At 40.5% G+C, this 255000-nt stretch overlaps 7 protein-coding genes across 9 annotated transcripts in view; 3 read left to right on the top strand and 4 right to left on the bottom strand.

The window, feature by feature from the left end:
• The window catches only part of gnb1b (guanine nucleotide binding protein (G protein), beta polypeptide 1b), a 15549-nt gene extending 11361 nt beyond the window's left edge, over positions 1-4188 (bottom strand). The window contains exon 1 of one of the 2 annotated variants that reach the window (XM_083938983.1): positions 4083-4188. The gene's annotated coding sequence lies outside the window, so the exon portion shown is untranslated. Of the gene's footprint in view, positions 1-3778; positions 4033-4082 lie in introns of those variants that run through there. The other variant, XM_083938982.1, reaches the window with a different exon arrangement.
• Positions 4181-11197, top strand: LOC310965799 (calglandulin-like; the record flags this gene model as incomplete). The annotated part of the gene is made up of 5 exons (XM_083939552.1): positions 4181-4237; positions 8347-8521; positions 10313-10457; positions 10667-10767; positions 11154-11197. 5 exons carry the CDS (start codon positions 4181-4183, stop codon positions 11195-11197), a joined length of 522 nt encoding a protein of 173 aa, XP_083795678.1.
• A 1052-nt stretch (positions 11198-12249) lies between these two features.
• cUnh3orf18 (chromosome Un C3orf18 homolog) lies at positions 12250-19493 on the top strand. Of its 2 annotated transcripts, XM_083938766.1 has the most exons (5): positions 12250-12375; positions 13231-13662; positions 13852-13877; positions 15719-15848; positions 19266-19493. In XM_083938766.1, the coding sequence occupies exons 2-5, from the start codon at positions 13402-13404 to the stop codon at positions 19344-19346; spliced, it is 498 nt and encodes a 165-aa protein (XP_083794892.1). In that variant the 5' UTR covers positions 12250-12375; positions 13231-13401; the 3' UTR covers positions 19347-19493. The 2 variants fall into 2 exon arrangements, with proteins under 2 accessions (XP_083794892.1, XP_083794891.1); XM_083938765.1 differs by lacking the exon at positions 19266-19493 and having other exon boundaries at positions 15719-15950.
• A 5626-nt stretch (positions 19494-25119) lies between these two features.
• On the bottom strand, positions 25120-29045 carry LOC310965040 (uncharacterized protein; the record flags this gene model as incomplete). Its single annotated transcript, XM_083938424.1, has 5 exons — positions 25120-25241; positions 26889-26924; positions 27040-27090; positions 28687-28770; positions 28941-29045. 5 exons carry the CDS (start codon positions 29043-29045, stop codon positions 25158-25160), a joined length of 360 nt encoding a protein of 119 aa, XP_083794550.1. The 3' UTR covers positions 25120-25157.
• A 6053-nt stretch (positions 29046-35098) lies between these two features.
• Positions 35099-65800, bottom strand: mst1 (macrophage stimulating 1; the record flags this gene model as incomplete). Its single annotated transcript, XM_083939658.1, has 18 exons — positions 35099-35260; positions 37097-37232; positions 37537-37647; positions 37779-37925; positions 47073-47150; positions 47252-47366; positions 47595-47627; positions 47759-47895; positions 48371-48473; positions 49355-49485; positions 51304-51478; positions 53768-53886; positions 53983-54103; positions 55282-55418; positions 56137-56251; positions 56339-56454; positions 64138-64282; positions 65752-65800. The coding sequence occupies 18 exons, from the start codon at positions 65798-65800 to the stop codon at positions 35099-35101; spliced, it is 2130 nt and encodes a 709-aa protein (XP_083795784.1).
• A 456-nt stretch (positions 65801-66256) lies between these two features.
• Positions 66257-78190, top strand: abhd14b (abhydrolase domain containing 14B). The gene is made up of 4 exons (XM_083939669.1): positions 66257-66351; positions 67422-67636; positions 74982-75223; positions 76429-78190. Exons 2-4 carry the CDS (start codon positions 67423-67425, stop codon positions 76606-76608), a joined length of 636 nt encoding a protein of 211 aa, XP_083795795.1. The 5' UTR covers positions 66257-66351; position 67422; the 3' UTR covers positions 76609-78190.
• A 3023-nt stretch (positions 78191-81213) lies between these two features.
• cacna2d2a (calcium channel, voltage-dependent, alpha 2/delta subunit 2a) lies at positions 81214-241942 on the bottom strand (the record flags this gene model as incomplete). Its single annotated transcript, XM_083939740.1, has 38 exons — positions 81214-82551; positions 83175-83257; positions 83468-83577; positions 83859-83982; positions 85112-85167; positions 85595-85647; positions 86207-86359; positions 86446-86517; positions 86633-86680; positions 86769-86860; positions 88146-88244; positions 88358-88461; positions 88626-88688; positions 88794-88884; positions 89219-89316; positions 90745-90829; positions 94014-94090; positions 95939-96000; positions 96179-96250; positions 96443-96514; positions 96602-96676; positions 96768-96842; positions 97473-97541; positions 98430-98519; positions 100789-100838; positions 104530-104608; positions 105299-105409; positions 107870-108031; positions 109481-109580; positions 109904-109954; positions 121283-121340; positions 121569-121700; positions 135077-135215; positions 139873-139917; positions 157769-157828; positions 195340-195456; positions 236914-236995; positions 241827-241942. 38 exons carry the CDS (start codon positions 241940-241942, stop codon positions 82420-82422), a joined length of 3357 nt encoding a protein of 1118 aa, XP_083795866.1. The 3' UTR covers positions 81214-82419.
• Between the last annotated feature and the right edge of the window lie 13058 nt (positions 241943-255000).

Raw genomic sequence — 255000 nt, 5'->3', positions numbered from 1 at the left:
AACAGATTCTTTGCGGTAATGGATCAGACACAATGTAATTTATGACTACAACCAGAAAACTGGCTTACAAATAAAATTGAGTATGAAAATACAATTTTGACCACTATCAATAAGGATTTCTACATCGACATTGAATAAATTTCAAAATGACTTCCAAAAGGCAACTTTCTGGAGATATTTTACATTATTATTTGGGAGATCAAAACCCAGATACCACATTCAGTACATAGGTACTCTCATCACTTGTAAAAAAAAACCAAATCTAAGCAAGGTGTCTTCTATGAAGTATCACGCATCTTGAAAAACAAACAGTATAACATATGTTTGCATAATGCATCTCGTAGCTTAAAACTATCCTAACGATCCTGTATGAACTCTGACTAAAGAAAACTAGAATCCAATTTAGATTTATCATAGATTATGAACAGAAATTCACCATTCAGTTGGACCAACCCTGCCTTCCCAGTTACCTTACCTGGTGTATTTCAGTCAGTAGGCACTATGTCACTGGAGGTTTCAGGACAAGACTGAAAATCTTCTCTACCTGACTGTGCTATCCTTTAGGTCATCTGATTGGTTGTCCGTTATTAACACAGGTTATCCTCTTACACATTAATCTATAACTGTGTCATGGAATGTAATTATTACGCAAGATCATCAAGGGACAGCAGAATGCCTCTCACCTTGAAAACCTCTGAAGATATTGATATTTAAAAACAACATTCTCAACATTTCTCATATTGATATTTGTTTTCTGCAGGGAAATTAAAGTTGAATCAGTGTGCCAGTTTGTATTTTAATAAAGTGTAGTAACGCCCACAGTAATGTATGCTAAATAGCTTGTTTACTGTCTCTAAATACAGTATAATGGAGATATTTACACGTATTTACCTAAGAAGTAAGCATTTTAAAAATGATTTATTAGCAAAAGAATGCTTCATAAATTGAACTGAAGTGATTACTTAGCTTTAAAATGCTGTTCTGTTAATCAAATTCTGCCACTACTGGTGAACTCCTTGAATAGCTATTCAGTTGATTTAACTTTAGTGACAAATTAAATTCAGTTTGTTCTCAATCAAATACAAGATACAATTAATTTTAATTATTGACAGTATTTACACCAAGCCCTAAAACTGCTACAGTAAATAGCAAAGGTGGGATAGCCTGGAGTTATATTTTTGTTGTGTTTTAAATATTGGAAATTCAGGAATATTATTTTCCATTGACCTCTGTGGATGCTTACAGTTAAGGAGTTCCTCTCCCTCATCACTTCTCCTTTCCAAGCGCCTGATCAGGGTCAGCTGACTGCATGATAAACAATGAGCAGTGTCAAACACCCTGGAGTTGTAGCTCTCTAGCTGTTCCCAGGTCCCTTAAGGGCAGTCTGTGCCTGCTACTTTCAAAAGGTGTCTCCACAAACATAAAATTAAAGAGTATCTTTCTGCGATGGTTTACATCTTTTCTCAAAGATCACGGCAACTTATCTTTACTGTTAAATAAAGATAAACAATATTTCACAGGTCTAAAGCTGGATCATAGAAAAAGCCATAACCAGCAATATCACTGAGCAACTACATAATCCTAAAAGCTAAAATCCTCCGTCAATGAGTCTCTAATCCTATCTATGTCCACTAACATAAACAGCTGGCAAAGCCAGCCTAGGCATTAGAAATATGTTTTCCCAATCATAAAAGGATGAGTTTAATCTTAATTATTTTACACACAACATGCTTAAAGCAAGTGCCTGGACTGTTAGTAAAATCACAAGCCTAATAAGTGCCTATCTTCCAGTTTCCAGTGTGACCAGCTACTGTACAATTAGTAACACTATTACTTTGATGAACTAGGTTAAAGTTGTATTTTCAAGGAAGCTGTGTATATATTAAATTCATGTGTGAACCACATACACAGTAGACTTAAAAGTAATGGAAAGAGAATGTATTAAGATACTGCATGGCATACAGAGTACAAAGCAACAGAACCATGCATATTTCTAAATGATGTCTGTGCACAGGTTTACCTAACACTGTATGTGTTGTACTGATAGTTGACTTAGCCACTGTGTGCAGTACTGTGATTTGCCTACAACAGAAGACTAGTTTGCATTGTATTTTAATGGATAGCTATTTGAGTCAGTTCGTTACCCTAATGTGTTTAGAGGGTTGGGCTACTGAAGCTCTTCACATATTTCAGGAGAAAATAGTTGCAATGCAGCACTATAAAGTGGCAAAACACTGAGAATTAGCCTATTCGCTTCTGACCCTATCTAATCGAATTTCTACATTTACTGGAAGCTGAACACTGTAATGATAATATGACTTGCAGTGATGGAAATCTGAGAAGATGCAGCTAAACGCCATCTTGCAGACTTGCTGCCCGCTAGTTAGCTTGCTAGCAGGCTTGGAGGTGTAGGCCTGCAGGCAGGGCACAGCTATGGTTCAAGAAAGCTATTTAAAGTAACGGTAACAAGCTCGCTTGTTATTTAACAATAGCCCGGTAGAAAAGCAAAAGTCGACATAGCATAAGGTAAATTTCCTGGCAGACAAATCAAATAGCTCGTAGCGTCTAATGCAAAAAAAGCGTAACCACAGCCACTTAAGAGTAGACTCAGCTGCTCTTCCGCAATTACATGGAGCGCTGTGTAGTTAGCTTTTAAAGCCAACATAGTGGGTAAACCTGGGCACTCGCAGAAATCCACTTACTTACATACTAACAATCTCGTTAAACCCGTCAGTGCATAGTTGATTTGATTATCAGTGCATTTATTTGGACCTGAGCCTGTATAGAAACTGCAAGGTCGGGGCGACGATGGCCTGTTTGACTTCAGTTAAGCAACACATGCAATAACACATGCGGGTGTTTTTAAAATATATATATATATATATATATATATATATATATATATATATAAAGTAAATGACCAATGTATCATCCATAGCTGCATAGCTGTCAACTAGTGGTACATAACTAACTTTACGAACCGAGGTGAAAGGCGTTGCACCGGCCGTGTCGTTGCATGAAGGCAGCAACATGCTAACTTATGTCTTCGGCAGTAAGAAGAAAAAAGGGTGTTAACGCGGCTACAATAACTCGCGTTAATAACATGTAAGCAGATGTGTAGTTTGTCATTTTTTAAACGTGAAATACTGATGCTGGCTGCTCTGCTATTGACAATATTTGTTGTTAATTTGTTTACGGGACGTTTTTTTTTTGTTGTTGTTCCAGCCCAACCCTGTGTGTCATCATCAACTCACAGCAACATCTTTACATTTCCCTGTAACGTCACCAACTATGTGAATGCTTAAACATTATCACTACAGTTGTCTTCAACACTGTTTCGGGCCACCAACTATCCCTGCACTTTTAAGTACTGTATTTTAGGCCAAGAAGCAGCTCCGCAGGGCCATCATCACTGACACCCAGCCTCGGCGGCCAACATTAACGTCACTTTACTTTAACCAACATTAAACAGTTAATTTCCCTAACTCAACCGACTTGATGCATGAGGCAGCTATGTGGAGAAACGTGTTGTAGCAATCTGCTTATACTGAGCGTCAGGGTCCACTGATGCAGACACTTAAGTAACTTGTATTTGCTCATGATAATACTCAACGTAAGCTAGCCGCAGCTAACTAACTAAATGGCTATGAAAGCTAGGATCGCTACCCCACCCCCGGACAGTTCATATTCCGCCACAATTCATTGGCTAAATGGTGTTAACTGTCACTCTGAAATATGTGGGAATCAGCATGATTTGTCGCTGCATTTCTTTTCTTACCTGATTCAATTTGTTTTGGGCGTTTTTGGCATTGACTGAAAAGCAAGAAGACGGCGTAATACACCTCCGATCCGCGCATCAACGAGCACCACACACAACGCTAGCTTTACTAACTTAGCTAAGTACAGCTAGAGCTAGTTTTCCGAGGAGCAGCCCTTCCTTCCCTGCACACAGGCTAACGGCTATAGGGAGCTTCAGTCAACCAACCGGAGAGGGAGAGGAGGAGGGGGATCACACCCACTAGTACTGAAGACAATCCCCAGTCAAGACAAAAAAAAAGGCTAATCTTGAAAAGTCACTATACCTCATTCAACGAGACAGCCTACTATCTCTCCCTTTTCTCCGAGCTTTAACATCTGCCGTTTCCGTAGTAACGCTCTTGTCCGGCCATCGAACGACGAGATGGGCGCGGTAACCCTGCAGTCAGCGCCGGGAAACCCCACGTTGCAGCAGCCGGTGGTCAGGGAGAGAGAACCTGCGTTTGGTGTTTTTATTTTCTACAGCTGGGGAGACTGTCAATCGCTTTGAACCATGCTGTAGCACTTCTCTTTTGGTATATATACCAAATGTATATATAAGATACAGAACACTCGAATCCAGAGCAACACATTAAAAAAACAGCTTCTTCCCACAGGCAGTGAAACGCACAAAGACCCCTGCACCTCCATCCATCCCATCCCTCTCTAAGAAGAACTGAACTGAATGTACAATAACCCCCTCATTCTACACTTACTTTTGCACATTTTGTTGTGTATATGTGCAGTGGTGTAGTGGAGGGTATACGCAGGTATGGTTTACAGTATACCCACCTATCAGCCAAAAATACATTGGAATATATAGGAGTAAAGTATCCCCCCCTAAAATAATTGTCAATAGTTGTGCTTGACATATTATTTTTACATGACACAATAATAAAAAACTGTAAGTTTACCCACCCCCTTCATGGTTACATACTCATCAACCTAGCAGTACCCCCATCTCATTAACTACCACTACACCACTGTATATGTGTATATATTTATTTTATATTTTGCTATTTTATATTTTATATTGCCAATCCTTGAATGCTGCTAAACTGTGTTTCGTTGTCCTAAAAACAATGACAATATAGATCTATCTATCTGTATGAGCATATCATAAGAGGGGACTGAAAGCCAAAGAACATGGTGTTTTTTTTCTTCGCCCCCTACAACTGAGTGAAAGGCTGAGTCAGTTAGTCAGTATAGGGCCCCAACTTGGCTCCTAAAGTAGGAAGTGGTATTATTGATTTCTGCAGGGCAGAGCTAATAATAGCACTGCCAATAATGTTGCCTTAGTTAATCAGGGAATAGCGTGTTCTCTGTGAATGTGTGTGGTGTGGTGTTTCTTAGGTAGCCTTCATAGGTAGATCGATTCATACAAATGACAGATGATTTAGCACCTAACTAGTAGTAATTAGTTAAGCTTTATTTGTGCTGGCAAGTCTCATTGAAATCTCCACAACTTTTACCAGAGGGACCTGAGAACAACTTATAGCTACTAGAGATGTTCCGATACCATATTTTCCCACTCCATACCGATTCAGATACTCGTGCTGTGGGTATCGGCCGATACCGAGTACAGATACTGATACCAGTGTGTTTTAAAAGAAGAAAAAGATCTCACTACGGCTGCATGACTGTGATATGATAATCACAGGGGGGGGGGGGGTAGTCCTATTATTAAAAATACCAGTGACTCTTAAAGTCCCTCAGACGAATGAGTGTCTCTAACTTCAATTTGTATTGCATTTAATTCCACTAACAAGGTGCATAGTACAGAAATCTTTTTTTAAATATTGTTTTTAAGTACACATGTGCAACATGAGTGTTAAAACTCACATACAATATAGCCTTATTGCATTAAATTGAGTTGAGACGTGTAACTGAGACATTAATCATCACAAGCGAATTCATTTGGTTGCAAAGATGCAGAATCGTTCTTTCGGTCATGACCCAGCTTTCATGACCATAGGTAAGGGTAGGAACGAAGATTGACCCGTAGATCGAGAGCTTTGCCTTCCGACTCAGCTCTCTTTCCGTCACTCGTGAACATGATCCCGAGGTACTTGAACTCCTTCACTTGGGGTAAGGACTCATTCCCTACCTGGAGTAAGCAATCCACCGGTTTCCTGCTAAGAGCCATGGCCTCAGATTTAGAGGTGCTGATCCTCATCCCAGCCGTTTCACACTCGGCTGCGAACCGATCCAGTGAGTGCTGAAGGTCACTAACCGACGATGCCATCAGGAGCACATCATCTGCAAAAAGCAGAGACGAGATCCTCAGCTCACCGAAATGCAACCCCTCCCCACCACGACTACGCCTCAATATCCTGTCCATGAAAATCACATACAGGATTGGTGACCAAGCGCATCCCTGGCGAAGGCCAACCCCCACCAGGAACGAATCCAACTTACTGTTGAGGATCCGGACACAGCTCTCGCTTTGGGTGTACAGAGATTGGATGGCCCACAGAAGTGACTCCCTCACCCCATACTGCCGCAGCACCTCCCACAGTATCTCCCGAGGGACCCGGTCATATGCCTTCTCCAGATCCACAAAGCACATGTAGACTGGATGGGCATACTCCCAGGCCCCCTCCAGGATCCTTGCGAGAGTGAAGAGCTGGTCCGTTGTTCCACGTCCAGGACGGAATCCGCATTGTTTCTCTTCAATCTGAGGTTCGACTCTTGGACGAACCCTCCTTTCCAGCACCTTGGAGTAGACTTTACCAGGGAGGCTGAGTAGTGTGATACCCCTGTTATTGGCACACACCCTCTGGACCCCCTAGCGGCCGAAATGGGTTTTCTCAGGAGGGTGGCTGGAGTCTCCCTTAGGGATAGGGTGAGAAGTTCAGCCATCCGTGAGGAACTCGGAGTAGAGCCGCTGCTCCTTTGCGTGGAAAGGAGCCAGTTGAGGTGGTTCTGGCATCTAGTAAGGATGCCCCCTAGGCACCTCCCTGGGGAGGTGTTCCAGACACGTCCAGCTGGGAGGAAGCCTCGGGGAAGACCCAGGACCAGGTGGAGAGATTATATCTCCACACTGGCCTGGGAACGCCTCGGGATCCCCCAGTTAGAGCTGGTTAATGTGGCCCGGGAAAGGGAAGTTTGGGGTCCCCTGCTAAAGCTGCTGCCCCCGCAACCCAACCCTGGATAAGCGGTTGAAGATGAGATGAGATGCAGAATCAGGAACAAACACCTGATAATAAACAATATTGCTTTGTTGACACGTTCTCAGTGGACCTGAATGCAAATAACCATGTAAACTTTTTCACTGAGTTCTGTGGGTCAGAAAGAGCCCAAGCATCTTAATTAATTAATTTATTCATTCATTTTTCTATAAGAGTGATTTAAACTTTATGTCTGAAAAGAACCATCTTCCGTGGCTGGTTCTGTCACGTGCCTTTCTTCGCATACATTGGTGGAGAGTTGGTTTCTGTGATTAATGTATGGAAGATCTGAAGATTTATATAAGCATGGATAGGGGTAGGACTAGAAAAGCTTCTTCTTCCTCCTTTTCAAACATTTATTTACAAATGAATGTTGTTTATTTGTTTTAGATTATTATTGGCTATCTCATTTCTATTTTTGTTTTTTCTTTTAAAATATATTTTATTGATTTTTCAATTTTTCAATTTTAAAATAAAGTCTACGCTATTCCATTTGTGGATTGTGGCCCAACAGTGAAAATCACAAGTTTAATTGTAGATTTTTTTATTAACTTGCTGACTATCAGATAATGTAAACATTAAGTTCCAATACTTTGATAAAGTGTGTTACAGTCTTCATTTTGGTGTACTTGGTGCTATATCATACAGCATGTATTTGGCATAAAGAGATTCACAGACCTTTCCCTTGACTAACAAATGTGAAAATGTGCCGTTGCAATGTTGGAAATAACTTCTTGTATAAGTGCCTCCTTATTTGGTTGTCTGCTTTCACCAGAGTCACTGGGGCCGTACAAACACCTGCTAATAGCTAACAGCAAGCTAATTGCAGTTCCCATAAGAGAACCATGTGATGTTGAGGTCAGAAAATAATCTGATAGTTTTGCGCATTTTGTTGTCTTGTCTGACTCTTGTTTTGCCTTGGTTACTTTGTGAACAGCACTATATGTGAACTAACTACAAGTTTACCAAACCAGTTGTCTTCCAGTATTTTATTCCAGTACAACTATTTTGTTTGCCATTTGTTAGCTGAGATCAGAAACCAAATATTCCTCATGGGTGTTCAGTAAGTCCATCCTTTAAGTGCCATAAAAGGCCAGGAAGCACGCTCCTCTGAACTCTGGGGAAATAGCATTAGAACTGTATAATGCGGAGACCAAGACATCCTCACATTCTGTAAGTGTTGTCACAGTTGTTCATTCACAGTGCTTGTCCGCAGCCGTTTTTGGATTACCAGAAGAAATGGTGAGAAACTTATGACAAATGAACTTCACAGACAAAAAGTTTATTCTAAATGAAATGAACATTGTTAAATTAAACAAAGTAATTCCTCTTAATGGATCTTAACTAAGACTCCCTAAACAACTCCCTTATTTTCTTCCAGGTCAGCAAGTTAACACAAGAGCAGATCACAGAGTACAAAGGAGTTTTCGAGATGTTCGATGAAGAGGGGAACGGAGATGTGAAGACACAGGAGCTGGAGAGGCTGATGAGTTTAATGGGGATCAATCCTACAAAGAGAGAGCTCATCCAGATGGCCAAAGATGTGGACAAAAATGGTGAATATAATCCTGCAGTGAAGCCCAGACTATGGAAATGTATCATTCTCTAAAATACCTTTAACTTGGCCTTTTGAGCTTTTAGTTTACAATAGTAACTTCTCCTTTATCAGTGAACTAAACTGTACTCCAGTACAACTGCCCTGCCATAATCTGTGTCTTTTTAAAGCATATGTTAATTATTTTGCTAACATTGTGTCAGAAAGCTGCTGATTAAACGCTCTTTTTGAGACCATAGTGTTGGTGGTGTATTTAACTATGTTTTATTGCAAGATGGTTCTATTTCGATAGATGAGTAACGCCTTTAAATGCAGCCCTTGTTGTTTAAATGCCTTTAAGCAACGCCTTGCATTCTGAGCTGCACCTGGAGGTGACGATGGGAGTAGGAGCTTTATTTGTCTAAAGTTCGGTCAGGACCGACTAAGTGATTAAAGTGGTAAATTAGGCTCTGTAATAATAGCTTGACCATTAACATATAGCTAGTTAGATAAAATGGATATTGTTCTGATAAATTGATTATATATTTGGAATGACTGTTTACAGCCAATCGAATCTGGATTTTAATTGAAAATCTAAATAGATTTAGGATTTATGAAGCAAACTTGAGCAACTTTTTTAGAGTAGCATCTTCCAAAATGCATGATATGAAACACACCACATTATCCAACAATGCAGTATTCTGTTTTACTGCAGGTTACCACATTCATCACTAGGTGTCAGTGTTTCACTGTGTGATTGATATGTAATGGACTTAAATTGATAAAAAGGCTGTTGGTACATCACACACACACACACACACACACACACACACACACACACACACACACACACACACACACACACACACACACACACACACACACACACACACACACACACACACACACACACACACACACACAATCCTCAAGATATGATCAGGATTGGATTGGAGTTATTATCCTGCAATAGTTAGAAAAGGTTTGTTTAATTAATGTTATTGATATTCTAATTCCAATTAAAATTCACACCTTCTCCCCTATAATCTGCAGCCTAATCCAAATAATCACCTCCTCTAATAATTACAAACAGTTTCACGGCATCACTGGAAAATTCAATCACACAGAAAAGTCATATCTCAAATATTTTAAGTTGACTTTTCTGAAGTATGACTTTTATGGTAAAATAAGTTCCCTGTACATTTATCTGAATTTTTTTTCTGATTTTTTATTAAAATATAAATTTATATTATAATTTGCCATTTGCTTTGCATTCCCCTACTCACTCTCTCTCCTCTCTTTCTATAATGGATGGACAGATGTGCTGGCAGTTTCATTACTTTTATTTTGGCATTTTGATGTTAGAGATATATTGCAGAAATGTTTGCTTTACAATAAATTAGGATTAATGCTGACTCAATTCTAGCTGTAAAAACATGGCTGGATTTTTAAAACTCAGCTTTATACAAGCAAATGTTTTGGTTCTCATAAAAATGAAAACAAGATGTTATTTAATGCTAAAATATCACCCAACAATTTAGTTTAGTAAGAGGAACCTTTATTTTATTTTTTTAAGATGTTGAGATGCAGATCATTGTGGTTGGATAATAGTAGTAAAGGCTGTGATATTGAATTTATTATTTTAAATTTAACTGCACATAAAGTCCCACACTCTCCTAATGCATTGTATTTCTCTTTTATGTACACAATGCAAATGTATCTTTATGTAAAAGCAAACTATCAATGAAAAGTTAATGTGCTGCACACAGATAATGACATTTTGTTTAAACTCACTGTTTTTGTTGCTCTTGAGGTAAAGGGATATTTAACTGTGACAGCTTCCTTGGTCTGATGGCACTGTACCTTGAAAGAACCAAGAACCAGGATGCGGAGCTCAGAGCTGCTTTCAAAGTATTTGACAAAGATGCCAAAGGATATATCGACTGGAACACACTCAAGTAAGAATAACATAAGTGATTGGAAGATTTTTCTCTTATATACTGGATTACACTGCACTGTCGTAGTGAAATCATTATTTATTTAATCCTAAATTAAATTATCTGAATAACACAATCTCATGCCCATCAGTTTGTGTTTAATCAATGTTAACATTATTTTGTTATCATGCCATTTCAGTGTTTCCTTCATGTTTAATATTAATTTACAGATATGTACTGATGAATGCAGGGGAGCCACTCAATGAGATTGAGGCAGAGCAGATGATGAAGGAGGCAGATAAAGATGGAGATGGAACCATTAATTATGAAGGTTTGAATTTAAAATACAGGCCATAACCACTCTAAAATAATTCATTTGTTTGAAATAGGTGTCATTTTATTATTGCAATTTCTTTGTATCAGGTTCAGTCGGAATGGTTCAGGTCAAAAAGTAAAACTACATTCAAATCTATACATTTATGTAAAAAGTTACATTGTTGTTTGCTAATGTTTCAGACTGAATCCAGAACTCTTTAACCTGTTGATCACTGTTGTGTATTAGGGAATTAAATTACATAAATGTATGATCCTTACTATTGCTTGCATTGGTTTACATTTATTTCTTTATGCTTATTCAAAAATGTCAAAATACCCATTATATATATATATATATATATTTAAAAATGTGTCCTTAGATTGAAATCTCAACTCTTTCAGAATTTGTGGCCATGATGACCGGGGACTCCTTCAAAATGAGCTGAAGATCTGCAGCTGTTGTGTACTTGTGTGTTACAATGACACACAATTACAAAACAAGACAAAAAACGATGGGTTGCAGCCATATACCGATTTCACGGTATAGTGGGGTATAAAAATTGAAGATCATCATACCATATACATTTGCTTATCTGTGGAAAGGAATTTTTAGTTTAGTTTATTTTCAGAAGAGAGACTTTCTACACATTATTTCTATACAAAATTATTCAGGTTTTAATTATAATGAAGCGTTTGTTTAACCAAAAAAAAGTTTTACAATTGAATGGAGTCATTTTAATTGATAATAATAATAATAATAATAATAATAATAATAATAATAATAATAATAATAATAATAATGTAGTACCGTGAAACCGTGATATATTCTGAGGCTGTTATCATACCGTGAAAATGTCACACGGTCCTTTTTTCAACATAATTGTAGGCTACAAATGGAAATGTGTGCATTCACATACCTGTATGATTTCTTTAAATAACTGTACAAATCCTTTACATTAAAATAAAGTAAACCTATGAGAATAATTTGTCAGTGATTTTTTCTCTCGTTTTTTTTCCTCCATTATAAAGTAAATTCAGATAATCGACAGTTACAAAAAAATACATCATAGGGTTAATTTCCTCAGAGCTGCCACCCGGATGCAGTCATTCACATGGGTCTGTTGGTTAAATCTATGGTTAAATCCCATTCTCATCCCTGCAGAGCCAAATAGACAGCCGAGGGAGCCAACCGCATCTATCATCTTGAAGCCATTAGACCAATTGCAAGGGTGGCAGGGGGAGGGAGCTCGCCTCGCTGATCTGTGTTTGCAGCATCCCTGGAGCAGCCTCTGCTCTGTTGAGAGAAATACAAGAAAGGGCAAGACAAGGGGGGAGGAGATCCGAGGAAGTGACCGGAGAACGGGAAAGGGGATCTCTTGGAGGCTGCGGGGAGAGGGTTACTCGGGTGTGTGTGGAGTCAATCTTCACAGAAAATGTCTGTTTTGCCAATGTAAACAGTCTGTAGTGTACCTGCATTGCTAAAGGGGGAATCAGAAGAGGAGGAGGAGGAGGGGCAGCTGCTGGAGGAAATGCTGCCTCTTCCAATGAAAAATCCCCCCCTCTCTAGCTAACCCCAGCCTGCCGCAGATCACCTCTGAAGTCATGTATGTTGTTGTATGTTAAGGTACGTATGCATCTCTAATCTGAGAGGACACATGGAGTAAGAGGACCTGGTCACGTTGGTAGGATTAGTGGCTCAGCTGTTGGGACAGGACAGCTGAGATACAGTAATAATAACATGTTGTGTATCAGTTAACACAGCAATAAGACCATATCATGATTCAGACAAAGAATATCTGTGTTGTTGCAGTGCAGGGATATGTAACCAGACAACAGCAATTACTGAATCCAGCATTTGATTTTTCATTGGGTGTTTGCTTCAGCACATGTTCCTCATTAAGGGCACAGGCACAGGATGCACTAAGGAGAGGGGGGAATGGATCATGTGTCTATTTTCTGCTTCAAAGGGAAACGCTTAAAACTCATGATATACGCCAGCCTTCAGGAGACATTGCTCGTCTCTCTCTCTCTCTCATGGGATGTGTACAGTGTGTGGGTGGGATGTACATGTACCGAGTAGTGGATATTTTTGGAGGCTGTGTGTGTATAAGAGAGGATGGGGGGATGGGGGTATTTTTGCAACACATTTCCTCATAGTGCACGTTACAGTTTGTGTGGTTTGTATTCCCCTGTGTTTTATCAAGTTTTGTTATGCCACTTTCCTCCTGTGTCTTTGCTACCCACATCCTGCCCAAAAACACCCACCACAACCCTGTTGGCAGGCTGTGCCAAAACTGAAATTTGTTTGTTTCATGCAAAGATTTAAACAAATAATCAGTGCACAGAAGCAAATTGGAATTCATATTTTATTTGCATTTTTGGCTCGAGTTAAATTCATACCACCTACAATGCATTTCCTCCTCTGACATTTACGGTTAAAAATGAGGAAAATAACTCTTTTTTAACCTTTTTGTCTAAGTTTTATTCTTCAGATCATATGGCCAAAGCATCACCAATGCCTCAGCAGACCTCAGACCAAGAGGGAGGACGCCTGTGTCGACCATGAGAAGCTTTAGAGGATGAGCGACACAACAGCATCAGCACAGAGATTGAACGTACATCCTGCAGTGTGAAACCGTTACACCTGACCATGGCTGTAACCGTAGCTAAGACAACTACAAGTTTTCTCTCCACAACTGCCACGACCAACGCAATCCCCTTCCTCTCGACGAGCAGGAGTGCCAGAGAGAATGTCACCTCCAGAGCGACGTTAATGACTGTTACCATAACTACAAACGAGACCAGCTTCAATGCCACCACATTTCCGGAGGCGGTGATTGAGGGCTCGGGAATGGGTATGGTACTCGTACCCTTTGGCATCATCACTGTCATTGGCTTGGCAGTGGCACTTGTAAGGAATAATATTAATACTGTCTCAAAGTTAAGGATTTGATTCAATAGAAATTAATTTTCTCTGACTGAACTGGAATGTCTTGACCTATTGGATGCTGTACCTAATATCATGTTCAAATTTTTGTATATTTGTCTTGACACGCGGCTTGTTTTTCCTTCTCGTTACATCCGTCTTCCTCCATCCTAGATGCTGTATATTCGGAAACGGAAGAGGTAAGTTTACCAGACTTTATTTGCTGATCTTTTGCTGCATGCTAGTAATTTGATTATTTGCAAATGTGCCACTAAAACGTCATATCAACTAAGGTGTCCGAATCTAGTTTAACTGGGGTACCCGCAGTGGTTTTTGTCATATCTCACACATGCTTTATCATTATCATTCAAATTTTTCATTTCCTGTGTCTATAAATCGGTTCAGACTTCAACTCAAATCTAATCAATCTTTATTTATATTACACTTTTCATACTTTTTACAGTAGCACAAAGTGCTTTAAAGAAAATAAAAGCGGAACAAAAAAACGAAACAAAACAATATACAACAAAGAAAGAAACACCATGAAAAGCTAAACCTCCCACCCCCACAAATACACACACACACACACACACACACACACACACACACACACACACACACACACACACACACACTAGCTGTCGCTGAGGAGACATGGCTGGGCACAGAGATCTGAGGTGAGGAAGAATCTTCCTTTGGGGGCCGCGCACACCAAGAGGATTCATGATCCATGACTGCAGGGGGCGCCGCCACAAGAACCCCCCCAACCCAGGCAGACAGGAGGCTCCACACCACTGTGTAGAGCTCTCAAGCCACCCGGGCCAGGGTCGTCCACGGGACAGCACCAGAAACAATTCCCGGTGTGGAGCAAACACTGGAAAACCGAGGGGCTAAAACAGTAAAATAAGATACAAAGGTATAGAAGCTAAAGACTGAGAGAGTAAAAACAGTCAAAACAGTAAAAAAAAGATAAAATGAATAGAAACTGAAAATAATGAGCATATAAGGAACAGGTCAGTTAAAAGCCTGATTAAAAAAGTGGGTCTTGAGCCTCTTCTTAAAACATCAGCATTCTCTGCGGCCCTGAGGTTCTCCGGCAGGCTGTTCCACAATCGGGGGCCATAATAACTGAATGCCGCCTCCTCGTGTGTTTTGGTTCTTACTTGTGGTATGGTTAAAAGGCCAGCACCGGAGGACCTCAGGGTCCGCAAGGGTCGATAGAGTAAAAGTGCTGCAGATAAATAAGAAGGCTTGAGACCATTAAGACATTTAAAAACTAGAACCTTAAAATCAACCCTGAAGCGCACAGGGAGCCAATGCAGCGATTTTAAAACTGGTGTAATGTGCTCCTGCCCTCTGGTCCTCGTTCTGTAGAAATTGTAAGTTGTAGATGTTCTCTTTGGGAAGACCAGAGAGCAGGGCATTACAATAATCTAAAGCATGCATCAGCCCACTGCGCTGGCCTGAGAGAGAAACAGGAAACGGGACTCTGGCTATATTCTTAAGATGGTAAAAACTTACCTTTGTTATGTTTTTGATGTGTGGAATACAGTTTTAAAGGATGACACAGAATAGATAAATAAAATGTTTGCCATTGGTCCTAATTTAAAGTTTCACACACTATCAGGGGGGTTGGGGCACTCAGCCACACAGACACACACTTCCTTCATTTTGAAGGAGACACAGATGCAGCGGACAGATTTCCTCATGTGCTTCGTCTATTTTCATTTCATCACAATAATAAGAATGTTTTTTCCTGAGATGACATTAATTACACATCTAAGGATTATTTGAGGATAAATTAGTTAAGGTTTTGCTATGATGGTTGTTTCTTAAAACAGAAAAAAAGGTTAAAAAGCTATACTACTTTAGTTTATGTTGTGTCCATGTATGTATACGACAGTATACATACACACTTCAGCAGGGGCCAGCAAATTCTTGCCCAAATTAATTCTACGAGGTTAATCCGGCATTGCAATGAGCAATAATTTCTTCTCACTTAAATGCTGACTGGTCTTCATCTAAAACTCTTGTCATACAGGTTGGAGAAGCTGAGGCACCAGCTTATGCCCATGTACAACTTTGACCCGGCTGAAGAACAAGATGACCTGCTGGAACAGGAACTACTGGACCATGGCCGGGAAGGCAGCCTCGCGGGCCCCAATGCGAAGGTAAGTTTCTCACAGGAACCACTGTATCACTTTAGCATTGGCCTTATCTCAAGAAGAAAGTCCTCTGATTCAGACCACAAGTAGTGAATGGTTTAGTGACCACAAAAGCCACAATAATCACATTCCAATGATATAGACAATGTTTCCAATCATCAATAACAAAACACATACTTTCATCAAAATGCCCCAGCGTGGTGCATCGCAGCAATTATTCTGTAAGAAAGAAAGAAAGAAAGAAAGCATGACTTTATTAGTCATTCTTTTGATGTTTTAAACACACAGGCCTCATATATGCACACATGCACAAACAGGTCCTATACACATGCATTAATGGAGAGATGTCAGAGCAAGTCTCTATTTCTTGCCATATGACAGTCCATCTGGGCCCGCAGAGTGTTTCACAAAGTGTTTTAGCTCTAATAGCAGCTACTAAATCTGTGAAAAGTAGTCAAGAGGACTCCAAAGTCACTAAGAGCAAATCACAATTTCTTTTTTAATATTTATTAATTTGCCAAGTAAAAACAAACAACAAGTAAAACATAAATAACAAATATAAAGAAAAACAAATATAAAGAAAAAAAGGAACAGATTGCACCGGTGAGATTAAGAAAACCCATAGGGGCTTGTTAAGGAAATCTCACCTCAAGGGTTGTTAAATGTAAGAAAATAAAATGAATCAACTAACCCACAAAGGTATACAGACAATAAAAGAGCAATCAAAGTGGGCATCATTGAATAGACATAAGCAAATAATAGACAGATTGGCCTATATTAATTCATATTCAGTCATTTAGGTTTCAACTGCCTGGTTCGTCAGACAGGTCCTGAGCCTGCATTTGAAATTCTTCAGAGAAGTGGACTGAGCTGCAATTTCAATAAAGCCGATCCATATCTGAAGCAACTTGTATCTAACTGAAAATGTACAGATCTCAGGGCGTAATAATAATAATAATAATAATAATTATTATAATAATAATAATAATAATAATAATAATAATACAAACAAACAATCCTAGAATAACTGCAATCCGTCTCGTAATCGCGCCGATGTTTTAGAAACATTTAATAATAGTGGGAAAGACACCTTCATTTCCTGGCATATATATTGTCTTTTGCAGTTATCCCAAATTCTCGACTTCCTTTAACAATGTTTTTTTCTTTCAATGTTCCTTTAATGCACAATTTGAGCAACAAGTAAAAACTGGTCTTGCGTCCACTTTGGTGTGCGTTTGCACCTCTCACTGTCATCATTGTTATTGTAGTCTGATTATTACGAGGCTTCTTACATAGATACCTGCTGTTAATGAGCTGCCAGAAATGTAAAAGGCTGACAATTAGCTACACATATACTTGACTACATTGCTCTTTGTTTCCTGGAAATCATTTGATTTTAAATTCTTCTACATTTACAGTATTTCTATCAAGAATGCACTCACAGAGACCCAAAACAGCCAATCACTTTGATGAAACATGACATCATCAATAGCAACAAGGTCGACCCAACCTTTTCTCTTATCTTAAGACTTCTGCCAATTCCTTAGTTAAAGTTGGTCTCAGCAGCTTTGTGAAGACTCTTATTATTTAGGAACTTTTGGTGCTATTATAAGTCCTCATAGTGGTGAGATAAAATGTTTTCGGAATAGGGGCCCAGTGCTTTATTTTTATGCTACTGGTCATCAGTTTATTTTGTTCCATGTATAGCTGTAATGTGTCTATTTTGTTTATTTTTCTTATAATGTATCTCTGTTTTCTTGTATTTCTGTCAAGTTTTGACAGTGGCATAATGAAAAAAGGCAAACATGGTAAAGTATCACTGGTGTATCTTTTGAACTGTTTCTCTAAATCTTTTTCCTCCAACCATCCTCATTCATTTTTTGTTCTTTTAAATAAAAAACAGTAGGTTAGATTTTGTGTAATGTTTGTCATTTCAGATGAACTAATCTATATAAAGGTATATGCTAACATAGGAAACACACCAACAAACTCAGTCTTTACCTTTGAACAGACATCCATATTATCTTTCATCTTTTCCTTTGTGCTCCTTCAACTTAATACTTTAATCATCAATATTTCAGGGGCCACATGAGGACAGCAAGTATGCAAAGAAAGTACATCACCTTTTGTATTATTTTCAAATAATCAAATCCATCCATTTATGTGTTCAATACAGACACCATCACACTTTGAAGACTGTTGACAAGTACTGATAATGAGAAATACATTATTTTATTTTTTTCATTAGATTAACTGAACCATTCCTATGAAAACTGAGCAAACTCCATTCATTGATGAAAAGCATTTGAAAGCCTGCAAAATAGTTAGAAAGTGAACCTTAGTTAGGATTATTTGGTCAAACTTTTGTTTCTGATGAGCCTAGGGCTGGGCGTTAACGCCATAATCTAATATCCACATTATTTCACATCTCGCTAACGATATAGATCACAATATAGCATGTGTTCTAGTAATCCAATAAATAGATTATTATATTGTAAATAATAAAACCTGTTTTGCATACTCCTGTGTGAATGAAATACTTCTCATTTTATTAACAACTTTAGTGCAGAATGAAAAAAACAAAGATCAAATGATGGCCACTGGTTTGTCAAAATTGCATTGCCCCATATACAGAAGCTAGAAGTCCTCGATGCAGCAGCTGCAGGCTTGATTCCCACCTGCGGCCCTTTGCTGCATGTTGCCAACTATCTCTCTCTCTCTCTCTCTCTCTCTCTCCTGTCACTCTTCAAGCTGTCCTATCAAATAAAGGCATGGAAAGGCCAAAAAAAAACGATATAGAAAAATCAAAAGTTTTTTATATCATTTTGGTGATGTATACTGTATCTTCCTTCTTTTATCACCTAAGACCTCAATATATCACAATATCTGCTCACATGTAAAATCATGGGTTATGTAATCCAGTTGATGTTACTCACATTGAACTGTGAGGTAATTTCATCGATATCCCCTCAGGTATTACAGATAATTTTCCGAGAAGTTTGAGTTAATATGCTTGTTATTGTCAATGCAATTGTGTAAAACGAAATCTCAAGATGATCTTTTCACTGAAAGACGATAAATTATCAAATTGAATAATCGCCCAGCCCTATGATTGCACAACAATATCTGTTAATCAGCACTACAACTAATAATAAACAATTAAAAAAAAAAAAGAAGGTTATACCAGTGAATTAATTCATTTCCCTGAAAAGTTTGCATACTGTTTTATACATGTGGCCCCTGATCCCAACAAATCAGTAACGCTCAAAGTTGTTTTAGCTGTTGTGATGAACAAAACAGAAAGTTGCACAGGGACGACTAGTCTTCACTATTTATTACAATCCAAGGCTGGAGTCACCATGTGACCTGAATGTCACTAACAGTTGCATGCTCCGTCTGTCCTGCTGCTCATCTCCTCTGCAGACTCTCACAACCTCCCAGGGGACCACGCAGAGGCCCAGTCGTCTGGTCTTCACTGACGTAGCCAAAGCGCTCAACGCTTAACTACTGGATTCATGGAGATACAGACTGTCTCTCATGAAGGAGAAAAAAAGGGACAACTGGACTGTTTTTGGGGAACAGCTGGAGCTTTGGTGAACACTTTCGTCACTACATCCACAGTACGCGGAATAGACGAAAAATTAAAACATAGGATGCATGTATGATAAGGGAGCATCACATATGATCTTGCACTGTTATCATTTGGCGCACAATGCAGTGTGATGCACTTTTCTTGAATCACGTCGTGTCATTGCTGTTAAGATGTTTGGTAGCTTGTCAGTGAAGTTCCTCTGAGCTTCAATATCTACTTCCATGTTTGGTAAGAGAGAAGTGTATATTTGTGTTATACTGATTAATTGTGGTCTTTTTCGTCTCTGACAAGCTTGAACTCTGGATGTGTCGCCATCCATAAGTGAACCGTCTCCATTTAGTTTTTTCTTTATTGAGCAATGAAGGATCGTTTCCGCCTGTATACATTAAAACTCTTTAAACCGGTTTGAAAAAAAGGCTTTTGTTGTGCAAATTCATGAAAGAAGAGAGTCCATAGGTGTGATATTTTATTGATAAGCGATAAAGAAGCAGAACAACACAAATCACATGGTGAAGAATCATAACAAAATATATATCACAGGTTTGTGAGTTGTATTAATGAAGTGGCTGCGGAGACATCAATAACATAACTACAGAATGGTGTTAAAAGTAAGGCAAAAAGATGATTTCTCAAGTTACACTTCAACTTTTCAATAGTTGAAAAATGGAGTACTGTATGTAACTATATCACTATCAGTAAGATCGCAGAGCAACGTTGTTCTCGTATAAAAGTAAATATCCAGACACAGCTTGTGTTAAATAAAACACTGACCCAGCTGTGGTTGAATTAAGAGGTACCCTTCAGGCTGACTTGCATTCATTATGGTGACATGAATGTAGTGACATGAGATGAGTTGACTACAACAGCATTAGTTTGACAGTTATTTCAAGATTTCATGATCCATGTCGCCTGCAGGTCTAAAGGAAAAGGTCAGATAAAAAATGACCAAACATTACCTCAGACACGTCCCAGGCTTGTTTGTTTTCAGAGGTAGTCCAGAGGGCAAAAAAAGGTAACGTCAATGCAGCTGAACAAGAAAACATACCTGCTGTAAATGAATTAAGCTCCCCTGGCAGCAACAATGCTGAAATATATGAAAGTATTGGGATGCAACACATCACCGGTGATAAATTAAGCATGTTTTAGGTGGAAGAAACTCTTGATAAACAGTATACAGTAATAATGGAAGTAATGTAATAAAACATTAGTGAGTGGTATGTAGCCCATATTGGATAAATGACTAACATGCATGATGACACAGGGACTGTCCTCAAGGCTGTTGAAAGAAGAGGCTCTGACCTCATGTAGCTATGGGTTTGAAACATGCTAGACTAGATTTTACTGTGAATGTATTGTACCTCAATAATATGACACAATGTGACACTGGGACTTCTCTATCTTAGTCTCCTTGCTGAGTCTGATGAAGTTAAAGTAGCATATTTGTAATAGGCTGTTTGTCAGTTTAAGTGCAGAATCGTGACCAAAAAAACCCCAGTAAAAACAGACTGGAGGCTGGAAACCTGTTTAATATTTAAATTTTTAAAACAAAATAATCTATAATCTAATGCAAAATGCCTCCAAAATACAGTATAAATACTGAGTTGTTTTGCTAGGTCATTACAAAAAAAAATGTACTAGTTTCTGTAATGAGACAACCTTAAAGTGTGGAGGTGTTTTTTTTACACATGACCTCTAGCAGTTTTGTTCCTCTTCCACTGCATTAGAGTGCCAACAGTCTCAGAGACACATATCTTAAATGTACTCATCTTAAAACTGGTCAAATAAAACTGAAACTATCTGCATGATTTCACTACTTGCCATAAACAAAGGTAAATGAGAAAATAGTTTGTCTTTCTGTCAGCAGGATTACAGCGAAACTACTGGCCCGATTTTCATGAAACTTGATGGAAGGATGAAGCACAGGCTAAAGACGAAATCAGCAAATTAAGGAGTGGGTCCCAATCACGGGGCACATAAAGAAATGATTTTTTACTTTAGGATAGCATTGGGAGAGAGGGCATTTGTTCTGCTTACATATGGTGTCGGGATAATCGGGAAAATTCTCACTGCATTTAAGATAGTGAGATGTAGGGCGTGTCGTAACCCTCTCAGAATACCCTTTCAGTTTTTTTTTTTTTGTAATTTGGTTGAACTGACCATTAAAGCATTAAAACCACCCACGAAAAGTTGGAATTCATAAGCAATAAAGCACACCCTCGGTTCAACACAATCAGGGTTTTTTCTTGCAGCAGTCTCACATGGTTACTTGATAGATGTCACTAATAAACAATGTCACTATTACACTATTACTCTCTGCACTTTTTGCATGCATCGTTTACTCAATACTGTCACACTGTGGCCACAGTGGTAACTGTTGACTTAAAATTATAGTCTTGTTTTTAGCAGCAAAATAGGAAAGAGAGGAACAACTTGGGTCCTTTTCTCTAGTAAATTAGTAAAACAAAGGGGGTTATACCTATGTTCCCAGGGTCTTATATTCTTGATATAAACTACCATTGCAAGAGGTTGGGCTATCTTCGCAGCTAAAACTGCACAGCCACTGTAGAGATATTAATGTAAAAAAAACGTAAGTAAATTTGAGGGTGTAGCTCTCAAGCAGTATAACATCAGTAGACCTTGAGAAGCAATATTACTGGGAACATAAAAACATTTTAACGGCGTCCTTATTGTGTTAAATTAAGATAATGTTAAGCTGGGGGACACAGATAAGCTCCCAAACTAAGACAGGTTTACTGATGCAGTGTTTAACCACTTTCCCACAATTTACTTGGCAATTTTCATATAAGGAGACTGTGGTGCTGTTGTGTTCCCATACGTCATGTATTTCAGCACTGTGTGGTTATTTGCTGCTCTTCCTTTCAACTCACACATATTAAGAGTGTCACGTACAATTTACAGTGTAAGAATCAGAAAATACATGATGTAGTCAAAATGAGAAAAGGGAGTAACAGACCCCCCCAAAATACCAAGTATTTCATAAGGAACTACAACCTAAAAAGCAAGTCTTTTATCACATTGTTGTAAACTATTGGCTGCATTTTATTTTCCAGGATAACAAACCAAGTCTCACTTCTTTTAACAAATAATGTTTTTCTTAAAAAATAGATGACAATGATGCTTTTATTTGTACACCCATAGTGATATCCTCTGCTGGAGTCAGTGTGACTTCTGGTGTGTTTTGTATGTAAAAAAACCCTTTGCCTGTCTGTGTTGAATATCAGCACATTAACGTGTGTGTGTGTGTGTGTGTGTGTGTGTGTGTTTGTGTGTGTGTGTGTGTGTGTGTGTGTGTGTGTGTGTGTGTGTGTGTGTGTGTGTGTGTGTGTGTTTGTGTCGTTGTTGCTGAGAGAGTAGAGAGTTACTTTGCAGGAGATCTGTTGTGTTACTGAGGTAGTATGAGATTAAGAATAACTGAGGGCAACTGAGGTTTAAATGAGGTCTTTGTGTCAAGGCATACTGGTAATGTCAAATACAGATCAGAAATGCACAACAAACACAGCACAATAATTATTACTGAATAGACTGACAACATGTTCCTGAAGTTTTGTACCTGAGGTTTCAATATGGTGTAAAAGAACTGTAATAGTAAAATCCTGAGTGTGGTAAAATGACATTTCAACACTGTCGTTGACTAAAGTTTATATGAAGGGTTTCGTTCCAAAAATGAGACATCCATTTGAACCTTTCAGTGTTTTTTTTCTTCTGCTGGTTGGAAGGGGAAAAAATTATTTAGGTTATCTGAACTGAACTCTTGCCGACATTGACAATTGATCTAATTTAATTATATGCATTGTTTTCATTCTGAGCAAAGAACATAAGACATGTTTCCTGTCCCAAATTGGATATTTTATTTTGGAATAAAACCCTTCATACTAATGACTTTAGCGCACCATGTTTATATTGTAACAATGCTAAAAAATGTAACCTTCTTGCTCCCATTTCATGAGCATTCATGACACTTGATTTAAAAACATCAATTAATAAAACGGTTCAGGTTGGTTCCTTCTTTCTTAAACAACCCCCTCATTTTAACCCGCAAACCTGTTCCCTCTACTCTCACACACACACACACACACACACACACACACACACACACACACACACACACACACACACACACACACACACACACACACACACACAGACACACAAACACACAAACACACACACACACACGCGCACACAGGGTGCTTTTCATTGTGCAAACTTAGGCTTTTTCACCATCTCTCTCCTCCTGTGACGCAAAAATCGTTTCCCCTCCTCCATCACGGAGGATCTTCCAATCCTTTAAATCCACCTTGAGGAGCAAGGAGGTTTCTGGAAGAGCTTAGAGCAAAGAAACAAAGGTGCATTCCACGCGTCAAGTTTTTTATCAAGTGGCGTGATGTGTAAACACAGTTTAAAGCAGCACGCCATACGTAACTGATGCTACTCAACCAAGGTTTTCTCATTTGACAGCTTCAGCTCTTCTTCTTTGTGTCTAAGAGGTGAAGCTAAGACGTGAGGAAGAGACATGAGCGAGGAGACATGTTAGCATAGTGAAAAGCACCCACAGACACACTGAGAGATTCAGGAAAGCAGGCATCCTTAAAGCAATAGTTGGGCCATTTTGGAAAATATACCATTGGCATTCTTGCCTAGAGTTATATGAGAAGATTGATTGATACCATGAAGAATGCTTAGCTTAACCTGACATTGCCAGAGGTATCACAAATGCATATTAGTCTTGGCCCTCTCAGTTAATTTTCAATTTCCAAAGGGCGTTATCAATGGTGCAGAGCAAGACGCAAACAACCAATCATAGCAATGAAATGGTGGAGCTTGGTCAGAGGAAAACAACTGCATTGTCACTACCTGCATTTCTGAAATCATTTATAGATAGACATATTCATATTTGATCAGCGCTGTCTAGTCTCATAGTTTGATCTGAGTTTCATGAGCCTGAAAAATTGAACGGACCTGGAGACTGGACTGTGACGCTGTCAGTCATCTTCCTAAACCCGCCCCACATGAGATAAACTCTGTATGGGAGAGGGTGCCGACCTATCTGACAGAATAAATGCGATACGCAGATTTCTATGCTTTACCGGCTACGTTTGACTTAGTATATAGATTGTTTATAGTCAAAAGCCCCTTTAAAAATAAAAAGGCACACAGCCTCCATGTGAAAACTAAATCTTTGTTTATACACTGTGGAGTACGGAAAAAATCGAGGAGAGCTTCAGATGAGCTGGTAGGTGGATTTTGGTTACCTTTTATTAGAGCCAGGCTAACTGGCTAAGCTAAGCTATAGACCTGTTGTAGCTTAATATTTACCATACAGACATAAGAGTGGTATCAATCTTCTCATGCAACTCTCAAAGTGAACAAGCATATTTCCCAAAATCTTAAACTATTACCTTAAAAAAAATAGTTAAAGGTCAAATTATTCAATGTTTAAACAGAATTTGTTGACCAAAGTTATACAGTGAACCAATAAAACCAGGGCATAGTATTGGATAGGGAGAAGAAACCACTGTCTGCAATGATTGTGTGTGTGTGTGTGTGTGTGTGTGTGTGTGTGTGTGTGTGTGTGTGTGTGTGTGTGTGTGTGTGTGTGTGTGTGTGTGTGTGTGTTCCTGAATCCCCATCACAGGTAGGAGACAGACAGTACACCTGTTTGTTTGAGGCCAAACCTTGAGGTAGGTTGAGAGGCATCCTATCTACTCCCCTTCCTCCTGCGCTGGAACCTGAGATGTCGAGGGCTCGAGCTGTGAGGGTCCCTCCTCAGCCTCTTTTGAAGAACCCTGGAACAACAGGGGACCAAAAACCACTGTCAATCATCTGTTATTGTCTCATCTCTTTCAGTCTAGTTACTCATTATGCCTAAGGTAATGAAGCAACACTAGAAAGAGCATGAGAATACAAGAATGAGTGAAGAAGTACGGGGAAGAAGGTCCAGCTGTTAGACCTAGAAATGTGAGGGAGACGACGGTTATGTCAGGAAACCAAACCAAGAAGACAGAGGAAGAAAAAAGTTAGATCAGGTTTCCCCTCGCTACATTGACTCATTCTTCCCCTTTATGTGTGTGCGGCTCAGAACATAACGGTTTCATTTCTTGAAGCATCTTTGACAAACTGCTCAGAGGAGAGGATGTGATAAGGCAGACGAAGGGCATCTAGAAAACTATCCGCTTTGGTGACAACTGTTGTGCAATGTTTTTCGTTTGAAAAACTAAGGTGGCTAAAAGAACCAAAGTTCTTCTGTAACTACTGGGTGTACATTCACCAAAACGGGGTGTCATGACAGGATGTTTGGAGGTGTATCTGGGGAATTTAGCACCGCCATCTGTGAATTTCCAAGAACTCGTCATATCCTCATTAAGTCAGTTAACGCAAAGAACAAGTGCATTGCTTATTTTGCTATTTATGCCACATATGCTGTCTCATAATACATAGTGTACGAGGATTCAAGGTCTATTTTTCACATACACAGGTACATACGTATGTAGTGAGATGCGATGTGGTGTGCTTCTAAGATTGTGCTAAAGACAACAAAAAAATAGAAAATATATAAATACATGCAAAAGGTGTGCATATGTCACAAGTCAGATATGCAATGTGCAGGGCACAAGAGCATAAAGGATTCACTGTCGACAATGAGCTGCACAAGCTGGAGGAAACACAGCGGCTAATGCATTGTCTGTTGCATATGTGGTTATGGAGGAGTTTGCCAGAGGGCAGAACCTGGAAAAGTTTAGACTCGTATGATTTTGTGTGAGTGAGTGAGATACTGTAGCATAACATGAACTCAGTTGTTTGTTCACTTGGTGCATTTAACATAAATGCTAATGCATCTAACACAGCAACCTGGTAGTTCTTAGTCTAAAGTGATCAAACTATCTCTTTTCTTGTTAGAAACTCAGTATAACACACTGCATCAGTGTCAGACAGATATTTCTAATAAACTGGTAATTGAGTCGAGGCGATGGTTTATTAGCTGCAGCACTATAATGTGGTCAAAGGGCTTTTGAATGTCGTTTAGGTTTGATGCTTAACACACTCATAAGATATTCATAACAAGTTAAAGGAGATCAGTCCCTCGTCAGATATGTGACTGGTATTAGTCAAAATGTAAAACGTGTGACACAAACTGAGGTTTCTTTTAAACTGAAGCAGACATAGCAATTCCTTGAACAAATCAAAAATAAATGCTAAAAGGTATCTGCAGTGGAAGAGTATTAAATTGAAGAGTGCACATCCGTGGGGCTTAAAGGGATTTAATGTTTTGTAATGATTTAAATGATTCTGCAACAAACCAGCTAACACACTTGTAATAAGATTTCAGTAATTTTAACTAAATTACAACACATTTTCAGTCGACGTAACCTGAGAGAGGGCGACGGACAAAACTTGACCACCTTACAACATTTAAAAGATTTTGTTTTCCTCACCTGCTGCTCTTCAGCTACTTGAACTACTTTCTGGGGCTGCGGAAAGAGAGGAAACAGACTTCATTAAACATGAAGGGCTGCACAGCTCCAGCAGACACCTTGGAGGCTTTGGACACCATGATGGCTACGACTGTCAACGATTTCTCCATACCCATTTCCTCGGTCGCCCACGTGGTCGTCTTTCCCCAACGGGCTCAACTTTCTGAGAACAGATGGATGGTTAAAAAGGAGGTTTCACATTTCAAGAGTTCTGTCATACTGATCAATAAATAAGATTAAGGACTTCTATGTATTATCATTTTTGAATCAGCGAAACGAACAAAACTGCAACCAAACTACTGTCTTTAGTGACACACAGGGACAGATACACCTTTTCTCTCATTCATGTCATTTCATCCCTTGAAATGTCAACATGTCCAGTGCCTGCTGAGCTGTATAATCAGTTAAATCGTGCACATGCATCAGCGTTTACAACGTGTCTGAATATAAATGGGGGAACTCTCACAGCGTAAAACTATTTTTAGAGGTGCTGTTCTTTTACTGAGATTTCTTTTTTTTTAATGATACCAATTGTGTTTTAAATTGTAGTCTGTAAGATTTCTAGATAATTGTCCGTTAAGCTACTTTCTATCAAAGAGTGAGTTAAAACAATGGGGATTGATCATATGACCCACTAATGAAAGCGCTCGTATTCGCTGCTTTGCCGAGAAATAAGATCTGAGTGTCTGTGGCAACACTCCCTCGCTAAAATCTACGAATTACAACTTTAATGGCCAATTTGTGCATTAAAATAAAGTTAGAAATCATTTTATTTCCTTGATTTCTTTAAATACAACAAGCAGAAAGGTGGAAATGAGTACACTTTAGTATCTGTTTATTTATCGCGATATTCTCTGACGTTACCACATATTTTATTCATATCGTGCAGCCCTAGTACAAATACTCCACAACAAGCAAAAGCATTCAAAATGAACTCAAGAATCAAAAGTAATGCTCATTACGCATAACTCCCCCTTTAATAGTGTTTGTTATGTACTGTATCATATTATTGAATTACTATCGCGGATGCATTTGTGCTGAATTTTAATATTGTAGCAGGACTGATCTAGACTAATTAATATACTGCTGCTATATTAAATGTTACTTTAAGAATATTTAAAATGTTTTGTGTGTAAACGGGTAGACTGCAAAGTAACCATATCTGTCAAATCAGTACAAAATGACCCAGAAATGTAGTGCATGAAAAGTATAAAGCATAAAATGGAAACATTCAAAGTAAACGTTCCTCCAAAGTGTACTTAATACTTTCCAACATGTTTGATAATGTTATAAGACAATTGCTGTGTCCTAAATCGCGCAATTCCACCCTCAAACTAGCTGTTGGAAAAGCTTTTGGAAAAATAAACAGTAGAAAAAATACGTTCATCATTTCTGGTAAGTGCGGGGCAACAGTGTGGGATTTCAGACACGAATGTCAGTACACTCATTGCAGCTCTTGATTTGGGACACAGCGAATCTTTCATTCCTCAGAATAATAGTAGCTTCCTCTGCACTGACCAGTCCGTCTTTGAGCTCTGACCCACATAGATCTTGCAGAGCATGTCTTTTCTCGCCCTCATGACTGCTGACTGTCTCATAGCATCCTACAAAGAACATACATCTTTGAAGTTCAGACCATATTGCATGGCAACAAACATGTAGAAAGTGCCATCCTTAACTGTAGATTGTAGTGCTACAGTGCAGAAACAAGGCACTGATACAATTCTTAAATGAAATGTTTAATATGTTAGACACTCACCTTCAGTGCAGTTCTGGGGCCTTTGTTCTTGCTGCCTTTCGGTCGTCCCCTCGGTCGCTTTGGAGTCGGTGGTCCAACAGGCTCCTGCGGAGCCAAATAAAATGAGGAGCCATAACTAAAAGCATTTCTTTGCATGAGCTGCTTTCTACAGACAGGAGACATAATCAGCTAGCTTTATTTTGCAGATTTACTTTAATGATTTAAGGTCAAGGACAGAGCTGATCCTATTGACCTTTTAAAGACGGAAGTCCTACCTGATGCTGTTTCCGTGGTCGACCCCTCCCCCTGCGCTGAGGCTCAGGGGGCGACTGGGCAGTGCTCGGCTCGGGAGATGGCTCTTTGGTCCCAGTGTTACTCATGCCTGTGTCTGTCCACCTTCTTCAAAGGTGGGCATCAATGCCTGGAGGAGTGGCCTCGAGGGCTTAAAGAGGAGAAGACCTGAGTATCAGGAGCTGGAGATGTGAGTAAAAGTGAAAAAAGTGCAACTTTTGAATTGCAGTGCTGCAATTATGTTTTAGGATAATCAGCTCTATTATAGCACTTTTTTTTTCTTTTTGCGTAATTACCACGATGAATTTCAATCAGCGCTTAATATAATTGAAAGGAAAATTCTGAATCAAACAGGATCCTTTTCCAAGAGCGAGCGTGGGAACTGCTTAGACATAAGCCTTGGCACCAGGTTCATCGGAACACAGACAGGGGTCTGGCAGACGCGGGGAAACATGAGAGTGGTGTCCAGCAACTAAAAGTAGCACAGATATTCACAACTCAATCTACCATCCAAAATCTTGATCTGCTCTACTGTACGCTGTCTTTCCATCTGCCCTCTGTGAGGTATTTCTCAATGGGGTTGTGCATATTGTAGTAGGTGAGCTGTTGCTGCGACAGTTTTTACTCTAAAACTTGTGAAACTTTGACACACACTCAAAAAACTACAAAATGCAAAATCTTAATGGAAATAATCAACATGTCATTTGCAACAAACTATTGACAAATCTGAGTTTGCAGCCCAGATGGAACTGGAGCTGAGACAGAAAATGAATCTTCAGCTTTGATAATCGAGTCGTCATTTACATAGCTTTTCAAGCAAAAATGCCAAACTTTCTCTAATTTTCAATTTTAAGGGCATGCATCTTTTATGAGAAAGTAAATTGAATGTCTTTAAGTTTTAGACTGTTGGTAAAAGAAGATCTAAATTTACATTTACTGATCAAATAATTGATTTTTTGAAGAAAATAATCCTTATACTGAGTCAATAATATCAGAAAATAGAGAAATCCCCAAAGTTCCCAGAGCACATGACATCTTCAAACTGCTTGTTTTGTCCGACCAACAGCTCCAAACCACAATATATTCAGTTTATTATAGGGCTGGGCGATAGTTGGATATGATAATTTATCATCTTTCAAATGAATCGTATGGTGAGAAATCATATATCTCGATATTGTGACACACAATTTCATTGATTTTTGCTGTGTATGAAGTATGTGAAATATTTTGAGTTGATATATTTACAATAAAATTCTAAAAAAAGAAGAAATACTTAATTTTGAAAATTTCTTACGTATGTCATGTAGACGATTGTATTCATTGAATTTATAGAACACTTATCGTGATATATATTGTTATTGAGATATGAAATTACCTATATCGGGATAGAAGATCTTGGCCATATCATCCAGCCCTAGTTTACTATCACATAAACAAAGAAAGGCAGCAAATCTTTATATAATCTGAGACTAGAGAATAGTTAGAAATGTTTCAATTCAACTGGCACTATTTACATCACTTGGGCAACAATGTTCATTTTGCACTAAAGTTCTTAATAAACTGCTGAGTGGTGAATTCCCACAGGAGTAAACAAAAAAGGTTTTTAACATGTGGTTATTTTATATAGACTATTTATTTAATGAAGTCCCAGAGAACATGCCATATCATGATATGTATCGTTATCGAGAAAGGAAATGAACTATAAGTTAATCGGGATATAAGATTTGGACCACATCACCCAGCCCTACCTGGAATGATTAATCAATTAGTGCCCCGGTTAATAGCACCGTTATATTACTGTAAACAATGAATCGTTTGGTAATAATACTATTTCTAGAGACTTCCCCCCCCCCCAAAAGTAATATAGGCCTACTATTATTTATTTTATTCACCGAGTTCCAACTTTAAACTGGCTCTTGGTTGTCCCAAGGTGGTCGTTTAACCAGAAGGTCTAGCTCTGTTAGGAATGTGCCAAACACTAATTGCCAACACAGCCTATCAAAACGGCCGCAATGAGGCAGGAAGTCGGAGTCGTTTGAGAAATCTACGTCCTCTGAAACGATTTAAAGCCAAACCAAGACGCACGACGTCGTCTCGTCACTTATAAATTGATTTCGGAGCAACACAACAAGCGTCCTGCACTTCTCCTGCAGCGGCAGACCGTCCGCTTAACTAGTCTGTGTTTGGCAGTCAAGTAGCTGGGACTGAATGTACTTTTTGCATATGGGCGGCAATTGCAACCATAAAAACACATTAGTTTACAGCCTTTTAAGAAGGTGCGTAAAGCGCTCCTGCAGCGAGCCCGTTAGTTCAAACCTTCCGGACTTTGGGTAGAGTAACTGGCACATCTAAAATGCCAAAACAACAGTCGAGGCCATCAGTGTTTAAAAGCGTAAAGTCGGCGCTCACTACACAACATTCCCCTGCTCCCATCACTTGCGCAATCGGTCTTAAATGTGTTGGGTTTTGCAGTGATAATAACAGGTCCGCCGAAGTGGATGAACTGGAGCTGCATAAAACTTTACCAAGAAGGACAAAGGCGAGAAAACACAGGTGCAAAAGCTCTCCTTTTTTAAAACCAGCCATGTTCATACACACATATATTCAGGCTGTACGCTCCATGTTCAGGCTGAATGCTCCTGTTCATGCAGGCAGCGCCAAATGCAACAATGAGAGCGCAGAGAGTTGAACTTACCTTGAGATGGTTTGCAGGTTTTACCTGGAAGTTCACACAGTCAGCTCAGTCTGTGCTCCTGCACAGCTAAGAAAATCTTAGTGTACGGACCGTCTCATTGGTTGGATTGAAAGTGTAAACTCTCTCTCTCTCTCTCTCTCTCTCACACACACACACACACACACACGCACGCACACACACACACACACACACACACTGCCTCTCTCTCTCTCTCTCTCCCTCCCTCTCTCTGTCTCTCTCTCTGTCTCTCTCTCTGTCTCTCTCTCTCTCTCTCTCTCTCTCTCTCTCTCTGCCCCCCTCTCTCTCCTCCTCTAATCGGAAATGTGTGTGATCCCCCCAGACGTCCAGTCACGAATACCCCAGTTGCAGTATAATTGGGGGTTGTAGCTGAGCAGTATGCATTGCATACTTTCTCTATTAAAGCATGTTTCAAGAGGGAACGAGGGAAGGAGGGTTGAAACAGAGGGCCCCGCCCCGAAAAGCTCACCGGACCACCCACTTGAGAGAAGGCAGAAGAGAAAGAGAGAGAGAGAGAGAGAGAGAGACGGGTATCAGACAGCAGGGTAGAGTCTGGTTCCGGGGTTCCCAAAGTGGGGTCTGGGGGCTGGGAAGTTCCCCACAGACGGAGGAAAATGGTTCTGTAGAAATGCTGGTAAGATCAGACTGTCTAGACTATGTCGAGCAGAGTTTCACTCTGTAAGATCTCCACCTACAGTGAGAGTTACAGTAACTCTTAAGTCATAACAAAGGACAGAAATATCAAGTGGGGTTTCTGAGAACAAAGTCTGCAGGGGCAGCTGTCTGGTGAGCATTTTTTGGGGGGTTGAGTTTGGCTCATTTAATCATTTAATCATGCACCATGTGCGAATATAGGCCTGCATTAAAATTACACATTTTCCCTTTGATTTTCTTATGTAGAAAAATGTTTTATAACACACCATCTGATCATCTTTTATTTTTTTCATTACATTATCCTCTAATCAATTATTTTCAGTAAGTAAACATTGAAAATCACATCCTCCCTGGGTAAATGTGAAGCATTTATGGACTTAAATTCCGCATTGACGTCTTTGTTGCATATTTCTGTGTAGGTTTTTTTTCTTGTCTTTGTGATTTTCAAGAGGTAACTTTTTTAAATTTGCACAAACTGATAAATACAGAGAAATGTTTGAACCACGGTGGATACACATTCTAGGGGCGGCTAAGGCTAAAGCCGGACCTGCTCACTCACGGAGTCATGTCAGGTGAGCGAGCTGGCATGAGACCAAAACATAAAGTTTTAAGTTACAAAGACAAAGAACACAGCATGGCTCCATTTAAATGTTTATATATATATATATATATATATATATATATATATATATATATATATATATATATATATATATATATATATATATAGCGTTAGTTTCAGGAAGTAATTCAGAAATCCTGTGAAGTCTGAATGTCAAATTTTGAAAAAAAAACATTGCATTCAAACGTTGAATTCAAAGATACAGAATGTTTGTTCATATCATCCTGCACTCAGACCGTTACCATAAGATGCACTCACCAAGATAACACACACACACACAAAAAATACTATCTGCATATTTCTGTGGTAGCATTCGTTAAAACATGTATTCATGTTTCCAAGAAGCTTTAGGCTTTAACAGTTGTTGAGAACTGGTAGTCATACATGAATTGTATTAGTCATCCACTATAAATATTACTAAATGAAAGTTAGCAGAATAATAATGAAATCCTACCTGTCGACCTGCCATTTACAAACCCTGCATGTGTGCAGCAGGAGGTTAATTGGCCATCGTTAGTTAAAGGGAACATCTTACACACTTCAGTCTGTTTAGTTCTACAAAATATAAAATGTCATCTGATCGGTGAGACAAAAGAAAAAATTATTGGTGTGAAAATTCATAAAACAGAAACACAGAATGGGGATTAAGACGGAGAGGGGGTACACGAGAGAGATAAATTGTGTGTGTGTGTATGTCTATGTGTGAGTTCAGTGGCCCTCTGCAGGCTGGTGTGTGTCTGAGATTCGGTAGGACTCTGATCTTGAGGTTTATTTAAGCTGAATTCCGTGGGCTCATCAGGACCGGGTTACAAAAATCCTCCTATAGAACTAGAAAGAATGTGCAGCGCATACAGTTCTGCATAAGGCACAAAGGCATGTCTTTAGAGGTGGGGGCAGGCATCAAAAGACAGGCAGAGGAGGGATTTCTTTAGAGGCTGGGGGCAAAGAAGGTATTTCACAGCTCCATTCAATGCCAGGGAGAGGAGGGGAAGTGTACAGTTTGGTAAAGGGTGTATTTCCAGGGGATGATAGGAACTTAAAATGTGTGCTGTAAACCCCCCACACCTTATTGGGAGTTACTTATTTTCAGTTATCACACGGCTTTGTTGAATACTCGATTCTAAGTGGTCAATTATGGCTAGGGGGTGTAATTTCTGAATAGCAGACAGCTGCTAAGGACGCAGTTCTGATCATACTGTAGACTCTGGAGGACCATTTTTAAATCAATACAATAATTTTTAACTCAATATGCTGTGTCGAGTAATTGATTTATTTTGTAAGTAGCCTTGTGATAAGTGGGGCAGTGTAAAGCAAGCGGGACATTATTGCAAACCCTAACAGGGGGATTCAAGACTTCAGAACGAGGAGGATAATGACTGCCTCGCTTTATATTATCCCTTACTTGTCCTCCTTCATGTATCATTTCATGTGAATAAATAGCAAAAAATCACAACACTTAAATTTAAGTCTCCATATTTTGCATTTATTATCAGTATATAAACATTTAATAAGTGGTTTATAATGCACCAAGTAGCTGTAAGCTGTTTATTTACGTATTTGTCAAAAACTCCTCCTGTGGGCACTCAGAGGTACAGGCTGCTGTATTAACATGTAAGGAATGAAAATATAGTAAAAACACAGTTGTAATAATATGTTTTTTTATAATTGTTGAGAAATACTACACAATAATTAACACTTAAAATGTCTATATATGTGCTTACAACTACATTTTAGTTTAAATGTATATATTGCTTATTTAGGTATAATTTTACTGACTACATTTGTATGATACATCTACAGCATTGTTTTGCATCTCAGCATACATGATTATGTTTTGGGAATATAAATGTTTTCTGCTTATTCTTTAAATGCCCCCACTGGAGCACTTAAAGTTTGTTACTCTGGTTGGAAAGATTTCCTAAATAGAAATACACATAGAAATGAATTTAAAGCAGATACACTGTGTCAAATTACTGTTCTCCACGAATGGTTTTATTTAGGATGTAGTAAACTTGTAATCTCTATAACAAAAACTGAATATAAATTTGTATTATTAACATGTAAAAGAGATATATGAGAAGAAAAACATGTATATGGTTAAGTGAATAGCCCATCTTGAGGGCTCTGACAGTGGATTTGATCAGTCTCTGTCTCTAAGCCATCTCCATGACCTTCTTGATCCAGTCCACATAGACAGAGACTCGGATGAAGATGTTGGGCTGCCCTGGGTGTCCACAGCGTCTCATGGGGATGATCACACCCTCGAGTACCCAGCAGTCCCTGTTCTGACACGCCAGAGGGCCTCCATAGTCTCTCTGCAGACACACAGGAACAACAGTCTGGACTCATTATTTGTCTCTGTTATGACTGACTGTCACTGCTGAGGTTGGAAACATCTTGCAGTCACATTTTGTCTAGTCCACCTTCGTTATCCAACTGGTGAATGTGTTTGATTTATAGCAACATTTATAGATAGCTGAATGCTCTTCACTTCAAGTGATTTTCTTCACCAGCAACACATTCTCACTCCATGTCATATATGGCCACTTGGTCAGGAACTCTTGGCATCACGTTTTTAATGCTCTGGGAACCCCTTTGGTGTAATTTTTTAATGTGCAGGGTATGGTTAGGTTTAAGCAACAAAACTACTTGGTAAGTTTTAGGAAGAGATTGTTTTTTAGGTTAAAGTATAAATCTGTTTGTTACATAACTTATTTGTATGTTACATACCAACATACTCTCATCAACAGGTTCATATGATATCTTACAAAATATGATATACATATATTCTATAAAAAAAACATTAAAAGGTGTAAAACGGTAACCAGAAGTGGACCATGGCGGTAACGGTGCATATTAGTGCATTACTTTTTGTTATATTACATTAGTTATATGTACAAACAGCCTATAGTACGTAACTTAACTCACGTAAGTTGAAATAAGACAACATTGACTTTTGGATTTACACATAAACACACAGGCCACACGCAGCAGTCTCCTGGGTGGAAGTGCTGTTTGTTTGACCCATCTATCCACTCAGCAGTTGAAAGCCCAGTTAGTGAGAGCAGATTTTCATTGAGTTGTTAATTCTCAATAATGTTATTCTTGCTCAATAAAATTAATAGTTTAACATTTCTGGGAAAACGCCTATTCACTTTCTTGAAAGATATAAAATAAGGTGCATCACCAGGCTAGCTGTGCTAAGCTGACAGTAAAATACGTAACTATTAAAAAAACTAGAAAATACTGCCTTGCGGTTGTATGCCTCTGCCAACCAGTCAAGTTGCAGTTTTACATAATACTTGTAGTGGAGACTTTGAAGGAAGTTAATAAAAGGTTTTGTGTGTGACTAAAAAAAAGTGTATAATGGTAAATCTGTTTCATCAGATTTTGAAATTAAAAAGCCAATGGATTTCTAGCACTGAATATTTAGTATGCATTGTGCACTACAATCATATCCGCCACAGTAGATGATGAGATGAGATGCAGCTTGAAAATCATCAGTAACATGCTTGTGAATTTGACAAGAGAGGCTGAGCACAGCTGCTGCTGTTAGGGGAATAACGGCTCCCACTGATGACAGTACCCGGGCAGCTGCGAGCGTCTGGCGGCGGTGTGTTTCCTCCTCTGCCGCTATGCTTCCCCCGATACCCAGACCGACAGTCTGCTGCTCAGTTCAGTTCAGTTGACTGACTCTGACTTTATTCTTCACTTTGAATCAGAAATGAATCAGTGTAGCATGAAAGCATGGTGCATCATAGATTATTGCGTTTATATATCCAGAGTTTATGGTGGAATTAGCCACCTAGCCAGACATTCTTGTCACAGCTCTCTGTGAGTAGTATCTGGAATCGATTGGTCTTCATTGGTTCCCCGGATGTCAACACTGAGATATTATACAATACAATATTGAATTTTGCAGCTGAATCTGGTTGTTTCATTTTTTTAGTGTTGAATTTTTTGACATGAAAGAAACATTCACAAGAATGGAACAGATGTACGGATGTACAGACGGACGTACAGACGGATGTATGTACACAGAGGCATAAAAATAGTAAGAAACTGCTGCAGCTCCAGAGTGGAAAAAATATATTCTACTCAACATGGACAATAAATCTTTAATGCTGTGTACACTTTTAATGGACACCTACCTCACAGGCGCCCACCCCGCCCTGGAAAGAGCTTGTGCACATCTCATTCTCACGGACACGACCTCTGAAGTATGTGTTGCATTCCTTGTTACTAAGAACTGGTATGTGGGCCACATTGAGGACAGTCTCATCTCCAGTCCCTTGAAAAACAGTGTGAAAAAAGAATGAGTTAGCAGCCAGTGTGTTTAGAAAGATGGAGAAAAGAAAAAAGTAAAGGTGGACAGATGTTCAATGGTTCTGGAAATAGGAACGCCATCTGTTGCTCAACGGTGTGAATAGCTTTCTCATTTAGATGCAACATTACTTCAAGGGCAGAAACAAGATGCTCGTTCTAAGGAAGTCATCTATTATCAATTACTGCAATTGAAGCATATTGTAGTGGCATGAAGCGCAGCATGTAGTTCATTCAATGTCAAGTTATCATTTCCAAAGGATTATACTTGCCTCTCGTCTCACCCCATCCTGCGATCTCACAAGTCGTCCCCTCAGCTACAATGTAGCGCTCAGGAGGGAGGCAGATTTGAGAGATACGCTCATTAAACTGGGCCGGGCTACAGAAAGAAGAGAGAGGCAGACGGGCATTATGCGTATGTGTGTGTGTGTGTGTTTGTGTGTGTGTGTGTGTGTGTGTGTGTGTGTGTGTGTGCGTGTGTGCATGCTGGGGGCAATTGACAGTACACACTATTCCAGTTGCAGCATGACCAGCTGAGACTCTGAGGGTCCACAGACGATTTTGGTCAAAGGGATGGTTTGCATGCCAGGCTCTGCTTCTTGTGGATCACGGTACAGAGTTCCCATCATGGCCGAGTACCCGGGCAGGTCCACGTAGCTGTGCACACATGCAGACAAGCAAAGTACTGTTACGTAACTAGACAGTTGGGTTAATGTCCAATCCTCGTTAGTGTAGTGGGTTTCTGTTCTGATTATTTCTTTGTCAGATAGGTTAGATTATTTCTGTGTCAGTCAGACTGCCCCAAAAACTCCCCGGAGCCTGCCAAGGCCACGATTACCTTGGCGTCATCAATCGGACTCTGCAGGCTGCTAGATACAGCTGCAGCCTATAGGGTAAAGTGTAAACATAGGGACAGGAGTCCATATCTTTCACATGTACAGCACTGAACAGAACCTGTATGCTGCTGAAGTTGTTTTTGTATGTTTATTGTGTTTTCGGTTTGTCTGAGATTATGAATGATGTACGACTCCACAGACCTGTCACCAATGGCTAAGATTCATAACAAATTCTAAAAACTCAGGAGCCTCACGTTACATTGAATACATGATCATTGTTTTATGTTGTCATTGATGCTGCTCTAAACTCTTTTTCAGAAACTGCTTTCCTTGCCTCTAAGCTCTGCTAATGTCATATTTCATGCATGATCTAACCTACTACCAGCACTTCTGATCTGTAAGTACAAGAAAACGTCAGAGTTGGGGTTCAACAGTTTCATGATTCATACAATAGTAGACTATGAAAGTAAAAAGACTCCAAAACATCTGCATTCAAAAGCAAACATCTGTTAATGGTTTGTTTAATGCTTTACAATAGCAAGTATTTAAAAATGAAAAGCATAGTAAGGTTGTATCTTACAAATGAAACTAATATAAAATAACATTTATTCCACCTTTAAGTAAGAACACCATTTAGTCAAAATATGTCCATCAAAACCCACTATAGACTGATAGGTAGTTTTTCCTGGCCTTCAGAGCAATCTGAAGACTCAATCGAGATGAGATAAAAAGTGAACAGAACATAACTCTAGATGCAGATAAAATCCTGGTAGAACCAAAAAGTAGCTTTGACTTATCTGGGCTAATTCTCAGTCATATGCTTGCAAATAAAAACCAAAACAACAACTAATATCTGAAGGTCTATCTGGAGATTAACTCCCCAAGAGAAAACATAGATCAGCTTATAAAATAAGGCCAATGTTTCGTTTAGTTCAGTTTATAAAGATCAGCTTCTATCTGCCTTAAACAGTAACTGCTCCTCATAGCATCACTATATATATATAGTGATGCTATGTATAACATATACATATATATATATATATGTTCACTTGCCATGAACATGCTGGTGAAATCTGCGTAAGTTCAGTGTAGGGGACCCCTCTCCAAGTCTGGAGTCCAACAGCCACCCATCCCAGCCTTTATGGATGACCTGACAGTGACCACTACATCTGTCCCAGGCTGCAGGTGGATGGTGGCCTTCAAGAACAGATTTTCCTGGGCTCGCATTAACTTCAAGCTGGCTAAATCGAGGTCCCTCGTGCTGAAGAAAGGAAAGATTACTAGCAAGTTCTGCTTCTCACTTGGCACCACCAAGATACCATCACTTATCAAGGAACCTGTGAAAAGCTTTGAGATGAGGATCAGCAGGTTTCTGCGCAGGTGGTAGGGACTGCCGCGAAGCCTGAGCAGCATCGCTCTATAGGGACATGACAACAAGCTGAAGCTCCCCATCAGCAGCCTGAGCGAGGAGTTCATAGTGACGTGGTCCAGGGAGCTCCTACAATATCAGGAGCCTAGTGACCCATGCTGGGATTGAAGTCAGGACGGGGCGGAAGTGGAGAGCTGTCGAGGCTGTGGACGTCGCAGAGTCAAAGCTACGGCAAAGCTACGGCAAAGGGTGCTAGTGGGAACAGTGGCACAAGGGAGAGCTGGCCTAGGCAGCAGAAGGAAACCTTGTTGCGACAAGGTGCATGGGAAAGAGAGGAGGTCACTGATCCTTGAGGAGGTGCAAGCAGGAGTTGAGGAGAGGCGAGCCTGCCAGATGGTGGGAATGCGACAACAAGGTGCCTGGACAAGATGGGAGCAAGCAGCAAAGCACAAGGTCACATGAACTGAGCTGTGGAAAGCCGAACCCCATCAGATAAATATTTCTGATCCAGGCGGTCTACGACGTGCTGCCAAGGGAAGGTGGAGACACTAGCATGCCCCCTCTGCCAGAGGAGAGGAACCTTGGAGCACATCCTCAGCTGCTGTCCAAAAGCCCTGGACGAAGGACAGTACCGCAGGCGACATGACCAGGTCCTGAAAGCCATAGTGGATGCCATCTGCAGTGTAATCAGCCACAGTCTCCACCCAGTGAAGAGCACTGCTTTTATCAGAGTTGAGGAGAAGTCAACACTGGCTGCCCGGAACACCTCCTCTGGCCTGTTGGCAACGGTGCACATCTGGGAGCTGTCAGTTGATCTATGCAAGCAGTTGAAGTTCCCTGAAGTGGTTGCCAAGACAACACTAAGGCCAGACATTGTGCTTACCTCAGTGGCCTCCAAGCATGTAATCCTCTTGAAGCTCACAGGGCCTTGGGAGGACCGTATGGAGAAGGCCAATGAGTGGAAGAGGGCGAAGTACTCTCAGCTTGTGGAGCAATGGGTGACGAGTGATATGCCAATCCATTAAAGTGGGATGTCGAGGGTTTGTGGGCAAATCCCTCTGCAGGGCCTAAAAAAACTTGGCATCACAGGAGCCAGCCAGCGAAGGGCCATCAAGTTAACCACTGATGCAGCAGATGTAGCATCAAGGTGGCTGCGGATCAGGAGGGGAGAGGAGTGGGTAGTATTCAATTTCCTTGCAGGAGTCATCCCAGAGGGATGGATAAAGAGAAGTCTAAGTCTAAGTCTAGTAGCGCTACCTGGACACAAGCTGGGGCCTGATCAACCCTGGCTGGGTCGCCTACGGGAGGGGGTCTGATTGTTGAAAGATCTGAAACTCCCTCTGATCCTAGGTTACATCACTAATGATGTGTCCAGGTGCACCAATGGTGTATCTAAAAACTGAAACTAGTTCTACAGAGAAGCAACAGAAAACAAGTTTTGCTGACGGAGCACTGGTGTTTATTTTAAACAATAAATTAACAGTTTTGCTGTAAAGTATTTCTAGAGTTTTTGTCATAAAAGAATGGTTGATCTCTTTAAACAATTTTTCTACCATAACCGACTTCTACTGTAGCATGTCTTTCACACATACCAAAATGTTAATTACTGTATTATTATTTTTCATTTTTCATGTGATAACAGGACAGGGTCCCAATAGTCTGAGCAAGTGCGCAGCTCGCCACTATCTCTATCTGCCGACCCCCCCCCCCCTCTCTTTGGCCAACAAAGAACATTCAGTTACACAATAGTAAAAACATAGATAAGAAGTCAGCTGCAGCAGCAGCTCAGCTGGAGAAGTATAGAGACACTGAAACATGAGTATTTTTAAAGTGAAGTACTGAAAAGAATAGTAAAAAAATAGATAAATAATATAAATAAAAGGGGCTGCTCGATTGAGAATTTCTTGACCTGGTTTTAAGGTGACTGATCGTCCTGGAGAAAACTCTTCAGCCTCAATCCTCCCCGTAAACAGGTTGAGAAGGATGGTCTGACTCAACTTTGCGATCCAGAATCAATAAGAATCTAAAATTATTACTAGATTGAATTCAACCTAAGGAGTAAATGTCAAATAAATAATTGGTATTGTCCTGAGTAAAACAAATACAGAATTTTAAAGTGTAAAGTGGTAACAGGGTTAGGACCACTGAACAATATTTCTGGGAAAATAAATGGTAATATTAAGGTTTTAACAAAGGATTATAAAAGGGAAACACTGATGAGTGATCAAGAGTTTACTGAACAGTCCTTTATGATATCAGGCAGCTCCTCCCTGAGTTTACTAGGAAGAGAAGAGAAGTTTTTACCAATGTTGGTTCGGTATGGTATTATGGTTTAATATGGTAATATGCTATTATGGTATGGTATATGGTAAAAGGTCTGTACTAAGATTTTGTAGGTTATTTTAGGCACTGACTCCGGTGTGACCCCACTAGCCTGCCACCTATTATTGGATTTGCAGACTGGTATCAAGAGGTAATATTGAAAATCGAGCATTTAGCGTTATTATAACAATAAAGAAAATAAATAAATAAGAATGGTCAAATCATCTGAAAAACTATGATATTGAGTTTCTATGTATTCTGGATAGAGTCATGTGCAGAGACTAATTAATTAATGATATAACTTAGAAAAAAAAAAAAACATCTTTAAAAAAATCTTTTACAAAGTTGCTTTTCAGCTTGTACAGAAGACAAAAATTAGGCCTAGGCCGGATGGAGTAGAATCATCTGAGCCTAACATTGATTGCATGTTAACAAAATGAATTAGTTCTGTAAGAAACTGGAATAAGGGATGAAATATTGTTTGTTTGTTTGTTTATATAGTCATTATGAAACAATCCTTATAAACATATAACAGTGTAACTTAGAACAGTGAATAGAGATAAAAAGGCTTAAGCAGAGCCAAGACCAAGGCCCAAAATATAAATAAGAAACAGATAAATAAACTATTTGCATGCAAAACTTATTAATTTGATACAACCCCATATTTATACAGGATGGACCATAAAAATTTTCCTTTTTACAAGGTCAATATGCCTTTTTTCCAAATTTACTTTACCACCACTCATAAAATATGTTATCTTTAAGACCCAATTTCAATATCACATTTTTTTTAAATGTAACGTCGTTGCTTAATAATTTCCAAACCATAAAGTTTTCTTGAGATTATAAAACAACTCATTCATATCAAATCAGCTCTAAAGGATTTTAACTCCACTTCAGTATTATAAAAAATAACCTTTAATTTCTCACAAGGTAAAATTAAGTTGTATCTTCTACAGAAATGACACTGTTAAGCAAACCAATAACCTTGTTTCAGGGGCATGCCGCACGCCACATGCCTTTCCACTGTGACGATGAAGAGACTTGGCTAGAAAACACCCGAAAAAAGGACCATACACCAAAAACGTATACACCAAGGCAGGAACACAGGAGGGAAGGAGAATTATGCATCGTTTGGAAACACCACAGCGCGCTGGGTTTACAGTTCAGATGGTAAATGCACAAAACTCACACTGTGGTCAAAAACAACTACTGATCAGTTAGAGAAACTAGCTTCATCATTAAATAGGCACTTTCACGGAGCAAACTAGAAGGGAAAGATTTTAGATGAAAATAAATACTTCAGAAAGACTAAACGTTAAATTATATATTTTGGGTTGAAGTAAGTTTAGTTAAGCGTTTAATAGAAAGATTATAATTTTAAGAAGTCTGAAGAATGTTGAAAATATGAAATGTTTAACTTTAATGCAGAAATGGTAGAATTTGTTGTGCTTGTTTATTCATGTTTACTGAATAAAAATATTTTGGAATTTGTTGTTTGTTTTTTACAGATGATGTTTTCAATTAGGCCTACTAATGATTTGCAGAAAAGGTGTTAGCTCCTTGCATCCTGCAGAATGGAGGAGGTGGGCTGGCGGACAGATCTAATAATAATATATTGTGTTTCCTTCCAGGTTGCTAATTGTATTTATTATGTTACAGGTTATTTAGAGATACAAAGCCTGTGTTATGTTTATCTGTGCTGACAAGACGCAAGGAAATCATTTTTTCCCCTTCTTTTCCTTCCCAACACTGTCTTACAAGAGGGAGGCTTTGACTTTTGAAAAGGGAAAGCTAGTTTTACATTCCAAGATAATAAAACAAACACGTTTGAACAGCCGGGCCTTCTGGAGAAGAGAGGCAGTCAATTCTCTAAAAGATTATACATTATGTGCTTTTGATCTGATTTTATACAAAAAGGATTCTAAAAAAAAAAAAAAAAAAGAACACTTCCTTTTCAATTAATGATTAAGTATAGGTTTGTTATAGAGTTTTTGTGTTTTCCCCTCGAGTGACAATTAGGTGTGGGTTCTTGAAACTAAAGTGAGAAGTAAACAGCAGTTCCAAAAGTGCGCCTATGAGTTTCAAGCTGTCTGTATACAAGGTTAAGAATTCAGTTAGTCTTCAATTAATTCGTTTTTTTGTTAAATAAAACTAATTGTTCCCATTGATGTTGATACATTTAATATAGAAATATTATAAACTTAAAAATGGTTTAAATAGGTTTTATAGATCTCTTTGTAGCTTAATATCTATGTGTAATGTTTAATAATATGTTTTGATAATAGCAAAAGTTATTCTTAATTTTCTGTCTTAAGTGTACTTTTGAATTTTACTTTCTTCGCATTAGAATATCCTTGTGATCAGTATAATGTGTGTTGTTATTGTTGTTTGAAGTAATCTCATCTGCTGGTGAGGCCAAGTGCCCTCATTCATTCACTGGAATAATGAATCATGGATGTCTGCTTGACATATGAGGAGGAACGTTGACGATCAAGGAAATGGATTCCCCATCACCATGTTTTTTGAGGTGCTAGTAACCTCTTGTGGATTATGACCCTCTTCCTGTCAACTGTGGCTCCTACATTATTATTCAAGTCAACCATCAACTACGTCACCAAAACTTCTGTCTTCAACCTCCGCAACATTGCAAACCTTTATCACCTCCAGACTCGACTACTGGAACCTACAGTGTATGGCCTCCTCTCCACTGCCCTCCCCTCATACCTGACTGATCTCCTTCATCGCCACTCGCCGCCTCCACTCTGCTGACGACAACATTCTCATCCCATCACCAGAACCAGGTATCATACCCTGGGGGACAGAGCAATGGCATCGCTGCCCCTACCCCTTGGCACTCGCAGCCCTACCCTCTGGAACGCCATCGCTGCCCCTACAGTTGGAATTACGTGCCCCAGCCACCAGGAACTCAGAGACACTCCCGCCATTCAATAGTCATCTTAAATCCCATCTCTTCTGGATTATTATTATTATTATTATTATTGTCTTGTTAATTGCAATTCCACTTTGAAAGTTTTTAGTTAATCTGATACTCACTGCCTATAATAGCCATATTGAGTTGTTATGTAATCTTAATTTACTACTGTTATAGGGATTACCCCCGTTAAGAAATCCTCTGGATAAGACTAGACTTTGGGTATTTTTTTCTCCACAACACTGAGTTTTTTTCCTTAAGTCTGGTAAGAATAGTTAGCGCAGGGGTCTTTTAACTTTCTCTAGTCAAATAAGTGGGGTTGTTTTTGGCTTTCTGTAAGTAGGTCATGCGGCTGTGATTTCCAGCGTGAGCCCTTCTAAACACTTAGGTGTTTGAGGGGTTCTTAATCCCAATGAGGGTTTGCCTCCAGCGGTCCGTGTTGACGGGAAGGTTGTTTAATTGTTTATTATATTTTACATTTGATTTCATTGCATTGCGTGATGCTCTTTGATTCTGATGGCTTGACATTAACTCACCCTTAAGGTGCTAAATTATAGTGTATTGATCTTATGATCAATAAGGAGGGGTTGTTACATAATATTTCATTTTCCCTAGACAGTTTGGGTTAATGTCCAATCCTCGTTAGTAAAGTGAGCATCATTTAAGTGTCAGTCAGGCTGCCCTGAAAACTCCCTGGAGGCTGCCAAGGCCACCATTCCCTTGGCGCCTTCAGTCTGACTCTGCAGGCTGCTAGATACAGCTGCACACAATAACACTCACGTCACTAATGTCATGTTTATATATTATAGCCATTGAGATGGTAGCACATCTCCTCTTGCTATAAGAATCTGATCTTTGCTGTTTGAGCCCCAGAATTGAGGTGGCTTCACACACTGCTTTGTGTTGAGGCTAATTAAACTCCTTCAGTATCAGACATACAGGACTCTGGCATTTTCTTTTATTTTCTGGGATCATAATAAATTCTTCCCTAACAAGTACAACTGTTTAATTTCATGTCTTAACCTGAAATAAACTTTAGATCAGTCTTTAAGGGGAACTCGAGCAATTGAATGAAGTGCTTACATAATGGACTTGCAAGAGACAATTTTATGTACTTATTTACTGAGTTCGTCTTGAGGTTCATACTTTGTATTTTGGGTTTCTACTCAAACGTGTTTATATGCTTTAATGTTCAAAAAGCATATTATTTTCTAATACTGTCTGTCTGATTTGATCTTGGTCCATTTTTCTTGCAGTCTCTGGTCTGGTCCCTGCAGTTCAGTAACTGTAGTGGGTTTCTTAGCCCTTGATTTGTTGCAAAGAATTTTCCAGAGATTCTCTGTGGGGTTTATATCTTTTTTTTCACGAAATAAAGTTTTTTATATATATATATATATGGTAAATGGTAAATGGACTTGTACTTATATAGCGCCTTTCTAGTCATCTGACTACTCAAGGCGCTTCACAGTGTTTGTCACATTCACCCATTCACACAGACATTCACACTGATGGCAGTGGACATCTACATACCATCTAATCTAATCTGATCTAACCATTCACACCACATTCACACACCCATGCGCAGCACTGGGAGCAATTTGGGGTTGCTCAAGGACACTTCGACATGTGGACCGGGGGGAGATGGGGATCGTACCACCAATCTCTCGAACAGAGGACGACCCACTCTGCCACCAAGCCACAGCCGCCCTATAAACACCTATATATATATATATATATATACATACATAAAACTTTACTTTAGGGCTAAGAAACCCACTACAGTTACTGAACTGCGGGGACCAGACCAGAGACAGCAAGAAAAATGGACCAAGATCAAACCAGAGCAGTGTGAGACACTGACTTAAGTCATTTACAGCTGTGGCCTCTACACTTCCTATTCATTTTTTAATCTTATAGCCCGAAGAAAACATTGTTTAAATCTTCTCTTCTGATACAATGGTTACTGTTCTCTAATTTTGATCTCCATTGTATAGTATAGTTGTGACATCACAACCGTACAGATGTCCTGACGCTTGTTTACAAGCACAGTTTCTGAATACAAGCTGTGTACATTTCTCTGTGGATTGAGCGTTTTGATATTTTCACAGTATTTATAGACCTCAACCTTCTTGATATCAAAAAAGATATGGAAATCTCACTTTTTAAAATATGGGACCTTTAAGGGCAAGGGCTTGCAAGAGACATTTTAAACAAGACTAAGAGTCTGCAGTCACTCTTCTGTGAGGCTGTACGTGAGCTAAATGCTAATATATTAACAATGACAATGCTAACATCCTGCTGATGAGCTGTGCTCCTAAAAGCTATAAGTAAATCAAGTTTACCAGGAAGAGAAACACTGCTTGGTGCTGATCACCCATCTGGGGTTAACCAGAGATCCTCCGCAGAAATGGTTTCCTTTCCTGCACACAAGAGGTCAGAGATCACACTCAGCACAGCAGAGTTTTTTTTTTTTTCTGTTTTCATGGTCGGAATAAACACCAACAGCAGTTCTCGGACTCACCTGTCTCTAAGGCTTACTGTCCACGGCGAGTTCCCAGGAATCCCATTGACAATACGCAACCTAGTCCTCTGGACTCGGTCTTCCCTCTTCCCACATTCACTGAACTCCACCTTCTCTGTTTTCACAAAAACAAGGTGACACATAATCGAAAAATGAAACACACACGCACATGCACACGCACGCACACACACACACACACACACACACACACACACACACACACACACACACACACACACACACACACACACACACACACACACACACACACACACACACACACACACACACACACACACACACACACACAAAAGAAGAAGTTCATATTCATTCAGAAACTAACCTACTGGTTCAGTCATGGACACTTTCTCTCCAGCTGTTTGAAAACAACAAGAAACAGAGGAGTCATTAAAGTCATAAAACAGAAGCTCTTGATGAATTGTCACCACACAGAGTAATAAACTACTCTGAGGATGTTGAAACACACAAAAAAGCAGAGCGATGTACCACACTGTTTGATGGCACAGTAGTCAAACTCAGTTTTGGGGTCGGTGGTGTAGCACCAGGGTCCATGCTGGTCCCCATCTGGGTTACGACAGTAGTTTTCCGTCAGGTTGGCCTCAGGATGTGTCCTTGGGTTTATCCTGGAAAATCATAGCGATGATGAATACAATCCCATTACATATTAACTGTATACATTATCTACTATACTAATCCGTATAGAACTACTTTTACTGTTAAAGAAATTAACATGTATAACTGTTATAGCTGCTGTAAAACTGCAACAATAAAACACCACTGCTGATGACGACAGCTTAATGTTTTTCCAAAAGTGTCACAGTTATTTTTGTTTTGTGAGATGTTCCTGGAGCTGTTTCACCACCATTAACAATTTTTTTTTAAGTTTTCGTGCTGTGAGCTCCTCCAGTTCTGTGAATTATTATGCTTTATTTGGAATTTGGACACAGCTTTAGCATAAAGGCAATGAGATGGGACCGTTCCATTCTCCATCCTTTGTTTTGCCTGTGTCACAAAGATCCACAAATGTGTACTAATTGTTTTGCTTCTGGATGAAGAAAAAAGTCATCTGTCTTTGTAACACTTCAATTATTATCATACTTGGTCCGGTGAGGTGTGTTGACGTTCCATTTCTGGCAGGTGATCCCCTTACGAGTTTTGCGGACCATGCCTCTGTAGTTTTTTCCATTTTCATGGTAGCAATCTGTAAAAAAAAAAAAAAAAGAAAATTCCATATGTATTATTATTATGACAGTGACCTTGATTACTTATGGCTCACGGTAAAAGTAGTAAAAAAAAGAAAAAATAATAATGACAGTATTGAAACTCTGGGCCATAGCTACCATTGCTGAGGTCATCTGTAAGTATTTTGGGGGGAACAGCAGCAACCATGGCCACAAGTGACAGTAACATGATAATAGTAAATGCAAATCGTAGTATATCTGTTGCACAATCAAACTTCCAGAATCCAAAGATTCTGGTCATTCCCAAACATCATCCCACAGGGAATGGCCACTTGAGGCTGGCTCCAAAAGTGAGTCAATCTCCACTGATCCCCACAGTAAAACATATAGCTTTACAGCAGAATAAACATGTTTATAGCCTGGTACAAAAAAAGGTTCAGACTTTAGTTTAGCTAATTTCCCTATTTATGTCATCTGTATGGAGGACATTTTATACAACTTTCAATTATATTAAGGCTTAAAGTTCTGAATTATTAAGGATGGGGACACTTTGAGTGACAGGTGAGTGCCATGAGCAGGCAGAGTAATCTTAGCACACTAAGAGCCACATTGAGCTTCACATCGGCTCTTCAGAGCCCTGTGGATGACGTCCTGGAGGCTACGTCCATATTTTAAACGGTCTATGGTCATAACTGTAGCAGCAAAACCCCTTAGTGTATTGAATTCCCTAAGGGTGTATTTTATTGCCAGCAAATGCACTTTGCACTTGGACTCAGCTCAGTGTTTCCGTTTCACGATGGTAGCCCTGCATGTTTTCATGTAAATATTCAAAAGTCTTAAGGCCTTTACAGCACCATTTTTATCCATTACAGTTGACAGTATGCTTAAACGAAAGTCGCACCTTCAGCCTCGATGTCATCTGCACAGCGTTTAATCTGTAAGCAGAGAGCAGTCCTCATCTCTGGCACAGATGTGAAGCACCAGGGAGCCTCCGACCCATCTGGGTTACGACAGTAGTTCTCCTCCAAACCTCTGGTAGAGATGAAGCATGCAGTCAGCAGCATGAGTTTGGTCTTATTCTGTCACAAAACAACCTACATACAATTTTTATACATAATCACTTAAAAAAAAGCCTGAAATAACATAAAAACACCAAGTTAAAATAACTAATTTCAAAGGTGGTCCTAGCTTCAGAGTTTTAAATTTTGATCCAATTCAATTCAATTCAATTTTATTTACAGCGCCAAATCATAACAAAAGTTATCTCAAGACACTTTACATATAGAGTAGGTAAAGACCACACTCTGACTTATTCATGATTTACAGAGACCCAATAATTCTCCCATGTGCAGAAACAAGTCGTACTATCTTTAATAAAAGTAGTAATACTCCAATATATGTTAGATTTTTGACTGGATTTGGACCATGCGTAGTATTATACCCATGCTGGTCTCTGTTTTGCTCAAACATATATAAATAGTCACTTGGACATTTAGGCATTTATAAACATGACTTGCTACAAGATACTGAACCCTGTTAGCAGTGTTTAGCCATTATAGTGATCTAAAATGTCCCATACTTAAACAGGTTATTTTATTATAATCAAAGATATTTCGTACAAACTGTAAGCGTCATTGTTTAAAAAGATCATTATTAAAAGTTAATTCTTGATTGTACCAAGGCCACACATAATATGTTCTAAGTTCTTGCTAACATTAACATGAACTTTTTTCAACTTTTTTTTTTTAACATTTAGATTTTATTATAGATTTTCCATGCCAGACAAACATACAAGAAAGACAGTATGACAATACAAGGCTTCAGTGGAAGGTGAGGAGGGTTACTGTGTTAAATTATTTTATGTGTGTGTTTCTATTTAAAACATAGGGCGACCATAGGAACACATATATGCACATGATCTTACTTTCACACACGAGTTGCTTCAATGTTTCAATACACTTCTCTTAATGAGTAAAAATGAACACACTTTACAGGAACAGACTAGGGGTGAAGATCAACAACGTTCAACAACGGCCTTCTTATATTACTTAGAGAGGAGGGCATGATGTTGCGAGTCTAGGGATGATTCATGCTTGTATGGGTCAGAAAGTCCTCCAGATATTTATTTACAATTAACCTTTCAAACTTTCCAGTTCATAAGGATGAAGTGTTTTGTTGCAAGGTATGCTAATGCTGCGATTCTTAGTGCAGATGTAATGCCACTGGGCTGGATGTCCAGAAAGCATAAAGCTGTACATAAAGCTACGTTCATGTTCAAGATCTTTGAGACTCTAACTACATGTCAGAAGGCTGGACAGAAGCATAGAGAGTGCACAACCTTCCCTCAGTCACGTCAGCATAAGCCAGAGAGGGTTGGATCCACCTTTTTCAGTCTAGAGGGATTTATTTATTTATTTACACAAACATTCTACTGTATCTACTTAGCCTGTTTGATGCTTAATTTAGAGATATAAGATCACACTGAAATATCACATTAATACCCACACAACACTTGTAACGTCTACTAAAAATGGATGATTGAAATGCTTGTAATCGATTTAGGCATGTTGAATGATTACCGCATTACAAATAAGATTAATATTCATTTCACATCCATATTACCACTCAAGAGTGTGACCCGCTTTTTAATCGGGAGTCTCTGACCATTTGTCATCTAACTGTCAACTGTCGGCAGAGAAATAAGATCACAAGAAATCTCACTGCAATGACATCTTGACATTAATATTCATGTGTGAAACAAATAAGCACTTTCAAACTAATGAGTACCATGAGTACACTTCTTTTCACTCCTCCATCATGCTGTGTGCTGTCATATACCTATCTACTTACTTGCATTCGTATGTGTTTGGGTAGAAGGGATGCTCATGAGGTTTTTGGGCATCCCACCGCTGACAGGGGATACCTGATGTTGTCTCGTTTACTTTACCGCGGTAATCCTCCCCGCGGCCACGGAAGCAGTTGGTTGTGAAGCTGGAGCGCTGGCGTTTCTCAACCCGCACCTCAGCTGGAGGGAAAGCGCGAGTTGAGAAGAAAATACATTGGTGTTACAAGTGAACTACACAGAGGGGATGTTTATGTGGTCCCTCTCAAGATGACTTCTGTTATTTCATTGTATTACATATATTATTTTTGGTTAAAAATAAATTGTAATAATATTTGGCACAATGTACAAATAGCTTCTGTTATGCCTTTTTTTGTTGCTTGGTTCTAAAATTATTATTAATCTGTTTGGCAGGTGTAGATAAATGACACATAATGACCTACACAGCATACAGTTACTGAATTTGTTTTGAGAAGGTGAAACACTTTTTAAACCCCCCTTCAATCAAAAATAACGTGTGTGCAGAGTTTGACACAAGAAGGCTTCTGGAGTTGTCATGTTGACTGCCATATCCTTGAGTTACAAATGACAACAGATGTTTGATATTTAGTTTTTCCCTTTCAGCTCATTTTTTAAACCAGGATCTGAATGACAAGATTTAAAGTGAGAATTACTGCAATTTTCTTCTGTTTTGTTTGTCTGTCACACATAAATCTAAGTAAATACTCTGGATTAAAAAAAAAAGAATGCTCTTAAATTCAATGTCTAATAAAAACACAAAGATAAAAATACAAAAAGGTTTTTAACGATGTCCTAAAGTATGCTGACGATCAAATTTGATTTTGAGCAGTGTTTTGTTTATTGACTCAACAATTTTTGCACCACAAGATGGTGCTCTCTTATAGATGTTTGGCCCCTGTGATCTCTGTCCTCAGTGGAATTGCCGACAAACAGCAGTGTCATCTTGCACAAGTGGTGTCGAAATTCTGTAGAAAACACTGAGGTACTGTATGTGTTTGTTTAATTATTCTGAGGAAAAATAAGCCTATGAAGTATTCATTATGAATGTGTAAAGCAACATTAAACAAACCACACTGCAAAAGTACAAATACCTTCAATTATATCTTTGAATTTTATGTATATCTTATATCTGCAAAATAGTTGTACTACTACCAGTCCCACTAATCCTAATGAAAGCTTTACCACAGTAAAAAGTTACAGAAACTAGATTAAATTAAAAGGGCCATATAAAGACAAATAATATTATTTAAAAAACACTGAAATTAACCTTTAATTAACCTGAAACCCAGTCGGACAATGCAGGCCTTGAATCAGTAACAAACATTTGCAAACTTTAGCCGCATTTACTCTTAAATCAAAGGGAAGTAATTTGCACAAACACAGGAAAGGTGATTTTTCTAAATTTAATTACAGCAACTTAATGAGACTTTCTAACTCCACTGTGTCTACTAACGCTGCAGGAATCAACTCAATTTAGCTTCTCGATTGTGCCAGAGGGAACTAATGGTAAAAACAGAACAGAAGAAACAAGCAAGAAGGTCTCAATACACAACAGTACAGTAATATCTTATGTATGGCTGCAGCTAACCATTTCATCACTGATTAATTAATCTTCATATAATTTTCTCAATTAATTAATGAACGAATTTGGTCTATAAGCAATAAATGGTCGATTTATCACGCGTCCAAGGTGCAAATGTTTTGTTTTGTCCAGTCAAAAAGCCAGAGCTATTAAGTTTACCATCACAGAGGACGAAGAAAAGCAGCAAATATTCACATTTGAGAAGATTGAAAAGAGAAAATTTGGCAGTTTTGCAAAAATAAATCTGTTGTCGCAATGAATAGGAGCTATTTCTCATTGGAGTTGTTTGTATTACTCAATCAACAAGTACATTTTAAAAAGCAACTAGAGGGGTTATTCTTGGGTAGAGGCCTGTGAAAAACAATGTCTCTTCTCAAAACATTTTATGTGTATTCATCTAGAGAGAGAGATGTTTAAGTTTTACATGGTTTTGTTAGAATTGGATTTGTTTTGTAACGTCAGTGTATTTATGTATGTGTGCATGTATGTGAAAGCATGTGTATACATTGATGTAACATGGACCCCAGGAAGAGTAGAAGTTAACTTATGTTTCTTTTGATTGACAAATCAATGAATCAATGAATCAACTAATCAACTAATCTTTTCGTCTTTAAAGAGATACTTTACCCATTTTAATCTAGGTCTGTGTCAAGGTCTTATGTTCAGATGAACTTTGTTTTAATTGTCTCCGTGGCATCAGAGATATGCTGTAATCCGCCGGATGACGCAACACAAAGCGTTCGTCTGAACACAATGCCCTCATCGCCATGATACAGACCTGGATTGAAATGGATAAAGTATTTCTTTAATCTCATCAGGAATATTTCTAATTGTGTAACTATTAAAAAACAAACAAACAAACATCTTACTGCACTTGCTGATCTCACAGTTCTCCCTCTCCACCTCTGTGTCAGTTGTGTAACACCAGGGCACCGGAGAGGCGTCAGGGTTACGGCAGTAGTTGTCGTCTAAACTCTTATCAGGATACCTGAAAAACACATGAATATTTTTTCATGTCCACATAAAGGATTTAAACGGTGAGGAACACACATGACTGTTAATGAAGTGATGGATACTCAAGTACTTTTCAGGCTGGTAGATGTGTTGGTGAGGGTACTGCTGGTCCCATCTCTGACACTCTTTTCCACTCACAGTGTGGTCGACCTGCCCTCTGTAGTCCTCTCCATTACATGTGATACACACCTCTGAAAACACAACCACAAACAAAGCTTCAGAATCACCCATGCAAGAACATTTTACTTTACACGTCCCATGATATCCAAATAATTCCCTCGACAGGAGCTGATTTAATGTAATTTCTTAGGAAGGCTCCTGGGAAAGACGATTTAATTTAGTGCTAATGACATTACGGCGGAGGTGGTGTTCAATTGGTACACTAATTACTACTTTCTTTAACCAAAGTAACCATCTTTTTGTCAGTGCATCAGGCAGAAAGTTATACACTGAAATGTGTTTTTCTGTATAGTTGAAAATTACAGAAAAACAGCAGAGAGTAAAGTTTGCAACAAAATAAGTGAGTTTTCATCCTGTAAAAAGTGGCAAAAACTGCAGTTCACTGAATGACCACTTGAGGCTGACGCCTAGAGCTAATTTATGTATGTGTATAGGGGGTGAATTTTTATATTACTAACCCGATCCAATTATATTAAGACTTAAAGACATGCATAATTAATGCGGTGTTGCTTTGAGGGACAGGTGGGAGCCGTCACAGGAGGCTAGGCTTCTGTTCCACTAACGATCCACCTCTCTTCCCATTCACGGATTAGCAAGGAGCAGGTGGCATCAGACAATGCCAAGATGGTGACAGCCAGAGCCACCGGGAGCTACCCTCTTTGATCTTCATTTTGGCTCTTAACAAACCTCTGGGTGACATGATGGGGACTACGTCCATATTTTATACAGTCTATGGCAGTAACCTAGCTCTATTTTATTGATTTTAGAATGTCACCGTGAAATAGCCATCTGAATAAAGGCTTTTAAAGTTGTTTAGGTTTCTTATTTTGTGAACAAATGAGTTTGGGTTTTTGGTTTAAAAGGACTGCTATCAGGTTTCCTTGAATCAAGTTTTAAGGAGTTCTTTAAGGAAATTCCTCTGGAAGTCAACAGCTGCTTGTAAACTGTACACACCTGTGAAAACTACACATTTATTGTCCAAATCCTTTCTTAAAAAACTGTGAGTGAGTAATTACTTTGTGTACATTCTTAGAATATTTTCTCTGATTAGTACCAAATCATGCAGTTTGTTCCAAGAAACCTTTGAGAAAATGATTCAGAAATGACAGGACCTGTAAATTAATTGTTGTCCATCACACTGTACATAGACTACACAGCATAGTGATACATGAAAAGGTATGGGATGTACCATCTTTGCACTGGGGGATATTGCAGCTTTCATAACGACGCTCAGGGTCAGTGGTGTAGCACCACGGACCGATCCGATCCCCATCTGGGTTCCTGCAGTAGTTCAACTCCAGACCGTTGGTAGCTGTGGGAGTCCACCTGAGACCAACAGAGAGTTCTACAGTGAGAGACACCAAATCGGGCATTGTGACAAAAATGCTAGTCCTCCTATTCATTTGAATGTGGGTAGTGCGATACAATTGCGGCAGTGAGCACAGCAGTGGATACTGGAAGAAACCCCACAGGGCGGTGAAAAGATTCAACAAAATCAACTTTTAGAGAAATGCAATCTGACGTCATACTGCGGTGGCCAATCATGTATCCTACTAGCGATCAGATAAAAAACAAGAGAGAGGTAATGCTACGTTTCACTTTGACCTGATGCATAAGTTTAAAGTCCGCTGTAATGATGGGTTGGCATCCAATTTGTAGATGCGGACAATCACTTGTAGAAACCAGCATATTAGCAGCATGGGTAAATGCTTGCACCATTGGGGACACAATGGAGAATGGACCCTATGTTGTACTGTGAATGCAGCCTGAAAGTCGAGTAAATGGGCCAGAAAATCAACTGTTTATAAAAAAATATTGATAAATGGAGCTTGTATATTTTTTAGCTTTCAGTCCTTTTTTTAAGAGAGAGAAACACACCAACAGTTGGATTGAGGTCAAAAATTCTTGTTTGGCTTGACTGCATGTTTAGGGTAAAAGTGGGGGGATTACAGTATGTATAAAAAGTCCATCACTGTATGAATGGTTGCACCTACATACACGGCATGAAAGACTATAGGCTCTGAAAACGATAAATCCATCTCACCTGTGATCGTGAGGAAACTTGGACCACCACTGTTGGCAGGTGAGCCCGCTTCTTGTGGTGAACACTTTCCCTCTGTAGTCTTCTCCTTTACTCACGATGCACTTTCTGACGTAGACTTCACAGTAAAAACAAACCAATCATACAACTCCAGAAGTGATCCGTCACGTCGATCTCTGTAACGGCACACAAATATGGGTCTTACCTTTCTTCTCATACAGGTCACAGTTCACGTTCCTCTTCACCTCTGCGTTGCTCCCGTCACCCACCCAGGGCAGGTGTTTACAGGCGACGGTTGGACGTGTCTCGTAGTTGAAGGCTCTGGTGTTGAGAGATATATTTATGTCAAAGTTTTGTACGTTGATGGATACAAACTAAGGCATACTGATGAATGGGTTTATCATTTCTTAATGTTGAAAAATTAAACTTCATTAATAGAGCATTATAATTCAGAAATGAAAAGACATCTGGTGTTTTACAATTTTAACAGACAACAGCGCAGGAACTCCTTTTCACAGTGTTGGTGATCTGGATGAGAGATTTGTTGATAACCTGTCTGACTGTCTGTCTTTTGAGTACAACGTTATCAATTGCGATATAATGGTCAAAAATACGAAAATAAGACCCAGGTTGTAATAGACCAGAATTATCCTTTAAGTTGGTACCCTTTAAATATATTTAGTAAAGACTATTTGCATAGATTATTCCCTCTGAAGGAAAGCCTTACACACACATTAGTTACTTACAGACATTGAGCATTATATCGATAACTATAAAATGGAAAAAAAAATGACCCTCAAAGGATAAAAGCTGCATTAGCTTATCATTTTTTATTGTTAAGAATCTTGAAAAGACTAAAACCATTAAACTCTCAATACTCTCTGACTTCCCTCCCCACTGAGCCCCAAACCCACCGACTCCCACTGAAGATGTCTTTTTAACATTCATAAATACAAAGTATGTCTTTAAAAAAATGCTCTATAATTTCCTTAAACAGCAGGGAGCAAAACAAATGTTACTCTAACAAAAGAACATGGTACACATTTAGTGCTTCAGGGAGTATTTACAGCAGCAGCACGGTGTATGTGGGCTCGAAAATTAATAATAAAACTACAGCGTGTGTGCTCATGGTAATACAGGAACATGTCATCCATTGTAACAGTGGCTCATGTACACTCATGTACAAAGTAAGTGTATTGCACAGAGGAATAAACCGTATCAGGCTTTGGCTACTGTTATGACTGGACGTCAATATGGTTCAAGCCTGTTGTTGTTCCACGTATGGAAAGAAAAGAAAAGAAACACAGAGCTGGCTGGTGAATGGAGGTGAATGAGAGGTGCAGCTGTGCTCCCCGGCCTGATAGCGGTTCCAGCTGCTCGGCCTCTGTGATTGCCTCCTTTCTCTGCATTCAAACAGCTCTCTTGAGTGGACCAGCCCAAGCGTGCTGACTGAGTCACAAGTTCATGGGTGAGAGAAGGATTCGTGGAAGCAGGTGATGATGAGGTGTCCCTAGCGCCCTATAAACTCAAGCTTACTGACCGTCTTCATAGGGGAAAATGCTTCGGAGAAGCTATGGGTTCAGCGGCTACCAGCGGTGTGTGGCACTCGGACGTCAGTCTGGTGTGTGGCGGTCCAGTCTCTCCTGAGGCATCTTCACAGTTACCATGGTGACAGCTGTGCATCACATGTCAACACAAACCAACTCCAAACAAACAAAGAAGAACAAAAAAGACCTCACCCGTCCGTAAAAGTCCCTCTACCTTATAATGAAAAACAGAAGATATATACAAAGATTTTGTTTTTGTTTTTTTATTAAATTTTTTCTTCTCTCCCTTTTCCCCTTTTTTATAATTTTGATAGTAAGACATTTTGGATCTTCCTAAAACCACCAGTCTGATCTATAGACCTAAACCATAACAATCATAACGGCAAATCTACCACTGTATACAGACTAATATTAACATAAGATTCCAGCGAATATTCCACAATAACTGTCTAGTCTCTGGCACAAAGAGCAACATGACAGTATAACAGGATAATAAACTCAAGCCCAAAACCCTCTAGTCATATCGGACACTGCCCTGCTAAAACCATTCTCTTCCTGCACCAGGGTAGCCTTCCTTTGACACATCCTCAGAGAGAATGAGGTCTGCTATGACATTCAGTTTCCCTGGTAGATGTTTGATCACAAGATTATATGGTTGCAAGACCAAACTCCACCTGAATAGCCTCTGGTTCTTCCCTTTAAATTTATCAATGAAGACAAGGGGATTAGGGTCTATATAAACCGACAACTCCTCCTGACTACCTGCTACATAGAACTCAAAGTGCTGTATGGCTAATACCAGGGCTAATGCCTCCTTTTCGATGGTTGAGTAGTAATGTTGATGAAAATGTAACTTTTAGAGTAGTAGGCGATAGGCTTCTCTTTTCCCTGGGAATCTGCTTGCAAAAGGACAGCCCCAATGACTAGATCTGAGGCATCAGCTGCCAACCTGAATTGGACAGAGAAATCTCTACTGCACACTGATTAAGGCATCCACGCAAACTTTATGCCTTTCTCTAAGAGATTTGTTAGGGGAGCTACAACCTCAGCGAAGTCGGACACAAAACGCCGGTAGAATCCCCTCATCCCGAGTAAGCGCATTAACTGCTTGTTGTAGGTGTGGAAAGATCTGCAATTGCCTGTATCTTTACAGCTTGTCTAGGTCTAACTGATCCTCTCCCCACTAAGTGGCCTAGGTAGGTAACTTAGCCCTTCCCAAACTCACACTTAGGGAGATTCCCAACCAGGCCAGCAGCTTTCAATCACTCAAACAGCTGATCAATATCCATGATGTGATCCGTCCATGACGAGCAAAAAACAACAACATCATCAATATATGTATCCACATTGGCTATCCCTGGTGTAAGGGTGTTCATCAGCCTTTGGAAAGTTGCTGGGGTGTTTTTCATGCCAAAGGCAACACTCTGCATAGGTACAACTGATCAGAAGTACAAAAAGCTGACACCTGCTTTGCTCTGCAAGTTAATGGCACCAGACAGTATCCTTTTAAGAGATAAAACTTGGATACAAAGCTGGCCTGACCAATTCTATGGCTTCATAACTGGTACCAAAGGAGAGCTCCATTCACTGGTACCCCTTTCAACAGCATCAATCTTTAGTATATATATACTGCAACTCTGCCTTAACAGCCTCTTGCCTGTAAGGAGGAACTCAATACGGCGGTTGCTTAATTGGGCAGCCTCCGCTGTATCTACATCATGTGAGACCAAGTCTGTAAGACTAGGTGTGTCCCTGAATAAGCTTAGATGCTTCCTTATAAGCTCTGCAATGTGTTGTGCTCGTTTAGGCAGTAGATACTCTACATGCTAGCTAAGATTGACTAGCATTCCTCTGTTGAGTAAGCAAGCAGATACCGGTTCTGGGGGTTCATTCAATGTAAGGTTTGAGCAGATTTATAGGAGTCTCCCTTAGAGATAGGGTGAGAAGTTCAGCCATCCATGAGGAACTCGGAGTAGAGCCGCTGCTCCTTTACGTTGGAAGGAGCCAGTTGAGGTGGTTCGGGCATCTAGTAAGGATGCCTCATGGGAGCCTCCCTAGTTCCAGTCACGTCCAGCTGGGGGGAGGCCTCAGGGAAGACCCAGGACTAGGTGGAGAGATTATATCTACACACTGGCCTGGGAACGCCTCAGGATCCCCCAGTTAGAGCTGGTTAATGTGGCACGGGAAAGGGGAGTTTGGGGTCCCCTGCTAAAGCTGCTGCCCCTGTGACCCGACCCCGGATAAGCAGTTGAAGATGAGATGAGATGAGGTGAACCTCATCTTCTGTCTACACTCTGGGGTGCTAACAACATAGTTGCACTCACCCACACGCTTGACTACAACATAAGGTCCACAGAACTTTAGCCCCAACTTAGGCTGATTCATGGGCAACAATATCAGGACGTTTTTCCCTTCTGCAAATATGCGCTGTATCGCTTTCTTGTCATATTGTTGTTTCATTTTGCTCTTCGCTGCCTGAAGATTATGTTGAAATGAGTAACCTTTCCTTTATCATCTTAAGTGGACCGTGGACCTCACGCCTGTACACTAACTCAAATGTACTGAATCCTGTCAACTCATTCGTGGCATCCCTAATGGCAAATAACAAAAAAGGCATAGCCATATCAGAGTCCTCAGGGAAAGTCCACGCAATAGGTTTTTATCATTGTCTTGAGTGTCTGATGACAGCGCTCTATTGCTTCTTGGGACTTTGGGTGATTTGGGCAGAAGACATCATATGCTTAATGCCCAACTTCCACACAACATCCTGAAACAGGTTTGATGTAAAATTTGTGCCTCGTTTATGCTGTATTTCCTTTGGGAGTCCAACACAAGAGGAAAACTGTAACAGGGCTTCCACCACAGGTCTAGTTTTTACACTAGGTAACGGCACCGCCTCTGGAAATCTAGTACCTACATCCATGATTGTAAGTACATACTCGTTACCTTTCTTAGTACTGGGGAGGGGGTCTACACAATCATAACCGTAGAAAATGGCTCTCCGATAACCTGAGGGGGACTCAGCGGTGCAACAGGAATAATTTGGTTGGGCTCACCCACCAGTTGACATGCATGGCAGGATTTACAATAATTGGTCACATCTTTGTGCACGTCGGGCCAGTAAAAATGTTACATAACCCTGTCCTGTGTCTTTTGGACACCAAAATGACCGGCCCAAGAACTCTCGTGGCCAAAATGCATCGCCTCTCTCCTAAAATCACTGGGTAACACCACCTGTGACAGTACTGTCCAGTGTTCATCAGGTGGGCGGCACAATTGGCACCACTTTCGCATTAGAACGTCATGATGTAAATAATATCTGTGGCTACCCCTTGGCTTTCTTCTAAAGACATAGCTGTCTTCCTGAGGGATGCTAGATGATTAGTGGCACTGTGCTTTAATCATAGCTCCTTGAGTAAATTGATTGCTTTCCTCCATTCCAGCCACCTGAGCCAGAAAGGTGACAGATCAACCACAGATTCGTCTGCTTTAACACCCACCAGCTCCTGAGACCGTGATCCAGATCTTGTCACAACACAGGCTGCAAACACTTCAGGGTGGTCTTTCTCTAAAATTAAAGTTTGTGGTGCTTCACATGGCTGTTCTAACACAATGGGAGTGAAACTACTTACTTACTTTGTCCTACTCCCGCCGAAGTGTCTTCAGGGTCACTTGGGCACACCCTATTGCCTGCCAAGTCATTACCTAGAAGAAGGGTAATACCTTTAACTGGAAGTGTGTCAACAATTCTCACAGTTGCTACCTTGGTCACTAACTCAGTTTTCACGAAAACGTTGTGCCATCAACCCCTTTGACCACAACCGACACACCTGTAGCAGTAGACAGTGGTAACTCCAACACTTCTTTTAACAGTAATGAATGTGATGCTCCGGAGTCTTTAAGCACTTTATCTGGAACCTCCTGACCATTCTCTAACACTGCGACTGCACCTTGAGACACAAAACCCTTGTAATCTTTCAATATTTCTTCCTCAGACGTATCAACAAAATCAATGGTTTCCAGTACTTGGGGCCGAAAACCTTCACAGGCTACAAGTTTAGCCTCCCTGTTCTGTAACTTACGGCCAGGTTTCTAACAGTAGAAACAATTAACTTCAGTTCGAGGGGCTCGCTCAACTGTTTTTGACTCAGGAGGAGGAGGGGATACACGCTCGGACTTCGCCGAAAACCGGTGGAGTTGGTCGTGAAATTTTTTCCTCTTTTAGACATACTACGGGGAGTTAGCTCATACTGGTCGGCTAATGTGGCTGCTTTTCTGAGATCTTTCTCATCCTGCTCATTAAGATATATTTCTTTGGGCTGGGGCACACACTTTTTAAACTGCTCCATCAGCACAAGCGCACAGACAATCTTGAAAGTGGTGGTCTCAGTGGAGGCAAGCCACCTCCCGAACAACAGCTCCTGCCTTTTCGCTAACTCAAGAAAAGATTCATCACTTTTTCTTTTCAGGGAACAGAACTGTTGGTGGTAAGCTTCTAGAACTAGCTTGTATGCTGCTAATACATTTTTCATTACCACATCATAATATTTTCCTTGGGTGGAATCTAAAGGAGCGTACGCTTCCTGAGCTTTCCTTTCTAAACTCCCCTGAATCAACAGGGTCCACTTCTCCCGTGGCCATTTCATCTCCTTGGCAATCCTTTCAAGGACTTCAAAGAAAACATCAACTTCAGTTGCATTGAACTTTGGTATTAATCATAGCAGCTATTGGGGTCAAAGCAGTTTCCCGAGGCTGGTTGCAAGGTAAGCTACTGAGAAAGAACTTTGTCTCTTTCTAACGCCACGCAGGCTTTTGCTCCTCCTCTTAATTTAATTTGGAGCTTTCTCTTTCCAGCTCAATTTTCCTCTTCTTGTCTAAGCCTGGCTGCCGCCTCCTTCTCTGGATCAGGCAAATTCAGGCGATCCTCAATCAGCTGTATGGCCTCAGTCACTTTCAATCTAGCCCCAGTAGCTACCTTAGAATATTGGGCTATAGCAACCTAATTATCTTTCTTCAACCTTAACTCAGTTCAGAGCTCACTACAGTTAGAAAGTATGGTGCGGTAGTCTTCGACATCATTTTCATCATCACAAAAGTTAGTAAAATGAGACCAACAAACACACAGATAGGCTATACAGTATATATTGCCAATAAAAAAATATATAGGGCCTCTGATTAACTGAAATACACTAGGTGAACACAACAACCCTTAGGTGTCACAACGCTGCCTACAACAGTTGAACATGTGAACAATTCCGATCACCTCTTTCGTCAGTTAGACATCTTTTTCATCGATAAGAAAGAGGTAAAATGACAATTACGTTGTATTTTTCAAACTCAGATCTTTTCAAACAACGGGGAACACAGAACTGCAGCGTTGTAGAAATATGAGGCTTGGACCGGCTTGGACCCGAAAATCATATTTTGAAACGGCGTTAAGTTGAGACTTAACAGCCAAATTGTCTACATTCTGAACCACCCAACCCAACCTTTGCAGTTGAGGCAGCTTGCTGTGTCTTTTCCTTCTCCTCTTGGTAACAGAATCTCCCGTAGCTGAGCTGCTAACCTAATCACTAGCCCTCTCAGAGTTTACAGAGAGGGAGGGGGAGTGAGAGGGGACGAGGCGGGACGAGGCGGGATGATGCGGAGCAGTTAAGAAGAGGTAAGACGAAGAAGATTGGATGGAGGGTACGAGCCAAAGAGAGCATCACGGACCAGGTGGCTCCCATTTGTCAGTTTCTAAGCCCCCAATTGTTATGACTGGACGTCAATATGGTTCAAGCCTGTTGTTGTTCCATGTATGGAAAGAAAAAGAAAAGAAACACAGAGCTGGCTGGTGAATGGAGGTGAATGAGAGGTGCAGCTGTGCTCCCCAGCCTGATTCCAGATGCTCGGCCTCTGTGATTGCGTCCTTTCTCGGCATTCAAACAGCCCGCGCTCCGCTCTCCAGAGTGGACCAGCCCAAGTGTGCTGACTGAGTCACAAGTTCATGGGTGAGAGAAGGATTTGTGGAAGCAGGTGATGATGAGGTGTCCCTAGCGCCCTTTAAACTCAAGCTTACTGACCGTCTTCGAAGGGAAAACACTTCAGAGAAGCTATGGGTTCAGTAGCTACCTGCGGTGTGTGGCACTTGGACGTCAGTCTGGTGTGTGGCGGTCCAGTCTCTCCTGAGGCATCTTCACAGTTACCATGGTGACAGCTGTGCATCACATGCCAACACAACCAGCTCCAAACAAAATAAGAAATAGAAAGGAAAAAGACCTAACACTACACAGATAATACTTGGTCCGAAAGAAAAATATAAAATATCACTTTAGAGTGAGCCAGTGGTCTCACAGAAAATAACTACCATGGGCTCACTGAGCCTTTTTAAAAAAAAAATAAAGTAATGAATAACAAACAACCGATCACCCTTTTCTAAATATGGCCTTGCTGGAATAAAAAAAGATAGGTATACCTGCAGTCCAGAGACTGTGAGCAGCGCGTGGCACAGTCCTCCAGGTTCAGGCCCGGTAATGTTGAAACTCGAGCGGAGTTCCAGGAGGTGGGAACCAGCTCTCTGCCCTCTGAGCGCTGGAAGTCATTCAGCGGACTGCGGTAGCCTATGGATGCAGAACACAACAATGGAACTCATAGGAGTGTGTCTCCATCTGTTTAGTTTAAACTGTGTGCAGGTGCTCACTGGTACCTACTGCAACATTTGGGCACGAACCTGCACACATATAACCTTTGGACCAAGACGCTGCTGCTTTGTAAAAGCTTTAAACAGCAACGCAGTAGACTTCTGGTTACTGAAACAGACCACTATTACTACTATTATTGGTATACATTTGTGCAATGCTAAATGTACAACATGATACCCCTAGTACTCACAAAATAAACATTTAATTGAAAGTAACTTGTGTTTTGGAGATTTTTTTCAAAAGGTTAGGTTACTTTTTTTTTTCTTCTTTTTTTTAACTTTTGTTTTCAGATTTAGTTTTCAGTAAGGCCTCCATATTCACACACACACAGACATTAGACAGACATAATAAAAACACTGAGTCGAGTTAGGTCTGATGGAACAAAGCTGTTTTTATACCTATAAAGAATATAAATTAGCTATTGATGTATGAACGTTTATACATCAAAAAGTTAGACTCATCATAACAACACAATTATGATGATTATGTGTGTGTGTGTGTGTGTGTGTGTATAATGGCCTACTTAAGTGCAAATCTGACATACTTCTTCTATTTCATGCAACTTTATATTTAAATTAGTTTGACAGCTTTAGTTTCTAGTTTTCATACTCTTCCTATTCAGTTTTTGATAAACTAAAGGCTGAGGTGTTCCTTTATTACAGATATATGTTATCTGTATAATATTTTTGTTGTTTGTATAGCTGGAGTTTGAAACAAAAACAATTTCCCCCTGGGATTATTAAAGTATTTCTGATTCTGATTCTGATTGTTTGATGAGGAAACCCCCCTACCTCTTAAGCTAAATAAACTATTTAAAACCCCTCTTGGATGGAAAATACATTGTCACAAAGCTGAGAACTCATGAAATGATGCTTTAGATTAAACAGCAAAAGCATATAAAGGAGTTAAAATTTGTTAAATCTACAGCAATAAAAAGTAACATTCAAATGAATGCAGCAGGAATATTAATCCAGAAAAACTATATATAATAGGAAAACACAGACAGGGAACATTTCACAGAACAATGAGAAAATGTAACTACATTGTGCTAATAATACTTACATTATTTTACCTAAGTAAAGTTTTGAATGCAGGACTTTTGCTTGTAGTGGAGAATTTTTTATATCTGAATACATCCTCAACTACAGACATTTATGCTAATTTATTACACAATACTTACTCTAAAAAATGTTTTATTTCTTTATAAACCAACAAACAGAGACAGTTACTAAGCAGGCATTTAATTTGAACCTGATGTCAAAATACACAATAAAGCCAAACGTTTAGACATAACAACACTAGGATAAAATAACTTTGAGTCATTTATAATTGAAGATAATACAAATCCCGGATAAGTGGTTGAAGATGAGATAATAAAAATGTCTTACCCGTGGCCAGTCCGACTGTTAGGAGAATAAAGGACAGCAACAGTGTCATTGTTTGTGGACGCTTTATCAAACTGAGTCACACTGAGATCTCTGCTCTTGAGTTTTTTTGGGGGACTAAACATCCGATCACAGGTCGACTTGATACTGAGATAAAGAGAAAATCCCCCAGAACTTCAGTCGGTTGTTAGAAATCCAGGCAGAAAATCTAACACAACCACCCTGATGTACACCGAGCCCTTACTCAAACAGAGGCATAATCCCCAAAACACAGCCGATCAATACTGCTATTAATCATTAATGAAGAGTGGCACATCAGTCCTGGTTCTTGACCCTTTTTCCACGATACTCAAATGTGCACTCTGACAACATTGTAACTGACCATTAAACCAAATATTCCTGCAAAAACTACATAATTGGTTTTCAAATTTCCGAATAAAAGCAATTCTCTTTTCAAACGCTAGACGTCAGTAGAATAATTTCAGGAGTTTTTTCCCCCCTGTTTTCCGGTAAATAAAGAAAGTGCAGCTGGTCAAAAAACCCCAAAGCTGTCCTCATTTATTTTGCACGTTAATCGTCTTTTCGTCACTGGAGGCTGTCGAGGTAAGAAGATGTGGGTTATTTTTCTCATCGTGTTAGTGATGTTAAGGGACCTCGATATTTCAAATCCAATGATCTTATCTGGACTTTGATCAGACTGTTTAACCTGCCAGCTGGCCACAGACTCTTGCTTTACTCTCAACACTGTAGAGGAACAGGACATCTCACAGTTAACTGCAGTGGACAACAACATCAAAAAAGTCCAGTATTTGTACAGGACACATTAAAGGCAATATCGTGCAAAACGGTGCAAGTCCGATGCAATACACGTATTTGTGCAGCAATTTACTGGTTGAAACACTAATAAACTTGGCTGGTGTGTCAGGTAGTTTGTCTTCGAGTTACCTGCTGTATTTAAAGTACAGTCTTAAAGTAAGTAGACGTCTTTAATACTCTATTTCCATGTTCTGCTACTTTATTCTCGTCTAGGCTACATTTCAGAAATATGTACTTTTTCATCAACAACGTAAAGACCTTTGTACTTTACTTTAAGTCCCCTTTTAGGCATTAAATAAATGCTTGTTACACATTGACTAGTTTTATGCAGCTAAGGCATTTTCAAGTCTTTATTTATGAACAGTATTTGTCAGCAATTATAACTTCTACTATGAAGACATGTTATATTATCGCAGCCACTGGTGTAAATTAACTAAGTGTATTCACTCAATTTTGAGCTACTTGTAGGCCTACTTTACTGGAGTGTTTACATTTTATGATGCTGTGTACAACTGTACTACTTTATCTACTAGCTACATTGCAGATTAAGTTATTCATACAAAATAGAATCAACTAATAAATTATGTAATGTAATAGATTAAGATTCCCAGCAGTATATAAAGTAATTAAGTACTAGCCCTAAACCAGCTGTTACATTAAAGTGATACTTGCACATTAATGTATCCACCATTATAATCCAATGCTAAAATAGACATGATTCTAAAAGGGGACATTCTGCATGACTACTTTTATATTTTGAGCATATTTTGATGCTAATACGTATGTACTTTGGCTTTACCACGCCATAATAATAATGTGCAGCAGTAACAGTGTAAAGGAAATGTTTTTCTGTACAGGATGTCAGCTGTGAAGATGACAGAAGGATCTGTGCAGGTGGCGAGCAGCAAAGCGCCTCTGTTCTACAGGCAGAGTGAACCTGCCGCAGGGGAAGTGAGGATGTCGGTTTTACTCCTTCACGGCATCCGTTTCTCATCTGAAAACTGGCTGAGGATCGGCACTCTGGAGACTCTGGCCAAAGCAGGCTGCCGTGCGGTCGCCATCGACCTGCCAGGTGAGTCTGATGGCCGTCTGATATGGAGGGCTATTTGTGATGCAAATTGGGGTGACTGGGCTTTATTATTTCCTTAATGACTCCATGAGCAGTGTGTCACGGTCACTGGTGAAGCACCAACTGCTGACGGTGGTGGTGAGCGGGCCAAATCTGCAGCCAAACTTAAACCGGCAACCTATATGGGCATGCACCTGTTCCCTTTGTCTTTGCCTCATGTCTCTCCCTCCATGTCTCTGATCTAAAGGCCATATTCACAAAACATTTATCTTAGTGCTAAGAGTTCTCCCAAGGAGCACTAAAAGTTCTTAGTTAAGAGTAATTTCTGCAAACCTATGCCCAAAGCCTCAGAGACCAACTTTCACTAAGGATTGGGAGGGATTCCTAAACCAAGACTGGAGGGCGGGATTGACCTCGGTGCTATGGATGACACAATATTCATTACTTCTATGCCCACAGTGATTGGCTGAGAGGGAATGAGTCCCTAAGAGTGAATTTATGATAAAAGCACTTCAATGGGGAAGCGAATGAACTGCCGCACTATGTGGGGTCAGGATAGGATATTTATTGTCTGTAGCAAAATCCTCCTGACCGACATCTGAGAGACGCCAGGATCGTCTGCATAGCGGTGAGTTGTAACAACTTTAATCTGCGGTGATATTGGGTGTTTTTATTGGTTGGTGATGTGATGGCATCCCTGACCAATTCTACCACGTTCAAAATGCCATCTCCATTAAGGCTGTACCTTATTAAAAGCGTTAGGTTAGGTCACTCCTGATTTACTCTGAGTGACTTAGAAGTCCTCAAAAGGATGATTTTAAAGATTTAGGGGCTACTTTTAGCACTAAAATGCTTTGTGAACTACACTTGTCTCAAAAAGTTAGGAGTCCTAAAATTAGGAGTGAAACGCATTAAAACGTCTCTTTTAACCACTAACACTGCTCAAAATAACACCAAACCTCTGTAGTAGCATGATAAGAGTCCCTACACATAAAACAAAGTCCAGATTGGCTCCTTCCTTTTGGATTGCATTTGGTAATCTACTTGAATGGACATTACTACGAGAGGAGCTGGTACCGGGGCCTGTTGGTAAGTCTTCCAAAAAACTCTTTTAATAAACTCCGGGCTCGCTATTTAAGTTGTTGGTGCTTTGTATTTGCTATGTGTAGGGACTCTTATCATGCTACTGCAGAGGTTTGGTTTTATTTTGAGCAATATTAGTGGTTGATAAAAAAGCCGCTTTAATGCCTTCACCATACTGCCCAGAGCTAATTAATGTTAGCCATGACCGGCTGTTAGCGATCCCCCGGATTTAGTTAGTTAGTTAGTAGTTGTTCCACGAAAAAACATGTCTCGATGGCTTATTTGATGTGTGTAAGTGCCGACAAAAAGACCATTGAATGATTTTGCGCCAGAATTACACTTGAAGATGTTTCGTGACTATGGCCCTTGTCAGGCCCGCTAGCTAATGAAAACATCCTGGGCTGTAGTCCTTTTCAGACAGGGACCCCGGGACATTTTTGAAATTGGGCTAATGAACATGCAATTGGTCATGTGTGATCCCAGTCGGGGCAGGCCTACTGAGTAGGTTAATGTTTTTCTTAAGGAAAGGAAAAGTCAGCACAGACACCAGCAGCCAGAATGAGACATAAGAACAACCCACAGCCTGAAACACTGACATGCACGGACCTGATGTAAAGTGGACCTGGTTGAATCCACTGCAGGTCTCCTGAAACTGTGCAAACAGAAGACATCACTGCTCCGACGAACGTTTTCTCTCCTGGCGGTGTTTGGGTTTAACGAGTCTGCGGTTGCCATATTGATGGCAGATGTCGATTAATAACAGAAGAGAATGGTAGCTGTCCTTGTGAATGCCTCTATGCTTAGTTTTTTAGTCCCCAAAACATGTCAAGTCTGGTGTAAATTTAGGTATTTTATGGGTCTCATGCATGGGCGTGGCAAAATGCCTCAGTAGTGCCCCCTAGAAAGTTGCTAAAATTGAGCCCCTCGATGAGGTTTCACCTAGAATTACGAAAATCAGTAGGCTTATAGAGAGTGAGGAGACGCACGAAAAAGCCTCAAGAAGCTATATCCTAAAACTAACAGGAAGTCTGCCATTTTGAGTCGAATATGCAAATGTAGTCCATATCTTGCCTTTTGATGGTGCCGTAGGTTAACAAACTTGTCCTAGAGATTTAACCCGATCGTCTTCAAAATTGGCCTGTACCACCTCAAGACCTTTGTGATCAAAGTTACCTCATCTTGTAACCTAATTTTGCAGCGTGTGGCCGTCACATATTGGTGAAACTGTCACACCACGGTGATAGGTGCCCTGTCTTGTTTTTTTTGTCTTGCGAAATTCTTCTTCTTGTTTCAGGTCACTTGCCCTTCCTCCTGTGTCACCAGTCTGCTGTGTTCCCTGATTACCTGATTGTGTCCACCTGTCACCCTCCCTCATGTGTATATAGTTCTCGTCTTCCCCTGTCTTGTTGCCAGAGTATATCGTCTGATCGTGTACCTCCAGCCATTTCCACAGTCTTGCCTCATTTAGATTTATTTTTTCTTGAGTTTAGTGTCAGAAATAAAGCCTGCTTTTATCGTACCCTGACTGCATTTGAGTCCTCCTATTGCTCAGGCCTAACAGAAACAGGAAGTTTAGAATAAAATAGAATAGAAATAGAATAGAAATACTTTATTAATCCCAAGCTGGGAAGTTGCAGTGTAACCGCAGCATTACACACAGACACATCAAAGCAGTAATAAGGTGCAGTGGACAGATTGTGAGAAAAAAACATAAGGTGCTTCCTCAGATGGGCCAAGACCTGTAGGTCTGTAGTCTTCCGGGCGAGATGGCCTTGACTTCTTGGTGACTGGGACTAAGCAAGAGTTCTTGCTTGGTCCCAGTGGGGGGGGGTTGATGGAGAGGTGTTGTACAGGAGAATGCTGGGGAGAGAGTCGAGCCGCTTGGGACAGTGTGAGTGTGTGGGGGCTTGGGGGTGTCAAAGGGGCAGCAGGAGGTGAGCTAAACCTGTTGAAAAACTGGTTATACTGGTTAGCTGTATCCAGGCTCCCAGATGTCTGCCTGTCTTTTTTTTAACCCTGTGATGGGCTTCATTCATGCCCACACATCCCTCACACTGTTCTGTTGGAGCTCCAGCTTTCTCCTGTAGTTGTCTTTGCACGTCCTCAGCATTTCTCTGAGTTCGTGCTGCACTCTCCTCTGCTCCTCTCTGTCTCCTGACCTGAAAGCCCTCTTCTTCTTGTTCAGGCGTGCCTTTAGGTCAGCCTTTGGTAGCGCCCCCTACTGGCACACCTCAAATTACAGCCCCTCCTCCAGGATGGACGTACTTTTATGAAAATCGGTAGGCATATATAACACCTCCAGACGTACAAAAAAGGCTCTTGTAGCGAAATCCTGAACTCAAAAGGAAGTTGGCCATTTTGGATTTTATGGCAATTTTCCGACATTTGCACGTGTCATACTTTAACAAACTCCTCCTAGACATTTAACCTGATCAACTTCAAAACCAGCCTCTACCATTGCAAGACGTGTGTGATCAAAGTCACCTCATATTGTTTCATTTTTCTAAAGCGTGTGGCCTGGGCGTGGCGGCAAATATTGGTGCTACGTTATAAAACAGGAAGCTGCTGTAACTTGAGCACTCATTGTCCAATCTTCACCAAATTTTTGATGGTTGATGAGAGTCCGGCCCTGAACAGAACCACCTTTCAATATTCACTTGTAGTCAGAGCGCCCCCTATTGGTGACAGGAAATATTTGGCTTTTGGATGGTTGGTTTTGATACTTAAACAAGCTACCCATAGAGATAGATTCCCATTACCTCCAGAAGCAGCCTGCATCGTCTAAAGACTTTAGTGATGAAAGTTACCTCGTAGTGTTTTCCTTTTCTAGGCATCTGGCCGTGGCCTGGCGGTGAATATTGGCGTTATGAAACAGGAGGTGGCTGTAAATTTAGCATTTATTGTCTAATCTTCACCATATTTCTTAGGCATGACAAGACCCTTTGCCTGAACACACCAATATGGAGCTTAAATTGGTTCAAAATTCCAGCGCACAAAACAGTGATTCACGAGCATTGTATTTGATTTCACCCGCACAGATATTTACCTTTGCGAGCAGATTTTAATCCGTTGAGCTCAACAGGATATGCCCACACTCGCGGAAGAGGTAGCTTTGCTGCTCGAAGGTTATATCTGCGCTCGTGGTGCACATTATACACTCTCCAGAGGCAGCTTCTGCTCGCTTGTGGAGTGCTTTTAGCTTGCTCGTGGAGTGCTTTCTACACCCGTGGAGAAAGATTTTAACACTTTGGGGGGCAGAGCCACTGGACTTTGATTGACAGCTCTCAGGGAGCCTGGGGTTGCCAGGTTTGTGAGTTTCACGCATATGATACCGGCAAGAAGAGAGGCCGTCATCAAAACGTTCCTGTTACACCAGGCATTAAATAAAATAGAATTGTAATAATAGCACAGGCAGGAGTATTAATACTTACCAATAACACAACAAATGTGAATGGGATTGTTATCAGTCATATCTAGCATTATATTATTCAACTCCAAACTACATTTATGGTGCTGTAACAAACCACAGAGAGGCTGACTGAGAGAGAAATTATTTATTACTCTATTTACTTCTTTCTGTTACCACTAGTAAACACTGATGCTGAGTGTCCAGAAGCTTTTAAACCCCAGAATTATGTCTTTTATATAAAAGGTTGACTACTTGACCTATTTGAACTTGCAAATACTACAGCTAAATAGATTTCTATTAAAAAATGCATCATATAAATACAATAGTCAATTGTAGACAGTATTAAAATTAAAGCTGGGTTATTTTCTGTTAGTATTACATCATCACTACCGACATCTACTTTTTGATGTTAATATAATTAGCTATAGATATTGTGTCCCTATCATCAGACACTATTATTACACAGATAAGATGCAGGTCGTCTGCTCAGCCTGTGGCAGCCACATTACAAAGCTCTTACCATGACGCATGTCCATCATCAGGAGACATTTCCCCAGAAGGACCAAATACCTTTATCCATCCAATCCTTCTTATACGACTTGTTTTGAAATGTATTTTATCTATTGATCCATATCGGTGTGTTGTGTGGGGTGAAATTATGATTGTACAAACGTTTCCAATATAAAAGGACTTGCTGATGAAACGGATAATTTGACCGGAAGTCTCTGAAATTCTGAAATCCCATTTTAACAGAAAATCAATACCTCCAAACTTCTTGAAGATCTCTCTGGGGATATGATACCAAAAGCTCTTGTTGTTAAGGAAAGATCTCAACCAGTTAAGTTTCAGTGTTCCATTGATGACATTAAAATCAATGGCCTGTAGGCCCCCTTTTTTGTATTCTTTGATAATCTCTGTACTCTTAATGTAGTGCATCTTTTTCCTCCAAATATAATCAAAATTAATTTGCTTGACCATAAACGTAGTTATATAATGTAATGCTAGATATGACTGATAACAATCACATGCACATTTGTTTGTGTTATTGGTAAGTATTGATACTCCTGCCTGTGCTATTATTACAATACTATTTTATTTAATGCCTGGCTTAACGACGTTCACTGTCTCTCCTCATGAAACTCTCCAACCTGGCAACCCCGGGCTCCGTGATAGCTGTCAATCAAAGTACAGTGGCTCCGCCCCCAAAGTGTCAAACTCCTCTCCGTGGGCGTAGAAAGCACTCCACGAGCGAGCAGAAGCTGCCTCTGGCGAGTGTATAATGTGCACCACGAGCAGAAATAACTCAGAGCAGCAAAGCTGCCTCTTCCGCGAGTGAGGGAAGATCCTGTTGACCTCAACGGATTCAAATATGCCCGCGATTGTTAATATCTGTGCATGTGAAATCAAATACATCGCTTGTGAGTCATTCTTTTGTGCGCTGGAATTTTGAACCAATTTAAGCTCCAAACATCAACATCTCTATATTAACTCACAGCCACAGTGCCACCTTTTGGCAACAGGAAGTCAGCCTAATATGACAAACCTATCAGATTCACATCAAACTTTCAATGTGTGTTATTGGTTTGATGAACAGCAAGGCAAGCAAGTTACATAGGCTCTGTCTAGCGCCACACAGTGGACACAGAAAGTGGGGCAGGTTATGAAACAGGAAGTTGCTGTAAGTTCAGCATACATTCAGCAAATTTCTGAAGCATGGCAAGAACCCTGGACTGAACACACTAACATCTCAATATTAACTCACAGCGCCACCTGTTGGCAACAGGAGTCAGCCTAATATGAAAAACTTCATCCAATTTACATCAAATTTTTAATGTGTGTTCTTGGTTTGATGTACAGCAAGGCAAAGCATCTTTGGTAGGTTCTCTTTAGCGTCACACAATGGATGCTGGAAGTCAGGAAAAAAGTTTTGTTAGATTGCTTGCAGCGCCATGCCCTTTGTGCAGTATTTGACAGTTGCTGAGACACGTGGCCGCATTGGTGTGGAGTCTGGCCGGTTCCCCCAAGGTGCACCGGGTGCGAGGGCCCTTTCATCGCTGCTTGCAGCTTTAATTTCTATTTCTAATTGATTTTCTAAATGAATCTATTTGTCTGTAAAACCTGCTTGTGTAAACATGTTTGCGTAGAATTTTATTAACAACTTAATAAAATAATGCAATAATTTACTGCTCATTTCTGTCATATACAGTCATACATATTTTATCTTATACATTTCCTCTACTCTCTATTTATTTAACTTATCTGATTTCATTTTCCGTAGATTTTATTTTACCTGGATTCTTACATCTACTTCATATATATTTAACTTTATTTTTAGAGTTTAGTACTTATTGTTTTCTTATACTTTCTGTATTTATTAAGCTAAGAGTTTATTGGTTATCCTATACTGTATTTTTTATACCTCAATAAAGAGAAGTCTAAGTCTAAAAAAAACAAACTTTTTAAAGGTGATTTGTACACATGTACTCACTAAGGCGACTGCAAAGGCACTCTGAGCTTAAAGTCTCCAGTTAACAGGGTCACTCATCAAACCGAAACACTCGCAAGTCAGTCTGGTTTAACTTGTCAGTGTGGACACGTGAGAATTTTTGCGGTTTTCACTGCTACAATGTTGCATTTGTGACTGCTGGTAATGCAGCTACATAAAAGTCTACTGTACTGGGCTATTTTCATCATTATTATGCTTTTGTCGGCAGAGAGGTCTGGGGCTATTCCCAAGAGATCCGGGGATATATGTAGCCCCGAATGACCAGGTCTAACGATGTGCCTGGCCCCTGGTATCCAATAAATGTGAAAACCTGCTGCCCCCCCCCCCCCCCCCCCCCCCTCTGTCCACAGGACTCGGCCGGTCTAAGTCAGCCGAGGCCCCAGTAGTGGTTGGAGAACCGGCCCCTGCAGGTTTCTTAAAAGCGGTGTGTGAGCAGCTGAGCCTAAGCCCGGTGGTGGTGATCAGCCCGTCCCTCAGTGGGATGTACTCCCTCCCCTTCCTCCTCCAGCACCAGGCTCTGATACGAGCCTACATCCCCGTAGCTCCTATCTGCACCGACAAATTCACAGCAGAGCAGTACCAGAGTGTAAAGGTACAGTCTGTGTGTGAGATTATACTTTTTTTATTCCTTTGTAGTTTCCTTTCCTGCTAAACTTTTACAGTATATGCTCTTAGAAAAAGAAAAAAACTTGAACAACCGTGAATGACATCCCCATTTTCCAGCACAACCTTCTTAGGTGAGAGGAGCAGATAGCATGTGACTTTCACACTGGCTTTCATCCTACTCCACACTATTTCAAAATTTAATTTCTTAGATGGCACACCAAGTGAAGGTGCATTATCCATGAAGGAGACGTGTGAGAGTGGGTTCCCCTCTACATACAAGCAAATATGTCTGAGCAAATGACAGCATCATGGCTGATTGATGTTCAGTGATTTGGGGAAAATATCGCAGCGGAAGAGCAGCACATTATATCAAAGTGCGATGTGGATGTAAAAATAAATAAACACACGCATAATAGTCAATAAAACAGATAAAAAGCAAGTGGCGGAAGTTACTTTGCAGGTTGAGATTTGTTTAGTAACACTCATACTCACTCAATATTTCTGTTCCACGTTCCTGCCTGTTATAGAGAAGGTTTACGTTGCCACCGTACTCTACGGGGGAATTGTTGGGTCTATGTAAATCATAAATAAGTCATAAAGTGTGGTCTTTACCTACTCTGTAAAGTGTCCTGAGATAACTTTTGTTATGATTTGGATAAATAAAATTGAATTGAATTGAATTGAATTATAGAGTACTTTTACTCTGATGATGTCATCAGGGTTATGACATGAACAAGAGCTATCGTGCGTGTGCGTGTGCGTGTGTGGACTAAATGCAGAACTAAATCTATGGAGTGCCACTTTTAATGCAGGACTTTTATTGTTTAATGGAGTATATTCATATTAGTGTATCTTTTATTGAAGTATAGGATGTGAATACTTTCTGCAGCTTTAAAAGCTGCCTGACTAGTCTGTTCTTATTTACTTTTATTCTTATTGACACATAAATGAGTCACACCTAATAAAATAAATTGCTTGCCTATTATCTTTTTTCTAAGACCTGTTTGAATTTTTTTGAACTTGAGGTAAAATAGAGGACATCTATTAAATCCCCTTAGCTACGAGCTTGAATTTTAACCCAGAAAAAAAAACATAACAGGTTTTAATAAGAAGAGAGAAAGGACTCTGGAAACGATTAATCAGGAAGACCTCTTCACCATCACCTGTTATTGTGTCACGTCTTTCCTCCAGGTGCCATCGTTGATTGTTTATGGTGACCAGGACACTCAGCTCGGAGAACTGTCACTGAGCAACCTCAGAAATCTGGCCAATCACAGCGTGGTGGTGATGAAAGGAGCGGGTCACCCCTGTTACCTGGACGACCCGGACACTTGGCACAAAGCTCTTACTGACTTCCTTAATACGCTGTGAAGCTGCTCGCTGTGAATCAGTGGAGAGATTCTCAACAACACATAAATTACTCCAAGCCACACAAATGAACACAGTAATCATGCATGACCATTTGAGGACACACATGTCCTGCACAACCTGTTTTGACCTTTTAAATAGTAGTAGTACTACAACTGGAAATCAATACTTTTCTAAACTTTTTTAAGGCAAAGTAAGACATTTTGAGAAATATGCTAATTTACTTTGCTGCTGAGAGTTGGATGAGAAGATTGATACAGAGTGCTGCAGGGATGAGGTATTTTTGTAGTCCTACCCAGAAGTTAGCATCACTGTGGTTCCCTCAATAAATAATTGGTTCAGCAAGATATTCTTAAAAAATGAATAATTTTTATATGGCTGCTTGCTCTTAATTTCTTTTAGTCGACTCACTAGTCATTTTGGTTTTAGTCAACTAAGATTTCTTCAGTTATTTTTTTAATGCTTTTTTTCATAATGAATGACTTATTGTTTTTTCTTATACTTATGAGCACAACTCTGGGAAACACAAGTGGTGCTTTTGCATGATTGTCTGTGGAGTCTCTGTTTTACAGATCTGTTTAGTCGAGTCGAGGCGATTAGTCGACAAAATCGTATGAATGTTAATGATCTAAGAATTACTTTGATCGAGGAAAGGCCTAAACTTTTATGATTTCTGCAGTGTAAATGCAACATCAAAAGTAAAAAGCTAATGTTTACGGCTAACAAACGAACAACACCACGGTCACATGACTGTCACCACGAGGTGTGAAGATGTTTGTAGCCTCATTTAGCCACTTGTTGACAACTGTTGGCGTATTCATTGTCATATTTTATATTTTAGAACAAAACCTTAAAATATCTCAAGCTTGTGTTAACCACAGAGCTTATTTCAGGCATCTAACCTAAAACCCACTGGCTTTGAGACGAGGTAACCAAAAGTGCAAAAACACTAACAAATTTCTGGGTATTAGTACTCATTCTTGCGGCACTCTATATCTATTTGCTACATATGTAGCTACTGCTAACAGACGGCTAACTTTGCTTAGCCTATTTTGTACCTACAGTATGTTCCCCGCATTGTATGTGAGCTGGGAACATCAGACCCTTTTTTTGAAAAAAGGTCAGATGCTCCCCGCTTGTCACAGAAAGGGTCCTATGTTCCCCAGTCTGTTATTTCTTCCACAATCAGTGCCGAATTCCCCGGCAAATAGGCCTATGAAGACCCTAACGCTACCCCCTAACTGCAACTTCTAGCCCTGACAAAATGCTGAATTAAATCAGCAAAGGCTAATGCGACCGGGGAACATAGGGATGACCCCAAAAACAGCTAGCGTCTCTTCAAAGGTAACAAAATGAACCTATCAGCACCTCTTAAACACACTAATTAAGATGTTTTATCCAGCATGTTATTTAGGCTAGCTGTTTCCACTCGTTTCCAGTCTTTGTGCTAAGCTAATATACCCTACTCATAATTGGCATGCCGACAAGATGTCAAACTTTTCCTTTAACACCAAGAATTCTTGTGCTGTATATTATAATTAATAGTAAATCTACGATTATGTGTTTTTCTTTAAAAAATATATATATTTACAATGTACCTGGAAAATAATCGATAAATTAATCTTCACCTGTGTCGACAGAAAAAACACAGCACACGGTGAGATGAAGTGAAAAATATGAACATTATTTAATAACTGATTCTCTGTAATAAACAATTTGAAAATATTTTACAAGGAGTCACAGACACAATATTTTACAAATTTTGCCCTCTTCTTTTTTTCTTTTTTTTTTAGCTTCATCTGTACAAAAGAATGGAGCGACATAGACCAGTGCCCAGAAAAGAAGGAGCTAAATCTTCCACGCACACAAACATTCACTCACACACGCACAAGAAATAAAGACAAAACAAAAATCAAATAGAAACATTTTGACTTTAGATCTCAAACTTATCAACAGTGCTGTATTCCTATATTTTTTTTTAGAACTTCACTTAAACTTCGACTGATTTTACTTTTTTTTTTCTCTGAATGTTGCTGTTGTTTTTTTACACACTTGTCAAACATGGTCACATAGCACCAGACTACAGACTACAGAATCACATACACACATGTCTTTCCCACAGAGACGCACCAACACAGATGCAGCAAGGGTTGGGAGGGGGCAAGAGGCTTTATGAAAACCATCCCCTACTTATTTTAGGGTCCTGTCTTAAAGCTGACCCCTCCCTCTCATCATCCCCAAGCTGCTCCAATTTTCTATTTTTTTCTTTTTGTATTTTTTTTGTTGGCAAAAGTAAATTTGTCAAACCACAGAGACCTTTTTTTCCCCGTGGGGATGCACACAGACGTCACTTCATGATTCCTCCATGACCTTCTGTTGGACGGGCCTGTGCTGCTCTGTGGAGACCCACTCCCTGAGCTTGCCTCTGACATTCCACCCACTCACCAAATAAAATCCCTAACAAAACACCTGGGAAGTGACGTCCTTGGCTTATTTTTGCCTGGTGCTTGACATCTCCCAGCTGGGCATGAATAAGTTGTCATTACATGTTTGCGTATAGGTGTTGTGCATAATGTCTCGGTGCAGGTGCAAAAAAACAACTGTAGGCCTACATATTTAGTTTATGTGTGAGGACTGGAAGCGTACAGAGAGGAGTAAAAGAGAGGAAGTTGCAGGGGGAACATTTCCACAGGCACGTGTAGCGCTCATTTACAGACAGTGGAAAATACAGACAGAATTAAATGGCACGGGAAAGAGACAAACAAATGCCGAAAAAGTACAACTGCATCCAGCATCAGGTGTTAAACACTTAAAGAAGCCGAATTAGAAATGCACAACTTCTATCTCTAAATTTCTTAACAGTCTTTTTGTTTTGTTGAAGTGAGATTTGTACGGAGCCGTGCTGCAGTTTCTGTGCCAGCAATGTCTGTCACATCAAATAGTACCAACAACTGTACAGAGTGTAGTTAGGTTCAAATTGTTGCGTGAGTCATCCCTCCTGAGCAATACAGTGAGGTTTGGGTGGGTGTGTGAACATCGAAGGTCGGAGGCTTTTTGAAATTGAAAACTCCCACTTGGCATTCAAGCATTTAATCAAAACAGGCATCGATCAATAACAAATCATTCCAAGACTCAAAAAACAAAACAAAATTTGAGCTCACTATACTTACTGCAGAGACACCAAGCAAAACCCATGAGAGTGAATCTTTTGGAGGATGTGTGTGTGTGTGTGTGTGTGTGTGTGTGTGTGTGTGTGTGTGTGTGTGTGTGTGTGTGTGTGTGTGTGTGTGTGTGTGTGTGTGTGTGTGTGTGTGTGTGTGTGTGTGTGTGTGTGTGTGTGTGTGTGTGTGTGTGTGTGTGTGTGTGTGTGTGTGTGTGTGTGTGTGTGTGTGTGCGTGCGCACACGTGCGCGAGAGGGAGGGAAACAGAGCTCCGTACTTTGTAACACTAAGGCATTTAAAGAGGCTTTGTTAACTATCTTGCATTTGAAGCAGAAAACACTTATGAACTACACATTCTTTCGGACACCTCTGCTCCCTTAAGATTAACATTTAGGCAGACTGATGGTTGAAGATGAGATTCTTTTTATTTAAGTAAAATCCCTTTTTTTCCTCTTCTCTCCACATCAACACTGGATTTTTTTTTTTGTCTGTTGCAACATAAGAACAACAGGAAAAAACAGCTATGCTAACACAACTGTCATCCCTCATACACTACACAACTCATTTTTAAAGACATTCCCTTAGAGGGTTTTTAACACAAACTAACACACACACACACTCACACATATGCATACAAACACATACGATTCAGGCAGAACTATAGCAGTCAGGTGGCCCTAAAAACGCTCTATGGCCAGTCGCTGTATACTGATAGTGTATCATAGCTCTATACATGGACTGTAAAGGAACGGTATAGTAACTTCATATGATGGCAGTCAGGTGGCTCTGGATGGCAAATACATTAAGCTAGAGCCAGTCGGTGCGAGGATGGCTCTGTGTAAAGCTAGTTTCTATAGCTGACAGATTCGGTTTCACAGGCTCCGGTGTTATCCAAAGCCTCAAAGATGGCTGCTTTATAAAGGTACTATACGGTAGCTCTACTCTTATACAGCCAATGTGGTCCAAAACAAAGTGCTTCAAGGCACTATGAAACAGAGCGGCTCCTAAACATGGGAGTCTAAATTACTTTTTCACACATCGCAATGATCAAATGATGAACTGTGACGGATAACAACCAGACTACTACTGTACATGATCACCACATTTAGTTGCCTCTTCTGCACTTTTGTTGGAAATGTTGATAAGCCCCTATCCCCCAGCAGCGAATGGTTTTGAAGTTTGAACAGCATCAGTCAAAAGGTGAAACAAACCAAGAAGAGGAGAGGAAGAAAAAAAAATCCACCTGGAACTACTATGAGGGAGAGATCTTGGTTTGTGTGTGTGTGTGTGTGTGTGTGTGTGTGTGTGTGTGTGTGTGTGTGTGTGTGTGTGTGTGTGTGTGTGTGTGTGTGTGTGTGTGTGTGTGTGTGTGTGTGTGTGTGTGTGTGTGTGTGTGTGTGTGTGTGTGTGTGTGTGTGTGTGTGTGTGTGTGTGTGTGTGTGTGTGAGTGAGTGTGAGAGAGAGAGAGAGAGTGAGACCAGGAGTAAAGCACATATACAAATTATGATTGGGAGCGTCAGTAGAGGTTACTGGAGAAGCCTCATGAGGATTGGCAGAGGTGAGCTTTCGCATCAGAGAGCACAGGGATTTTCTTCTTTTTTTTTAACATCAGTCCAAAACCAGAGGTCAAAATGGTCAATTGATCATAAAAGGAGAATAATACACGACATCAACGATGCTCCGAATCTGCAGTGACCAAACACTGATTCATACTTTACAGCTATCACTAGTGTGTAAGCCGGATCGCACTAGCCTTATAAATAGTAAATATGAGGAAAAATACTTCAAGAGATGCGATTACCATCATGTAATTACAAGAATCCCCAGTGGACATCTTTTAAAAGCATTAATTTGTAATTAAGCGCTGCGCACAATGAATCAGAATTCAGTGTCTGAGTGTCTCCTCATCCGTTTATCCTAAATCTAAATCAGAAGCCACTTTCTCCTCCTGTTTTGGCTATAAAAAATAAGACCACATGAAAGTCTATCTCATTTTGGCAAGTAGATATAGTGCATAAATTAAATCATGTCACATAACGACTTCCTTTTCAAATTAAAACCTAAATATACGGTATGTGTGGAATACTCATCACTTCAAAGGTTTATACTTGACATTTTGTATACTTGACAGTTCTTTTTTTTATTATTATTTTCTTTTTAGGTGGATATATCTGGCTGAATGATCCACAGCCTCTTAATGAGAGGTGAACGACAGACCGGGGACACTCTTGAGATGGAGGAGAGACTGAGAAGAAGTCCCCACTGTCTGCCTGACAAACAGAGGCGAAGGCGGACAGACAACCACAACTCTCCAGTCTGTATGACGTGGGAGGTCTGTGTCCTCTTTCCCCTCCCTTCTCTTGATGGCAGAGGTTATGGGGTGGGTGGGTGGGTGGGTGGTTGGGGGTGGGGGGGTGTGAGGGTTCTCTTTTCTGACGTTGCCTCTGCTGATCCAGCACGACCCTCCTCCTGCAGATGAAGGTTAACTGTCACTAAGCGACATGTCTGAAGCGAGTTGGGAAGCGGGGCACTCGGGGCTTCCAACTTGCTGTGAATGGAAGTCCCATTATTATCTATGACTATAATGGGGGGGGGGGGTGGTGCCAGGTGAGGTCAGAGGGTTTTAGGTCGCAAGAGAAGGAGCTTGGGAGGACTAAAAGGAGTTAATGTAGTAGAGAGTGAAAGTAGGGCTGACGGCTGGAGACAGCAGAAGCAGCTGAATGAGCAGTAAGGCGTAGAGGGGTGGACGATAGGAGTGGCCCCGTCCACAGTCCGATGTGTTCTCCTGCAGAGGGAAAACTGTCGCTGTAAGTACACATCTAGTGCATGGACGATTTTTATTCCTCATGTGAGTGAGTCAGGAAACACCTACACCCTAGTTAACTACATATTGGACATTTTGTTTCATTCTGTCTGTTCATATGATAAACCTTTATGTGAATTGTGAAACAGAAACTGTGAAGAAGACTGACCCGCTATTTTTACTTTGCATTCAAGCTTTTGGATTGTTAAACTATTCTATTAAAGATAAAGAATTACTTGAATGTAAACCAAAAACTGTTATATTTCATGCTGTGTGTCTGTATGTAGGGCTGAGTGAAATAATTTATCATGATATCAATAAGGATAAACACACAATAGACACATAATATACTGTAGATAATGTTTGAAAATATGGCTGGATGATATGCTCAAAATCTTCTGTTGTGATACAAGTAATTTCATATCACAATAATGATATGTATCACAATATAACCTGTTTTTTGATAATTACATACAAACAAAGTCTTTATGAAATAACCACAAGGTAAAGCTTTTTTTTGTATACTACTGTGTGAATTTCATACGTTACAACTGAAAAATACTGAGTATTTATGAACTATTTATATAACTGCTGAAAAATCTTACAGAGATGTTGTTGTCAAAGCACGTAGCGGGTCCTTTTCGATAGCGCGCCACTGTCATTTCTTCACATGGATTTTCCTCCTTGACTGAAAATTTACTCAATTAAGGAAATTCAAAATTCTTTGACTTTTGTTTTTATAATTTATTTATAAAGATATTAATATTTCATTATCTAACACAACGATTCCTCCTGCATTCCTACAGATGTAAAGTGACTGGTCATAATATACGCCATCAAGAAACAACCTTGTGTCTTCTTCGCTGCCAGCTGGTGAACAATGTGAAAAAAAGGATACACTCCTCCTCCTCCTGAGACAACTTTTCTATCTCGCAGGTGTTGCATGGCATCTTCTCTGCCACCACGAACAGCAAGTTGGTGTTGTTTATCTTCTTGGCATGAATCAGCCTGCAGAGAAACAACTCAGTCAACAACCCCCCTCTGCTCGCTTACATCACAGCCTCATTTGCTAATGGATCAGTGAGATTCATGAGACAGTCTTGTAAGGCTCATTTAGCCAATGAAATGACCGTTTCATTAAAGCTGATGCGGTTTAATCATCAGCAGAGTTTATTAGCTCCAACAGAAAAATGAATCCGTCTTGCTAACTGTGCCTCTGTCACAGTGCAGTTCTTTATGGTGTGCGTGCGCGTGCGTGCGTGCGTGCATGCGTGTGTGTGTGTACAGACCTGGAGCAGTTACCACAGTCTTGCAGTATGTTGTAGGAGCTGCTGAGATTACTTAAGTAGTACTGGGTCTGGATCATTACACAGCTCCGCTCTTTGAGGTCCATTCCTTCTGCATCCACCTTGTCTGCAGCACCATCAGAGCACAGCGACATCAGAGTTACACTTGTCAGTTCAGCTGATTTATAAGATCTGATTTTAAATGCGGGATACACATGAACGTTTGCACCTCACCATTTCTCTACATAGCTTGTATTAACTGATTGTACACTGAGACTGGAAACAAACTAACTAGGCACTTTAAATATAAATCCAAATAGCATTTAACCGTTGCACCGTGCACAAAGTCTGGGCTTATAACTCCAATGTTACTTTGAGTGGTCAACAATGAAAGCATAAAAGAAAGGTCTGCACACTGTAGCTCCCTTAAGGGGAATTTATCTGCACATCCACAAGGTACGTTTGGAACTGAATGCACTTCAGACATAGCTGTGTACACAGAGACGCCATCTTTAAATTCATGCACTCTGGTTACATAATAATGCCAGTGAAATATAAACCCCACAGATAACAATAAGATATATTACGTACAAACGCACATTACGAAAAGTACATAAAAAACGCAAGTAAAGAAACATAGGTACAGCACAAAAGAAAATATCATCAGGCCAGTAGCTGTCATAAGGGAGAACAATATATATAGACTTAATCAAGTACAAATCATAGTGATCAGTGATAAGGGGTCAGAAAAAGTTCAAATTGTAAGAATTTCAATAATTCCTTTTCTTTCTGAGAGTGAGTTGAAAAGATTGATACCATAGGCCTGTGGATGTTCTCATTTGTCCAGGTCATCGTTATCCCCAAAGCAATTGGACTTGGTTATTTGTCTTGGAAGACGTTTCCTCTCTCATCCAAGAGGCTTCATCAGTTCATGTACGCAACTGACAAGGTTGGGACTGGTCTTGCTTTGGGGATATTGATACCATAACTTCCCCTAAAACCACAAATCGTTGTTTTACATTTCTACAATTGTCTACTCTATGTATTAAATAAACACGGTGCAAGGTGTTGATTAGTGAGCTTTAGATGTGCTGCTTGGTTCATAGCTTCATACACACAAACATAGGAATGGTATCGATCCTCTCATCTAATAAATACGTGTTTTTGTTCACACTCCTAACCGTAACCCTAACCCTTTACATGCAGACATGTAAAACACAGAGATAACATTCAATGATTATCTTTATGGCACCTACCAGTGACGAACCAGCTGTGATAAGCCAGTCCATATATAAACTGCTGGAACAAGGACCTGTGGAGACATGAGATGGGGCTTAGTGATAAGATACAGCAATGGATTTTGCAGTGCATATGGTACTGTGTACTATGAGCAGTAGGCTTTGTCCATTTTAGACAGGACCATGGACCTGGTTCATTTTGTTCACCTGTGACTAGCCCATAAAATATATGTATATGTATGTATGTGTGTGTGTGCGTGAGTATGTGTGTGTGTGCTTGTGTTGATGAGGTGTATGTACTATCAGATGGGTAATCAGTGGGTGTACTCTTCTTCATATTATTATATTATAATATATTATATTATAAAGAGATTTGTATACCACGTACACCTGCATATATCCTTCACTACACCACTGATTCGCCCACAGTTTATCACATTGACCATACACGGTCCAGCCACACACTAGGTTTTGACCTAGTCTTGTTTTTAAGACTCTCACCATGCAGCTGCTGATGTCCACCAGGCCACATTTACAAAATCTGCAATTGTGGGCTGCAGATACAGACGAGAAGATACAAATGTAACAATTAATAATCATCATATCAACTTGTTTCAAGCATATTGCAATTAAATACACATCAGTCACAGTATATGCTTTTCAGCTAGAGCTTCAACGATTAGTCGAATGACAGAACAATAATCGATTCATTGTTTAAGTAAGTTTTCATGCATGCTGTTTTCACCCCTCAAATATGTATTGTATGGATATGTATGTAAATGTATGGATAATATGACTGGAATAGATTTCCTGCTTTTCTCTGTTTTATATCATTGAAACCTGAAGATCTCTGAGGTGTTGACTGACAAAACAAGGCATTTAAGGACATCACCTTGGAATTCGGGCTAAACAATGTCTGAAAAAATTGTGAAAAAGTACCGTCCCACTTTCCAAATGAATGAATGAATCAATTAATCTAGAAAATAATCTCATCTCTAATTTATAATAAAAATAATTGATAGTTGCAGCACTAAATTCAATGCAATAACACTCAGTCTACTATTTCAGTTTATTACATTTCGTCCTCTCTGACGTTGAAGTTTATGTTCTTACCACAAACACTCCTCTGGGTGCAGCTCCAGCTTCACTGTTGGGCATCCGTTCACACACAGACTGGTAGTCAAATGACTGCTTGCGGTTGTAGAAGGAATTATTGTAGAGCGCGTACATCAAGTAGGGATCAACATCACTGAAGAACATGCCCACCTGTAGGGAATAAGAAACGTTGGTTAAGCTGAGTGTAAAGATTAGTGAGAAACTTGTAAGTGTGTAGATGAGTTAATTAACTCCACCTTGTTCCAGTCTTCCTTCTGATTAGACATGATTAAGAATCCACCATCATCTATTAAATAACACAGGAGATCCTGCACACAGAGGCAAAGATAGACTGTTAATTAGAAGCACAAAATGTAGAGTGCTGTGATACAGTAGGTCGAGCTAAATACAGGAAGCTCATTGGAAATGTGAAGAAATTCTTACCTCACTGTTGGCTTCACAGTCCATTTCACAGCCTCTGTTTGGTCCGCACTGTCAAAGGGAAAAAAACAAGACTTAGCTTGTTGACTTAAGACTTAAGCTTGTAAATATAATTCACTTTTTATGTATATTTCAATACCGTGTTTGAGCCCTGATGGTTGTCTGTATGGTTGCTGGCTAGAATCTTGAACTTATCCGTCCAGGCTTCAAGGTCGAGTTTCACTCCGACCACTGAGAGAAAGAAGAGTCATAAAAAGAGATGAACATGTAAAACTATATATGTAGTTTGCCTCTGCCAACCACTAAAGTTACAGTTTACATGCATATCTGTCCAGACTTGCATAGTAAATGTAGTGAAGACTTTAAATGAATTTAATAAAATATATAGTGTATTTTTTGGCGAAACATAGAAGCTTTACACACATCTTCAACCTGTCAGCACATTAGATCTAAACAATCAGCACAGTTTAAAGAATAGTGTCACCAATTCAGTCTCTAAACAAATGTCTCCCCTTCTGTTCCAGAGTTAAGCCGCAGGATAATGGCGAGTAAAGTGTTTTTGTAGAACTTTATACTGTCAGTCTTGATTAGACAGTTATGGCCCAAAATGTGTTATGTGAGGTCACAGTGACCTTTGGCCTCCAAAATCTAATCAGTTCATCATAAAGTCCAAGTGGACGGTTGTGCCAAATTTAATTCCCTAAAGACATTCCTGACATATCCTGTTCACTAGAATGGGACGGACGGTCAACGCAAAAACACAACACCTCCGGACCAAGCCCGGACAACAGCAAATTCTAGGTTCATCCAATATGGAAGTGCCAAAATCTGCAGTTTACCGAGTGGCCACTAGGGGCAGGCTTCATAATAGAGCAATTTCTCATTGACTCCTATGTTAAACAGGCCGTTTTCACAGCATAATTAAACCTATTTAAAGCCTGGTACAAAAAAACATTCAAATCTGTATGTTTAGGTCATATCTCCATGACAACACTGAGGGGGGTGGAAATTTATGTAACTTTTATTTTATTGGAGGTAAGTTTATGAATAATTAGGGGCTTGGCCTCTTGTCTATGGGCATGATACTGTGTTGAATATTAGTTTAAATCATTTATCATAAATGCTGGCTGCCTGCACTTGACTCCCAGAGCTGGTATGTTCTCCGCTAGAGACTGACACAGGAGTGGATGTTCACTCCCGTCCCGCTCCTCTTGGTAAGAGGAAATAAGGCAGAGTCAAAATCTGACAAGATGGCGACTCCCATAGGCGAGGAAGATTGGATCAACTTGGAATAACTCACACTGACGTAGAGGCTACCTCCATTTCATATATTATATATGCTCTGGTCACAGGAGTAGAGGCATAAAAACAAAAAGACAGATGCAAATAAAAGTCCCAACATATAGATGCAGAGCACGGACAAGTTCACACAAAGTGACCAGAAATACAGACGTGTAAACATCTCTGCCTTATTTGCAAACATGTTCTTCGCCTACGCTTTCAGAGCTGAATTCACCTGCAGGTTTGATAGTCTTTCCTCCTACTGTGATCTCCACAGCAGTGCTGACCAGGACCCCTATGGTGTCATTCTCTGGGTTCAGCAGCTCGTCCCGGGCTTCAGGTGGAGACAAATAAAGAAACGAGCCAAGAGGAGGGTTAGAAACACAGAGCCACATTATGAGGCTCAGTGTGAGATATATAACCCAAGACCAAGAGAGCATCATTTACCTGTTCGATAAGGTGCTCGGAAGATGTAGCCCTTGTTGTCGAGACTGCGGCGGTAATAGCTGGCATTAAATGGCTCAGGGTCTTCCTCCCAGGTTTCTGCCGCCCTGAGATTTAAGAGCACAGATAGTGGAGCTGTAAATCTCTGACGTGCAAGCCTCCAACTATACCGAAACATTTTAAGACTTCACAACTTACTGCTTTAATAGAGAGTGAAGTGAGAAACATAACAAATCTACAGACACACAGCCTTGATGGGGAGTGCACTTACTTGTTCGGAAACACTCTTGTAACACCTCCGTCTGATGCGGCGAACACGGCCAGAAAGCCGTATCTAAACGTCAGGACAGAGAAAAGACAGAAATCAAATCAAATCAAAATTGTACTCAGATTCATATCTAAAAATGCAGTTCCCTCAAAATGGTCTAATCCCACTCACGTATTCAGGTCTTTATTCTTCCACACTTTCTCGACCAGCTGCCTGATGATGCCAGTGTCCAGAATCAGGTTATGAAGGAGCAAATTGTCACCTACACACGATTAGGTAGAGATGAGCAGAAACAGAAAATTAGTTTTATCCATATCAGATGTAGATTTATATTCCCTGAACGCATTGGATCTTCCAGCCGCCAGAAATAAATTGCACCACCTGAAGAAGATTTCAGTTGACTTTTGGTGAAATCTAACCAAAAATAAAACTTATGATTGCAGTGAATATGAACACGACACCCCCCCCCAAAAAAAAAAAAAAATTGTCCATTTCAGTTGTTTTTCATTTGTTGACAATAAGAAAAAAATATATAAAAGTCAATGTTGAATTAACTAATTTAAAGATCAGTGTGAGTGAAAAGGAATGAAACTCACATTGTTTGGAGTCCGGTGTCACCTTCTCCATGAGAGCAATAAAGTTGAGCAGGAACTCAGTGTTGTTGTTGGACAGTTCCAGATCATTGCAGTACTCCCTGAGGAACAGACAAGGCCTTTTCACTCAGAGAAAGCAGCTAAAAACTAACATGTTTATGCAGTTTTTATACTCCGCCTGTCCTTAATAGAGGGACACAAACACAAAGCAGGGATGCATGAAGTTACTTGATGCTATCAAGTGCAGCATGCATGTCTTAAAGCTTAGATTCCAATATGCTAAGGTGGCTGTTGATCAAAACATCTGAATTGGACTTCACCGCAGAGCGCAGGCATCGCAACGAAAGAGTGACTTTTATCCCCATTTCAGAATTCAGGTCATAACTGGAGTGTTTGATAATAGCAGAACATGCAAAGAGGATTTTAGTAATTTTTCATACCCAACATCCCTTATACTCTTGATTATATTTCCCCATGTATTTCTGTATTAAGTGAACAACGCATCAGTTTTTTTAGAAATTGGTCCAGTATTGAGCTTGAGCGCTACAGCCTGTCTGCGGTCAACCATGCTGCAATGTAATGTAATGCAGCAATGGCGACCGACAGCATATATCAACTAAAAGTGTTCATATTATTGTGTCTGACTACATTATGGAAAGATGGTGAAGTCACGTTCCGAAATCTTGTTCTGATCCTTGCGATGTTGCCGGAAAAAAAGCGGTGTGGAACTTGACCGAGAGCGAGAGAGAGAGGATAGCAAGCAGGGAGAGTCATCTAAAATATTTTAAATCAAAACAATGGTTTGTGTTAGCGCATTTCCGAATTGTACCAACAAAATATCGAGCTGCACTTCATGTGGCTTTCATAGACTAACGTTCCATTTGGATACGGATGGGCTGAAGGTGTGGCTAGTTTTCCAGAAGAAAAAGGCTCAAAAGAGTGCAGAGCTGCAGACAGAGTGGAGTTAACAGTAGCTACACACAAAAGCATGGGAGGATAGCGGCCAGCTTGCTCAATACTGGAAACATTTCAAAAGAAGTTGTTGCCATTAGTCACTTTGACAGAAATACATGGGGGAATAGGGTCCAGGTTGAAAAAGACCAAAATTCCAGTAAGTTGACCAAGTAAGTAAACCATAAACCCCTCAATGTAAGTAAACAACAGCACAGTAGCAGCATGCAAATAAGATTAAATGTGGCATCAATACTTTGTTATAATGAGGTTAACGCAGGGAAGATAATGGGTAAATGCAAAAAAACCTATAATATTAATATTAAGATTATGATGAACTTGATATTTTCCTTGAATTTGTTACTAAAAGTTAACACACCACTCAAAATTAATAAATAAAGTCATCCACACTGTGCAATTCAACATCACAAAGTAAATAATCTATGAAGCAGATGATAGATAAAAAAAACAACAAAAACAAACAACAAAGATGAAAAAAATAGGTTTATAGTGCATTGGAAGACAAGACCAAACACTGATGACCATGAACGACACCAAGCATTCACACACAGGGCTACCTGGGAGCAATGAATACATGTCCTTCAGACTCAAAACTGTTTGGCAGCAGTGACTCAAAATCTGCAACAGAAACGGGAAGATTATCTGGGAAGAGCAGTGGGCAGGGCAGTGGGGAGTTGTGAGTAAACAGCAGCTGTTCTTCAGAGGTGCAGGGACGCAGGAGGGAGTTTACCATAGCAACATTGAGGTATCATGGGAACACTAGCGTTAGCCAAGATGGTGCCAAAAATAGAACCTGACTCTCAATGGACGACTGCTTTAGTTTCACAAACACTCACGCCTTTTTTAACTTATTGTTTGTCACTTTGTCAACAAACATTTCCAGATTAATTTTTTTTCAATCTAATGTATTTTTGATGTCTGAGAACTGACTTGCAAGACGTGATGAGTCGGGAAGCAAGTTCTCAGACAGTTTATCCACAATGAGTGTTTCTCTTTTTAGATCAGGCAGGCATCAACATGGCCAACTATTGCAGGGGAGGTGGGTGAAGGTCCTGATGGAAGTGGTCACCCCTCAGACTGGCAGCGGAGACGGCTCAGAGAGACACATAATCAGAGGAAATGCATTGCATTGTGAAGGGCATGTCTAAGGGCAACTTCATTTCATTTTTCACAGACAAAACAAGAGCACAAAATATCAACTGTCATTGGAGCCTCAGTGGTTGAGTCTGCGATGAATCCAACATGTTATTTTCTCTTTATGTCAACACCTGTAACTTTGTACAGCGGAGGAATGAAATTTTAGAGCTAAAATAGAGTGCCCAGGTAGTTTTCCGCCCACAATGCCGTGCACATACCGGGGTCAGGTTTACTGAGGAAGTACTGGGCCGTGCCCCTGGCAGACTGAGGGGTGAGCAGGGAGTGAGACAAGCTGATGGAGACAGGGAATACAGAGGGACGACACAGGAGTCAGGCACTGCACTGAGCGGCACCCTGACACCTGACAATATGGGAGGACCTGGGTGGGCAGGACGCAGCTCAGCCCCGAAGGGTCAGACTGCAGGCTGCAATGTCTTCAGCTATAGACGAGATACTGCGGCAGCTAACAAACAATAAATACGTTTTGGGATTTTTTATATGGAGATTAATAAAGTGTAGCCTTGTTAAAATAGTATGACCACAAGAGATCCCTATTTACTCAACTATAAATAAATAAATAGCACTACTTACATGATATGTATGTGCGGATACATTATTACAGCTGAGGTGTAGAACTACAAAATGAATACTTCAGATTAGTGTTTACCTTCCTACATTATGAAAATGTTATAGCGATTAATTCAAAAATATTTTCTTGAATTTAGAGCTCAATATGCTAAAAATTGATCAAGCTATTGGACTAATACGAGTTTTAAAAAATCTAATTAAAGATCGGTCAACACCTGAGCCCTAATGGTAAATTAGTTAAGACATTTATTAACTAATGACACTGAAAGAAAAAGAGAGAAAGAGAAGGTGAGAGAGAAATGGAGAAGGAAGATGAGGAAGAGAGAGAGGAATATGGTCAAAGGAAATAGAAAAGAGAGAGAGAGAGAGAGCGAGAGAGAGAGAGAGAGAGAGAGAAAGAGAGAGAGATTGAGAGAGAGATTGAGAGAGACAGAGAGAGAGAGAGAGAGAGAGAGACAGACAGACAGACACAACCCATTTTGAGCTATCCACGGAAGGAAAAGGATTAAGAGGGAGGACAAAAGACATGTTTTAACAGAGAACATGAATATCTGTCTTCCTCGGGTGTAGTAGGTGGGTTTTTTTTGTTGTTGTTTTTTTTTGCTTCCGGAGCAGCGGATATGTGGGGAGGAGAGTGAGGTTGGGGACCAGAGGAGCCATCGTGAGAGATGTTGGATCTGAGCTGCAGCAAGAGGGCGGAGAGGAGAAAGGGGGGATAAAAGGAGGAAGAAGAGGAGGAAAAAGAGGAAAAAGGAAGTCCTGAAGGCAAGACGGGCAGGAACAGAGGCAAGCAGGCTGGGACAGGTGAGGGTAGGAGGAGGAGGAGGAGGAAGAGGAGGAGGGGAGGGGGCAGCAGGAAGAGGTTAAGGACGAGAGGTGTGGGAAGGAGGCAGCGAGGGTGTAGGAAGTAAAAGAGGGAACGTGGACCAATATGGAGTATACTTGCCCTTGGTGTATGGCACTGTGTGGATCCATCAGAGAAGGAGTGAGCAAGAAAAGAAACAGGGGGTCGGGTGGGAAGGGGGGGATCACAGACAATATTTTATTCAATTACTGTTTGAATAAAAATATTGTTTTCTTGAAAGAAAGAAACCAATTTAGGTCAAACAAGACAAGAGAGAAAAAAAGAAATGAAGAGCAAACATCTTATTTGCAAGAGCAAACGAGGAAACGGAAAACCAAGAAGAAAGGAAAAAGACAACTGGGAAATCGAGGAAAGGAAAACAGTAAAGACAAAACCAGTAATTGTGAGAGATAACCATGGTTTAACAAAAAACAAAAAAATAATCAAATGAAACAGGAAAAGAGGGGAGTAACAGGGTCTGGACAAAGCAAGAATGAGAGAACATGTGTCCCCATTCAGACCCACAAAAAAAACAAACTCCCACATTAGACGCCAAATACCCGGGCCGTGTGGGAGTTTATATATTGAATGATTCCAAAGCTGAGAAACATCTCACACAATCTAACAAAAACTAAATAAATCACATACATAACCGAAGGAAAAGAAATCATAAAATCATAAAATAATCATAAAACTTATTATAAGGAGTGAAAAGCATGCATGTTTTCACATTTTTTTCAGAACATCAAGTACTTTGAACACAGATGCTTCAGAATCATTTCTTGGTGGAGAAGAGGCGAGAGCATTTGGCAAAAAAAATAATAGCACAAAAGTCACCATTATTTTCACCTGAGTAACACAGTAAAACCACAGCTTTCACCTTTCTGTCAGTTCAGTTATTTTTTTCTTCAGCCAGTGTGAAGAAAAAACATCACCATTTTACAGCACAGCATGAAGACAGGAGGGAACAGGGGGGCAGTAGAGGAGTCGGGGGACTCAGGTATGATCCTGCCTATCGGAGAGCGTAGAGAGGGGCGGGAGAAGGGGGGAGGGGGAGCGGGGCAGGCGGCTCCACTCAAATGCTCCCTATGATGATCTTGGAGGCCCAGGACAAAGGGCTGCATAAGAGCATAAGGTCATATTTGGGAGAGAGAGAGAGAGAGAGAGAGAGAGAGAGGAGGAAAGAGTGGAGAGAGAGAGAGAGAGAGAGAGAAAAAGACAGAGAGTGAAGGATGCTGGGTCTTCCCGGGTACTTACACTGCACCTGAAGGATCTGGTCACTCAGGTTGGCCTTGATGTGGTTCTCACTATATGTGGGCAGTACCAACCCTAGACTGCAGGTGAGGAGGCAGACGCAGAAAATATAGAACATGTTATGGATGCACATATAAACTGTCCAACACACTCACTTACAGACACAACTAGTCTGAAGAAGGCATAGTGTGCTCTGGTTCATGTATTCTTATAATTATATAAACCGATGGGCTATAATGGAGAAAAAGTGTGTTTCATATAATAAACTGGGCTGGACGACAGGACTGTTTGAAAATAAATGATCACCTTGCAGATGTAAGTACAGACCTTCTTGATATAAAGGTACAAGGCTCACTTTGTATTTTATTATTATAATTTTTTTAAATCTTATTATCATAATAATATTATTACTGTTATTATTTTCCCCCTGATTACTTTGACTTTTAAAAAATGACAAAAACAAATGCTGAAACGATAATGACATTTGCCAACACATAGTGTTTTGTTCTGCTTTTTATGTTATACCCACTGGTGCACCAGTTCAGAGGATCTTTAAGGCGAGCTCCACATGGGCTCAAATCAAACAGAATTCACATCTGGCACGTCCTTGATGACCCCCTGCTGTGAGAAGGTCCGACTGCTCCCAAGCAAAGAAACTGCATTTGGAGCGAGTGCACCCTGAACGGCATCAAACATGCTCGGATGGGATTCTGTTTAAGTAAATTGAAACTTCAAGGTTGAAACAAAACAGAAACATTAGTTATTACTATGGCGTCGTAGTTTGACCTACATATGCTTTATGTTACTACATATTTACTCATCTACGAAAGCCAGAATTTAAAGACAAAAAACATAGAAATACATGTCCCATCTCTTAATCTGTGGTGCCATACAAAGCTAAAATACAACCCAGTAAGAGGATTAATTGGAACAGATAAAACATCAGGCTGTGACAGTATCAGGTTCAGACTAAGCCACAGCTACGGTCGACTATCAATAACATAGAGCTAATTTAGATTTAAAGAAACATTCAACATCAACAGTTTTGTGAGCAAAGAAAGTCTCTAAACTCTAAAGTGTGACAGAGTAAGCTTTGGATGTCTGGTTAGATTTGACTGTTGCAGGCCAAAACAGTAACACATGAGGATTGTTAAAAACACTGGAATTTCCCTTTGAGTTGAATATTAATAGAATTGTGCAAGAAAGCCTCATATGGACCCGGCCAGGACCAGGAAGGCTGCCAGCAGATGTAATAAAAAACACACATTAGCCACTTGTACCATTGAAAAAGCTGTAATTTGTGTGAGTGTTGCCTGAAGAAAATGTTATTACAGTGCAACCTCAAATGTTCAACCAAGTTTTGAGATGAATAAACTATGCTTAGAGTACTGTTGAAGGTTTTAATGAGAGAGAGAAAATAGTTCTTTAATGTGGGTGTTTCAGGTTAACTATTTAATACAAATACAGACGGCAAATGAGCAAGTCACCTTTATTCAGTAACATGTTTAGTCTATTCCAAGTATGTGATGGTGGCAGATTCAACTCCTCTGAGTGCACTTTCCTCGTTGTTGTTGTTAGGGCCAGGTATAATGTTTCAGAAGTATGTAGTTATATATATACGTCCATACAAAATACATGGTTGGAAATCTGTGTAGGAATGGCTTTAAACACACCAAGCAGCGGTGAATTGTCGCTCCCTGCAGTAATTTAATTTCTCTGTTGATGGAAATCCACGCTGTCTCCTTTTTTCCAGGAGTGAAATATTATAGCTAATAAGCAAAAAATTAATTTAGATTCATTTTTATTCACTTTTTTAACCAGGCAATATTGTTTTGGCTTAGTTTCCGTTTACTAACAATATTTTTCACTGCTTATTTTTGTTTTGGATTCAGTTTTGGTTTACCATAATAACCCTGTTCCAAACCTACCTGTAATCTGTACCATCCACAGGCGCCCATGTGTAAGTTCGCATGGCCTCGTCGATGTACCTCTGTTGACAACCGCAAAGAGAAACACGTATCACTGTCACACCCTGAGCACATCTCTCTTCGCATAATTGGAGAGAAACAACAGACCCTAAACATACTGAGTCATTCAGGTTCATTACATCATCATTCAGGAAGATGCTACTTTGGATCATGATTGAGTCTCATATATTGATGACTTGCCTCATCAACTGACTTAATGAGCGTCTTGATTTTCCTTTGCCCTGATTTACCATCAATCATCTGTCGACGGATCTGAAAAGTGAGAGAGAGAGAGAGAGGATATGCTGCAGAGTGTATTTTTTAACCTGAACCATATTTCCCTATGTATTTCTGTGTAAGTGACTTATGGCAATAACTTTGTTCAAAAAATACAGAAATTACTATTTAAAGTATATTAAACACATGTTGATAATAATGGTGATGTTTCAGAGAGGTCGTTTTTACCTCCTCCTTGTTGCTGTCCTCCAGCTCTGCATCCAGAAAGTCCAGAGTGACTGGCTCCCTGAAGTTAATGATCTGAACAAGAGACAGAAAGCAGGGTAAGATGGGGGCAGTAAAACCAGAAGCATGTTAACTCCTAAACGCGTTCATAGCTGGACCTACTTTGGGTCGCAGGTTTGGATGCAGCAGTACATAGCCATTCGGGTCGATGGCAAAGGTGTAGCCATTGGCTCCAAGCTGCACATAAAAAGACCGAATGGAGATGTGATTCAACAATCATCAGTATGAAGGTGATATGAGAGTGATATTGAGTGAACGATATGCTCACTCTGTATGTTGGTGTCTTTCTTTTGATTTCGTTGATCGCAATGTCTACTCCCATGACTCCCAGGATGAGCTGGTTCTGTAGGAAGAACGTATAAGGTAATCATCAGCATTTTTTCCACACTGGCATCAGAGAATCACAGAGAGCTGCTAGCTGTGCCTGAGCTGAGTATTGAGAACATCTCCGTGACATCTTTGACTTATCACGTTGTGTGCAATCTGATTAATCCACATTTTTACAGTCTATCTTAAAACTGAGTCTGTTGGTGGCAACATCAGCGCTTTAAGCATCAGAGTAAATACTTTGGTCACGGATACTGAAAGCTGGATGCAGCTGTTTTTCTCTGGATGATAACAGGTACTACATATGTGATGTCTGTTGTCACCTCCGGGGGGAGGTGTTGCCTAGAAGTGCAGCAGCTGGGTGGACACCATTACAAATGACTGATGATACTCCACAAAAAGGAAAAGAGACACAACATAAAACCTGGCGCCCACCTGCTACTCCAACTCCTGTTTCTGTTTGAATAACCTTATGTAGCCTCAACCACATGGATGGCAATAAATACATTGTTCTTACATAATGACACAGGTAAAGGCTCATTAATATGAAGGATGAGCTGCGGTATGAGTCATGTTGTGTGCTACGTAAGTGAAAAAAGCACAGCTATTTTAAGCTTCATGTTTTGTATCGCAGTGTTGTTTTTACCTGAGAGCTTACAGTATCAACAGTTAGGTTGAAGACCGGCATCGTCCCTGTGATGACAAGGCCCAATCCCTGGTAACACAAATTAGAAATCCAGTAAAAAAAGTTTTGTTGTGTTTAAAATGATTGTTATACAGTTCAGAACTGAAAATCAAAACCAATAAACACAATAAACTGCAAATAAACCAACTGACATTTAAAACGGTTAAATATAATACACTTTTTATGAAACAAAGTGAAATTTAAAAGATTTAAAGGTTGTGACACCAAATATGTCTTTGATGATACTAAATTGTGATAACAATTTTAAACACTCCTTGTTTATATTTGAAGAGGTCAGCACCTGAATATCTTTAACAATTTCTCATGATTTACAAATCAAACAGAGCAGATGGAATAAATAATCAAACATAAAATTAGAAATATTTGGAAAATTTTAAAAAGGTTAACTAAAACACATATGCACATTTTCAGGTCAACACTACTCTAATAAAACAAGTTTACATGCTTTAAAATTGAAATAAAACTCCACTTTTTTCATACTGTCTATTTGAATATACCTGTATTGTCTGAAACGCTCTGTTTTCGTGCCTGTCTCTTTAACACCTCCTTCTGAAAAAGCCCAGTCTGCTCTGACTGGTGAGTGTTTCGAGATCTTCTGCAGCCGTGCTCTATGTTTCTGCACTGTCATTGCAACCAGGAAATAACTGTAACAGCACTGTAGTGGCACTTTCTACCTAAATATAGTATAGTTATGACATCACAACCATACAGAAGTCCTGTGTCTTGTTTAAGGGCAGTTTATGAATACAGGGTGTGAGCGTTTTGATACTTTCACAGCATTTATATAGCACTCCGATCGCTTTATAATCAAAAAATAAATTGAAATCTTACTTTTTAAGAGTGGGACCTTTAGGGGTTAATGACATAAATCGATAAATTAATAAAGTTCTCTCTTACCAGAGCATCCTGGTAGACATTTGTCCACTGCACCTGCTTTGCTTTATTCCCAGCCAGCACCATGGGACGACCCAGGACATCCAGGTACTCCTGCAGCAGCGAAAACACACATGCTAGTGTGACCAAACACAACAAACACACATAATCAAACAAACATTTATACATTTATGGCGCTTGTCATGTAGAGACGTTAAAAGCAAAGAGCTGGAAGAGCCAGCGTTCATCTCGTAAAACTATAAGACCCTGACCGGCCTCCTCTCTGTCACCACATAAACCAGTGGGCCCCCAGCAGCATCCCAGTCCTGCCGAGCCATAAAGCCTCCAGTCCTGAGCCACTCAAGGCCGTTTCTCATCATTATGAAGGAGCTATTAAAAACACATTAAGGGTGTCAGTGGCACGACGTGCAAACAGGCCATTCTCCCAGAGGCTCTACTGTCATCGTCGGCACTGTGAGAATGTCCCACAGCTATTGTGAATAGAGGTGAGGGGTTAAGTCTACTAGTAATACATCATATTGACTATATTCTGTTCTCAAGAGCCACCCGCACAGCAGCTGAGATGTTTTTTTGGGGGGGAAACAATCTATTGATTCTTGTCCATTTAGAGATGGTGTGTAATTAGCAGAATTATCAAGAGATTGACCTCATCCAATATGAAGCAGCCGCACAGCCTGGAGGGGGAAAAGCCTGCCGGGGACGCAACAAAAGCCTTCAGTGTCTTGTTATTATAAAGACCAGAGACAGCAACATCATTCTCTAATTATACTGTTTGTGTATACGTCTGCCAACATTAAAAAAAGCCCACAAAATTCCTCATCAGTATCCTATTCACCAGTTAGTGAGTTATAATGGCAAATGTCTATCTTTATGTATCAACGTGTATTCAATGTATTCAAATGTAAAAACCGGATAAGTGGAAATGCAGCAGCTCTGTCGGGGTTAAATGTTAATTTGATATACCTTAGCGGTTTTTGCAGAAAAAAGGGAAACATTATTGCAGCTTTCTGACCCTTGTATCTACCCTTAATACACAAAAGGGGCACCCTGTATAAGCACACGGCTATTTCAGTATTATGCCTGTGACCATTTTTTTTTCTCCATCACCTTAGCAGTGAGGTGCTGACAGGCGTAACCTATTCTATTATTAGCTCAATAAAAGTCCGGTTTAACACGCCACAGGGAGATATTCCATCAGGACAATGACAGCCAGACCTTTTCACGGGATATAGGGGAAATTTTCCGCCTGACTAGAACAATCTAGGAAACATAAAACGTCAGCAACTGGAGATATGTGGTCCAAAGGAACCAGAGCCATATAGGCTCCAGCAGCATCCCTGCGCCTGGATTAAATGTTATTCTCTGCCTCGATACCCTTAACAAACAAGATCACAGGGAGTACACTCATCAGTACGTTCCCCCTAAAGACAAACACCCTCACTAAAGCCTGGCCTATTATTTTTCAGATCCTATACAAAAAAGTCAGAATGGATTAAATACATCTAAGATACCCACACAGAAACACAAAATATAGCGCCATTTATTTTCAAAACTATTTTCCACTCTTCCTACATAGTCGCATGACTCAGAACGTTATGCATGATAATATTTTTACCATCTATGATCCATCTGTTATTTGCATGTTGCCATCTTAGTCAAGTGAGACCATGTGATGAGTTTGTGACATTGAAGGGCAGAGTACAATTAAATAATGTGTCTTCTGGGTCTATACAGAAAGCTTTAGTCACCTACCTTCAGAAAACCTATTAGAGTAAGTGGCAGTTCTCAGAATATAAATATGCTGGAGTTAATGGAACAACTGAGAGTATATTCTTGGGCCTGATCATCCACCAGTGCTCCGGGTGGGGGGGCAGGGGTAGAAAGGAGGTGAGGGGGGTATGTGTGCGTAGTAGCTCCTCCACCTCCCAGCAACTGAGTCAATTTCTACAGCTGGAATGAGGTTATCCCAAGGGCCTCTGATAGCTGGTAGTGCCTCAAGCAAAAATGTGTGTGTGTGTGTGTGTGTGTGTGGGGGGGGGGGGGGGGGGGGGCTGAGGGGTTAGTGTGTGTTTGTGTGTGTGTGTGTGTGTGTGTGTGTGTGTGTGTGTGTGTGTGTTTGTGTGTGTGTGTGTGTGTAAGAAAGAGATCTGTAAGTCTTTAGTTCAGTGTGTCCAGAATAATTCTGATTCTGATTTCATTCTGAAAGACCACAACTGTGTTATCGCTCCATCTTCAACTCTGCTTATGCTTATCATCAAAGCAACCACAAAGGAAGAATGGACTAGCTTGTTCCTTGAAATGCCAGGGTTTTTTTGTGGATTCACAAAGGTTCAGGAGCTTGTACACACTACATATACTTTACCTGGGTGTTGATTCTGATGGCTCCAATCGATGGAATTTCAAAGTAGTAACCTGAAGATTAAGAGGAGAGAATCAATACACTATTCCAACAGAAAGCTTTGCATCCAGTCTGCATTACGGTGCCTGCCTGTGTCATATTCTGTCTGCATTTCCCAGGAGACGGTCTTCTCTCCCCACATATGACCCCATAGATCGTTTGTACAAGCAGCTTATTACGACCCATATTTCCGATTATAGCGGTTGCGAACTCCCGTGGCCGTAGTTATCATGAAGGGAGCAATGGAGAAAGTCAGGTGAGGTAGTATAAAGAAGGACAAAGTCTATATAGAGAGGAGGTCAGGGTTGTGTATGGTAACCCAAGAATTACAAAACTCTCAAGATGGTTGAGGTTAGGCTTTGATCTTGAATTATCGTTGAGTTTTTGATAGTTTTCGCAAGTCTAGGGTTACCATCTGGATATGACCGGAGGACGGGGTGGATTGATGGGTCAAACAAACACAGGACATTCATCCAAGAGACTGCTGTTCATGTCCTGTGTGAAACCAAAAGTCAACGTTGACTTATTTTGACTCATGTACGTCACTTAACTTGCGAGTTAAGTCAGGTATGTAAGTAAAGTAACGTAACAAACATACTTAATTTATCCCAAACCATGTTTCCTCAAACTCAAACACATGGCTTTGTTGCCTAAACCTAACCATACCACGGGGATGTTAACCATATGTTTAAAACTGCGATGTTAAGGTATAAGGATATGTTGATCTCCTGCCACCGGTAGAGTGCAGGAACAAACAACCTCTGCAGCCGTATGTGTTGGATGACTCCTAGTTTCCAAGTGTTCAACAGCCAGAGTGTGCACAAAGTGATCCATTTGTAGATTGGAGTCTAATCTCTTCCATGTTATTAGGTACATGTAATGCCATCATCTCCAGCTGATGCTATTGGGCCATGCAGACATGGTAGAGCTTCTAACCATTGACCTCTCCACACTTGTGATTGTGCTGTCGGATGTAAATGTGGAGGCTCATTGGGAATGCTCACCCTCAGGCACTGCTGCTGCAGATTAGGAATGGAGGAGAGTGACCGACTGGGTCAATAACCACGGCGCTCCCCAAGTTATTAAAGCCATGAGTGTTTATACAAAGAGCGTTGAAATGGAGACAGCATCCTCAGAATGTTAAAAGGCTGAGATGACTCTCATTATTTTGATATATTATGCGCTGTGCCACAGTGGTTTGTGTCGAGATATGCCTTCTCTGTGTCATTCATTTGCACATTTGAGCGTGCTGACATTATGCACATCCACACACATCTCTGCACACACAATTCATGGATCATAGGTGCGCACACACACACACACACACACACACACACACACACACACACACACACACACACACACACACACACACACACACACACACACACACACACACACACAGGTTTGTAGTCGAGAACGAAATTCAAAGTTGGGTGTGGTCCGAGGAAGGAGTTTGGAAGTAGGTTAGGGAGTAGGGAAGCCACTTTACTCTCCTGGCCTGATTTGGCATTGTGGCTGATGATCCCACCACAAGATGGTCTCTAGTACGGACCTGTTTTTAGATGATAAACAGTACTTTTGTGTAAGTAATAGGATCAGCAATGCAGAATATCGTATTTTCTGCTTCTATCCTCAATTTCACCTCAAATGTTTTTTTTTTAGGATAACTCTCCTTTCCGTTTTGGATTTTGCTACACTGTGAGAGCATGGGTAAATGTTTTCATTGTCCTCAAGAGTCACAGAGAGGTTACTTTCTTCTTAAAATGGGACTGAAGCTCAAGTGAGACAACAGCTAGCATCTCCAAGTGGCCTAGTTGTGTGTGTTTGTGCTTGTGTGTGTGTTACAGCTGTTTGTCAATTGTGTGCATGTCATGGGTGAAGGGTTAGGGCCTGTGAATGTGTCAGGGAGCTGGCTCTGTTGGAGTGAGATACCAAAGAGTAATAAGTACTGAAGATATGAGACGACAGCTCCATTGAGGTTGGTGTGTCAACACTATTGTCTTATGTTGGCATAGACTTTAGTACCATGGTAATCACTACAGTCACGAACAGCAGAGAGCATGTTGGCACAGAGGCATAATCCTGGACTTTCCCCAGCTTGACAAGGAGATGGCATGGTAATCATACTGCTACCAGACTCCTGCTAATTAATAACAACTTCTGGGGAGATACTTCTGAAGCACTTGGCTCCACTGGCAATAAGCTAATCAGCAGCAGCAGCAGCAGTTAGCCGAGGCTTCATACAGTACAGGCAGCTAAAGGCCTCATAAAGGAGCAGCTTCGGATATACGGTAACACTGAGAAACAATATTAAATCAAGCCACAAAAGAGAGGAAGAGAAATGGGTTAGGGATTAAATAAATAACAGTGATCTTAACAGAGCACAGCCATAAGAGTCTTAGTTAGGTTGGGATTAAATGAGCTGAGTCCAGATGAGATTCATGCAGACAAAGTAGCTAACAGGAGGAGCAGCTGAATCATTTGTGTTGTCAGACTTTTTGTCGGGGGCAGAGCGGCCTGTTTGTTGGGTTATTTTAAGAACTGTGGCTGCTTTAGATTAATAAAACATTGATTTGAACATCACATGCAGCAAGACCTGGAAAAATGTTACTGATGATGGGATTTTAATGGGGCAGGCAGTTTTTAATGTTTGATTTTATTCTATTAATGTTTACCCACAAACAGTTGAAGACCAACTTAACACCAAGCTGAAAAGCAGGGGTTTGCTGCCCTTCTATGGTTGAAAGATTCAAGTGTGTTTCACCTCTGAGTACAGCCAACATCACTCAGATGAGGTGTAGTCAGAGGGGCGCTTTGTTGCACCTGTAATCAAGCCAAACAGTGATGTCACAGGGTCCAGGAGTGCTCCTCTGAGAGGTTGAAGACACAATTTTCAAGGGGGTGTTAGGTCACGCTATTAGATGAGTAAAAATGTACAGCATGTGGCCTCACAGCAGGAAAGTCATGGGGTCAGATCATAGATGGTATATAAATGATGGTTGGGGAGGCCAACACATCTCAAACGCCCCCTCCCCTGCAGTATACCTGCAGTATAGATAAAACCCAAATGGTTTCTTTTTTTTAGGTAGTTCTTATCACACTGGTGTTAATTAACTTGTGAAACGTCACGATTGATGGATGTGATTGACTCGGGATTGGTCGGACGGGTATATGGGCGAGACTTTGATACTCTGGCTCCAATTACTACTGCTTAGATGAAACTGAGTCCCTGGACTCCCTGGTCCCTGCATACCTGGAAGACCTTACGGCTACACCTGACCCTACTCTATGATGCTAAGCGAGTACCCAACATTTTTTGTTCCTGGACACATATTTTAAAAGTCTTTTGCATGTTATCTTGAGGTATGTAGACTCTTGAGCAGATGACACCTGAGCTGTTGTGTAGTGCGAAAAACAATTGCAACACATTCATTAGTTATTTGTGAAGACTAACTTGGTTTTGAATTTGCCACTTCAGAACGACTTGTGACGATGTCATTTACCAGAATGCTCCACAGAAGCTTTTTTACTGGAGTTTCCTTTAATATCTATTTTTTTTAATGGAATTTACTTGTATCTATGAAATCTATTAAATCAATATTAGGAGCAATGTGGACGAGGAGTCAGGGATCAAACCACCAACCCATATTTCATATTTTACATGCAAACATATGCTTTGAAACAAACATCTTGTCCACTTACCTTTATTGGCACAAGCTATCCACTGCAAAGGGGTGACATCATAATTATGCTGGCCAACAGAGAAGGTGAACACACGAACCTGGATGGAGAGCAGGGCACATGGAGAGAGAGAGAGAGAGAGAGAGGACAAAAAAACAAAAACTAATCATACAAGTGTCTTCAACACAAGACTGCAGTGAGAGAGATGTCAAACTGCAGATTATTCCGGTATTACAGCAGCCATCATAAGGGAACCGGATAGTAATGGATATGAGAATAAATATTGGTTGGGCTGTGAAGTGGCGAAAGGAGGGGTAGGAGTGAAGACTGGAACAAAGACACCCACTGAGTGTCTATTGGCTGTAATTTTATAGGCTCTGATGATAAAATGGCTAATTAGTCAGCAGGTCAGAGCTGTTAACACTAGCCGCAAAACAACAAAGGAGACAGAAGAGGAGCGAAAGAAAGAAACAGACAGAGAAAGATAGAAGGAGAGAGCTGAAGAGAGGCCAAAGAGATGAATCACAAGAGGAAAAATCCAGAATCAGAACAGCCAAAATAGACCTGAAGAAAGCTTGGAGAGGACACTATGAGCACAGATTGGAGTGCTTGGCAAGTCTGACAGCCTAACTAACACAACTGCCTGTGCAATAATGAGACAATGTCAGCAGAATATGGTGGAAGTCAGTGGGGGAAAAGGGGTCTGCTAAAACTTCTGTTTATGCATGGTCTCATTGGCTTGCAGAGTGATGTAAATTAATAGATAACAGCTTTGTGGGGACTAACTCACTGTTTTGTTGGGCCAGTTGTACTTCTCAAAGATATCCTGTGCACGATCCTCCCCGCCATCTGTAAACATCATTATCATCTTATTGCAGTTGGCCCTAGGGGCACTGCTCTCCTGTGGCACATGAAGAGAGAAGAGCAAAGACAGAAGCAGGGAGACAGGTTAGGAAATATGCAAAAATGAAAGGGGAAGAAGATGATGTTAGAACAGCGGGGTGCTGTCCTAAATATGTCAAAGAAGCAAAGGGGAAGTTAACACAAAAATATTTTGCATTTATAAACACTATATAAACATATACTTGTTGTATGCAGCAACAACTACACCTCATCCTGATGGCACACGTGCTTATTAAAAGAGAAGGAATGACAATATAGTAACATAGTTATATAGAATATGTCTTTACAGGACAAGTTTTAATTGCTGACAGATACTGTGCATTATAAGACACTTAAGAATGTCCTCATAGGCACCTATATCCACATGTGTAAACCATTTAATAAAGGTTCCATATTATGCCAATTTTCAGGTTAAAATTTGTGTTTTGTGTTTCTACTAGAACGTGTTTATCTGCTTTAATGTTCAAAAAACACTTTTTTTTTCTTTGTGTGAATAAACCCGTATTCATCCTGTCTGAAGCGCTCCACTTTAGCACCAGTCTTTTTATGCCCCCCTCCTTTAAAAGCCTGGTCTGCTGTGATTGTTCAGCATTTTTGGATCTTCAACATCTGCGCTTTCGGCGTCTCAGCATCATCATTGACTGTAACCGCACTGTAGCGGCCCTTCCTATGTATTTATAGTAGAGTTGTGACATCACAGATGTACATAAGTTCTGACAGCTCGTTTAAAGGCACAGTTTCTGAATATGGATGTGCATTTCTCTGTGGATTGAATATTTTATATATTATTTATATAGCACCTCGACCTGCTTTATAATAAAAAAGGACATGAAAATCCCCCTTTTAATAATAAAAAATGCTTCGTAGTTGAAGAGGGGTTAAAGACGAGTTAATGATATTTTTGATACTCCATCAAATATACATTCATCAGACCACTCTTGATCAATCAGACTCCTGTTTTGAACTTACTATTGGACAGATAGCAAATACCAAATATATCAAACTGTGTATTTCCAGATACTATTAGTGGATATGATTATAGCTTCCAAGATTTGATAGATCTCATTCGGTATATCTCTCCTCAGTAAGTTAAAAGGACTTTTAGAAGAAGGTAGAAGATGGGATCTCTCAGAAATTAACAATGTCTATTTAAAAGTAATTTACGGCTAAGAATTGTCTTGTTAAAAGGATTGTTTTCCTTTTTATTGTATTTCATTGTTGACTGTTTATGCTATTTATTTTTATTTTCTATCCCTCTTAATGTCTGCTCCGGATATAAAGCTTTACTTGTTGCCATGTACCAAACCATTTCTTTAAAGCGATAAAATAACTTGTGTCAATAACTTGCGTCAATAACTTGCGTTTGTACGTTTATGGTCGTTTTTCATTTAATACTGATGGTTAACCTGGATTATTTGCAGTGAAGGATGGAGAGAGAGAGTTTCATTTAAGGGAGGGATTTATCCTGGAAGTCTGAATCTCTCCATACTGAGGTAAAACTATTACCATCATCTTTTTCAATATTTGCAGCAATAAATCAATCTGAGCTTTTATTTTTAGCTTTTTCATCAAACATTTACAAATGTCCTAGTTGGTTCCTTTCTCATATTATCATAATTTTAGGATTTGATTTAAAGTATACATAAGTACAACATTACTCTTGCATTAAATTTGATTTCAGCACTATATGCTCGTAGCCAGGCGCCAGTTTTTAGCATTCAGCTTTGATACAAACTCTCCATGCCTGCCTGCACAGCAGCTGCCATTGATATGCAGGCCACTGGCATGTCAATCTGACAAGATTCTAATAAAGATAAATAATATTGCTACAATTACATATTTTTATTGTGCTTCTGCCACCAATCATGGGAGTGAGTCTGCCATAGACAGCGATTAAACGTTTTTTATTTCTCATTCTGCTGGCAGGGGAAGGTGGGGGTGAGTGGGGGGGCATCTGGCACTTGGCTCTATGCCTCCAAGCCCACCAGAGGAATATAAAGTGTCTGTGGCTGATCTCCTCTGGGCTGTGCTCATCAATCATCCCATCAGAGCCCATTAGGGTAGCAGCCTCTTAAAATACACAGCAGCATACGGAGCTGAGGCAGCACCTGTGTCGAGAGCACGTGGACGCCTGCTGCTGACAGTCTTCACCGCGGTGCTGGCTGCTGCAAATGTGAGTCACTCCATTGCAACAGCAATAATTATCAGACCGAGCTTCGACAATGACAGAACTCTGGAAATGTCTTACACATACCTGGACCAGTCACTGTCAGAACTGTTTTATCACTGTCATTCACTTCTTTTAAGTGGATCTGACAGGATGTATAATAACATTCTGGAGCTTTAGCGCATAGTTCCAGCACGTTATTGAATATATTCTCAAGGCACACAATTCCTCCACCAAAGGCAAACATCCACCCTTGCATTGCCCTTCCCTGAAAGGCTTGTTGGCTCTTACATTGAGAAGCTGTTCAAACGCAAATGTGAAGCCAGACTTGTAATCTGTGGTTCCTTTGGCTTGCATATGCATGACGGCCTCCTTGAAGATCTTCTTGTTCCGAACATTGGCTTGGACCAAAGTCCTGAAGCATGGGACGACTGCATCGGCCTTCTCATTGAACTACAAGGGGAAATGCAAAGACACACATGAGAATAATATATATGTGTACACTGGCTTTTCCTGACAAAAATACCACTACATTTACAAATAAAATGAGTGTCCAACAGTTGTAAGACTATGTATCTCTGTGTTTCTTTTTATGTGTACGTAGTTCATGGTGGCAGGATGCAGTCGTGGGTATGTGCAGATATAAACCGCCCTGCTACTCACTGGCTGGCAGTAAACACTGGTGATTACAACTTTCCACACAAAGAACAGGTGCACCTGATCGCCAGTGGAAGTCAAACTGAACAGAAACCCAGCCAAGGTAATATCATCTGTCTCATCTCATCCACCAAATTAGCCATGCATGTGGCGTCTATTTTCCTGCTTGTGTGCAGTGTCAATGCGTGACTACAATATTAGCAGCAATGTCTGTAATAACTGGTTTCAAATGCTGTTTCTTCTTGAAGGTGAACTTTACAATCTACTGACATTTTCGGGACTGATTGATGTAAAACAGTATGCGCGAGAAAAAGCTGACATTTCTCATAGGTTGGTGTTGTATCGTATTTAAATTGCCAGACAAAGAAATCAAACACACAAAAGTATTCAGAGCCACATATTCAGCAATCATCGCTGTGTCACTTCTTAATATCACATTTCTTGTTTCTTAAAATGTTTGGAAATACAGTAGCTGTGAAAAAAAATAAGACAAAAAAAACAAGCTAGGTTACATCTATTATCTATGTTGAATAAAAAGTATGTATAATTATAACCAATTATTTGTGCCATTACAGAAGTGAGGCCACAGTTTGTCAATAAGAAAAGTTCTTAGACAGCAGAGATGCTGTTTGATGATTATTTTCAGTTCATTTTTGGTTATTAATGTCTTTTGTGTTTTGCAAATAATTCACACCAAGCTTTTGTAAGCCCTCAATTTCTTTATAGGGGTGGAAATCAGATGCGTTCCCACCCAGATTACCATGCTCATTTCTTGCTCTTAGAGCTGGGATTTAGAGGCACATAGTGGCTAAGAGCAATGGATTATGAAGGATTACTGAAGGAAGTCTCCAAACAGAGCCACCACACCGAGCATGTGGATGTGTTTGTGTTTGTGTGTGTGTGTGTGTGTGGGTTATCTGTCCTGCAATATAGGACAAAGTTAATGTTTCCCTAAACATCAGTCCTAATAGAAAACTTGCTAATCCGCAGAGAGGAAGAGAAAGAGACAGGCACAATCCCACAAGGCCAATGGTGGTGCAGGAAAAGTAAACACACCATAATGAGGGAAGTGTAGTGTTTCCACTGCAAACAAACAACTGGGAGCAGTACAAGCACACACTGCCACTCACTGGCTCCCTGCTTGATTGCCACCTGATTAATGAATACAACAAATATTTGCATTATTGGTGCTTTTAGGAGTGATTTCTATCATTAATGGCAAACTGTGATGGAAACTTTACTTACCCTGGCCACATTCACATAGTCATCGTCTGATAGAGTGTCCAGCATCTTCACTACGGAGGTTTTCATCAGCTTCAGAGTGAGTCCGCTCACACTTCCACTACTACAGAAAGGACACAATGAAGCACTTAGAAGCTCATTCACACCAGACAGGTCCTAAACTTGCTCATGTCCATTTTCTGAAGGATTGGTTTAACCCTTTCATCTTCTACACCTATCATGTTTAGGCACGCATTCAAAATCACATCTGCGTTTTCAAGATGCAATAGACTTCAATAAAGGTGAGAAAATGAGCCTTCCTCTAACTTTAGGCTTTCCTCAGACCAACAGGTGGCACTAGCACCCTTTGAAGGAGACATCCACTCCCGCCAGGGGGAAATGTTGAAAGAGGAGGCATTGAGAGAGACTGGAGAGTGAGATACTCACACATCCACAATGATGACCATGTCCTTTGGAGACGATGCACCTTGGATATACCTGTACAAAAGACACAAAGAATGGACTTTAATTTGCTCCCATAATCTTTGAGAATTGCACTGAAGAAAGAAGCCAAAGTCACAATGAGCTGAGCCATGATAATATGGAGCGACCATGGCTGAGCCCACTTAAGCTACAGAATACTGAAAAGGCTTATGTGCTTAGAAGAGTTAATAAGTTGTGTTATATACTTCACTGTTGGCTGCAGCTACTGTTGGCTGACTTCAACAGAGATACTCTTTCTTACTGAATAACAATGCCTTCTCTAAATAATTACTGCATAAGCCAGAGTAATTGCTAGTTTATGGCCTAAGTATATAATAACATATTTACTAAAAGTGGCCTGCACTGAGCTGTGCAACCTACAAAGCACACAAGCCATCACTGTAAAGCTTAGTAGAATCAGAAAGGTGCAATTGTGTCTAAACATAGAGTTCATACAATTATTAATCAGTACCAATAACCCAATTACTTTTTCTTAATGGCTGAGATGGTTGTGTTATATGCTTAAACAGGATTTTGTAATTCAGATATTACAATTTTGCCATGTATTTATCTTAGATCTCGCTTGTTTCTTCTTTCTTTTTCAAAAATGTGACATTGTCAGTTACAGGCCATAATAAGCTGTACTGGAGACTTGTTGATGGGATATCTTCACATCAGGTGACGTTTACTTAAAATCACTGTCTAAAACCTGGGCTAGGCAGTATTTTTTGGCGTTGTTGGGCAAAAAATATCTATAATAATATTTAATTATAATGTAATTCAAGTGGTCTGAGAGAAAACTAGACTTCTGCACCTCCTCTTGACTTTGACCAATCACAGGTCAATTCAGAGAAAGAGAGAGAGGGGGAGAGCTGCTGGAAGAGGTCTCTCTCTGCTTCAAATTCTGGCGTCTTTTAATTTAAATGTATTAATGTGTTTTAAATACTGCAGGTTTAACCCTTTAAAAGTAGAGTTTTTTAAAAAAAACCTACCAATAGGTTGACACTATTTTAAACACCAATCAACATGATCAAATAAGTCTTCAAAAACCAAAATTCAAAGAAAAAAACAAAACATTTTAGAAATTAAAATGAGCATAAATTACTTATAAAAAGGATTATTTTGCAGTCACTTCATGGTGACTCATACAGTCTAATATGCTTTATATTTAGTCACTTGGAATTTATATACACTTGTCAAGCAGCAGCCTGAGTGGTGTTGACCTGTGCTGAGCTAAGCTCTTTTGATGACTCATCAGTTGGGCGTCAAACACATTATTTACCGTGGCAGTCCCTTTGTTGGGGGGAGGCAAAAGCTGTTTAGGACAATTAGGCGTCTACTGCAAGGCAACTTCTAAAATAGGGCTGTTCTGGGTACGGCACAGCGTACGTAGGCCCACTAGGCAGAGACAACACTGAACTAGCAAGGCCAGACAACTTGTGCCCTGTAAGAGGCGCGCACATAACATCTGTCCACGGTTGATATAGGATGACATACAGAGGGAAATCAAAAATTCCCTCATTCTGTTCCAGTGGCAATTAAATTCGCATTTACCTAGATACAAAGAGAGCTGAGATTGATGAACATTGCAGGCTTTTCTATGGCACACTGGGAAAGGGGGGAGGAGGTTTCAAATGTGAGTACTAGTTTGACATTCTGAGGAGTGAGCAGGCAAGCAGTTAGCAGCCGTCTTAGGCAAAGGCAGAGAAATCATCAGGGGTCTCTTTCTGCTGATTATCAGCTGTTCCACTGAGTGTGGAGAGAAGCCAGCTGCCTGTGGGCCTCTTTTCTTATGCTCGGCCAAGCTGATACGGAGGTAGAGCAACAGAGCCCTGGTAGGCTTCGACGCTGCTCCTGCAAGTCTCACTGCTCCCACCCACTGGCAGCAGCCACTCCAACCTGCAGCTTCACCTCCTGACCTGTGTTGAAGTGACGTCCCTCAGCATGTTGCCTGGCCACTTAAATCCGTTTTTCAGACACAGCCTAGGCCCAACTCCACTGAAAAGCCTGCCTGAAACCCCCAGATGGAACAGACACTCGGCACCAGCACTGCCTAGCAAGAGGTCGATTAACTGAGCATGCCCAAAGTGAAGATTGGCAATGTATGTGTGTGTGTGTGTATGTGTGTGTGAAAGAGAGAGAGAGAGAACGAGGAGGGGGGAGAATCCAATTATTTTCAATAATAAAGAATGCCACATCAAAGGTAGAACTTCCAGAGCTCTCCACAACTGTGTGGCGTGTGAAATCAGGTCTGGAACCATGAGGCATATTGGCATGCATGACTTTTATCAATTTAATTACTGAAATCTTAATTTGAGGGAGTGAGAGGGAGAGGGGGGGCGCTGAGACTCCACACAGTGACGGCTTCTTTCTTTTGAGCGGATGGGGTTTGTGAAAGCGATCATTGGTGCAGGACGGAAACTCTGGCAGAATGTGGCCCACGTCTCCACTCCCTCAGGCATGCAGACGGACGACACCTCTTCTGGAGAGTGAAGGAGGGTCATTTGGTGACGGCTGATGCCTGCAGGCCAACTGCAGGATTTCATTAACTTCTCTGGTCAGTCTATTTCTCATAGAGGAGAATGGCCCTTTAATGGGACTTCCAAGTTATTTTGAAGGGGCTAAATGTTAATTATAAGGCAATGCAGACTTCTATTACAAGAAGTCATTATAGGTCATCTTCCACAGCCCCAAAGTAAAATGTCACAATGGAGAACTGCGCTAGCATTGGCCCTAAAATCTGCTGAGAAAATATCACTTTCAGGCAGATCATTTCTCACTAACTGTGAAAGAGGCAGCATTGATCAGCAGTAATGGGGTTTAGGAGGAATGTGTGAGCAGTGATGGAGTGGAGAGGAGTAACACATGAGCCAGGATAGCGTCACTCAACACTGAAGCTATAGTGCTGCCATGGCTGATTTTTCCCACAGATTGTCGTGGTGTATCAGCAGCACTCTCTTTCTCTCCCTTTCCATTGCTTGGAGTACAATTGAATTTTCTCTGTGCCTCTGAGCGGAGAACATCAGGATCAGAGAGAGCAGGATGGAGTCAAGGATTCTCGCTCTCCAGGCTGATACACGGTTCTACGCTTCTGACGGATAAAAATCATGAACTGAGGCCGGTATCAGTGTATAATTCTCCAGATTTTGACTCATGGATCCAGATGTGTTGTTTCTGCATGGATTCCAGTCAGTAATTACCTCTCAGCTTCTGCCCACTGATGCCATTCTTTCCCTGTCATTACCCAGTCTCCTGCGTGCCAAGGCCAGGTGACAAGCAGATGGGCCTGGCTGGTGCTGAACTGAGCCCTGACGCCCATTCTGTTCCACCATGACACAACTATCCGCCATCAGCCAGGCAGACGCAACATATCAACCTGTGGCCTCTCTGGCCGTTCACTAAAAGTTATGCTCGGCATCTAACCACCGGTTAATAGTGGAGGAAGACTTTATGTGTCAAAGGGCAAATCAAACCACTTGAAGCTATCTTTTATTCCAGACTCCATTAGCTGCTGAACTTTATTGCTTAATCTTAGCGCGATAGAGTGCAATAAATGCACACACACAGAGGGAGTGAGAGGGAGTGAGAGGAGTCATCTTATAGTATTGAAATATCTTAGAGGTTTTTTTAAGGCCGACTCCAATTCAAAATATATTTTTCTTCTTGGTCCTCCTGTTGATTGTTTGAGTTTCACTGTGCAAAATGATGTATGTGCAGAGTTTGAAACGAGAAGGCTGTTTTAAAACTCATCTGTTGAAAGTGGGAAGTTTCTATGGGCTTATTGAAAATCTGATTTTAGGGGGCTTGCCTACGAGGATGAATAGTGACATCACAAGAAAAAAAACACATCAGACACACATTATTTGTTCCAAGTAGACTATTAGTATATGTCTTAATATACTGGGGAGGGAATCTTTAAGCTGCCGTGTTGTCAATGACATATGTCTCTTATGTTTAAAGATGTGCGACAGACTGTACAGTAGCACTGTGCTAAAGAGAAGTTTCCCCTTTGGGGACTATAAAGTTAACACTTTATCAGGCGAGAGCACTTTATTACTATTGTATTTACATATTACAATGTGTCAGTTCTCTTTTACTCTGTGGGCAGTTCATTACAGAAAATAAACTAATGTGAAACCTACAGATATTCAAGTGAAACCTTGCATTTCCAGTGCAAGTGGCTACTTTGTTGGACTTGCATGTGCAACTGCCTGGTGGTTAAGTCTCAGTCAGTTTCTGCCAGCTATGGGAACATTAAAAATAAAACACACACGAGGTTGCTTAGTCATTATAAATACGTAGAACATAGTACAGTACTGAAAGCTTTTAAGAACACAATAAACTGACCATGTTTTGAATATTATAGACACTGTGACATGTTGCAAAGCTGGAACAAAATGTCTTTTGTTTTTTAACTGACCCTGTGCTATTTGTTTTTCTGTTTTGTAATTTTTGTTCCTATAAAGCACTGTGTCATTTATTATTTAAGTCAGTTACCAATTATTATTTTCTGTTCCAAGTTGTAATGTTATTGTTTTTGTGGTTTTAGACTGTTGGTCAGACAGTGATGACATCTGACATTTGATAAATTGTAGACTAACTGATTAAAAAGCAGAATTTACAGACTCATTAATAAGGGATATAACCATTATGGTTTGCACTATATACTTTAATAACATTTATCAGCTAATTGCATATATCATGTAACTACGTGACATGAAGTGCAAAGTGAAAAATGCTTTTCTTTTTTTTTTCTCTCTATTTTAAGATATATTATTAAGCCAATAAGTTCAAAAACAGTTCGGACCCCAGCAGCAGTAATGACTTGTATACCCATGACAAAAATACCAGAAAGCAATAACATACGTTATGTATATTGTTATATAAATGTGGTCATGCCATCACAATATGTATAATCAAGATAAAGCCTGACTCGTGTGTGTAGCAGACGTGCTCTTTACACTGAGGTGGAACGAGGTATCTCTCCAAATGAGAAGAGATTAAAGCAGCAACATCGACAGCCACCACATCCTTACAACATGCCACCACCCGCCATCAATCTAAAAGAAATGCATTATACAAGCAATGAACACAATGACATATTCTGTGTTGTGCTGATTGTATTTCTGCTCCTTTTGCAGCAGTCTGGTAAAGGAGTCTCATTGGAATTCATGAAATAGTTTTATCATGGCGCAGCGCTGTAAAATCAATACATTAACTGTGCCGGGGGGCTAACTCTCTCAGGAGATTGTGTTTATGCACCCTGACCCATTCCACAAAGTGTTGTGCATTACATTTAAATTGGAGGAATTATCTAGTACATACATTTCAGAAACATGTAATAGATACATGTAGCACGATACATGGAGTAGTTAATTTTAATGCGCTACAGTAAGTGCACAGAAAAAAGTTTACTGTATGTTTGGAGTTATGTGTTCATGATTCACTATATTTTAGTTTTTAGTTGCCTTAAAAATACTGGTATTGGAATTATAAACGATGCTTATGTTATGGCATGTTCTTTGCTGTGTGTTATTTATATTGTATGGCACAATTAGTTAGTATCAGAAAGAACAAAGTACATGTATGAATGAAATGAGTCAATAAATAAAAAGTAGTATGTGGGGTGTATATACAGGAAAGAACTATGTGCATTTTATGTGTTTTTCCACAATTAATTGTACATTTTTTTTACAGTGTGAGCTGATATACATGCATCATGTACAGTGATTGTAAGGACAGTAACCACAGAATAATGGGAAAACTGTATATAACACAGAAAGACAGCTGTGTGTGTGTGCGTGAGGTTGTGCTTGCGTGCATGTTCCCATGTGTGCATGGATTTGTGTTGTGCTGATGGGCTTATTATTTTATGGACTGCTGCTCTCTTAGTGCTCCTGTGGATGTGGCAGGCGAATAAAGATTGAATTAAGATAAAAAAATATAGCAGGACAGCGCCCAGAGAGCCTGCAGGAGAAAGAGATGTTGTCTGCCATTTATCTATTCCACTTTCTGTTGATTATTGGGAGTGTTGGTACTAAGATTCACATTTCCATATTTTCGGTTATGCCTAAGAAGGACACACCAAATGTTATGCTCAATTTTTCAACCACTTTCCTTTCTGGGGGAAAAAAAGGACAGAATATTAAATTAGTCATGCATATTGGAATACATCAGCAACAATTATTAGGAGACATGTTGCTCTTTGAGACGGAATAAAAAGTCTACAGCTGTGTCCCTCACATTTTTAGCTCAAACTGAAAAGTCAAATATTTTCTTGGAAGTGCTAAAGCCTTGTGTCACTCTTCAGTCTACCAATAACACACTGGGCTTTCTTTTGACTCTCCCTGAAGAAGGGCCAAAGAGAGACAGAAACAAGGAGATACAAGGAATACATTTGGGGGATTGGAGGACTGAACAGCAGTCATAATATTTACAAAGAGGTCAGATTGACTTTTTGAAGAAATCAATATGTGATATAGCATACATGCTGTTGGGAACCTCTTTGCAACGGTTGGCTAACAGGAGCGCATGACTGTCTCTGGATATTTCTCTTCTTGCCTCTTTGCTTTTCCCTCTCACTCTGCCTCACTACACCCTCAGCTTTGCTTCCCTTGATAACACGAACACGACATTATAATGGACAAATGTTAATAATTAATGTCAGACCAATTGGAGACAATTAAGTATGTTGACTGGACCATTAATTTTCCTGGGGCTGTTGGTGGGGGAGCAGACGGGGAGAGAGTCCATCTGTAGAGGCGAGTGGCTCTCTGATCTTTTTCCTCAGAGGTGCACCTGGACAGCTTTGGCTGGGTCAGTCACGCCAGCATCCATCCGTCCGGGGAAAACTACAGGTCTATTACGCTACAAACTGGCCGTGAATTCTAACCCCATACTTTGACTCTTCATAGTAAATCACATCTTTGACTGGAGGATATAGTGTCAGTGCAAACGTTACTGAGGTATATTCCTGCGATTTCATCTGTGTAGTCTAGTTGTTTGTTTTTTAAAACTGTATGTTTATCCCTTATGTTTGTTTGTGTGTGACCAGCGTACATTGTTGTTACTACAAACATTGGTACTGATAAGTTCATAAATCTGATATCTTTGTGGGTAGGCACTAAATTGCTTGTTACATTTCTTCATTCATTAATCACTAATTAATAATAATAACTAATTAATTATGATACTTTGAACCAAATAATAATGACTGGACTGCTGCAGAACCACAACATTTGCTATCACTGCAACTGGACCCATGGAAAAGAAAAAGATAGTGTCACTCAATTACTTTGCAAAACCCTGGACGAGCACAACACTGTGGGTGTGTCAGAGTTCTTGATGACGTTTTAGGTGTTGAAATGACATAAAGGAAAAGAAACATTTAATGGAAATCAGCGCTAACGTTGCCAGCTTCCACTTTCTGTGTAGAGGCTAGTACAAGCTTGACAGCTCAATGGATGTCGTAAAAGAACAAATGGACTTCATGCAAGAATATCACTGTTACTTTTTGGAATACAATTTTTTCCTTACAAATTAAAATCTATATGAATATATATTAATATTACTAACAAATAAAAAAAAACTCTTACTGGCTCAATTCAACATCTTCAGGGGTTTTAGCTTATGGTGACTAATATTAGCTATCTTGCTGTGTAACTGACATTTTGCAGATTATTGTTGTGTTCAAAATGACATACTAATGTACTGTATCCTACATACTGCATACTACAACCATAGTACAAGCATTGGGTATGTACTGCATACTGCCTTCTAAATTTAACCATTAGGTATGCCCTTACCAGCAGACTGTTCACACTCAAGTATGGTAAAGCAAGGCCTTCAGTCACATGAAACGGTTCATAGTTCATATTTCCTTGCAGAAAAAAAGTGAGGAGCATTCAAATTTCCATGTAAGTGTTGGGCATGAGTTGTGTTTATCTTAGCACAACTTGTGTAAAATGCTCATGTTGTTTGTGTTACTGTCCTCGTGACGGGAGCTGCTACCTCTTGCTGTCAGTGCACATGACTTGGCTTACCTCACCCCTGTGGAATTTTTCTGTACAGTGTGTGATTGGCCGACCTCTCCGCAGAGTGTCAGTTGAGGAGACAGCATGTTAGACTATAATCACACAAGTCTGACCTGACATATCATGACACTCGCTGCCACGGCCCCGCCACTCAGCACGGCTGGACACAAGTTGCTAAGCAACAGGCCACAGGAATGTCGAAGGCTCCGCCGTCAGGAAAAGCTCGACAGGAGTGACAAACATGGAAGACCAGGGAGGAGAAGAGGTGTTCTCGTAAAAAAAAAAAACTTCCTCTGTCTAACCTTGTCACATATGCTGCTGCTGCTGCTAAGTAGTCCCCCTCATCTTTCTCTTTCCTTGTTCCTTTCTGTCTCCGGGAGGAGTCCTCCAGTCACAACATGTGTAAGAGAATTAAACTCGGGTGTACTTTGGTTGTAGGGCTGACAGATCAGAGACAGGATCCTTGTTTTAACTTCTCCTGCTACACAATGTTTTCCAGTATTTTTCATGTTTACACTATGTGCTACTGTGACACTGGAGCACCAGGGAGAGTTCTGGTGTAAACTTAATTAAGTTGTCAGGGAACACCTTGTTAGCCTGCTGATCGTAGATAGATTGAGGAAATAGGCGATCACTTTTAATATCTTCTGGTAAGAGGCATAAAAAAAAGCATAACCCCAATAACAATTTATTATCACTTCAAAACTGATTGACAGCTTAAATTTTTCAGTCATATCTTAATATATCTGCAATTTACAGTACATTGTTAAAATATAATGGGGGGGGGGGGGGGGGGGGGGTAGGACTAGACAGGCATCAAGCTTCTTCCTACTCCTTTTAAAATATGTCAATTTATGTTGCTCATTGTTGGCTATTATTGGTTATTTTGTTGTGTGTGTATAATATACATGTATACACACACACACACACACACACACATATATATATATATAGCTGTATATACGTGTACAATGGTCAAAATAAAGTTTATTCAATTCAATTAAAAAAATGAACTACTGACTGATAGTACAATGAAAGAATTAATCCTCTTTCGGATGTGGCTACATTTAAATGTCGAGATCGTGCATTTTGGATTTTAAATTTCATACAGACTATATCGGAATGAAAAGGTTTGTTTGGTCAGAGCTGGTTGACTTCATCCAACAGCGTGGGCTGGACTCAAACAGCCACTCAGGTTGAGCTCAATCCAGACAGAGATGGAAAATGGGGTCAGGTCTAATCAACATTGCTGTCATGATTATGTCCAGTTCACTCCAACCTGTAACCAGGCAACAGGCAGGGTTGCCACAAAGCCGATGTGACAGTGGCAGGTAGATTGAACGTGGAAGGCTGGACAGGAAGCTTGGGCGTGTGGGTGAAAGGGCTGTTTGGCCCAATGCAGCTTAGCTCTTTCCAGCCAGTCATTCTCCCCTGCTCCGGCACTCTGTGCAAGGATCAGCTGTTGCACTGAGAACCATAGGCAAAGGTGGCCACTTTGAACAAAATCATTAGCCTTTATCTTGCTTTGTCCTTGTAGCAAAAGACAATGCAACAACATTATCACTTACTGAGATAAATACAGGTTGGGAAAACGTTTTGTCTCATCCACTAAACAATATCCTTTATTTAGCTTCAGGCTAGATGGAGCACAGCCGGTGTTCAGGAGCAGGAGACAAAACACTGTACTGGAATACTAGTGTAAAAATGCATTTAAGATTTAAAACTTTTTCTGTGCATGTGGTTCCAAAGCCCTTTAATTTGCGGATATGCCTTAGGTTGAATCCACACAACTCAGATAGATCCGTCAAATTGCTGCAGGGTTGTCCTGACACACTAGTCAGGGTGTCACCTGTTTGTGTGCCGCCCTGTTGTGTTCTTTAACCCCCTAATGTAGCGAAAGTGGACTTTATATTTCAGTTATTATTGTTGTCCGTCAGATTGTTGTTATGATGCTTGAAGGCATTTCATGAAGAAAAAGAGAGAAAAAAAATAGACGGAGGAGCTTGTTGAGGTAAACAATCGGCTGCTACACAAACTCCTGGGCAGTTAAGTGCTTGTGTTTTTTTTAAATTCCCTTGTGACAGTGATAGAGGAAGGGTGGTTGCTGTTAACTGTATGGGATCGTATTGGCCGCCTCAGCGTGACGTTGGGTTGCATTTCTCCAAAAGCTGAGTCAGTCTCAACTTTTCACCACAGCCAGTAAAGTAAACTTTTACTCTGTAAAGAAACTGAACTGGAGTAATAAGTACATTATTTTCCCTCTGAGATTTAGTGGAGTAGAAGTATGAAGTATCAGATAAAGTAAATACTGGATAGGTATAGTAATCCAGTTAATGTACTTGGTTACATTCAACCACTAAAAATTGTTTTTGAAGGTGTAAAGACCTCAAATGATCAGAAATACAACAACAAAGAGTACATGCAGTGGCAAAGTGTTTGTACACCTCCATTATAACACAAACATAAAAGATCTTGTGAGAACTCAGAGTGGATCACAACAGTTTGTCACAGTTTTAAGACAGCATGACAGTGCTGCTGCTGACAGCACAGGTGTTGCATTGACAAGTTAAATTTTTGCAATTTTCTACACTTTTACTCTGCTGCCATTGTTTGGTTAGAGGCTCTCCGCTCTGAGCTAGACCTTCATTGTCTGTTTGTATGTGTGACCTCCTTGACTCTCAACACTCAGCTGAACTCACCTGGTGCCCAAACCTCACACCTTCCAACACTGATATAGTATAATTTCGAACAAATTCAGAAATTTAAAAATGCCAATTTTTTTACAAGAATTTACCCCATGTAGTTATAGCTGATTTTCCCTGCCACTGAGCGGCAGGTCTTGAGTGTATTGATTCCAATGGGAGAAGATGAGATCTGTTTCTGTCTCAGCAACAAACACTTGCAAACTAACTAAGAACTAACGTCTGTGAACGCCTCAGATAAGCTTTTTTAGAATGCTATGTATTGGTTGTTAGCTGTGTTAATATATGTTATCAAAAGAAAATTTAAATAAATGACACACGTTACTTTTCATCCATCGACATGATGTTCACTACACTTTTAAATCAGGTGTCCACTTTCATTGGTGTAGAGAGAAATGAGACATCTTACATATAGAGATTTTGATTTCATTTGACTAAAAGCTGGCCTGAACTTGTACTTTTGGATGATAATTATTCATTAGTACAGTAAATGAATACCAACATCATTCAATCTTTCCCTTTTAAAGTTTTTTTCGGTGTACTTCCAAAAAACAGGAACAGTGGAATAAAATCACACTGATCCAGGTCCTGATGAAGATGACACTTACCAAGGCCTTCTGCGGACGTCGTACAGGTCAATCTTGTTAGGTGCCCTCCAAGGAGTGGCTGGAGAGAGCAAGAAAATAAGTTATAAGCCGTACAGTGCACTGTAGGATATTTCATATCAGATTAGATCAAAGTAATCATAATTTCATTCTGTCTATCGAGTTACCAGTACAGTCATCTGATAAGAGATTGCCAATGTTCTGCAGCTGGGAAGCCCTAGGGTCAATTTAGACTTTATCGCGCCACGAGTTATAAAGCAGATTGTTGACTCAGTACCCTGCAGCTTACCTGGGTAGTAGCGAGTCACTCCTGTGGCACTGCCAAACACCTGCCAGCGCAGAGAGCTGTCCTCTCTACGGTTTTCAATGAAGACTCTCTCCAGTGCCTGGGTCCAGTTTAACTCGTTTAAGATGACCGGGGCTTTAGGGACACACACACAAATACAAACAATCAGTCTCCCAATAGTGAATTGGCAGATATAGTTAAGGCTCATTGTTTTCTGGTTGATCAGTTTACACAGAAAAATGCTCAGTTTAAATAGATTCATACAATTTCCTCTATGCATCAAACAATTTTGTGATTCATGCTCCAAGAGGACACTATGAATCCCAGTTTTCAGGAAAAAAAACGTGTCCTTTCGCCATAAGTCTAAGTCAGTCTAACAGTGTGCTTCCAACTATTAAAAAAGAACAGAAAAAAGGAAAGAAAATATAAATGAGTTGCTGATTATGTGCCATAGTCCCTCAAAGTAAATATTATGGTGAATAAACTAAATTAAAAAAAATTCATAATCCAATTTAAACCCACAGTTTTGTATTGTTGACTCATTTTTATTGATTTCCTGATTTTTTCGACGAAAAAAACCCTCAAACAATGAGCCCAAATATAGTGTAACCAAAGTACAAAACACCAGATTTCCTCTGTTAGTAACCCAAAGGTCGGCACTCCTTGCTGAACAACCTTGTCCGTGCCAGCAGCGGGAAGCTGAGTACATAAGCATGGATGTATGCAGGCAGCTTGGCCGGTGGTGGTCGGGCATCAGTCTAATCTGGGTGATCTCGGAGGAGTGTAGGAGGAGGAATCTGAGATGACCTTGGAGGAGGTCATATGTCACTCGCAGCATGTGGAGGCAGAGGCCATTTCAGAATTTTTGATAGCAAAGAAATACAAACTCTTTCTGCAAAGGTCTAGGAATGTGTGTTAAGAGGATTTATGAGAGCATGGTGAAGAAAAAACAAGGGGAAAGGATTGTGCATGTGCGGCTTAACGCATCAACGTGCGTGGTTTGAGTTAAAATGTGAGGTCACAGATATATCTCACTGGTCAGTGGTACACTGTGGAATTGATTTATGGTGGCGGAGGAAAGTATTCATCATCTAGTCAACAAGAAGTGGAAACGCTAGTGGTGGAATAACGCTACAACCACATCAATGTGTGTCTTGTTTCCTCTGTACCTCATACTCTTATTACTCATGTTGTATCTACACTGTCCTTCTTTGTCTTTCACTTTTTGACCACAATTATGCTTTTTCTAACAATATGCATGCACGCACGCACGCACGCACGCACGCGCACACACACACACGCACACACACGCACACACACACACACACACACACACACACACACACACACACACACACACACACACACACACACACACACACACACACACACACACACACACACACACACACACACACACACACACACACACACACACACACACACACACACACACGCAAACCAAACATGCTTTCAGTCTGTGTTTAATAGCTGAGTTGAAGTCAGAAGAGTGGGAGTGCAATCAGAGGTTTAATAGCCACCTGATTAAAGAGGAAACAAGACGAGGCACTGAGCTTCACTCGCTTCTCTGATTTAATTACTCATTCAACCAAAACTAGACAAGCCTCTGAACAGACAAGTCCGGCTTTCCACAACCCTTGGTTTGAATTTCACACTAATAAACGATCATTATCCACTTTCCCCTTGCTTTTCAATTACCGCTCAGTGTTTGACGTGCTGTCAGTTTAGAGGTATGAAACATGCCACCGACCCTCCCCCATCCGCGGTTCACCTCCTTGCCTCTGAATACTCACAGTCTTATGATATCATCTAAAAAAAAACACAACATTGTTTTTCTATTTTCAGCTGAACTTTCACTTCCACATTGTCAAACTCTCTGAAATTGTAGCTCAAAACAAAAGCAAAGTTACAATTCTCTTTAGCATCCTTTTAAACAGTTGCACACAAACACACAAGCGTGCACCCTCGCTACAGCAGCACTAAGAAGTGTCTGGAGGATAGGAATATATGAAAGCCAAATTGCTGCCATCACCAAGGGGAGCTCCTCAACATGTTTTTCTAAAATTCATAGACATAAACACAAAGGAATAATGGAGGATAGAGGCGGCCCTACAGATGGGGATAAACATAAAAACCCAAAGAGAGGGGGAGGACGATTGATGGAAAGTAACACAGAAATTAACACGAATGAGTGGCTGCTTTCACAGCCCGAAAAGGTAATTTCTTGCTCATGAGGGAAGGAAAGAGAAACATAAAATAAAAAATAAACTTTCTCTAAACTGCTCAATTGAAAATAGCAGAATCAAAGACTAAGAGGTCAAATAATTGATTATTTGAAGTGCTTTCACATTATGTAACTTTGTAGGTAAATACCTCAGCTGGTTAAATTTGCTAGGACGGCTGAGGCTTAATCATCATTAAACATTACTTTTGATTTATTGGAAAACAATTATTTCCATCTTATAAATCAAATGCTTTGACAGCTTTTTGTTGAGAGGTTATTTGAGGACTAAATCCTGAAGAATCGGTGACATTTCTGCTGCAAACTTAAAGAGATACTTTACCCATTATAATCCAGGTCTTTTTCATGGAGATGTTTGCATTTTGTTCAGATGAACAGTATTTGGGCACGTCTCTGTGGAAAGTCCCCGCGGAATGGAACATTGGAGATAAGCTGAAATCCGACGAATGATGCACATGATGCCAACATTGCCATGACACAGACCTGGATTAAAATGGGTAAATTATCTCTTTAATTGCCTCCAACCAGACTTACAACAGCTCCATGTTCTCTCTCATAACACAGAGTTTAAATTTGCCAAGAGTCCAGATGGTCTGAACAACTAGAAAGAGTGAACTTTAGAGAGATATGGGTGAGACTCTCGGTATCTCTGGAATATTGACTATAAATAATCAATCTTGCTGCAGTCACTCCCATGACTATGATTCATTTCAGCAAGACTAGTGGCTATATTTTACTCATGTTTGGGCGGAGATTATCGGGGAACCAAACCATGCATTTCAATTTCATCCGTACTGTGCAATACTCTGTGGTAAAAGAGATCATCTGATTAATGTGTAAAAAGTATTATCCGTTAAGCATGAGATACCACAGCAGGTTGCCACGGCGGCAGCCTATGTGCTGTGAAGTCCTGGATGCTCTTATCTGGTGAAGCACTGGGTCTGTAATGATAGCTGTCCTAGACAGGCCAAGGGCAAAGAGACAACCTGCGACCTCCATTTTAAACTAGCACCATCTCAGCTACCTTGACTAACATCAAGGCATCAACCAAAATCTGGCTGTGCAAGGACTATCGGCTGCATTTCTGCCGAGGGCTGCGCACGCACGCACGCACGCACGCACGCACGCACGCACGCACGCACGCACGCACGCACGCACGCACGCACGCACGCAAGCACACACACACACCGACACAGTGTGATTCCCGACTCTTGATGAATCTGGATGATGGTTGAAGGGATGTGTGTCTCTTTTATTCACCTCCATGCGCGATACTTGACACTTCAAAGCAACCGGCCTTATATTGAGGATATAATGTTATTCCTGCACAAGTGAGAGCCTTCTTTTATTTATGTTTCATTTATTTTGAAACGGTGGCAGGGCCCGTTTGAGACGTGCTTTGTTGGAAGGGACAGCGGGTCTCTGCTGTGCTCCAGCCCTGGTTCCCTTTGTCCTCACGCAGGGGAGACAAACTCCTGTGTGACGGGGAGATGATGCAAGACCCACGCTTAAAATTGTTCCGATTGTGCCAACGTGCTGTCCACACCTCACTGTATGATAGCAAGATCTGATCTCTGACTTCACAAACTTGACAGGTAATGTGTCCTGGCATGATTGGATGACAAAAGCTGCATTGAAAAGACAAATGTCAGCCATGGTCAGTCAATCAAGGGTTCAAAAGTCCTTTTCGGACGGGTTTAGTTTTCGTCAGGACGACTTCAATATAAATAGCCAATTCGCATGGGATTAAGAAATACGATAAATAATCGATTTATGCACTATGTAACCTCTTTGTAGCCATGTGCGTGCTACGTAGCTTCCTGATATCACAAAATTAAGTAAACACAAAACTAACGGACAGAAGCAATTATCTATAAAAAATAGTGCTTCTTCAAGTGCCTCCATGCTCAAAAATATGTGGAAGCTACGTATTGACAAGAAATTACGTTATATCAACATATGTTTTACAGAGGGTCATATTGGAAATTACCGGCTTTTTTCCGACATTCTACCCCCAGTTCCCACATTAAACTAATCCTGTCCAAAAAGGGCTTTAGACAAACCTAAGTATTTGTTTATGTTGCCAGCTGAAACTTAACCAGTCAGATGCAGATTTAAGACACCTCTACTGTCAGGCCAACTTTACAAACACGTAGACACACACACACACACACACCTGCAGGCGATCTCCACAGGAAAAACGGGCATATCAGAGATAAGAGAACAGAGCAAACTAATTCTCATTGATTTATTCATTTAAGATATGCAGTGACTTCTCTGGACAGTTGATAAAAAGACAAATTTCCCCTGGGGGGGAAAATATGCTCACACAGGCAGACAGGGCCTCCGAGCCCAGTGCTGGGCTCATCTTTCACGTGAAACGCGGCTCTCTCTGATATCTTTAAAAGGTAATTCATCAGCGCGCCTCTCCCCTGACATCTAGTGCACCCTTGGCTTTGCCCCTTTATGGAGCAAGACTGCACACCAAGTAGGGTAACAATTATGAGTGGGATTTATGGAGCATCTCTGCGTGAGATCATTTCTCAACCCCCCTCCACTACCCTTATCCTATGACCCCCCCTCACACACACACACACACACACACACATTATTCAAACGGATATACCCGAGATAAAGAACCATCCAGACCGATCTGTGGCTTATGCCCTGTTTTAATCCAACATTACAGAAATAGGTGCATGCATTTACTGTACACTGAGTGGGAAAAAAAGGCCACAGCAGCCTGTGATATATCAAAGTGGAACACAAATGGTCCCCCATCCATAATGATAGTGTGACTGAAGCTATTAGCTGAGTCTGCTGTAAGAAATAACCATTATCACTGTCACTGCCATAAAGCGTTGACATTCTACTTTTTAAACAGTTCCACTTATTTTGAAATATAAGTGACATTACTCAGACTGACAAGTAGCGTAACACTGAGACAAATACAGCTTTTTTTGGATCTCAGTGAGCTAATAGCCAGACAGCATATTTTCCCAAAGCCATATCTCAAAGGGAATTTCTTTTTTTTAAAATCACATATATGTACAGGTGATGAATAACAATAAGAGGAGTTAACATTGTTACATTGTTCATTGTTGTTTTAGCTGTAAAATTGAGTAAAGAGATGCTCAGTAGGGATAGACAGACAGGCTGTATGAGGTCCTTATTCATAGTCAGTGTGTTACCTAAATAGCAGTCGGCACGCCCCCCAGTTTAGAGAATCACGCAGGAAGTAACAAAAAGCAAAACATGCAGATTGTTGGATAGAAGCAACATTTAAATAATTCCACAGCAAGATGCATTTCCAGCAACAGTGCAACAGAAGTTTTCAAATAACATTAAAGGTAAGTGAGATTTTTTTTAGTTTTGTCATTTGGTGATAAACCAACACTTTTGTGCACATGTACACATCTGTTGTCTGCATCTGCATGTACCAACTCCTTCTGCGTTTCTCTGTATCGTCAACCCAATTCCTTCTCCATTGCCTCTCTCTTCCTGTCTCTCATTCTTTTCTTTTCTTTCAGGGCTGCTTTGTGGCCTGTCTTAGTGTTAAAGAGCATGAACATTAAACCTTTCATCCAGCAGAGAAAAAAGGCAGCAACAGGAACTGGCAGCAGCTCACACATCCAAAAAGGCAAGCTAAAACAAAGTCTAAGCCTACCCAGAGAAAATGTGTCTTTTTGTAGCCTTGGTTGAGAAAAATAACACCCAGAAGACACTGTAGTATAACCTAATTTGTGTTTGTGTGATTTACAAAATGGGTCTCCAAGAATTTCTTTGCACTAACTAATTATAATTAAAATTCATGTGAAGGATTCAAGCAGTTTCACTCAGGAATAGCATTTAGTCTGAGTATATTTGTCGGAGAGGACCTCGGTTTTGCTAAATGGTAATCTCAGACTGAAGGCAGGGAGACAAATGGAAATTTCTCTGAGGACGGATGACTATTCAATAAACAGAATGAGAAAGAAGGGAGAGATTTCACCACACCTCCAGAGAGGTCCTCTTTCTAATTAAAGAAGAGCAGTAAATAACAAACACATGAAATGTAATTTGTGAGCTTGGTGGTGAGTGAAGTGGAGTTGTGCTGTGCTGACTGTTCTAATTAGTGTGCTGGTAAATGATAGTGCCCCTTCAATGGGCACACACTATAGGTTTGGGTGGGTGAGGGGCAGAGAGAGAAAGATGGAGTCTGTAAAGTCAAGAATGACAGAAATACAGCCCGCAGTGTTTATAATGTCTTTCGTCTCTTTTCGTTCAACTTTAAATCCTATTTCCCTTATCCCCCCTTCTCCCTCCATTGCTCTCTTTTCCTTTTCTCTTTTGGCACTTTCACTCTTTTTGTTTTTTTTTTCTTCCACGAATCACTTTTGCTTTTTTTTGCTTTTTTTGCTTTTTTTTTGTACAAACATTTAAATCTGGTTTGATGTTGAGACAGGCTGAGTTGATCTCCAGCATGGTGCGAGTTGGTTGACAGGGAAGCTTCCACTGTAAGAAACCTGGGGTATGTGCACTAGCACACACACAAACTCACAAAGATGACATTTTAAATTTTAGCTGAAGCAAATCTCACAATTCACAGCTTATGACTTTAAGATGACACATGTAGCATGTTATTATAGAAGTCTATGGCAAAGTGAAGTAGGCACCTTTACTAACTGGAGCCACATCATAAAACTTGACTGAGGAACAAAGTATTGTTATGGATGTTACGATAAAGTAGTAGATGGCATTATCTACTTTTCACTTTGCTTGTTGACATCCAGCAGGCAAAGATCATGGATATATTAAGAGACATTCAGGATGCACCAGCCTGTTTTACATCAGAGGTGTGGCAGCATTTTTTGACTCCTTAAGTCTGAAGACGAGAAGACGAAAGTGTGCAAATATTGCACGAGAGTGATGAACTACAAAAACAGCTCGACCGACCACACAGTGAGAAGCTTCGATCACCACTGCCTGAGCTATAAAAGTTACTAAAAGGCCAAACTATGCTGACAAGAAGATTTAGTGTGAGATTACATTGTTTAAAAACAAATCAACAGCAGGCAACAAAATCATGCATACATGAGAGGTTGAGATAAGATCAATAAACTAATAAAAAACTGTTGTAGCATTATAAAAGGCCAGATAGAAGTGGCAATTTAATTACATTCAAAAGTCAAAGAAAATAGACAGGCTTTGAACAACTCAGTAGAGGTGGCAGATCTGATGTGGTGGGCCAGTTTGTCCCTCCACTATCAGGTGAGCTGACTTCTTTCCAGATGACAAGATGAGAGACATCAGAGGTAGTTTCACTCACATGAATACCTGCAGATGCAAATCTTTCTTTTCTTTGCAAATCTCATAAGACCATGCATTGACTCTCTATATGCAATATCTGTTCACTGCACATTCCATAAACCCCATGCAATTTGCTCTTTACAAAAGGTGAATAGGATGAAGTTTTGTCCGGAGCTTCTCAGAAGGGAATCGACCACAGACCGAAGAGTGCAGGAGTAAAATGTAGGCTAACATTCAAAGGGCAGGGAGTACAATCATGCTGCAGATTCAGGCACTGGTTCTGGATTTTTTTTCTCCCTTGTAAAAGTTGAATGTTGTAGCCTATTGCCCAGCCTTCATATTACTGCTGACCACTCTCCAAAGCATAATATTTTAGTCTGTAAATGGCAAACAGGCAAAGTGAGCAACCAGCTGGAGAACAAAGTGCAGCATTTAGCAGATAAAGAGTCAAATATGTGGCAGAAATGTGTTCATGCAGGGTCAAAGTCTGGGAAGTATTGGAGCATCCTTGAATTCACCAACAAGGACTCTATTTAATAATGATGGCGTGCTTTGTAAAGTGTTGGCAATATGTAAAGTAGTTTTGCCATTAGTAACCCAAAACATGAAAACCCACCAGTATGGTCCTATAACAAAGAAAAGAGCAATCAGACAATCAAGTACAGGGAAGGGTGGTGATCATGATTTTGCTGTGCTTTGCTGTGTGTGTGTGTGTGTGTGTGTGTGTGTGTGTGTGTGTGTGTGTGTGTGTGTGTGTGTGTGTGTGTGTAGGTTGGGGTGGGTGGCTTAATCGCTCCATGCAAAACATTTAAGCTCTGCTCTTTCATCTGCAGACACAGTTAGCCAGTCCTCGCCATTCATTTCTGATAACCAAGTTTCTCACTGCGCTCAACTACAATGGCAAACTGACAACATGACGTTAGGCTGCCGGAAAAGGCGCAGCATGCAGCGGATTTAAACTTCAAATTCAATGGAAGGGCTTCCCACATTCACTGGTGGTTTTCTTTATTCCCTGCTGGGAACAGTGGCTGCTTATTCCTACAAAAACACTAATGTAGACACACACTATGTGTACACTAACATAATTGCTACCTTTATTTTTTTTAAATGGCTGATTTACAAACTTCTAGATTTTTAACATGTTTTTAATGGACATGCAACTGTGGAATGACCCAATCTGGATTAGCATCCTCTATCTACTGTGCAAACTCAGCCCATTTACCACCGAGATTACACTGAATCTACAAAACAGTCGCCAAAGAATAATTTGTATATTCCCTCACTATTTTCATCCTTATTTTTCAGTGATTACTTTAAAGATTATATTCCCAGAGCCCTTCCTCTGCAATTATTCAGCAAATCCCTGCCTCTTCCTCACCATTTCTGTAACATTCGCCCGTAGAATGAAACCTGTTTCTCCATAGACAACACCACCCACATCAATTTATTCCTCTGTGGCTGTGTTGCGATGTCCATTCTGTAATAAGCAACGATAATTAGAGGAAAACTGTATGAATGTTTGACCTAAGCTAATTAGAAAGTTTGCAGACTTGGCAGCCGGAATCAGCAGTGGGATAATGAATCATAAAATGGTTCATTACTGTGCTCAGGGAACACTCTCAATCTCAATAAACGGACATGGGGCCTAGCAGACAAATCAAACCAGAACGCATGCACTGCCTCATTTAGCTTCTGAAAGGATCACAATAAAAAAGGGGAAAAAAAGAAAATGCTTTTTTTGTTGTTGCTCTAAATGGTTTCTATTATTAAAGTGTCTATCTCCTCTCACCCCTTTTCTTTCTATCTTTCCTTTTATCTGTGCCTCTCTCTTAGTCCATCCCCAAGGACACCCATTTTTGCTGAGACTGGCAATTCATGCTGCCATTTTCTGGAAAACAGTCGATATATTCAGTGCGTTAATGTGGTCAAATCAAAGCAATCTACTCCAACAACACAGAGCAAGCGAGTGCAAATAAACAACACTTGAGAATTTCACAATTGTTGAACATTATGTTGTACTTTGGACTGTGCTCTATTCTTCATACACTTTTCTTTACTGTGCCTTTCCTCTGTCCTCCCCATGAGGAATGAGTGCTGAATCTACCCACTCACACCACTTCCCCTATTCTAATTTTAAACCCACAGATATACTGTAAATCCAGACCTCTCCAGACCAAGAGAACAACAATCTACCCACATTAGTTTCCTTAAACACCATCTCCAACGCACCCTGCAGGCTCCCACTGGTGGGACAAGAGCACAACACGACATACAGATTATAATCCCCCTTCACCATCTCGCAACAGTAAACGATGTACATTTCTGTAGGCTAAGTTGGACAAAAAATACTTTATTTTGCATCCTTTAAGAGTATTGAACTCTGAAGTATTGAATGATGGACAGATAAAAAAAAAGAAGCCAATATTACCAACGATGCAACTAGACAGTCTGCTTGGAGATTCATGGTTTTTGTCTTGACCGTAACCCAAGATTTTGAAACCCTTGCGAGATGGTTTAGTTTAGGCATTGACCTTGAATAGTTACATTTAGATGGTTAAGGATAGGCACTGATCTGGAGTTAAATGGTAGCAAGATAGAATCTTTTTGCTGTTATTTATGCCCCCTTTTGTAACAGAGAAATGAAGATGCTTGACTGATAAATAGGTGCATCCCTACCTGGTAGGGTTGTGGTTAGATGGTTGAAGTTGAGCATTGCCCTTGAATGGTTAATGTTAGGACAGGTCATTATAAGTCTAGGGTTACCATCTAGATACATCCAGATCCATGTGTGTTATGCTAGCAGCGGCTAATGTAGCCCTAAGCCGCTAGCATCAAGCATAGATGAGGAGCTAAAGAGGTCTTGTAACCCCACTTCGTTCCGACTCTGCATTTTTTTTCATTTCCAAACTTCCTGCCTTCAGACCCAACCGGTGAATATACCAGATTTTGTGCGTCTCCCTCTGGAGCTACAAAAGGCTTTCCACAACTTTTTTTTTTCTCCCCAAGACCTGTGCATAGACTTTGATGTGCAGTCTGCCTTTCACTTTGTCTCTGTTGCTTGCACATTTGACACCTCAAAATTGATGTTTTTGATATCTACATTTGTGCCTGGGACAATTGGTTTAGTAGCAAAGTGTCTAAGAATGACTGTACATATGGGTAGCAACATGTTTTTCTACACTGTTTATTTATCAGCAATGACTAAAACACCGCAAACGTGCATAATGGAGTTGGCACAAAATCTGCAGTTGGCAATCTCAGCACCGCAGACCGCGCAATGGGAGCTAACTAAACAACATCAATGGTAAACATGTTCCACAGAAGAGGAGTGAAAAAGCTAATTTCATGCACTGCACCAATATTCTTTCAGTCTCCACCAGGCTCATTCAAGAGGCCTTTATTCTCTGACTCATATCTTCAGACAGGGGAACCAGAGCTGGCACAAAATGGCTCCAGGAACAATGTGCTGGCCTGATTGCTCTATTGTGAGTTAGCTGTGGCCTTTGACATCTCCTCCTGAACCAAGAGTGTCTAATTCTGACAAGATTTGTCTGGAGACACAGCTGGAGGGCATTGTCACAGACAGGTGCCATACACTGCCTTTTTCAACAAAGAGTGAGAAGAGCTAGACAATATTAGAAATTAAAAGATGGCACTGTGAAAATAGCTGTCTCTCTGCACATGCTCTGAGTCTTTAAAGAGACAGAGACAGACAGTGTCTAAAAGGTTAAAGGTGGATAACAGAGGGAACATGCCAAGCTAAATCAGAGTCCCTGAAGGTACATGTGTTCCCTTTTGTCCATTTGGCAGCTACAGACTAAGGAGGGTGTTATGTCCGCAGGGCAGCCAATGCCGAGCAGGAAGGGAAGGGTCCACGAGCGGGGGAGACCATGCCCACGCAGGAAATAAATATATAGTACAGACATCTGTTGTGAGAGACCGTCTGTCATCTAAAATCATGTTAGTGTGCTAAAGTGCTGGCTAATATAAAAGGAGGGCAAGAGAGAGAGGGGAGTCTCGTCTATCCACAGCGCAGTGGTGTATGTAAAAAAAACAGAAGGAGACATCTCCGTGCATGCAGGTAAACATCTTTACGGCCATGTTTAAACAAGTGGACAGAGGATACACATCGTCCTTCACATCTGTGTCTATCACGTCTCTCCAGATGACCACTTGTGTTCAGGTTTCGTTACAGCCTACGTCACTTCCATTGTTTTGTGTTGTACCGCGGTAAATATTGCTGTCAGCAGAATCCTACACATCTCCTTCCGTAGGACAAAACAATGGACAGTCACACAAAATTTCATCCAACTCAACGTAAAATGGACAAGTTATTGAGCGTTGGCGTGCTGTCATCAAAACAACCACCACTTCTTACAATGATGATGTATTTTCCAGTTACGTCTTTGTCTGGGATGCATCAGGATCAATTAGTGTTTGCTTTACAAAAGTTTGTGGTCAAATGCGTCCCAGGGCATCTTCGCAAGTTTAAATTCATTATATATACTGTATTTCGCGCTATCCACTTGTGATCCCATCACCCAAGATACATTTTTAAACCAAGTTTAAACAGGGTCTATATGAGTTATATATTAGAAATTATTTATTAATTTGTCCGATCAAAAATAGTAGCTTAGTTTCTTTTTTTCCTAGCAAAAGTTATAGGGGGACACAAATTCTTTCAGGCTGTTTTTTCTGCCATTTTCAGTCTGCCCTCTCTTAAACACAGATTTTTATTTTGAAACTATTTCAGATCATAAATAGTAAAGTTGGGAAATATGGAGAAGTTTCTTTATCCCTAGCAAAAGTTATAGGGAGGATACAAATTATTTCAGACTCCCTAGGCACACGTCAGGTGCGAGGGTCCGTTCAGTGCTGCTTGCAGGTTTAATTTTATTACCATTTTCTTACGGAGCAGATTTCTGTCTTGGGTACACATAAATAATTTTGAATTTGGGGCGACTAGCTAACCTCTACCATCATATAAAACCAGTGGGCTTGTGGTTCATAGTAAGTAGTTGAGCTCTGAGGTGTGCTTTAAAATATCAGTTGGCCACACGACTTCAAAAAGTGAATGGAAAAGGTCTACTGTATTAATTTCCCCTTGTCCTTCTATGCAGTTTTTGTTATGGACATATCACACTCCAACTGAGTACTGGTCTTCTGGTGGTACCAAGTTCACAAACAAATTTAATGATGACAACTGTTCTTTATAGGGCATCTTCTGCTTGGAATAATCTCCCCGTCGGCATTAGACACATGAAAAGCAGACCTTCTTTTAAAAGGTTACTTAAACATAAATTAATTGATCCCTTTTAGATCTACAGAAATTTAGCTTGTTGATTACTGTTATTATTATTATTATTGTTGTTGCTGTTTGTTTACTGTGGTGTGTCTTCACTTATTCACTGTTTACTTATGAGGCTGAGCTTGTTGTTGTTTTTTTTTGTTTGTTTTGTTTTTGCTGTCTGTTTTTGGTTTTTTGAATATAGCTACTTTGTGTTTTTTTTTTGATACAATTGTTTTGTTTTAATGATATAGTGTGATTTTATTACTGTTTGCTTTAATTGTTGTCGCCTCCTGTGTGGACCCCAGGGAGACTAGCTACCACTTTGTGGAAGCTAATGGGGAATAAGGAATAAATATCTTAACAACACAGGTGAGAGAGGTGTGGGTGAAGGAAAGCTGTCTTCTTCAGCTTTACATGTGGTTATTGATTTTTTTTTCTTTTCTGTAATACTGTGTTTTTTTTGTGGGATAACACTCTGCACATTGTTTACCACACAAAAGAAAATGCAGTGTGTGCTCACACAGCAGTCAGTATTCTGCAGCGGGTGTGTCATTTGTAACTGTAGTGGCTACTTCAGCTTCATTTGATGAAGTCTATGCAGTGTCACTTGTTCATTCACTTTTTCACCACAACACTGATAAAAAAGGAAGAGTATTCTTGTATACTTACAGCCTTTGTATATGTCTGTAGGAATCTGGACTGCACTGGAAGAGTAGTTGACCTTGTTTTTAAAATTAGGATCATCCACAAACTCCAGCTCCAAAGATGTCGAGCTCTCCAGCGGGTTCTCCTCTTCTCCATCCTCTGTCTGTGCGCGCACGCACACACACACGCATGCACACGCACACGCACACACGCACACGCACACACACACACACACACACACACACACACACACACACACACACACACACACACACACACACACACACACACACACACAAATCAGAGTGAGCATAAAAATGAAAATGCGTGAATGCAAATGTAGTATCGCATTCTGTCACCTCCCATATTGGGGTTTTACAGTGCCCATCTGTAGCTATGGTACAGAAGAAGAATTAGAATAATTACTTTATTAATCCCGCAACGGGAAATTCAGACAGTATAATGTCTCTTTCTCCCTGAGTCAATGCATTTGGAGAATGTTTAGCACAAATTTAGCATTATTCTGCCTTTTGTCTGCCTTCAGATTTAGGTGGTCCTATACTCCCCCTCTCCTCAGAGAACAACAGCAGGTATCAGAGCAGACACCAAACAGAGAGACTCATTAGTAACAAAGATGACTATCACAAACACATGAGGTGCCACACGGATTAACCCCGACGATACCTAGCAACCGAGCCACTTAATCTTGGTTTAGTCTCAACCATTTGAATGAAAGCATATTTCATAACAGGCTGTCTCCTCTCTCTCACATGTGACTGTTTAAACATAAAACACTATTAAAGCTGTTTTCTTTTTCACACTTTTACAGCTCCTATGTGCGGCCATTGTACATGATGAGAAAGCCTGACGCTCATATTGCATTAGGAAAGTGTCAGATATCAAAGAAAGCCAGAAGATAAAAGAGAAAAACTGACATTTAAGCTTTTTATCTTGATAAGTTATCAATGGAGTCCAATCTGTGCCTGTTCCCACAGGAGGAAGTGATTGTGGGATGTGAAAAAAAATGGCAACAAGATATAATCCCACTCTCCTGCTCAGTTTATTGGCTTGTTCATGATCAGATTTCGCTCACTAAAACCCTGGTATATGTATCCTTAGGAAACGGCACAAAACTAAAACAAATCCCTGATCATTCCTCGCATATTCTGATTGCTTTAGAGCAGAGATGTTACTTCAATACAAATCTGTATCAAATGTGCGATTGCAAAATACACTTTTTATTTTAATAAAGCAGCGTGGGTTAATTGGATCTGACATGATAAAAAATGTTTGTTTTTTGGAGAAATTAAATCAAAATTCCATGTCCACGGCAGAAGTTGATTGATGGGCCAACTTTAATTGACTATTAAAATGCAATTACAAGCTGTTGTTGGGATGAGCAGGGAGATGGTTGAAGTCTCACTGAAAGTCAACATAAGGAACAATAGAGTGTTGTGACAAACCAGCTCATGAGAGATACGACTTCATAGAAAACGTTAGGACAGATAAATGTGTAACTGAGCAGACACACCTGGCCTTCAGACACTTAACTGCTACTTGAATACAGATCATCAAACAGTTGGTTTATCATTATCACACATGCTTGGTCTTAATAAATTGAATGTTTAGCAGTTTAGATTTTTCTTATCATGGACTCAAAACAAAACAAAAACAATCAGTTGTATAAATACATTAACAATGGTAGAAGTTTAGCAAAATGAAATTGAAACGCAACAATTGCATTCATTATCAATGAATAAAAAGGCAAAGAAGTAATACATCTGTAACATTTTATATTTTCAGCCTCACAAGTTGGGGGTATTTCATTGTCTAACATAGTTCCGGTTAATCACCAGGCTGCTCATCTGGAAGGGTGAGAGATTATGAGACAAGAACTTGCTTTTTTAGTTTTATTGAAAAGGGTCCTCATAAAATGCAGGTTAGACATTTTTTTATTTTAATCCCTTCCAATCTAGTAGCTCCCTGCTGAGAAAATTTGTTTAAATTCCCTACCTTTTGGATGTGATATGAGGATACAATCTGACAACAAGACTTTCCTCCTTTAATACTCCTTCTTCTTTAAAAAAACAATCTCAATACATGCGACAACTAACATTTCATATTCTCACTGTTAAAGCTGTGGTTATATAATATTTCCCTGCTGTTCTAATCAAATATGGATGTTTTATTTCTTACTTTGTAGAAGTTGGAGAAAAGAGGGAAGGGCTGAACTGAACAGAGTTACAGGTTTCTACTCAACAGAAAAATGATAAAAAAAATGTGTTTCCAGGTCATATGTGCGCCCTAATAACTGATGATATGGAAGAATAAAAATGCAATTGACTGTTGAATACAAATGCCAACAGTGATGCCTATTTTCATAGTGCTGTGGCAGATACACTGAGGTTTATCAAACAAGAATGGATGATGAAATTATCAAAACTGATACTTTGTATTAATGTTGGTTTAGTGCAGATTTGTTGACGCAGTTTGAGATTTCACAGGTTGATTCTCCATTAATAGCAAACCTGATTAGGTTAGGGATGCTGGCTTTTTAACAGCACTAACTGTGAGGTTGAGGTGTTTGTTTATTACTCAGTCTGACACTAATTCTGTAAATGTGGGGCAGGGAAGGTTTTTTTTTTCCTTCAGAAGAGCCCAATCATAATTAACCAAGGCAGCGTCTAATTAGGAGCTGAATAAATCCACGCAGGAAAGACTGATTGGTTCATTTTCTTCAACCATCCACCACCTGTTTTGCTCGATTCATTACCCAATTTGTTAATTGTATCTCCCCCGTTCTCAAGGTTTAATAAAAGGCTGAAGAGGCCAGAGATGACATTTTGAAGATTCTTTCATTCTCGCCTTCAGCCAACCAGGGTTAACCTCAAACATGTCACTTTAGGCCCTGTATGTGTGTGTGGGTGTGTTTATTTGAAAGACTCCAGGAACAAGTAATATAAAAGAAAAACAGCTCTTTAAACAAACAGGGATTCCTTCAGAAAAGAAATAACATAACAATTGGTAAATAGCCGCTTCAACATATTAAACGTGTAGTATGCCACAACTGGAAAAAACCTTAGAATTAGACTTGTACTTATCATGCATACATTTGATAGTTGTCCTCAAAGTAAATTGCTACCATGACCATATTCATGGAAGAAGTTGGAAATTGCAGACAGAAGAATATTTGCACTTTCCCTCTAGAGGCTTTTTCTGCTTCTTGATGGAGAATACGTTATAATCTTTTATGGGGGGTGAGGCGTGGCTGATGTAGTCTGAAGTTTTAACCGATGGCCAATAAGACTTGAAAGTCATAATGCTGGGCACATCAGGGTGGTCCAAACAGGAAGCCATTAAAGGACATTAGAACACGTGTGTGTCATTAATAAAAAGAAAACCCAAAAGAGGCTGGTATAAGAAACATATATAAAATACTCTTCAGATATGCATTGGCAAATGGGAATTTTTAAAATGAATCATCACATTGAACTTATATCAAAAGGTACAATGACATGAGGAGCAATTAATAGGGTATAGGGAACAGGATAGGGAACAGAGGAGATGAGGCTTGCAAAAGATAGCCAGCCAATCACTTACCTGAATTCTTATCACATCTCACTGATAGTACAGTACAATAGAATAGAACATTTTCACTCCAGTGGTAAAAAGCCTTAATTCAAAAGAGGTCATCGTGGTCCAGCCTATTCGGATACCGGTGGACGACTGTTGTCGTTGCAGGGACAAGGAATGACCTCTGTCTGACCTCTACCACTGTCTCTGGGTGGTTGTGGGGTTGGTGAAGCGGAGGTCAGGGGTGTGTCACTGGCTCGGCCTCAGTGTGCCATGTTAATGATGACTGATGTTCTCCAATTAGATGTGCTGACAGGCCCTAAAGCACTGTGTCATTAATCACAGGAGTGGCGTGCACAAAGAGAAAATCACACCATGATTTATTGCTGTACCGCCTCACTCTCTTCCTCTCTCTATTTCACTCTCTTCCCATCTTTTTGTGCTTTGGTGATCTTATGTGTGTGTGTGTGTGTGTGTGTGTGTGTGTGTGTGTGTGTGTGAGAGTGTGTGTGTGTGTGTTTGTGTGTGTGTGTGTGTGTGTGTGTGTGTGAGAGAGTGTGTGTGTGTGTGTTTGTGTGTGTGTGTGTGGGGGGGGGGGGGGGGGGGGGGGTCCTGCACTTTTCCTTGAAACTTAATCAATCAGTGGGCACAGGCTCCGAGTGTGACCTATCCTGAGGAGGAACTGCAGTTGGAGTGGTAGCCTGGCGAGACCAATCAGCAGTGACTTGCTTTTCTGGAGGAAAACCGAGTTACCCAGGCTGTAGGTCCTCCCGTGAATGTCATTCATATTCTTGCGTAGGAATGACACAAATGGTGTCTTCGCAAACGAAAGCGCGATATGACTCGTGTTCTGGTTTGAGGCGTCTTGATGGGTGTGTGGAGGTCTAACAGCCCTGCAGTTAAGTTCTGCATTCGACACAGTAAGGGACTGTGGGGAGGGAGAAAAACTCTGGGAATAAGACTGGGGGAGGACAGCTGAAGTCGCTGTCACATGCACATCGGCCCTGCCCCTGCTCTGTCACACCAACTCACCATAAAGCAGTGTCACCTCACTAACACACACAGACATCCCAGGGGCCTGTGACCGGAGGAAGGGGTGAGGGGGTGGGGGGCATCAACACCGAGGAGGCCGAAGGAGGGAGGTATGGGGTGGGGTTGCAGGAGAGGGATGTGAGTGGGTAGGATCTGCGGGTAGGTTTAAGGCAGGCAGACGGGAGGAAGTGGGGAGCAGTCCGTACTGTACTCACATAGTCTGAATCCGCTTTGGAATCGTAGTATGAAATGTCATTCTCCTGTGCAGAAAAGAAAGTGAAAATACAGGTGATGAGAAAAGATATAGCAGTGTCTATATCAGCCCCGACTTCTCGCGGTGGTAAGCTAGAGAGAGTCATGGTTATATTCAATCACACTGTTCAGCATGAGAATATAATCAGCATCACAGAACACAGGAGAAGTAGTGTGATGTGGAATGACAGTCATGAGAAGGTGACCAGATAGCTGTAGAGATATCCAAGGATGTTATGCGTCTGGGCAATGCTTAATGTAAGTGTCACATGTTCAAACTTGTGCTAAAACACACTGTGGGAACATCTCCATGTGTTGTAGAATGAGCTCAGTTCGCAGTGAGAGAAGAATAAACTCAAAATGTGACTCTCTCTGGGAGTCTTATCGACCTCAGCTGGCTGTGTTTTCAGTCTAGGAAAACAGCTCTCACAAAAGGAAAGAAACAGAAAAAAGGATTAAGGAAAATAATGTAAATGTATGCAATTTTGCTGCACTGTTTTGCTCTAATTGCAGACTGAACCAGTCACAAGCCCCAGATTCAGCTTCTCACCAAGCTCCTGGCCTTTACCCAGAGCAAAGCCCCCATACCCAGGCTGTTAGCCTCCCTGCCGTTCTCTTCTCCTCTCAACTGGCATCCTTATCTCCTGTAGAAGCGTGAGGGCGGGCAGGGGTTGCATGCAGCGAGCAGCGTCTGTGCGTCCTGCTTCATTATTATGAGGAGGCTGGCTGAGGACGCGCTCTCAAGGGCACCACAGTGACTGACTCGCCCCCACTGGAGGAGCTGTGGTCATGGTCTGAAGGGGGAGGACGGCTGACCAAGGAAGAGGCTGCCAACCGTGCAGGTACTGTTCAAAAACTTACTAAGTCAAACTTATTTTCTCTCAATTTCTGTGTGTCACTTTCACCGTTTTGCTCTTCACTGTTTTCATCTCTCTTCTTCTGTCTCACACACATAAATGCTGCTGTCTGTGTTTTTTTAATTTGTACACACACACACACACACACACACACACACACACACACACACACACACACACACACACACACACACACACACACACACACACACACCTATATGCACAAGTATTCTCTTTCTATGTCAGCCACCATCTTTCTCTCAGCTCCCTTCAGCGTGAGAGCATCTCTGCACATCACAACCGGGGTCTTGGCTGGCCTCCAGTGCTAATCAGAGAGTCAGTCATCAGCTCGCCTCAGTCCCTAACAACTCACCAAAGAAACACAGTGTGATTAAAACATACACTGACACCAAACATGGGGCGGACCAGCATGGACGCAGCTTGTGCCTTTGGGTAATGAGCGTGGATGAGCTAGAGGAGGAGCAGAATCTGCGCCCTGACACATCTCCTCAACTTACCAGCGCTCCCTCTGCCTCCCCAGCTTTGCCAGAGAGATCAGGAGTGAGGAAGGAGGGGGAGGCACTGGGTGGAGGGATCAGAGCGGATCTTTCAAGGAGTACATTGGGTTAAGGTGGAGGGTTAGTAGGAGGCTGAGGTCGGGGTGATATGAAGGGATGAAGTGAGAGAAGAGAGATGGGTGGCTGTGGTGATGGCGGTGAGTGCAGTGGGAAAAGAGCTGCCAGGGCTAAAAATAGCTCATGCCTCTGCAGAGAGAAAAGGAAAGAGAGCAAGCAAGACTGTGGCAGAGCAACAGTGTTGTTGTGTCTGCCAGCAGGATTGATCTGGAGCCCAGTCCTGCTTAGACTGGTCCCTCGCTTCTAAAGAGTTTACTCTCACTACTGCAGCATTACAACTCATTATTCAGAACTGCTTCCTGTAAATAAATGTTTGGTTCCTCGCAGCAGAGTGACACCGTCCAGCACTTTTACTCAAATAATATACTTTAAAAAAAACTATACCATACATTACTGAAGAGAGAAAGTAGTGAGAGGTCCAACAGTGATGCTCCTTTGCTAATACTTCATTCCATTAGTTTATTTTGTATCCCTTATTACTGCTTTTTATTGCAAATAATCAAAGTGACAAATCAAAGGAAAACCTAATTGAGCAGAAAAAGATAGCCTACATAATGAATGCAGATGCTTCGCACGATCACTAAAATGTGAATAATATAGAGTTCTAGTAGATTATTTGCAAAGGAGCAATAAAGCTGTTCTGGTGGCTGGTTGTTAGCAACATTTTTCAAAGACATTGTATGCTGTTTTTCCTTTTATTTGTCATCCGTCTATGATAGGTATCATGTTTGTTTGCACAGCTGGACAGCTGTGTTTGCCTACTGAACCCATACCCAGTACATATCACTTACTTAAAAATTTCACCATGCTATGGCATCACCATTTAAAGTCAATGCAAGTCAAGAAATTTAAGTCCTTATATTTAGCATTCATCAGCAGTATATAAACATTTAATAGATGGGTTATAATAATACTTCTTCTATGAAAACATATTATTGCAACTTTTACTATTTTCATTCATTATCTGTTTATACAAAAGCCTCTACTTATTAGTTCCTAAGGAGGAGTTATAAATGTTGGATGTTGTAATAAACACTATAATAAATATATTAAATGTTTATAGGTGCAGCTGTGTTGCAGGAGGTAGAGCGGTCATCCTTTGAACACAACGTTGTTCAAAGGACAGCTCCTACTGATTACCTTGAGTGAGACACTTAACACTTAAAATTTGCTCCCTGCAGAAGTCATATTTCACTGTGTTTTGCTAATGACTGTATGTGACCAGTGATCACACAGTTTAAAGTTTATAAACTGCTCAAACTTTTAATGCTAAATAGGGGGACTGAAGATGCAGAGGGACTGAAGACTGAAAGATGCAGAGGAATCAGGAGGTGGGATTCTGGGACAATATGGCCAAAATATATCACAAGATAGCATGTTTTTGCTAATACAATAAATACTAATTCTATATGAAATAACCAGATTATTTACTCCTGTGTGAATCAGATACTTGACAAATGAAAATTACGGAGTCTTTTCTAATTTTATTAAAAACTAGTGCAAAATGCACATAATGTACAAGGATAAGAATGTAAAAGGGTCATCCAAATGATATAAATATGGCTGTGCCAGGTTTCCAACATTGCCTTGAAATGATATATAAAAATATGTACATTATTCATATTTATACCGTTTTGATGATACATATTGAATGAGAATCAGTGTAGGTAGGATATGGTTGGGCATAACACTGATTTTTACAGGACTGAAATTATACTCTCTTCGTAACGATTACAGTAAGATAACATCTAAATTATACCTATTTGTATAAAGTTGTTGCCTTGTGCAATATGATAAAGGTGAGACCTCTTAACACATTGATCCTACTCATGAAGGCAACAACCTCAGCCTCAAACCACACACCACACAGACATGCACAGAAGAGGTGGCTTCATGTGGGCGAGTCCTAGGCCACCGTTACCCTCTGACTCTGAGTGGGCCCTGGGGGTAGCAGGGCCATCTGCTGCTGCCGGTCACAGGTCTCTATGGGCTGAGGGTCCAGGTTAAACACACATCTGATACAACACCAAGCCAGCAATTATCCCACACTCATTCCTGTCCAAGCTCCATCCTGCTAGTGAACACACATATACAATACGTAATTGCAACTGCATGCTCACAGACACTCATATCCAACATGTACTCACTTGTGAATGTACAAACAGAGCACGTACCATGCCAAGTGTACGTGCTCGCACACCACCACAACACGCGCATGCAAGGAAACACACAAAGTCTGAGAAATTCCCACTGACACAAAGTGCTATCAGTAAATTAAATCTATCATGCTGAGTGGACCAACAAATTCCAAACGGGAGACAAACACTGAGGTCAGGTGATGATCTCCAGCCCCTCCCTTACATCAATCTTCCTTCGCTCATCTCCTTACCTCTCCTCACCCTTATCGCGATCTGCTTCCTCTCTCCTCCTCCGCCCTGCCCCGTCTTATCTTCATCTCTCCCAATCTCTCTATTCTCAATACCAGCCTCCTCTCACCAATTTCAGCAAAAGCAACGGCGCGTAGGTTAGATGCCTACTGTTGCTATAGAAACCGCCCCTCTGCTCTAGATTACAATGTGACTTTGTCTCCATGCCAGGGCTACAATGTCTGCTCGTTTTATGTCTGACCAGATACATGCCTCCCTATCTTTTGTTTGTCTGTATGCCTGTCAGTCTTAGGTTGTCCTTCTGCCAGCGTGTTTTCTTGTCATCACTACATGCTGTTATTTTAATGTCATCTATTGCTTGTAGTTACACATTTAAACTTCAAAATATCCTGTCAAGTGAAGGTCGGAGCCTTTAAAGTCCCCCAAATCTCATCCTATGTGAAGAGGACCTTGACAGATGACTCATCCACTAAAGCATGGGGGGTAACAATACGTGATTGAAAAATGGCTGGTACATAAATGCTGTCATATGTAGGGGTACATGTAATGAGGGAGTGTGGTCGCTGGGACTAAATCTTTTGAATTTGAATCTGTGAGCTCTCTCAATGGGCTGGCTGAGACAGGTTGACATTTGAGTGTGAGACAAGCGCTCCATCATGGGTGGGGACAGATTACAGTCATATTCATATCTCCTCTGGACACCTGCTAATGATTTTCTAATTACAGAACACACTCTGTGCCTCCGCCATGCCCTGGGGGTGTACACACAAGTATGCAGAAATGGGCGGGCGTGCGCACACACACACACACACACACACACACACACACACACACACACACACCATCCTTCACGCACACACAACCACCTCTCTCCTGGCCTTGATAGTCTCGCAATCATTCGTAGCACCAGTTTCCCTAATGGAAGCTGACATTATATCAAACACAATAAAGGATTTCATTTACTGCTCTTCATTAACTCATGCACATCAGCCCATGAGGTACACACACACAAACTCACACACACACACGCTCATTTAGTTTGAAAATGCAAGCAGGAAAACTGAGGAAAAACTAAACAATGTAATATGGCTGCAGAAAAGAACTGCTTACGTAAAGTTTAAAGCAAACCTGTTATGGAGCAATACGTTTTAACTCCTTTTCTTATCTCCCCCACTCCAATCTCTCCTCATGTCTCTACCTATCTCTTCCCCTGTCTTTCTATTTCCACAGCATCCTTATATCCCATCTCTACATGTCAAACTGTATGAAACTCAAGTCATTCAAACTAGATAAACACTTGGCTCTATTAGCAGGTGAGACCTCTCCAGTAAAGGGGGGGGGGGGGGGGGGGGGTTCAATCCTCCAGGCTAAGCACATAGTCGTAGTATATGCGGGTGTATTACAATTTTTGTATGTTTTGTAAAAACTAACTGACATCCAATTTCCTCTGGAGAATAAAAGGAAATATATACACAAGGGCGTTCATACTAAAAGGAGAGATGTCAAAATGAAATCACAATACGCCGTCAGAAACAAATTACTTAATTTCCTTTAGTGTATGTGGTCCAAAGGTTTGTCACAAGTGATAAAACGTGAGCTCATGAAATATTATTTTCAAACAGGGGAAAATTAATCATAGACATGCTGAAATTTGTCAGAGATCTGAAAGCTCTTTAACCACTTTGATCTTGAATTGAAGGGATGTAGTATGTGAATAAAATATGAATTCTTGTTCTTTTGTGGAACATTTCGATCCACAGGATGTTGAGTCCGATCCTTTACTGGGTCTGGGCTTATTGCTTATTCACATGTGAAAAAAATACAGTATGTGGAAAAAAGTGTTTTACTTGTTCCTTAATTATACTTAAAATTAAATGGGGCATTGAATTGAATTGGATTTTATTTAAAGTGCCAAATCATGACAAAAGTTATCTCAAGACACTTTAAATAAAGAGTAGGTTTAGACCACACTCTGAATTAAGTATGATTTACAGAGACCCAACAATTCCCCCATGAGCAACTGCAAGTTGCAATATCTACTTGATTCAGCAACTAGCAGGTCCAAATGGAGTTGAACCCAGCTGCAAGGTACACAGAGCTAAACTAATGCACTCTAATAGCAGCCTTGCAATACATCGTTTCTTCATGATGGTTATAATGTTCATGTTTTGTTTTAACTGTTTTAACAGAGGTGTTGTATAAACATAAAATATTTTAATAATCTCTCAGTATAATATGATAGAATTCAACAGTCCCAAAAACTAGAGCCTCTAAGTTGACCATAAAAGTTCAACCATCACTGAACGTGATTACTTTCATGAAGGCAACTGTATGTACAGCATAATACACAGCAGCAATACAGCTGCAGTACAGCAACAATTGATGTACTAAAGACCTACGTTTTATCGGCTGTTTCTTTTCACAATCTTCATCATCATTGTTCAGGTAACTCATCTGACCAAAATGATGAAATAAAACAAGAATAAGAACAAAAAGGCAACAACAGTAAAAGAATTAAGTGCAACTTTATAATAATGTTATGTATTCTTATTTTTTTATAATACAAAAGTATCTTTGAACAAAACTTGTTGCAGTTGATTCCTGGGAGTAATTGCTTTTACCTTAATAGTCTTTTACTTTCTATGTTTAAATGTTTATTTGCACCTCTATCCTGGAAGAAGCCATTTGGTGTCCTGTCTCATCACTTTACAAAAAATTGCAGACATGTTCTTTGTGGTGTCTGGTCTGAAAAATACGGGTGTTGCCTTAACCACCGAAGGTTACCAAAATGCATCTTTATTATGTCAAGTCAATAAAGAGTCAACTGGCAAACTGGAAATTAAACTGTTGGCCTGGAAGACAGAGAGAGAGAGCTATTGAGCTAGAGTGAAACTCAGATAAAGGAGTGCATGACGGAGGCCTTGGGCGCGGCTGCCTCCCTCTCACTCTCTCTCAAACGCTCTCTCATTGGCATGCTCTGCATCTCCAGGCTTTTAAGCGATTAGGGAGCTGCTGAGACCATGGCGTCCAAGCATAGCTCCATGCAGATGTTCATTTGTATGCCAATAAACAAATGTGCCCCCAGATTAAAGCTCCAATACACAGTGCAAATTCAGCAAAGTGAATGACATTCTCCATGCACATCTCATCAATGTCTTGCTCCTCTTCAGACGGAGCGCCATGCCTCCTCTAAATGCAGACTCACATCAAAGACTCGCACAAAGATGGGCAGCAATCCAAGAGATAGAAAAGGGAGGAATGAAGAAAGGGAGAACAATTGAGGAAGAGAGAGATCGCTCTTATTCTGAAATTAGGAATTCATAATTTAAGAAAATATTAAGGTTGCATTTGCCACGGTTACATTTCATGCCCCCAATTTCACCCATGAATCTGCAATTTATGCTCAATAAATCTCTCTTTGTAAACATCCTGCAGGTCACAGAATCCGATTTTTCTCCTCCTTTCCTCTCCCTCTCTTTCTCTCCCGTCTCTGCTATGCTGTCTCTTTCTTTCAGAGCCTGACACTTCCCCTTGGTAAACGCAGTTAAATCAGTCTCTGAATATTCCAATCCTGCGATAACGAAAGAAGGCTTTGTCCTGCTGCACTCTGGGTAATGCTGCTCTCCATTGTTGGCTTACAGGGCTCCATTGAGGAGCAGGTTTTAAGGCCGATAGCATCGCCACACTGCATGGACACAGTGCCAGATAAAAAGCCTATCCAACATGACACACGCATGCCAACACCTCCCAAACAAGCCCCCCAATCTGATCATCGGAGGGGAAGCAGGAAAGAGGTGCTGTAACACCAAATAAAGACAAATAAGATAAACACGCCATGGCAATATTAACGCTATCGTTGTATTCCAGAGGGATTTGATAAAGCAAATGCAATTATCCACGTTGAACATTTTTACGACATCTGTGGCTGGGGTGACCAAACTGGTGCTCAGTCTGGATGTCCCCGTCCAATCGCACTGCAGCTTGGTGTGACACTGGGGCTCCACTTATCTGTGTGAAAGATTTCCAGGTCCCATTTTCTCTGGAGGGCTGAATACAGCTTTTCATTTCACTGTTTTTTTTCCAGCCATTTTACCACTGCTGGTCCAGAGAGTCCTGAAAAGTCACCACCCTCTCTTTAGAAGCTGACTGAGAGTGGCCAATCAACAATCAGCGCCGATCCAAAGAAAACCTGTTATTTCCGACCCCGTAATCATTTCCATCAGATGCCTTGCTGTCCCTCACAATGATTTGAACATTCAAATGACAAAGGGAAGCCTGGTTTAAGATATCTGCAGACAGGCACCAAGCAGCAGGGACAGCAGGGACAGAATACCACGAGCACACAAGCAGGCACCTCTCCTCTGCTACAGGGAAACCAGCATGTCACCACTCACAAAATGACAACCTGACAGTTCAGTCACATCACTTTCCGGGAACACCTTGGTCGACTGGAACACGAGGAAGCCTTGGACATGAAATTATATTATTATATTATATAGTTTTTTATCTGTATACTTTTAACCTCGCCTAGATGAATAGTTCATCATTAAGTCTATAACATTTCTGACAATACAGAAAAAAGTCATTGACATCTTCATATTGATGCTTTTGTCCAACCAGCAGTATAAATCCTGTATAATCAAAAAGAGACAAGGAAATTTCAGTTTTTACAATATTCGACCTTTAAATGATCTAAACCATAAGCTCCGAGATAATATGTGTCAAAGTCTACATTAAAAATCTGTCAATATTCCCTTCTGCTCTAACCAGAAGGGCCTTAAAAATAACATTTCATGGGTGTTGGCCATGTGTTGAAATTGGAAAATCGAGGCTTGCTGGATTTCTCTGATTATTGATCTCATCTCCTGTGAGGCAAGGGAATCGATCAGTGGGATTTAGACATGGGGTCACTCTCTCAACCCTTCCTTCTGGCTAACACGCTGCATCACAGTTGGCCAAACTGCTACTGACTAAAGGATTACTGGAAACCTGAACTTTTCTCTTTCTCTATATTCTTTATTTCATCTTAGCGCTTCTCATTAGCTGTTCCCGTACTTCAGTGCTTCTTCCATTCTGATTCATTTTAGACTTCGCCAATGTCCGCCTACTTGACTGTAGAGCAGCATGAGTTTTCAAGAGGTCCCTCTTGTAGCAACAGAGAAAAAAACGCTATAGCAGGGGCGGTAGATAGGAAAGAGTTGGGGGAGTGAAGAAAAAAAATGAGAAAAGGACATTTCTACCTTAGTGCGCACCACTTAAGCAAATTACAGTGGTCTGCAATCAAGAAGCTGAAATTATCAAACTGTTGGGTCACCACAGCAACCGAAAGCTTGAGCAGAGCTGTGAGCAGAGCTGCGGTGGATAGAAAGTGACAGGAGGCACCAGGAGAGGAGACGACAGAGAGGCTGCAGTCGAAATGAGAGTTTAGGGTGAAGTCTGTATTGACTTAATAATAATTGATGAATTGATCAAATGTGGGTTTATCCACACAGAAGAACTTCAAGCTTTATTTTTTTTCGCCGTGTTAGCAACCACTACAGATGCATCACAATACTGATTATAAATAGGGCTCAACACTAACGGTTGCCACATTGCCATTGGCAACCATTTTGAAAAATCAATTATTGTCTTTTCGTTGGCATCAGTGGCAACCACTTTTTTATTTATTAAAAATTGGGACATCAACATTTGCACTCCAAATTAAATACATTTTTAATATTTGTTATTGATATTCAAACAGCATCTGTTTCAGAAACGGTGACAAAAAATGACAACCATATTTTCAGTTTCAGCAACCAAAAGTTGACCTACCTGGAAACCACTTTTAATAGTTAGTGTTGAGCCCCGGTAAAGCTTGGTCGGGTTTCTACTGAGGCTTCCACACCATCAGATACATTTGAAAAGGAGAGAACTCTGCTAAATTGTATACCGTGCAGGAATTTTCCCCCACATAGACCCCCTCACTTCCTTCCCTTCCAGTAGCAAGCAGATGGAAGTCCGCTCCATGGCTCAGGATTTAGTGATAACACTGTTTATGAGTTCCATTACGTGCTCGGCAGGCTGTAAGCACTCTGTCTCAGCACGGCCATAAGGAAGTAATAAAAAAACCTGCTCACAATGAAAATAGATGCAGTTTATTTGCGATTATACAATGTGGCTATGCTTATCGGTGTTTGAAATAAGCACCGTGAATTTCAAAAAGGGCTTGCATATACAGTACCTATCCCAACTTCCCCATGCCCCCTGCTATGGAGATCCCTTTGGAGTTCTGGTTGTTGTGGTGCTGACACAAGATGGGTGGCAAAATCAATTATATTTTTACATCTACTTTCGAAATTCTGCATATGGCTTAAAAAATGGGGCACGGACATGCAGTTTAGGAAATAAATATTACATTGCATTAAATTAATTTAGCTGACACTTTAATCCAAAGCTATTTACAATAAGTGCATTCAACCATGAAGATATTACGCAAAAAGTGCAAAAATCTTGCCAGTACATAAAAAAGCAAAACAGCTTCAAGTGCTCCATTTTAGGTTTGTTTGTGTGGGTGTTTTAATGAAAATTTAATTCAGTGAAAGATGTAAACGGGCTTGGAAACATTTGCAAAAGACAAAAAAAAAAAAAAAAGAGAGAGAAATTACATAAAACATATGTTGAGAGTTGAGTGAGATGAAACAAAGCCAGAGTGAGGCGCCCCTTCATTTCTGTCTGTTTTACTGGAATCTGAATTTGAATCTGTCAAAAGCAGCCCTCATAAGACTAATGTATTCTGTGTCTAATGGAGCTGGTAGCTTCAAGGGCTGGACTGAGAGTCGCCACAATGATTCTCACTCATTTCCTCTGAAGAGCCAATTATCTCAAATAGAGTTATTATGAAAGGAGCCGAACTTGGTCAAGTGAAGAAACCCCTGCAACTTTGGCTACTGCCCCTAGCACTTAAGGTCATGTTGCACCTCTAAATGGATCTGTTTGTGCTGTAAATGTGGCTGAAATACATTGACCCTCCCGCTAAAAGATTTACGATATCTAATCCAAAAAATTGTCAAAATATGATTGAGAAAGTCTTTGGTTTGGGTGGGGACAATTATAATTTATCATTTTTAAAAATTAAACATGTCTGGATTTATACATTAACAAGATTAACAACACTGGCTTACTGATCTATAGGTAAGGTAGCCACTAAGGTAGCCATCCAGTTAAACCTAAAGGACGGGACACACGTTTTGCATTTCATTTAATTTCTTTACAAATTTCATTTATATTTGTTTTAGACAGACAAGGGTACAATTCTGTTCACATAAACAAAACAGAAAGTGTGTTAAGTACAAATATCTACCTTTTGTCCATGCCTGTGACATATTCTACATATACATATACATATACTCTTTGCTGAGTATTCCAACCTGTGTCTGTGGCGACATTCCCTCCCTAAATGCAACATGTTAGTGACGCTGCTGACAGCGGTTGGTCTGTTGGGTGGAGCTTGTCACTGCCGGTTGCTGCGTTTCACTGTAATCAGAAATCGGGAGTAGCAACGTGTGTGTTTGTGTGGATATAAGAGGGTAACATATAAGGGACGGACCAGAAGTGACCAGAGAGGTGAATGTGTTTCAACAAAGTTTAAAAAAGAGCAAAAGAAAAAGTAGTACCGACCGTGAATGTGAGAAGATGGAGGACACTGAAAGAACAGGCCTGCCTTCGATTACATCGTACCGCCAAAGAGGCCGCTAGAAACAAGGTATCTAAAATCTTACGGATTATGACTTTAACATAGATGCTGTAATAAAAAGCGACAGGTTTGGTCACGCAAGATGTCCTGGCTGTATTCACTGCGCCTTCCATATGTGTGTTTACATTAAAACATGAAGTATAAATATATTAATCATTACTATTTCAAACTAAATTTAGTATTGCACCATAAAAAGGTATGTTTATAGCCCTGGCCTACACGTTATTTTATGCCCAGTTTAATATGCAACTCAGTGTTAAACAATATATGTAGTCTGGGGTCCATGCGTCATCTCTCAGATCCCTGCTATAGGCAATGCACTTTATGAATATTATTTGTAGGTATTACAAAAGGTACCAATGAACATACATGTGTGAAGAGCATGAAAGAGATCACACGAATACGTGTGAGAGTGGTTGGCTGAGTGGAGATGAAGAGAGAAAGAGGGTGAGGGAGAAGAGGAGAAAGAAAAGGAGAGATTGTGTTGTCCTATGATGAAAGGCTTGATTGATTAGAGAGTGATGATTGCAGTAAATGGCCTGGAAGATGGCTCCATCTCTGTTTCCCGTTTTCTCCATCTCTTATACCTTCTTCCCTCACTCACTTGCTTTCTCACTTACACCTCTCTCTCCCTCCGTGCCTCTCTTTGTCACCCCCTCTCCCTGGTTTCATCATGGCAACCCATCAACAGAGTGCCTCTCTCTCCTCTAATGGCACCGCTATTAGCACTAATGCATTTCAAACGTACAGCAGCAGCTGCCACATCACAATCTGATGGAAAGTACATGTCTTTCTCCAATCTCCACAATCTCCGTTCTTTCTTTCATCCAATCTTGTGTCTCTGTCCCAACGTGTTGCACCTTGTGTCAACCCTCCTTCAGATAAGCGACCGTGGTCATCATCTGTAGCCAGTATATGATGGGAGATGAGTGCTTGAACAACTGATTGATGATAATGTAACTGACAATATATTGTTGATCATATCATTAGCTTTACAATTATGCTGACCACAGACAAATTTATATTATGTAAAATTAGCAGTTTGGGTTTGTGATGATTTCACAAAGTTGCAAACTTACTGAGACTCAAGAAGGCAAGTTGATGCTGTTTTTATATCCCTCTGTATAGTTTGGAGGAATAGTTTGTTATAGAGTGAAATTATAAACACTATAGCTTAATCACTGAATGTTTATAGGACCAATTGTAGCTCTGCAGAAAGATAGGAAAATACATGTTTTAATCTGCAATGGCAGAAAGAATTTATGAACCCAACAATGGCACAACTTCAAGTTAACATTGAGAGTTACATTAGCAAACAGTTGTCTGTTAGCGGCGCGGCTCCACTTCCTCCCACTGAACAAAAGTGAAGCCAAAATATCAACAAAAGTGAAGCCAAAATAATATTACAAGAACCTTCTCAAAACCTTCCTGCTGTGGCCAAAGATGATGCTGAGAGACATCAGAATGACCAATAACAGTAAAGTTACAAAGGGAAGAAATCTTGACAATTAGCTGAAACAAGCAGTAAAGCAACACAGAAGTGAAAAAGATTGCAGAGTCAGGTGATAGTTCTCTGTGGGTTCATCACTACAGCCGACCCCTTAAACATAGTCATGCGATCCACTGTTTGTTTTTTTAAACAAATATTAATTTTAGTTGCTTAAATGGATGCTTATTCAAGGTAAACTACACCATATAAACTCAGTAACAAATTTCAATCATCAAACTATTTAGAAATAAATAAAAAAGTTTAATAAAATAGTTAATTAATGTTGAATAATGTACATGGTCCCAAAGAGTGAGGAGTATGTCTGTAAGTGTGATCGTTAGGAAATTGTTTGTACTGTCCTTGTGAAAAGATCTGGTAACTGTAGGCTAACCATTACAAAGTATTAATCCCCCAGCATTAGTCACTGTGACTGAACACACACACATGCATGACCTGAGCTAAAGGAGGCCAAGCTCACCATTTATTATACATTTAAACTGCATGCAGAGACATAATAGAGGCATCTGTGAGTTTTTTGTTTTTCAAGGTTAGGAAAGAAAAGTGTAAAACTCCACTACTGTCACTTTAAAAAAAAATAAAAAAAATAATCCATAAGATATCTACAGATGCATTACTGCGTCATAATTACATTGTAATCAGTCGGGACAAGATATCTCCAAATGTATCCTCACTGGTAAGAATTAATTTTAAGATACTGTATTCATATGACATTATAGATGTAAAGAAGATGCTTTATCATTTAATAGCTGACTGGATTCTTGACAGAAAACTGACAGAATTGCCAGCCCATAAGAATTGTAATATCCACAAATGCTTTGCTCTTTAATAAGTCCTACATTTTAAGAGATCATTCTGCATGAGTGCATTCAATCTTTAGATGGATAACACAGTCATTTATTGTTTTTCCAGCTTCAATCAATTTATCAATTAATCAAAGAAATCCTATAAATATTAGTCAGCTAAGAATTTCTTCAGCTGTGATGTCCATTAATTCTTTTGGCTGGAATACTGTGTTAATTATTATTAAAATATTATGTTATTATGTTTAAAATGTCTACATGTTAAATATGTGTTTCTGTAAAACATTTGATCTTGAGTGTAGTCCTTCCTGTTGATTTAGAATCAACATTTATATCAATGCCACAATTCCCATCTTGAAGTGAAAGTGGTTGTCAAAGAAACATTGCTAGAGAGGTCTTTTCAGTGTTTAATTAAACATACAATTTACACAAGACAATTAGGCCTACAGTAAGAAAGAGAGAGAGGGAGATGCAGAGACAGGCAGACATAGGGAAGAGAGAGAGGCAGGGATGTTAGTGTCACTAGTGTTTCTTCTCTGTTTACCAATGATTAATCATCCATTTCAGCAAAGAAATGCTTCATTAATATTATGTGATAATAATAGGCCTAACTAAGCTGCAACACCTGCAAACTATAACTTTATGGAAAGCTAAAATTAAAATCACTGCAAGTTGGACACCAAAACTACTCAAAGCATTATTTGGCTACAAAGGCTATAAAGGCAGTATACATAAACACACACACAAACACACACACACACACACACACACACACACACACACACACACACACACACACACACACACACACACACACACACACACACACACACACACACACACACGTATGTTTTAAGTCTCACTAAATAAAATTAATATATTAATATTATTATATATGTATAATAATGTCCTAGGTTGACCATTTGCACATAAGCCTACAATTTCCCCAGATACTTTTTAGTGTACACATCAATAATATTTTCATTGTTGATGCCACATTGATTCTCCTAACATTTCAGTGGCCTCTGACCTCAATCTGTCCCTTCCGCTGCTGGGTTAGGTCTCTCTCGTCATCATAATCCTCTCCATCCTTCTCCTCCTCCGCTACCTCTCCGACAACCACCTGTGCACTCAACCCAACGACAACTGGCAAGCTTGTTTTAGTATTTTTATTTTTTTTCCCCCTGAGCTTTTCTGCTCCCCCCCCTTCCGTTTTTTTTTTTTCTTCGTCCATCCCGAATAAAGCCACCACACTCCCTCCACCTCCGGTCAGGACAAATGATCGAGATGGAGGGGAGGGGCGGGCCAACGAGAGCTGAGAGATTTCATTGGACTAGCCCAATGTCCTTCAAAAAAATAAACCAATGGGCCACGCTTCGTGTCTCAGATACCGTTGCGGTCTATTAAAAACTATATACTTTTTATTTGTTTTTAATTATGACAGATGTGCATCGGCTCACTGGGCATTGCCCGGTATGCCAGATGGCCAGTCCAGTCCTGATCTAACCTAAACATTATACACATTCAGCTTTTCAGTCAAATCTGCAGGATTGTTTCATAACTTCAATATGAAATAGAAAAAATGGAATAGAGTGATGGAAAGTTTTCATATTGCTCTACTTTTAAGCTGCCCATTTTTAGTTTACCAAACAGAGAAGTGTTTTGAAATTTGCTGGTTCTCTTCCTTCCTATGAAAATGGCAAAGTATTACTCAAACGACTGTGCTGCCTTGGGATGACTCTGTTGCCAACACAATAGTTGAGTGTCACAGAGGGATGGGCACCTGACCTTGAGAAATCAGCAGCAATCCAACATTTTAATGTCTATTTCACACACCATTTAATTTCAATGGATTTAAAGCCCCTGAATGACTATCACAACAGTTGTTACGATCAACATTTTGACATCCATAATGTCCAGCAGTCGGGATGGTCAGAAAACCGGCTCTGCAGTTAGACTAGGACAAAGCTTGAATGTGTGTGTGTGTGTGTGTGTGTGTGTGTGTGTGTGTGTGTGTGTGTTTGTGTGTGTGTGTGTGAGTGTGTGTGTGTGTGTGTGTGTGAGTGTGAGAGAGACACTGGAAAAGTGAGGTTTTCCCATTTCTAAGTTAACAGCTGCGACAGCAGCCGCTATGAGGACCAGGCGTATCATTGAGTTCGTATGATGTCACCAGTTTGGCGAGGCGAGCAGATGGGATGGGCCAGGTACAGAAACTGCTGTTAATAAACACATGCAAATAAATACCTGCTCGCCGACAAAACACAAACAACCACATTACGCTTTTCCAACACAGACACAAACACACTCACATATTCTATCAAAACGCACCGTCACTCATGCGTAAACACCTTTTCTCTTCATTTGACAGACTGCTCCACCCGCTAGTTTAAGATGCGACGCATTCTCCTAATATGCCCAAAGAGCATGCAGCCCTAATCTAATTAGAGTGTCAGTCAGCAGAGTGTTCACCTAAAGAGAAATTAGGAAAGCACAAAATCTACCAACAGGAAAATTCTTCTTGCGAGGATGTGGCATATCTCCACCCCCACCCTTCCTTCCACCTCTTTGTGAGTTTTTTTTTTTTACTTAAATGGCTTCACAGTCGCCCCTGCTGAGATTCATTACCTGGCCTAATTATAAAGGCAAATGAAATCAGCTCCAATACATTATTAATATATATACACCATTAGGATTATTTTGCCGTATTTGCAACAATATGATATATTCCATCTGTTTCCATGCCTGATTAAAGACACATACAGGTATCAAATAAATATATTTGTATGTGATGGGGGTGCAGAAGGTAAGGGTGGGTGTGAGGCTGGTGGATGGACAGAAAGAAAAATGGAAACATGGAGAGGAAAGGAGAAAGATAGACAGGAGAAACAGGGAGAGACAGATTGTGTGACGGGCATCGGCTAGATTATAGAGAATGTTGGCTTTTCCACTTGAGGAGGTATTGATGCCATATTGGATGCAGCTACTTATGAACAGGTGTGCCGTGTGTGTGGTCACTGTGACCCAGGCTCCACTTCCTGCATGGCTACACATCCGATCGAGGTGCATTAGAGCCGGACAGGGAGAGGTAGGGCATCACCCCCCACCCCCTCAGGCCTAAAATGAAGGGACAGCCGCACTGCAGCTCCCTCCCTCGGACCAGAGAGGAGGGTGGTAGGGGTGCAGCCCAGTCAACCCAAGACTACAGCTTCAGAGTGTAAGCAACCATGAATAAAAATGGACTTTGTAGGGAAGTAGGGCTCATAATTATTCTTTTTAAATCAGTTAAAGCCTTTTCTCAAATATCCCCCAGGAGGCGCTGGGTTAAAAATCCATTTGTGGGAAGTGTACCATGACAGCGAGCTCGTCTCCCTGGAGACAGAGGATATGACAGTAGGGAATGTGCATGTTTATCTGTCGGGTGAGACTATACATGAGTGTGGATGTGTGCATGTGCATCAGTATGCATGCATGTTCATGGGGCATTTGAGTGTTTGCAAATTTGAGAGTCAGTGGAGCACGCAGGCTCACAAACACACACAGTCAAACACGCAGACTGGCGTAATACCATTTCTCTTTTTTTTTAGATTTCAAGAGTGGATCTCTTGTGTTTTAAAGGTCAGCTGCAAAAGAATACAATGTTTAACTTGCTGTGGTCTGTGAAACAAACTGGACATAAGGCTCTTTGATAATACTAAAGACCATTAAAATATCAACCTCAAAAAGTAGGCAATTAGTGTGTATGTGTAATGTGGGACTGTGCTTGTGTGTATAATTGTTTTTTTATCCACTTGTTTAAAATGAGGCTTTACCACATTGTCTCTGTGATGCTGATCACATTGTCATTAAAGAGTTACAAATAAAATAAACCTGAAAGAAAAAGGAAAAAGGAAAGAAGAGCTCTCAGTGAAGAAGAGAGAGGGGAGGGCTTCCTACTTTACCTTCACACCGTCTTGCCATACGTGCTCCCTCTGAAGCTGCTCCGCCTCCTTGGCCAGTTTCTAAAAGTAAACAGAAAAAAAGAAGTGTGAATTTCATAAGTCAATATGACAATGATTTGAGTGTGCGTGCGTGCGTGCGTGTGTGTGTGTGTGTGTGTGTGTGTGTGTGTGTGTGACAAAGACAAACAGAACTACAAAAGTAGGGAAGTTGTAAATTGTATATTATCTTGATAATTCAGAGAATTAGGGAGTGGCAAACCCAACAGCTTCTCCTTAAAGTACCAGTTCAAATGACAGTGTGAAACCTGAGGCCTCGATCTAAAAACTGTACATTGTGACCCAGCTTAAACCTAAATTTTTTAAATGTTTTTAAAGTTGCAAATTGTTTCTCAAATGTGGCTTTGTCTTGAAAGTTCTAATCGCGGTATCTACATTAGTGTCTTTAAAAAACCAATGGACTTATTAACGCTCGAGAACCAAACTCAGGGATATCTTATTATAATAAATATAAAATTAAATTGAGAGAATTTGAAGACCATACTGGAGCTGCACATTATGAGGAAAGTACGCAATAATGTTCGGCCTTCCAGCATATTGCTAAAATGCAACAAATTGCTTGTTGAATTAAAAATAACATCAAGGATTATTTGCAACATTATTTTACTGAACGAACTGAACAGCCTGAACGGCCTTCCAGCATATTGCTAAAATGCAACAAATTGCTTGTTGAATTAAAAATAACATCAAGGATTATTTGCAACATTATTTTACTGAACGAACTGAACTAAACTCAAAAGGAACCAATAGCAAATTTGATTTTAAATGTGCAGCTTTCTACTACTGCTCTATTTCAACTAACTCTAACTGAGTTGCAGTATTTGATTGCAATGACGATGAAAGAAACAATTTATTGTGCAGCCCTAGACCATGTACCAAAAGTCTTGCTACATATTAATGAGGTGATAGTATTGTATGTATATCTGTCTGACTGACAGCTGAGCTGGCAGGGGTATGAGACACAAAGTAAACAAATGTGTGCTAGTAAAAGGCCAAGGCACAGACCATTACTATCAGTAGTACTGAGATAGATCCACACCAGTTCAATCCATACTGACTGATCTTGACATTTGCAGGTTAGTTTCTATGTGTACGTTTCCCTGGTTTCTTAGCCAATAAGCCATCCAGATATCTGTCCATGCTTGTAGATAAGAGGCAGGCATTAGCTCAGAAAGGTAATGTTTGCTGTGATGAAAAATGCATGTCTCATGTCCGATTCACATGCAAATACAGTTTGATTGAATTTATGTTGGCAACTGAAACTTCTGCACACCGAAACACACCATTTTCCTTGTCTGATTACATGCAGCAAAGTTCTCCATCTACATAGACAGATAACGAACATCATGCTTTCATGACACCAACAAATATGTCCTTCTTTTGTAAGCTTTTCACTCACAGAGATGAGACATGACGCCCAATCCAATTCCAGGTATATAGATATTTTCTGAGTTATATGAAACTTAAAGGTGTAATTACTATGTCTTTTTTTTATTATAAAGTGAGTCAAAGTGCTACATAAACTATGTAAACTTCCCTACTGTGAAATGCAAACAGCCCATATTTAAAAACTGTGTGTTTAAACAAGCCATCAGGACAAATGTAATATATATACATATATTGGTTGAAAGTGTTGCTACAGTGACGTTACAGTCATTCCCCGACTGCAATGACAGTGCAGAAAAGCCAAGAGCGCAGATATAGAGAGAGCATGTTGGGCTTTTTCAGGAAGAGGGCTTAAAGAAACAGAACATTTTAGACAGAGGGGGAATAGAAAATGAAACAATGTGTTTTTTTTAACATTTAAGAATGTAAACATGTTCTAGTAGAAACCAAAGTATGAACCTGAAAATGAACATAATATGGGACCTTTAATATTCTCTATATATCTCAGAATAGTATAAAACACCACCACTACTTTACTATGCTGTAGCCTAGGCTTTTCTTTAAAGAAGCTTACAATATGTAGGCTTCTTATATAGAAAGTCTTCCAAGAGACAATATGGTGAAGCCTTTATGTATTGTTCCCTCCCTCTCATGCCTTAGTATCTACATTTCCCCAGGCCTCTAGGGGGCGATCTTGTTTCCGTCCCAGAATAGTGTGATCAGCCTGAAAGTCCCATGGCTCTGAAATTACTAACCCTATTTAGACCCCTGCTGCGGCATGAGCTCATTCATTTGTGGATCCACACTGAAGGAACCAGTCCCCTACCATGGGAGGCTTTTTATCTACAAAAAACACACAAGACATAAACTCTCATTATAGTAAAAGCTGTCCTATTTCTATTAGAGCCCCGCCCACCTCATCTCAGCTAACCTACCCACTCAAAGACACACAGGCACAATACTGATCCACCTCCTCTCAACACACACACACACACACACACACACACACACACACACACACACACACACACACACACACACACACACACACACACACACACACACACACACACACACACACGAGGTTGTGGTTGTAGTATATAGATGTAAGTTGAGCATTATGGTCTAAAGTATAATGTGATTGGTGTGATACATACGCTTTTAATCACCTGTACAAGCCTTAAATAAAAACAGAAACGATAAGATTTCATTAATTTCCTAATGAGACAACAGGCAACTGACACGATGAAATTACGATCTAATTAGCTCATCGAAATGATCACCAGAGCCCATTATAAAAGACAGTAATTGTATGGCTTTTCCTAAGAGAGGGTCAGTCTTTTGAAAAGGCAGGGCCGCTGTGGTAAGCTCTAGGTAAAACTATCAACACTACATTTTTCAATTAGGGATAAACACTGAGCAGTTGAACAATGATCTCACAGCATTTCCAGCTCTGACACTAGCCTGAAAATGAAAGCCATAGGATTTCAGTCTCTGCCACATCAGCTGTAATATGTTTTCTTTATTTATTAATATGTAAAGTTCTTTTTGAGGACATAACAAACTAAGTTTTATTTGTTTGAACTGTTTCCACCACCTTTTCTCCCCTCAACCCTCTGTTGTGATCTTTGATCTAGTTATTCTTCCATCCCCTTGGCTCAGTCTTTTTCCCAGCATTTAATCTGTCAGTAAGAATCTCTACTTTGTCCCTTTACAAAAATCCATTTCTCTCCCCCTGAGTAGCCAGTGCATCCTTTCTCTGCTTTTCCAGCTGCCTCTCCCTTGGTATTTCCCCTCCCTCTCCCCCTGGAAGACCACCATTTCTCTGGGACCCTATCTCTTCCCTAGCAGCTTAATGCAGTCCCCTTGCTCCAAAACAGCCATGTGTCTTCATGTGTCTTTCCTTCCTCTGTGTTGGCCCAGATGGATGGGCAACACAAACAGCCAATGAATCAGAGTGAGAGATGTGGGAAGGAGGGGGGCAGGGATATATCATCTATGCTGGTGGCTGGAGCCCAAGCAGCTTAGAGCACTGGATGAGCATAGTGAGATCAGCACAGTACAGCACAGATAAGCTCAGTACAGGCCCACACAACACAGCAAATAACACTACAGAACACATGCACAAAGACACCAGAAGAGTTGACGACATTAGCACAGCCCTCTAATGTTATTGTCATTGTAACCTTGACACAAAATGCATCACATGTTGGGCCATTTGTCAGCGAACCTTAAGGCAAGGTCAAGAACCATAAACACAACTCTGTAATGGATAGTGGCATGTGAAGTGCCTCAACAAGGTCTACATCCTTAAACAATACACAATGGAGTCTGCTGTGTATAAGGGATCGACCAATGTGCCTTTTTCAGGCCGATACTGATTTTTAGTAATGAAGGAGACCGATAACTGACATTCAGAACCAATTTTGCTGTTAAAATAAAAAAATTGTGTCAAAATTTTGAATAACACAAACTCCAACACAGAACTCAGTTAAAATGTGTATGGATTAACCAGTGTTGCAAGAGGTACTCATCTTTTACTTCAGTAAAAGTAACAATACCAAAGTGTATTCAAAATCTTTCTTGGCATCAAAATTCAAAAGTACCAAAAGTAAAAGTGCATAATAAGACACTATATTACTGAATTATAATGACTGATTGATGCATTAATGTGTTCATTAATGTTGCACCTTGTAAAAGTGGAACAGAAAATGTAAATACTAAGTGCTAGTACCTCAAAATTGTGCTGGTACAGTAATGTTACTTGAGTAAATATACATAGTTACACTCCTTAACTGGGATTAATACTGACCTTAGATGCAGTTCTCCTACGTTTAAAGTGTAACAACAATACCCTGCATCTCTCCAGCAGTTGTGAGTTAAAACTGAGACCAGCTCACTTTTGATTTTTTTGCTAGTCAGCTTACTCATGGATCATAGATCAATGCACATGCGGATGTTTGCGATCACATTCGGCTCCATGAGACTCAACATTAGCTTACACTATTATGACCATCTGCTATTTACAACATGTAAAAACAATGATTTTGGGGCGAGTTATCTTTTCCACATAAACTCTATTATCACTGTATAACGCTATCACTGTAACAAAGCTTAGTAATCGAGGATTTTCATTTGTGGAAACTGGGCCTGTTTGTCATAATAGAAATGGATTATAAGATTGTGGGGTTTTTGCCACCTCAGTGTAGAGAGGACTGTAATGTTTATAACTTCTGCTTTCTTACTTTTTTAGCTCAAGTTCTGACACAGAACTTGACAGGGACTGTTGTGAACACTGTACACTGAGCCTTACAGTGTTGACTGCAGCTGACCCAGAGCCAAAGAAATGCATTTTTGGACCTAGGAAAATAAAAATATAATGATTCCAATTATTGGAAAAATATTTAAACATGTGATACGACAATTGGGCGATGCCTATCGTGGACGCAAACATTGTACATAATAGTGCAGGTGATAATTGTACAAACAGTCCAACAGCAGGCTGTGCAGCTTGGTGATGCCTCTATTGTTCAAGAACCCCTATGTTAAAAAGCACTGCTCCCTGACTGTGATCTCATGGAGCAAGAAGACAGCAGGGGGACAGAAAAATGAAGGAAAAGCTCAGCATGAGGCGATTACAATCTTTAATATTCATAACTGTTTGGTTTGTTCTGTTCCAGAGGGGAGAAGTTTAATCACTTGAAGTCATGTTATTTCTAGGGGAATGACAGCACACTGGGGATGAACAGTGTCATGCTGCGGTGAGCGCCAACTCGACACCGGGCCGCCTGCGCGATTGCTGCAGCCTGTTAGGTCCTTCCACTGAGCATTAACTTAAAGGGCATTCGACACACCACACCATTGTCTGTGTGATCTGGAGGGACACTCCAAAACAGCCCTACAATGTGTGTGTTTGAGTGAGTGGGCAATTGAGAAAACACGACATGGTCTGTACATGTGATTGCATCCTTGAATCGAGGTACTCAACATGTTTCAAATGACCCCCTCTGCTCAGTTTCTGGGAACTCTCAAGTCACCTTGGGGACCAAAAGACTGTGAAATGACTCTACTGAGGTCACTTAACCTTCTCAGAGAGTATAACGCGGCAAGGGAAGTAAATTTTACAATGATTGGCTGCTGTAGACGGTGACAATCATAATGGTAAGCCACTAAGCTCTTTGAAAAAAATATGTCTAAATATAGAACAGCTTTCTTAAGGGTCCTTCCCACATTGTTGAATTAAATATCCAGACACTGCATCAATAGAAACCTCACTATATCTACTGAAACACTGACATGATACATCTGTGGGCAGTATTGCTTTCATGGTGTATGAAGACATATTTAGTCCTAATCTTCACAGACATCGCAAGAAGCATTAAAAGTTAAGATGCTTTTCATGACTGCTGACAATTTCACAAAATGTCACCACTGTGCCATGGCCTTAAGGGCTGCTCAATGTGCTGTAGGGGGTGCAGAGAGGTGCAGTGTTGTGCAGCAGTAAGTCCATTAGGGGGCAGCAGACTGAGCGAACCGATGAGCCCCAGCAGGAGCAGCAGGAGCAGCAGCAGCAGTGGCAGCAGCAGCAGCAGCCAGTGGAGCCTGTCAGAGTGAGAGCAGTCTGCTTTAAGCTCTTCATTCTGTCTTCACCACTCGGCCGGGATTAAGGCCAATCATAGAAATCACTGAGTCAGAACCGTCCCACAATAACAGATGGAGGGACTTTCCACTCCAGAATTTTAAAACATCACAGACAAACTCACTTTCACTTCGCTTCACCCCCTCGCCGCTGTAGCCCCCCCCCCCACCACCTTTCATTCTCTCGCCATCCTTTTATCTCTCCTTTTCGCTCTGCTGTTTTATCCTGCCATCTTATGCTGTACTCCATTTCTCTCCATCTGTCTCAGTTTACTGCCCTCAAACTTTCTCCCTCGTCTAACGGCATATTAATTCCAACAACACGGTCACAAACCAACTTCCAAACTGTTTAATTGACTTTCACATAGCACAGAACTTGTCAGTGGCGCGGGGTGAAATGGGAAGATGCTCGAAACCCTACGACATGTTTTTATTGCTTGTATTATTCCACTTTTCTCTGAGCAGTGCGGATGAAGGAAGTTCCAGCAACAAACTGCTGTGATAAGAAGAATAGGCTCTCGTCTTCACAGTGGCCAAACAATGTTAAAGTCCATAATGAGGAGAAATAATGACCCTTAATTCCAGGTCCCTGGTTGGTTTGCAACTGGCAGCTGGGTATTGTAGCCCTTATTAGCTAACTCTGACAGAGGATCTGCATGGATGGGTGGGAGACCCTGTCTTTGTTCTGTGATCCAAAGCACCCTGTGGCAGGCGCGTTTGCAGAGGCTGTGTGTAGTGCTATTGTAGCATGTGCTGAGATAATCCCTGCCTTTGTTTCCCCCTCCTCGATAATCTTCCCTCTCCACAACGGAAATGTTAACACTTTCTTTTTGCCTTTCCCCACTCATCGCAGCAGTTCCCATCTCCACTCCGCTGTTTCCACGGAGACCAGATCTGGAAGACGCGAGCTGCCACCTTCCTGCGGCAGCAAGTCACCAGCTTTTCAAAAATCAAACGCCAGCTTTCTACACTCCACACAGGCCCACAGAAACACCATGTTTCCACAGTAGATTGCCAGCATTGTGCTGAAGCTTCTGTGTGTAGTTCAATGGGACAAGAAAGGCAGCTGTCTTTACTTTGGAACACTACAGAAGCTCTGTGCAGCAGCTAAACTCCCTCATTATGGTTCTTCAGAGCTACACTGAAAATAATTGACCTTGATCATAAGCTCTTGTGTACTAATTAGTCTACTTCTAACTTTATAAAAATGGATATAATCAAAATATGATTATGTTAGAAGCGATGTCACAGGAGCAAATGAGCTACTAATATATTACTGACTGCTAAAGTATTTCTATAAAAAACAACATTAATTCCCTTCTAATTGGGGCACTTTTTGTTTCATTTGAGATACTCCATTCAAAACAACATGCACTGCACAGAGCCTTCGAAGCTTAGTGGGAGACTCATCATTGCAATGAACAGGGCCAAAGACCATTGTACTGCACATTATCATTCACCAGAGCAACTACTATTGTAGATTTAATTAAACCTACTATGGGATGAATGCTACAAACAGCTGTATCACATCATTTACTCTCACATGCACACGCAGGTCACAATGCACATGTCCATAGTAAAAAAAGAGATAAAGGTCAAACAAGGTTACTGCGGGAGCATTTAAGTGAGTCACCACCATACAGATCTGCAGACTGCTCACAGGTAGCCAAGTGTCCTACAGTACATGCAGAGGCCAGCAGGGGGCTCAGGGTGAGCGTGACGACGGAGCGTTGTGTGTGTCGATGGGGGCCAGGATCAGCAGTGACATGTGGGTGTCTGGATGGTTGGGCTCCCTGTCCATTGTTTGACAGATAGTCACATATATGCCCAAACTGCTGCTCGACCTTTGCTGCTGTTACTAGCATCAGTCAGACAACGGAGACAGAGTGAGATTGGGAGGGAGCCTAAAGGCGCCATTTACTAAATAAATAAATAAATAACATTCAGATGCCTTGTTTCTGTAACAGCCCATAAGGCATCGACCTTGCAGGTGACGGAGAAGGAGAAAATGACATACCCATTGTCTGGAACACTTCATTGCTAAAAATAAATAAGTAAAAAGAAGCCAAGTGACATTCCACTAGAAAAAAAACAAGCTCATGACTGTTCTTTTAGTTGGTACGTGTGTTAACAGGTGTGGGCAATTGCCTGGATAACCCGTGAGTTTCGTCCTGCCTCTTCAGCAGGCTGAGTGGGGAAGAGCAGAGCCAAACAGAATCAAGATGCAGGGCAAACATCTCCTTGATCATAGGTGAGAGTGATAGATACACGCACTTTGCAACACAAACACAAACTGAATGAGACTGAAAGCTCATGTGTGCACTCAGCCATTCTACATCTTAACAATCTGTCATTTGTGTCATATCTTGACAAGAACCCTAGTTATGTACAAAAACATGCATTATGTGAAAACACACATGCACCAACATTCGGCATGAGCAGGAATTCCTCAGCATCTTGTTTGGTAGACAAGCATGATTGTCACGGCATATGTGTTTAATGCACATACAATATACCCACACCCTTAATCACCGGCGGTCACATATTACACCCACACAAACCTCACTGTATACACTGTACATTTGCAATCAGCTCAAAGCAGCCCTCACTAATCAACAAGCAATCAATTATACACACATTTGTATTCCCTGTGCCCTTTCCTTTGGCAGGCTCATACTGGCTGCTGAGCTTGGATGCAAAAACAGTTGGAAAGGGTCAGACGTGTGTTGTTGAGACAAATGAGAAAATTGAAGAATTTTTTTGGGGGGAAGTAGGGGAATCCCTTTTTGGAAACTCACCGAATATGAAGAATGCACAATTGAGATTTTTTTTCAGCTGATGACCCATAATTACCTGCTTCTCGTGGCCGATACCCATAAGATAACTGGTAATTGCACATTTTTGTGTTTAAAAAGGAAGTTTATAACCTGTCATTCATGCACACCTGAGGGAAAGAAAGGCTAAAATGCAGTAAGTGAAGATGGATGATTTGGTTAGGTCAGAGCAGTGGAATATCAAATCTAACTGACATCACTATTGTTAACTGAACAAAAGCAGTTCTAATTCTTCAAAAATTACTTTTAGTCAAGTACCAAAAAAACATCACATACATTGGCTTCTATAAAGCTTTTAGTCTCAACATTCAAATATAATGCTTGGACATAATATTTCAGATCAGACATGTCAATGTTTGATTATGGCGGATCTCATTTCGCTTCCAGCTTTGGTTCAATTTTAAAAGATAACATACGCGGGACAATTGGTCAGTGCCTGTGTTTCTGATTTGTAATCCATGGTCAAGATTCTGCACTTCATCTGTAATTCGATTTATAAATTTTAAATTGTTACTCTTTTAACTTCTTGTTATAAACTGTCTCTTTATCATGTAATGCTTTTATGACGTGTGTTGTTGCCTTCACCCTTGTGAAAGAGATCCTGATCTCAATGGGATATTTATCTGGTTAAGTAAAGATTAAATATAAATTTTAAAAAATACTCAAATTGTGTTTACTTTCGGAATGCAAACCAACTTTAAAGGCTCATACCGCTACCTACAGTATCAGAGTGTGTAGATGGTGTGCTTGTTAAGTCAATGAAAGTAATTTGCCTTTGTATTATCAGCTGATAATTTATCGGCTATAATTTAATTATTGGAATAATACACAATATAAATTTCCCATTATCTGTTAATAATTTATTGGTACTGATATACCTGTATATTGTGCATACCTACTGAATATTATGATATACAAAAAACAAAAAACCTTACTGACCAAATAGATTTGGAGATGGTCAGGACAAAAAAAGGCAATTAAAAAAATATAGAAAACACACCATGGGAGAGGGAGAGAGGCAGGTCATTTTTTCCTTTTCACAAACCAATATTATCTCAGTCCATCAGCTTAGCAACCTTCCTTTCACCTCACTACAGCACTGTCTGCAATTCAAGGGCAAACTGTTTATTTTTTGAGATCCATTTTCTGCCCTTTATTTCAATCATCCTCCCTCTTACTTTAGATTGCTGATAGAATAATGAAAGGAGTTACACATGCATGGCTTATGGGGGTGGGTTATTGTTCGACTAAAAGGTCATGGTGTGTTACCAAAAGGATTTTTTTATGAAGTCATGCAGATTTACCTTGCTCCTTCCCCTCCGCTGCAAAGAGAAAGTGTATGGTATCTGACAAAAGCCTTGTCAAAGTGCCAGAGTCCAGTGACAGCAGCTGGTGTTTGACAAAGTGTATCGTTGACAGTGAGAGGCCGGGCAATTGTTCGGGATTTACACACGTGCACACATGAGTACACACCTTCAGTCATATTCATGCATGCCCACACACACTTACATTAGTGCACGCACACACACACACACACACACACACACACACACACACACACACACACACACACACACTATAAAGTATTCCAGCAGACATAAGAGAGGAAAAACATGCAGACACGGCCGTCTCTCAAAGCAATTACAGCAGATTGAAACCAAATTAAATTTGAAGCCTAGAGCAACACCAGCGATTGAACGTCTATGACAGATATGACAGGGGAGGAAGGGGAGTGCTGCTGGCCCAAAGGGTACAGGGGATGTTGAAGTGAACGTCAGGTGTGGGTCACAGAGGAAGAGAGCTACTTGGATAGAAGATCCAACCTAGAAAAAAGTAGGGCAGATAGCTGGTCCCATGCAGAGAACATCAGTAGGGGTCTGTGCCAGGATTTTAAGGAGCATGCAGATGATTTTGCACGTTTTAGCCCATTAACTATAAACTGTCTATTCTATATGTTACTGTCGACTGATTTCAAAAGCGTACCATATGTTTTCAGACAGAGTTCCTCCCCTCAGGGCAGCCGCAGGTTCATTTCAGTACAGAATGAACTCGGAGAGCCTTTAAACATCCTTAAAATAGGTAATCCATCAAAGAAAGTGTTTTGTCACCTTTATCATATGCTTTGACATGTACGACTGGAGACTCGACTGCAGAGCACCATGCTTTTAAATGCAACAAATGACCAAATCCACACTATCTCTTTTCTTGATGTCCATGTTTGCCTTTTGTTTGTGTTGTAGCTCCCGAATGCCAGACTTTTCTGAATCAGTGATACAACAAAAATTTGAAAAATAATAATAGAAGCTCAAAATTGTCCAATTGTCCTGTGATACAATAAGTACAAATCAATCTAAACCACATGGTATGTTTTAAGAAATATTCAGTAATCATTTAAAAATAAAATATGTGATTTGCAGTTAATGGACTAAAACATGAACTGATGTGTTTCTCTCTCAAAACAGGATGGGGTTGACATGGCCTCGCTATTGCATAGAGTGAAAATACAAGACTTCATCAAGGCAAATTGTGTTAAATAAAGCCTATCTTGATGAGTTATACAAATATAATGAATTACAGAGGAAATAATTAAACATTAAGAAAAACAGCAACACTATGTCCAATAAAAGGAATTTCTTACGCAGTCTTCACACTGGAAAATGATACCATGTGAGTAGAAAAAAAACATAATCTGTAGACCATTTAACAATCGCAAACGTGCTCGTTACAGGCATATAGATTAGCTCGCTTTCCAGTTCTCCAAGAGATATAATTTCTCCATTTTCATTATTCTAGTCCAAGAAATGACAGGATTAGTTGTGGCGGCTTTTAAACATCTGATGTTATCTTCCTCTCCTGGGTGAACAATTAATCCCTCTCACTTCCTTTCTTCTCTTCACCCTCTCTCTCACAATCCCAGCTTCATCTTGCCTCCATTTCACTGTTCTTCTCTTCTTCTCTCCCCCCACCACACTGTCTATCTCTCCCAGAGGAGATCTTCTTTAACTGGAGAGAGATGGAGTTAAGTGCCCTGGCATTTAAATACCTACAGTGTACTTCGGAGCTATGTAAAAGCACATGGTGAGGGGGTTTCTGTTATCACTAGCCACAGGTCTTACAGTATGTGCACGCACTTTTAAAGCTCATTTATTCTTCCTTTACGTAAGAAACACGGCAAATATGGCAAATATGGCAAACATGCCGACGGTGGAGCAGAAAAAGGCAAAAGCTGAGGCAGCACTGTAGACGCCGATGGTCTATGAGGTCATTAAGTACATCACAGATATGGAATATGTTTCTCTATATCTTAAATAAATCACCATTCTATTCCACCATCTTCAAAATGGTTTCGCTGTGTCTTAAGGTTGTGTCTTGCTTGAACTCTTAGCTACACTGCCCCCATGATTACTGCTCCATGTCATCCATTTCAAAACCACTGCCAATTCAGACTAAATGAATGCAGTGCATGCAAGGGCATCAACTAACAATTATTCTCATTGTAAATTAATGTATTTTCTCGCTTAATGTTGTTTGATCTAACCATCATCCACTGTAGGTACCGTAATTTCCGGACTATAAGCCGCTACTTTTTTCCCTCGTTCTGGTCCCTGCGGCTTATACAACGGTGCGGCTTTTCTACGGCTTACGGTAACCAGGGGCGCGCACTACCGAGGATGCGCGAGACCGAGGCAGACATCTGGCGCCAGGTAACGAGAGCAAAACAAAGAGTAGGAGAGCGTCAGCGACAGTTTGCACGAAGGAAGTGTTCATGCAAACACCCTCAACATGGAAAACAAACGGAGAAGTGCATATGATGCTGCTTTTAAGTTAAAGGCAATCGATCTGGCTGTCAAAGAAGGAAATAGAGCTGCTGCACGTACCCTTGACATCAATGAATGGCTGGTTATTTTGATAACGTAACGGCAGCGGGACTGCACTTTTACTGCCGTGTTACAGGCGAGCACTTTGTATTACTTTGCACCGTTGTATTATTTGTACTCTGCACGAATGCTGTTCGCCATGTCAAAGATGTGAAAGTTTGATTGAATGATTGAAAGATTTATTGTTAATAAATGGGACGCTTTGCGTTCCCAAACAGTCATCTCTGTCCCGACAATCCCCTCCGTGGTAGCAGGAACCCCTATATACTACGGTAATTACACATCAAAACGCCTGCGGTTTATAGTCGGGTGCGGCTTTTATATGGAGCAATCTGTATTTTACCCTAAATTTAGCTGGTTCGGCTTATAGTCAGGTGCGCTTTATAGTCCGGAAATTACGGTAATCCACTGACTATGGGTAAGTACCTCATGCAACCCCACTTTAAAAAAGCTAAAATATTCAAACTGATTAATCGCTTATCAAAATAGTTCTCAAATAATTTAATAGTTGACAACTAATTAGTTAATCTTTGCAGCTCTAGAGTACGGGCAGAAGGCTCCGTCTGTATCGTGTACGTATCTAACATTAAATGATATATATATATATATCATAAATGAGCCTTTGCGATTCAAAACTTCATCAGCATTTCACCTACTTTTTATATTCTTGTGTATGTTGTTAAATGTATGCTAAGCCATCCAGATCCAGAAGTATTCACATTTAGATGTGGTGTGTTTGTCAATCCAATTTGAGCATTCAATTTCCATTAACAAAACCAATATTAGATCTATAATTGCAGATACACTGATGACATTTCAAATGATAATCTGTCACACATTTATGTCAATATGACTTCTGACTAACAAATGAAGCGGTTTGTTTTCACTGTGTGGAGCAAAACTAGCTCCCTAGCAGGTTTCATACATCATATTTCAATGTTTTGATCAGTCTGTTCAAATCATCCCATTTCAAATGACTGTATACAAAATCAAAGCTCAATCCATATTTTTTTCATTTTACACTCTCAGGATGCTGAATTGCTCCCTCCCAGTCCTATCTAAGAAAATAATCCCACATCTTTTTTTTTCATATCTCCCAGATACGGATTGAGCGTGCTCTAGTTTTTTTAGTCGATAATTCATGTGATGTTCACTATATGTGATGTTTTATTGTGAAAATATCATTATCATCATTATCATCAATATCATAACAACCTCTGTTAAATTATGTATGTTTATTACAACCACAGATTATATAAACATGATTAATACTGTGGATCAGAGGTAGAGTGGGTCGTCTTCCATTCGAGAAATCGGCGGTTCGATCTCCGGCTCCTCTGGTCTGCATGTTGAAGCGTCCTTGCTCCCTGTAGATTACGTGGTATGTAGTTGTCCACTGCCATCAGTGTGAATGTCTGTGTGAATGGGTGAATGTGACAAATAGTGTAAAGCGCTTGGAGTAGTCAGAAGACTAGAAAGATTCTATATGAGTACAAGTCCATTTATATATCTTCATCATCGAGATACTGTTGGTCCCGGACAGGTTAAAGTTAGCACAACTAATAAATCTAACAATGTTAATGCTGTTTTTTTAAACAGAATAGCAGAATGAGCAGGATTTGTCGTTAGCAGTTTGTGAACACAACATTCAAAGTTGGCTCCTCCTCCCCGGCTCAACAAGGATTTGGGACTCTCACCTGTGGGTGAATACAGGTATGGTGAGTGCCAACGACAGATTCACTCTAGTTCTGAAACAAGCTTCAGCTACCTAGCATTTAAACTCTCTCTCTTTTTTTGCGGTGTGTCCAACATTTCTGTAGCTTCAGCCTAGATGCGTGCTTACGATATAAAATAAGAAAAACTACGCAGAGGGCAGGGTCTCTGCAGATACAGACACCGCCACACACTATGAGTGAGTCACAAGTGTTCATGAGAGGGATTATTTTGTATTAATTTACACATTGATTTTTAGGATGATACCACATATTATACTTTTATGCTTCCACCTGTTTAAATATGTAATTTAGATCTGTGAACAAAAAGAGCCTGATGAAATCAAAATGCCTTAAAGGATTTTTTTAAACACACAATGCAATTCTCACCATAATATGCCAACACTAAACAAGATTGACCAAAAAGTAAAGTGTCACTACCCATTAGCCATATATATGGAGTCACAACAATGTCTCTTGTTCAAATCGATTGAGGAACCTTTTCTAACCATCATCCCTCTCTCTGTCCCCCATGTTGGCCGACAAAAACTCTAAATGATGCATGAAGAGATGAATCCATTCAATACTGTAAATTGACATTCATGCATGCTAAAGGGAGAAACATTAAATACCACTTCATGCTTGTTTAATTACCATACCTAATTTCTTTTACATCCTCCTGAAAATAACATATTTTCTTTTTGGAAATTGGCTTAACACATATGTGCAACATTTGATTGGAGACATAATTACTGCTCAACTAGACTACACACATATTCACCTGTCTGTGGATAGAAACAAATAAGGGTCTGACTCTTCTTGTAATGAGAACTACCGTGGAGTTTATTTTTGTGCCAGTTAAAGTGTTTATGTTATGGAATTAAGCCATTATGGATAAAGACGTACTGTGCTATATACAGTATCCCTGGGATCTAACTAAGGCCTACAACCTCACGCTACCATGCTTATAACGATACAGAGGGCAAGATACCATACATGTTGCCCCTCATCATCTCATCTCATCTTCAACCGCTTATCCAGGTCGGGTCGCGGGGGCAGCAGGTCTAGCAGGGGACCCAAAACTTCCCTTTCACGGGCCAAATTAACCAGCTCTAACTGGGGGATCCCAGGCCAGTGTGGAGATATAATCTCTCCACCTGGTCCTGGGTCTTCCCCGAGGCCTCCTCCTAGCTGGACATGCCTGGAACACCTCCCTAGGGAGGCGCCCAGGGGACATCCTTACTAGATGCCCGAACCACCTCAACTGGCTCCTTTCAACGCAAAGTAGCAGCGGCTCTACTCCAAGTTCCTCACAGATGGCTGAACTTCTCATCCTATCTTCAAGGGAGACTCCAGCCACCCTCCTGAGAAAACCCATGTTGGCCGCTTGTACCCGCAACCTCGTTCTTTCTGTCATGACCCAGCTTTCATGACCATAGGTGAGGGTAGGAACGAAGACTGACTGGTAAATCAAGAGCTTTGTCTTCCGGCTCAGCACTCTTTTCGTCACAACGGTGCTTTAGAGCGACTGCAACCCGCCCACACAAACACCCACACACACAGACTCCAATTATCTGGCCAAACTCACGCTCCATCGCCCCCTCACTCATGAACGTGATCATGAGGTACTTGAACTCCTTCACTTGGGGTAAGGACTCATTCCCTACCTGGAGTAAGCAATCCACCGGTTTCCTGCTGAGAGCCATGGCCTCAGATTTAGAGGTGCTGATCCTCATCCCAGCCGTTTCACACTCGGCTGTGAACCGATCCAGTGAGTGCTGAAGGTCACTGACCGACGATGCCATCAGGACCACATCATCTGCAAAAAGCAGAGGCGAGATCCTCAGCCCAACGAGCTGCAACCCCTCCCTACCATGACTACACCTCGATACCCTGTCCATGAAAATCACAAACAGGATTGGTGACAAAGCGCACACCTGGCGGAGGCCAACCCCCACCGGGAACGAATCTGACTTACTGCCAAGGATCCGGACACAGCTCTCGCTTTGGGTGTACAGAGATTGGATGACCCACAGAAGTGACCCCCTCACCCCATACTCCCGCAGCACCTCCCACTGTATCTCCCAAGGGACCCAGTCATATGCCTTCTCCAGATCCACAAAGCACATGTAGACTGGATGGGCATACTCCCAGGCCCCCTCCAGGATCCTTGCGAGAGTGAAGAGCTTGTCCGTTGATCCACGTCCAGGACCGAATCCACATTATTCCTCTTCAATCTGAGGTTCGACTATAGAACGAACCCTCCTTTCCAGCACCTTACTTTACCAGGGAGGCTGAGTAGTGTGATACCCTTGTAATTGGCACAAACTCTCTGGTCCCCCTTTTTAAATGGGGGAACCACTACCCCGGTCTGCCACTCCCTTGGCACTGTCCCAGACTTCCACGCAATGTTGAAGAGACGTGTCAACCAAGACAGCACTTCCAAACCCAAAGCTTTCAGCATTTATGGACAAATCTCTTCAATCCCTGGGGCTTTGCCACTGTGGAGTTGTTTGACTACCTCAGTGACCTCCGCCAGAGATATTGACAATGATTCCCCGTCAGCCTCCAGCTCTGCCTCTACAAAAGAGGGCGTGTTAGTCGGATTAAGGAGTTCCTCAAATTCCTTCCACCGCCCGATTACCTCATCGGCTGAGGTTACCAGCGTCCCGTCCTTACTGTAAACAGCTTGGACGGTTCCCCGTTTCCCCCTCCTGAGGTGTCGAATGGTTTTCCAGAAGCACCTTGGTTTATAGTCACGCTGAGAGCAAGACCACCGTTCCTCCCAGCAGAAAGAGAGAGCAGAACTATGGAGTCCCCTACTGGAGCCCCATGCAGGACTCCATTCAGGTTCTCCAAGAAGGCTGAATACTCTGAACTGCTGTTCGGTGCATATGCACAAACAATAGTCAGAGTTTTCCCCTCTACCACCCTTAGGCGTAAGAAGGCGACCCTCTCATCCACTAGAGTGAACTCCAACACCGCACACTCACCCGGGGGGTTGTGAGTATCCCCACACCCGCCCGGTGCCTCACACCCTGGGCAACTCCAGAAAAGGGTCCAGCCCCTATCCAAGACTACGGTTCCAGAACCGACTGTGTGTGGAGGTAAGCCCCACCAGATCTATCTGGTAGCGCTGCACCTTCCGAACAAACTCCGGTTCCTTCCCCCACAGCGAGGTGACATTCCACATCCCCAGAGCCAGCCTCTGCTGCCCGTTTCTGGTCCGTCGAGGCCCCTCACTTTTACTGCCACCCGTGCAGTGAAGGTGCACGGCACCTGACCCCAGCTTTTCCTCCTGTGAGTGGTGGGCCCACAGGATGGAGAGGAGGGAGGTGCCACATCACTTTTTTGGGCTGTGCCTGGCCGGGCTCCGTGGCAAACCCGGCCACCAGGCGCTCGCCAGCGAGCCCTATGTCTGGGCCTGGCTCCAGACGGGGGCCTCGGGCTTCCTCCGGGCAGGGTCTCTCTTCCTCTTCCTCGTTTGTCCATAGAGTCTTTTTGAACCATTCTTAGTCCGGCCCCTCGCCTGAGACCACTCTTCCATGGGAGACCCTACCAGGAGCACTAGGCTCCAGACAACACAGCCCTCAGGTTCACAGGGACACAAAAACCTCTCCACCACGATAAGGTGATGGTTCCCGGAGAGATGTTGTTGTTGTTGCAATGCACGATTTTTGAATAATGACCATGTACTGTACTACATTAAATTCAAAACAAATTTTCTTTATTATTCTGCAGAACAGCGGTCAGACAACTTAAAACACCTCAAATCAAGGCCAACACTGATATTAAAAGTAAAATAAAATATTCTGTTTCTAATCCCAGAGTTATTAATAAATAAGTAAATATAATATCCCTACATTTTTAAACTTAACATGCTTGAATGAACGTTTGTTTTGAATTGAGACATGCACTGTGCATGTAATACGGATTGGCCTTGGCTGCCAAATGGCTTTTTTTGTGCACTTAACCTAGGTGAGGTTTCTGTTTCCAAACTGCTGTCACAGCATTTGCTGCTGTGCAACAATGTACGATGCATCGATACGTGTATCAGTAGGGAACATGTCACAATATAGTGATTTGGCGCACAGGTCTAGTAGAAACCCATTGTCAAGGGTAACTGCATTATCATACATACGTAAAAACACAATTAACAAAATTAAGTGATCTTTGAGAAATCTTGAAGAAACACTAAATGTAGATGGCAAATTCATTACAGAGTGACTGTGATATGTCATATGAGAGAGATGAATTGGGTTGATTTATGCTGACCATGAGAATAAAGCAGTGCTCAGGATAAATGAACGAGACGAAAAGAGGTAGAGCCCAGGGCTTACAAGGCCATTCCCAAGTCTAATCAGCCTAACAAGGGTGAAAAACATACATTTGAGATATGTTAGACTCAGATTACCAATTTTAAAACTTATGCACACACGTACAGACTACGAAGCACACACAAACACACACAGCACTTACCCGGCACAAAGATGCACAAAAGCCATCCACATACATCTATTTTAAGGAACTGTTCAAGGGCAGAGAATGAAAATGCCTTATTTAAAATCACCCACAAAGAACAATGGCATTTTTCGAGAAAGCTTCACTGTTGTCGTATTCAGTATCATTATAGACTAACATTGGTCAAAGATTACACTGTTTAGCCTGTTCTGTCTGTGTGTGCGAAGTCAATTTAGTAGATGGCATTTTCAGTTTCTCATTACCTGAGTGGTTTACACTGTGTGCCTTTTATCTCACCTATAACGTGCTAAATATATCTCCTGTTAGGGAAACAACACGCTTCCAGAAAAACAGCTACATAATATAAAAGAACAATGTGAAATATGTAATGTTATAGAAAAACCCTTGCGGGAGAGGAAGAAATCGTGAAAGATAAAAGGAGGGAAAGTGGATGGATTTAAAGGGGAACACATCTGTACTCAAATCAGTGGCTGTTTAATACGGAGATTTGACATTTCCTTACTTTTTTCAGATTTCATAATTACCTACAGTCTAGCCATACCCCCCAGTTTCATAAAGAACCAAAGCATTTGCACTCTTCTCCACGGGTGGGGTCCACGCAATCTGCTATTTAACTCGGCTCACGGCTGCTTTGTGTGGGAGGATCGCAAGCCAGCCTCGCCAGACACATTTCCTCCATGGTGGTGTGGGTCTAGGTGGGCTTAGAAAGGCTATGGACGAAACGATGGCTATGCTATCTCTTTCTGCTGGGAGGAACGGTGGCCTTGCTCTCAGTGTGACTATAAACCAGTAGACCGGTTGTCAGCAACCCACCCAACCCACCTAGAAACAGGGACCCTGTTTTGTTTACCCTGCTTTGTGGTAAATTAAGCTTGATGTCATCAAGTTTATAAATGGGAGACGGATTTATTTTATTATTTATATATATTATTTTAACACAAATGAGCTTTATACTATTTCTTTGTCATCCATAACATTTTTCCCAACACATTGTCTTTGAAGCAGTTTCAGACTTTGTAATTGAAATCATACATTTGAGTTTTAGCACTATAGATGAATTTTGAAAATGGGCCTAGTTCCCCTTTAAGAAGATGAAGAAAGCAAAAGAGTGACAGAGAGAGAAGGATGAAGCTAGGCAGCGCTAAAGCAGTCTAACCTTGACAGAGAGCATCTTCTGACAAGCATCTGCCTTCTGTAATAATTTAGAAATAATCTCCATCCACAAAGGCCCAGCAGCCTGGCAGAGCAAATGCTCTGTGCCTGATCGATCACTCCGATTCAGCCAGCTGCCGGTCTCTGTGCGCACAGGCCCAACATCGATCCCCCCCCCCCCCCCCCCCCCTCATCTCTCTCTTCGTACAGAGTAGGATGATGGAAGTGAGGAGGAGGATAAAAAGGTGAGACGAGAGATGGGGGTAGTGATGTCAAATTGAGAAAAACAAAAAGGAAGATACAGAGAGAGAGATACCAAAGAAGACTTCAGAAATAATAATGCAAAGTGCAAAGTAGAAGGAAAACTGTGAAAGCTATTGGAAATTGAAAGCAAACGTTTTATATCAAAGCAGTGGATGCATTTCCACAGACTGAGTACAAACTGAACCACATGTCAAATATCATTATTCGGGCAACAGTCAGGACAGATTCCTTTTGTTGAGTTTATGGAGGTACAGTAGGTGGCCACCCAGCTTCAGACACGAATACACACCAGCACACACAGGCACATCCCATCAACACGACCAATTACTACTCAGCGTTGTGACAGCATTAACTGCCACTGTGCATTTGGCCCCTAGCAATTAATTGACTTTTAAATAGTCTGCCATTAGCACCAATTTAAATGAATAGATGTAGTCCTCCGCCTTCACTGAGTATACTTTGCCATGGCTGCCCTTAGGAAGCAGTTCCACTTTGTCACCTGAAATGGTAGTGCAGCAATCGAGGTTTCAAATCAAGAGTGAGAACAAAATGAACGATACTTTTTATATGTCATTATCATGCATACAGTATAGATCATGATTGCATTATCAAATTAAACCTTTACATTTAAACAATTGTGTCTCTAATCAGAGTCGAAGTCTTGTCGACATATTTTAGTTAAGAGAGAAAAAATGAGGTAGTAAAAATGTTGATACTGTTTGCTCATCTAGGTTGCTTTCAGTTAATTCCTGCACTCACAACAATTAAACTTTACGAGCAACATCAAGTGCTTACTGGCTTTTTCTGGACTTCTATGCCCTGTGTTTTGCCTCTCAGGCTACAAGGAAGCCTCTACCTTACCCTCTGATTAGTGGATGTAGCCTTAAATGAGGACTCCAGGCAAGACTCAAGGCTGTTAAAATGATTTGACTCCACAGCAGTTTTTCCAAGTAAAAGAGAATAAATAATTGGATCTGCACTTTTGTTTATTGTCAATATTCTCCTAATTTTTTTGGTTTCCCTCGCCATCAGCATGCTCTCAACATATCCCTAAGCTCAACTGTGCTGTGCACTGTAGTACGCCACAGACCAGCTGTTGGAGTAGAAAGTAGAAAATACAAGAAAATGAAAATGTGTGATTATAACAGCAGAGACGATTTTGTTTCACTGCTATGCACTCAAAAGAGCTGGACTATCCTTTTAAAGTCAATGAAGAATGAAAAATCGGGCCAGTGGTTTTTCTGTAATCTTGCTGACAAACAAACAAACAAACAAGCAAACGGAGAAACTGGGCCAAAAACATGACCTCCTTGGTGGAGATAAAAACACAAAAATTATACCAGGAGACAAATAAATGGATTAGCACTCTACAAACCACAGACTGGATTTCTTGTAGGGTTACTCATTTAAAGCTTGTGACATTGTCTACTGTATACCTGTGTCCATAAGGAAGGGGGGTGAAGTGCTAGTGGTAGAGTGGATGATCTGGGTCATGTTGTAATTGTTGAACGCTCAGCGATCAGAGATGAAGTGACACAATTGGATAAGTTGGGTAGGAATAGCAATTACTTTTATGGTTTAGTATTATTGGTAACTGTATGGAGAATAAAGCAGGAGAAAGCATATCCCAACCACCACCTGTGAAACGGGACCTGTGCTCGAGTGTATAGGTGCTGGAGTGTAACATATGGTGGGTTTTCGGTATTATAGGCCGTACAGTATGGGATGAGTGTGTGTGTGTGTGTGTGTGTGTGTGTGTGTGGGGGGGGGGGGGGGGGGGGTCAAATGGTCGAGGCTTATTGTGATAAGCTGAACTTGAGCTTGTAAGTTTGTAATCAATGATAGGGATTAATGAGTATCAAAGAGAAGTGAAAGAGCCAGGTTGCTTTTATCTGAGGTCGCAAAGATTACAGGAGCAAAGGACACACATGAAAAAGAAAACATGAGGGGAGGGGGAGAGAGGAGGGTAAAGGGAAACAGAGAGAGACAGAGTGAGATAATTATTATCGTTGAGGTGGTTTTCCAAGGTCAAAATTTGAGATTCTCCCCGACTGTCTCTCGGAAGCATAAACCACCACGCACTGCCCCCACCCCCCTTCAATACCTCCTCTCTCCGCTGCTGCCTCCAGGCAAACCCCTATCTTCCCTTCCCTTCTTCTCCCATTACAACGCCTTTCCCCTGTCACTCATTCTGCATAGGAAGGCAGTGTCCCATCCCCCTGGTCACGGTCTCGAATGAGCCAAAGCTATTAGCCGACAGCTGCTGCTGTATAGCTTTTCAAACACAGGATGAATTAAATGGGTGATAAACAAACAAACGGGCATTCTGTCTGTGTAGTTTTGGGAGCAACCTGTCAGTCAGCGAAAAAAACAAGGTAACTATGCATCAAACCACATCTCCAAGCCCCTACTTCTTTGGCCTGTAAGGAAAAACACCTGCCAATCATGAAAAGTGTTAGGTCATTATATTACGACAAGCTGTCAAAGCTCAAAACAGTGGGGCAGAACTCACGGATGAGGAGAAGGAGGAGGAAGAGGAGGAGGAGAAGAAAAGCAATGGGCTGCAGCAGGCATCTTCGGTAATGTGACATATTTCCAGGTAAAACAGTCTACAGTAAGTGGGCAGGGAACCGTTACGATAAGTGATTTGTCGATTTATTAAGGCAACAATTTACGGAGATAATCAATAAATTGTTTAAGTAATTTTTTCAAGGATAAATGTCAAACATCATCTGGTACTGGTATATATTATATCAATATTGTGATATGAGACTAGTTATCATCTTAGATATTGGATATTGAAATAGGACATGCCAGAGCATGTTGCCATTTTTTATTTTTTGTCACCTGTGCGGATATATCAGTAATTGCCTGTTGCTGGGCTGACTGTGGTTGCTGGAAAATACAATATCTATATATCTTTATCGATATTGAGGTATTTGGTTGAAAATATTGTGATATTTGATTCTCTATGTAATGCTCAACTCTAGTTGCAGCCCTAAAAAGTCCATGGCTAATCACCACTGAACAAGAATTGAAAGTCACTGAAAAGTCCTGAACTCACTTAATGTGCGTGTGTGTGTGTGTGCGTGTGCGTGTGTGTGTGTGTGTGTGTGTGTGTGTGTGTTAAAAAGTGCCACCAAAGGGGCTATGGGCCTTTGCAAATGAGCTCTAACACTAATAAAAGCCCAGTTTCTTTTTTTGCATAACCCAATTGCAGGCCAACGCCACAACTGAAATGAGACGATGCAACAAGTTGAGACAGACTATGAACGGCTTCCACTTAACGAAGCAAACACAACAGAAGAGAAGTGACAGCGCTCTGCAAATGACTGCAAACTTGGGAGAAATGGAACAAGGAGAATAATTCAATCTGCAGCCACCTCCTCCAGGCAGCCAAGGAGAACCGAACTGAGGGGAAGGCGAGGGGAGGGAAGAGGAGACGGAGGAGGAGAGAGAAGCTGAGGCGTGTGATGCCTTTCTCCCTGGGCAGGGGCTACGGGGGCAGGCGCCCAGATAAGCTGGGGCAGAGCAAAGATTAACTGCTTGCACTGATGGAAGAGCAAAATAAAGGCAAGCCAACCTCTGCTTCCCTTGGCCTCTCTGCGTGAGCGTCTGCGGGGACAAAAGGTTGGGATTGTGTACATTAACCATGATGAGAATGTTTATACAGAGTCAACAGCAGCCCAGGCAGAAACGACCTCATGCCATTCCTCCTGTGAGCAACAGGACTTGCCTGACCTCTCATATCAATTTCGAACTCTTGCCTTTTTGTCTTCCGCATGCAGTCGAACCTCTAATTTCCTTTAGTCCTACGCTGCAGAATATACAATAGCCATGGTGGGCACACCTGCAGAGCTGGCAAACGAAGTACAGCCGTTACAATAAGACAGAGCTTTCCTGGTGAAACTGAGCCATTCTGCAAGAGCTGTAGTGTTCTAGTGAAGCTGGTTTCTTGGATCATTCTAGTGAAGTTGAGTTCAAGTGCTAAAGCTTTGTTAGGTCTGCAAATAATATATATTTCCTTTTACCCCATGCACTTTTTTCCTTCACTGCCATTGCCACTACTCATTGTTCTCTCCAGAAAGTTATTAACATCCTTGTTTTGTCTGATCAATTTGGTGGCTGTATACAGTATGAGAATGCTTTTCACCTTTCGTCATTTAGAAAACATTACAATAATTACAATCTATCAGTACAGTATCTTCTCTAATTAAATGTTTAATGTATGTTGTTTACATACAGTTAAGTATTAACTTAAACAAGAGAAAATAGCTTCTATAATGAAGAAATTAGTTTAGACAATGCTTATTAATACATCTAGATGTATGAAAATTGATTATTTTGGTCATGTATAGCATATGTATATTTAACTGGGTTTTTAAAAGGTTTTGGGGAGTGTATGTTAATGACAAAAAACCTCAGAAATCGAATGTATGTATCAGAGAGAGACCACAGCAGCCTGAGGAAAGGAAATATCCTCACAAGGGCCAGCGGTGCATCCTGAGGTCTAAAATATTTGCCACATACACATTTGTACTGTCAGGAAAAAACTGCCTTCTCACTAGACAGTTTGATATCAAACTTAATTATTAGGTTATTATCAATACACTTAAGATATATAAGCCCTGGTTCAAAAATATGGTAGAAGGTGGGGAGAATTGTGACTAACTCATCAGCAGCAGTGTTTAATATGTACTGTAGTGTATGTCAATGCATTCCATAATTTCTTGCCCTAACTTGATTTCTCCCAGTGACTTTTTTCTTATGTGCACGTTAATGTAATGCATGCAAGTTCCTTTATTAAGTATGTAGGCTCATCTGTTCTCTCTCTATGTTCTCGGTGTTCTGGAGACAGAATAACTTCACAAATGTCATTTCTGTGCTCAAGCAAAAGAATACCAGTAACAGAGGCATATGTTGGTTGATGTAGATACATTTATTTAGTTATTTCTTGTGTGTTTATCTGGTTATGTAAAAGTGTCACACTGTGAAGACAGCCCCTGTTGTTCTGATCAATGCTCTGTCAGGAGCTAACAGCTCCTTTTCAGGACACAATCCCCTTATTTGCTCTGTCCGTTCCACAGGGAAGAGCAGAAGGGGATCGCTCAAGCAGAACCCTTCTCTTCATCACACTGGAATTAAAGACTAAACATTAAAAACTTCCCCGGTCAGAGGACAGCTGCGGATATCAGGCCAGTATTCAGATAATGATTATTTAACTGACCACCAACAGCTACCAAATAAACTTGAAAATGTACACTTGAATGTGCAATTTCACTGGCACACTGATTTTTACATGATGCAAGTAACGACTAAGGCAATTAAGCAGTGTTTCACACCGGATTGATTAAAATGGGGAGGTTTCTCCATCTCTGTGGTCTGGAAGCTTGCACTTCCTCCCATGGGAACCATTTTTGTATATGGCCTCTCAGATGATGATGCTGATAAGAGGGAGCTGGTAGGCAATCTTCAGGATGAAGAGGAGGCAGCAGAGGTGGAGGGATCTGATAGGGTTGAGGGCTGGGGGGGGGACGCAGGGCTGGATTTTGACCATCTTAGAACAGTGAATCATAATGGCAGATTTTTATAAAAAAAAATTATTCTACAAAAAGGGTCTCAGTTGCAAAAGCAGATGACCAGTGTGCAATTTTGTTATTCTAACAAGGCACTATTTTTGCGTAATGCTTAATTTTATTTTTTTCCACCGCATAGCAATAAAACATATATTTTCTGTTTGATTGCTGCAAAAGTCCCTTTCATAAAAATGATCTTTTTCAATTGTGCCCTCTAGGACAGAAAGCAATGAACAGACAAGAATACAACATTTTAAAAAAAAAGAGTGTCTGCGTTTTAGCACAGGGATACCTGATTCAAGTGTCTCTATCTCTCCTTTTCTCTTCCCTCTCTGCAGATACAAAAATCGCACATGGGAGACTAGAAATATATGTTTTATGCAGCTTGGAGAAATGCCTGCATAAAAGCACAAAGCAGTCATTTCTATTCATTTGTCTCGCGCTGACGGGGAAATGAAGGAGTGAAGCAGATGCTATTGCTACGTGAACAAGTTTCTTAAACACAGAAAGCATTTCTTCCCTTTCAGGAAGAACTTGGATAATTAGATGCCGAATCAACACCCCCCCCCCCCCCCCCCCCCCCCCATTTCCTGCCTGAAACCGGTATTGTCACTCAAATGAATGACTTTGTGTGAGGCAGGAACAAGGAAAAAATATATATAAATCTTCTGCTGTACTCTGACATTTGTTTAGGAGAAGAAAAAGGGGAAAGCAGAGCATTCAAATGGAGCTGAAAATGGTAAATTCAGAGCTAAAATAAATGTGTGCATTGACGACGTGAAGAAAAGTGCTGGAGGCAGCGTACCACCATGAAGCAGATCAGGTTCTGACATTCTGTCTAATGTGAAATGCCGCCAAGGAAACGGTGGGTGGGATGTTGTGACCTTTTATCAGTGGGAGTGATAGAATGACCCAATACTACAGAATAATCTAGAGATACGGAAATGTGTTTGTACAACACAACGCTGCGACCTATCCCTGCATGTCTGTGTTAGTAATGACCTCCCACTCGTCTGTGTGTGTGTGTGTGTGTGTGTGTGTGTGTGTGTGTGTGTGTGTGTGTGTGTGTGTATGTGTGTATGTGTGTGTGTGTGTGTGTGTGTGTGTGTGTGTGTGTGTGTGTGTGTGTGTGTGTGTGTGTGTATGTGTGTGTGTGTGAGTGAGCATGAAGGTTGCTGACCTTCTCATGCATCTGTCGTGGGCAGCAGCACAGTGACGCCATTCGCAGGTGTTTGTGAGTTTACAGGTGGCTTCTCTTTTGAAGGTTAAACAGGCGATGCTTCAGCAAATTCTCTCAACGCTGACAAGAAGTTGGTCTGCCATACGTTGAGTGAGGTGAGCATGCCCATTTATGTGTGTGTGTGTGTGTGTGTGTGTGTGTGTGTGTGTGTGTGTGTGTGTGTGTGTGTGTGTGTGTGTGTGTGTGTGTGTGTGTGTGTGTGTGTGTAATAGCTTTGCTGCAGGTTGTAGCAGATGGTTGCTAATGGAAGTTCATAGATCTGAATGACAGGGGCCAGGGGATTGGGGAGGAGATTATGGGAGGGGATGTGTGATTCAGTGCGTGTGTGTGTGCATGTGTGCGTGCATCAGTTACATATGCACAATTAGTGTGTAGATCAGTAAAAAAAAAAAAAAAAAAATAGACCAACCAATGCTTCGAGTCCTTGGGTAAAGGAAGATAAATGTTATACAGACATTTTTAGCCACACTACAGCTTTAAGAATGTCGGTATCTGTCTATCCGATCGCTCATCTATTGGTCAGTGCCCAACATTGGTCCACAGATATCTCCATAACTATTGAATGGATGGTCATGAAATGTTGTACAGTTATTCTTCATCACCAGAGGATGAAGTCTGCTGACTTTGGTGATGTTTTTTAATGCTCATTTATCAGTGTTCCCAGATTTTCCTATCAACCTTCGGCTAGTCCAGTCAAATAAAGGCATAAAAAGTCCAAAAAGAATCTTTACATAAAGCGACATTGTTGAAGGCATGTGCAAACATCAGCCTGAGATGAGAAAGCAGCAGATTATGACTGAAAATATAAATCAGATAATAAATTCAGTCCTTATGCTATATTTATTACATTTCAACAATCAGCAGGTGTAGTGAAAACACTGCAGAGACATTTCAGACATCGGACATTTTCCTCTGTTACAATATTGAATCTGAATTAACTTTTTAATGTTTTTTGCAGTTGGGAAAGAAATGCCAAAACATCCTTCAAAACATCAGTTTGAAGGAACAGAATGGGGCCCTAAAGGCATGAGCAAAAGATATCACAAATGGTGTATGTCTTCAGGAACCTGATGGAATCTCTCTGAACTACGCCGACAGAAATTTGATATGCTTTTGCCAATCAGTGCACGCCGCAAGTTGTAAAGTTTTCTTTTCTATTTTTACCCAAGTAGAGCTCGGCCTACTTCCTCTGTACTTCCCTGATGGGACCTGAGAGTTATAAGTGCCTCTCTAAAGGCCTACAGGAAATGGAAAACGAAATTACTTTGTACTTTGAGTCTCGCAGTGGTGGCAGCGGTGGTGGTGGTGATGGTGGGAGGGCTGGGGGTGTAATATGTAGCTATGTCTTCTACAACAGCACATACAGAATGTTCCACGCATGTTAAAGTTCTGACTGCTGATTGGGTTCATTAGTTATTCAAACCATCTGACCTCCCCACAGCACGGCTCAGACACACTCATTATGAAGCCCTTGTAATTCATTAAGCCCCCTAAATGAACACAAGCCATATCGAGGGGTGCTCCATGGTACTGAGTGGCTTGCTGTGCCTCAGGGAGGTTAATAGCAAGTGTGTGGATCAAGTTTTAATGCTATGATGAGGGCAGGGTTGGACTTTAACTGCCTGACAGAAGAATAATGGACTAGAGAAGGAAAATAAACTGCAAGGGTGTAAAGATACAATGACAAGTTTTGTGTCCATGCAGACTTATTTGAAGTGCTTCTAAACATGATAGTTAATCATTATAGCACACACACTTCCATATATTCCCGCAAATATTACCCTAAACGTCGCCCCAGAATGAGGCGCGAGGGGAGCAAAGCTGCAGGGAAATCTCGTTCCCTCTGAAAGTGAGAGACAACGCCTTCATTTGTCACCGCGTCACGCCAACAGGAGGGATATAATCACTTGCTGCTGGTGGTGTAATTCATTGTGGGCACACCAGCTGCTGTCGCACCACTGCTGTCGGGAATGACAGAAACTTCAAGTGTTTCAAGTGATTTAAAAAGCTTGGCAGTATTTTTAAAGATCTCCTTTAAAGGATGCTATTGATTTACTGGCGCAGCAGGCAACATACAACACAGCACAGGCTAACTGATTGAAAAGAATCACCACTGGATGTATTAAAATCAGTAACCAGACAAAGGGGGGCTTCACTTTACTAATCCCCCAGCTCTAGTACACTACCGCTGAGGGCCAATCCAGATCCAAGTGACAGCTCTCAGTACTCACAACAGCTTCCCAGTGGTGTGATAGTGGGAGCCTCATTTTTTTAAGGCTGGTGGCCCTTTAAAAGACTGAGGGCTAAATTTAGCTGTTATAATTTGGATATTTGTGGTGGATGCCTTTTCAATTAAAGCCAGTCACAGAGGCGTCTAAGATCTTGCTGGGATGACGACTCAACCCCACACTCTTGTTACTGCATTAACAATAATTAAAACTGTTGATTTCTTGTTGGGGTTTTTTTGGTTCACTATTGACAAGCAACTGAAGCATGACATGGTTGCTGTGTTTTCATAAATTATCAAGCTACTAAATAATCAAAGCTACATTACTCTGATGGAGACAGTTTTGTTGAAAGAGTGGTCTTTTTCCTAATACGTATCAATCGGAAAAAGAAGTAGCTCCTTTTTGTCTTGATGGATTTTTTGAAAGCTGGCTCCTCATCAAGCGAGTGCGCATTTTCATCCCCACTTCTTCAAAGCTACATTTCCCCCGTGAAAACAGTGAGTGAAATGAAAAAGAAGTTACTTCACACTATAAGCAGCCAATTCTCCAGTGCGTGGGTATCCAATTAGGGTTGGAAATTCTGTGACAATCATTCTGAGTTGACAGGAGGTTTTTTGACAACTCATGAAGCTGGTCTGAAGGTGGTTATTCATAGATCAAAACTATTTGAGGTGTAAAGTGGTGGTTGCTGGGCTACAAAAGCACATACTAGTGTCAGAATGACTGACCTGAAAACAAGGTAATGACGAATCAAAAGTAACTGTTCAATGTAAGCTGTAAGCTCTAGTGGAAACACAAGTAGGTATTTCAGATGTAATTTCGAAGGACTGTAAAAATGTCAGTATACAACAGGTGAACTCCGTGTGAACAAGTCGCTAAGTTCACAAGTGAGTAGATCCAAACGTTAACACCTGTGCCAACACATGCATGCTCACACTCCTGTCAAGTTCCGCATGTATGTTGGCTGTGCGTGTCACGTGCAACAGTCTGTCACAGTGAATTATTAACAGATGCAACGTGATAACAGATGACTCGGAGCGGCCCGTCCCTCCCCATCCCTGACCCGGCTGTGTCGTCTTGGTTTCCACGGTCAGGAGGAGATAGAGGCCCACGCAGTCTGATTGATTAATTCTGTCAAGCACACTTTTGCTGTCCCTGCACAGTGTCCGGTCTGAGCTCTCCTGCAATCTCTCACAATCACTATCAGCATGACTGCAAAAGTCATAGAACATTTCCGTCATTCCTGTAAGAGGATCGGCCCACCGTCCACCATTTTCTTCAATTCATTTTATGTTCTTCTCCCATCAAACAGGCCTCTGCCTTGTGATGTCCAATTTGTAATTTTGAAAATTCATTAGTACAAAACTGCAATTCATCAATTTAGGTTTGTTTACTGTTCCTCTGTTTGGTTTGGTTGGCGATGGAAGGATCCAGTGAGTGCCGCATCGACGAAGATGTCCCGCCAGTTTCACACAGCTTTGCTGATGATCAGCTAAGGGTACACCCTAAATTGAGAGGTTAGTATCCTTAGTGGAAACCTAATTTGAGAAAAGTACCTGCTATCAAAAGGAACTTGTGCAGTGGAAATTCAGCTTTAAGTGTTAGACAGCTCAGTTAGGCAACTCTGTGAAAGCTATGCAAACTCCCTTTGCAGCGGAAGAAAGCAAGAGATTGCTTTCATGGCTCTGTCTACAGTTTAAGAAAATCTTCTTACAAGTTCCTATTCATTTTATTAATTTATATGCGATAAGTTTTTTCCAAGGTCAAAGTGGTTGAACACAAAGGTAATGGACCAAACTGCTTACAGTTTGTCTGTACTGTTGTTCATAAAGCAAAGGCCCGACGGATGAAGGGATGGACGGGGAGAGAGAGAGAAAGAGAAAAGAAGGCGATATTAAGTTAAATTAGCTATATTATTGATATTGTTTTAAGAGCGACAGCATTACAAAAGATACATTTTTGGATGCTGTGACATATCTCAACTAGACACTAGGGAAGCAGTTGGACTAGGTTCAACTACACATCAGTTTCGCTTATCGTCTAGAGATATTTTCTGCACGTCGCTGTGCTGTACACAAACCTCAGAGTGAATCATATCTATTTATACGGGTCAAACTTTTATTTCCATAACGGTGGAGTGAACCACAGATCTCAGCATGCACGCTTGTTTGACTAAAAGGCCTCAGTACTAACAGTGTCTTTCCCTTTTAATGTATCCTTGTGCCTGCTGCTAAGGTTTTTCCCTCACTTGTGTGTCTTGTCAGTGCATTTTCTTGGCTATGATATTGTAAGAATATTCAACCAGGCCCAGCCTCTTCACCTTCCTGCCTCATATCCATGGTTTGACGGTGCAACCATCTCAATAAGCAACCTAATACTATGCTGGGTGTGTATTCATCAAGCAGCGAGCCGCCCAGGGGCCGCCATCCTTCAGCCTTTAAGTGGTATTGGAATAGTATTGAGATCTGTGTAATTGGATTAGACCAACCTTAGTCCCCTCTCTATTCCACCAGCTCCCTCTGTGAAATCATAACTTAAGAGCCTTGACAATTGTAGTTTTGCTGTGCAGTAGCTGATGGGAATGTAACACGATCTCTGTCTGTAGCTCCTGGCCTCACCTTCCCTCCCCGAGGCGGGTAAATCCCAGCAGCGTCCTGACTGACGGCTCGACTCTGCCTGGCTTTGACTGACAGTGTACAGGATGCTGTGCAGCCTCGGACGCTTCGGAGCGGCCCCACTGATCTCAGGCCTCTGTGGCGATAATATGGAACATCACAGACAGGAACACAGGAAGGGATGAGGGCTCAGATCATTCTGGGAGGTCTATCGCACCTGGCTTTATACACAAGACAGGTGACATAGAGGGCTGTGTTCTCTCTGGCTGCTCTGGGTTAAAAGGCTTGTCAGGCAGACACTCTTGTATCACCGCTCAGGTGTGAGCCTGTTGCTCTGATAGCACATACATAAGGGAAGATACAGTGAAAGTACAAAGCAGCACATGCAGACAGGTGCACTTATAGAGGTGCTGCTCCCAGTGCTGTATATTGTTACCTCTTAGCTTATATAATCTTAAATAATCCAGCAACAGTTGGGAGACACACAAGTACACAATATATGAATTTGAATTTGATATTGTTTAAAGGGGGTTGGGGAAGCTGAGAATGCTTTATATAATAGTAATAGTATAATTAGTAAATATACATTTATTATTGATTTAATATTGTAAACGTTAGGTTGATTGTATTCTTAGTTGTAGACAAATTTCACTTCACACTTTCACACTTCAATTTTTGCATGTTCAGCTGCCCTGCTGAGGACTGACTAAAAGACTATCTAGATTCCACTAGCAATTCATTGGAAGAAGTAGTTTGCAAACTCACATTTGGAGGACTTAACTTAGAACATCAACAACACAACCACCATCAAGAAAGCACAACAGAGACTATACTTCCTGAGAGTTCTCAGGAATAACAATCTGACTCAGAAACTTTTGGTGTCATTATATCGTTGCTCCATTGAAAGCATCCTGACTTACTGCATGTGTGTGTGGTTTGCCAGCTGCACAGTGGCTGACCGGAAAGCCCTCCAAAGGGTTGTTAACACAGCCCAAAAGATCATTGGTTGCTCACTCCCCACCCTGGAAGAACTGTACAGCTCTCGCTGTCTTAGTCGGGCTAAAAACATTCTAAGGGATTCGTCCCACCCAGGCCACCAACACTTTGAATTATCTGCCAAAGACGTTTCAGGTCTCTAAATGCTTGGACTAATAGACTTAAGAACAGTTTTTATCCAAAAGCCAAAACAGCGCTTAACACCGCAAATACCTTTACCTATAAATCTCCATCTGCGTTACAGTATTGACATGCAAAGTAAATGCACTCAACACCACCTTTTTCTTATAATCACCAAATGTGCACTATGCTGTTTCTCTCTCTGATGTTCAGTGTTCATATGTGCCTATCTTTGCTCAGGGTCTCTGCAATCTACTGTTATTTGTTTTGTCTCCTTAAGTTGCTATGGTGTGTGTGTGTGTGCGTGTGTGTGTGCGTGTGTAAGCTTTTCTATGCTTTTAATGTTAAATTATTTCTGCACTTTAAGGGATTGTACTGTAAATTTCGTTGTACTGGTACAATGACAATAAAGACAATTCAATTCAAATTCAATTCAATTCAATTCAATTCATTGTGTAGAACACGTCTATTTTCTATTTAAAGTACAACAAGTTTCTTAAGGAAACTTGGAAATCCTTAGGATATTATTTGAAAATTATGAATCCTTAAAAATAAAGAGTTTGCAAGTTTCACGAGGGCATGACTTCCTACTCGAGTGTGCCTCAAACAAAAGGTGCGTATGATGCGACTTGCACAGAATAATATTGAAACACTAAAAACTTGAGTTGCTGTATGTAACTTACTAAATTCAAACCTAACTGGCTGCAAAGTCAGCCCATCAACCCTCAAATAAACAAAGATAGTTCAGGTGTCAGCTGAAACTCACAGGGCCACTGAAATAAGAAAAAAAAAACAGAATCATATTTCAACTTGCCTTTAAAAACAAATAGCGTCCAGCGGCAACATGCAAGACTGTCAGCCTACCGGGGTTTGTGTTACATTTTAATTTTGGCACCGACCTGAGAATCAGATCATTGTTTGAGAAGACGGCTGTAGCCAGAGGCGAGAGAGAGAGAGCAGACAGGGACATAGAGGAGAGGAGATTAAGACAAGGGAAGGAAAAGAATAAACGTTGGGGAGGCTTTTTTTAAAAAAGTAAGTCAGCTTATGCAGCATCCATTTTTGGTGGGTGTGATGGGGACATTCAGTGCATTCCACTTTAAATTATGTTACAGACAGATATCCATTTAAATAATGGTTGTGAGAAAGCAAGCATACATTGCTGTAGTAGTTACGCCAAATGTGGATATTTTAGCTGAAATGTGGGATACAGAAAGACTCTTTGTCTTAATGAATCTGTCTCTTTGGACTGTTGCATGCCACAAACTGTATCTTGCTCACCCTAGCTATAGTGTGAGCCCAGGCAAACAAATAAATACTTACCTACAGGATTTCCAAATAAGCCTTTAAATTATTAAAATATGATGCTAAATTGGGAATTAAGGCTAAAGCAACTAAATCCAGAGTGCTAAGAGATGCTTCCCTCCCCACTTTATATCAGTAACTGAGTATTTAGAGTCAATGTGTATTTTCTCATTAGTAATATAAACATGAATTACAACGAATCACCCCAAGCGGTATTTAAATAGGTTGCAGAAGAATAATTTTGTCTTGCATGCCCTCACACACGCCCATGCACACATACACACATATTTCCTCTTTTTTATATGTGTGGCAGGGAATATTTGGGACTAAATAACCATTACAGGGGGTAAAGACTGGCTGGAATATAAAACGCTGTCAATAGTGTGCTGAGCAGAGTTTGAGACCTTCTTATCTACAGTCTGCATTAAGACATGGCTTTCACTTTTCTCCCTGTATGAATAATAAGTCCACATGAATTTATTCGTCTAAAGCCTTGAATATTTAGTTTTAGCGGGGGAAAAAATAAATTCTAACCTGCCTAAATGAAACATATTTACTTTTCGCATACTTTTTGTTAAGGTTTGTATTCTATAATGACTACCAATTTCTTTGCATCGCTCTTTCCCTTTTGCAATTTTATCACCTGACACCCTTTTCCTCACCTCTCTGCTTTCTTCTTTTGATCACCCCCCCCCCCCCCGAAACTCTTCCTCTGCTTCCAGCTACCCCTTCCCTCTCTCCTTCTCTTGCGCTTGCTGCTCATTTTAAATCTATGAATTTCTGAATATAATTTTCTTGATTTTTCCAGGCCCAAGGGAGATGTTCTCATTCCATCCCTTCTTTTTTCACCTCATTTCCTCCCTCCTGAGTGAATCTCCCAGACAGGATGTGAGGTGAAAATGAGGCATGTGGAGGTTAGGGGTGTGTGTGTGTGTGTGTGTGTGTGTGTGTGTGTGTGTGTGTGTGTGTGTGTGTGTGTGTGTGTGTGTGTGTGTGTGTGTGTGTGTGTGTGTGTGTGTGTGTGTGTGTGTGTGTGTGTGTGTGTGTGTGTGTGTGTGTGTGTGTGGTTGTGTAGGGGGATAGAGGAGGTTCAGGTTGGGGTAAGGTACTGCCTTCCTCTCTTCCAAAAAACGGGGGTGGAGGGTCAGTGCCATTCCAAATCAAATCCTCCTCATGACCAAGGGAGACGCACAGTAACGCCTTCTTCCCTTTCACGATCCGAGCTGAAGAATTAACCGTCCCTTTGAGAGACTTCAGCTCCTTGACATGAATGTGTCTAATCCCACAAGACCTCATGCCCTTAAAAGATATACACTTCTGCCCGACTGCTAAAAATTGTCAACGCTTTCACCTTGGGTGACCATGTCTGGACAGAAACAGAGGGAAGGAAAGCCAAGTCGCTTAGTAACACGCAGAATGGCACATAATTTGAAGCAACGGAAAAATTCACTTTTGACTGAAATCTGTATGTAGACGGAGTTCTTGCTCCAAGGTCATTAAAATTGGAAAAAAATCAGCTTTGAATAGTAATAAATACAAATTCTAATCAGGTAATTTGGGAATTGTATGCTTTCAACATGTCTTGTAATTTTGAGTGGGCAAATAATTTGAACAAAACTATGAGAGACTACTAAAAATTAAAAATCAATTGTGTATACTTTTCTCATTTCCCTCCTTGTCACTCATCTTTCCTGCCTCCTCTCTTCTTCTCTATGGGATTAGAGGTTCCTCGCTGTGAGAGCGACACAAATTTCTAACTAATCAAAGGGCTGTCTGAGCAGAACGGTGGCATTAATTATACCCCAAAATGCAGGACATTGAAATGATAACCTCTGAAATAACCTTTCTTCTCATGCGTCACACACAATATACGCCACAAATATTAACTCTCTGATGGCTACATGGACAAAGACACGTTTTGTTTATAGCGTTAAGCAGTACATAATATAACTCAGGGGAACCCATCCTCTATTTCGGGAGCAGTGTTGAGTCATTATCATGCATTACCTTTGTGTGAGCAGGCCATATTTGACGTTTAAAAAAATGTGCAGTGAGAAGAATTTGTCTGGGGCAGCTTTGTTTTTTTCAATTTGAAATGTAGGTGTTTTGGGGCGCCATGTAAAGCTTGGTGCAAAAACCTATTTCCTTAAGTGAGTTACAGACATTTATTGGATCTTGTCCTGGCCATTTTCTTTATAGACAATGTAACAATAATACATGTTGATGCTTGGTGCGTTTATATTTTGGACAATATCACCCTAGAAAGTAAATTTCAGAATTGTAGAGGCAGTTGTTATCATGTCAGTTTGAGCCACCTTGTGGTTGTTGGAGTCCACCAACCAGTCAAGTTGCAGTTTACATCCAGTCGAGACTTACATAATGTATGTAAAGGCATTGGGGGAATTTAATATTAAGTATTAAGCGTATTTTATTTTATTGATTTTTTTGTTTCACAAACCTGGCACCAAATATATCTATACTGTCACCACAGTTTCAAGATTAGTGTCATCAGTTCAGTATCCATCAAATTGTGTCTCCATCTGGTCCTGTGTTATGAATAATGGACAGAAACGCGTTTTTGCAGAATATTATGATGCCATAGTGAGGTTGACCTCTTGGATATAAAATGGCATCACATTTTATCTTATTAGGCATTTGTATGAAATGTTGTCATAATTAGTGTAGGAATTCTTGAGTTATGGACAAAAATGAGTGTGTTATGTGAGGTCAAAGTGACCTTGACCTTTGACCTCCAAATATAATCAGTTCAACCTTGAGTCAAAGTGAATTTTTTTGCCGAATGCATAATATTGGGTTTTTGATGCCATCGGATATGCTGATATTTTTCCAACTAATTTTTGATGAAACTGTTGATAAAGAATATTCCTTCCAGTTGTTTGGCATTATTTTTAGTTTTTTAAGGTTTTACCCAAAAAACGTCCCCGTCTCTGCTAAAATAATCAGAAGGGTCGGGAAATTATTATTTGAACATGCACTAAATCAGAGTTTGAATTTAATGACGTGTTGTTTTGTTGTATTTTATACATCTTACAGTGTGTGCTTGTACACAGGTGCATCATCCTCTTACCTCTAGGGCTTTCCTCTTACTGTTCAGCAGCCTGGAGATGTCCCGTGCTACTCTCTCCACCAAGTCCTTGGGGTTGTTCCTTTTGATTTCAAACTGGCTCTTCTTTTCACTATAAATCTGCAAAAGGAGAACGCAGGGGATCAGAGGTCAGATTACCAGAGTCACTAGTCTTATTAAGAAGATCACAGAGGAGCTTCTTTGTTCATTCTCAATATAGAACACAAGATGGTAAACCTTTACTGTAGAGCAGGCAGCACACAGCCTGACACTCTACCCATAAGCCTGAGCACTGTAGCAAAATTAAACACAACACAGGGCCCTAATGGCAAAGCACTTAGCTAGTCGGCTGCAGTCTGGCAGTAAGGATCAAATTAAATAAACGCAAACTCCAGCAGATCCTCACTGCTAGATGAACACCTTGTATCTCCACAATGTTAACTCCTTTGGAACTAACACAAGCAGCCTTATGTACAGCTTGGTAACAACCCATTTGTGATGCAATACAATGCTTTACTGAAGGTTATCTTAAACCCAACAGGCCAAAGAATATTTTCAACCTATGCAGGATCATAGTTCAGTAGGTAAAGTGAATGTAAGAATTACAACAATTTCACTTAGAAACAGCAACATATCAAGCTCTCTTACTGGGGCATCACCAAAATCAAATCAGGTAAAACCCGTTTAACAGACACAGAATTTAATGCAAAGCAAAAAAATTAGAGAATACAGTAGGTTCAGGTTTCCAAAAGAGTCTTGGATATGTGGAAAGTAGGGGTGTCCAGAGGCATAACGACAGATGCTTGGACTGCTGACAGAGGAAGGTACTTTGGAGATTAGTCTGCTCCCCCTCGAAGAATAGTGAAGGCTGACTCAGCGGCCTGGGCTCTATAGGATCTGTAGTCTACAACAGAGCACCCCCCGAGGGATTACCACTTATCCTGCTGCCCTCAGACACCGCAAGGCCCACTTTCACACCATAAAACCATTTTGTAGGGCTCCTCTGAAGAAAACCCAGGCAAAGCCTGTTGTTGTTGAATATTTTAAAGCAATTAGGGTCTTCTTAAAATCTTAAATGTGAGGCTTAAATGCTGCATTTACTCATGGTTGTGTCTCTAATTAATTGCACTTAGTTTGAGGTTTTATAAACTCACTTCATCATTCAAGTAACAACTTGAGTTACAGTAATTACACACACATTAAACTCTTCATACATAGTGATATAATGCAATGCACTTCACAGAGAATAACTACAGTTGAAAATAAGTGAAATCAAGAAAAAGGTTCATGTTAAGCTTTAGTTTGCGTCTAAGTAGAAAAAAGGGAGTGCAAAGTCACAGCAGAAAGCCTCAGACCTTATATCTGTTTAAGGAGTGGCTGATCAGTATGTGAAATTTTGGGGTTTGGGGGTTCCTCAAAATAACACACACTGAAGACGTCAACATCACATTTTTGTTTATCTATATTATAGAATGTATTTTCATGTTTAAAGCTGAAAGTGCAATGATTTACAATTAAATAAATCTCTGTATAGTCACTATCTATCACTGAAGGAGGTAACACAATGGAAACTGAGCCTATGGCTAACTGGTGAAAGTATCGCAATAATTATGTTTGAATTATTACAAACTGGGTGTCTGAAGTGACATTATGGGGGTAACAAAATGCTGTATTACAGTTTTTCTCCATTATATACACACATAAAAATGGAACTGCGTACACAATTCTGAAACTTTGAAGCTCATGTTTCAACAAGACTCCAAACCATAGATAGACAGACCTACGCAGTTAATACCTAAGCAAACGCTCACACGATACTAGGCTGTGATATGTTGTGATTCCAACATATCACAGCCTAGTAACACGAAGTGGAATGTTTAATTTTACCTTTTATGTTCTCTTCCTGTCTCTGTCACTCACTCGAACTCTCTCAAACAGACAGACGTCACACAGCTAGACTAGATTGACTGATATACGGTATAATATAATATATATGTACATACATATAATAACTATCACCCCAACTGAGGTTCAATGGATCATCAACGGCTTAAGCTCTGGGAGCAGTTGTGGTCCAGATGGGCTGGAGATTAAATTCCTTAAATTGGCTTCTCAGGTTTTATCCTTTCCTCTGTCCGGTTTATTTAATTTATCTCTGACTAACTGTGAAACTCCCTAATCTTGGAAATGCGCCAGGGTAACCCCTTTACATAAGGTGGTGACCCCCAAGATATTAAAACTGTAGACCCATTTCAATCATCAATAGTAAAGCAAAAATATTTGAAAAAAGTATTTTCATTAAATGGCCAATTATCTCAATGATTACAATATTCCATCTCCACACCAATCTGGCTTTCGAACCAACTTTTCGACGACCACACTCACAAAATTCACCAATGACATACTATCCTCCTTTGATAATAATATGACTGCTGGTGCTACATTTATTGATCCATCAAAAGCTTTCAATATGTTTGATCAATATCTTCTCCTAGACAAGCTATATGCAATTAATCTGTCAACAGAATCAGTTTTATTTTTTAATTATTTTCTTCACAATAGAAGGTGTACCGCACCTCCCCTCTTATTTTCTATTTTTGTTAATGATCTTCCACAAATCTGTTCCGACTGTCAAATTCATCTTTATGCCGATGATACTGTAATCTACTCTTCTAAGCCCGAAATTTCACAAATTCAGCACTCTTTACAATCTAATTTTAACTTAGTTCAAATATGGTTTTCATCAAACAAGCTTCTCCTAAATAAGAAAAAATCTCATTGCACTGCGTTTTTCAGTACTAGATCTGGTCTACAATCTAATGAATGGTCCTTAACGTTTCTTGATGGAGCACCACTAGAAAATGTAACTGAATTCAAATACTTGGGCCTCTCGTTTGACTCTCAGTTATCCTTTAAACCCCAGACTGACTCAATCACAAAGAAAATGTAATGCTGTTTGAAACTACTGTATCGTTCCATTGATTGTTTTACACTATAGGTCCTGAAAATTATTTCACAATGAATATTCCCCATTCTTGACAATAGAGATATTATCTATCCTCTTACTGTGCTTTATAACAGCCTCTGTAGATCTGTTCTTAGATGTTCATACAGGACTCATCATTGCAATGTTTTACGAATCTTTGAATTGGTTAATTTCAAAAGCCAGAAGACTATTTCATTGGTTACGGCTTATTTTTAAATGTATTCATTTTAATGTGCCTTAATACTTAAAACAACTTCTAATTCCTTATAGTGCACACTATAACTTAAGACATACTGATCATCTTTTTTTCCACACTCCTAGAAAATTTAGAGAAGCTGGTCGTTGTGCATTTCAATTCAAAGCTCCATCAGATTGGAACAATCTCCCATGCCAGCTTAGGTCTACTACTTCTCTACATGGTTTCAAAGCATTACTAATAATTAATTTGCAAACCCTTTGCTCTTGCTTCTAATTTGTTTTTCTTTTTGTTTTTTTATTTAATTTATTTATTAATCTATTTATGTATCTCTATTCAAATTTTTCATTCATTTTCTCATTTATATCATTCTTGTGTTTAATATATTTATCTCATAAACCTGTATATCTGTAACCTTTCTTTTTCTTTAGCATGGATATCACTGAATTGACTACGGCGTTGAGTTTTGGCCGTCTGGGGGATTAGCTGGGGTTAGGAGAGTCTTGTTTGTGTGACTGTGTTTGTGTGCATGTATAAGTCTTGTATTGTGTTTCACTGTATTTCATTTTTGACTTATGATAATATAACTTGATGCCTAAAAAATACTAAATAACTAAGATAAGATTAAAATGCAGGGAATTTTTAGTTGACTACATCTTGACTAATTATTAATAGGATAGAAGTAGGAGGTTGACTAAATATGATTAAAACTAAAAAGGATATTTGACACAGCATTAAGACTAAATTTAAAAATAGCTGATACAATGAACACTAGACTAGTGTGAGCATAATTACAACAAAAGACTAAATCTATCTTTGAAACAACGCTCACTTATGTGTCGTTAAACAACTAGGGAGACACTTTCTATGCATTTGGGATTTTCAGTAATTGAGGACACATTTTGACAACAAAGTGCAAATAATTATTATGCACTGAATAGAGAAAATAATTGAGGTGAAAAACAAAACACCTGAAAGTAGGAATGTGGTGCAGAGGTTAATATTCTCAGCACTGCAGCCTGTCAGTCTCCTGCAAGACCCCTGCTATTTGTAGGCTGATGATTGTCATTATTTTTATTTATCATGTGGTTAAGGTTATGAATCAATTAAACTAGACTATTATTGTGGCCTTTCAGTGACAATCCAGGGTGTTTGAGATTTAATCTCCACACACTGCTACACCCACGTCAATTAGATCAAACGTGATTGAAAGCAGCACATCATCTGAGTATCTCATGATAGTTTATAAATCAAACATTCTCATATTTGCCACAGTAACTATCTCTTGCTCTGGAATGTAATATTACTTCTTTGGGATTGATGTGTTGATGTGCAGCAATTAGGAAAAGAAAACACTGGCATCTATACGATTTGTCTCTGTCAAGCTGAAGGCTGGGCAGACAGCCAGGGGCAGTTTCCCTCCACTGGCCCACTGAGCAGGCAGACCTGGCCCCAGAAGCTCAGACCATGCCAACCGAGCACTCTGAAGAGATTGCCTGGTGTCTTATTTTGGCCGCCCTCTGAGGGATAAGGGATACTGCTTAGTTTCAAACAACACTTTAAACTACTTCTCAAAGTGAAATGTGAGGTGGCGGCGGCAAAGTGAAATATGCATTATCCATCATAAATAATAAATGTGTTTTGATGAGTGATACAGGTGGTTCCATTAGTGTAATTTTGTTTCTTTCAGGTTTTAAGTACTATTCCCGAAAAAGTCTGCGATTCAAAAGTCCATGCACGCACGCACATAAAGGAATTAGTCATCACCCCTCGGATCTAAATGAGGCGCAGATCTGAGACCAATAATCACGTGAGTATTTACACACATGAACATACCCACACATTTACACCATAGACTGCATATAAAGATGGTGTGTGTCATTCCCCACTTCCTCCCACTGTACAGAAGCCAAAATATCCTGGATACGGGTACCGTCATGTTGTAATTGCACAGTAGGGACCAATCACGAGTCAATCACAGCTGTCAATCATGAGGTTTGTCTCAAAATATGAATAGGTGATACACACAAACACATGATAAGAGAAAACTAAAATGACAGAAACCACCTTTGTGAGTTTGGCCCATGTCCTGTCCGCCAAAAATGAGGGGGCTGGATTTACAGCCTACACTGCAGCCAGCCACCAGGGAGAAATCAATGTGTTGGCTTTACTTTTGGAGAGCTGTAATGCCGACCATCTTTATGTATATATATATATACACACACTATAATTTGCACATACACACACAGTGACACACAACATTTCAAAGGGGGTTTTCTCAAGGTGAAAGAAGCCATTAATGCAATCTTATTAAACCATAAAACAAGAGCAAAGTTTTCTCCACTCCATTGACAGACTACAAACCCAAGACTCTTTTAAGCAATGCATTTTTCACATCGATTTAAAAACCATGTCAAATTTGTTTTTAAATCAATATTCATTCCGTTAATGTGTGGTAGTGCTCTCTGGGTCTGCCTCTCTCCCGAAGATTCATGGCTGTCTCCAGGACATTAGAGGCAAAGCCTCCTCTACTCTGAACTACAAAACAAAATACAAAATACAGAGATCAATAAGACTCAGATTGCTTCATGTGGGAATTCCAAAATATTGTTTATTCATTATAATATGCAGTAAGGTCCACTGCTGTTTTTGTGAATCCTTTTCAGGGGAAATAATAAGCTGCGAAAGAATTCTTCAGGGAAAAAAAAACATTTTAATGCAACTTCCATTACTTGTCCTTTATTCTCCCTCTATATTTAAAATGATTCTAATGTGCTGTATAATTGTTGCCTGGGTCCAGACCTTACAATCCACCCACTCCACGGTTCACTGATTCGTCTGGCATTGTGACATGAAACTGTAGTTTCTGTGTTAAAAACACAATGAGACAATGAGCCAATGAGCGCTGCGGGGAGATTGGCAGTTAGCTAATCAGCGCCATGGTCAGGACTAACACCGTTGTCAAGCTGTGTTGTGGCTGTAAAACTTTGGATAAATTGTTTTGAGCTATTGGCACCTCAGCAAAATGACTCATTTCAATATCAGAATCTGATTGATCCAGTCTAATAACATTTGTGTAGAAGAGCTGCACGATATAATTATTTTTCCCTTATTCAAGTTAGCATAGCACTAACCAGAAGCTAGCTTGCTCAGACTGGAAGTCCCCTGTGAATGGTTAGGTAAAACTGAATTCCTACCCCCATGGAAATCAGTTAGAATGCAGGCAATGTCAGACTGAAGATGGAAATGGAGTGTAACTAGTTTACAATTTAAAAAAATTAAATGAATAATCAGGAATTAATGGACTTTAAGTCGGGTTCTGGCCTCCCTGTCATCCATTAATACCTGATATAGGACACCACATCTGGCATTATCCTACACATATAATGGGTCAATTGCCAAAGAACATGTTTTGAAGAACATTAATATATATTTTCATGCGGTTTTGCAATCAGATTAACAATATTTCTGTTTCCCTGAGGGTACACCTGAGAGTTTGATTAATAGCTGGAACAATCATTCCCATCACAAAAGGAAAAGTTCACTGCTCCAGTAAACGAGGTGGACCTTTGATACTACTTGCCAACAAGACTTTTTTCCATTCCCCTCAGCTCATAGAACCCCAACTACCATAAAGTTGGCGCTAATGTTATGCTAGCCAGATTTAAAGTCAATAACATTGCATACAGTTGACAAACTGTAAATATAATTCAACAGTATGTTTAACAACAAGCAGAGCTAGCTATTCAGCTATGGCATTGTCTTTGTGAAGAAACTGGCAGCCTGAAGTAGTGTGTTAAACTGTGAGTACAATGTGAGATGATCTAAAGTGTTATGTAGTTTGCTTGTGGTATTAGTACTGCAGTAGCAGTCTTTTTCTCTCAAGGGGCAGTGTAATGCTAATAGTAGCGCACTGGGCAAATCGCGCGTACATAGTTTTGCCGAGACACCGGGAACAAGGAAGTGGCTGTAAAAGGAGGTAATTGACTGTGTGGTGTGTATTTTTGTTCATGTACACAATAAATATCCCTACAAATTTCAGTTAAATATGAAAATGGTTAGACGAGCAGATGCGATTAAGTTAGAAGGCTTAAGGTCGACTCTTGATGGTTTTGTATTCCTGACGATTTCTTTAGATCTGTAAATGAGTTTGTCTGCATATCCCTGCCACGCTGAGGGCAACACGGAACAGCGGGGGTTAGCGTGAGTAATGCTAAAGCACATGGATAAACAGAATTATCTAATTTCAATGCATGCTGACTATTCAACTAAGCCATTAGCCCATGTCCATTTGTATGTTTTGTAAGAATGTTTGTAAGAGAATATTTCATTAAGAATGTCTTTTTATATTTCTCATGGAATTTAAGTATTTTATTTTGAAGTGACTATGAGTTGTGTGGCCTTACAAATGTACTTAAATGATTTTAGTTTCTCTATTTAAAGAGGTTCCACTAATGTTGTCTAGAGATAGCTAATGAAGTTCAGTTCAAGGAAGCTGATCAGTATGAGTTTGAGCTTGGTTACGACAGCTGTGGGTATCCTACATATACCAGTGCTCAGAACTGTTAGAGCTGATGATTGTGTTCAGATAAATAAATAGGGAAAGTTTCCATTCTGTTTTGTTAAAACTATACCTGTCCTGTATCCTCATAAGAAAAATATAGTGTTATTGCTATTCTTTATTAAACTCGGGGGAATAAAAACAATTATTAGTGTCCGGTCATCATTCTTGACCGGGCCACATATATATATGTATATATATATGATATATAACATTTTAATTGACACCCAGCATAGTATAATCCCTGATAATGGACACATCATCAGGCATTATCCCTTAAATAATTTTTCCCACAGTGCTCACCACTAAATCTACAGTTGAACAGATGACAGATCAGTATCATATACCTGAGCTAGCATGTGTTCCCTAAGTGTAAATGGGCATGACAGCAGTGTACCGTATCCACCTACATAGTTTTTCCTTCTCTCCAGTGACCTACGTATGTCTATTGTATATTGTGTACTGCCACATAAACAGCACTGGTATCAGTTTCTCTGCATTTTTATGTGAAACGCTATGGATGTTTGCCTAAGGAAAGTCTGTTTTATTATTTTTATCACTCTACATGGACTAATAAAAATACAAAGAGAGGCAAATAAAGATAGATTGTACTGTAGGGTCCTCATCTCTTTGACAGGTTGGCTATTACAATCTCCTGTAACGGGCAGATGAGGTCCCTATCCATTCTCAGAGAAGATTGAGCTGTGCTGTCAACCAGACAGAGCTCCAACCCAGAAAGTAGCAGCCGGCCAATGAGCATTAGGTTGCAGGAGCATCGGGTGCAGGCCGACAGCACATGGTAATGCAGGCCACGATAGGCCTGAGGAGCTTTAAATCCCCTTTAGCTTGAGGTTGGAGATGAGTGACCATCATCGCTGAAGGGCCATAAGCACATCAGCCCGCCTGAAATTATATTTGAGGGCTTTAGAGCTTGACTCACTCACAGGTAATGGGGCAGCTAGAAAAACCAAGCACTGTGGCAGGAAACTTTACTCATAATCATATGCAGTGTTAGAGCTGAGACGAACCCCTTGTAGGAAGTTGTATAAAAATAAACAGCAACAGTGACAGAAAAAAAGATAAAATATATAAACATCATTAATAAAAATATAAATCTAATTACGCACCTGCTATACCTACTAAACCTATACCTACTATATGAGATATGTTCAGCACCTCAAAATCTTACTGTGTATGCAATACTTAAAGGTGCTCTACTCAAAATACTGAAGAAAAAACGTGGGTTGGGATTGCCTCCACACGGCTCTCAGCCCAACACGTGAAATAACAAATGTTTTTTTCTATCAAAACAAAGAACGGAATAGCTCGGATTACAGCACACACAGGAGAGAGTGACTTTATTCTCTGGCCAGGACGCCATTTTGATGTTTGCATGTTTGCTACTACATTAATGTTCTGAACATCAAGTACAGCTCCTTTAACTAAATGTACGTGGTTGCTCTCCACCACTGTGCATAGTACTGCCTTTGCAATGAACGTCCACACAATAGAGCGAGCAAGCTTGTATAAAGGGAACAAATACCCACCAATGTATTAATTTATTTACTTGAAAGCATTCTGATGATTGATGTTTTTTCCACTAAAAGATTATGGGCATGGTTTAGTCCTATTAACATTATTCAGACATGTCAGCCCTAAGCAGAATTTTACAATATCAAAACAAAACATACTCAAACCAGAAAAAGGAATAAAATGGATGTGTGGTTTGTGGTGCCCATCCTTTCTGTAAAGGGGAATGATAATTCATGGATTGGAAAGGCTGCGGAGCAAATTAGCAGTGTTAATCAGTTATGCAGTTGGCTCGAGGCTGTGACGCCTGGACAGCTTTCTGTGTAGGCCTGTCATTCTCACAGGAGAAGAGGAGCAGTGGCTCTGCAGAGTGGCACCGACGGCCAATCGAACCTTCTGCTGCTAGCGCTCACACAGGACACGACAGAAGTAACTCTGCCAATTGCGACCAATATGTTTTATCTGGCAGCCAGGACAGTGAAGTACACACTGAAAATCAAACACACAGGGAGACATGCAAACGCGTCATGTGCACATTCACTTTTACGCTCTCTGTAGAGCTCATACATGTCACACATTCACATTCTCATCATTAGCCATGATGACTGGTTCCCGTGTGCCAAGCTCTGAATGTCACTGTAAACACACAGATGGGGAGACAGAGGGTGGCGAGACTCCAGCAAATGACTGTTTTAAAAGTGCTACGCAGATTCAGCTGCCTCCCAACACTCATCACACAAGACCAGGGTTTTGCAAGTCAATCCCTGCACTTGTCTTCCTCAGTAGCATTGTAAAAAATAAAAAATAACATGGTGATGCTGCATAATATTTCAAAACCAACTGGTGTTATCACACAAACCTTGAATTTTTCAACATGTTCCTCTTGTTATAAATGCAGCAGAGAAAAGTCAAAACGGTCAAAATGATAACAAATGAAAAAGATTTCTGTCTGCTACTGCCACTGCTTATAAAGACTTTTTTGTCAACTTTTTTCGCAATGTTTTCTGGTAGTACTGATGTTCTTTGGTAGTGTTGATGCTATTGTCCCTTCGTCTATGTCTAAGAGAGAGGACTGTTTATCTCTCTGTGAAGTCAACCACAATAGGCCGTGTCTGGCTGCTGCAACATGGAGGTTGACAGAGACAGATGCCACATCATTAAGGAATATTAGTGGGCTCCGCCGAGCAGACCCAGCTTTAACGGGCCCCAGGAAGAGTTCAATAAGAAAGGACACAGAGGGAGCAGCAGCCCCTCAGAGAAGCTCGATAAGACACAACACACAAGAAGTCTCTCATTGTGCAATAGGACTGGAAGCCTCCAGAGGAGTCCAGTCAGACGCAGAAAAAGCCAAAACACTGACTTCTATAGTGAAGCTAGTGTCTCAGCAAGGTTTTCTTTCCCAGTTAGACAGAGGGGAAAAAAGACACATGACTGTTTTAGCAATGGACAACATGTATAATGCTAATCTATCACCTGCTTTGATGTCATGTACTCCCTCTGACTGCCTACCAGGGCTTGGCACTACATAAAGCCAACAGTAAAATATATTTCACCAAGTAAAACAACAGCCAAAGACAATATTTTTTAACTGAAGCCTGATTTGCATTTTGTCTTTACAAGATTTCCTTTGAATTGTATCCATGCAGTTAAAGCAACAGCACGTTGACCAGGTAACTGTCCAACCATAGCTTAGCTACCTAGGCAAGTCTGTCAAGCTTTGGATTTCTACACATGTCGAAGTGTGTGGCTCAGAAAAGTTAGGCGGGATGGGAATTGAGAACTAATTTCAGTTAAAAAACGGTTGCAAATTGTCTAGTCCACCAGAATCACATGCCTCTGTGCTTATTAATTCCTTTTCTCAATGCCGGCATTCATTTCTGACAGATGTACAGTATAATTCAAACTCATGTGTCTAAGTTGCTGGAAACTTGTAGCTAGGAGAAGTCCTTGCAGAGAGGAAGAAACGTACCAAAGCATAGCTTTATTTTATGTGGACTCATGGGATGATAATACAGTTACTTTGATCTTTTTCAAACAGAAAATTGATAAGGAATCAATGAGTGCATTGATAAAAAATTGGGCCGATAAGCCAATTCAATAATGGCATTGATATCAATTAAATCTTATCAATTCCCATCCCTAGTGGGTGGTGGCAACGTGTGGGAATGGATTAAACAGTGTATTCATGTGCTCTGAAATAAGCTTCAGTGATTAGCATGTTCTGCTAAATAACCTACTACCTACAGTGGAAATGTAGAATTACTTTCAAGGCTAATGAGCACAAAGATAACATTCATTTGTGGATTACAGGTAATTTAAAAAAAAAAGAAAAAAAAAAAAGCTGTGCTCACTGTGTAGAAGCACAACTCCTTTGATCCTCCTTTGGCCTTTGATGTTATCTGAGTTTTGCAAAAACATTAGCAGGTCAGTTTACGCTCCAACAACCACAGCCGAAGTTACAATAGATGGTGTGAGTGGTTAGCCTTCATCTGAAAAGCCTTTTGTGAAGTATTTAAGCTAATGAAATAACATGTCTTGTCCTCTAAATTAATCAAATGAATCATTAACTGGTGAGGATGCTTTTTGTGTGGGACATGCACATGGCCACATTTTTTAATACAATATCTACACACTATGTGCAGGGACAGAAAGAGAAGCTTGACACGTTTCTACTGTCACCGATAAAAGATGCGTAAAATAAACAAGTTCTAATGGAAAGTCAGTAAAAGTACGAATGTGAAAGTCACAGACATGATGCAAAGACAACACAGGCCATCAGTGCCAAGTAACTAAGAGCTAGGTGCATTCGGGTACTCATCATACGGAACAAAAGCAGGGCTAAATATTTGCATAGTCCCCCTTAGGGAGATTTTGAGATTACAGAGAGAAAGAAACACAAAGATGACAAGGTTGGGGGTTGGGGGGGGGGGGGGGGGGGTTGAGAGGGTTGGCTTGTGTAACATTATCAGAGGGATTGTCAACTGGTGATACGAACAGGTCTAAACAAAGAAAAACATTATTTACGCGCATGCAACCGCAGCCCCACACACGTGAACAATCACCCCACAGAGACAGGACTTTGCATACACTTAGCCTTGTCTAATCTCATAGCTGAAATAGCGTTTTCACCTGCAGGTGCTGTATAGTCATATTCTAATGTAATCAGCGTATTTAAACTTGCCGTCTTCCCTGCTTCACTACATCTTACCAACTAAGTGATCTTCATCCAGAGCTCACTTGTGTCACATTATACAAGATCTAGCGGCTGTTGAAAGGTCTTGTAATTCGAATTTTATGATTACCACGGCTTGGAGACTCGAATCAAAGAGCCATAACTGATTCATCATCGTAGTCCAGTTTAACTGACCAAGAAACAATGAAGATCCTTGGTAAAACTGACCTTGAACGCCGTGTCTTACATCATCATCGATCCACTTCAGCTCCCAAACGAGCACATAAAAAAAGAAAAAAATTGGACTCTCCAAACAGATAAAGCATGCCAATGTGACAGTGTGAGAGGGGATATTTGCTATGCCAAGCCACAGACGGTGCAAACCAACAGGCAAACAAGACCAGCTGCACAGATGGAGCCCATAGCGATCTTTTAACTGCCCAGTTTTGTATATATTCATTAATTAGCCCTGTCAGCAGAACCGAAGGGGTCATGCAGAAGTGGTGTGTGATCGCAGGATTCAACAAGACTTTGCTTGGTGAAAAAGCAGCCAGCCAGTTGGCAACTATCAGGCACAAGGATTCATGGTAAGTGACTTGTTGGAGCGAGGATGGACAAAGGGAAATATGGGGCAGCCTCTCCCCTTCTTCCTTCCATCCTCAGTCGGGGTATTTTTCTTTTAGACAGAGATAAACGGCAGCCTTTTTTATTAACTTGCTGATGGTAGGGAATTGTTTTTCCCTTCCACTAGGTTTTCTCAAATAGACAGCCGCAAAAAATACCCTCCCTATAATTCTTCCCTCCACTATTTCTCTTTTTTTTTCTACTTCCTAAACCCCCTCCCCAGCCCTAAACTAGCTGGGCTAGTTGAGTAGCTCTAAACTGCCTGTATAGCCACAGCAATGTCTAAGACAGTGGCTGCTGTTTATCAAACATACAGTCACCCAAAATTTCATCTCCCATCTGATCACATTAAGTCACAGCAGTAGCAAAATAACACGTGATGAGTGAGTGTGTGTGTGTGTGTGTGTATATGTCTGTCTGTCTGTCTGTGTGTGTGTATGAGAGAGAGAGAGAGAGAGAGAGAGAGAGAGAGAGAGAGAGAGAGAGAGAGAGAGACAGAAAGCATGTTTTTGGGGCATGTACATTATTTCTTGGGGCATCATGAGCTCCTTGTTTTGCATCCAAAGACTTCTAATGTGTAAAACTGTGCACATTATGTTTTGGTATGTGAGTGAATTTGTGTTTGCATGGTTATGGTTGTGGTGTGTGTGTGTGTGTGTGTGTGTGTGTGTGTGTGTGTGTGTGTGTGTGTGTGTGTGTGTGTGTGTGTGTGTGTGTGTGTGTGTGTGTGTGTGTGTGTGTGTGTTTGAGTGGGCTGTGGAGGTCCTCCTGCTGAGGAGACAGAGCCCCAGGGGGTTTCTCTCTCTGTAGCGTCTCCTTCACCTCCTCCTCATTTGACTAATTACTGCGCCACTTCCACGCTACTGATGAAGCCTGGCACCTGTCCATCAGCCTTACTCTGAGCTTGGCTTGTTTCGGTCTATTGATACAAATGGCTAGCAAAACACTGTCTCATCCCGTCTGTGCTCTCTCTACTACTTTTAAAAATTATATTATGTACAGTGCAGCCTCTTGATCATATTAAAGCTAAGACAGCCTTTTCAGTTCATTATGTTTCTAAATAATCAATGTCCAATTGCATTATTTTTGGTTTGCAGTTCATTGCTCACACTCATGTTGGTCTTGGTCATGCGTGTCAGAAAGAACAGGGAAGGCCCCATTGCTCTTTCACGCCATCTGGTTGTCCTCTTCCTCAGCTCATATCCTCTCATCATCTAAATGCTGATGCTAAATCTGTCCCACCCTGCAAATTAAGGTGGTGTACTGGCAAGGATCTGGTGATAGGATACTCATCACGATTCAGTTGTTAAGATTCAGTATATTGCAATACCGTAAAGAAGTCAAGTTATAGAGGGATTTTTTATTTAGTAAAAGAGTCAAATGGCTGAAGATACATAGCAACAAGTTAAGGGGAGACTCATAGGTACCCTTAGAACCGGTTTCATTCAGATATCTTGAGGTGAGTGGTCAAAGGACCCCTTTAAAAAAAATAGCCATGCAACGTGACATGGTTGGTATTGATGGATTCCTTATGAATGTTTAGTTTCATACAATACCAATATTTTTACTCTAGCTTTAAAACGGAGCCGGCTACAGCCTCTTAAAGACAGTTATGTTGGCCGAGATAGCCAGCGTCCATGCAGGTCTGTGAGGAGTAATTCAAACTTGATAATGTGTTTGAGAATCAATTCAGTAACACAAAACATGATATCGCAGTACTCAAGTGTATCTAAAAAATTTTTTACACCCCTATAACATATACTGCTGTTCCAAAGATCTGTCTATTTTGGTCTGTTTACACTGTGTTGAATATTATATATAAAAAAATACTACTTCTCTGGCAGCCTTACTGCTCCTGTAAACGCTTTAAATATGACAAGTCATCTTGAAGCTCCCCCGCTATGTTCCTTCTTGAAAAAACATCAGTAAATATGAAATGGATAATGAGCTGAGAGTAAGCAACATACAGAGCCAGACACAGCCCAGGTTGGATCAGTTATAATTTGAAGAAAAGACTTCATCGAGGTATTAGAGCAACAGAGGTCAATGGGGTGTTATTATATAATTCAAATGCAGCAAAATACCGTGCTAAGGATGCACAGCTGTGCTATACAGTGCTCATTATTCCAACATACAAGACTTTAACACAGTTAACACTGTGTTAAGTTATATTCTGCAGACGCTTTTTTTCCAAAGAAGATTGTTTTTTATTCAAATACTCAAGTGTCGGAAGAAATTTGGGATTCAGTATCATTCTCGAGGACACTTGAGTGTCACAACTATGAAAACATTAGGAATCGGACCACCAACCTTACCATTAACGGTTGACCGACTATAACACCAGAAAAAAAAATGCAGCAATCATTTCTCTCGTTATAAAAGAGAAGAAAAAAGAAAATCTCAGATCAGTTAACTTGTAAAGATGCATGGTTGATTTTTTTTGCAGTGAACATGTTTAAAAAGGAGAAACATGCCATCTCTAGATCCCAAAGTTATATCACATTAAAAAAACACAGGATGCAAGTAATATATTACTTGGCAAGTTGAGGTTTATGTGTGATTCCGCAGGCCCAGCACATACCTGAGTGACAGTCGCTATGACAGCCATTTTGCTGTGACCCACTTATCTCTGCCTTACCACAGGCAGAACAGAGCAGAGAGGGAGGAATCCAAAGACAATTTAAACTCACAGTGCAGATTACATTTCAAACCTCCCAGACTGAATATTTAACCCTCTTGCCTTTCGATAAGTGATAGGGGGATTTTTTCACTGACTCAGGAACTCAATTTAACCTCCCCTCTGAGAGATGAGGCTGCAGAAACATCCTATAGGCTTGCCCTTGGTGGCGGCCCAACCTCTTCCTCCCTCCTCCCCACTGTCTGAAACTAACAGTGGCTGTCTGCTGGACCTGATAGAGAGCGGTTCCATGCTAAGTCATTACACACAGAGCACAGCCTAATTACACACAGACAGGCCCCCATGTCACCTGCCAACAGGGTCACTGCTCTTAGAAGTGAAAGCATTAAGGGAAGAGCTACACAAACCCTGGTTGAGACATAAAGGACGGAGGGGACGTCTTCAACGTGTCACGTGTATGCCTTTTCCCTCGACAACCTTTCATATCTCCCCCCTGCTGAGAGACGTTGGCGTTGGCTTTATATTTGTTCTTTCCCTCCAAAAAACATCTATTCTTTGCAGCATGACTCCAAAGCCCTAACAGGTTTGCAACGACACACTTAACTGGACAAGCTCTCAGTGGAAGGGGGATAGTTCTCCATATTGAACATCACAGGGACGCTTTTAGAGCATGCCAATTCCTGCCAAAACTGGTTGTTTCCATGGAAACGTTGCACTTAATGACCGATAACAGAGAACGACCTGGGAAAAAAAAAATTGAGAGTTGAGGGTGAGAGAGAAAGAAAAAGACACTGACAGAGAGAGATGGAGAGAGAAAGACGGAGATCTTGTGGAACAAAAGAAGCAATTTAGTATCGGAGGACAGCGTGAAGCCTGATTATGTCGTCAGTGTAAATGATCATTAATTTCCTTCTGTCCAGCTGGGCCAGATTAATGCCTACCCATTCTGCACTGTAGAAAGAGATCCAGGGCTTAAATACTTCACTGGGCACTCCCGCAACAGCAACCATGGCCTTAATAAAATACAAAGCTTGGACCACACCAACACCCAGAAATAGATATTACAACTTAACTTATAAAAAGTCAACAATCAAAAATGAATTCAATAAAATAACACAAAAAATGTTTAGGTTGGACAAAGTATTTTAGTCTGGCTTGTCCACGGCTTTAGCCTTGTAAGACCAGGCTAATGATGCCTCTAAGTGCATTTTTAACGAAACTGTGTCATATGTCAAACCCTCACACTACAGACTCCAGGTCAGAGTTAAAATGCCCTGTGGGCTCAGACATCAGATGAAAGGGAACACACAGCCAATGTGTGCTTTCATGTCTCTCCGCGGAAACGGTTTCCACATAACCGGGTCTGATCCCTGTCATCAGAACCAGCGCATTGTTTGCTGTCAGCCCGCACTTCACTCCTCCTTGCATAATGATCTGATTATTCATAAATCAAGGAATTATACGGCCATTAAACTGGAAAATACAAAAACCAGGATCAACAAAGGTGCCATACGAATATATCTCATTACTAAAAACATCCACACCCTCTGTGAGATAAAGCACAATCAAAAATCACAGTTAACTGACAAGCAATGGAACAAAAAAAAAATAAAAACACCTGAGGACAAAACGGTGGCCAGAAACAAAAGGTGACCTCTAAGGGATAGCCACAACTAGAGAAGAAAAATAAGCAATACAAAAACAAACTACATGATGATCTTGTGATTTCCTTACAGACTGATGAACACACCGCAACCATATACACAACTTAAATGATAAATTATCAATACGTCACACTCTGATCTCTGCTCATTTTGCATTAATGTTATAAGTAGTATTAGACCTGGGAAATGTAGTTAATGTAAAGAAAAATAGTGAAAATCAGCTTTAGAGGTTGAATATGGAGAATGAGCAGAACACCGCCATCTAGTGTCTCAAGATCGTAGTCGCAACAACAAAATATAATTCCAGCAGCCGGGTTGCCAGGTTGGTCAGACCCAGTAGCTACAGGAGACCGGAGTCTGTTTGAGTCTCTTTGAACCCATCCCCTCCAACAGATCGCAACATAAAAACAAGTATTGTGGAGGCGTTTGACTGACAATTACTGTTACCGATCAAGGAGAAACGTAGCCATTTCGGCGTGCATTTTTAATACCGTTGAACTCCTTTATCTCAGTCCATGGAGTGAATGCTTGGCCTATATTGACTCTGACACAGCTGCAGGATTAGCAAACTCCATTTCATCCAGTGTCAAGCTGCGCCTAACAACAGACAACCCTGGCAACCCTGCAATGCAGGCCGATTGGCTGGCACAATGTAAACAGAACGTGACAGAAAGTCTTTGACAAACCCATAAAAATTTGAAAAAAAAAAATTAATTCAGACTAAATATATTTTTTATTGTAAAGCAATACTTTCATTCTGTACCCCCTCAAAAAGCCCTGTAGGTGTATTATATATATATATATATATATATATATATATATATATATATTTTTTTTTTTTTTTTTTTTAAATGTAGCTTTTAATGAAGATTCTACATATTCAACCTTTAATGTGCAACAGTTTTAACTTCCTTGGCATTATTTACTAAATAAACATTTTCATACCAAGGAAAAGCAAGACAAATTTATGCATTTGGCACATTTTATACCAAAAGGCAACCCAAAGAAAACTAGTGATGAAAACATTAAAAGCAAGCAAGCACAAAACAAAACAATTAAAGAAAGCAGGCAAAAGCACTGAATAAGTCAATAAAAACTAAATAAACAGTCAAATGAACACAGAATAAAACAAGTTCCCTTCCCCCATAGTCTAACTAGTTGACAACTCTCAGTCAGTAGATCTGATATGTCAAATACGTCATGTCATTAAAAAAGGTTCAAATAAAAAAAAAGCTGAGAGCTAATATACTATCTTAACAGTCTTGTTAGCTATATTATTATATACACAACTTTCAAAATCGAATTAACTAATTTAACCTAAAAATCTTAATCTGTCTTTATTATGAATCTGTCTTCTGAACCAGTTCCTTTTAAATGTTGATTTAATGACAGTTTATTCCAAATTATGCATTTTCAAGGATACTTAACATAACATGATCTTATTTTGCTTCCTTTAGATTCTTCCACTACTTTCCAATAAGACAAGGTCAACTGATTGTAACTGATAACAGTGTGTAAGTACTCATATTGGGTGTTTACCTGTTTTATGAAGTGTGTAATTGAGCTTTCTGTTGTGCCCTGATGTTAAACGGGTAATGATGGCCTCCTCCTCGCAGTCTCACAGTCTTCCACTAACAACATGCTTTTGTAAAGCTGTCTTCCTGCTTCACTGCCTTCCCAGTACTCTTGCATATAAACTTTTGGCATATAAACTTTAATGATTCTTAACTTTAGCTTTACTTTGTGGACCTTGTAAATCAGTTATAATATATCCATCTTTTCATTGCATTCCACACACAGGAATAAAAATATAGGCTTTTAAAAAAAAAGTGTGGACTTACTTATGAAGAAACTAGTGTTGATCATTTATTAAAATCAGGAAATCAAAAACAGGAAATTCAAGTGTTTATTAATTAGAGGTAAGTTGGAAACATATGGCACTCAAAGCCCTTCTTAGAAGAACAAACAAGGGACAGACATCAAGCTTTTAGGTTTCTTTGTTAGACTGACAAGTCCGTTGCTACACCAAAAAAAATCTATTTTTGCCATATTCTTTTCAAAAGAAGCTCAATTTTGAGGAGATACAGTTTACAACAACAAATTCCAAGTGGCAGAGAGACAGCTTCAGCCCCCCCCCCCCCCTGCCAAGCTGTGTGGCATAAAAGAACACAACATTTGAGAAAGAGCTGTCAATCAGTATTCGTACAAAGTGTGTGACTGTGCAGCAATCAATGACTTGCACATGCGGGCTGCACTTTGAAAAGCTCTACAAACACACTATTAAAACAGAGATCAATGCAGGGCCTCGCTTACTATGTTATCATACCACACCCACACCCACACACACACAGGTCCCAACGACTGCTTTCTACTATCACAACCTCTCAGGATCAAGGCTAAGACCCTGAATAATGAGCATGTGGTTCCACAGTATTTCTATATCACGGCTGGAGATTATTTTATTTCACAAGAAAGCACTGTTGTAATGTTCACTTTGTCAAAAATGTTCTTTAAAAAAATGAACAGTTACCCTTTAAGAGAATTAAAAGGTTCTCTAAATTGTGTACAAGAATCCAAATGTCAAAATAATCCACATGTTGCAGAAACTGTCCTCATGGAAAATGATCAAGGAAATAGACATAGCATAACATAGCCAGATTGACTTACATCGATTTCTCTCAGAATATTTATTATAGTGTGTGTATCATGAAGAAAATAACAACAGAAACATGAAGCATGGTATAAAATAAGAATTACAGATATAACCCCCCCCCCCCCTCCCCCATAGCATGGCACAGAGAGGCAGAGACATACTGATGAAAGATGTTCCTGTGTCATCATTTGTGTCTCATATGTATGCTCGAGTGTTTGTGTGTGTGTCAGAAATATTTGAGGCAGAGGGACTATGAACCAGCCTGACTGATGGCTGAAAAGAATGATCCTCTTTAGAGCCAGAAAGTTTACGCTTTGGTGCATAAATTTGCAAAGCTACAGTACAAAGGAAAATGTTTCATACAATTCTCATTATTCAAGCTGTAAGTTTCAATTTTCACTTTGGTGAGTCTGTCACTGTGAATTCTTTATGTCTGTGAGAAAAAGTCTTGACTGTGGCTCCAATACCTGAGCTGCATATTTTCTCCTCATATATATTGTTAATTTCCGCCGTACTGCAGGATAATGGGAAGCAGAATATGGTCATTTAAACACAATGAAGACAGAGGTAATTTCAACCAGTTACACATTTCATTTGGTTTCCACTTCCAGGCTAATTTGCACTTAAAAAGATTCCAACTGCATCTCAGATAGTACATTCAAACAATGCAGAACAAATAAATGAAAGGTAGCTTTATGTCTTCATGTATGCTTTGTTTGTTAATGCCTGCTTGACTCATTGTTAGTTATCTGGGGTTAATTGTGGTTATTTGTCACAGCACTCACACTAACACAGCCAATGCATCTATGCAGAAATCCCTAAAACGCACACACCCTTTTATGTTGCACAAATAACACAACAAACATTGTTTTTTCAATACATTGTAATTTACACTATTCATTGACCAACTATGACTAGTCTAAAATAATTAAGCTAACACTTACTCTACAATGAAAAGCTGAATATTTCATACCTGATGTAAAAAAAAAAATGTTCCCATGCCATTCACTGTTTTTATGATTGATGTGCGTTTCTACTAACTGACTATCGCCAGATGACTTACGTTCCGCCTTGCTTCCGCCTTGACTCCGCCTAGCTCCACTCAACCATCTGGAATCGCTCCATAGGAAAGTGATTTCAGGTGGTTGAGCCTGGTTTTATAGATGTGACGTAGCAGAGAAGCGTCTGTTGTGATTCAGACAAAAATGGCGGCTCAAATCGAGGAAGCAGGCGTGAAAAACGATGCTGCTATTTCATCCGTGTTGTCCAATCTAGAGACTATTTCTTCTTTAAAAGAACACCAGAGAACGGCTCTGAAGGCTTTTGTTGGTGGAAACCATGTTTTTGCCCTTCTCACGACGGGGTTTGGCTCTCATCAGCATCACAGGTTGGTTTCGATGTGAGTGGTTGAAGAAGCACGTCAATAAAGATGACGGACAAGTGGTTTATTCAATCATCTCTCTGTCTCATCTTCAACTGCTTATCCAGGGTCGGGTCGCGGGGCAGCAGCTCTAGCAGGGGACCCCAAACTCCCTATTCCCTAACAGACGACCGCTTGGATTTAGATCACACCTCTCCAGGTGTCTACATCATTGCCAATGTAGGCGTTAAAGTCTCCCAGCAGAACTATGGAGTCCCCTACTGGAGCCCCAAGCAGCACTCCATTCAGGGTCTCCAAGAAGGCCGAATACTCTGAACTGCTGTTCGGTGCATATGCACAAACAACAGTCAGAGTTTTCCCCCCTACCACCCGTAGGCGTAAGGAGGCGACCCTCTCATCCACCGGGGTGAACTTCCAAAACTGCAGCGCTCAGCCAGGGGTTTGTGAGTATGGATTAAGGTCCTTGTGCCACTATTTTGACATTCAAACCAATAGGTTGTAGGCCCATTTTTAACAGTATTTATATTAAACTTTATTTTATCCATTTTCCATGGGTATATTTGTGTAATCCGAAATAAAAAAGATGACCATATGAGTGACATCCATGCATGAAACTAAATAGCTCAAACTGGATCTTAACTGGATTCTGATGGGTGGAAAAAAACGCAGGACCCTCACTTATTCTAAACAACTGTCTGCTGACAAACTGACGCATTATTTGGCACTTTTGTAGTTTTTAAAGGGCACAGCTTTTTTAGTTTTATATTAAAGCATTTGGTATACACAGAGTTAAGTGCCCAGATGACCTCAGCTTCAGCTATCAACTCACACAGAGTCTGTAGAGTTGAGTCACACAGAGAGCGATGACTAAAAGCTGCTAATTTGAGTGCAGCATTCCACTGGATACAGAGAGACTTTAGCTGTGTTTGACACAGAGACAATTGTCAACTATATCTTAATGGCATAAAGCCATAGAAAAGAAAGTGACTAACAGCCCATTTGGAAAACAGAGGTGGACATGGTCATGGTAAAAAGGGTGGTTAAAATAAGAGTGAATCTAGAGTCAGTATGCAGTTCACATGTTTGTGCGTCACAAGCTCATGTCGTCTCCTTTTTGTTGGTGGAGCGGAAGTGCTGAGGAGTCCCAGCAGACGGCTTCACAACTCCACACATTTTACAGTGAATTTAATGCTGAGTTCCTGTTAAACTCAGAATTTCTCAGCTCCCAGTTGGAGATCTCTCTGAACCTCCACCTCAAAATCAAACAAGGCTGCGCCCAAACAGTAGTTAACGACGTAGGAATACCCTGTTTATTCTCACTTCTGTATTATTTGTTTCCCATTAAATAGTCTTACATCTGGGACTGTCCATCGTTCATATGTGGACATCTGATGTCGCTACTGTGTTTGTAAGCACAAATACAGCATATTGCATTGTTATCAACTGGTACTGCTAACGATGGCTAACCTGGCTAACCTGTTAAATATAATGGTTTTACTGACTTGTGTGACGTCCTTCCCAGTTCTCAGTTCCAAGGTAAATTGAATGCACCAACACATTACAGATGCTGAAGGCAATGCAGGGTTAACATCATTGGCAGATGAGATTGTTCCCAACCACCAATACATACAAACCTCTAAGCCACCTTCAGAGCCAAAATATCTTCACAAATACACCACACAGCAAAAAAGGGATTTCACTGTCACTACACATACAGTATGTCTCCTTTATGATAACTAAATCTTTTCTTATGTGCACAAACATACACCTAAGCTCCACACAGGTGCACACAGACACACACACACGGCTCGCTATGCTCTTGTATCCTGGAGTCCGTATTACATTGAGGCTCAATCAGTCCTGGATGGACTATTTATCCTCCTCATTTGATGCTAAATCCTATCCAATACAAACAGCTTTATCCCTTTTTTCCCGGCTCTGCAGACCTGTAACGTCATCTTTATCTGGAGCAGCTACAAACATGCACACAATGTAAAATGCGCCAAGATCAGTTCAGCTGAGTGCAACTGAATAATTCATTTGAGGGAAAATTTACAACAAGCCTTCATTATGAGCAAAGACAAATGTTCTTTTCAGTGTGGTACAAGAACTTTGGGACAGATCTTAACTAAAACGCCACCGTATAAGCAATGATCCATTACCATTTAATTGACATAGAGAAGTAAATGATATAAGAAATCAGTCTGAAACTTAATTGCTTCCTGCAGGATTCTACAGCACAACACACAACGAACTGATGAATGCCATTTGACATATAGAGTCGAGTTAAGATCCTGACACAAGTCTCTGTGTGGTAGGTCGTGCCCTCCTTCAGACAGCAGAATGATCTGTAAATTCTGAATGATAGTTGGTAATAGACCATTAGTGTCAAACTATTAGTTAATTTCAAAATCTATTTGTAGAAAGGGACTCCTATTTGCACACAACGTGATGATGGAGACACCGTTTGATTAACTTGATCGCTATGGTTGATTAAGTGCAAAGCTATGGCACTTTCTCACAGCCATACTATTTATGTAGCCAGTAGAAACAGATTATTGTTTATGAATAAATGCTGCCACTCTTTTTTTGTGAAATAGGTGTGCTGTAGAAAAGCTGAAAATATAGAATCATATTTTATTCATTATTCTAAAGAGTCAAAATGGCTTATGATTCTGGCAACCGGAAAAGATTTTGGTATCGGAAGCATTCTGGTGTTTGTAGTCCGATTATTATTGGCCAATCACGTTCAAGCAGGCTTTTGTTGTATTCGGGTAAACAGTTGACATGGAGAGCAAATGCCCATCGGCTATCAGCCATGGCGACGATTTAGCTATTTATTAGCTTTTTTATTTATTTATCTGCATTCTTATTCTGGACCATCTATTAAAGCAGGGGTGCTCAATACGTCGATCGAGATCTACCGGTCGATCGCAAAGGTAGTATTGGTAGATCGCGTGACATTAAAAAAATTGACGTCAGCCTATCATCCATCCCGTCTTTTGATTGATATACAGGGCAGCCAGTCAGATGACATCTGAATTTTGTCTGACACTTAGGTCACTGCGCATGAGCAAACAACTGCACTAAGTGCTAACTAACTAGCAAGCTTGTCAGCGAGTCACCGCCGGTTTTCAGCCTTCGGTTTTTTCTCTTAAACCTAAGAAAGGGTATAAAAATGAGTGGGGAAACTGGACCAAGTAAGAAGAAAAAAAACGTATCACTTTCATACGGAATGGGAGGAGGACTTTTTTTTCACGATGACATTTTCCAAGTGCGTTTGCCTCATCTGCCAGTCTACCATTGCAATACCAAAGAAGGGGAATGTGGAGCGGCATTTTCGGACTGTTCATGGAAAATACGACACCGACTTCCTGCCGAAAAGCGAGCTGCGAAAGAGAAAAGTGAAGGAACTGAAATCCCAGTTGTCTGGACAGCAGTCATTTTTCACGCAAAAAACTTCAAAAGCGAAAGCCGCCACCGAAGCATCGTTCCGGGTGAGTCACATCATCGTTGATAACAAGAAGTCCTCCCAAGATGGAGAGATGGTAAAAGAGGCATTCGTTGAAGCCGCTGACTCATTGTTCCGAGACTTTAAAAATAAGGCAGAAATATTATCTTCGATCAAAGCTCTCCAGCTGTCAAGAAGTACAGAAACACGGCGCTGTGAAGCCATGGCGGAGGATTTAACCCAGCAACTTTGGAAGGACATCGGAGATTGCGAGTGTTTCTCACTGCAGTTGGACGAATCTACGGACGTGAGTGACACAGCCCAGATGTGCATTTTCATTCGTATGGTGTTTAGTGATATCACTACAAAAAAAAAGCTATTAACAGTACTGCCCATGAAAGAACAGACGCGAGGGGAGGACATATTTCAGGCTTTTAAAAACTTTATCGGGTAAACTCAGCTCCCAGTGTACAAATTGATGATATTGATATTGATACAATCTATCACCACGGATGGAGCAACCGCAATGGTTGGCCGCTTGAATGGATTTATTGCAAAGTGCAGGCAGGACGATGTTTTCCCGGACTTCCTAAATTAACATTGCATAATCCACCAACAAGCGTTATGCGCTAAAATGCTCAACATGAAGGAGATCATGGATGTTGCAACGAAGATCGCCTGTTCTATTCACGCCAGATCTCTTCAAAGAAGGCTATTCCGTGCACATCTGCAGAATGCTGACTGCGACTACCCTGAGTTGTTGCTACACACTGACGTGAGATGGCTTAGTCGAGGGAAATTCCTGCAAAGATTTTGAGAGCTCTGATCGGAGATTAAGGAGTTTTTCCGTGTAGCTGGACATGCAGAATATACGCAACTAAATGGCGGTCAGTGGCTGTTAGACTTGGCATTTTTAACCGATCGGACCAACATGTTGAATGACCTTAATCTAGAGCTGCAAGGAAAAGACAAAACAGTGATCAATATGATCAGCTCAGTTAATGCTTCCAAACGAAAGATACAACATCTCTCCTCAAAGCTGCAGCGCCATGATTTGGCAAACTTCCAGAACCTGGCGTCAGAGCTGGAGATGCAAGGGAATGCCTGTGTGCAACTTGACAGTGCACGCTACACAGAGCAGATTGACAATTATCTGTCAGAGTTTGACAAACGCTTTCAAGACTTTTCTTTGCTCGAGACAGTCGCTACATTCATGTGCTATCCTTTTCGGGAAGATGCTAAGGTTGATTCACTCCTAACAAAAAGTGCAACACTGTTTCACCTGAACTCTTCTGGAGTGGAAGATGAGATTTTGACACTACAAGCCGACATTGAGCTGAAGTTTAGAGCTTATGGACAGTTCTGGAACTTACTCACAGAGGTAAAGTACCCCAACATGAGGAAATGTGCTACCTCCTTGACAGCGTTATTCGGCTCCACTTATTTATGTGAGTCAGCCTTTTCCCACATGAAGATCATAAAGTCCAAGTACCATTCCACCATGACTGATGAACATTTGGAAGTGTGCTTGAGGCTGGCTGTCAGCAGTTACCGTCCGGACTATGCATCCCTGGCTGATTCATTTCAGTGCAAGTCATCAGAGTAAACTCAGGTAATGACAAAAAATGTACATAGTTAATTGTGTTGTGTTGTGTTGTGCAATATTGGCTCATGCGGTTATGCATGTACATCAACATACATTGTAGATATAAAGAATCCTCAATATATTTATAAATAAATATATGTTTTGCATTTTTGTAGTAGGTAGATAATTTTGACTTGATCATTTTATAAGTAGCTCGCATGCTGAAAAAGTGTGAGCACCCCTGTATTAAAGTAAACAACAGAGAAACTCTACTACATCTTAACATGGCAAATATTTGTTTATTGCTAAATTAATGTTCTGAATGTTAAGTACCATCCCTTTATCAGGGCCCATGCCTGATTTGAGCAGTTTGAAATTCCTATAATACTTGAGATTATTTTCTCAACTGAACTAGGGGACGTTTAAAGGACAAAAACTGTGCACTGTGGATCCACCCAGTGATAAATGCAGTTAAACTGTGTACACATACAGTATGAACCAGACTAACTTCATGCATTCATCAGTGTGACTGTCCGTGTCCCCTGGATAGGGGTCTTTAACCATTTTATGTCTTTGTAAAGAAGTGGCCAATACAGTCAAAAGCAGAACAAGGACTGCTGAACTGCTGTTTTAGAGATCATGAATGAACTGTCAACCTCAAACTCCCAAATCCAGTCCGTGTAGAGTCGCCTTCAGGCCTGCTAGAGTTATGTTATGCCATTTCATCCATTGTGTTTTCTTTTGCGTGGCTCTGTCTTAAAAAAAAACAATGGTGAAACAATACATGTGTGAGCATAAGAAGAAATACACCCACACATATTTCAAACATGACAAACCCAGAACACCTCTAGTCTACACATGTACCATGTTAAAAAAAAAGGTAGCTATCAAATATTTGGTATATATATATATATATATATATATATATATATATATATATATTCATCCACTTAATGTTAAGTAGTTTAATCTAACAGCTATTTGTGTGCGTCTGTGTGTCAGTTGTATGAACACCGGTGTGTGAGTGTGCTTACACATAATACTGTTAATACAAGTACTTGTGTGCATGCATACATTATGTGGGTGTATTCGTATTAACAGTGGTCATACACACTGTTGAATTTAACCATCATAGACTCAGGAATTGTATTCTAAATAACCATGAGAAAAGACTTCCTGCTATAGTACTTATAGCAGAGTTCGTATACCTGTGGGTGCAGGTAACACAGTTGGACGAGGTAAGGCCTCAGTGGATTACTGAACAAACTCTAGAGGAGACAATAAGAGGCCGTCAGGGGGAGGAGAGGGGAGAGGCCAGATTAATGAAATATGAATGTGTTTACTGAATAGCTGTCATGGCAGTCTACTGATGTCTGGGAGGTTTTAAAAATACACAGCGCAGCGAGCCCAGCCATCTTCAGACACTGCTCTAATCAGCATACAACTCATCGCAATCGCAATCACAATCACCCGCAGAAATTACCATCATCCCACTCTTCAACACCATTTCCATCCTCGCCGTTGCTGCCTGTTCATCTACATTATAGCTTTTCATCGTGCAACAGAATCACACCGCTGCAGGAAATTGAAGTTGGCCAGATCGATAAATACAATATAAAATTAAATTAGCTGCCAGGATAAGGTGAAAATGTTAAAATGAGTGTTTGGAGGCGAAGGCAGAGGTAACCGCTATCCAGTCAAAACAATCAAAAGAACACATTTTGGACACACGAGCAAACAATATGGTGAGCCTGCCGCTTCCTGTTATGGATTTAAAAGTGAGTTAAAAGAGGTGAGGCACATATGCTTTGATGTATAAGTGTGTGTGTGTGTGTGTGTGTGTGTGTGTGTGTGTGTGTGTGTGTGTGTGTGTGTGTGTGTGTGTGTGTGTGTGTGTGTGTGTGTGTGTGTGTGTGTGTGTGTGTGTGTGTGTGTGTGTGTGTGACCATGACATCATTTCTGCAGTGTCTAATCAAGGAGAAAGGGAGCCGACATTCGCAGAGGGGCCGTAATGGAAACACGATTGACCTGCTTTAATAAGAAAAACAAGATACCTGCACCCACACTTTCTCAGAGACACACAACACCTACACTTCACCTGTGACGACACATGGCTTCACCACCTGCAGACAGATCCGTGTGTATCTCTGCTCTTTTGAAGTTTTATCTTTTCTCAGTGAGGGATGGCGATTTGTTGCATGGCAAAACTCCATCTGTTCATTACAATATGAATGGGCATGTAAGTTTAGTGCTTCTGGAGCGGCAGAGATGTGAAATTGAGGATGGCATGCAGAGCAGCCCCGACACGCAGGGTTAATTCAAACCGCCTTTGATGTCTGCCTGTGTGTGAAATGAGCTGGTGGTCCAGAGTTCACACAAACACACGCTGGCGCACACACTCACGGCTGTGCGCGCATATACACGTGTTATAATCATCACACAGAAAAACTCAAGAGACCACTCGTGTAGCCACATGAATCCAAACACACAGAAAATACCACAGGTCATATCACATACTGTACAGCACCAAAACACCAATGAAAGCACAACTTTACTGTGTCAGGGAGTCTTAAATCCATTGCTCTCTTCAGGATTTAACTCCTGAGCATCCCCAAACATTCACTCACATGCCATCCACATCCACATGACAATGGAAGCTAAGCTGCCTGTAGGCAAAAACAGACTGCTGGCTTACACACAATACCTACATAAAGCAGATACTGCAGCTATACAGCAATACTCAGCCAGAATGGAATCTGAACATATTTGATTGATTAAAGATCCCTCCACTCAAAAATCTGTTTTCTTCTGCTTATGTCCCTAAAATGTCTGACCTTGACTATACTTAGACTTAGACTTAGACTAGACTTAGACTTAGACTTCTCTTTATTGATCCCTTTAGGATGACTCCCGCAAGGAAATTGAATTTCCAGCAGCTTACAAAAACACAGGGGAGGTATAAAAAAAATACAGTATAAGATAACAAATAAACTCTTAGCTAAATAAATACAGAAAGTATAAGAAACAATAAACAGTAAACAATAAACTCTTAGAATAAACTCTAGAAGTAAGAATACAGGTAAAATAAAATTCACAGAAAATTAAATCAGATAAGTTAAACGTAGAGGAAATGTATAAGAATAAATATGTATGACTGTATATGACAGAAATGAGCAGTAAGATTAAAGTATTGCACTTAAGTGGTGGATTTAGTTATTGCAAAAAGAAAAGAAGAAAAGCATCCAGGTGTGTAAGAGTAGATTATTAATTGCACAGTGAGTGGCTCCCACTCCTTCTCTTCTGTCCTCTTTATTTCCTTCTCCCCTTGAGTGAGGAGTTGTAGGGGATGATGGCCTGAGGGACAAAGGAGTTATTGAGCCTGTTGGTCCTACACTTGGGCAGGAGCAGCCTTCCACTGAACAGGCTCCTCTTCTATACTGTAGAATCTGTGTAAAGTTTGTCACAAGACAGATGATTTCATATTCCTCTCCTGAAAGGGGACGTGTCTGTGCACTTCCCTGATAATCTGAGACTCAAACATATTTCGGGCAAACTAGATTTGGTGCATCACAATTCTAAAAGCCAATCGCTGTTTAATATGCAAAAGCCAGAAAAAGAAATCTCCAGCGCAGAGCGGACTTGTCAGTGCAGAAAGCGAAAACACATCTACCTGTTTTAATGCAAACACCGTTCTGAAACGTAAATAAAAACGCGGTTATTTCCGAGATTGGCTAAGGTGGAAAAGCTGGTGAATCCATAAAAGCAAAATGCAACCATGTGCAATGGAGATACATTTACAAACAGTGGTGAGACACCAGCCCACTGTTCACTGTTCAGTGCTGATGCTCATTTAAATAGCAATGTCATGCATAACAGCAAAAATGGACAACCACATCTGAACTGGCAAAAGAAAAGAAGTAAATATGAAATCAGTTGGAGTGCCAGAATGATTAATAAACAAACTCTGCACTTGAATTTCAGTTTACTGGACAAGCTGTTCAAGTTAGAAAGCCGGCCAATTATAGAGAGCCAACCACCATTTCCATGACTATAAACAACGAGCTTATGTAAGCGTTAATCATTAATTTGTTTATGTGGTAGCATACTTTTCAAAACTATTTGAAAGTGAAGCCATTAATAAAATAACACAGCGGCATTAACAACATGTTGGTTCAGGGGAAAGCTGCTCAACAGTTAAATTGTAAAAAGGTGATAAACAGTTTTCGTTTGAAAAAGTAAACTGTAATATTGGTTTGGAAAATGGAAACGTTTTTCATTATCTTTCAATTTGACTGTGAAATAACACATACAGGAGGGTAATGATGCTCCCTTTGTTTCTAATCAGTCTAACGTGTGATGGTGAGCTTCAGGCTTCTTACTACACCCTGCTCCGAGATCCATCAATATTTTATAGTAGCCTGCATTTTGGAGTCTTTCAGATTTTGATGGTCAGAAAATGCCAACAGACTAGCATTTCCTTGTCAGTTGTTTGTAAAACCTGAGCGTGGTCCATGAAAACAGCAGCACTCTGGTTAAGGGTAGGGAAGATCATGGTGTCTGTTGAATGTTTAGAATCTTAACCAAGTTGTTCTGTGTTTAAACATTAACATGAAAACATTAATCATGCTTTAGTTGCTACAATATGTTTTTCACAGATACTTTCAATATCAACATTTTGCAACAGGGCTGAAATATCTATAAAATGTTTCAGTTGGCAAAACATTTTCTCCCAAATTTAGTGTTGAAAATTGGTACACAGATGTCTTTCTAGAAGACGGGGTTGGTACACTGAATGGATTAACTGTATGTGCAAATATATGTGTGCATGAATGCACATTTGATTATATGTGTAATGCCACAATTGATGTGGTGGAGAACAAATCCCCTCATACAACGAAGCCCTGGGAAAAGTGCCAGAGGCAGAGATGAGACTGAGTCCGATTTGAAGCCAAAGAAGAGGGTGGATATCCTGTGGAGAGAGGTGGAACTTCTCCTCCAGGTTTTTAACAGCAAACATGGCAGAAGACGCTATGGTTTACAGAGTGAAAAACATGTAGGTAGCACTTCTGAAGACCCCTCTCAGATGGCAGTAGAGAGTCCTTACTGCCTACATGTTATAAAAGGAAAAAGCTTTTCTACTTCTTCCACAGTACCTTGGCACTTGAGAACCACCTACTGCTGAGGCAAGCCAGTTAAAGTTATTCAAAACTGTGACCAATCAATCGCAGACTATTGCAGGTGGAGGAGGAAGAAATGAAGAGGAGAATAAAAGCTCTGAGACTTCAGCGCACCCAAACGCTCTCACACGCACACACACAAACCTTAAAAGAAACAAATGCATTATGTTCACAATGCAAAATAAATGCCGAACCTACCACTTCACACATAGAGACGAACTCCCTCTGCAGTGAAATAAATAAAGCACTTCACACCTGGATTTTCGAGGGCATCACGCCACTCTACATTACCTTTGCAACCCACTCAGGGAAGTGTACCCGTTATATTTTTTTTCTGTCAAGCACAGATCGTAAGACACGTCATGCGCCCTCTGAAACATCAAACAGAAGACGAATGAAAATTACACAAGCATGTGCACACATTCTGCAAATAATAGTGTAGAGAGATGGAGACGAGGAGAAAAGATTTGCAGCGTTGGCAAAATAAAGCATCTTCCTCTGACAGGGCTGGAGCTTTAGAAAGACCTCTAATCCTATTTTGACACATAATGCTATATTGTCTTCTTGGTCTTCCTTGTCTGCCTTTTCTCCCCAAAAAGCCACTAGTAGCACAAACGCATCTGCTTTTTGTTTTCCTTGAAATCATCAAGCAGCAATTAGTTACACAAATACAGCCCCCAAATGAACCACAATGAACGTCAGAGAGATTCAGACACTCCGGCCATCTCTGTTTGTTCTGTGCTGCTGACACTAAAGGGGCTGTTTCCCCCCAGTGGGCCTTTACAGCTCCATCCTGGTAATTCACTGTACTGGAATCAACAAGCGCATGCACTGTGATATACTGTATGATGTTTTAAATAAACTCTTTGCACACACACTGCATGCACCACGTAGAATTGCATCTTTAAAAACCTTCATTATGGATTTCAGTGAGCTGGCTTTACTCTGAGACTGAGCAGTTCAAAAGGTGAAGAAGGTCCAAAGCAAACACTTTTGCCTGAAGGCTGAGATGTCTAGGAACTGATAAATCTGCTGACCATTTCAAAATAAAAGATGACATATACATACAACCTAATTAACAGATCAGATATCATACAAACATGAATCATTTGTGAAGGATTTGAAACACATATGTCATTTAAACATGACCACTTCATTTTCAGTTTAAAAATTGTTGAAGTTTTGCAATGGTTCAGGACCCCCCCCCCCAAAAAAAAAAAAATAAAAATAAAAAACTAGTTCTACATGTTGGGTGAAATATCAGCAGTGATTATTGTTACAACATTTAAAAAAAAAATGTATAATAAAATGAAAATTGAGACACGGCACTGGCATTATATTATCTAGTTTAGTTTTTCTAAACTGTCACATTTATACTGCAAAGCTATTTTAAGTAATCCCTTCGAACACCAACATATCTGCATGCAGGGCTGCACTCTGCAGATATATGTATTTTCATTTATATAAACACCGCCAACCAGAGCTAGGCCATCAAACTGGGGAGCTGAGGAATTCTTGTAACCTTCCCCGGTGTCGGAAAACCAATAATAAGGCAGAAAAATAAATAGCGTGCTTTTGTGTGCCCTTCTGTTCTCCTGTCAGCTCAGTGGAGTCCAAGCCTGCGAGTAATAGTGCTGACCAGCTCTCAGTGCTTAACTTTCAGCTTGCTACTACTCTTATATGCTTCTAATGTCCACAGTTATTTTTTTGTGTGTTTTATTTTTGTTTTTGTTTGGGGTAAATACACAGTAAATGCTAGAGTTGGCACACAAACGTGTGAGTTAAACAAGGGTTCCAAACTAATTAAAAAGTGGTTCGCTAACGGACTATGTCTAAGCTTTCATGGCCCTGATGTGTAACCCCGATTACCTCTCTTTCCTGGGAATGGCACATGGGATGTCTGAATGGGAATGTTGCCAGGCTTAAACATTGGACAGTAAACCCACGAGGACACACAAAAGGACAGATAAATATATAAACGGGGATGCACAATTCCTATCTGATTATCATGTATCACAATTAAAGCTACCTATTGTACATTTCTGGTGGCTACAAAAGTGTTTTCCTTTGATAGCATTCAGATCGACTTTAGCGCTGCGTGAAAAAATGCAGTCCCCTTATTAATTTAAATAGGGCCACATGGTATGCACATACGGGGCAAACAGCAGAGTCATCAAGCAAATTAATTGAACCTGGCTCAACTTTTGCCTGAACATAAAGCGATACCATCCGGGAAGGAGCCCTAAGGGTCAATACAAAAGCCCCTTTCACATCTGCACCGCAGACCTGAAATTATTACACTGACTGTATGTGTAAACGCAAATATCTAAACCAAACAGAGGATTTCCAATAAAAGAGAATGCATCTGAGACAGAGAGTCTCCTCTTGTGTTCTGTGTGAAAGAGAAACTTCAGACATGATTCTCCTGACACTGTCCAGGGTTCATATGTGAAAACAGCTAAAAACATGCAAGCACTCTTTTTTGGTGGAATACTTTGTAACATGAACAGCATCTACTTGTCTTCTATTGTTTACCTCACAGTCAGAGCAGTAAAATCATTTCTCATAATAGTCAGTTGAGTCAGTGTTTCTGTGACGGATAAGCCTTCAAACGCATCTACTGGACTACTGGACAGTGTTTCATCATCTGACCTCTACCTGAAGCAACACCAACGCAGCTCCTGGCGTTGTTCTAACACAAGGCTACTTTCAGTCTCAACGCCCACGCAGCACTGAGTATTGAAAGCTGGCAGCAAATGTCAGGTCGGATTCATGGTCTTGTTTGCTTATTCATTGACAAAATAGTTTTGAATTTAAACAATGTTCACGAATGACTGCTTGTGCTTACAAGATATTTAACATTTGAGGACTTTGACTTCTTTTGTCAATTCAAAAAAGGGCTTTTTTCATATATATACTTTTAATTCTTCTTAGGAGTAGTATATAAAGTGCTTCAAGAGCACATGATCAACAAATAATTGGAAAAGTGACGCACACACAGATGATTTTCAGAAGAAAAAAAAACGTTCTATTTATATGATATTTATATTTTTTAGTCTTTATACCAGCTACCAACAAGACTGTGCAGGCTTTGCTGCTGCTGTAGATGTGCTAAAATAGCAGTAATTATTAATTCATTAATGTTAACAAAGAAGTAAAGACCTCAGTAAGAGTAAACAGAGATGTGTATTGATGCATGCTACACAATGGCAGAGGGATACTTAAGACGAGCTGGCAGTAGAGAAAACCGGAGCCGGAGAGTAAACTATCTATCCTGCAGAAATAGCCTGTGATGTTTCACACAGATAACAAGCTGCTGTTGTGTAAGGTCTAGGCCAGAAGATGGAGGGAGGGGGGAGGGAAGAGAGCTAGGAGAGGCGCTCTTTCCCTCTCTCCTTTAAAGGTAACTTCTCATTGTGGGCGGAGGGACCTTCAACTCTTCCTGTAAACTCTCTACAGGAGTTAAAATCAAGAAACAAATGGCCCTCACGACATTGTCCACTGATGGATCAACACACTGAGAAGGGGGGTAGCTGACGTCAGCTTTAGAAATTAAGGACAGGGGGCAGGGGAGTGAGAGCAGGGGTGTCTGTATAGCACTGGGCATTTGAGACAGATTATTGAAAATTTCTGTAGTCAGCGATAGTGAATAAATCCACCAGAGCACTTTATAGAGATATCTGTTTGTCGGGGCCGGCTGTCTTGGCTGTGAGATACCTTCTTTTCTAGGAAGAGAGAAAGGAGGTTTGCAGATGTATGAGAGACATTGTGAGAGTGTGTGTTCAGCCTGCATACAACATCTCCCTCAAGTCATAAAAACACATCCGTGCGGATCAAAATGAACCAGAGGCTTCAGTGATGTTGGGGTAAAAAAAAAAAAAAGACTTCCCACACACACATTCTTGAGCATGCACACGCACATTGGAAGCACTAGAGACATGGAGGTCTGTGTTGAACTAAGATAAAGCCACAGCTAGCAAGAGGTCAGTGGGTTGGCTGATGTAGTGTCGACAACACGGCATGAAGAGACACACAGAGTGAAGAGTGCAAAAAAACACACTTCATCAAGTAAAAAATTCAAGCTCATATGAGAACTGGATGAATCCTACACACTTTAATTGGCACTCTGTCTATCCGCCATGCTCCCATGTGTGGGTATATAGATCTGGATGTCCATTGTTCTCGAGTTTCCAGTAATCAAGACCAGTAAATAGCAGGAGAGGGTGTGGAGGCGCAGCAGACAGATCCTCAGAGTACAGAAGTGCCAGGCTGAAGCAAGGGGTTCAGGAGCAGTCATGTGCACTAGGCTAAATTATTCATGCTGATTAGACTCTTATTATTGAAATAAATTTAAGAGTTCAACATATGTTACATGTCATGGCCATTTAAGAGGCTTGCTAAATTGAGGCTGTGTCTCTATGTGCATAAGTGTTGGGGTTTTTCTTCAACTTGTGTACTTGTATATTTACTCAAGTACTTTACCGCAGTTCATTGAATATTTCCATTTTCTGATACTCTATACTACTACTATGAGGGAAGTATTGAACTCCAAAATACAATGTGTTGTTAAATATTAGCCAGACATTTTCAACCTATTTTGCTCATGACAAAAATAGCAGCATCTAATTAGGGTTCCTTGTTAGGTTTCAGATGTCTCAGATGTTTAAGTAGTTCCAACAAAAAGAGATGTCCCCTTTAAACTTTAAACTTAGATAACTGTCCATGGCCCAAAGAGGTCAACTTATCCAATATCTTACAAAAAAGCAAAGATTAGAGAAGTCCAAAACATGAATACACTATTTGTTCTGGAAAACTTTTTTTCTTTTTGTTTCCTACCGCATTAATCACCACGTGACCCTTCAGATTTATCTTGTGACCCACTGGTGGAGGCCTGAACTTTAGCTTGGGAACCACTTAACTAACTAAGTGGTGGAAAAAGTACTCAAATCTTTCACTTAAGTAAAATGTACTTAGTTACTGTCCACCACTGAGACTAACTACTAGGGTTGTAAAGGGGGCGGTAAATTCCCAGTAAATTTCCAGAAACCTAAGGTTAAGCTGGGGGATTTTGGAAATATTCCGAAATTGTATGTAGTCTACGGCTCAAATGTGTTGCTTCAATGATCTTGTGCTCTGGGCTAAAAAATGTGGCTTCCGGGTCCAAGGTTCTAGAAATCATCTGTGCAAGTGATGGAGGAATACACAGTGCATGTAGGGGGCGTGGCATCAATACACCTGCAGTAAGCAGCAGGCTATGTGCATGCGACTCTATGTGGTTATTTTAGTCAAGATTATGCTAAACTATATTTGCCACAACTATATTTAAAATCTCTGTTAAAGTTGTACTTCGTTAGATTTTCATCGAATTAATTGTCTTTTAATGTACTATCTATCCAACAGTGAGTTAAAACAATTGTTATTGATCATATGACCCACTGGTGGAAGCACTTCCTCTTTGCTGAGTATTACAATATCCGTGTCTGTGCAGACATTTCCGCCGCCATGTTTGTGACACTGCTGACAGGTGTGTGGATTTGAGAGGGTAACATATAGGGGACGGACTGAAAGTAGAGAGGTGAATGTGTTTAAAAAAGAGCAAAAAATAAATTTTAAAAAGTCGACGCAAACAGCGACTGTGAATGTGACAAGATGGAGGGCTCTGAAAGAACAGGTTTGAACATCTTACCACCAAAGTTGCCGCTAGAAACAAGAAAACTCAATTCAACGGAGGGCCAACATTCAATTTTGTAATTTCCAGCTTTATTCACATTTATTCCCATAAATTCCTGTTAATTCCCATAAATTCCCGGTAATTCCTGTTGAAAGTTTCCAACTTTCCAAATTCCCGGGAATTTTACAACCCAACTCACTACCCAGCTGTATATACTGTAGGTAAGTAGTTAAAACCAGCTCCAGTTTGGACGGTAAAATTCTGCTTACACAGTAATCTTATAATGTCATTACAATTATATATTAGTCAGCTGGGCTATTCTGCTCCTGAATAAGTAGTTTTACTTTCAACATCAAAGTTCTGCTACTTTTATTATGTAAATACTTGTTCGACCACAGGTATATGAGCATCTCTCTGCCCGATGTAGTTATCTTGCAGCTACTGTACAGTTAGTACAGTGAACACGTGTCCACCTGGTGTCTAAATATGTACATAATTATACTATCTGCCTGTATCTCTGATAAACCATCAAATGACAGTGTGTGGGTGTAGGCGTACTGCTCATGTGTGTCTATTAAAACTGTTATGAATAAGCCGGAGGATATGGAAACAATGTCCACGGCCGCCTCTCATCACCACATAGCGTACTGTAACACATCAAACAGCAGCACACAGGATAATGAGGAGGATAAAGACTATAAACAGCATGCGTCTGCTCGCATTTTTACATTTACCACTTCTCGTCCTTCCCCTCTATCATTTCAGCCATCTTAAGTTTGACTCTAAATATACACACAAAACCGCCTGAACATCCATCCATATTGTCAAGCCATTCTTCATTCTTCCTCCCACCCCCCTAAAAGCCGCCCACTCTCCCCTGCTTGTCTATTTACGCGCCACACTTCCATTCGCAACTTCCAACTCCCCCGATAAATCACTCACCCTCTATCTCACTTTTACGCCACTTCAGAAGCAAAACATCTTGACTAAACCTGAATCTATTATAATGTGATTTTAAAAGTTTAAATATCTTAAATATTATTTATTTTTGGATGAAACTTGCATGAAACTTGCAACATGCACAAACTACAACACATCAAAACATTGTACATCTCTATGTCGTTTCTTAAGTTGACCGATCCTTAACACATTCAGCTATTTTTGGGCTCCCCTGTCTCGGCCTTTCCGTCTCTTTCACCCGCTTCCTTCGCTTGTCAGAAAAAATAAAATCTCTACCGGGTGGAACTGAACAGACCACATTATATTCCCTGTCTCTTTCCATGTAAGACAAACTCAAAAATAATTTGCACACACACTTTACATTTTTTTTGTCTGTGAGAATAAACTGCGCATGAAGAGGAAGTGGGCGCAGAGGGAGGCAATCTTGTTACCAGCCGGCATAGCCCTGGGAAGATTTCTATCAGACACACGTATAGAGAGAGGCATCCATTTAGAAAATGGCTTTTCTAGGCATGCTGGGCCATTTAGCACACCCTGTGATGAGTCCTGTTTGGGGCCATGATAAATGTTCTTTCACACCCGCTCTGCGCATACTGTCAGGCCAGCACACACGTGCACACCGCCATATGGGCATCCTCTACAAGACATAACCGGGATGGACGTCACTGGGTTTGGGCCACAGAGAAAACTTCAGCAACACGGAGCCTCAATTAGTTCAATTCGATAGAACTTTAAGCACTTAACATCACATCTCCACCCGAGGTGTCATTAAGATCAGGATTATTCAGCTTTGGACTTCAAACAAGCAGTCAAGGGACACCATAATGTACTTAAATCATATATACTTAGGGATGCACCATATGTTTTATTTCCAGCCAATGATTACCTGCTTCTCATGGCCGATACTGATAAGATAACTGATGAATTCACATTTTTGAATTTTAAATAAATAGTTCATAACCTGCAGGCTAGTAATCCATACTAGCTAGAAAGGCTAGTATGGATTATGGATTATTCCATAGCTCTGACCTAACCAAATTTGCCTGAAGTATTTTCTCAAATGTTTTATTTCATTAAATCATTTTAATCATTTATTCTTTTCTAGTAAAGTATGTCAAATAACTTCACAAATATACTGTGGCTTTTATTGGGCATTTTGCCTAAGAATTCAAATATAATGCTTTGACATAAGGTGCATGCCACCCCACTGTATCGGAATGTGCGCAGCAATTTGGCTTTGTATTATCGGACAATAATTTATCGCCTATAATTTAATTACCGGAATAATAAATAATATAAATTTCCCATTATCCGACAATTAATTATGGGTACAGATATACACTGTGCATCATCCCCACATACAGTACAACTCTAAATAGCATAGCACTGAGACAATTATTTGACTAATCGACAGGGAGACTGACAGGAATTTATCAGCAGCTGCTTTGTTCAAGCAAAACTGCCAAATGGTTCCAACTTTTCAGTTGTGAGGATTTTTGTTTTTGGACTGTTGATCTGAAAAAAGAAGCAATTGTAGATTTATAGATCAAATGATAAATCAATTGATAAAGAAAATAATCAGCAGATGAATGAAAATGAAAGAGTCGCAGTCCTTAAATATGAAAATGATCACTACCAAAGTCTAAATGTATAACAAGTAGTATCGTATATCCAGTTGTTGTTTTTTTTAAAGTAGAGGGAGAATTGTTTTGTTTTCCAGCAAAGCTTCTCCAAGTTTGATGTAAGTTGAAGGCTGACAGGCTTTTTTTATGTGTTGAGAAAATTCTCCTTCCTCTTAGGCTCTTCAAACCCTTTCGGAAACCATAGACTGTTCTCTCAACTTGATCCAATCGTACTCGCCTACGGGAGTCGCCATCTTGTCAGACTTTGAATCCGCCTCATTTCGTCTTACCAAAGAAGGGCATTTATGTGATGTTGGGATACGTCCATCTTGCTGAAGTATACCTCAGCAGCCAGGCTAACGTTAGCCAGATAGCTGTAACTTAGCTAAGCTGCATGGATCTGGCATTGGTTGCTTCGTAACTTTAGCTGATAAGGTCATTTGCGTGGCGAGCCAGCCAGTCCAGCCCCTGGAGTCTGGATGAATTAGCTGACACACAAAAGAGAGTCCACAGGTTGGTACAAGTAACCAAGAAAGTCGGTGAGGGTCTCAATTTTCAAGTTACATTACAACCCATTTGCCTGTTGGCAACGATTAACACATGTTAAACGCTACATAGAGGACCTTTAAAATCAAAATACATTTTTTCATTGTTGAAACAATGACATTTTGAAGATATCAGAAAGCAACAATATGCTTTCACCTTGAAACCCATGTATAATATTATTTATCCACTAACATTTAGAAATGCACATTGCTCAGTGGGAATACTGAAACGTTATTGGGATATAGGCAAATATTTGGATGGGTAAGCGTTCTCTGTTGTTTTTGGTTTACAACATAGGAGTGCTAACAATCAACCTCTCTCTATTATGCAGTCCGAGTGTCTGCCTCATATCCACTGCTGGTCACTAACCTTTACCCCAGCACGCTCTCTGTCAATTCACTTCCTCCTCTCTGGGATCCATCAATGACACCACAATACCAACAGCCATCACACTAACCACTGATGTCTCTAGCATGAAAGCCGCCACAGGCACCATACCGGCGGGATGAATCACACTCACCCATACAGCAGTAATGAAACATTTATCTCAGGGTGCATTACAAACCCTGGGAGCACGACGAACATGCACACATGGCAGAAATATGATAAAACAGTGTCAATCACACTCTGCTCAACAATCTGCTCTACCACAAGACAGACACGTGTTGTACACATTTCACATGAGGACACAAACAACCAAAATCATTCATCATTTAGTTGTAACTGTAAAAATATATGTTTCTAGAAACAGGTGAAAATATGCTATTAATTTGTTGAATTTGTGGGTGAAAAGCAAAATGAGCTTTTCACCCACCAGTGTATCTTCACTTTAAAACACTGGTTTCATATGATTAAGGAAGGTCAATGCAGAAATATCAGGAGTGAGATTTTAATCAAGGAACTTCTTGAAAATAGAAAAAACTGATTTACATTGGGAAAAAAGTACATTCATCTAACTGAGTAAAATTATCTGACAGTACAGTTAATACTAGCCTAAATATCTTAAAATATCTACAGTTTTTTCAGTGCTCATTCAAACACATTGCCTCACAAACACACATACGCATACTTATGTTTACATCATCACCCAGTCAAATCTTACTGATTTATAATGCAGAAAGAAAAACGGTGTGTCACATGCAAGCTTGACGTCAACTTACCGATCTCATCTGCTGAGTTCCGGTGACGTGCTGCAGAACCTTTTCCAGCTCCTTCTCGATGCGTCCAGCCCAGTGAATCATTCTGGGAAATAAAATTAAGACATTTTGAATCTGCATCACTCGACGTCATGACCTGAGCATGTCATCATCAATCAATTCTCTTTTCATTGGATGTGAGTATGTTTGTCAGAAAGAGTCTCCCCATCTTTGTGTATCTCTTTCTCTGTTGTCAAACTGCTGATACCCTTCCCTCTCTCTGGATCCCTATCTGGAAGCATCTCTCTCCTACCTGTCCTAATGTCTGGGTTAGTCATGAGCAGCTTCTCTGCCCATCACATCTTGCATATATATCTGGTCGTCTCTGGCAGGACCGTCAGCGAACATGCCTGTCTTGGCTCGGCTGGGATCAGCCGCTCTGTAGTAAAACTGTTCAGGTCTGACAGAAATGCACCCTAAGCAGGAGCTGATCTCCATTCGACAGAGCCAAGTTTGGAATTAAGAGATCAAACGGCTCGAGCTCATCACTCTATATCTCCCAGCAAGCAACAAATGACTTAATGTTTTGAGATTTTCACTAGATCATTTTTAAAGCAGCAGCAAGGGCTAACCTGCCAACCTACAAGCTGAACAACCCATGTGCATGGCCATGAAAGAAAAAAAAACATTATGAAAGCTCATCTTACAGCCATCAGACGAATAAATTCTGTCATGTGTTTGCGAGCCAACCCCCAACTCTGTGCCAACCTTTTCCTTTCAGCTGCCTGCAGATAGCTAATCACTAGCATCAACAACACAACAGACCCGTTTGTCTTTTAATATGATGACTGAAACAAATGTCATCTTTAAATGTCAGATTTTCTCAGAAGACAAGAGGGAAGACAGATTTATTAAATTGCACAAATCTGCCAAGTAATGACAGAGCTTGCCATAATCACAAAGCCAGAGCGGGGCTCATCAGGAGAGTAACAGCAGGGAAAACACACCAGGCGAGTGTGTGAACTGGCTGAGTTTATTCGGGACGAGATTAAGAGCAAGTATGAGGGCCTCCAAAAGGACGATGCAGATTGGGACCGCTGGGGAGAGGCCGCTGACTATTAAAAGGTCACCTCGATATGAAATGAAAACAAGCTTACAGTGAGAGCAGAGCCGAGCAGGACGCAGTGATACTAACAGCGAGGGACAATACCTCTGCCCCAAGCCAGGCAGACTTCTTATGTAACTTCATTAGTCTACACACACACGTAATATATGTATACAGCTTTGACAGAATGACGTGCAGTAGGAGAGTCCTACGTTATGCCTTATATGTAAATACAAACCGTAGAGCTGGGAAATCTTGGTAAAGTCAAGCAGCACAACCGATCACCAGTATATTCTGATATTAAATATGATAAACCGGGCATTACTGTTTTCCTGTTTTAATATTTAAACTTAACTCAGTGTGGATGATAATGTGGACTTGATGGCAGAGCAGGTACCTCCTTTTTAGTCAGCAAGAACTAAGGCTCAGCAATAAATCAGTGATATACTACTGACAAAAATCTCATATGGAGAGATCTTTTTTTTTATAAAATCATAATCAAGATTTCGTGATGCACACATTACCTTGTCTAAATTGACAATTACAAGTATATTAACTCCAACTTTTCAGAAGATGTTATCTGAAATACCTGAGGGGATATCATTTGAAAACTGCAGTTTTAGCTTTAAAATCCAACTTTATATAATTTAACACACAGTCCAAAGTGATTAACATCAACTGGATTACATAACCCATGATTTCACATATGTGAGCAGATATCGTGATATACTGAGATAAAGTCCTTCTATCAAAAAATGTCTAGTCGTTATATTTTTCTATATATTTTCTATCGTTATGTCGAAAAACCAACGGCCAAACTGCTATACAGCCATATTTATGTTACTTAAACAGCATTTTCATTTTACACTAAAGTTCTAAAGTTGAAGTTATATCATTGTCAAAAAGTGGACAATTGATTTCAGTAATGTCATCCTTTAAACTGTGTAACAATATTGTGATAAAATACTCAGACGGTGTTTCATATCCCGATAAAAGTGCAGATCTGTACAAAGACACACCTGCAAAGGTTAGCCTCGACACTCAGCCTTCACTGGTGGTTCCATTTTGTTTCATCTATTTCATTACATTGAATTCATGAAGTCTAATTAATAACATAGTTAAATATGACTAAAACCCATGATCTAGTCACAGGCAGCAACAAGCCGAACATGGAGCCTTAAACAACTGCCCTGCATCAGGTGAGATAACATAAAGTTGACCCAACAAATTTAAAGGCACTTTTGTAAAATGTTGTAAGATGACTTGAGATTTCTGTTTACCAACTGTAAATCAAAAGTCCCAAATGTGCAGAACTCTCCACTGAGTAAGAACTACAGAGATATCAGGAGACATTTGTTTGGTAAATGCTAAGCACTAATTGAGGCCTGATGTTCAAATGTTTGGAGACCTTCTGTGTTGTGAAAGCTGCAATCTCTCTTAGAAAACAGAGAAGTTGTCAATGTGCACTACGTGAAAGCAGACTGATGCTCTCTGGCTCCGTCTCGTCTGATGTAGTATTAAAAAAGTGCTTTGGCACCTGTGTTGTTGATGTATTTTCTGTGTATTGTGATGCATGTTGGCAAAACATTATGGGAAAATGTGACGAAATGAGTTTGGATGGACGACCTGCGTGTCACCGGCACACAGTCCATTTTTCGTTCTGCTGCAATGGATCTGGGTGAAACACAAAAAAACTTTAAGGGCAAAAGGAGGACTATTTTCATATCAGTGGAAATTGCTCTGAGTTTCACTAACACAACAGGTTTCCTCCACATGATTTAGAAACACACACACACACACACACACACACACACACACACACACACACACACACACACACACACACACACACACACACACACACACACACACACACACACACACACACACACACACACACAAATCCGACAGATACACACCTATTAAACCAGGCTTGTAGGCGGCAAAGGTGTACAAAATATACACTGTCTTGGCACTTTTCCTCAGCTACACCTCCAACACACACATGCTCCAACGGGTTGACGGCCACAGCCGTGCCCAATACACTTCAATTGGGTAACTGTCAATTTTTGGTAAATAGCACAGTGATGTGGGTGACACAAAACCCAGTTTTTAAAACCCTAGAGATGCCTACTAATATATAATAATAATAATATAAAAAAGGTATATATATATTACCAGACCTAGACTATTCGTCTCATCTAATGAGATTATCATTGTCTCATTACAATGGTAACTGTATGCTAGTATAGTTACAACAAATAGTGAAAGTACTTCTGAAAAACAACGTGTATTCATAGGGGAAAGTTCAGGAGATGTTGCTGCAAGATTATAAACAATGCACGTAAATAATTAACTATGGGTGCATATTATACAAAATAAATATGACTTTAAAATCAATTTGAATTTGTTCTCAAAAGCATTTACATCATCTTTATGGTGCTCAAGTGATCAAATCAACCATGCAGCTAATTGTCATTTTAAGTCAGTCAACAGTAATAAAAAGATAAGTGTTTTTATTTTTAATGTCACCTTGGCCATCAGGAACACCAAAGAGATCCCCCAGTGGATGCATCAGGGAGGAATGATTTAGATTCTTCATTTAATTTCATTTCATCCTGACTAATCATCACTACAGGTTACACAGCATGTTCACATCAACACGTATACACTCGGGTGAGGAACTATTGCAATCAGGCTTCACCGAGTTTCATACTGGGTTGCGAAAATGTCATTTCAAACGAAGCAACGTTCACTTTAAAATAAACTATTGTTTGTTCGAGGACGCAAAAGGAGAAGTGTTGCGTTTGCAGACGTTACGTTTTCACTATGTCTCCGTGTGTCATTCAAGGTGAAATGCTTATATTGTTCGCATTTTATAAGTTATCGCGCGTTTAATTCAAATATTATTGCAAAAAAAGAGTGTACGCTGAAAAACGTACAACGGTGGTTTAGGTTTCACACAGCTGGATGCACTGCTACTTTCTGTGCCTGCGATCACCGGGATAAAACAATATACTGTGATAAATTGCGTCTAGATTTACAACTATAGATTATGCAAGAAAAACATTTGGTTTCTGACCACTGCAAAAAATGACCAGATATAATTCTGGAAGCCATATTGCTCTATATGTCCCCGAACAGAGTCAAAGCAAGTATGGCTCTGGAGTTTGGGTGAGGAAAGACTGAGGTGCGCCTAGTTTAAAGACGCTCCTGTGGCATCAACTAACTGGTTTAGTCCCTGATCCAAAATCATCCTGTTGAGAACACCAGAGTATCCTGCTGTGGGATAGAGATCATTAAATTTCACGGTGCGTGTGCGGTATCCAGTGGAGGACTTTTTAAGACTACAGCCTCGTTGTAGCTCAGCACATCCATCATGCGTAAATAAGATATTCTCCCCAGTGCAGCGACAGCAAAACACATCGCCTATTATTATTATTGTTGTTGTTGTTGTTATTGTAATCGTTTTATTTTAATCCCTATGGATGTCCTAATAAAATTCTTGCTCTCTTGGCGTATTCGCCGGTGGCACCTGTGCGTGTTCCCTGTAGCCCGTTTCCGTGTTGACAATGACAAATGAATAAGGCTTTGGATAATAAATGCCACTGCCCACAACAACGAAAAGCAACAACATAAGGCTTTATGAAAACGTGATTCATAACGGCATCAGAGACGGAAACTGCGTCTTCTGTGTTTGAACATCAGGGACAACAGTCTCCTCTCGCAACAAGGTAAACGGCGCTGCATGTGCAGGATTGGCGGGGGCCACCTGTCCTAGTTCCGCGCTCCTCACCCCGGTTTATCCCCCCAAACGGTGCAGGGTACTTACGTGTAGTGCTGGGGGAAGAGGTGGGTCCCGTCAGTCGGCGTGGAGACGCATATGATAAGTACAGTTTGGATTGCGAAGAGGCAGAAAATACCGTACGACTGCGCGCAGATCGCCATTTTCCATTAAATATTCAAGAAACTGGGATAAATAAGAGAGGGACCGGAAGGACAGTCTCTCGCAGCTGAGCTAAGAATAAACCGAGCTCCAGAGGAAAAGTGTGTGGTGGGGAGGTGATGGTTGGCGGAGGCTTCTGGACACTTCAGGCGGTAGTGGAATCTCAATCAGAGACGCACAGTGAATTGGCAGCTGAAGACACGGGAGATCGGGATCGGGATCAGGATCAGGATCAGGAAGATGCTCTGCTGCTGCTGCTGCTGCTGCTGATGATGATGTGCCTGCCTATTTGCGCACTCGCTGTCCTCCCTCCCTCTCCGCCGCCGCACATTTGCTCCTTTTCTCTCCCACTCTCTCCAATGTTAACCACCACACAGAGTAAAGCTAACCACGACAGTAATACAGTGTTCCTATCCCGGTTTTCAAAGTAAAACAATTTTGTCAGGTTTATGGAAATGTAAAGTACGAGAGAGACAGGCAAAATTTGATAGAATAATTGTATTGTAAGTAAAAAAAAAATGGCTTAATCTGAGCACAGCGCTACTACAATACAACAGCCTCAATTGACCAGAGGTAGTGCACTTATTTTACAAACATAATACCAGGTCAACTTGTAAAAATATCTGCCGTCGTAAAGTGTGTTAATTTGGGGGGGACAGATTTGGCACAACATCCAAGCGTTAGTTCAAGGACTTTTTTTATTATATACGGGCATCTTTTTTGAAGGTCCAACTGCTACACTTCCTGTATTTATTCAGACCATCTGTGGCACTTGACTTAGCTGTTGGCACAAGCGGTCCTTCCTTCTATCAAACAGCCTATTCCTGTGCAACAGACAGACGTGGGCGCGCATCAGGCCACCTCCTCATGTCCACTCTCTTGCACTGCCCTCCTCAAACTCACTCGGGATTATGAGCAGAAATCAAAGCTTTTTTTTTTATAATTACGAGGCATGACTCTAGAGGGGGCGGATTGTATCAACTGGAGTGTAAACGTGCAGCAATCACCTCAGGGCTCCTTTCCCAACTACATTTGTTCTACTCATTAGCTCATCTGGTCCAGTGGATGAACATTTAAATTAATGCAAGGAGAGTTAATCACCTAATTTTGGGAACACCTATTGTTCCATGCTGTCACTGGCTATTTAGACGAGGTTTCAAATGCAGCTTTACAGGAGGGCAGGACATGTCTCCTTGTTTCTCCTAACTGGGAGCCTCTGAATAATCATAAGCTTGTTAATAAGAAATATTTGAATGAAGCGAGTTCTCCTCGGGACATAAGTCAGATACTGTTCATCTTAACGGTAAACAAGGAGGAGAGATGCACTGAAACCTCAGAGTAAATCTAATTCAGCATGAAGTTATCCCCCGGAGAAGTGAATATCTCCCTCTATCAGCTGTGTCTGTGTGTGTGTGTGTGTGTGTGTGCTGGTGGTGTGGCACACGTGTTTGTGTGTGTGCACCTGTACCTGCTGTCTTGTTACATTTTTCTGCACTGCTGTTTATTCTCTGATCTTCCCATTTCAACTGGAGGGCACAGTAGGTGTTACACGTTCGCACCTAAACAAAACACATTTTACAGGTTGATCCATGTGATAGAGAACACACAATAAAGATTTATAGCTTTTTACATGATTTGTGTTTGTTAAACGGGCGGACAGTGCTTTGCAAAGCACAGAATAGGGTTGAAGGTGCTCAAGGCATGGTTTTTTCTAGTTGTCTCCCAGTCAAAACCAAGGTTCAGGACCCTCTCAGCTCATTTGCTGGACATGGGAAGAGACAGCCGGTATTGTGGCTGTATTGTCCTTGGCTCAGTCAGTCAGCAGGGGACACGCAGGTGCTCTGCTACAGAAAGCAACACAGCAGTCAGCAGCATTGCCGCAAAGCATTTCTGTCTCTTTGCTTACAGGGAAGACGGGGATGTTTCAGTAGAAAGGACACACTGCAGGGCACGGACCTCAGCAGGAGAGGAAAAACACACCTGATGGCAGGGATGAAGAGCTGCAGCAGCAGTCCTCCACTTATGTACATAGATGTCACGGATCATTCGGTCAGAACAAATATCTAGGCTTGTTTCTCAGGAAGTGCAAAAAAAAAATCTGCTTGTATTCCCCAAAGCTACTCCACCCTCTTTCTCCACCCAATCCAAACAAATCTGAGGCAGAGAAGCAGGACACAGTCATGTTTTGATTTATTATTCTTCCCTATGCAGAGAAAAATAACCTTAATTGATGGCTACTCCCTCACATTAATTTAATGTACCACACTTCCCATCGGGACATTGATGATATCAACAAACATATACTGGTAGAGTGATGTAGCCTGGCTGACTCACACTAAACATTTCTGCTGACTCACAGCCACCCCTTGTTTTCTCCTTCCATTCAAACATACGTAAGGCAAATGCATCTCAATTTACCTGGCTCATGGGGCCGGGGAAAGAAAAATGAATGCAAATTTTATTTTGAGTTAATGCACAAATATGTAATTTTCTCTAACGGAAAGAGCAGTGAGGGGTTTTTATCTGTGCAAACAAAACCTCAGGGGGGAGAGATGTTTCTCTGGATGGATAGGATGCCTCTGGGTGTTCTGCAATTGTTTGGAGAGATGATCGGCAACCAATTTAAGCAATAATTTCTGATGTACTGTCACACTTGATTTTCGGCATGCCAATACCTTAAATGCAAATGAAATTTCATCTGCCTAAATGTGTGTGTGTTACGGTTGTGGGCGGAGGAGTAGCAGATTAAAAGAGGTGATTGCCACCCTGGGGCCTTGGATCTCATTGAACACGCTGCGATGCTTATAGAGAATCCACTCTTTATTAGAGCTGATCGATGAGGCTGGCTAAGGGATCCGCTCAGTGAAAACACACAGATCAATGACCTCAAGCTCTCCTCCAAACCGTGCGAAAGGCAAGACAAGAGGCGGGTCTGAGCGGCTAAGGGTCGCTCTCATTGGCCGTGCAGTTTCTCCTGAAGAGATTGACCTGCCAATCTGTTATTGATCCATGGGAGTTAAGAGGAAGGAGACAGGCCTCTCTGTTCTGTATTGGACTTTCTGGGGACTGCTCCCCCAGACAGAGGGCAAGTAGGTTGGAGTAAAATTAATCACTCCTTGTTTCCCCTGTCTCCATGCCTCGAGGAAGTCACTGGTAAAAGGCGCACCACACACAAGCACACACACACACACACACACACACACACACACACACACACACACACACACACACACACACACACACACACACACACACACACACACACACACACACACACACACACACACACACACACACACACACACACACATACTCACACACACACACACACGCTGGCTGCTTATCTTCCTTTCCCTCTACCTTATCCATCTTTCTCTCCCTCCCTAACCTCCTCCTCTGTCTCTTTCTGTGGCCTGTATGCTGATGTTTTGCTTCGCTGGACAGAAAAGTGAGGCTTCACACTCTGTAAAACCTAGTCTAGTCAGCATGCTGAATTCTAAGATTTTATACTTCTGATTACAGAAGGACTGCACATCGCGTTCACCGCAGATGATAGAGCCAGCTGCCCTTGAGAGAGAGAGAGAGAGAGACCCGACGTTCTCAGCAAACTTCAATGATCCTCTCAAGTGCTCTCTGTAAAAACAGGAGGAATGATATGCTGTCACTCAATTGCCTCACGCTTTCTTTGAGGGCATTTTGTCAGGGTTTTTCTTTAAACCACAGTAGAGTCTGCTTGCTCTTGTCCTCTGCAGGGATATATTGGAAGAGATCAGTGGAGGGATTCCAGCAATCAAGGTTATCTTCCCTCTGTGTCCCTTTCAGCTTACTCCCTGCTCACCTCACAGCTTATCATCCCATTTAGTTTCATCTACTCACCAGAACAGAGAGAGATCCAATCTAAATAACACACAGACCTCTATGCTTACACAAATATTTGAATATCCCACATCCCTCATTATGTGCTTTGCTCTGTGATATTACTGGCATGACCTCGATGCTTTGCTAATATCAACACAGAAACATCTCATTCAGACCACAGTGCTCTGAATACCTCTTTTACTGTAAAATACAAACATACCCAGTGATGTTGGGCTGCAAGGCACTCTGGGACTTTCATGCTCAAATGTCATAGCGTTTCATCCTGATTGATGATGACTCACTCCCCTCGCTCTTAGTCTGCATGAAAGAACAACAGCACCAATTAATGACCCAACCTCCTCACGTGCAACAGTATGAAAACAACCACCATATCAAACGTTACAGCACGGCATTGAAACTGTGCTATTATAATAAAGAAAATACAGATATTTATGATGAAATATATACATTTAAGGCTATATTTTATCGGCCAGAGAATCTCCCTTTATCCTACCCACACAGTAAAGTGGCTGCATGTGAAAACAGAGCAAGACTCAGCACTCATTGACATGCTCTACTAGAGGCCTAATGGCCCCTGGGTAATGGCCTCTTTGGTCTTCAGGAAATCCTCCCTCATGCATACATCAAAGCTGGGATTGAGAAGGATAGAGAGTGGAAAATAGAGGGGAGGAAAGAGACATCAGTGCCACACAGGGAGAGGAGAGAGGAGGTGAAGTTAACGCACTAAAAAGGAAGCTCCTAGAGGAGTTAATTTTCATTTTGGGATTTCCACGGCAAGGACAGTCCAACGTGTTATATATTTAAGGTTTGCATCAGCACAGAACACTGATGCTATATGCACTATTCATAGAAATCTGTGTATACTTTTCATAGGATCCCTTTTGTATCAGTACGATTCATAAAGTTTACCCCTGCAAGATCAGAGCTAAAATGATGTCAACTTACCAATTAGTCATTTGGCAAGAAATTAATGTGAAAATATTATAACTTAATCACTAATCATTTATCAATTGTCAAGCAAACTGCCAAAATGCTCTGCTTCGACGAATATGAAATGTGAAGTTTCTGCTTTATTTTGTCATAAGATAGCAGTCTGAATATCCTTACCTTTTGGACTGTTGGTCAAACAAAATGCATTTTAAATGTGTCAAGCATGGCTCTGAGAAACTGTAATGGGCATGACACTATTTTGACATTTGACTTTCATTGATTAATCAAGAAAATAATAATTAGTTGCAGTCTTCCCATGATATAGTTAGAGCTCTTCATCCTCAATCCACTCCTCCATTTCTATCCATCCCTTTTCTTTCACTATGTGTTCATCTCTCTCTTCTCTCTCTCATTGCTGACACACAGCATCCCAGAGTTGTCAGCCAGCTGCTATAACAGGAAACCTGTAGTTCATCGCACCACAACAACCCCTCGCCTCTCTCCACTGTCCATGAGCCATCTGCTTAGTCGGCATATTGCAGATCTGTCAGTGCTATCTAATTATTATTCTGCCAAAAGTGTTCAACGTGACCCTCACTGCGTTTGCAAAAGTTGTGTCTGTTGTGGCTACATATGTTAGGGACACAGAAGGCACCTTCCTGTATGTAGCTATGTATAATACTAATACTAATACTAATAATAATAATAATACTAATAATAATGATAATAATAATAATAATAATAATAATAATAATAATAATAATAATAATAATAGATACATTTTATATAGCCCTTTTCTCAGTACTCATAGACGCTTTACACATAAAAAATAGACAATCAAACAGAAAGCACGTTAAACAACACCACAAAAGAACAAAAGAACATCACACAAATAGAAAACAGAGGATGGACGATGGGGGATTTTAGTTGTTGTATGTGATCCCGAAGATATGGGATTTATGCTGACTCTTGAATGATGGGAGTGTTTCTGAGTTCTGGATGGCGAGGAGCAGGGAGTTCCAGAGGGTAGGGGCGGCGATGGCAAAGGCTTGGTCCCCCGGGGTGCGATATTTGGTTTGTAACTATCTATCGTATCTCCCCTGTTAGTACATAGTTAGCGTAGCTAAACCACATTGAGATAAAGCCATGACCTCTACATGCCCTCCACCATGGAGCAAAGCGTGTGAATTCTGCAGGGATTCTCAACTAGTCTCAGTTCAGGACAATCAGGTCTCAGTCAGTCTCTTTTTCAAGTCCTTTTGTACAACAGCAATCATAATGATTCAAACGTCAGATGGAATAAAAACTGATCTGAAATGGATTGAAATTCAGGAAAAAAAACTTTTTTTTTAAAAAAAAGCAGTAACTTCAGAGTGGCATCCCGACATCAAATCAGCCTTCAATACATTTGCAGTGACGGAAGTATTAGGTGTCTGCCATATAGAGCATATTAAACAGAGTGTTAAAGAGACAAAACTAACAAGCCTGTGGCGCCTTTAGTGGCTTGATAAGGCGAGTGGGTGGTCCCGCCTGAACGTGGTCTGCTCCTCTTCTCTTGTCACTGTGGAGTGAGAAGTGCATAGTGGCTTTCCCGCCCTGCCGTCACATTAAAGCGCATCTTAATTGGCATTAAAACTGGTGATAAGGGCTTAATGAAGGAATTAATAGATAACACACATTCTGGAGCTTATTCGCCACAGTCACACTCTGACAGACACATAAACACACACAGCTGTACTCAAACTGGCAGATATCACAACCCGAGAGTGAGTGAGAATTCATGGGGAAATAGGTGGCCTGCAGCGAGAGGCAGGACCAAGAGTGAAAGCCTCTAATACATCACATCACCCTGCATGACAACGGCTAACCTTCTCAGGCTGTGCAGCTGGAGCATTTAGCTTGGATATGATGGTATAGACTGCCATCTCTCCGAGTTGTTAAATGTGGTTTTAATCTGATACAGAATACCTTTAAAAAAGGTAAACAATGCACAAAAAGGGAGTTTAACTTGTGCTGTATACAATTAATATTGCTGCTGGCTTATGGCTTATTTTTTCATTAATACTATTTACATAGAATGGATCAATGCCATGCCACAGCATTTAAAGCCTAAGCTAGTCTGCAACACCTGCTCCAACAAATACACAACAGGAAAAATAAAGGAAACAATACATGACACAAACCATGACACAATCTGTAAAACTCAATTAAATTATTATTTGATTGGCAGAAAATGTATAAGAAAGTATTTTGACAGTCAATAAATCAACTGAATAATTACTTAGTTCCAGCTTCGCTTGTGCGTCTCGTGCCATCATAGACTAAACATCTTTGGGTAAAAAACAGCCTAAAGACATAATTTTGAGCTTTAGGAAATTGTGATCAGTATTTTTCACTATTTTCTGACATTTAAAAATTAAAGGTTGAATATGTAGAATGAGCAGAACACCGCCATCTAGTGTCTCAAGATCGTAGTCACAACAGCAAAAAATAATTCCAGTTCTAATAATTCCATTCTCAGGTTGCCAGGTTCGCAAGACCGGCCTAGTAGCCTACAGGAGACCGGGGTTGCAGAGGAGTTTGACTGACAGTAAATGTTAGCCGTTACCGCTAAGTAAACATGAAAAGTTATCTTACCGATGAAGGAGAAGCGTAGCCATTTGGGCATGTGTTTTATTTGCTGTTGAACTCCTTTATCTCAGTCCATGGAGTGAATGCTTGGCCTATTTTGACTCTGGTTTTTCACTCAGCTGCTGGGACAAATAAGCAGCTGCAGGATTGGCAACAACCTGCACCCAACAACAGACAACCCTGGAAACCTGCAATGCCCAACGCTATTGACTAGTACAATGTAAACAGAAAGTGACAGAAAGTCTTTGTCAAACCCGTCAAAAAAAATGTAAATATTAATTCAGACTAAATGTATATTTTTATGGAAAAATTAAAAAATGGGTGTATTATTATTTTATTTTTTTAAATATAGCTTTTAATGAAGATTCTACATATTCAAGCTTTAAGTAAAAATACCATATGATAGTTAGCCTCATATTGTTTCAAAATCATGCTCCATTTGGTTCAGCTTGTGATCACTTATCATCCTTGTCAGTGCAGTTTGTCTGTTTAGCATTTATTATTATCATTATAATGAGTTTTTGATACTGTTCATCTTATAGCATATTGACCTAACAATTGATTTATGACGAATGGAGGGACAGAAGAGGCTCAAAACAAACTAACAGCCGTAAAAACCGTGACATATTATTGTCTTAAAAACTTGTTATAGAACAATTAACGTTACTTGCACAATCTGGTGGAGTCCTGTTTCTGTCCTCCTAAAAGATGTCACTTTGGTCCCCATCGACTAAATAATGCTCAGTTATTAAGTCACTGTGCAATACTTTTATTGAGTGTCTAAATATCAAAAGTAGTGAATAACGCAGGTTTAGCTTTGACGTTGCTAACGTTCAGGAGACGTGGGCGGTTGTTGTGAAATGGAGTTTGCAATTGATTGGTTCAGGGCTTGTCCAATCAGGATCCTCCTTCTCTTCCTCATCTATGGACTCTTACAGCAAGGGGTCTGCCAAATTATACATTTTTTTTTCACAAAAAAAAACGTTGGAAAGATTATCAAACAAATACATTTACACAAGCTTGATGATAGGTTTACTGCCTTATAGACAGGGTAGCCACTAAGGTAGCCGTACACAGATACAATTGCACTGAATGATTCAATGTGCCTTCATAATATATGTTTAACATTAACATATCATGCATAAACATATTAATATGTTAATAATGATCACTGTAACATCTTGGTATTTTATGCCCCAAGCTGTGTGTACCGTGGCAGAGAGGAGGGTGCTGTCCAGGCTCCATTTTTATCCTGGACAATGTCTCCCACCCTCTCTACGACACACTGGCCCAGCAGAGGAGCACCTTCAGCAGAAGACTCCTCGCAACCAAATGCACCACAGAGCGCCACCGGAGGTCTTTCCTGCTTGTGGTCATTAAACCATACAATGCATCCCTAGGAGAGTCTGTCACCTCCTCTCTGTAATACGGACGCAATCATATCAATCTGTTCTTTGCACATTTTTACGGTACTTTTATGTTGTTTGTATAGCTGGAGTTTTGCAACGAAAACAATTTCCCCCTGGGATTATTAAAGTATTTCTGATTCTGATTCTGTATAGGCTTTGGACCACCTAAGCTGTCAGGCCCAATTTAATATGCAACTCAATTAAATACAATATTTGTAGTAGGGGGTGTCTGCTCCGTCTTTCTTTCAGCTAAGGGGTCCTTGATTTATATCATCTCATATAATCCAATACTATGTGGATATTCCAACAGTTTCTTCATTTTTGGTAGAGTAGAGCATAGATTAAAAACAGTTTTTCTGGTTGCACACAGGTCCCTGAATAGTTTCCCCCTTTGATGAGAGTAGCCTACTTTTTTGCACTGGACTAGTTCTTGCTTCGCTGTTTCCTTGTCTCCACACTCACACCTTCCATCAGGGTGTTTTCCAATCAGAGCCTGCCCATTCATTCTTTCTTTTTCTACTACTCTTTATAATAAAAAAAATATGCCATCCCCTTCTGTACTGTAAATGAACTTGCACTCTTTCCTCTTGCACCACCTTCTTTGCCGGCTCATCTGCCTCCTCATTCCCCTCCACACCCATTTGTGCCAGAACTCAGAAAACCACCTACTACCAACCAAACACCTGTAACATTCCTGTAAGTAAGTCAGGCCTGGACTTGGATTTGGTTTCTTTTATTGTAGTTAATGTCACAGCTGAATCACTGCATATGATTGAATGTCCCTGTTTATTATCCTCAACCCACCTTAATGCCCATAGAACTGCCATCATCTCTGCTGTGATAATTGACATATGATCTGGAATCCTATGACCCTTTTATGTCCTATTTCAGGTTTGCTAATACACCAAAAGCCACTTTCCCACCTTCAGGATACTTTCACCAATCAATATAAATGTGTAGGTGGGATCCCCATGTTTGGCGCTGCCTGACTTTTACCTCCCTCACCACAGCCTTTGGCAACTTTCTTTTGCTGGTCTTAGGCCAACAACGGGATCTGGGATCAACCAAAGAATTTCGTTTAGGGCGGGGTCACACCCTGGTACCCATCAGGGAGCTGAACTACCTTACATGAAAAAGCTCTACAAATGTTAAACACTACAAAATTTGTGACCCTGTCTGAATCTAATATTTGAATATTATTAATATTAGGCTTATCCAATCTATAAGTCAAGATGTAACACCCTTTTAAAATACTATTTCCGGGTCAAAGCCAGTCCAAGCCTTACATTTCTACAATGATGCAGTGCCGTATTACCCCGTGTTTAAACAGGTTTGGGTAATTTTTTTTAAAAAAAAGACGTTTTCCTGTAGATGAAAATGTGTCTCACCGAAGAAAGAAGTGATCATAAATAGTTCACGTGTTAGGCTGTTGTTGTTTGTTTTGTGCCATGGAGTGCTGGAGTCAGAAATAGTATTTTGAGAAGGTGCTATATCAGACTTAAAGACTGAATAGGGAAATCTCCATGGGGAGAATACTTTTGATAACACCTATCAAAATAAAGTGATGAAGTGTGATGAAAATTATTTGTAATGGCAAAATAGCGGGTCACAAAATCTGATGGGTCACAGAATTGGGTTTGGCCCACAAATTACATTAATAGCAATTACTTAGATGAATAATGTGGTGCATATTAGTGATGTTGTGCCATTAATAACCTTTAGCTTGACATCAAAAGATAAGGATAATAAATGGTGTGTGTAGAATTTAGGCCTACAGAAAAACTGATGACCACACCTGAACTTCACCTGATCCCAAGATGTCAGAATTAGGATTAATGACATTGATGAAATTTTAAAGATGGCTAAAGACATACATCTAATATTACATATATGTATCAGTTATTAATGCCACCCTACAGTATTTATAATAAAGGACACTGGTGCCATATGCCAAGTGATCAACAGACTATACTGCAAAATTGTTCACCATATGGACACCAAGTAAACTGTTACATTCTAATGGTGTAGCCTATTCAAAACTGAAAATATAATCCTGTGTTTATCTTGTTTATTGACAGAGGCTGCAACAAAGGAATATTTACATTCATTGATTAATATGTTGACTCTTTAAATGTATCTTTTGATTGTTGGGTCAATAAAATGCCACACAATCTGTTTCCTAGAGCTCAAGGTGAGGTGGATTTCTTGTTTAATGAGACCAATAATCTAAAACCCAAATATATGCAGTGTACAATAAGATAAAACAGGGAGAAGCTGCAGTTTTCAAAATTGAGAAGCTGGAACAAGTGAAGGTTTGTCAATTTGATTTGATAAATGAAGATTTATCAATCAATGAATCGACTGACTGTTGACAACAGGGTGCTGTTGAAGCACAGTTCTATATTTTATCCTTGAACAATTTATGAATCCATTAATTGACAGTACTCTTCCTGGAAGTAAAGAGTATCAACCTGGAGCTGGCTCATGCTTGTGTGATTATTACAGTACTGCATGCTCTAAACGTATGCGTTGTATTTTCTTTATGAAAGGCTCTCCATGTTCCAAAGGGTACCTATTCCCCACAGCACAGCACAATGAAAATACAAAACACTACACACAAAAACTAACCAACCAGGTGAAAGAGAGAGCTGGGCTGTTATTGGGGATGCTGCTTCTGAGCGCCTAATGAAGTCAGCAATGTCCTTCCTTATTACAGCTAATGGTTTGTTTATATAGTCATTTTATCCTGGGCTTAGAGATGTATATAAATCTTTATTGTTATCAGTATTATTATTATTACATCACTTGCAGCATGTAGAAATAAGCCACATTATATAAATGCAGCCCAATCAAATGATCTATAATAGTGTGTGTGTGTATGTGTGTGTGTGAGTGTGTGTGTATGTGTGTGTGTGTGTGTGTGTGTGTGTGTGTGCGTGTGTGTGTGTGTGTGTGTGTGTGTGTGTGTGTGTGTGTGTGTGTGTGTGTGTGTGTGTGTGTGTGTGTGTGTGTGTGTGTGTGTGTGTGTGTGTGTGTGTGTGTGTGTGTGTGTGTGTGCGTTCTCTCCATCCTGCTGAGCTGCAGGTTTGGACCATTTTCCCAGAAATGTGTTAGACAGGCAGAGGGAGGCAGATGCTTTCCTGTCCTCCCAGAGGAGACTGCAACACATGTGGAGAGTGGCTAGGCTGGTCATATTAAACACACCATGTGCACCCTGCATATGACTCTGTGTGTGTGTGTGTGTGTGTGTGTGTGTGTGTGTGTGTGTGTGTGTGTGTGTGTGTGTGTGTGTGTGTGTGTGTGTGTGTGTGTGTGTGTGTGTGTGTGTGTGTGTGTGTGGCCTAAAAACAAGCATGAAGTGAGACATCTAGTGGCAAATGTGCAGTACTTCAATAATAATGACAGAAAGCAGCCATGCAAACTGTGACTTATTGTAATTCTAAACAGTGAATAGAAAACTTTAATCTGTGATCTGCCAGATACAATTTTTATGGGTTAGGGTTAGGGTGAATTTATCTTTTTTTTTCTCCAGATTGTTTGTATTTGCAGTAACTTGTATGTGCGTCTGTGCATATCTGCATGTCAGATTGTGGATATTGCTGCAGTATGATACCATCTTTCCTGCTGTCATAACAATAGATCTTGCCGTTGATGGTGATGTATCATCTGTCAAACTATCAGTGCCAGGACATGGTCCACTGGTCCCATGAGGCCGCAGACATGATTCAATACAGTTTTTATGGTGAATGTCTTCTTTCACCTCTGGAGCTGCCTCTGGACCTCTGGGCTTTGCCAGCCTCTACAGCATGTTGTATTAACCTTGTGCCACTAAGCGCTGATTATTTGTACAGGGGATATTCAGATTCTATGTGCAGCATGGTAAAGCTTATCTCAATTAATCTAATGGCTCAGTAATCAAGACATCTGCACACAAGTAAACAGGCCTCGGCAATCCTTCCATTGTTATTAGTAGCAAATCATCAGGCTTTTACGTTTTGGATCAACGTCAAAGTCTGCTTCATTTGCTCAATACTGAAGCGTGCAGTAGGCCAGCACTAATCACCATTACATAAATAAGTCACAAGTTATCAGTTGTTTAGTATCTGATGTGGAGAAAAACACATTTCTTAATTATTCTCTGTAAAATGAAGAGTGAAATAGTGAAAAAACAACAATGGCAACTCCTAAAGACGTTAGCTTAGATGCTAAAA

The sequence above is a fragment of the Echiichthys vipera genome (genome assembly GCF_963691815.1).
Source record: "Echiichthys vipera genome assembly, chromosome: X".
Taxonomy (NCBI): domain Eukaryota; kingdom Metazoa; phylum Chordata; class Actinopteri; order Perciformes; family Trachinidae; genus Echiichthys; species Echiichthys vipera.
Note: the sequence above shows the minus strand (reverse complement) of the source record. Positions and strands in the feature narration are given on the sequence as shown.

What these genes read in the sequence shown, in the direction of transcription:
- abhd14b (XM_083939669.1), top strand. Translation starts at nt 67,423, where the DNA reads ATGTCAGCTGTGAAGATGACAGAAGGATCTGTGCAGGTGGCGAGCAGC. An exon ending in GGTCGCCATCGACCTGCCAG is followed by an intron (nt 67,637 to 74,981) that starts GTGAGTCTGATG and finishes CTCTGTCCACAG; the next exon opens with GACTCGGCCGGTCTAAGTCA. An exon ending in AGCAGTACCAGAGTGTAAAG is followed by an intron (nt 75,224 to 76,428) that starts GTACAGTCTGTG and finishes TCTTTCCTCCAG; the next exon opens with GTGCCATCGTTGATTGTTTA.
- cUnh3orf18 (XM_083938765.1), top strand. Translation starts at nt 13,402, where the DNA reads ATGGCTGTAACCGTAGCTAAGACAACTACAAGTTTTCTCTCCACAACT. An exon ending in TTGGCTTGGCAGTGGCACTT is followed by an intron (nt 13,663 to 13,851) that starts GTAAGGAATAAT and finishes CCTCCATCCTAG; the next exon opens with ATGCTGTATATTCGGAAACG. An exon ending in TATATTCGGAAACGGAAGAG is followed by an intron (nt 13,878 to 15,718) that starts GTAAGTTTACCA and finishes CTTGTCATACAG; the next exon opens with GTTGGAGAAGCTGAGGCACC.